The sequence below is a fragment of the Pistacia vera genome, unplaced genomic scaffold, assembly GCF_008641045.1.
Source record: "Pistacia vera cultivar Batoury unplaced genomic scaffold, PisVer_v2 Contig93, whole genome shotgun sequence".
In the NCBI taxonomy this organism is placed as follows: domain Eukaryota; kingdom Viridiplantae; phylum Streptophyta; class Magnoliopsida; order Sapindales; family Anacardiaceae; genus Pistacia; species Pistacia vera.
In genome coordinates, this window is record NW_022196812.1 from 942,233 (window position 1) to 1,230,590 (window position 288,358).

The following is a 288,358-nucleotide window of genomic DNA, read 5'->3' on the forward strand; positions in this document are numbered from 1 at the left end:
GGTTATTCCTTTCTTGTCTCTATACTTTGAATGTTGATGTTATTTGAGATGGGTTTGTGTTGATCCTTTGATCAAGATTGTGCTTTGTTCATAAGTTTGATAAACAGAGAAACTGTAAGTATTTTTGTCAACTTATGAAGATGTGTGTGTACATTTACTTTTGATGTTTGCACATTTATTTGGTTATGCACAATCGTATTTGTAGTTTACACATGTTGTAACATATTGCATAAATGTGTGCGAATTTCCTCAGTATGAACTTATTGCAAATATTTGGGCACATTTAAGTCAATTATGTAAACATTTTTCCAATCAGACCCTTTAATACATGTGTCATGTTTTCATTGCTTGTTAAGATATTTTCCAATTCTGAAATATGTGTGAGTGATCCAATTACAGGTGTTTGATATTTCAGAAGTGGACTAGGAAAGTTGTTGTGCCTTTTTCAGATGTGGTCCAACAAAGTTGTTAAAAACTTTCCTTAAATAGCGTAACATGTGTAAGCCTTTGTCAACTGGATGTCTAAGGATTATATAATATCTTCTTCATCCTTGCATTTTTTTCTTGAACTTAAATACTTCATTTTGTTCTCTGATAGTTGTTAAAGAGTTTATTCTATGTTCAAGTTCCTTTTATGGTTTTATATTCAAAATATTTTGCTTATGTGTTGTTGTTGAGTGTTTGTTGGAACATGGTTCATTTGATGAAAGCTTGAAAGGAGTTCAATCTGTGGAGTTGAAAGTTGACTTTGACCTTGAAGCTTGAGTGGAGCTCGAGCTATCCAGGAGGTTTCTTAGATTCAAGCAAGTTGTAGCAAAACATTGGAGCAACCTGAGGGTGGAGTTAGAGTGTTGTGAAACAGTGAGTGTTTAACATTGGTTTACTTAATTTCAACCCTATAATTGACTTACAAATGTTTGCTATAGTGGATTTGCTTCATCTAGACATAGTCCCATGGATGTATGCTATTTAGCCGAATCATGTAAAAATCCTTGTGTGCTTCTTTATGTCTTTCATGGTATTGTGTTGATGATTGAATGGCCATTCCCACAAGCACTAATGAACTCAATCAACTTATTCCGCAAGAGTTTAATGAACTAGATTAGTCATAAACTTTCAGTTGTGCTTCTTAAATTTTTTTTTTTAATTTATCCTTCAAGTTGTTTTCAATCCACAGATTTTGAATCTACTCGATGTATTAGTGATGCGTGATTTCGGATGCATATTAGCAAATGCACTAATCGCATTAAATAATAAAGTGATGATCTAGAGTATCATTTCTACGAGGATAGTGTATTAATTACCGATTTATCTAGAACGAGTCCTAATTGAAGCACTAAAGATCAGAAAGATGCAATATTGACAATTAACTACAAATTAATTAATTATAGACACTTAATAATGAATTTAAAGCAAGACCCAATATCAACACAAATTCACAAATGATTCAAAACTCTATGGTGTTTGATTTCACCAAGATATTCTTACCCAATACATAGATTTTTCTACCCAAACTCCTAATTTCTTGATTGAAGACTAAATCCCCTATATTGTTTAGCACTCCTTCGCAGGTTATGCTACCCCACTCTTTCCTATTAACCTTATGTACCCAAAAATTGAAAGTTAATAGTTCAAAGTCTATTAAGCTTAATGGAATCCTATATAGATCATATCAATTGCATTTGTCTATCTCTAGTTTTTGCTCAACTTATGATGCTTATCACAAGATGCAAAAATCATGAATTACTTCTTAGTCTCACCATGAATCATCATATCAAATGCATGGTGGCCAATCATCCAAATGATTCAATAAACATAGAAATAAACACTCAATCAATGAAATTAGAACAAAAGAGTATATTAAATCACATGTATTGAGTAATTATATCAAGGCTACATCAAAATCCTAGGTAAACAATTAGTTCCTTATAGAAATGAAAATAAAGTTATACAAAGCGTTCATCATGGAAAAAAAGAGAGTAAAGAATGAGAAATTCTATCTTAGATGATGAATCTTTGCTTCTTCTTCTCTTCACGTTCCCTTGCCTCCCAAGTGAGTGAACTCTCTCAAAAATTTATCTTTCATCATTTATATAGTGTTTCCTTTTGTGGTTGAAAACCCTATAGTCCAAAACAATGCGTTTTATTTATTTATCCTTAAAATTGCAATTTCACCATGGCGAGAATTTATTTTCGTCATAGCGAAAGCTAGAAGCTCGTAATTCTAGAGAGATTCTTGCTGTAGCGAAATCAATCTTTTCTTTAATATGCCAAAAATGCTCTTTCTTGACTTAAACCCTTGAATCTTCATTTCCTGTGTCTTTTTTTTTCTGAATAAGTCTTCAAGAACACTTCCCTTCAACCCCATAACTTCTCAAATATTCAAATTTTGGATCCTTTCTAAGTTGAAAAGTTTAAAATCACCATTTTTGCTTCAAAAACCCTTTGGGACTGTAAAGTGGACAAATACAAGAAATTACTATTCAATTAAGTTCAAAATGCATGAGAAGTACTCTAAATCCTATTGAAATATGATGCAAAAACACATTTGAAAAATAGGATTATCAATTAGCTTGGTAATTATAAGGCTAGCAAGAACTATATGAGAACTTTCAACGTTAGTTATGAAAAGCAATTATTGTTACAACATAAAAATGCTATTATTTTAGACGTTACAACAATCCTAATTGAGATAACTAAGTTAAAAATTACTTCTATAGAATATCTGAGAAAAGTTTCTCCAGATTTTTGTACGAAGAACCATCTGGTCTAATGGCTTCTTCTGCCTTCGTTTTCCACTCCATGGCTCTCTTTTTCATTTGTTTACCCTTCTCTCCCTCCATTAACACTCTTACAAGCATCTCCACTTCCTCTCTTTTAACATTATCACCATTAATCTCCATCCCAACACCCCACTCGGTGCATGTAAACCTACAATTAGGCTGTTGATCAGCTATAAATGGCCAACAAACCATTGGCACACCAATGGATAAACTTTCAAGCGTGGAATTCCATCCCATATGACTTAAAAATCCTCCTATTGAAAAATGCTTTAGGACTTTTTCTTGTGGACACCAACTGGCTATCATTCCTCTTCCCTTAGTTTCCTCAAGAAACTCCGGTGGAAGAATTGATGAGTCTCCGGCAACAAGATCCGGCCTTATTATCCACAAAAAATGTTGCTTGCTATTAGCCAATCCCCAAGCGAGCTCAATGAGTTGTTCAGGATTCATTACTACGATACTTCCGAAATTTACATATATCACTGAGTTGGTTTCTTTTGAATCGAGCCATTCAATACATTCGGACTGATATTTCCACAGATTTGAATCCGTGTTCTTCAATTCTTCATTCGTGATGAGACGATCAGCAAGAAACTGAAGGGGGCCGATGGTGTAAATAGGAATCGGAAGCAGGGTTGAGAAGACATCCAAAACATCCTGTTCCAAGGCATCAAACGTGTTGAAAATGATGGAAGAAGCACTGAGATTCTCGAAGCTCTTGATGGCGAAACTGACCATGAAATCATTTGGATTTATGGTTCTAATGTAGTTTGGAAAATCCCTCAAACGCATGTTTTTCATCCCTGGAATGCAATCTAATTTGGTGTCCAGGTACCCATTTGTTAGATAGCTTTCATCTGTATGAGAAGTCAATCGACAGTGAAGAAAAAAAAAAAAAGAGAGAGAGAGAGAGAGAAAACAGTATCAGACTATCAGTATGTGAGCATAAGAATGATCATCTGTCTCACTAAAACGCCTTTATTTATTAAGGTAAAAGTTTAGATCAGAAAAGAATTCTAATCTTCTTCTTTATTTTTTTCATTTTTTTTTTTTTTTAACTGAGATTATTTAAGGTTTAAAAACATAATTCACTAATTAAACATATTATTTCTCACGTAAATTGCTTTTTTTTTTATTAAATAATATCGATATATCATTATTGCCTACATTGTTTCAATATTTTCTCTGGAAAAACAAAATCTAAAAAAGGAATTTATTTCAATTTTTACAAACTAAAATTTGTTTTTTTTTTTTTAAATTGGTAATAAAAGTTAATTATCACTTCAAAATATGAAAGCACGATAATTAAAGAAAATTGCAACTGTATTACATAAATTTATTATAAGTAAATATCTAATATTTAATGTTTTAAATTAAAAAGAATTGGTGGCTATGTTCATGTCGAAAGCTCTTCGCATGCATGAATAATATGATTTGACATAGATCAACTGAGGAAGCATTATACCTTTCAGAGGTATTAAACCTCTTTCCACAAGAAGCTTGAGCATTGCAAAGCACAGTGAGCCGCAGGCGCTGAATGTGAATAAGATTGCACCAGGAATTCCAAATTCTCGAGCAACATTAACGGTGAAAGACATCATGACATCTGAGATAATACAGGTCACTGGAGAAATTTGAGAAGATGATGAAGTGTCATTGAGTTTGTAAAAGAGTTCTCTAAATGGAGCTAAACAGTGCTTTGAGGTAGCCTCGCAAAGAGAAGGAATGTCTTGAGTAACATCAGCATCAGAAGAAGGAAGGCCATCGGGGATGGTTTCGAAGCGAAAACCCGGAAAATTCTTGAAGGAATCAAGGCATTTGGACTTGAGTAAACGTTTATGGTTGTACTCAGTGTTGATAAATGTAATGAGAGAGCCTTTGGAATACATGATTTTGGCTAGTTTGAGCATTGGGTTCATGTGACCTTGAGCAGGAAATGGGATGCAAACTGCATGAGGCCTTTTAGCTATTGAATGGTTACTCATCTTTCGTTGTCTATCAACCAAATAAATTTGCTATTGAAGAAAGAAGAGGCCGCTGAACCTTTTTTATACAATTTTCTCTCTGTCTCTGTGATTACACTTGAACCCTAAATAAATAAAAATGTCATTTATTATGGGCGTGGGCGGCCAACTTTTAATTTTTTTATAGTTTGAAATAAATAAATGACCACTGTTTTTCATAATCTGATTTCATCTTAACTTTTAGGGGTGAAACTCATGTCAAAATAGGATATAAATTATATCAAGTCTAAAACTAAAAAGGACCATTTTAACTAATTAATTGTATGATACAATTTGTATCAAGAGTCTGAAAGGCGATATATGAAATAATTACTTTATACATAATTAACTGTATCAGAAGTCTAAGAGGACACATGTCAATTTGCTTAACTTTTACAATTTTTTTTTTTTTTTTAATAAATATTGAACTAATTTCATTCAAATTCTGCCTAACAAATAGGGTTAACAAAAGCAATCGATCCCTTCATTTATTAAACATTTTGACCATATCAAATTATAATAACTTAATTTGGGATATTAATTCATAATTATTTATTAATTACAATACAAAGATTTAAAAAGGACTAAATTATGTGACATATAAAATAACTACCTTTTCTTCCACCATCATTAAATTGTAACATATATAAAAGATAAATTTTAAATAGTAGCAAATTATTCATGTGCATGCTATACTTTTAGTTTAATGTATTTGTTTAATATCTTCAATTGAAAAACAATTTGAATCTCTTTTTCTTTTCTATTTTTCTGCAATTAAAACAAAAGCATAAAGTAAATAGATAAATTAATCATGTTTATGACGTAAATGAAGATGGAGGGAAAAAATTAAAGTTAAGTTTGTTGGATCGAAATCAATTAATAAGAGAGAAAGATACAGGAAGTACTTTTAGCTTAGCAGCTAGGGTGTGATATGTCAAGCTTAAATCGATATCGTTTATAAAGGGAGTTCACATGGGTGACAAACTGCCTACCCTTGCAATAGGCTAGCGCCTCCCCCATTATGTTTTGGAATATCCAGCTAATAGTCACTGTTAGGCAGAACTTGACTGCCTAGATAATCCTTTTTTTTAAAAAAAAAAAAAAAGAGCAGATTAATTTGGTGGAGGTCCTTTTAGTTTGACTTTAATTTCAGTACGTATTTATTACTTTGACCCTGAAATTTTTGCAAAAAAAAAAAGAGCAGATTAATTTGGTGGAGGTCCTTTTAGTTTGACTTTAATTTCAGTACGTATTTATTACTTTGACCCTGAAATTTTTGCAATTTATAAAAAATATTTTTAATTTTTAAGAACACCCTTCTTTCTATATCAAAGTTAAAAACAGCCATCCCTTTATTTTATAAAGTTGATTTTTAAAATTGAAATCAAAAGGCAAAATCCTATACGCTCTATGGATTTCTTGTAAGCTGTCTAATACGGTCTACGTTAGACCAAAACATTGTTTTCCTTAATTTTGCTATGTTTTTGAAATTTGATTTTTATGCTAAGTTTTTTGCCTTCAATTTTGTCATTCTAACCACTTGGAACATTTCTTAAGCATGCATGATTTCACTAACTAGTTGGATGCTTTGCTCTCACATCTTTTCTCTACAAACTTTGCCCTTGGTCTTCTTTGGTTGACTTTAGTGATAACAATGCTACAGGATGCTCCTTGGAGTGAGCTCTTGTAAGGAGTTTTGTGGGTTAGCTTGCTACTACTCAGAAAAAAAAATGGTCAAAGTCCAAGAAGAAGGGTGCAGAATTCTACAATTAGGCCCAAGCTAGTTGGGGCCCTTTTTTATTTGTAATCCATTTTGCTGTAATTTTCTTATCTTTTTATTGATTTTCTAAGAAATACAAAAAGACTGCCAACAAAATAAAAACTTGATAACATTAGACATCACTGACTTAGACATTACTTTCTAAAGTGATGTCTTAAAAAAATTATAACTGTGAAAACTAAAGTCTTAATCATTTTTGGTACCTGTGGCATTCTTTTTTTTATGGAGTGGTATACCAGTTTCTGTTTGATGGAGAAGTTTTAAACTATTCACCAACGTATTATATTAATTGCATGTCCAAATTTTTTTTTTTTTATTTAATGTTGGAACAGCATGTTTTCTTTCTACTTGTTAAGGATTTTGTAACATAGTTAAGTTGATGAATTTAGCCCATTTTTCATGACTTGTTTGATGGAATGGTAAAACTTTCTTTTTGATAGAGTGGTTTTACACTATTTTCTAATGTGTTAATAAAAAAGCGGGATTTAAGGTTTTGGGTTTTGGGTGAAGACTCAACACAACCCAAAGGTGAGTCCATATAAAGAAGAATAAATCTAACAGCCAACAGCCCACACAAATTGTCCAAGCAATTGGCTCAAAAAAAACTACCCAAGCAAAATGGTCCGCATAACCTTGCATAGGGAACAGCCCACGTATCCATCACCCCGAACAACTTCATAAGAGCCCTATCCTCCATTATGATATCCAGCCCCAAAAAAAAATTCCAAGCCCAGCACCCATTAATCCCAATAAAACCAATTTGTAACTTCAAGAACCCAGAACGAGTTCCAACTCCAGTACTTCCTAGCACCCTTTTGGAATCCAGCCAACCTTCCATAGTCCCCAGCATAAGATTTAGGCCTTCTCCCCTCACTGTTGTCTTCCAATGGAGCTGATCAACGGCAGCCAAACCAAGCACAACATTCACCCAAAACCCATAAAACACCCTGCAGCAGTCCGCAAAAAATCTGCAGTTCTTGATTTGGTTATTGCACCAGATCATCCTCCCAAAATAAGAACCCCAGCCCCCCCACCTGTCATCTGGACTTCTCCTGATACCCCAACACATCCAAAACTAAATCATCCCAGTGAGGCAGTCAAAGACCCTCCCTGGCATCCCCTTCTTACTGCCGGTCCTCCAATAAAAAAAAAAATCACAAACACACCCATCTTCATGGCTATACACCTCATTATCCCCCCACACTTCAACACCACAAAGCAAACCTCCAAACACAACAATACAACAGTGCACACAAACATACTCAGAGTTGCACATACTGCAGCTTCTCAGATTACAAAATAAAGCATAATGCAAAACGGACAGGAAAGCATAGATAAAAAATTAAAGATCTATACCCACATCTACAGCAATGCACTCCCTTGGGAGATCCCAATCTGTTATTATATTACGGACTCTCACGTTATTTTTGAAAATCAGGGAGTGAAGCCGGGGCCTTACCTCTCCAAAAATCTGGATAACCAAAATATCACTACTCCTTGCTTTGTTCTTGAACAAGCGAGAAAAAGGGTTTCATTTCCTTTTACCCGGAAGTGCTTAATAAAAAAACCAATTTTTTTTTTATAATAAACTAAAAAATGCTTTAAAAATAACACTTTTTTATCCATAAACAATTATACGCTACAAAAAATAATAATTAATCATCAATGAAAAATGTTTATTAAATAAAATTCTCACCGATTAAGAGCAGTCTCTGCTGGAGCTCCATTCTTCTTCTAAAAGAAAAAAAAAAAAAAATCAGAAACTCCAAAGCAAAAACATTTCCGGAAAATATAAAAAATCAGTTTAACCTTGGAGGAGGATTTGCAAGTATATGAATATCTACTCGGCCATTTCTTCTGAGCTTCAGAAGCCGGAACGGGCGGGCCAACGAGGGAGAGTTCGGAGTCGGGTTTGTTCTTTTGGGTCTTCTTTTTCTCCCTGTTCAATAACACAACCCGATCGCTGTCCTGCTGCTTTGTTTTCTTGGACGGCGGTGATGCACTGGAAACCGGATCTTCATTCTCCTCCACCGGCTTCTCTCGGATGTTCCTTTTCGCGGGTCGACCCATTTTGGTTGATGGGTTCAGACAGACGAAAAGGGAAGAGAAACTGAGAAAGGTAAGGATAGGTTTTTTCTGGGTTTAAGAAACTTAAATGTGAGAGTTGATTTCGGTTTAAGGAACGGCGGTGACGCACTGATTGTTTTCTGGAATTTTTCAAAATAATTTTAATTTCCGAGATGGGCGGGAAAGTTTAGCGGCACCTTATGAAAATTTTAGGGGCTTAATGGTCATTTTACAATATAAAAATGTTTAGTTAAAAACTTGACTGTGAGATCGATCTCGCTTGACCCCCATATGTTTTAGGAAATTACAAAGTCACCTGCTGCTTTGGGATCAAGATTAACCAAATCCTCGTTCTGAGGGAAAATGATATTTTTACCCTTCTATATAAGTTTAACAACTTTTCGTTACCCCAAAACTTATGAAATTTTCAATTATTACCCAAAAACTTATCAAATCTTTACTTATCCACCACTACCAATAAACATTACAAACAACTATTACAAAACCCAAAAACAAAAATTCAACATACAACGATTCAAACTCTACAAACTAAATCCAAAATCATTACTTTTCTTTTTCTAGGAAACATTGTTGAGGTGGTAGTAAAGAAGTGGATTTGGGGCAAGGATTGGGGGTAGGGTTTAGCTCGTGAAGGCCTCATGATGATACTAAAGGCCACATCCAGCCTCTCAGCTAGAGCTGAGCATTTGGGACCAGGCCCAAAAGCCCAGCTCCAAAACCCGGTCCTAGGATCAGACCTTGAGAGGACCGGACCTAAGAGGCCTAGTCAGGAGGAGGGCCCGAGCCCTCCACGGGCCCTCCTCCAAGGCTCGGGCCTAAAATTTTTTGTATTTTTTCAATATAGTCTCCTGTCAAATTATATAAAACCCCCTGTTAATTTTAAAATAAATTAAATTATGAGGGCTAAAAAATTTTTTACAAAATTTATTAAAAAAAAAATCTTCCAGGTCTAAAAAATTTATAAATTTTACCCTTAAAAAATACTAAAAACCCCTATAAAATTTTGTTTTGCCCCCAAAATATAAAAAAAAAATTAAGGGGGGAAAATAAAATTATCCAAACCCCATGGGAACGGTCCTAGGCCGATGGGACCAGTCCCGACCAGGGCTAGGGCCTGGTCCGGGTCCTGGTTTTTCTCATGGACCTGGGGCCGGTCCCAAGCCCATGAGTGACTGGTCCCATTTGGGACCAGTCCCAAACGGGCCCAAGCTTGGGCCCGCAAGGGACCGGTCCCTTGCCCACCTCTACTCTCGGCACATTTAGAGCCTTGTTAGTAGAGATGGCAATGGGCTCGATATTTTCGGGTACTCGGCCTGACCCGTCCCGAAAAGGTTGGGCTTTACCTGATGTTCGCGGGCTTGGGCTTGAGCCTGGGCCTGGTTTTAAGGCTTGACCTTGGGTACAGGTTGGGCCTGGGTATCTCTTTCGGCCTAGCCCAGTAATATTAATATTAATTATACTAAATTACCCTTATACTATATATTTAATTACAAGACTATCTTATATATATATATATATATATATACTCATTTTTCTCAAACCCTACATAGATGGATAGATGCACTTTGTGGAAAGTTATTTATATATTTAGTGAGTATTTAAAAATAAATTAATATTTAAAATTTGTTTCTAAAATCAAAAATATAAAAAAAAATGAAATTTATTAATATTTAAAAATTCACATTATAAAAATTAACGAGTTTGGATTGGGCCTAAGGTTACAAAAAGCCAGCCAAATCAGGCTTGGGCTTTACCTATCATACTTATGACAGGCCCAGGCGGGGCTTGGGCCTTTGTCATGAGGTTGAGCTTAGGTCTGGCCAAGAGATACCCGGTCCTAGCCTGACTCATTGACATCACTACTTGTTAGACCTTGCAGTGTCATCAGAGGCCATGAAAGCCATATATTTCAAGTACATCTTTTACTTTTGCTAAGCAACAAAAAAAATTTAGATCAATAAAACCAAGAAACAGAAATAGAATAGACCGCATTGTTTGATTATTAGAAGAATAAACTGAAACCTTGAGAAGTTGTATGATAATAAATTAACCTTTTGAATATCAATAACTCGGTGAAGTAAATCAAACAAAGGTGTAATTAAAAATGGATGCAATTTGTATTAGATAAAGGCAAATTAAATATCTGTATAATTAATTAAATCCAATTATCACTCTTAAAGGTTTCAACTTTCATCCTTTGCCTTTCTTTAAAAGTGTTATGACAAAGGAACAGTCCATGGTGATCGAAGCAAAGAAGAAGTAGAACACCAAAGCTGAAACCGCGAACGTTGTTTACTTATACAGCTGAACGAACTTAAATTTCATACAACTCAACTCAAAAAAATAATCTACACTCTCAAAAAAAAAAAAAAAAAAAAAAATTAAAAAAATTTTACCCGTAACGACGAAACTGTTCCCTGATGGAGAGATCTTCCGGGTCCAGGAAACTAGAAGAGGTCTCCATATCAACCTCCATTATGCCGTGACGAAAAGAAAGCGTCTCAGCGTTTCGAAAAAACCCCGACTGTAACTTCAACTTAAACCCTATGGGAAAGCTTAAAGAGCTCTTGCCGGGGGTTTCGTTTTATTAGCATTTAGCAAAAGGCTAAAAGAAGACGATGAACTCAAACGACAGCGTTTAAAGCTGGTTCTTCTATATAAAAACGCACCGTTTTTCCCTGGAGAGGTAAGTTTACGAATCTGGGCCCTTTGTAACTTGAATTTTTATAATTTTGTAGATTATGGACTTAATAACAATAATCTCCGTAAGATATAAACAAAATAATTAAGTGAATATTTAAAAACCCATTATATTATAAATTTTAACCATACATTAATGGTTGACTAATGTGGAGGAGTTATGTTATTTTTGAAATTTCAAAAGAAATTTAGTCTTTTGATTAAACCTTAAGTTTAAGAAAACCCTTAAAATATATGAAAAGTATATTGTAATTAACTAATTTTATTATTTTCTCCGTTACCGTAAAATTAAAAGTTGAAATTATGTTAATTCTAGGATAAAAAAAGAAGTATTTAAATATTTTTAAAAAATGAATATATAATTGAAAATTGAAAATATGTTGTCAGTGATGAACTTCAGACTTAAAATAATTAATAAAAATTTCTCATTTCAGACTTCTTTATTATGCTCTCTTATTTTCAATCTCTCTTAGTTTATTTCATTAAAATTACACTACTAAAATTATAACAAAATATAATTTGTCTTTCCTCTTATGAGCTAGCTTTTTAGGTTTGGGTTCTATCCAAAACGTTTATTAAGTTGTTATGACGGTTTATACATCAAATATTACTTCAAAAATATCCTATCTATATATCTTACAATGATTGATTTAGTAGCACAACAACTATTTCAAAATCAGAAAAGGTTTCCCACGATTGTGAGACATCTGATATTGTTCGGTCATGCCAAAATGAGCCATAAGAAGCCATATATGAGAAAGAAGCTCTCCCCCTCGTCTTAGGTGATGAGCATGTTCACTTCCTCTACCTTGACTTGCCGCATAACATACCATTTCAACCCAAACGTCTCTAACTATCTTCCATTTATCTGATATTTTCATCAACTCTGATGCAAGCTTGTGCGCATAATAGAATATGGATTTGATTGCGTCTTCTTTCACTTCAATGCTGAGTTCAAGTAAATCTGTCCAAGCCGGAATTCTTCTATCGTCATTATTGTCGCCATTATCTCCAGTGTTGTGTTCAGTTTCGTTTGATGGGTCGAAACGCTTAATGGAGATACTGTGTTTCTTGAAATATTCCCTGACCTCAGAAAGAGTATCCCGACGCCTGAGAACACCCCCCACTCCAACTGGCAACAGTAAAGGATTCTGAACAAGGAGAAACATCATATATTTTGACAACACCATGCCCATTTCAGCAACAGTACTGTTATTTTCAGTTTCGAAGACTCCTGAGTATTTGTCCTGATAATAACAAAGTTCTGTTGCAATGTGCCAGATAAGGATACTTTCGTCAAAGTCCATCTCAACACTCCATTTAAGCATACTATGGTTTTCAAGTGCACGGCTTCCCCTTGTCATCCTGAGGTTTCCTCTATTCTCCTTAAATTCATCAACATCCTTCTTGACATGGTTGAAGATCAGCTCTTGCAATTCTCCGACATTCGTTTCACTTCCTCTATGTTCGTTAACTCGATCATGCTCCCTCTTCACATGATTGAATATCAGCTCTTGCAATTTTGTAAGATTCGTGTCGCTTCCTCTATTCTCCTTGAATTGTTCATATTCCAACTTGACATGGTTGAAAATCAGCTCTTGCAATTCTTCGGTCACCTGTGTATAGGACGTTTTATATCGAGATGTTCCAATAGTTTATCCTGTACTGGTTCATTTTCAGTAGTAGTTTATCACAAACCGTTGTTTTTTCAGTAGTCTGACATCTGACAGAGCCCCGGGATTTTACAGTCAGATTTTTCTTTGATGCAAAGACTTGTAAAACTGTACTGCCAATGGAATTTGACCACCGTGGTAGTGAAAGCATTGGTTCCAAAAGATACATGTGGTTGTAGGATGGTATGCTCTTCTTCCGCCAATGAACCATGTCTAGATTGATCAGAGAAGAACAGAACAAGAGCAGCATATATCTCAGAACGATAGCTATACCCAGCAACAAAGGCTAACCAGACATCAAACTGGAATATTTCTGCTTGTCAAGAAAACAGAAAATCACCAACACAAGGCTTGTGAGACAAGTAGTGATAAACCGGCGAATTAGACCCCAACGAGTATGAATTACGATGGCCTTGGTGTATAGCAGATCATACATGAATCTAGTTCGATGGCGATCACCACTGAAAAATCTTATGAGACATATCCTTTAATAAAGGCTCAATGCTTTCTCGCTCGATGTCGTGGTGCTCAAATCTGCAAAGAGACACTTGAATATATGAATAAAGCTAGGCTAATATGATCTTTTGATCAGAATGAATTCTTTTCCAGACTCAGGCATGTTTATTTTAAAAGCGGGAGCATCTATCATGAGTCTCTTTCCACTTTGTATCCCTCGGCAAGATAAACGGGTACTCATCCAAGAATTGTGGGTAATTGGAATCAGCAGCAGCCGAAGAGAGCACCGATTCTCTAAGTTGATTACTGCTTGCTGACCAGAGAGTCCATGTCCTCTCTCCATACTTGATAAACCCAACAATAATCATTGGTATTGCAAGAATTGAAATCCGCGACCCATTCCATGCAGTTAGAAAGATCAGTACTGTGGTTAGTGTTTGGAAAAGTAATTGAAATGCGTGCCTCAGGTACAACTCGTTGTCTTCTAAAGTATGCTGTAATAGTATCAGGGCCACCCAAATGCAACAGAAAAAACGGTGCCCAAAACGCAGCAATCTCGCCATTGGAATCAGGAACACCACCATTGTCGTAGATTTCTCCAATGTTATTTAAGAGTACGCCAAGGGCCATAGTTGCTACTGCATCCGCCAGCAAGTAGCAGACACAGACCACACTTTAATCCAAGTTTTGGGAATGTACTTCCTGCGGTTGCCCAGAAAAATTAGAAGCATTTGTGAGGCGAGGCTGAGGAAAACCAATGACCTTAGCTCCCATTCCTTCCACACTTTTCTTATTCCTGGAGGAAAAACCTCCATCATCATCCTCTTCTTCAAGATCAAGCCGCTAACAACTGAAAATGTACATGAAATTAATTAAAATGTGTACAATGTCATGGCAAAGTTCATATATATAGAAAAATAAAAAGGAAAGCAAGTAGAAGATCAGTTACACATGCACTGTGAGTATCATCGGAGAGATTTCGATTCTTGAACTAGTTTTCAGGAGAGATAAAGAAGTTATGTACAATGCTATATATGAATTCGTGAACCTTTGGTTTCATTTCAAACATTAATTTTATCAGGTGAACCACCGCTATTTATTTTTTTTTTACCAGTTGGCGCAAGGGTTGAAGTTTCCAGGATGCTGCTCAGAAAATGGGTTGGGTCGTTGGATGGTTAAGTCATTGAAATAATAAAGGCCCTATTTTTGATTTGGCACAAGCGTTGAAGTTTCCTGGAAGTGCTCAGAAAATGGGTTAGAGTCGTTGACCGATGACTTTCTGGAGATGATTGGTCTAAGGCATTCCTTTAGCAGCTCTGCTTTATAGAAAAAAGAAAAACATGGCTACCTTACAGGAAAATAAATTCATAAAAGAACAAATATTTAATAGAAACAATTAATTTGAAAAATATGTCTTACACAACTGTAAACTTACGTTGATGTCAATTAGTCAAGAAATTTAACTAACGGAATGCTTCACATACAATACGGCAGAAAGAAATTAAATTAAGCACTAAAGATTTCCAATTACAAGCAACTTTTTTTTAAATAAGGTAAGATAAGCTTACGAACACTTCAATTAATCCTCGTGAAAAACCATCGCCACAGTACTCACTTAAATCGTGGATGCTCAAGCAACAAATGTTGTCAACTAAAATGGGCTTTCACATGATTGCATTTTGACCGAGACTCTTCACATTGGTAATTGTTTAATCCTGAGAGGGAAACAAGAAAATCAGAAACTCACTTCAGTTTTCAGATGAAGAAGAAAATGGAAAACAAGATTGAGGCAATAATATGAACAATGTCAGACGAACAAGGCAATAAACTTTAAAAGATGAAAACTATGAAAATTACTCACAAAAAGAGGTTGAAAGTTCCAATCGTTTTCAATAACGACTATGTGTTTCGCCACGTTCTTTTAATTCCATCTACAATCTTTCTTCATACTAGTTAAGGTCAATTCCTTCAAGGAGTCACATTCTCCAACCCAGTTGGGATGTCCAGACGTTTGCAGCATCTAATCTCTAATTCTGTAGGGCAGGCAGGCCCTTTGTCGATAGTCCATTCTATCAACTCCGTTAGCATCCATAACTTCAAATCTGGAGTTGGGGAAATGCACTACAATGTATTTTTTTCCCTGAGTGGAATTAGCGAAAAGTCTGAGGACTTTCAGGTGTTCCAGCCCTTCTAGTGTCTGCATTGGGTCTTCTGATAGTTGTGACCCTGACAATGTAAGTATTCTGAGATTTCGGTTAAGTTTTTCTATGTCAAGTCGATTGATCATTCGACCAAATACAAGTTTGACAGCATTGTGTGATTCCACATGGACGGAAGATGGAGGTGTGAAGGTTTATTATTGTCGTCGACTGATTTCAACCGCAAAGAGTGAAGATTGGTCAGTTTCGAAATCCAGTGAGCTATTATTGTAATTGAGTTTGGGTGGCATGTCAGTCCCAATTTCCTAAGACCTCTCAATCTATACAACCAGTTGATTGTACGCAGCTATCGCCTATGGTAAGCCCTAAGATTTGAAGGTTAGATGGAACTCATTGTCAATTATCGCAATTTCAAGAAAAATGCCGTTCATATAGAGATGCCGAAGGTTCTTTGCCTTCCAGATGGAATTAGGCAAAGTGGTATTAAAGTGTGCTTCACATCTAACTCTCTAGGCAGCGAAGATCACCTACTGACTCTGGAATTGAGTTTAGAAAGTTCGTCTCAGACCAACGTACCTTAGAAGTGGCAACTTTTTCCCAGTGTTTGAGGCAGTGCTGGTTTGAATACACCTTCAGATCAAGCACTGTGAGCAATCCAAACCTCTAGTGGTTACCTTGTTGAGGAACTTTCCTACTGCATCTGCAGGTTTACTTTCTTTTCTTGGTTAAGGATAATAAGAACTAGATGTTGAGTTCTCTTTCTGAAAAAGAATTCTTACTCAATGTCTACACATTCTATAAGCCTCCGGATGTTAAAGTAGGGTGATCTCGGCGTAGAATATGAGCTAGAATGGAACATGAAAATATCCCATTCTCTCAGCAATTGGAAAGAGAGTATATACAGAGTACTTGTCACAAACATGTTTTAGGGCTTCCATCTAACCTCCAACTTGCTACCTCGATCAAGTTCCTATCATCAGCTCTTTAAGACAACTTTCCGCCAGATCTTCAGGATCAAGATCGATTCCCACCGGATCTTCAGGATTCGCATATAGGCCTTCAAGCGGTCTCAATCCCTCAGCAATCCATAGTAGAAGCACCTTCTAATGGGGATTTGATATGATCGGGGGAAAAGACATAAATATATGAGACATGGCCTTAGGGAGAAGGTAGGCCATGATAGGCCAAAGCCATAATATTTGAAGGATGGGGTACATCTAAGGAAGCTGAGTGATTTTTCTTCCCCTGTTGCATCAGTTCCATGCGTGAGTTTGCTCACTCATTCCACCAGCTATTTGTTTTATTTCCCCGCTACATCACTAACCACTCTTTCTTCTTCATTTTCCTTCTGCTCTGTATCCTCAATCACCCCTAACCAAGCATCAATGCTAAATTTTATACTAGACAGAAAGCCAGCCAGCACACATATTGCAATAGGCAGACCCCAATTTTTGCAAGATTTTCTCCCGAATCTGTCCCTGATCAGAAAATACTTGGCTTCTGGGGTCTCTTTCTGACCTTTTTCAAAACAAACTCCAACTCTCATCCTCGGTTAGTAGACTTACACGGAGAAGAGGAATGGGATCAATATGGTTGGCTACATCAGGATCACGTATGGTTAGGATCACCGCTTCCATTCGATGAGTTTGGAAAGACCACTTGGAGTTTCTCCATATAGCAGGTGCATGGATATCATCCAAGACAATTAAGAACTTCTGCGTGTTTAATAAATTACGAAGCTTCTCCTGCAATTTCTCCAGTGGCAATTTCTCTTCATCTAACCTCAGAACCTGCTTCAATATCTGAACTAAAAGATTTTTCTTTTAAAGTCTGGAGAAACACAACCCAAGCACGGTTGTGGAAAATTTTCTTTATCTCTGAATGGTTGTAAACTCTTTTCACTAGAGTTGTCTTGCCAGAGCCTGCCGCACCAACCACCGATATAAGAAGTTTGTCACTAGTCAAAATGAATCTACTTAATTCCGAAACCTCGTAATGGAAACCCACAATATCTTCACCATAGAAATGATGAGAAGATGTTGCAAGTGGTGCTTTTCATTTAGAACTTCAGAAAATTTTATTCTGATATCATAGTTGGCCATTAACCAATTTAACTTGTGTGCAGCGATTTCATCAGAAGCTCTTGTGCGCAACTCAACGGGCATAGAGTCGGTTAGCTGACCGTACATTTTTCATCTCGTTGCTGAAACGAAATTGCATATTTGATGACCTCAAGAAAAGCAGGAAAAATTGTGAAAATTTTCTGTTTCTGCAATTCTTTAGTTAGGAAGAAGGCTTTCATGGCGTCCTCTGCCAGATAAACAGCTTGCAGAAGCTGATCTTCCCATCATCAACTGTGAGAGCCCTTCCTTTGTCATCCTCTGAACCTTCTAAGATTTTCAGAGAATCTGTAGTTATCCATGAACAGTCTCAATGCTGTATCGGCTATAGGTCCAATTGGCAAAGTAGAATATGTCCATGCATCATATAGGTTTGTTACGCAAGCCAAATGGTTGCTTCAATAGCCATGGATTCTCGATCTCCGTTTCTCTTTCCTGTCTGTTTTTTTTTTTTTTTTTTTTTTTATCAGATATGAGACTCTAAAAAGACGTCGTGGTCCGTGTAACTCCTTCGCTAATATCTGCAATTGGTCAGAGCTGGTGGCGAAGGACGGATGCATTGGTCTTCGTTGATTTAATGATATATAATATTTTGTGAAGTCATCGGACTTTATCTAAATGTACTGAAACGTTCATTAAATTCCCCTTTATGGCTGCCTTTTTTTTTTTTTTCTATAGAAAACAGAGTTGACTAAAGGAATGGCTTCCCACCCATTCTAATGACTTAAACCAATCATCTCCAAGAAAGTCATCCTGCAACGGCTCCAACCCATTTTCGGAGCAGCATCCGAGAAACTTCAAAACTTGAGCTTTTATTATTTCAAATTGATTTAACCATCAAACGACGCCAACCCATTTTCTGAGCAGCATCCTGGAAACTTCGAAACTCTTGCGCCAAAAACCACCAATATTATATCAACAAACTCACATAGTTTATTATTTCAAAATTACTCTTGAGTAAAACTTCTGTCATTTTGACTTCATGACTTGGAATTGGGAGATAGAGCTTGATCAAAGCATTTTTGTCTACCACATTGGTATAGAACCCAAACTTTACACTCTCAGTTGTTGGGATATTGTGGCTCTTTTTTATCATTTGTTCTCATGTAAAATTATATTTTTATTAAGAAAAAACTATTTAACAAAGAATACAATTCATCTGTATCAGTGTTGAAGATTATATCTCTCAACCAGTGACGGTCAGTATGCCATAGATCATGTAATCAATCATTGTCTCACACGCCATAGCAGATCATTTTTTTTAATTTAGATCAAATATTCAAAGGTGTCAAAGAACTTAATAACTATTACCAGGCTGACTATCTAAGAGATCATAATCGTGGTGAAATGAAGATATTGATAATAAAAGTTACGATGAAGATGATATGAATACAGTTCGTAAGGTGGGATCAATTGCCTTGATTTCTCTTCTTTGTTTAAGAAAACTCCACAGAGGAAGTGGCTGATGACATTGCCTGTGCTTGAAGGACCTGTCAATCTTTGTACCTGCGTCTTCAACACTGGCTTCTTGGTTACGTGGGAGCTTCCACTTCTGGTATTTTGGCCTTGCTGTTACAAAACTCAAGCTTCCTTAGCTTTATCAGCCATCTTAGCTCCAACATAAAGCAAACAGAGGGTGTTTCACTATCAGGTAATGCATTATTTTCTCTTTTGTTTATGTAATAAACCATCTGATTAGTGATTTTTAAAATGAATATTTACCTTGCATGAATTCATTGATTTGGTTAAGGGACTGATGCATAGAATACTTTTTTTTCATTTACAAGACAAGAATAGGATGCTAATAGTAGAAAACAAGTTAAAGAAAAGAAAAGAAAGAAACAAAGAAAACCTAGTTGAAACTTGACATTGGTATGTTATCCAAATATAATAATAACATGAACATGTAATCCTTCATGTTGAACTACATATGTGGAATCCAACAGCCTTTCTTTGCGGCAACAATCTCTTCTGTTTATTTCAAATCAATTGCTGATGAGAGATAGCATTGAAATAGAGAGCCTAAACTATTAAATGTCGATATTAAACCCATATATGATACCAAGGCCTTAGAACTTGTCAAAGCTTATCGACAAATTGCTGATGTTTACACCTTATAGCTCTATGGATGAATTAGCAATGCTATGAGTAGAACAAGGATTGCAATCGAGTCGAGTATTGAGAAGCTCTAGGTCAACTAGGTTTAAATAGTCGAAGCTCGAGCTTAACTAGGTTTAAATAGTCGAAGCTCAAGCTCGAGTTCAACTGAACTTCAATTGTCAAGCTCAAGCACGAGCTTGATAAATATATGATCGGTTCAAGGTCAACTTGATTATAACCGAGTCAGAATCAAGTTTGAGCTCAACTCGATTATAATCGAGTCAAAATGTGAATTAGGAATTTGGGGTCTAAAATTTTTAGTTATTAATTATTTTAATTTATGTGTATAAAATTAAATTATTATATAATATATTGAACTTGAGTGAGTTCGTGAGCTGCTCGAGTAAGTTCGCAAATTGCTCCAAATCAAGTATTATTAGGCTCAAACTTGGCTCGACTCCACACACAAGCTACTCGAGCTCAAGCTCAACTCTAGTCAAGCCTGAGCAACTCGTGAGCGACTCAACTTGTTTGCAAGCCTAATGTCACGCACTTAACTTCTACACTAAGCTACAGAACCAAGGGTATGATAGGTCAGCTTTGAGTTAACCAAACTATACATTTCCACATTTACAAAATTTGAAACTCAAAAGACTTTCAAATATTCATACCGCCATCAATAAGTAACCTCAATGCCTTTAAATTCATTATCAATAGAAACATGTTGAGACAAACCAATAGATTTTGAGCACAATAAATTAGGTTTCCTAATGAGATAATCATCAACCTTATTCTTTTTAAAATTGAATTGATACCAAAATTCACAAATAAAGGAATTATATCCTGCAGACAGTCCTTAACTTGGAATATAAACAAAATTTGTTTTGTTGTGATTCTTGNTTATGTAATAAACTATCTGATTAGTGATTTTTAAAATGAATATTTACCTTACATGAATTCATTGATTTGCTAAAGGACTGATGCATAGAATACTTCTCCCATTTACAAGACAAGAATAGGATGCTAATAGTAGAAAACAAGTTAAAGAAAACAAAAGAAAGAAACAAAGAAACCTTCCTTTGCGGAACATGCAATCCTGTTGAACTACATATGTGGAATCCAACAGCCTTCCTTTGCGGCAACAATCTCTTTTGTTTATTTCAAATCAATTGCTGATGAGAGATAGCATTGAAATAGAGAGCCTAAACTATTAAATGTAGATATTAAACCCATATGTGATCCAAGGCCTTAGAACTTGTCAAAGCTTATAAACAAATTGTTGATGTTTACACCTTGTAGCTCTACGGATGAATTAGCAATGCTATGAGTAGAACAAGGATTGCAAACGAGTCGAGAATTGAGAAGCTCGAGCTCAACTAGGTTGAAAGAGTTGAAGCTCAAGCTTGAGTTCAATTGAACTTCAATTGTCAAGCTCAAGCATGAGCTCAATAAATATATGATCGGCTCAAGCTCAACTCGATTATAACCGAGTCAAAATCAAGCTTGAGCTCAACTCGGTTATATTCGAGTTAAAATGTGAAACATGAAAATGTCAATTAGGAATTTGGGGTCTGAAATTTTTAGTTATTAATTATTTTAATTTATGTATATAATATTAATATAAAATTAAAATATTATATAATATGTTAAATTTGAGTAAGTTCGTGAGCTGCTCAAATAAGTTTGCAAACTGCTCCAAATCAAGTATTATTAGGCTCAAACTTGGCTCGACTCCACACGCAAGCTACTCGAGCTCGAGCTCGAGCTCGACTCGACTCAAGCCTGAGTTAACGAAACTATACATTTCGACGTTTACAAAATTTGAAACTCAAAAGACTTTCAAATATTCATACCGCCATCAATAAGTAATCTCAATGCCTTTAAAGTCATCATCAATAGAAACATGTTGAGACAAACTAATAGATTTTGAGCACAATAAATTAGGTTTCCTGATGAGATAATCATCAACCTTATTCTTTTTAAAATTGAATTGATACCAAAATTCACAAATAAAGGAATTATATCCTGCAGACAGNATTAGAAATAGGGATAAAAATAATAAGCCAAACATATTTAATATAATATCCATTAGATATATACAATCAAAATAACTAAGTGAATATTTAAAAACTCATTATATTTAAAATTGAGTTACACCACTCTTTTACACTATTTTCATTACATCAACATATGTCATAATCACACAAATTTTATTATAATATTAAAAATTTAAAATAATTAAATTCTGTCATTTTGACTTCGTGACTTGGAATTGGGAGATAGAGCTTGATCAAAGCATTTTTGTCTACCACATTGCTATAGAACCCAAACTTTACAGTCTCAGTTGTCGGGATATTGTGGCTCTTTTTTTATCATTGGTTTTCATGTAAAATTATATGTTTTTTAGGAAAAAACTATTTAATAAAGAATACAATTGTAAATAAAAATAAAATTATAAGAGTCCTATTAGGAATTGAAATATGAATCTTATTAAAAATAAATTGTCTCTTATATTGTTTATAAATATAAGGATGAAAATCAATTCAAGGTTATAAAAAGACGTGAGAGCACAAAGTATTTGACGTAAAGGACTAAAGGTTATTAAACATCATGGGAAAAGTATTTTAGAAACTGATATTGTTTCCACTCTTAGGTTATGAGAGAATGAGAATACAAAATTATTAAACATCATGGGTAAAAGTGTATTAGAATTTAGAAACTATGATTGTTTCCACACTAAGTACTAGATTGAGCATCAAGCTTATAATTAAATGATTATTTGCAGAAAATTTATAAAAGATTTCAAATAAAATAAAATCAAGTTATGACACTTAAAACAGGTTTTCGAAAATAAAATGCTGAAACCTTTTGTTTTTCAAAAACAAATGCCATATGTTTCCGGAAAACAATTCTACAATATGTTGCCCATGCAAAACAGTTTTCTGATGGAGAGATCTTCCAAGTCCAGGAAGCTAGAAAAGGTCTCCGTTTCAACCTCCATTTCGCCTTGATGAAACAACAGCATTTCAGAGTTTTCAAAACCCCTGTAACAGTGTTGTACCGTTTTTTCCCTGGAGAGGTAAGTTTACGAATCTGGGCCTTTGTAACTTGATTTTTATAATTTTGTAAATTATAGACTTAATAACAATTTGGTGCGTTTGGTTTTTCTTTTGGATAGGATTTTGGGGATAGTATTGGATAATTGAATATAGAGTATTACGAGGTAAATTTAAAATTTATAAAAAACTCCTTCGTTTGCTAGTTTCATAAACCCTACAATAAATGCACAAATACCCCCACCACTTGCAGTGCAGATCTGGCCACTACTGTCGGACATCTGGTCTGAAAAAATTGCATTACGACACAGTCGGTCGATCTGTGTCATAACGCTTCGTTATGGCCTTTTCTCCCGCCAGATCCACCAGGATCTAACCTGAAAAGGCAATCTAAGGCTTGTCCGTGATCGTCGACGGCCGAAAAAGGCTAGATCAGTGAACTTTGGCCATTTATGTCGTCAGTGCCGTTGTAACAGATTCTGGCTACTACCGACGGTGGTTTCTCGGAATCTGGCAAGTATAGATTGCGGGGGTTTTTTGATAATTTTTAAACTTTTTTTTAAGGTGTATTTATAATTAATAACCTTATGGGGTCTAAAGTAATTAAAAAAAACGGTAATATTTCTGGAATAATGTGCAAACATTATTTGGAGATAGGCAAAGGTTTCAACTTTCATCCTTTGCCTTTCTTTAAAAGTGTTATGACAACGGAACAGTCCATGGTGATCGAAGCAAAGAAGAAGTAGAACACCAAAGCTGATACCGCGAACGTTGTTTACTTCTACAGCTGAACGAACTTAAATTTCATACAACTCAACTCAAAAAAATAATCTACACTCTCAAAAAAAAAAAAAAAATATTATTAAAACATTTTACCCGTAACGACGAAACTGTTTCCTCATGGAGAGATCTTCCGGGTCCAGGAAGCTAGAAGAGGTCTCCATATCAACCTCCATTACGCCGTGACGAAAAGACAGCATCTCAGATTCGAAAAAACCCCGACTGCAACTTCAACTTAAACCCTAGAGGAAAGCTGAAAGAGCTCTTGCCAGGTGTTTCGTTTTATTAGCAAAAGCCTAAAAGGCTAAAAGAAGACGATGAACCCAAACGACAGCGTTTAAAGCTGGTTCTTCTATATAAAAACGCACCGTAAGATACAATCAAAATAATTAAGTGAATATTTAAAAACCCATTATATTATAAATTTTAACCATACATTAATGGTTGACTAATGTGGAGGAGCTATGTTATTTTTAAAATTTCTAATAGAAATTTAGTCCTTTGATTAAACCTTAAGGTCGAGAAAGCCCTTAAAATATATTAAAAGTATATAGTAATTAACTAATTTTATTATTTTCTCGTAAAATTAAAAGTTGAAATTATGTTAATTCTAGGACAAAATAAGAAGTATTTAAATATTTTTTTAAAATGAATATATAATTCAAAATTTAAAATATGTTGTAAGTGATGAACTTCAGACTTAAAATAGTTAATAAAAATTTCTCATTTCAGACTTCTTTATTATGCTCTCTTATTTTCAATCTCTCTTAGTTTATTTCATTAAAATTACACTAGTAAAATTATAACAAAATATAATTTGTCTTTCCTCTTATGAGCTAGCTTTTTAGGTTTGAGTTCTATCCAAACACGTTTATTAAGTTGTTATGACAGTTTATACATCAAATATTACTCCAAAAATAAATATTAATATCCTATCTATATATCTTACAATGATTGATTTAGTAGCACAACAACTATTTCAAAATCAGAAAAGGTCTCCCACGATTGTGAGACATCTGATATTGTTCGGTCATGCCAAAATGAGCCATAAGAAGCCATATATGAGAAAGAAGCTCTCCCCCTCGTCTTAGGTGATGAGCATGTTCACTTCCTCTACCTTGACTTGCTGCATAACATACCATTTCAACCCAAACATCTCTAACTATCTTCCATTTATCTGATATTTTCATTAACTCTGATGCAAGCTTGTGCGCATAATAGANGCATTTCATAGAATTATTTTAATATTCAGTAATGCTATCGATATAAAATTGGGATTCTAAATTTATATCTCGACAATAGTTAATTTAATTTACCAACTCAACTTTGATAAAAAGAAATCCATAAATCCCCCACTGAATTACTTGATAAACTACAGAATTTAGTATTTAAATCAAAATCGTTGTTTCAAACTATTATTTTGAGAAATAGAAGATAAGAAGTGTGTCTACATTTTTATTAATTTTAGTTTAAAATTTTTTAAAAGAGCACAACAAATAAGGTGAATTTGTTATTCAACGGCGAAAATGTCTCATTCTCTCAAATCCTAACATGAGGAGTGCTAGCCAGTAGCCAACATCGCCCAGTGCACTCGTGAGGTTAGTCGCTAGACTCCTCTTTGCCACGTGGCTGAGTTTGTTTTCTATACTATAAACAAACAGTAATACTATTTGTACTAATCGTTTTTTTATCCTTTAACCAAATTTTAATAATTCACTCTAAATTTATAAAATTTTACTTTTACACCCAACAAACTTCATAATTTCTTAATCACCCTAAACAGATTTTAATCAAAATTCTGATTTCATGGTTAAAAGTAACAAGAAGACACTGACGGGAGAGAGTTGAGAGTCATTATCAATACTATAGAGAGGTTGAGATTAATTACCAATACTAACAAAAATAGAACTTTATTGTCTTTAAAAATTATATAAATAGATAAAGCGTTTAAAGACAAACACTTTTTACACTATTATTGTTACTATATCATGTTGAAAAAAAAATTGGCAACCGAATATCGGCACAGTGACCCGTTTTCGACAGCCCATTCCAGCCATTGTGTCTGTATTATCCAAGATATTATAAAAAATTTATAATAAATAAATTTTAGATCTCATTCAATACTTTATATAAGTTTATATTTATTGTAGATAAGGAATTAAGGATATATGAGGTAATTTGATTAATGTGTTCTTTAAAAATTTAAGTTTTTAGATTAAGTTACAAAATTTTACTTTTCTAACAAGTGATTTTATTCGAAAATAAGTGATAAGAAAATCAAAAGACTTTAACTATATAGATTAAGTAAACAAGCAACACCTTAGTCAAAATATCAGCAATTCGCAGATTCAATGAAAAATATTGCAAGATCAATTTCTTAGGAAGGTTTTTCATTGATTTAGATGTTCTTTTGAACTAAATTTTTCCGATATTATTTCCTTTGACGGTCATTATATATTTTCTTTATTTCAAAAAGTTGCGGAGGTCCTGTTGCAGTGAATTAAGTTCCAAGTTCTCCACGGCCTCGTACTTTCCTGAATCAATGAGATGTTGCATTCTCTCAAACTCTTTGGCAACACGACACTCAAAATGCTTCTTGATACTCTCATCATTGTAAATCTTGGTTCTCTCTTAGAACCATATTCCACCACTGGAATGTGGAAATGTGAACGGTCTCCGTTGAGGATTAGTTCAGGTAGCTCCTCCATTCTACCTTCTGTATTGGAAGTACTAGTTTTTGACAGATTGCTTATCTTACCCACTAATTTTTCCAGATTTTTCAAGAAACAAAATTGACTATACGGAAGATTCAAGTGCACGTAAGCTGTTGGCTTCTCTTTCTGAATTGCAATGAAGCTGTCTATGGCATCTTCTGCCAAGTAAACAGCTTGCAGAAGCTTAGAATTTGAGCTGCCATTACTTGAATCACTTTTCAAGAGTTCCTCTACCTGCAGAAGCTTATGAAGTTGTTGATATAGAAAAAAACAGAGAATATCTATGAAAATGTTTCTATATATTAAAATAGTCAAATCACACATGAATAAGGGACTTCTTTGAGTGAAAAAGCTGTACCTGCATAAAACGAAGAATGAGTTCTGGAAGACATGAGTTCTGGAAGATAGCACATTTGACAAAGTCCCCGTATAATATGTGTCGCTGGACCTTCCAAAGAACCATCTTCACTCGAATACCAAGCATCCAATCGACATATCTCCATTGCAACTCCTGGTTGGAACCAAACAAGCTCCCCTGCATTAAATGATTACAAGTTCAATAAGCACTTAAATAATACCATCATAAAACAAGCACAGTTGCAACCAGATGCATGCTTGCCAGAAATGTAGCCTCAGTAGTATTCTTTACCTATAAAGCCAGTTGCCATCACAGTACCAAGAATGCCACCATCATTTAGGGCATGAGACCCGAGTCCATCACCCTCTACTGCCAAACAGCGAAGCACAACCTCGATGCAGTAATTGTTGCTTGATGAAATAGAAACATTCATCTGAACATAAAAAATTTGAGTAATATTACACTTACAAAGACATTTTACAAAGATTTTCATATAACGTAACGTGGCAAAAAATGAATGAAAAAGTGAAACAAAAAGTCAAACTCATTAAATTCACTCTTTCATTCATTTTTTGTTACATCACTTTATATGGAAATCTATGTCAAATGTCTTTGTAAGTGTAATATTACTCTAAAAATAAACATTCATTATGCTACAGAGTACTTGTCAAACTCCACTCCTGCAATTCTTGTGAAAACAAGATGGTCTTTTCTCCATTCTTGCCCTCTTTAAGGTTCATGTGTGACCATTAAAAATATGAATTTAAGCCCCGTGACTATAGTTCTCCAATAATACTACTCATGTATTATCCTAGCGACAAAGCCACACAAGAAAGGCTGCTGGGTAGAAGAAATAAAAGATTAGATAACTAAAAGAAGATCCTATTCTTAACATATTCTCAAACATGCCATACATTAAAAATTCTACATCTCTTTCTCTCTCTTAATCTTCTCATTAAATTATTTTCCTTTTATTTTCTCTAGAATACTTACTTAAAGAAGATCTATTTGCAATAAATAGGATCATCACATTAAGGTTGTGCTGATCCATCATTACGTAAGCAAATCCCTTTTCTTTTTCCCTGGGAAATTCAATCTGTAACTAATAATTAATAATAGTAAACACAGTTTACATCCAGAACTTGAACATTGTATGATAGAAATCCAAAGCCATTCTTCATACCGAAATAATGGTTCAGTTGATTCATATATATGGTCTTCTAGGGAAACCAACCATTGATTTTCTTTTCCTGTATTAAGATTTAAATCATCAAACGTCAAAGCACTAATAATATATCCATAAAGTTCATAGAACAAAATAGGGCATAAGGAGCATCCTCATTCAAAAGAATATCTTGTCAATTTAATATCTTTCTATAAGTGTACAAGAAAAGAGATAGTCAATGTTACTCACGTTGAAGCAATACTAAAGATAAATTCAGTGTCTCTTGGGCTGCTGCAACGGCTCTTTGTTTTTCCCCAAATGAGAGTTCAGAGACATCAGCATTCTCTAATTCAATTTTAAGCCAGTTCCGATACGTTGCATCACAGGAATAGTACTCCCTCTACATACATTAAAAATACATATTTTTATTCATAGGTAAATAATCAGGTCACAAATGCTAACCAAATTTCAAAATATAAACAGCACACATACAAAATGAAGCACACCTAGTCCTGGAACTCTTTTAGATCCTCAGAAACATAATCCTTAAGTGTATCAGGAGTTNGCGATTTAGCACAACTTCCTCGCTCACTGTAGAATAAAGAGCACTCATTACTGCAGCACATATGGTGGCATCAGGACACATACATTCGCCAGTAGGCAGGCAGAGAATTGCTGTAGCATGCAATTCAAGGAATAATGGTTCAGTTGATTCATATATATGGTCTTCTAGGGAAACCAACCATGGATTTTCTTTTCCTGTATTAAGAATTTAAATCATCAAATGTCAAAGCACTAATAATATATCCATAACGTTCATAGAACAAAATAGGGCATGAGGAGCATAAATCCACCTCAATCAAAAGAATATCTTGTCAATTTAATATCTTTCTATAAGTGTACATGAAAAGAGATCGTCAATGTTACTCACGTTGAAGCAATACTAAGGATAAATTCATTGTCTGTTGGGCTGCTGCAACGGCTCTTTGTTTTTCCTCAAATGAGAGTTCAGGGACGCATTCTCTAATTCAATTTTAAGCTAGTTCCGATACGTTGCATCACAGGAATAGTACTCCCTCTACATACATTAAAAATACATATTTTTATTCATAGGTAAATAATCAGGTCACAAAATGAAGCATACCCAGTCCTGGAACTCTTTTAGATTCTCAGAAACATAATTCTTAAGTGTATCAGGAGTTTCTGAAAGCTGCTTCAAAGGTTCAGCAAGGAAACTAAGTAATGCATATGCACCTATAGGCATTGCTAGCACTCTCAACACAGAAATTAAAGCAAACTCCCTGAATAATATGTTGCTGTAGAAAAAAGCATTGATTAATATCTGAAAGTGATTAAACATGCACTAAGGGTTTATTCTAATTTGAGCTTTTCAAGCATGCATAACCAAAATGCACTAGAGAGAACCTTCTGAACCAGGGGAGAAACAAAAACGAACAACTTTAAATGATTCATCACTATGAGTGTTGAAGATTTGAATGCAATAAGAATAACAATCTTTTTCAAACCAGTAAGCACTGCCACAACCTAATACTGGCCATTTTAATGAAACGATTGCAACCACTCAAAGTTTCGAGATTATTGAACATTAATACTACAAACATAGGACCAGAATTACCTGTGTATCAATGCTCGCATAAGAAGTTTAGCACTGATATCAGCAACATCAGCAATGGTGGATGGAGGTGTAAAGCATAACCATTGGATTACCATAGCCTTTTGAAGACTGCAGCCGGTGCTGCTCTGCAACATCAGTTACTTTGTCATATTTCCCAAGTTTGATTTCCCGAGATCTTGACAAAACCCTGTTAGATTATATCATAAATACATCAACTCTTCATCAAAATCCTCATTGACTTTGCCACTACCTCGAGAAAGAAAACATATGCTTCAGAAAACATATAACTACTTCTCAATAATTTCTTCAAAACTGCCTTTTGAATCATCTCCTGGAGAAAATGGCAAATACTCCATAACAGAGAAAAAGATTTTATATTTCACATGCACACTATCATAATGAAAAAGAAAATAACAGTGCAAGTCAAAATAATGAAAAATTGCAGGGGAAAAAGCCTAAGATAATGTGATATATGGTCTAAAGAAAACTCATAATGATAGCAAAACATAATAAAGGACGAGGATGCAACAGAAGCATAACTTCCTGGGGAGTTATAGGCACTGGCTCTTAAGCCTGACTTCCACTCATGTGCACAAAGAGGTCAATACAAGGTGGTGGTCCAAGCTGGGAAGCATAAATCCCAACCAATTCCTCGTGTTGCTTTCAAAAACAAAACACACTACTTGTTATCAGACTTCCACTCAGAAAAATATAAATATAGAAACCTGGACCTCAAAATACAAAAGAGCATCGTCCTGATTTCAAACAAAATTAGAAAATAAAATTCATATAGGATAACTGATACTACTGTCAACATCTAGAAATTCACGTTGTGACAAACACAAATGTTGGAACGTACACAGCCCACATATCTAGACAAGCTCAGTAATTGTATCTTTCAGGAATTAAAAGAAAAATTCTAAACTCTAAGCACAGTTTGGAAAAAGGCACAGACATCTAAAACAGCTGGGCTTGTAATTACTTACATGTGTATAATGTGATCACCAACAATCATAAGCTCCTCCCTAATAGGATTTTCATTTCATCAGTAAGTAAATATCTAAGCACAAGCACTAGATGTGCACCAAATCAGGATCCCGAGGGGAACCAAAGTGATTGTTCAGCAAAAAATGATTCACCAGCCAAAAAAAATAAATAAATAAAAAAGAATCCAGTGAATTTGAAATAGAATTTAAATCACTTCAGACTATTGATCCATCTAATTCTGGCAATGGCCTAAGATCTTCTAAGGCAGTAATGCCTTTAATGAGTAGTTTTCATTTGCCAATTGCCCAAGTCTTTTTGTCTTAAATCCAATTCCAAATTTCTCAGTCTGAAACTGCACCAAGGAAAGAGGAAGAAGTCGCAATTACTATGAAGGACAAAGGATTGGGGTGCCGTGGTTCGGTCGAGCAATGTGCAGTTAGAGACAACAAACCATAAGTTTCAATGAAGTTGAAAAGCTACATTCTTTCAAAGAAAACAACATATAGAAACCATAATCTAATATTTAGGATAAAATAAAAGGAAAAAAAAATATGAAAATAAAAAAGAGGGATAAAAACTTTCTAATTTCCACCACAGATTACCAGCCGACAGAAGGGGAAACTGGATTTAATGGCAATCCATGCAGTTGAGATCAAAGATCCTTGAGTTAATTGAGTTGAGATCTCTTTTTTACATGGAAGGCAACTAAAAGACGAAGTCTTTAACAATATAGTCTTTTTTACAATACACCTGTGGTTCGCCATTAATATGTAATAAAAGTAGTATAGTGCCCTTGAGCTGCAAAAAAACAATCACATCTGATTAAACCAAATGCTAGAAGGCAAACCTTCCACTTTGCCATTGTCTCTCAAATGGTATTTTTTCTAAATTACTTCAGGAGAACATGATAGTATGTCCAATTCAATCTCTTACATCTTCCATCAATCCAGAACCAATCTTCATAAAATCCAGGATAGGAAGCCAGAAATTCAGTACGGCAAAGTAACTTGGCAATGAAAATAAAAAACACAAGTCCTTGAGACAAACCTCAATTTGTCGTTGCTGCTCCTTGCACCCTAAGCAACAGCTTCATGTACCATTTCTCTAATTTAGCAGAAAGATGAAGAGCCCTATATGAGCAGCACAAAAAGGGGATAACACATTCAAATGAAACACATTGTCAACGACACCTGAATGGAGTTTTTGAAAGAGAAGAAAAGATCTCGTGGTTGCTGGTTCAGAACTTGCAGTGGCCAACTTCTGGTCCAACCAGGGCGAGAGGTGCTGCTCATTTGTCCAGAATTTCCTTCAATATCATCTCCATAACTTTTAACTGTTCCATTCTACCCGTTGTGAATGACAGTTCTAGGTCCACTTGAACATCAAGCCATGACTTTGCCATCGCCCAGCATGCAGACTGGAGAAATAGAGCAAGATTTCAGAATAGATTCATCATAGTAAGTGATAAAATATTATATGAAATTAGAAAAGTTACAAAGTAAGAATGCTAGGAGTCAGCTATCGGCTATCTCTTCACAGAATCTTGAATGAAATTTAGAAAAAAATTCTTTAGTTTCAAGAAACTGAAGACCACAGAATCTGTTGGAGGTAAGACTCCTACTATGAAAACAAAGCAGTGCATACATTTCTCAAGGGTTTCCACGCAAAGTGTGTGAAATTTAATTCAAAAGGCCTTATAAAATAATTCAGAAATCTTGCTCTCTTAGAGAGACAAAGAACAGCAGATCAGATAATAAGAGAATAAGCAACGGAATACGCATTAAATGTTTACAGACACTCAAGTAATAATAGCAAGAAAGCTCTTTGATGGCTGTTTCAAGCTACCTCTGATGTACAATAGGAAGACATTTCCACAAGACGCACTGGTGACAATACCACTTTCCAGTTCAATGGCTTGAAGAGTTCTATTTTTTCCATTCTTCACCAGGGCTTCAACAGAGGAAATAGGTCCATTCCTCCGAAAAGGGCAGCTCATCCTGGCTGCCAAAAATTGGAGTATTCTATGATGCCAGAAAAGGAAATAAACAGGAATTTGCAATCAAAATTTCTCAAAAATTCATACCTGTCCAGCAGATCGGCAAAGGTCACATGCCTCTTCGTTTCCAGGCTTAATAGAGTCCAGACATTTCAGAAGGGATTCATCTAGTTCTGTAGACTAAAACTGTTAATGCTACATTAGACCAGAATTAGATGTTTAAGAAATACTCCTGTCACAAACGGAACGACCAAAATCCACCCACATGGTATATTGCAATCAACAAGTTCAACTATAAGTAAATTGAGATCTAGAAAAAAGCATGAAAATGGTGCAATCCTTTTTGTGCACGGAAACATTTTAAGAAACTGATTGCCAATGTACTGCAGCAGAAACATGGAAAAGACTAGTTCTAATGCAACAATGATGGAGTCGAACTAATGTCTTTGTTTAAGACACACTTCCTGTGAAATAGCAAAAAACGCTTCATTCTTCACTACAAGGAGACTTATCATACTATTACATAATGTATTTAATAACATCCTTTATGCATTGATCTGTTTCTCTAAACATTCCACTCTATCAAGAGTTCAGTATCACAGTACCCCTTAACTAATATGCAACTCTAAAATGTTAGATTTCCAAATAATGTCTGTTTTACATTGAAATATGAACTTCTATGCATGGTTATAAGCAGCCTAATATGGAAAATAAACCCAACAGTTGGATTATACGATGCACAATGTCAAATGAAAGCAATCTTAAGAGATTATGTAAGACAGTATGAGAGAGTACCTTGTCATCAGGTAACTGGTGAGCATGTTCGCGTTGGAGCATCAAAATCTAAGTGGTGAACAGTGTTAGAAACCGGAAGCTCTTTCTTGAGAAAACATTGTGTATGGTGCCAAATTCCAGAATGGGAAGATAGGTACCCACATGAGATCCTCAACCGGAAATAAATAATATTTGTCAAAAAAATGCAGTTGACTAACAATCTTCATACATGATAAAAAATATCAGTGCAAAGTCTCTTGCCCTAGAAGAGGAGTAACCCAGTGATACAGAGTAAAATATTTGCATGCTAAGCAGAATAGAGACCAAATTTTAAGTTTTGGTATCACAAACCAATGTCTAAAATATTCATCCAGTAAAAAGACATCTCAAACCCATAAGACAATAGTCCTAATTAATATAAAATTCCACTAAAAAAGGTATCCATATTCAACATGGCAGAATTCAAAACTAATCACCTTGCTTCCAAGTCAAGAGCTTTAGAAGCTAATCCTTCAGCCATTGAACAATCCGAAGGCATAATTGTGTTGTATGGTCATCACAACAAACTGGCAAGCTCTATATGTGATGTGAAGGAACTGTTAATAAATAGATTTAAATAGGGGTAAACCTTCAAAAGTAGATAGAGGTCCCTATTAATGACAAAGGAAAAATATGCGCACCAGGATATGATCTTCAGGGGGTTCTTCAGTCCCTGCAAGAACAACCAGAATGTCATACCTAAGACCCTAAGTTCATACACAAGGTTTGCAGACAGTGAAAAATTGAAGAGGAAAGTTAACATCAAGGGGATGACATAGCACCCAACAACATACAGGAAGAAATATGCTGATAACTACAGGGGAATGAATATCTTCAATACATTTAGCAAATAAATTATATCAAGAAGAAAAAGAAGACCAAAAAGATACGGATTTACATTATGCAGAAGAAAAAAGAATAAGATTAGGTGGTATATTACTCTTTCCTAAGACATTACTTATTTATCAACTAAATATCAATTGTAGCTGAAAATGTTTTAGAGGTAAAGATATATTACCTTTTCCATATAGGTACCACAGAAGAGACCACGAAGCGGCCTCATCAAGCAAGAGCTGAGCATTCTGCCTCATCAACTTGTCCTCCACAACCCTCAACTGTATGTTGGACAAATACCTGCAAAGCCAACAAACAAAATGAAGTCAAATGGCCCCCCCAAAACACTGATATTACCTAATAAACTAAAGATTTTATCCAATATACTCCATAAAGTAGATAGCAGTAAGTATTCCATTTATATCTAAAAATGAACAAGAAGATGCAATGAATGAGGTCAATCATTTCCAACTTGCTATAATGCCAGTGTATTTATTAATGTAACCAGGGAAACAAATCAATTTGACAAAAGGGAGAATCACAGACACTACCTTAGTAATAAGGAAAAGATGTAGGCTACTGTAATTTTGTCCATACCATGACATCAAATGTCATGCACACAAGAAATACAGAACCTTGAAAGAGCATAATAGCACTCACCTAATCGGTTCAGAATGTTTTAAAACCCGGCCCGGCCCGGCCGGTTGAACCGGGACCCGGAAGCTTCAACGGGCCGGGTTTAATTTTTTCCTATTCACCCAATAGGCCAATACCCCAGGATTTCCGGTGATGGTCGGCGAACAATTAACTGTCGGCATGTTGGGGCTTTTGAAGAGCAATTTCCAGTGAATGTAATGGCGGTGAAAGAGTTGATTTCCGGTGAGTAAATCGACCGGAAATCGAACAAAACTGGCAGCAGCAACGATGACACTTTTCCGGCGATTGACGAGGATTACGGCGGTGGGGTGAGGTGGGTTTTGGTCGGAAGGAAAAGGGGAGTAATTCTGGGGTGATGGGGAGGGTTGTTGTTGCCGGAATCAATGGGATCTAGCCTGGAATGCCGACGTCGATGTCGGTGAGATCTGGCCGAAATCGAACCTATTTCGGCCAGATCTTGGGTATATTTTGATGGAAATGGACTCAAGGGACGATTGTGGTCGCAGAAAAATTAAAAAAGGACCAACATGAAAATGTTTATGAAAAGAAGGAAAAAAATATGCAGTCTAAAAAAGCTCAAAAGATAAATGTCAATCTGCATAAACATTTTCATCAATTAGTCCAGCATTTCCTAGAACTCACACAATAAGTTTTAGTGTAATAGTTTAACAGACTATTTAACTTTATTAGTTCCCACCTCCCAGAAACAAGCAAAATCAATTAATAAGGCCACTCAAACAAATCCCAAAAAACTAATTACTTAACAAATTATATCATTATGACAAAGTTTTAAAATAAATAAATAATGATCTCAATTATAGCACTCTATACTCAGAATTTTACTTCAAGCACCTTGAAGAGTAGAATCCAGTAGAGATGCAAACAGAGCAAAGGTTGTCTCTCCACTATCTGCCAATGCGTCATTCTCAATCTTGCAAGCTTTTAGTGACTGACTTCCTAAGTGGATTGAATCAAGACCAAAGACCAACATCAGTATCAAAGATGCCATGGCTATCAATTGACGACCTCCTTTTACTAGCAGGTTGCATCTTAACCGGTGTTCCTCCATAGTCAAAGCTCTGAACCTCTTGCTTAATATTTTCAAGAATCAATGCAGTGTTAGTTGGACTGTCGATATTTGTCCCATCATACAACAGCGCGGGGTCATTGTTCTTCAAAACTGAACGTTGTTGATGAGGGGATATGCTTGAAGCTGAGTGCCTTTTCCTGCACATGCGGCATGCTTGAAAATGATTACAAAACAAAGTACAGAGAGTTAAGAACAACTTTTTTAATTCTAATCCTCAAAAATTCCACCTCTTCCCCTGACCAATTATAGAACAGTCAAAAGAAAAGAGAGAGACCAAACAAAATATAGAATATAATAGGAAAAAACAATGACAAATTCACAACTACATACTACAAGACAACCAATGAAGAAGCTGAGACAATGCAAAAATAAACATTTTCCCATAAATCATGCCCCGATTTCAACCCATTCTTTTTTTTTTTTCTATTCGTTCGCTTCAATTTGAGGATTTCGTTTCCGGTTTTTCCAATTATCACTCTTAAAGGTTTCAACTTTCATCCTTTGCCTTTCTTTAAAAGTGTTATGACAAAGGAACAGTCCATGGTGATCGAAGCAAAGAAGAAGTAGAACACTAAAGCTGAAACCGCGAACGTTGTTTTCTTCTACAGCTGAACGAACTTAAATTTTTTACAACTAAACTCAAGAAAATAATCTACACTCTCAAAAAAAAAATATATATATTAAAAAATATTAAAAAATTTTACCCGTAACGACGAAACTGTTCCCTGATGGAGAGATCTTCCGGGTCCAGGAAGCTAGAAGAGGTCTCCATATCAACCCCCATTACGCCGTGACAAAAAGACAGCGTCTCAGAGTTTCGAGAAAACCGCGACTGTAACTTCAACTTAAACCCTAAGGGAAAGCTCAAAGAGCTCTTGCCGGGGGTTTCGTTTCATTAGCATTTGGCAAAAGGCTAAAAGAAGACGATGAACTCAAACGACAGCGTTTAAAGCTGGTTCTTCTATATAAAAACGCACCGTTTTTCCCTGGAGAGGTAAGTTTACAAATTTGGGCTCTTTGTAACTTGAATTTTTATAATTTTGTAAATTATAGACTTAATAACAATAATCTCCGCAAGATATAATCAAAATAATTAAGTGAATATTTAAAAACCCATTATATTATAAATTTTAACCATCCATTAATGGTTGACTAATGTGGAGGAGTTATGTTATTTTTGAAATTTCAAGAGAAATTTAGTCCTTTGATTAAACCTTATGGTCAAGAAAACCACTAAAATATATGAAAAGTATGTTGTAATTAACTAATTTTATTATTTTCTCCGTTAACATAAAATTAAAAGTTAATTCTACGACAAAACAGGAAGTAATTATCGTCATTATTGTCGCCATTATCTCCGGTGTTATGTTCAGTTTCGTTTGATGGGTCGAAACGCTTAATGGAGATACTGTGTTTCTTGAAATATTCCCTGACCTCAGAAAGAGTATCCGGACGCTTGAGTACACCCCCCACTCCAACTGGCAACAGTAAAGGATCCTGAACAAGGAGATACATCATATATTTTGACAACACCATGCCCATCTTAGCAACAGTACTGCTATTTTCAATTGCGAGCACTCTTGAATTTTTGTCCTGATAATAGCAAAGTTCTGTTGCAATGTGCCAGATAAGGATACTTTCGTCAAAGTCCATCTCAACACTCCATTTAAGCATACTATGATTTTCAAGAGCACGGCTTCCCCTTGTCATCCTGAGGTTTCCTCTATTCTCCTTAAATTGGTCAACATCCTTCTTGACATGGTTGAAGATCAGCTCTTGCAATTCTCCGGGATTTGCTTCGCTTCCTCTATGTTCGTTAACTCGATCATGTTCCCTCTTCACATGATTGAATATTAGCTCTTGCAATTTTCTAAGATTCGTGTCGCTTCCTCTATTCTCCTTGAATTGTTCATATTCCAACTTGACATGGTTGAAAATCAGCTCTTGCAATTCTTCGGTCAGCTGTATATAAGACATTTTATACTGGCGATTTTCCAGTAGTTTATCCTTGTACTGGTTCATTTTTAGTAGTAGTTTATCCACAAACCATTGTTTTTCAGTAGTCTGACCATCTGACGGAGCCTCGGGATTTTACAGTCAGATTTTTCTTTGATGCAAAGACTTGTAAAATTGTAATGCCCAATGGAATTTGACCACCGTGGTAGTGAAAACATTGGTTTCAAAAGATACATGGGTTGTAGGATGATATTGCTCTTCTTCCGCCCAATGAACCAATATCTAGATTGATCAGAGAAGAATAGAACAAGAGTAGCATATATCTCCAGAAGGATAGCTATACCCGGTAACATCAAACTTGGAATATTTCTGCTTGTCAAGAAAACAAAAAATCAGCAACCCAAGGCTGGTGAGACAAGTAGTAATAACCCGGCGAGTTAGACCCCAACAAGTATGAATTACGATGGCCTTGGTGTATAGCAGATCTTACATGAATCCTAGTTCGATGGCGATCACACTAAAAACATCTTTATGAGACATATCCTTTAATAAAGGCTCAATGCTTTCTCGCTCGATGTCGCTAGTGCTCAAATCTGCAAAGAGACACTTGAATATATGAAATATAGCATAGACAATGGATTGTGTGAATGGTAAAAGCTTGAGGTCAAATGTTTGTCGAATCACAAGAATGGTTGTTAATGTTGTTAGTCACGGACCGCAAGATTTGCCCTATTTCAGAAACTTTGTTTGGAGGCAAGGGACTAGTCAAGATGTACGTAAACTGGTCCGAATACCTCTAGTTAAAAAAAAAAAAATTGTATGTATAATCATTTATACATATATATTTTTTACTTATGTTAAGGATAATTTTACCCAAAAAGTATAAATTTCGTCACTATTTATTATTAAAAGTAAACGACGTATGTGGACTATGAAGCTTCTTGTGCATTATATGAAGTAATCACAACCGTAAAGTCTTCTCCATCAAAAAGTAATAAAAAATTATAAATTATAAAAGAATGTTTAGAGCCCGCTATATTACAGTTATGAGCAAAGGAGACATGAGTTGAAACTTTATACAGTCTCTTATCTAAGGGGGTTAAAAAAAAAAAAAAAAAAAAAGAGAGAGAAACGGAGATTGAGAATCCATGGCTATTGAAGCAATCATTGGGCTTGCGGTTAGGAACCTACATGATGCATGGATATATTCTAATTTTCCAATTAGTCCAATAGTGGAGACAACATTCGGACAGGTCATGGAGAAGCTCGTAGATTCCCTAAAAATCTTGGGAGGTACAGAGGCTGACAAAGGAAGTGATCTGACAGTTGATGACTGGAAGATCAAGTTTCTGCAAGCTGTTTATCTGGCAGACGATGCCATACACACCTTCCTTCTAAACACAAATTTGCAGAGACATAAAGTTTTCATTAAGTTTCCTTTCTTGAGGTCATCCAAGGTGCAATTTCGTTTCAGCAACGAGATGAAAAAATGTTTGGATCAGCTGACCGACTCGATGCCCATCGAGTTGCGCAAAAGAACTTCTGATGAAAACCCTGAGCACAATTTCAAATGGTTGATGCCCCACTATGACATTACCATAAAATATTGTGAAGTTTTGGATGAAAAACTGTTTGCAAAAGCAGTACTTGCAAACAGTTTTTCATCAGATAAATAATGAAGAAGATATTGTTGGTTTCGATTCTGAAGTTTCGGAATTAAGTAGATTAATTTTGACTCGTGAGAAGCTTCTAATATCGGTGGTGGGTGTGGCAGGTTCTGGCAAGACAACTCTAGTGAAAAGAGTTTACAACCATTCAGAGATAAAGAAAATTTTCCACAATCGTGCCTGGGTTTGTGTTTCTCTAGATTTTAAAGAGAAAAATCTTTTAGTTCAAATATTGAAGCAGGTGACTGAGGTTAGAGATGAAGAGAAATTGCCACTCGAGAAATTGCAGGAAAAGCTTCATAATTTATTAAACACGCAGAGGTACTTAATTGTCTTGGATGATGTCCATACACCTGCTATGTGGGAGAAACTCCAAGTGGTCTTTCCAATCTCATCAAATGGTAGCAGGGTCATCTTAACTATCCGTGACCCTGATATAGCAACTCATATTGATCCAGCCATTCTTCTTCTCCGAGTACGTCCACTAACTGAGGACGAAAGTTGGAGTTTGTTTTTGAAAAAGGCCAGAACAGAGTTGAGTAAAGGAATGGCTTCTCCACCCATTCTAATGTATAGAAAATGTACTGAAAACAAAAACACGCACATAAAACAAATTCATCGCCAAACAGCACCTTTATTGTTTCAATTGACTTAAAGTCTTAAACCAATCATCTCCAAGAAAGTCATCCTCCAATGACTCCAACCCATTTTCCGAGCAGCATCCTGGAAACTTCAAAAGAAACAAGGCCTTTATAATTTCAAGATCGTGCTGCTAACAACTGAAAATTAACATACATTAATCAATTCAATACAAATAATTCAATTCAATTAAGTACAGTTCTTGTCCTCTCAAAGATATCTCTTAAATATACTCCGATTTTTTTCAATTATCTCTCTTACTCTCTCAAAGATATCTTTAGGAGATACTCCAACTCTCTTTAATTGTCTCTTTTGCCATTTCCATTTTGACATGGTATTAAAGCTTCTCTCTTAATTACGACAATAAAGGTAGTCTCTTTCAACATATACAATATTTACGATAATAAAGTAGTGAGTTTATATCAATTTTCATGAAAATAAATGATATTTAGGATTTAAGCTGATGACATTGCCGTATTGGAATCCAATTGTCATAGCTCATAAATATCATATATTTTCATGAATATTGGCTCAAACATCATGACTCATGAGACTTAATACAATTTCCACAACTTATTTTCTAATTTTGGAGCAAAAAGTCAACCAATTAACACACAAATTATCCAATATAGGAGCAAGCCGTGGAAGAAATGTTGGAAAAACCAATCATCACTGCTCAAAGACGTTAACTTCATGAATGCAAATACGTAACACAACAGTATAAGACTTTGACATTGTGTCATTTTATCTTTATTTTCTTCTTTTAATTATTTGAACCATGTAATTCAAGGCCCGCACTACAAATAAATACATATGATGAATAATATGGTTGAATATTTGTTAAATTATTAAAAAATTAACATTTATTTTATATATATAAAAAATTAAATTACTATATCTATAAATTTAAAACTTGTGACCCGTCGGTGGCCATTTTTTTAAAACTTTAAAACTTTTACTTAAAAGATTTATTAATAATTGTTTGATTTCTTTTTTAAATTTCAGGGTAAGCTTATTTTTGTATAGGAATTCGTGTGAATCACATTCAATATTATTTTAGCAGATTTGAAATTGAGACAAATTTTTTGATGAATAAAAATAAGTGGTAATTTGAAGAGGTTCCATTAGTTGTTGAGGTGCTAAATTCTGTTTTTTCATTTCTTTCTTTGTGCTTTTAAACAACCATACTGAACGCAATTTCTGTTTGACATTTTTAAGATATCATTTTCAGACAAACAAAAAATATTAACACAAAAGAGTTATACAAAATTAACTAAAGCCACAAACTGAATTTTGAATTATTTTTTGAACTAGAAACTTGAAAATTTCAGAATAAAACAACTTCAACGGTTAACACCTACAAAGCCTGTAAATCCTCCCTGGCTCTAAGCAACTTCAGAGTAGCAACTTCAGAATTCTCAATACTCAACATCTTCAATGTCATCAAATCCTCCTTCAGAGTTGACCAATTTTAGACTCAAAATTTTTGCTACTTAAACAAACCATCTTGAAAACAATCAGGTGTAATTCATGGGACATTCTTCCTTAAATTAATAACCGAAACAACTTGCAACTTGTCTCTAAGTTGCTCAAACCCAGCAGCCGACAGGGCCTTGGTTAAAATATCTCCGGTTTGAAACTTTGACAGAACGTGTTGAATAACAAGTTTCTTATAAGTAACTTGATCACTAACATAATAAGCATCAATCTTAATATGTTTTGTTCTAACATGAAAACTAGATTAGAAGCAAAAGATCCGTCACTTGTATTATTATACCAGATTATAGGCAAACCAATAAAAGTTAAATCCAATTCAAAGAACAAACTATAAATCCAAGCAGCCTTAGTAGCAATTTGAGCCAAGGCTCCATATTCAGCTTTAGTTGAAGGAAATGCTACCAATTTTTGTTTCCTGGAGCTCCACTAGATTAGATTAGATCCTAAAAACAAGCAGTAATCACTAGACCTGGGACCATGCAAACTGTTGGCCCAGTCAGCATCAGCATAACATTCCAGCTGCATTCATCTATGTTAATTGAGTACTCGTTTGCCTGCTTTCCAGTGTAGTGTTGTAGGAAATTTCAAAATCGACTTAGCTTGCTCGCAAAATAAGCTAAATTTGGTCTAATTAGTAGTAAGTACTGCAAATCTTCAACAATACTTCTATACACTACAGGTTGATAAAAAACATTACTGTCATCTGTATTAAGCTTCGTTCCAAGAGCTTTTGGAGTGTAACAAGGCTTGGCATCAATCATTCCTGCTCTTTCCAATAAATCCTTCAGCATATTTTGTTGACTAATTAGATGAATAAGAGAAGAAGTACTAAGAACTTCAATCCCCAAAAATAGTCCAGAGCATCTAGAGTCTTCAAGGCAAACTGAGAATTCAAATGAGAGATCAAGTGCTTGATCTAAGCAGAATCATTTCCAGTAAAGAGGATGTCATCAACAGACACTAAACCATAGATGACTTTGCCATTTTGTTTGTAAACAAATAAACTTGTATCAACTACTGAAATTTTTAATCCCCTTTAGTATAGCAGTCTTCAACCTCTCAAACCAAGCTCTTGGAGCTTTTTTGAGACAATAGAGTGCCTTGGTAAGCTTACATACAAGTTGAGGAAACTCTGAACTTACAAAACCTTCCAGCTTGCTTTTGTGCCTCTAAAATTGGTCCACCTGGAGAAAAGAGGTTGTCAAGCTCAGGTAAATCATGAATAAAAGGTCTTACACCAACGCCCAGGAAAGTAAAAACTTGCCACATCTTGCTTGGCTGAAGCTTGCAGTGCACTAACTAATAGAGGAAGGCTATCTGGCCGCACAATCTGAGAGTTGGACACAAAAATTTTATCCTCCATTTACGACTTGGAAATTTCTGTCCCATATCTTCTATCTTGCTTCGTCTCTGGCTCCAAGAACCCCCTTTCCTTTTAGGTTTTCTCAAAATTAGCAGATGCACATTTGTTGTAGGTGCTGACAAATGCCATAAAGGCTCTCATTTTACTTGTGGTTTCACAGTGATAAGGAAAGGCGATGCGGCCAGACATTCACCAATGTGACAATACCTGGCAATATTAAGTCATCCTAACAGCCTTCTTATCATTAACCCAATAACAACTTTGATAAAAAGAAATCCCTAAATCCCCTACTGAAACTAAACAATTTAGCGTTTAAATCAAAACAAATTAGCTACATGATTTAAAAAAAAGTTAATAAAAATCAAAAGCCTCCATTATTTTATCTTTAATAGAGTCCGTCATTTTTACAGTACGACGAGACGGCCTAGAAGAAGAAGAGGAAGAAGAAGTTCCCTGAATCAGCTTTGGCGAATATGAAAGCTCCAACACAACTGCTACAGCTGTAATTGTAGAGGCTATGTTTAAGGTAGTCTCTCACTTGCTAGTTTCAGAATGTTGTTTTCAGAAATAGAAGATGAGAAGAAACCGCACGCCACTCCACTGACAGTCTCGTTTTAAGGGCGAATTGAGTGTTTTACCAAGATTTTGGGGTGAAATGATCTTTAGTGCTATTCTTACCTCCCCTAAATTTTAAGTTTTTATCACACCCCAAATATATAATAAACTACTCAGTACCCTCCCATTTTAGAAACTGTCACATGTCTGTCACGGTCTGTTATTCTTAATTTATATCATTAGTCAACGGCAAAAAAAAGTCTCACTCTCTTAAATCCTAACATGAGGAGTGCTAGCCAGTAGCCACCATCGCCCAGTGCACTCGTTGGGCCAATCGTTGGGCTCCTCTTTGCCACGTGGCTACTTTTTATCCTTTGACCAAATTTTAATCATTCACACAAAATTTATAAAATTTTACTTTTACACCCAACAAACTTTGTAAAAGTTTCTCGATCACCCCAAACAGATTTTAATCAAAATTCTGATTCCATGGTTAAAAGTAAATAAAAGACACTGACCAAAAAAGTAAAATAAAATAAAAAATAAAGAATCCAGTGAATTTGAAAAATAGAATTTAAATGCACTTCATGACTATTGATCCATCTAATTCTGGCAATGGCCTAAGATCTCTAAGGCAGTAATTGCCTTTAATGAGTAGTTTTCATTTGCCAAATTGCCCAAGTCTTTTTGCCTTTTTAAATCCAATTCCAAATTTCTCAGTCTGAAACTATGCTACCAAAGGAAAGAGGAAGAAGTCGCCAATTACTATGACGGACAAAGGATGGGGTGCCTATGGACATAATATCTAGCCTCAAAAACATTTAACAGCAGATGACCTNATCTAAACTCTCGATCTGCTTGAGATTTGAAAATGTCGATGGGATTAGTCCTGTCAAGTTGTTGTGAGACAGGTTAAGTGTATGGATTCCGACAAGATTTCCAATTTTATAAGGAATCGCACCAACTAACTTATTGTTGGAGAGATCAATTCCAGACATGTAGCTAAGAATTCTTCCTTGGTAAGAGTAAGATCTAGTCTTCGTTGTAAACTCTATAGTTTCTCCCTTTCTAAGAGACATATTTACAAGCCTTTCAAGAGACAGTACATGATCAGATGCAACAGTGACTATTGTGATATTTAAACAAGGAGGGATATGTCCAGAAAGCTTGTTGTGAGAAAGATCTATCAAACGTAATTGACTTAACTTACACAAACTAATTGGCACTTCACCTTGAAAATCGTTATTACTCAAGATAAGGTAAGTTAAATCAAAAAACGTACCAATCAAATCAGGAATGTTGCCTTCAAAGTGATTATATCCAATATCTAGCGTCGTTAGAGAAGAACTTTTAGATAATCCATCACTTAGTTGTCCCTGTAACTTATTTTTTGACAAATGAACTTGTTTAATTGAGGAAGGCGGAAAGCAAGACGGTAAACTCCCATTAATATTGTTCTCTGAAAGGTCTAATACTTCAAGACTTTCTAGTTGACAAAACTCCAATGGGATTGGACCTTTAAGATGATTCTTTGACATGATAATTTCCATCAAAAATGACTTATTTCCTAACCACCTTGGTAATGTGCCAACAAAATGGTTATCACTTATATACAACCCTTCCAAGGAGCAATTAGACAAACTATCTGGGATCTTTCCAGTGAAATGATTGCCATCCAATTGTAAATATAACAAGCTTTTTAGGTTAAATTTTGTAGGGAATATCTTACCTTGCAACCTATTGTTTGACAATGCAAGGAGTTGTAATGAGATGCAACCCATGGCCAAATGCTCAGGTATTCCTCCAGTCAACAAATTGCTAGACAAATCCAAATGCTCCAACGACTTCATGTCACCAAACGAAGAGGGAATGCTACCTTTTAAATAATTTCTAGAAATGTTTAAAATTTGTAGCATTGGTAGATAAGCTCCAATTTTTGTTGGAATATGCCCATTGAAGGAATTGATGGATATATCTAATTCTTCCAAAGACGTGTGAGGATGAATTGGTAATTGCAAAGGCCCTGAAAGAGAATTATTAAATAGATAAAGTCTTTCTAGCTTGGTATTGTTGTTTAACAACCAAACTGGAAACTGTCCCTTAAAATTATTTGATGAGATATCAAGATATAGAAGGGAAGTCAAGTTTGCTAGACACCAAGGCAAGGGACCCGTGAAATCATTGTATGAGATATCTAGATATTGAAGGGAAGTCAAGTTTGCAAGACAACAAGGCAAGGTGCCCGTTAAACCATTGTCCCTCATGTTTAAGTGCTGAAGATGAAGCATCTTACAAATTCCTGAAATAAAAAAATGTTCCTTAATAGTTACTATATGAAGCACAAGGGTAATAATAGTCATGCAAATGTTACTTAATCAATATGCTTAATAATTATTGTAGTGCACAAATTTAATAAATACACTAGCTATGTGCGCTATTTCTTTTTTAATAGAATTATATACATAAATTATAAATTTTACTTGTAAGGAGAGAGAAAAGTTATTAACCTTTGTCAAATAGAGTGTCGTTGAAGCTGAGGTCACTACCCGAAATTTCAATAGATTGAAGAGAAGTCATACCCCCAATCATTTGAAGAAAGTTGTTGTGAAAAATAGTGTCGAAAATAGTTAAAGTTGTCAGATTCTTGAATGAAGGCAACTCTACAAAAGCACAGAAGTAATAAAATATTGTTCAATAATCTCCACTAATTATTTTAATATTCTAAATTGAAAAAGAATATTCAATATGGTATAGAGGCTAAACTAGAAAAAAATATTAAGCAGGGTTAAGATAAAATCTTAAATACAAATATATATGTATATTTCAAGGTTTTTAAAAAGCTTTTGACAATTTCATATGAGTATTTAAAAATTGTAAGAGATCTTTGAGACATCTAAAACTTTACCGTCTCTTAAGTTGATCATAAATCCTAATCTTTCTTAATTAGTTTGATTTTGTTGCTTTTAACAAAAGGGTAATGTTGGTTGCAATTTCTTCTATAATGTGTGGTTGGATATCCAGTAAAGAGGAGTCATACATTTTATCTAGTCTCCATCTTTCTTTGTTTCTTTAGTCTCAAAAACAACCTTTTTAGACTTTCTATGGGACCTCTCAAACTTTACCAAATCAAATAACAATGCACCACTTTAAATTCTCAAAAAGGATATTTCAACTAAAATTTACATAATACAGCACTGCCCAGTAGCGGCTTGAAAAGCCCATATGATTTTGGAAAATTGATGTGAGCTATAAGCACCTTGGCATTTTAGTGGAGAGCCTCCTTGGAAAGTAAAACGGTTCTTTCTCATATCTCTTTCTTACATTTTCTTTTTGCATTATAAGATATTTTTCCTCATATTTTGGTACTTTAGTGCAATAATAATGTTTATTTCTGTACATGACATTATTAATTATTAATTATAAATTATAAATTTTACTTGTAAGGAGAAGGAGAATGAGAAGTTACTAACCTTGGTCAAATAGAGCGTCGTTGAAGCTGAGGTCACTACTTCTAATTTCAATAGATTGAAGAGAAGTCATACCCCCAATCATTTGAAGAAAGTTGTTGTGAAAAACAATGTCGGAAATAGTTAAATTTGTCAGATTTTTGAATGAAGGCAACTCTACAAAAACACAAAAGTAATAAAATATTATTCAATAATCTACACCAATTATTTTAATATTCTAAATTGGAAAAGAAAATTCAATATGGTATAGGGACTAAAGTAGAAAAAAAAAAATTCAGCAGGGTTAAATAAAATCTTAAATACAAATACATATATATATTTCAAGGTTTTTAAAAGGCTTTTGACAATTTCATATGAGTATTTAAAAATTGTAAGAGATCTTTGAGACATCTAAGACTTTACCGTCTTTTAAGTTGATCATAAATCCTAATCTTTCTTAATTAGTTTGATTTTGTTGCTTTTAACAAAAGGGTAATCTTGGTTGCAATTTCTTAAAGAGGAGTCCATACATTTTTATCTAGTCTCAAAAACAAACAACCTTTTTAGACTTTCTATGGGACCACTTTAATTCTCAAAAACGATATTTCAACTAAAATTTACCCATGAATTTTGTGAACCAATTTCAATAAAATATTTTACTACTTTTATATCCTTAATTAAAATAGGATATGTTAAACCAAAAAAAAAAAAAAAAAAAAAAAAAAAGATATGGGCTAAAAAGTATATCTTTATTACGTAATGCAGCAACAGTAGCAGCTTGAAAAGCCCATGATTTAGGAAAATTGATGTGGGCTACAAGCACCTTGGCAAATGAAATGAGGGTCTGCTTAGAAAGTAAAACAGTTCTTTCTCATATCTCTTTCTTATATTTTCTATTTGCATTATATAAGATATTTTTCCTCATATTTTGTATGCATTGAATAATATATATATACTTCTTATGGGAGGCTTGTTATTTTTTTTATTAAAAGATTTGGTACTTTAGTGCAATAATAATGTTTATTTCTGTACATGACATTATTATTTTTTAACAATAAATTATAAATTTTACTTGTAAGGAGAAGTTACTAACCTTGGTCAAATAGAGTGTCGCTGATGCTGAGGTTACTACTTTCAATATCAATATATTGAAGAGAAGTCATACCCTCAATCATTTGAAGAAAGTTGTTGTGAAAAACAGTGTTGTAAATATTTAAATCTGTCAGATTCTTGAACGAAGGCAACTCTATAAAAGCACAAAAGCAGATAAAATATTATTCAATAATCTACACCAATTATTTAATATTCTAAATTGAAAAAGAATATTCAATATGGTATAGGGGCTAAACTAGAAAAGAAAATTCAACAAGGTTAAATAAAATCTTAAATACAAAAATAAAAGAAGATAAAATTACATTAATAAAGAAAGAAATGAAATAAAGTTGTGTTCAGTTTGATAAGTGTGAAAACAAGAAAATGTACGTTTAAAGAGAAAAAGGTTAGACTAAAAAGTAACTTTAATTAATACATCCTTAGTGTTTCGAAAAATAAATGATCTATAAATCTATAAATCAATTTTCAATTCATACAACTAATCAATTCTCATCAAATCCTTTAATAAAAAACAAAATTCAATTTTTTTTCATTTTTTTTTTTTTGTGGAAATTGTAAATAATAAGGAATGAATCCTAAAAATTGTCTTTTGTCAATGAATGCTAGATAGAGTTTTAATTCCAATTTTCAGTTTTCTTGATCATTATTTACAAATTATGCAAACTTTCAGGTGATGTAAATGCTCCAATGCTTCGAAGAAAGTTTATATGGAAAGTAGAATAATAGAAGCTAAAGGCTACTACTCTGTTGAAAAGGCAAAATAAATTTTAGGAAAGTCATTGTGTAATTATGACAATAATTTAGAGGCAAAACAAATTAATGTACTTACTTTCAATATTATTGTAACTTACCATTAGTAGTAACTGCTCCACTAAAATTGTTATAATCGAATTCAAGAGACTTTAGGGATGGGAATAAGCCCAATGTCTGTAAGAGACTACTTCCATCACTAATATTCATATTGCTTAGTCCAAGCCAAGTCAACTTCCTCAAACTTGTTTCACCTGTGTGTTTGTGAAAATATTCAAACACAAATATTTTCAACTCATATTGAAAAACAAAGTTCTTTAAATTTATTTGATTTAATAATTAGAATAAAAATACCTAGCACATGTGTGCTATTGTGCGTCTCATAAAGCTGAGAAATATTGGTAAAGGATGATAAATGTTAGCTTAAATATTATTAACCATCAATAAATACCTTTGGAGAATACAATTTTTTTAATCTCATTTTCGCCCATGTACAACTCCTCTAAGTTGCTCAAGGAATCCAATTCTGGCAAGAGTTAAAACAGAGTGATTAAAACTAATAAAAAAACATTTAAGAAGATTTTTAATTTCATTGAAGGCAATGACAAAGTCCTTTAATGATGAAAGACCAACTAGAGATATGATAAGATGCTATTAAAACATTTTTATCATCAAAACTTAATTAACAACTTTCATTAAGTCAACATCAATTACTTCTAGATATCCATAGGCTTCAATATTGTCTTCCTAAATGAATATAAGTTTTATCCCTTTTTGGAAATCTCATTCTACTCAACTACTCTACCTTCTTTGTTTAAAGAGTTTAATTATAAAGTCAGCTAAAACCATGAGGAAATGAAGAAGATGTTTGGACTGAGTAAACTGAAGTTTCCGAAAGAATCTTATCCAAAGCTTTTAATTTACTTGATTTCAATATCTCCAACTCTAGTTTGACAAAGCAAAGAGAGAGAGATCCTTGAGACAAAATAAATTGTTATACATTAGAGAAATTAAAGATGAGAACAAGTTTACCTTGAAGATCAATAGTGCCTTTCAATCCAATGTAAATCAAATATAATACCTTTAATGATGAGAGAGTAGACACATATGATAATATGCTATTGTTGAACATGTTACCGCTTAAGATCAGAGACTCCAAGTTACTCAACCTTGAAACTGAAATTAACACATATAATAATAGTAATAATAATAACTGTACATAATTTTGTGCATCAATCTTAAATGTAAAAGTGATAATAAAAGTTATCTCACGTAAAAGAACATTACCATTAAAATGGTTTAGTTCTCTAAACTGATTATAATCTAGACTTAACTTCTTGAGAGATGAATGTTGGCTCAAAGCTGATAAAACGCGGCTGTCATTAAACATATTGGCACTGAGGTGGAGACCCACGAGATTAGTCAAGTGTGATAATCTTTCAAAACCTACAAAGCAATTCTTGTTAATAAAGACATGGAAGTAAAATTTCATTATTTAAAAGTGAGGATGGAATAACCTTCATTCTCAATGCAACCGACTATGAGATTGTCACTTAAGTCAAGTGTCTCCAGTTCTTGGAAGGGAGAAAACAAAGAAACATTTAGATGCCACTCTCCTAATTCTTGATTTCTTATAGATTCAAGAGAAAGAGACACCACTCTACCCGTTATGCTATTGCAAAAAACGCGGTCCCACACACAACAGTCTATATCTCCATTTCCCTCAAACCAACTTTGAAGATTGCTAGGATCATTCAGGAAATGTTTAAGTTGAAAGAGAGCAGATCTCTCTTGCTTCAAACACCCCTCAATCCTCCATCCTTGTAAAGAAATAAACATCAAAATCAACATCAGCCACATCCTCACACATTTTAACCCCATCTCTTAATAACACACTAATTGCACTGCTTCTCTGGCTACTAAGAGATTAGCTTTGTGCTATTTATAATATTATTGGATCTCAATATTGTATAGACTAAAAACATAGAAGTATTGCCTTTTCAGTGAACAACTTCATTTGCTGTAGGACATAGAAGAGGTCAATAAGGGCAAAATTAATGCTGGTCCCCACTGTTGTGGAAGGAAAATTCCCATTGACTGCAACTAGCTTGGAAAAATCAGATTATGCGGTTTGAGACTGCTTCCATTACGCGGTTTGAGACTGCTTCCTCTACCATAACTAATTTAATTAAGTAATATTTTATTGTTAAATAAATTATATACAACATTGTATTTTTATATTGACATATAGTGTGTTGCTCAGTGAATCAATTTCTTTATACTTAATAATTTTAATTTATATATATCCAGATAGTATATATGAAAAGGTATAGGTGCATAACCACTTTTGAAATGAAGTTAATTATTAATCAATTTTGAAGATAAATTACAAAAATAATACTTGGTAATATTTTTTGAGTCAAGGTCAACCAAAGTGAAAAGTTTCTTAGAATCTCTCTATATAAAGTCTTTTTCTACCCAATTGTTTTCTTCAATTATAATTGATGAACAATTCAGTTTAGGTTTTTAATCCTATTACATTGGACAGATTAGTGCTCATGAGATCTTTCGCTCCTTTTTTCCAAAGATTTATTATAAGTTTATATCCTTGTTTCCATTGTGTATGAAGTAAGCTCAAATTATCTTATCCTCTCTTACTTAATTTTATTGCTTTTTGTTCCTGTGGGTATTGGCTCTTACAATTTTCAATTTCTAAATGATTTTTTATTGTTGTAAGACCAAGTTGTGGAAAAACCAATTGTCACATGTCGTAACATCTATTTCATGAAGACTTACTCAAACATCATGACTCTTGAAACTTAATGCAATTTTCGTACTTGATTTTCCAATAGGGCAAGAAGTCTACCCAAAATTTATTTAATGTCGGGCCAAGTTGTGGAAGAAAGGTTGGAAAACTAATTATCACGGCTCAAAGACATCAATTTCATCTAATAGTTGCTACAGTTCCGCCAGCAAGTAGGCAGACCAGACCACAACTTTAATCCAAGTTTTGGGAATGTACTTCCTGCGGTTGCCCAGAAAATTTAGAACCATTTGTGAGGCGAGGCTGAGGAAAACCAATTACCTTAGCTCCCATACCTTCCACACTTTTCTTATTCCTGGAGTAAAAACCTCCATCATCATCCTCTTCTTCATCAAGATCAAGCCGCTAACAACTGAAAATATACATGAAAATTAATTAAAATGTGTACAATGTCATGGCAAAGTTAATATATATAGAAAAATAAAAAGGAAAAGCAAGTAGAAGATCAGTTACACATGCACCTGTGAGTATCATCGGAGAGATTTCGGTTCTTGAACTAGTTTTCAGGAGAGATAAAGAAAGTTTATGTACAATGTCTATATATGAAATTCGTGAACCATTGGTTTCATTTCAAACATTAATTTTATCAGGTGAACCAGCTGTTTTTTTTTTTTTTTTTAAACCAAACCCAAGTTTACGCGATAGAATTCAGATAAACAGCACTTATGCTCTAATTTCATAATCTAAATCCATAAATATTAAAACTCAAAAGGAAAAATGTCAATTCCTCAATAAGAAAGAACGAAATTTTGCATTCAAATTAAGATCATGTTCCTCGCATGTTTAAACTTGGTTAGAGAATGGGCAATGGAACCTGAATTTATTTATTTATTTTTGTTTAAAAGTTTGAATTGAAGAAAAAAAGATTTCAAGAGAAAATTAATTTCTCTTTAAACTGATATTACTTTCCTATGCAAATATAGATAGAGATTTTTTTTTTTTTTTTTTTTTTTTACTGTTAAGCTTGTGATATATGTGTGGCTTATTTTGCAAGGCTTCTGCTTTGGCTTGCTTATTTATTGTACTTGGCTACTTCAGAGTTCAGAATCAGATTTCACATGGGTTGCTTTTGAAGGAGTGGTTGGACCATTAATTCTCAGCAGAGATGGATTTCATTGAAGTCATTTCATCAAAAGGGTAATTAATTGGTCTGGTAATCATATAAGAAAATGCTTTTACAAACAATGAAACACGTGGGTTTTGGTCAATTAGATGAAACCAAATGCACCCTTAAGTCTTCTTCACTTTCTCATTTCGTCAAAGTCTCCTCTGCTCAAAATGTACGCCCATGGTCTCCTCTGCTCAAAATGTACGCCCTGATCACATCACATCTCACCCCAGCTGGAAATCAGTCAGCTAAAATTAAATTCCTTCATCTTTCTTTCTCTTCCTCCAAGTCTACAATCATGAAACACGTTTCTGTCAATTATAAGAATATATACTTGGAAACTCTATATGAAACGCGTTTGGATCCAGCTAAACTCAATTGCTTTCTAAACTTGGTTAGAGAATGAGCAATGGAAGCTGATTTTTTTTTTTTTTCTTTAAAAGTTTTAATTTAAGAAGAAAAGATATGAAGAGAAAATTAATCTCTTTAAACTGATTTTATTTTCCTATGCAAATTTATAGGCAATATAGAGAATCTTTTTTACTGTTAAGCTTGTGATATATGTGTGGCTTCTTTTGCAAGGCTTTTGCTTTCGCTTGCTTAATTATCGTACTTGGCTACTTCAGACTCAGATTTCACATGGGTTACTTTTGAAGGAGTCGTAATATTAATTATTAGTCAGCTTTGTGAGGCTTTTCAGATTGCTCATAGTTCTGTCAAAGATTCCGGTTGGAAGAAGTAATCTACAATAGTTTGTGTGAGGTTGAATAGAGGGAGGAACCCCTTACATTTAAATGCATTTTTTCAAACCATGAAACACGTTTTGGAAAATCCATAAGAATCTGCTTTGACAATCTAATAAATGCATAGAACCATTAAACACGTTGTGAAAGTAAACCTCAGTACAGTCTGATCTTTCAGAGAAAGATATTTAACTCCTTTTATTTCCATTTGATATATAAACTTTCATTTAATATCCATCTAGATCTGACAAAATTATACATGGATTCTTTCCATTTATTTTATGAAAATAAATTAAAAATCTTAGATGGCATTAGAACTGAAGAGTGGTTATTTATTATTTTCCACATAATAATTTCTAAAATTCTCCCTTAAAAAAATTGAGGAAGATTTTTATGGCTTGTAAGTTTTCTTCATCACCTTCTCATTTTGTCATTTTCTCCTCTGCTCAAAACGTACACTCTCACCCCAGCAGGAAATCAGTCAGCTGAACTTAAATTCCTTCTTCATCTTTCTTTCTCTTCCTCCAAGTCTACAATCATGAAACACGTTTTGGTCAATTGCTTTCTTCCTCCCTTCACGTGGTGGGTCTCCACTGTAATCAATTAAAATCAATTGATTCATGTTTACTGTAATCTCTTTTCATCTTCAGTTTTCTTCTCCTTCCATACTTTCACTCAGAACCTCTTTCACACTCTCAGGTACCATCTTATAAATTTCTTCTAACACCTCTGATTTTCTTTTCTTTTAAATTTCTGTAAACTGTATGTGTGCTCGATGATATATGTTGTATTATTTAGTTATTATTATTTTATATATAGTTACTGTGGATTAATGTTACACATTTTTATATTATTGTTAGATGATATTTTTATTTACCATTGAATTAACAAGCTATTGAAATGAGGAGTTTTTGTAATATTGTATGCACTTTTTGTTAATTGGAATAAGCATAGAAATGATCGATGTTATCATTTTTATTATAAAGGCACAAGATGTTTTTACATATTAGTCATATATATATATATATATATATAATAAAATTTGTAGAGTAACCTTATGCTATGTTTAAACATTTATGCCTTGTTACTTCAAACAATTTTTTGGAAACCCTGGTAACAAGAATATAACTTCTAAAATGCTTCTCATATACATTGGCACACATGATCTACGGTCTTCCTGCTGCTATGCTTGGATATAACTTTGTTTCAATTAATCATAAATTTGCTTGAATTAATCTCATAAATTTTTATTCTCAAACATAAACATACATTACATAACATCCATAAAAAAGACAAACTAAATTTCGAAAGCTCTTTAAGGTACATCATAACTTAAATAATTCCCCTCTTTCATGACGAGTTATAAAGATCAAAACAGGTGACTGAACGAAATAGAGATAACAATAGAAACAAAATATAACAGTAAAACAAATCAAATAGTAAACAAAGAAAATAATACGCGCGATTTACCCTAGTTCACCCAATGTAGGTTACGTCCAGCTGAGTCAATATTATTGTAATATGTCTCACCTCTCTCGTTTACAATGAATAAATTGCTCTATGATTTGCTATCACACATAACAAGAGAAAAATATGTTTATATATTAGGTTTAAGAGAATAAAACTAGTTTTACAAGGATTCCTATTCCTAATTAAGCTCAACCCAATAAGGAATTAATAACTTACAAGAAATCCTACAACGGTTTTACATGAAAAAGGCCAAAACTGCCTACGGGCTCGGGGGCGTTGCCCCTGCGACCCTCGGCCGCTCACCGGAGAGCGGGGCATCCGTCCGCTGATCGGGTAATGGGACCTCCGAATGCGTCTATCTTGCCCATTAATACTGAAATAGTCGACAACTCTAATAGTGACATCTATTGGAAACTGGCGCTATTAGAACTAATTCAGTTTTCATATTTGTCTTTCGTTTTCATTTGATATGTAAACATCCATTTGATATCCACCTAAATCTGACACATGGATTCTTTCCATTTATTTTGTGAAAATAAATTAAAAATCTTAGATGACCTTAGAACTGAAGGGTGGTTATTTATTATTTTCCACAAAATTAAGTGCTATAAATAATAATTTCTAAAATTCTCCAATAAAAAATTTGAGGAAGATTTTTGTTATTACAAGCCCCATGACTTTTTAAGTCTTCTGCTCAAGATGTACAGCCTCACATCACATCTCACCCCAGCTGGAAATCAGTCAGCTAAATTTAAATTTCTCCTTCATCTTTCCTTCTCTTCCTTCAAGTCTACATTCAATCTGTCCTCACACTTTTACAAACCATGAAACACGTAGGTTTTGGTCAATTATAATAATATTTACTTGGAAACTTTATATGAAACTAAATGCACCCTTAAGTCTTATTCACCTTCTCATTTTGTCAAAGTCTCCTCTGCTAAAAATGTACGCCCTGATCACATCACATGTCACCCCAGCTGAAATCAGTCAGTTAAACTTAAATTCCTCCTTCATCTTTCCTTCTCTTCCTCCAAGTCTACAATCATGAAACACGTTTCGGTCAATTATAATAATATTGACTTGGAAACTTTATATGAAACGCCTTTGGATTCAGCTAAACTCAATTGCTTTCTTCCTCCCTTCACGTGGTGGGTCTCCACTGTAATCAATTAAAATCAACTGATTGATGTTCACTGTAAATCTCTTTTCATCTTCAGTTTTCTTCTCCCTCAATACTTTCACACACAAACCTCTCTCACACCTTAGGTACCATCTTAGAAATTTCCTCTGCCAGCTCTGATTTTCTTTTAAATTTCTATAAACTTTATGTGTGGTTGATGGTATATGTTGTATTATTTAGTTATTATTATTATTTTATATATAGTTACTATGGATTAATGTTACACATTTTTATATTATAGTTAGATGATATTTTTATTTACCATAGAATTAGCGTGCTATTGAAATGAGGAGTTTTTGTAAAATTTTATGCATTTTTTGTTAATTGGAATGATCATATTAATCGATCGATGTTATCATTTTTATTATAAAAGTTGGAACATGAGATGCTTTTATCATCTTATATATATATTGTCAAATTTAATCAAATTTGTATAGTAACCTTATGCTATGTTTAAACATATATATATGCCTTGTTACGTCAAACAAATTTTTGGAAACCCTGGTAACAAGAATAAAACTTCTAATCTATACTAGATCTAACATTGGAACACATCATCTACGGACTTCATGTTGCTGTATTTGCTTATAACTTTTTTGAATTGTTGGAGTCTTACACCGATTAGACACTCTCAAGTCTACTAGGTTATAAGAGGGGGTAATCCTCCCATTCAATAAGGTCTTATTGGGTGTGGAGTCAAGCCCACTTTAAATTCTATCATGAATTAATCGTAAATTTACTTGAATTAGTCTTATAAATTATTATTCTCAAACTTAAACATACATTACATAATATCCATAAAAAGACAAATTAAATTTCAAAAGCTCTTTTAAGGATACGCCATAACTTAAACAATTCCTCTCTTTCATGATGATTTATGAAGATCAAAGGAGGCTGACGTCTATTGAAAACTAGCACTATTAGAAAGTGACGACCCGACGACTGATGAACCAATTTCAAAGCGATTAGTTATTTTACCATCAATAAAATCGATCTCTTCATAATTTCGTTGCATAGTTGAATCTCTCAACTTTCTTCTTAACTCGAGCATCAAGAATTTCAAATAGACGATTCTCTCTTGCTGCACACTGAAAATATAATGTTGAACTTTTTGTCTCATCATAATTAATTGAAATAATTGGTTTTTTTCCAATTAAGAGCCCAGCAAGAACTATTCCAAAACTATAAACATTGCTTTTCTTTTTAAATTGTCTTGATCGAAAATACTCTGGATCAAAGTATCCAAAAGTCTCATATACTTTAGTAATCAAGTGAGTCTGGTAAACTGCAATATTATGTTGAAGTTCCAAAGTCTAACACTTTTGCTCTATATTTTTCATTTAAAATTCACTGCTCAACGGATTGATTAACGGCACAGGCTGCAAATTCTATTAAAGAGGCGTTAGTTGATATTCAAAGGAATTATTTGAAATTGCCACAGCTCAACGGTCCGATGAACAGTCAGAATACAAGTTCTGTTAAGAGGCGTTAAGCCTCTTTAGGGAATGGCGTCGTTTCAGTATACAGGTCAAGCTTATAACTTCAGCAATTCCAGATCAAAGCTACAGGGTTTCTGGGTTTATTTCAACTGAAGATCTGCACACCTGGAGATGTGATCAACGGTTTTCTTCAATTATAATTGATGAACAATTCAATTTAGGTTTTTAATCCTATTACATTGGACAAATTAGTGTTCATGAGATCTTTCGCTCCTTTTTGCCAAAGATTTATTATAAGTTTATATCCTTGTTTTCATTGTGTATGAAGTAAGCTCAAATTATCTTATCCTCTCTTACTTAATTTTATTGCTTTTTGTTCTTGTGGTATTGGCTCTTACAATTTTCAATTTCTAAATGGTTTTTTATTGTTGTAGGACTAAGTTGTGGAAAAACCAATTGTCACATGTCGTAACATCTATTTCATGAAGACTTAAATATCATGACTCTTGAAACTTAATGCAATTTCCGTACTTGATTTTCCAATAGGGCAAGAAGTCTACCCAAAATTTATTTAATGTAGGGTCAAGTTGTGGAAGAAAGGTTGGAAAAACTAATTATCATGACTCAAAGACATCAATTTCATCTAATAGTTGCTACAGTATCCGCCAGCAAGTAGGCAGACCAGACCACAACTTTAATCCAAGTTTTGGGAATGTACTTCCTGCGGTTGCCCAGAAAATTTAGAAGCATTTGTGAGGCGAGGCTAATGAAAACCAATGACCTTAGCTCCCTACCTTCCACACTCTTCTTATTCCTGGAGGAAAAACCTCCATCATCATCCTCTTCTTCATCAAGATCAAGCCGCTAACAACCGAAAATATACATTAAAATTAATTAAAATGTGTACAATGTCATGGCAAAGTTAATATATATAGAAAAATAAAAAGGAAAAGGAAGTAGAAGATCAGTTACACATGCACCTGTGAGTATCATCGGAGAGATTTCGGTTCTTGAACTAGTTTTCAGGAGAGATAAAGAAAGTTTATGTACAATGCCTATATATGAAATTCGTGAACCATTGGTTTCATTTCAAACATTAATTTTATCAGGTGAACCAGCTGTTTTTTTTTTTTTTTAGTTTTTTTTTTTTTTTTAGTTCCCTCTTTTTTTTCTTATAAAAATTATACTGTTTTTTGGCGCAAGAGTTGAAGTTTCTCTGGTGCTGCTCAGAAAATGGTTTGTAGTAGTGGGACGATGACTTTCTTGAAGATAATTGGTTTAAGTCAAATTGAAATAATAAACTATGTGAGTTTGTTGATATATTATTGGTGGTTTTTGGCGCAAGAGTTGAAGTTTCCAGGATGCTGCTCAGAAAATGGGTTGGAGTCGTTGACCGATGACTTTCTTGGGTTGGAGTCACTCCTTTAGACAACTCTGCTTTCTATAGGAAAAAGAAAAACATGGCTACCTTACAGGAAAATAAATTCATAAAAGAACAAATATTTAATAGAAACAAATTAATTTGAAAAATATGTCTTACACAACTGTAAACTTACGTTTGATGTTTAATTAGTCAAGAAATTTAACTAACGGAATTCTTCACATACAATACGGCAGAAAGAAATTAAAACTAAAGCACTAAAGATTTCCAATTACAAGCAACATTTTTTTTAAACAAGGTATTCGATAAGCTTACGAACATCTTAATTAATCATCACGCAACAAACCATCGCCATAGTACTCACTTAAATCGCGCATACTTAAGCAACAAATGTTTCCAACTAAAATGGGCTTCCACATGATTGCATTTCGACCAAGACTCTTCACATTGGTGATTGTTTAATCATAAGAGGGAAACAAGAAAATCAGAAACTCACTTCGGGTGTCAAATGAAGAAGAAAATGGAAAACAAAAGATTAAGGTAATAATATGAACAATGTCAGACGAACAAGGCAATAAACTTTGAAAGATGAGAACTATGAAAACTACTCACAAAAAGAGGTTGAAAGTTCCAATCGTTTTCAATAACAACTACGTTTTCGCCAACGCTTCTTCTAATTCTATCTACGAAATCCTTCTTCATACTGGTTAAGTTCAATTCCTTCAGGGAAGTCACATTCTCCAACCCAATTGGGATATCCAGATGTTTGCAGCATCTAATCTCTAATTCTTGAAGGGCAAGCATGGCTCCTTTGTCGATAGTCTATTCTATCAACTCCGTTAGCATCTATAACTTCAAAACCTAGAGTTGGGGAAATGCATGACAATATATTTTTTTCCCCAAGTAGGAATTAGCAAAAGGCTGAGGACTTTCAAGTGTTCCAACCCTTCTAGTGTCTGCATTAGGTCTTCTGATAGTTGTGACCTTGACAATGTAAGTACTCTGAGATTTCGGTTAAGTTTTTCTATGTCAAGTCGATTGATCATTCCGACCAAAGACAAGTTTGACAGCATTGTGTGATTCAACATGGATGGAAGATGGAGGTGTGAAGGTTTATTATTGTCATCGACTGATTTCAACCGCAAAGAGTGAAGATTGGTCAGTTTCGAAATCCAGTGAGCTATTTTTGTAATTGAGTTTGTGTGGCATGTCAGTCCCAATTTCCTAAGACCCCTCAATCTATACAACCAGTTGATTGTACGCCTGCTATCGCCTATGAGTAAGAGGTAGTGCTGGTTTGAAAACACCTTCAAGATCAAGCACTGTAAGCAATCCAAAACCTCTAGTGGTTACCTTGTTGAGGAACTTTCCTACTGCATCTGAAGGTTTATCTTTCATTTCTTGGTTAAAGGATATATAAGAACATAGATGTTGAGTTTCTCTTTCTGAAAAAGAATTCTTCTCAATGTCTACACATTCTATAAGCCTCCAGATGTTAAAGTAGGGTGATCTCAGTGTAGAATATGAGCTAGAATGGACATGAAAATATCCCATACTCTCGGCAATTGGAAAGAGAGTATCATACAAAGTACTTGTCACAAAACATGTTTTAGGGCTGCCATCTAACCTCCAACTTGCTACCTCAATCAAGTTCCTATCCATAAGCTCTTTAAGACAACTTTTCGCGAGATCTTCAGGATCAAGATCGATTCCCAGCAGATCTTCAGGATTCGCATATAGGCCTTCAAGCGGTCTCATCAATTCCTCAGCAATCCATAGTAGAAGCAAACTGGACTGATTTTCATTAGACAAAAATCTGCATATAACATACTTTAGCTTAGTATTTCAACTACTGTCAATAAGCTTTTACTTAATCTCAGCTAAACCACTCAAGTCTAACAACTTCATTACAAAATAAGCTGAGTCATCAAATGTTTACAGTAAGACTTAAACTACTGAACTCTGAAACAGCACCATGCACATCCCTGTACAGCAGCAAAAATAGCTTCAGACTTTCAGTTTCAGCAAATCATACTTTCAGCACATCATCAAGCTTCAACACTCCACCTTGGTGCTTGGGCTGGAAACACCAAGTTCTAGCCTTAAGGCTTCAAACTTGGATTTGCACAATGCCTTTGTCATAGTGTTAGTAACTTGATCATCCTCTCTGCAGTGCACTAAGTTTACTTCTCCACACTGTTCAGCTTCCCTCACAACATGAAACTTAATCTTAATATGCTTAGTTCTGCCATGGAGTACAAGATTCTTTGCCATTGCTACAGCCAACTGGTTATCACATAGAATCAAAGTAGGACCACCCTGCACTTGGTGCAAATCATTCAACATCTTCCTAAGCCACACAGCCTGGTTCATGGCTGCTGCAGCAGAGACGTATTCAGCTTCAGCAGTAGACTATGCCACAGTCTCCTGCTTCCTTGATAGCCAACTGATTGCACCCTTATTCAGATAAAACACATAACCAGAGGTGCTCCTAGCATCATCCAGGGATCCATCCCAATCACTGTCAGTGTACCCCAATGACCTTAGACTTTCGGATTTCCTAAACCAGATGCCTAACATACTGGTTCCTTTCACATACCTCAACACACGTTTGGCAACTTTAAAGTGCAATTCACTTGGGTTGCTCATAAACCTTGAGAGGTAACTTGCAATGAACATTAGATCAGGTCTGGTGGCTGTGTAGTACAGCAAACTTCCCACTAAGCTTCTGTATTTCCCGTCATCTACCCTCTCTGCACCATCTGTTTTGCTCAATTTCTGGGAACCAGTGGAGTATTCATTGGTTTACAATTCTCCATTCCAAACCTCAAGAGGAGCTCGGTTGCATACCTCTATTGACACACAAAAATCTCACCAACAGCTTGACTTATCTCCATGCCAAGGAAGTACTTCATCAATCCCAAGTCTGTCATTTCAAATTCAGCTTGCATATCTAACTTAAACTGGTCCAATTCATCAGGATTACTCCCTGTCACCAACAAGTCATCAACATAGATAGAAACCACAGCCACTCCTTTCTCAGTTTTCCTAGTGTAGAGAGTGTGTTCATTAGGACTTCTAGTGTAACCAAGACTGCACAAATGGTCATTTATTCGGCTGTACCAAGCTCTATGGGCCTGCTTCAAGCCATACAAGGCCTTCCTCAGCAGGTACACATAATCCTCATTTCCTTCAACCTTGTAGCCTTCAGGTTGCTCTACATACAGCTCCTCTGAAATCCACCCATTCAGGAAAGCTGACTTGACATCCAGCTGGAAAATTTTCCAGTTGAACTGAGCTGCAAGTGCTAACAGTAGCCTGATTGTGTTTTGCTTAGCAACCGGGGTAAATGTTTCTAAAAAATCAATACCTGGTTGTTATGCAAAACCCTTCACCACCAGCCTTGCTTTGTGCTTATAGATTGAGCCATCAGGATTGATTTTCAGTTTGAAAATCCATTTCACCTGAATGACTTTCCTTTTTTCAGGTCTTGGTACCAATTTCCAGGTTTGATTTTTATCAATCATGCTCAGTTCTTCCTGCATTACAGCCCTCCATAATTCAGACTTTGTAGCATTAAGATAGCATCTTGGTTCCACCACTACCACATTGCACCTTTCATACACATCAGCCAGAGATCTTGTCCCTCTAACAGCATGTTCTTCTTCCTCATCTGAATCTGCCTCTTGAATCAGCCCCTTATTCATCTCATCTTGACTTGATTCAGCTTGCACATCAACCCTTTTTTCTTCCCAGTTCCAGACTCCACCTTCATCAACCTTTATGTCTCTTGTGATTACAATCTTCCTAAACTCAGGAATATATACTCTATAAGCTTTAGAGTTGCTGCTGTAGCCTATAAATATCCCAATTTCTGCCTTGTCATCCAATTTGGACCTTTTGCTGGCTGGGATCATAACATAGGCTATGCTTCCAAATACTTTCAAGCTCCCTACAGCTAGCTTGACTCCACTCCATACCTCAATTGGTGTTTGATGTTTGACTGCCCTGGTGGGCAGCATATTCAGCAGGAAAACTGCTGTATTAATAGCTTCTGCCCAGAACACTTTAGGAAGTTTCTTTCCAGCCATCATACATCTGGCCATTTCCATAATGGTTCGATTTCTTCTTTCACAAACACCATTCTGTTGAGGGGTGTATGGTGCTGTGTACTGCTGTTGAATTCCAGCTAGACTGTAGATTGTTTTAAATTCATTTGAAGTGTACTCTGTCCCATTGTCACTCCTTACTGTTTTGATCAAGGTTCCAGCTTCATTCTCCACCAGCAACTTAAATTTCTTGAACAAAGCAGCCACTTCATTTTTCTGCTTCAAGAAATAAACCCAAGCCACCCTTGAGAAGTCATCAATGAAGAGTACAAAGTACCTGCTGCCATTTAAGGATTCAGTCTTCATTGGACCACACACATCTGTGTAGATCACTTGCAGCTTGTGACTTACTCTTCAGGCTTGATCTGAAGGGAATGATGGCCTGCTGAGTTTGCCAAGCTGGCAGGCTGTGCACAAGGTCCTCTTCACCTCTATCTCGGGCAGGTCTAACACCATGTCCCTTGACTTGAGTTCTTTAATTCCAAGGTAGTGAAAATGCCCAAGTCTTCTATGCCATAACTCAGACTCTTCAACCTTGTTGGTTAATGCTGAGTTTTCTGGTTTTTTCCAGTCCAGTGGAAAACTTTTACCCAGCATCCTAACACTCATCAATTCATTCCCTCACTATTCTTTATAATGCAAGCATGGTTTTGAAAATGCAAGGTGTAATTTCTCTCTAACATTTGACCTACACTTAACAAATTCTGTGCAATTTCAGGTACAAATAGAATATTAGAAATAACCTTAGTCCCTACCTGAGTCTGGATTGCCACATCTCCAATCCATGTTGGTTCCACATAGTCACCATTTCCAACCTTGACTTTGGAGCTGTAGGTCCTGTCCAGCCTAACAAAATTCTCCAAATTTGCTACCATGTGGTTAGTACACCCACTGTCTATCAGCCAAATATCTCTGCTGGTCTGCATTGAGTAGCATGAAGCCACAAATAGTTGTTTTGGTTCACTGCTCTGCTGCTGGTCATCTGCACTTTGTGCTTGCTGTGGTGGCTGTGCACCCTTGTTCCTACATACTTTTTTAATGTGCCCGAACTGCTTGCATCCCCTGCATTGGATCCCAAGCCTGAACCAGCACTTACTGTCTGGATGTCCCTTCTTTTTGCAGTGGGAACATGGTGGATAATTTCTTCCTCCACTCTGCTGTCCCCACTGTCCACCAGTTCTCTCTTTTCCTCTCTTGTCTCTAGCATATTTTCTATTACTTCCCTGCACATTCACTCCCTTCTGAGCAACCAATATAGCACCTTCATTTGAGTCATCTTGCCTCATCAACCTTCTTTGTTCTTGGGCCTGCAGGGCATGAACTAATTCAGTGAGGCTGATTTGGGAGAGATCCTTTGAATCCTCTAAGGAAGATATCTTGGACTCAAATCTTTCTGGTAGGCTGACCAACACTTTCTCAACTATCATCTTGTCACTCATCTCAACTCCCAACAATCTAATTTTGTTCACCACACTCATAAGCCTATCTACATACTCTTTAACTTTCTCTACGTCCTGCATTCTCAGCATTTCGAACTCTCTCTGCAGGTTCATAACTTGCATGTTTCGGGTTGTATCACTTCCCATGAAATCCTCTCTTAATCTATCCCAAGCTTTCTTTGCAGTTTCACACACCATTATCCTTGTAAACACAAGGTCTGTTACTGCAAAATGTATGTGAGAAAGGGCTCTTGGAGCTTTGGACATTTCCTCCTCATACATCCTCATTTGATTCAAAGTTGGGTTTGGACCAAGTTGCGGTGGTTGTTTCTCCTCTTCCACATACTGCCACAGCCCTTGCCTTCTTAGGTAGGCTCTCATTCTAACAGCCCAGATGTGATACTGGTCCCCATTGAACATTGGAGGTGAGAGAGAAGCCGATTGAGTAGCCATGCAAAAACTGGTTGTAGTTTTTTATGGAAAGTTTTGTTCTTGCAGAAGATTGAAGTTTGATGGTGATTTAGGATGAGTTCTTTGAGTGAATTTGTTAGATGATGGTTGGTTAATGTAGCTCTGATACCATGTTAGTGTTTTTGTTAATGCCAGATGTGCAAAGAAAAGAGAATGGAAAGGAAAAACTGGACTGATTTTCATTAGACAAAAATCTGCATATAACATACTTTAGCTTACTATTTCAACTACTGTCAGTAAGCTTTTAGTTAATCTCAGCTAAACCACTCAAGTCTAACAACTTCATTACAAAATAAGCTGAGTCATCAAATTCAAAATTAACACTAAAGTTTACAGTAAGACTTAAACTACTAAACTCTGAAACAGCACCATGCACGTCCCTGTACAACAGCAAAAACAGCTTCAGACTTTCAATTTCAGCAAATCATACTTCCAGCATAGCATCAACCTTCAACAAGGCCAAGGCCATAATATTTGAAGGATGGGGTACATCTAAGGAAGCTAAGTGATTTTCTTCTCCTGTTGCATCAGCTCCATGTTGAGTTTGCTCATTCATTTCCACCAACTATTTGTTCTATTTCCCTGCTATCATCACAAACCACTCTTTCTTCTTCATTTTCCTTTTGCTCTGTATCCTCAATCACCCCTAACCAAGCATCAATGCTAAATTTTATGCTAGACAGAAAGCCAGCCAGCACATATATTGCAATAGGCAGAGACGACTTCCCCCCCCCCCCCCCCCAAAAAAAAACCCCCATTTTTGCAAGATTTTCTCCCGAATCTGTCCCTTATCAGAAAATACTTGGCTTCTGGGGTCTCTTCTGACCTTTTTCAAAAACAAACTCCAACTCTCATCCCCGGTTAAGACTTACACGGAGAGAGAATGGTTGGATCAATAGGGTTGGCTACATCAGATCACGTATGGTTATGATCACCTGCTCCGCTCGATGAGTTTGGAAAGACCACTTGGAGTTTCTCCCATATAGCAGGTGCATGGATATCATCCAAGACAATTAAGAACTTCTGCGTGTTTAATAAATTACGAAGCTTCTCTTGCAATTTCTCTAATGGCAATTTCTCTTCATCTCTAACCTCAGTCACCTGCTTCAATATCTGAAATAAAAGATTTTTCTCTTTAAAATCTGGAGAAACACAAACCCAACCACGGTTGTGGAAAATTTTCTTTATCTCTGAATGGTTGTAAACTCCTTTCACTAGAGTTGTCTTGCCAAAGCCTGCCACACCAACCACCGATATAAGAAGTTTGTCACTTGTCAAAATTAATCTACTTAATTCTGAAACCTCATAATGGAAACCCACAATATCTTCACCATAGAAATGATGAGAAGATGTTTGCAAGTGGTGCTTTTCATTTAGAACTTTAGAAAATTTTATTCTGATATCATAGTTGGCCATTAACTTGATGAAAATCTTCTGTTTATGCAATTCTTTAGTTAGGAAGAAGGCTTTCATGGCGTCTCTGCCAGATAAACAGCTTGCAGAAGCTTGATCTTCCCATCATAAACTATGAGAGCCCTTCCTTTGTCATCCGTTGAACCTTCTAAGATTTTCAGAGAATCTTGTAGCTTATCCATGAATAGTCTCAATGCTGTATCTGTTAAATAAGTGAACCATACGACATCGTTTAACCAGGAAACAAAACGCTGTCGTTTTGTTCATTATTCCAAATGAATCTTAGCCATGAACGATAAAGAGAATCCAACGGCTCAAATGCATCCAAAAGTCAACAGTATAAAAGGAGACTATTCACCATTTGAGGGAAATCGAGTTTAGGTATTCGTTTTGTTTTCTCTGTAAAATTCGTTTGGTCTGGGTTAGGGTTTCATGCTCATTCTAGGTTTCTTCTCTGTGTGAATTTATCTAGAGTTGTGTTTGAGGGCAGGGGTTCCTTGAAGGTTATAGAACACTCTAGGGTTTATTAGGATTTGCGGGATACAGGGAAGTGAGTGAGTGTTTCTTTCTGGGAATATCAGTGAAGAAGATTCTTCTGTAAAGTGTAATCTTTGAGGAAATCAATACTAGTGCAGCGAGCTCCATATTCTGGAGTTCAACGTGGATGTAACTTGTTCTATATTGAACAAGCGAACCACGGTATATCTTGTGTTGTGTGATTGTGCTTTGTTCTTGTAGTTTCTGTTTTGTTTTGTGGCTAATCTTGCAGGTTGAAGGATTGGTATTGATTTACAACAGTGGTATCAGAGCCTTTTAGGTCTAAATCAAGTCTAGGGTTAGAAATCGTTCAACTCTTGACGAACTCAAAAATTAGGGTTTGTCAGATTTTTAGGGTTTTTCGATTTAAAGGTCCCTAGATCATTCGGCTATCAAATCTTATTGAGTCTTGGGGCTAATTCGTGAGATTAGGTCACATGCACAAGGGATCGACGAAAATAGGGCAAAATCAAAATTAGGGTTTTTGTCCAGATTTAGGGGTTTTCTTGGTTTAAGGGTATATAGGCTGGAATACCAGTGACCGCCTGAAAAACTGCCTAGCAGTATTTGGCAACTACTGGTGTAACAGAGCCACGTACTCCTTATACTGTTTAGGTGTCTTGAATATCTTTTGACTCTGTTTAAGGGTATATCGGCTGGAATACTAGTGACCTCCTTAAAAACTACCGGCAGTATTTGGTAACTACTGGTGTAACAAAGCCACGTACTCCTTATATTGTTTAGGGGTCTTGAATATCTTTTGAGTCTATTTAAGGGTATATAGGCTGGAATACCAGTGACCTCCTTAAAAACTGTCTAGCAGTATTTGGTAACTACTGGTGTAACAAAGCCACGTACTCCTTATACTGCTTTGTCTTGTCATTGTAAATATGATGAACACTACCACGTGTGTAGAGATATCCCAGCATGATGGGAAGATGGATTTCAATACCTGGAAGAAAAAAATGAAGGCACTTTTATCCCACAACAAGGTGGGAATAGCACTGGAGAAAGATGAAACCAAGTGGCCAGAAGAAAAGACGAAAAAGAAAGCAGAGATAGATGAAGAAGCATACAATCTGATACTGATGAATTTATCAGATAGTGTTCTGCGGAAAGTGGATGGTCTTGACACACCAACAGAGCTCTTGGGTAAACTTCAAACTCTGTATGCATTGAAATCTGCTCCTAATTTAGCATTCTTGAAAGATGCTCTGTTTTCTTATAGAATGGATGCCTCTAAGTCATTAGAAGAAAATTTAGATGAATTTCTAAAAATGACAATAGTGCTAAAAGGAACTGATCAGGAATTAGGAGATTCCAATCTTGCAATGATTTTGTTAAATTCTCTTCCTGATGAATATTTAGTAGTAAAGAATGCATTACAGTACACTGGCACAGTCCCTGCGTTGTGATCTCATAATGGCTGGCTTAAAATCCAGAAACTAAAGTTGAAATACAAAAGAGAAATGGAATAATCTCTTTGTAAAAGGAAAACAAGATACTGGTCATTTTGCTAAAGACACTGTAAAGGGGGTTCAACAAAACTTAGGGCCAAAGAATAAGAAGAAAGGCAAAGGCTATAATAACAATAAGTCTAAGTCAGAGACTAGGAAATGCTTCCATTGTAACAAACCTGGTCACATAAAAAAGAATTGCTATGATGGATTAGGAAGCAAAAGCAGAATAGTACAGAGAGTAACCTAGCATCCTCTAATAACAGTTTGAAATCACTGAAGCCCTTACTATGTCCAGTTCTGAAGTTGCTAATGAATGGGTGCTAGAATCAGGATGTTCCTTTCATAGAGGCCTAACAAAACCTGGTTTCAAAACCTGATAACTGGTGAACCTGAAATAGTGTTATGGGAAACAATAACTTGTAGGGTTCAAGGGGTTGGTAACATTACTCTTGACTTAAAAATGGCAAACTAATAATGTAACCAAAGTTAGGTACATACCAGAGCTTAAGCATAACCTGATCTCTAGGCACATGGATGAAGCAGGTTGTAGCTATAGAGCTGAAAATGGTTGCATTACTGTGTACAAGAATGATCAAATTCTGTTTGAGGGTGTGAAAAGGCATGGTCTGTATATATTGGGTGGACAATATTACAGTTGAATGTAATTCTGCTTTTTATATCTACAACTTCAAATGCAGAAAAATGGCACCTGAGGATGGGCATATAGGCCAAACTGGTATGAGCTATCTCAAACAGCAGGGGTATTTTGGAAATGACAATGTATCAGACTTAGAGTTTTGTAAGATTTGTGTCATGGGCAAATAGCAAGGCTGAGCTTCCCAAAAGGAACTCACCGTCTGCGGGATGTTTGGATACCTTCATGCTGATCTTTGGGGTCCAGAAAGAGTCAAAACTCATGGGGGAAATAGTTACTTTCTAGCCATATGGGATGATTTTAGTAGGAAAGTGTGGGTTTACCTTCTTAGAACCAAAGATAAGGCACTAAGTAAGTTTAAGAGTTGGAAGACTTTAGTAGAAAACCAACTGGAGAAAAAGGGTGAAAGCACTCAGAAATGACAATGGGATGGAATTCTGTAACACTGAGTTTGATGCATATTGTAAAGACCAGGGGATTATGAGAAATAGGACAGTTAGGAGAACACCTCAGCAAAATAGAGTTGCTGAGAGGATGAACAGAACACTGTTAGAAAAGGTTAGGTGTCTCCTCTTCACAGCTGGACTACCTAAGTCTTTTTGGGGAGAGGCTTTAACCACAGCTGCCTATTTGATAAATAGAACTCCCTCTAGTGCAACTGGCTCTGTGCCCTGAGAAAGATGGACAGGAAGAAAACCCTCAATCAACCACTAAGAGTATTTGGTTGTGCGGCCTATGCATATACAGTAGATGGAAAATTAGAACCTAGGTCCCTAAGATGTGTTTTTTGGGATATCAAGAGGAACCAAAGGATATAGGCTGTGGGATAGAGAAACCCAGGGGTTAAGGTTATCATCAGTAGAGATGTTATTTTTAATGATCTGTGTTCCCTTGCAGGGTTACTAATAACAGTGCAGGTACCTCAAGCCACCATGTGAAGACACCACAGCAAACAGACAGTACTCAGTTTAAGGTGGAGTAACAAGGCAACAGGAGCCTGAGACCAATACTGATGAACTAGAATATGAAACTAAGCACACTACAACCAATACTAGACCTGATGGTGAAGATGAAAGTGAAGAAAACTTTGATAATGACCAACAAAATGATCTGCTCAGTATCAAATGGCACGAGATGAACCAGAAGGGATATAAGACCACCAGCAAGGTTCAGTTATGCAGACCTCATCTACACAGCCTGCTGGCTGGAGTAGGATCCAGAGGACAGAACCTGACCCTATGAACAGGCAGTCAACTCAAAGGACAAGAAACAATGGTTAATGCCATGAATGAGGAGATAGACTCCCTGGCAGAACAAAACCTGGTTCTGGTTCCAAAACCAAAGGATGTCAAACTGGTAGACTGTAAGTGGCTGTACAAGCTAAAGAAGGGTATAAACAAAACGATCCACCAAGGTATAAGGCTAGAATGGTAGCCAAAGGCTACACCCAGCGAGCAGGTATAGACTTTCTGAAATTTCTCACCTGTTGTTAAATTTAAAACTATAAGATTGATGTTATTATAGAGCCCATTATGACCTGAATTAGAGCAGTTAGATGTAAAAACTGCATTCTTGCATGGCAAATTAGAAGAACAGATTTATATGAGTAAACTATACGGTTTAAGGATAAAAGGTTTCTGATCATGTATGTTTGTTGCAATAATCCCTGTATGGTCTCAACAGTCACTAGGCAGTGGTACAAAAGATTTGACTCTTTATAGTAGGATAGGGTTTACAGAAGTGAGCATGATAATTGTTTCTATTTTGCACATGCGAATACAAATCCTGTATATTTGTTATTATACGTTGATGACATGCTATTAATTAGTAAATCTAAAGCCCAAATTGAGGATTTGAAAGGGAAATTGCATGCTGAATTTGACATGAAGGATTTGGGTTGTGTTAAAAAATTTAGGTATGCTAATAGAAAGAAAACAGGAAGAATTACAGCCTAAAATTGCATCAGATGCCTATCTGCAAAACTTGTGTTAAAGTTTGGAATGAGTGACCTCAGTGTACCACAATGCCCCTAGCAAGTCAATTCATCCTTAGTAAAGTCCAAAGCCCTAAAACAGAACCTGATAGACTAAAAATGGAAACAATACCATGTGCAAATGCATGGCTCTGTTATATCTCATGATCAGTACAAGACCTGATCTACATATTCAATATCACTTCTAAGTAGATTTAGGCAAACCCTGGGTGTGATCACTGGAATGCGTTGAAATGGCTACTAAGATATATTAAAAGTACAGAAAATGTTGGTCTAAACTTCTGTAAAAGAAACTCCACACTGATCTGGTTGGGTATGTAGATTCTGATTTTACAGGTGATAGAGATTTGCGGAAATCCACCACAGCATATCAGTTTACTCTGGAGGAAACTGCATCAGTTGGAAGTCCCAACTGCAACCACTGGTAGCTTTGTCCACAAATGAAGCGAATACGTGGCTGTAACCGACACATTCAAAGAAGCCATATGGTACAAGGATTCCTGAAAGAGGCCAAGCTGCTGGATGGAACTGTGACAGTCTATTCAGACAGTCAGAGTGCCATCCATTGGGAAAGATCACGTGTACCATGAGAGAACAAAACATGTTGACGTAAGGTATCATTTTGTGAGGGATATGATCTCCAAAGGAGAAGTGAACCTGAGAAGATCCCAACTGAAAACAACCCGACAGACAAGGGAACCAAGGTTGTAACACTTGCAAAGTTCAAGCACTGCTTGAACTTATTACATTGGGGATAACCAAAACAGAACTAAGAAGGAGTATGGAAATGCTCGTGCTCAACTGAAAATGACATTGCTAAAATGACTGCCACATACTTCAAGGTGGAGATGTTAAATAAGTGAAGCATACGACGTCGTTTAACCAGGAAACAAAACGCTGTCGTTTTGTTCATTATTCCAAATGAATCTCAGCATCAACGATAAAGAGAATCCAACGGCTCAAATGCATTCAGAAGTCAATAGTATAAAAGGGAACTATTCACGCATTTGAGGGAAATCGAGTTTAGGTATTCGTTTTGTTTCTCTGTAAAATTGTTTGGTCTGGGTTAGGGTTTCATGCTCATTCTAGGTTCTTCTCTGTGTGAATCTATCTAGAGTTGTGTTGAGGGCAGGGGTTCCTTGAAGGTTATAGAACACTCTAGGGTTTATTAGGATTTGCGGGATACAGGGAAGTGAGTGAGTGTTTCTTTCGGGAATACAGTGAAGAAGATTCTTCTGTAAAGTGGTAATCTTTGAGGAAATCAATACTAGTGCAGCGAGCTCCATATTCTGGAGTTCAACGTGGATGTAACTGTTCTATATTGAACAGCGAATCACGGTATATCTTGTTGTGTGTGATTGTGCTTTGTTCTGCAGTTTCTGTTTTGTTTGTGGCTAATCTTGCAGGTTGAAGAATTGGTTATGATTTACAACAGTATCGGTATAGGACCGTTGGCAAAGTAGAATATGTCCATGCATCATTTAGGTTTGTTACCGCAAGCCAAATGGTTGCTTCAATAGCCATGGATTCTCGATCTTGTTTCTCTTTCCTGTCTGTTGGTTTTTTTTTTTTTTTTTTAATCAGATATGAGACTTAAAAAGACGTGTGGTCCGTGTAACTCCTTTGCTAAATCTGCAATTAGTCAGAGCTGGTGGGCGAGGACGGATGCATGGTTTCGTTGATTTGAGGATGATATATAATATTTTGGTGAAGTCATCATGACTTTATCTAAATGTACTGAAAACGGTCATTAAATTTCCCTTTATGGCTGCCCTTTTTTTTCTTTTTTTTCTCCTGTAGAAAACAGAGTTGACTAAAGGAATGGCTTCCCACCCATTCTAATGACTTAAACCAATCATCTCCAAGAAAGTCATCCTGCAACGGCTCCAACCCATTTTCGGAGCAGCATCCGAGAAACTTCAAAACTTGCGCCTCATCAAGAAACAGAGCCTTTATTATTTCAAATTGATTTAACCATCAAACGACTCCAACCCATTTTCTGAGCAGCATCCTGGAAACTTCAACTCTTGCGCCAAAAACCACCAATATTATATCAACAAACTCACATAGTTTATTATTTCAAAATTACTCTTGAGTAAAACTTCTGTCATTTTGACTTCATGACTTGGAATTGGGAGATAGAGCTTGATCAAAGCATTTTTGTCTACCACATTGGTATAGAACCCAAACTTTACACTCTCAGTTGTTGGGATATTGTGGCTCTTTTTTATCATTTGTTCTCATGTAAAATTATATGTTTTTTAAGAAAAAAACTATTTAACAAAGAATACAATTGTAAATAAGAATAAAATTATAAAAGTTCTATTAGGAATTGAAATATAAATCTTATTAAAAATAAATTATCTCTTATATTACTTATAAATATAAGGATGAAAACCAATTTAAGGTTATGAAAAGATGTGAGAGCACAAAATATTTGATGTAAGGGATTAAGGGTTATTAAACATCATGGGTAGAATGTTTTAGAAACTGATATTGTTTCCACTCTTAGGTTATAAGAGAATGAGAACACAAAATTATCAAACATCATGGATAAAAGTGTCTTAGAAACTATGATTGTTTCCACACTAAATACTAGATTAAGCATCAAGCTTATAATTAAATGATTATTTGCAGAAAATTTATAAAAGATTTCAAATAAAATTAAATCAAGTTATGACACTTAAAACAGGTTTTAGAAAATAAAATGCTGCAACCTTTTGTTTTTCAAAAACAAATGCCATAAGTTTCCGGAAAACAATTCTACAATATGTTGCCTATGCAAAACTGTTTTCTGATGGAGAGACAGGAAGCTAGAAAAGGTCTCCGTTTCAACCTCCATTTCGCCTTGATGAAACAACAGCATTTCAGAGTTTTCAAAACCCCTGTAACAGTGCTGTACTGTCAGCTTAAACCCTGCAAATGCTGGCGGGGGTTTCGTTATTGGCTAAAAGAAGATGATAAACCGAAACGGCGGCATACAGTGCTTGCTCTTTCTAACAAAACGCACTGTTCGGCCTAGTCCATAACTTGGAGGGAGTTGTCAGATATGCAAAATGGCTTGGCCTCTATGGGCCTAGTTTTCTGATGAAAGCCCGGCAAAAAATTACTCTGAATAAAATTTCGTGTTTGAAATGCATTTTATAGAGTTATGGTAAGATATAAAATTGGGATTCTAAATTTATATCCCGATAATAGTTAATTTAATTTACCAACTCAACTTTGATAAAAAGAAATCCCTAAATCCCCTATTGGATTACTTGATAAACTAAAGATTTATCATTTAAATCAAAACCGTTGTTTCAAACTGTTATTTTGAGAAATAAAAAATAAGAAGTGTGTCTACATTTGTAAGTGACAAGATCGAGGTTTGTAAGCAAGAACAATGACACACTGTAAGCTCCTTTCTTTGAAGAAAACAAATTACAATGAGCTTTTGGTAATGAGTTTCTCAAATTCTCTCTCTAACTTTGTTAAATGCATTGGTTTTGAGTTTAATTTTATTGGTTTAAGTTGTTAATGGATCAACTCGTTTGTAATTCATTTTATAATTAGTAGTATTCAGTTTCATTTTATAAACTATTTGATCTGTTTAATTAATTTGACTCTTTCATTAAATATTTTTTTTAATTAATTTTAGTTTACAATTTTTTAAAAGAGCATAACCAATAAGATAAATATTTTTATCATTTATTTCCTTCTTTAAGATTGTTATTCAACGGCGAAAAAGTCTCATTCTGTCAAATCCTAACATGAGGAGTGCTAGCCAGTAGCCACCATCGCCCAGTGCACTCATTGGGCCAGTCGTTAGGGTCCTCTTTGCCACGTGGTTGAGTTTGTTTTCTATACTATAAACAAACAGTAATGCTATTTGTACTAATTGCTTTTTTATCCTTTAACCAAATTTTAATAATTCATACGAAATTTATAAAATTTTACTTTTACACCCAACAAACTTTATAAACGTTTCTTAATCACCCCAGACAGATTTTAATCAAAATTCTTATTTCATGGTTAAAAGTAGGCCGAACGACTTGTGCATACCCAAGATTTATCGTAACGACAAGTTGGTACCCAAAAGGTTTTGAAACGACAAATAAGTACCTTCCGTCATGTTCTGTTAGTGATTTTTGTTTATTAATAGTGAAAAGACTAAAATGCCCTTCAAAGTTTCAATTTTAGTTTTTTATAAATTTAAAAATATCTAAAAAACCCCCTAGGTTTGCTAATTTAATTAAACACCCCTATATATAAAAAGTTTGTTAAATGACAAAAACACCCCACCACCCCTAGTGCCAGATTCCGGCCACCATCGCCGGAATCTGGCCGGAAAACTGCATTACGACACAGATCTCTGTCGGATCTGTGTCGTGACGTGCCGATCTGGCCTTTTCCGGCCAGATCCGTGGCTGATCTGGCCGGAAAAGGCCAGATCTACTGCCAGATCTGGCCGTCGACGCCTCAGATGGAGTTTTGCGGCGTCGACGGCCAGATCTAGCCGTAGATCTGGCCTTTTCCGGCCAGATCAGCCATGGATCTGGCCGGAAAAGGCCAGATCGACGCGTTACGACACAGATCCAACGGGTCTGTGTCGTAACACAACTTTCCGGCCAGATTCCGGCGGTGGTGGCCGGAATCTGGCACTGCAGGTGGCAGGGGTGTTTTTGTTATTTTATAAAATTTTTATATATTGGGTATTTAGTTAAATTTGTAAACTTAGGGGGTTTTTTAGAAATTTTTAAATTTATAAAAAACTAAAATTCAAACTTTTAAGGGTATTTTGGTCTTTTAACTATTAATAAACAGTAATAAACATAAATTACTAACCGAACATGACAGAAAGTACCTATTTGTCATTTCAAAACCTTTTAGGTACCAACTTGTCGTTACGACAAACCTTGGGTACGTGTAAGTCATTCTCCCTTAAAAGTAACAAAAAGACACTGACTGGAGAGAGTTGAGAGTGATTATCAGTGCTATAAGGAAGTTGAGATTAATTACCAATATTAACAAAAATAGAGCCTTATTGTCTTTAAAAATTATATAAATAGATAAAGCGATTAAAGACAAACACTTTTTACACTATTATTCTTACTATATTATGTTGGACAAAATAGAACTCAAAATGCTTCTTGATACTCTCATCATTGTAAATCTTCTGTAAAGGTTCTCTCTTAGAACCATATTCCACCACTGGAATGTGAAAATGTGAACGGTCTCCATTGAGGATTAGTTTAGGTAGCTCCTCCATTCTATCTTCTGTATTGGAAGTACTAGTTTTTGACAGATTGCTTATCTTACCCACTAATTTTTCCAGATTTTTCAAGAAACAAGATTGACTATACGGAAGATTCAAGTGCACGTAAGCTGTTGGCTTCTCTTTCTGAATTGGAATGAAGCTGCCATTACTTGAATCACTTTTCAAGAGTTCCTCTACTTCTGATAGTTTCTTAATGGACCGACGAAGTTGAGCACCCTCCATTGGCTGAATGATTTGACTACCCTTAGCCAGACTTCTTAGCTTCTCTTTCAAGGGAAAAATGGGGTACTTCCACTGCCATAGATTCTGAAGTCTGGAGTTCCTTGTTTGATTTTTTTCTGACAAATTTAAGCAACCAAATTCATTAGTAACAGCTGATGTAGAACAAGAAAACAGAGGGATAAAGTGAAAGACAAGGAAAACAGAATAGGTACAGAAAGAAATTTAATTCATACCAGCGTTTAGACTCACCCTAAAAGTTACTTAATAGGTGTATTGCAGGAAGATTCTAATCAGAATAGTTTAATAGCATAAAAAACTATACATTGTTTATAATTCCCTTGTATCTCTCAACCAGTGAAGGTCAGTATGCTATAGATCATGTAATCAATCATTGTCTCATACGCCATAGCACATCATTTTTTTTAATTTAGATCAAATATTCAAGGGTGTCAAAGAACTTAATAACTATTACCAGGCTGACTATCTAAGAGATCATAATGGTGGTGAAATGAAGATATTGATAATAAAAGTTACCATGAAGATGATATGAATACAGTTTGTAAGGTGGGATCACTTGCCTTGATTTCTCTTCTTTGTTTAAGAAAACTCCACAGAGGAAGTAGCTGGTGACATTGCCTGTGCTTGAAGGACTTGTCAATCTTTATCAGCCATCTTGGCTCCAACATAAAGCAAACAGAGGGTGTTTCATTTGGTTAAGACAATGAACGTATTCATATCAGGTAATACATTATTTTCTCTTTTGTTTATGTAATAAACCATCTGATTAGTGATTTTTAAAATGAATATTTACCTTGCATGAATTCATTGATTTGGTAAGGGACTGATGCATAGAATACTTTTTCCATTTACAAGACAAGAATAGGATGCTAATAGTAGAAAACAAGTTAAAGAAAAGAAAAGAAAAGGAAAGAAACAAAGAAAACCTAGTTGAAACTTGACATTAGTATGTTATCCAAATATAATAATAACATGAACATGTAATCCTTCATGTTGAACTACATATGTGGAATCCAACAGCCTTTCTTTGCGGCAACAATCTCTTTTGTTTATTTCAAATCAATTGCTGATGAGAGATAGCACTGAAATAGAGAGCCTAAACTATTAAATGTAGATATTAAACCCATACATGATCCAAGGCCTTAGAACTTGTCAAAGCTTATCGACAAATTGCTGATGTTTACATCTTGTAGCTCTATGGATGAATTAGCAATGCTATGAGTAAAATAAGAATTGCAATCGAGTCGAGTATTGAGAAGCTCAAGCTCAACTAGGTTGAAATAGTCGAAGGCTCGAAGCTCGAGCTTAACTAGGTTGAAATAGTCGAAGCTCAAGCTCGAGTTCAACCGAACTTCAATTGTCAAGCTCAAGCACGAGCTCGATAAATATATGATCGGTTCGAGCTCAACTCGATTATAACCGAGTCAAAATCAAGCTTGATTATAACCGAGTCAAAATCAAGCTTGAGCTCAACTCGATTATAATCGAGTCAAAATGTGAACTAGGAATTTAGGGTATGAAATTTTTAGTTATTAATTATTTTAATTTATGTATATAATATTAATATAAAATTAAAATATTATATAATATGTTGAACTTGAGTAAGTTCGTGAGCTGCTCGAGTAAGTTCACAAACTGCTCCAAATCAAGTATTATTAGGCTCAAACTTGGCTCGACTCCACACGCAAGCTACTCGAGCTCGAGCTCGACTCGAGTCAAGCCTGAGCAACTCGTGAGCGGCTCAACTTGTTTGCAAGCCTAAGCTGTAGAACCAATGGTATGATAGGTCAATTGTGAGTTAACGAAACTGTACATTTCGGCATTTACAAAATTTGAAACTCAAAAGACTTTCAAATATTCATACCGCCATCAATAAGTAACCTCAATGCCTTTAAATTCATCATCAGTAGAAACATGTTGAGACAAACCAATAGATTTTGAGCACAATAAATTAGGTTTCCTGATGAGATAATCATCAACCTTATTCTTTTTAAAATTGAATTGATACCAAAATTCACAAATAAAGGAATTATATCCTGTAGACAGTCCTTAACTTGGAATATAAACAAAATTTGTTTTGTTGTGATTCTTGGTATCAACTTAATTCCAAAAAGGTCAGCCCATGAGGAAACCTAGTGCATGTTCTGCCCAAAATCTATTGGTTTGTCTCAACTTTGTTTAAAGGCAAGTCAAACCATTAGTAAGAAAGCCTTCCCAATTTGGGGTGGTAGAACTTTCAACATCCGGAACTCCACTTCCTGTAGCCAAAAGTTAAATATTGTATAACAAATCCAAGACATAATATCCTCCACTGCATTCTCCAAAGACATCCCAATGCGTATTTTAAATCTAAATCTTGTACCAAAATATTTATCTTCAGAGGCCTTGCCATAGTCTCCATTATCATTAAAATCTGGAGAATTTCCGGGTGGTTCAATTGGACCATGCTTTGGAGCAGTTTATACATCGGCTACACTTGCAGCACAAAAGGAGAAGTCACTGGGTTCCAGCTGTTGGTAGAACACAATCTTGATATCTAATGCTCATGATTCTAAGAAACATATAAACAAATTACTATATAAGATTCAATCCGTATGCCAAAATAAATAATGACAATATAAACAATGTGGAAATGCACCAGCCCAATATTAAAAAATTGGCATAAAATTAGCAGATATTATGATTTTAAACAAAAATGCTTCCAAGAAAGAGAAAAGGCAAACAGATATGCAGCTCTTCATCAATATTCGAATTATGCCGGAAAGATTATAAGCACTCAAAGAAGGCGTTGGAGATCTCATTTTCAGAAATGTATGAATGATCAAAAAGAAGGTTCTTCCTCCTGAGATTCCATTTTGCATATTGCATACTCCCTCTCGAACAACAAAAGCTCCTGAAAAATGAGAAAGNTCCCTATTAGTTTATTTTATTGTAATTACACAACTAAAATTATAACAAAATATAAATTATTTTAAGTTTTTTAAGTATGAACTAAGAATTACATATTAATCATAAATTTTGTACAAACTAATTATCATTAAGTTTATGAAGTTTGATGGTAAATTTATTGAATAATTAAACATGAAGTGCAATAAGTTAAACTGTGTAAGACAATTTTTTTTTTTCCAAATTAATTTGTTTGGATATCAAATACTATTGTTAGAAGTTGTATTTGTTTCAAATCTCTAATTTGATAAGCTCTTATAGTGTATATATGTGGTTAGACTCTCTCTTTCTTTAAACTAACTTTCCTTCATGTTTCTGATATCACCGTTGGCACGTGAAGGTTTTCTGCCCATCGATATCCCAATCTGAGTAGAGACAAGTTATCAACTACCAGTGCATGGATGTCAATCGCAATGATGGAAGATATGATCACCACGCATGACGTCTAAACATCAATATTCGATGGTCAGTTTCCCAAATCAAAATATCAACACATGGAAAGTCTTCATGTGTCAACGGTGACGTCGGAAACATGAAGGAACTTTGCCATCCATCAACTTTGATCGGCATTAATGACTAGTTCTAAAATTTTGGAAAAAAAAATATTTAAATAAAAAACAATATTTATATTTATGGAATAAAATAAGTTAATAATACATCAATTTTATTTACAATAATTAATTTTATTTTAAAATTTTTTGAAATATATTAAATTATAGAGTGATTTATGTTTAATTAATTTATAATATTACAAAAATATATTTTTATAATAACTTAACAGTAAGGATAATTTTGCCAAAAAATAATTTTTATTCCATTTCATTGTTGTACAATAATAAGTTATAACTGTGTAAGACAATTTTTTTTCAAATTAATTTATTTGTATATTAAATATTATTGTTAGAAGTTGCATTTGTTCCACGTCTCTAATTTGATAAGCTCTTATGGTGTATATATGTAACTGGACTCCCTCCTTCTTTAAGCTAACTTTCCTTCTTGTTTCTGATATCACTGTTGGCACGTGAAGGCTTTCTGTCCATCGATATCTTGGTCTCGGTAGAGATAAGTCATCGACTACCAGTGTATGGACGTCAATCGCAGTGATGGAAGATATGGTCATCGTGCATGACGTCCAAACATCGGTATTTGACGATCGGTTTCCCAAATCAAAAAATCAACGAATGGAAATGCTTCACGTGCCAGCGGTGACATCGGAAACATGAAGGAACGTTGCCATCCGTCAACTTTGATCAGCATTAATGACCAGTTCTAAAATTTAAAAAAAAAAAAAAGATACGAGCGGAGGAGACACGAGTCGCAACTTCATACAGTCTCATATCTGAGAAAAAAAACGTAGATTGAGAATCCATGGCTATTGAAGCAATCATTTGGCTTGCAGTTTGGAACCTCAATGATGCATAAAGAAATTCTATTTTTTCCAATTACTCCAACAATGGAGGCAACATACCTAGAGTTCACGGATAAGCCTACACAATCAACCTTAATAGTAATAAACAATCACAGATCAAAACAAGAACACCAACACACAATCTTTTATCGTGATTCACTTGTTCGATATTGAACAAGCTACATTCAAGTTGAGCTCTAACTCACTGCATTATTATTATCAACGAATCACAGAGTACCACCTCAATCGCAAACACCCAAATAATCACTCTCAAACAGCTTAATCTTTCAATCGGATTTACAACAAGATTTACACAATAGATGAACAGAATCAAGAACCCTAGCAGAGAGAATACAATCGCGAAAATACACAAAAGAGCAACTGTGCAAACTTGGGCGATTAAGCTTCTTTTATACTGTTGACCATCATTAGTGTTTTCAGCCGTTGGATCAGTCACAAATCAAGGGCCAGGATTGCAAAGGATAATAACCAAAACTGCAGGAGACGCTCTTTTCACCTTTAGAAAAGCTTATCAGATCCAGATAACGTCGTTCAAAGTTGGGATCCCACGCTTGTTAAGCCCTGCACTTGGTTCCACATCACTTGCAATCAAGACAGTCCATTTTTGGTAAGGTGGGTTTTTAATTTCTCATTTTAATGACGCTTAAATTGCTGATTAATGGGCTTCAACTGAGGCAATTTCCATTTCAATTACATATTACTGATGAGCGTATGATAAGTTATGCAGGGATTTAGGTAATTCAAATCTGTCTGGACATCTGGTTCAGGCGGTAATATAGCTCACCATGTTGCGGTTAGGGCAGCCGAAGCTGAAGCAGAAACTGAACCCAAGTTGAAGTACTGGAGAAATTTCTACTTCGCCCAGTGTTTGGCGGAGAAAGAGAACTGAATCAGAGAACGAATCAGAGAACAGATTGGATGGCAAATACACATTACAAGAACTCGTTTCATTAGTTTTTATAAAGAATCTCGTTTTTTATTTTCCGGGTAAACTCACTGCTCAGCTCTCTTTTGCTTATCTAGATAAATATATTAGAACACATTAACAAGAACCATAATTTTATAATTTTGGTGGATTTGCCCATAGATTTATGTGGTTCTTGTCTCTTGTCTCTTTCGATTTCTTTCTGCTGCTAGTTTGTGTTGCTTTGTGAAGCTGCTGATGTTCTGATGTTCTTGGTGCTGCTTTGGAGTGGTGTTGGGTGCTGCTGGGTTTTTTTTGTGCTGGCTGCTGGGTTCTTTGCTTATCCTTTGTGTAGTTGCTGCTGGTGTTTTTTCCTGGTTCAATTTCTTTGTCTTTGGCTCTGTTTTGGCTCCCCTTGCTTTAGCTGCTTTGGGTTGAGTCGCTTGTAAAGGGCTGAGTCTGGTACTAATGAGGATGGGAGTACTTGGTACAGAGAAAGTGGGGAGGACTTGGGCGAGAATGGATCGATGTAGATGGACAAGAATGGGAGGTCATCTCATGATTGTTCCTCTGAATGGAAAGAAACGGTATGTTACCAGTTAATCATATGAAGTTTGAATGCTTGAGTGTTGTTGATTTGGGCATGTAGCAAATTGATAATATTTTTGGTTATAGTTCCTCTGCAATGCTATGGAATTCTATTTTTATTTGGTTTAGCCACTGTTTCATATGCTTTTGCATAGTCAACTGTCATGATATTCTGTGACAATGACATTGTTTTTATAACTCCATTAAGTATCATCCCAGGTATATGCATTAATCGGATTATTGATATCCTTGACAGTGGTGGGAGAAAGGTGACTGGACCGGATACAAAGAGCTAGGTATATTACTTACCTTGTTATTCTAAGAATTATTGTAGAAAAATTATTTACAGTTATCATGATTGCAAGCCACCAAAAAGTAAAAGCCTAGGTTTTGTAACCCTGTTCATTATTATTACTTTGAATTCACTTCTATATGAAAACTATTTATTTTTAGGGCATTATTCTAGTCAAGGTTATGATAAACTGTGTTTCACAGTTGTAAGTACTCGAAGTTTTAGTAAAGAATCTTATTAGAGTAACATGGCATTTCAAGCAGAAATGACTTAATGACATCCATGCAACAACTGGCTGTCTAGTAGGAAATGTTCTTCATGTTTTCATATTGAAAACCATATATAGAAAACAACTGCAGGTAATATTAGAAAAAGCATTTCTGTTTTGGATAAAATTGAAAGGGCTTTGAGCTTTTCCATTTTCTTAATAGTTGTCCCTGGTGGGGCATTTTGAAACTTAAATCCTCACAAAGAAGAGTTCATATCCGTAGGTGTGGAGAAATCTGGAAGAAATGCTGAAGGTGATTCATGGTGGGAAACATTGCAAAAGGTCTTCATCAAGATGAATGGAGGTCTTTTTCTACTTTTATTATTCCTAGTAAAAGTAACACATATGCTTATTTACCAGCTGTCAAGTCTGAAATAAAATATTTCGGTTTCCTCTGTACCCAAATTGATATTTAGTTCCTTTTATGTCTTTGAAACTGTAGCAATTTAGCAAGGATAGAGAGAAGGCCCAGAAACAAGCCAAAACAGGCACTGAATATGCTGGATGGTTTGAGAAATGGTAAGCTGATTTTTCTGTATGATAATCACAATTATGGTATTTTATTTCATTAACAGCACAGTTCATCTAGCTACTTACACTGATAGAACATATTACTTTGGACTCAGGTGGGAAAAGAATGATGCTGAAGGTTGGACTGAGAAAAGGGCACATGAGTATGGTAGACTGAATGAACAGTCATGGTGGGAGAAGTGGGGAGAGCATTATGGTGGAAGAGGATCTGTTCTCAAATGGTTATCAGCTGTCCTAATTTTCCTTGATGATAATATGCAGGTTCAATTTCACTTCACCATATAGACAAACAAAACAACAAAAGCAGAGTTTCCCAAATCAAACTGCACTTCTTTATTAACAAAGACTGTCGACATCCTACCACAAGATAGGTAAGCTAAACAAAACTGTAACCAAATGCAACAATGTATTTAGTACATGACTTTGTGGAAGCAAATACAAATGTATTTTCCTAGTACATTCCATATTTTGTTGGGTCTCTCTCTTTTCTTTTGACTGTTCTATAATTGGTCAGAAGAAGAGGTGGAATTTTTTGAGGATTAGAATTAAAAAATTTGTTCTTAACTCTCTGTAATTTGTTTTGTAATCATTTTCAAGCATGCTGCATGTGCAGGAAAAGGCACTCAGCTTCAAGCATATCCCCTCCTCAACAACGTTCAGTTTCGAAGATCAATGAACCCGGGCTGTTGTATGATGGGACAAATTCACCACTACATACACTACAAGACAACCAATGAAGCTGAGACAATGCAAAAATAAATATATCCAATATTATTTTCAAAATCCTATCCATTCTCAAAATCCTATCTAAAATAATAATCCAAACGCACTGCTTAATATTTTAGAAGTTAATTCTGTGACAATACAAGAAGTAGTTAACTGTTTAAAAAAAATGAATATATAATAGAGAATTCGAAATATGTTGTAAGTGATAGACTTCTACTAAATTGACACATGAAAACACGTGACCTATGCAAGTCTTCTTCAAAACACGGATCTATCTCCTGATTTATCATTGAATAATTAGTCTTTTTCATTTGATAATTAGTCTTTTAGGGAAATGGGTCGTTGAGAAAAGGCTATAAATTTAGGGTCTAGTTTATATTTTATATTTTACAAGCAACACAATTGGGAGAAAAAGTTAATAAAAAACTATCATTTCAGCCCTCTTTATTTTGTTCTTTTTTTTTCAGTCCCTATTAGTTTATTTTATTGTAATTACACAACTAAAATTATAACAAAAAATAAATTATTTTAGGTTTTTTAAGTATGAACTAAGAATTATATATTAATCATCAATTTTGCACAAACTAATTATCATTAAGTTTATGAAGTTTGACGGTAAATTTATTGAATAATTAAACATAAAGTGCAATAAGTTATAACTGTGTAAGACAAATTTTTTTTTTTTTCAAATTAATTTGTTTGTATATCAAATACTATTGTTAGAAGTTATATTTGTTTCAAATCTTTAATTTGATAAGCTCTTATGGTGTATATATGTGGTTGGACTCCCTCTTTCTTTAAGCTAACTTTCTTTCATGTTTCCGATATCACTGTTGGCACGTGAAGGCTTTTTGTCCATCGATATCCCAATCTGAGTAGAGACAAGTCATTGACTATCAGTGTATGGACATCAATCACAATGATGGAAGATATGATCACTGCGCATGACGTCTAAACATCAATATTCGATGGTCAGTTTCCCAAATCAAAATATCAACGCATGGAAAGTCTTCACGTGTCGATGGTGACGTCGGAAACATGAAGGAACGCTGCCATCCGTGAACTTTCATCTGCATTAATGACTAGTTCTAAAATTTTGGAAAAAAAATATTTAAATAAAAAAACAATATTTATATTTATGGAATAAAATAAGTTAATAATACATCAGTTTTATTTATAATAATTAATTTTATTTTAAATTTTTTTGAAATATATTAAATTATAGAGTATTTATGTTTAATTAATTTATATTATTACAAAAATATATTTGTATAATCATTTAACGGTAAGGATAAATTTGCCAAAAAGTATAAATTTTATTCCATTTCATTGTTGTTACAAGTAAACAATATAATCATATTTTAGTCTCTTTTACTTATTCTCATTCCCGTCCCCATCTCTATTTCGATTCTCATGCATTCTGTAAGTAAACACCAGTTGAGAGTCTTTTCCATTAGAAAAATAAAAATTATAAAAGAATGTCCAGAGCCCAGCAGGTTTAACTTAACTTGCAGATATGAGCGAAGGAGACACGAGTCGCAACTTCATACAGTCTCATATCTGAGAAGGTTGCTTCTACTATGGATTGCTGAGGGATTGATGAAAGAAGCGTGGGAAAAACCTGAACATCTGGCGAAAAATTGTGTTGAAGAGCTGAGGGGTAGGAACTTGATCGAGGTAGCAAGTTGGAGGTTAGATGGAATCCCCTAAACATGTTTTATGCCAAGTATTGTATATGATACTTGTTAGAGATAAGGCCTACAAAATCAACCTTAATACTAATAAACAACCACAGATCAAAACAAGAACACCAACACACAATCTTTTACCGTGATTTACTTGTTCGAGATTAAAAAAACTACGTTCACGTTGACCTTCAAAATATAGAGGTTCGCTGCATTATTATTATCAACGAATCACAGAGTACAACCTCAATCGCAAACACCCAAAGAATCACTCTCAAGCACCTTAATCTTTCAACCCTTTACACCATATATCTACAAACCTAGAGAAACCTATTCCTGCTTCTCTACCCTTGAAAGAAACACAACTTCCAATCGGATTTACAAAAAGATTTACACAAGAGATGAAATAGAATCAAGAACCCTAGCAGAGAGAATACAATCGCGAAAATACACAAAAGAGCAACTGTGCAAACTTGGGCGATTAAGCTTCTTTTATACCGTTGACCATAAGAGTGTTTTCAGCCGTTGGATCAGTCACAAATCAAGGGCCAAGATTGCAAAGGATTTAATAACCAAAACTGCAATTACAAATCAAACCTTGGTCTTCTTCAAATCTTTTCTTCTCAATTAAGTCGGTCTTCTTCAAATCTCCTCTCAATTAAGGTTTTCGCAATCTTCACTCAAATTTCCTCCAAATCTGATGGCTCTTTCTCTCTTTAAACAAATGCATGTCCACCGTCCATATCCACCCACGCCACAAAAGCATCACCTCCTTCACCTCAACCCATCGTCCCGCCTCAATATCTCTCCGCACTCAATCCAACCAACCCGACCTCTCCGACCTTTCCACTTCTTCTGACTCCACCACCCTCTCTTTGCTCTCCAATCTCGAGGACGCCAGCCACCTTCTCAAACCCAGCTAACAAACAAACCCTAGAAACAGCCATCAGCCATGGCCACCACCACCACTTCTACCTCCTTGCCATCAGAAGGAGACGCTCTTTTCACCTTTAGAAAAGCTTATCAAATCCAGATAACGTCGTTCAAAGTTGGGATCCCACGCTTGTTAAGCCCTGCACTTGGTTCCACATCACTTGCAATCAAGACAGTCCATTTTTGGTAAGGTGGGTTTTTAATTTCTGATTTTAATGATGCTTAAATTGCTGATTAATGGGCTTCAACTGAGGCAATTTCCATTTCAATTACATATTACTGATGAGCGTATGATAATTTATGCAGGGATTTAGGTAATTCAAATCTGTCTGGACATCTAGTTCAGGCGGTAATATGGCTCACCATGTTGCGGTTAGGGCAGCCGAAGCTGTAGCAGAAACTGAACCCAAGATTGAAGTACTGGAGAATATTCTACTCCGCCCAATGTTTGGCGGAGAAAAGAGAACTGAATCAGAGAATAGATTGGATGGCAAATACACATTAACAAGAACTCGTTTCATTAGTTTTTATAAGAATCTCATTATTTATTTTCCGGGTAAACTCACTTGTTTAGCTCTCTTTTGCTTATTCTAGATAAATATCTTAGAACACATTAACAAGAACCATAATTTTATAATTTTTGGTGGATTTGCCCATAGATTTATGTGGTTCTTGTCTCTTTCGATTTTCTTCTGCTGCCTAGTTTGTGTTGCTTTGTGAAGCTGCTGATGTTCTGATGCTCTTGGTGCTGCTTTGGAGTGGTGTTGGGTGCTGCTGGGTTTTTTTTTGTGTTGGCTGCTGGGTTCTTTGCTTATCCTTTGTGTAGTTGCTGCTGGTGTTTTTTTCCTGGTTTTATTTGCTTTGTTTTGCTCTGTTTTGGCTCCCCTTGCTTTGATCTGCTTTGGGTTGAGTTACTTGTAAAGGGTTGAGTCTGGTACAAATGAGGATGGCAGTACTTGGTACAGAGAAAGTGGGAAGGACTTGGGCGAGACTGGATTTCACAACAGAACAGTGTTCAGTCTTTGCGATTGAAATCAGTGGATGACAATAATAAACCTTCACACCTCCATTTTCCATCCATGTTGAGTCACACAATGCTGTTAAACTTGTATTTGGTCAGAATGATCAATCGACTTGACATAGAAAAACTTTGCCAAAATCTCAGAGTCCTTATATTGTCAGGGTCTCATGTATCAGAATACCCAATGCAGACACTAGAAAGGGTTGGAACACCTGAAAGTGCTCAGGCTTTTCGCTAATTCCTACTCGGGGAAAAAGATGCATTGTCATATTGGCAGCCGTATATTTCCCCAACTCCAGGTATTGAAGTTATGGATGCTAACAGAGTTGATAGAATGGACTATCGACAAAGGAGCCATGCCTGCCCTACGAGATTTAGAGATTAGATGCTGCAAACAACTGGAGAAGTCAATTGGGTTGGAGAATATAACAACTTCTCTAAAGGAATTGACCTGAACCAGTACGAACAAGGATTTTGTAGATGGAATTAAAAGAAGCGTTGGCGAAAATTTAGTCGTTATTGAAAACGACTGGAACTTTCAACCTCTATTTGTGAGTAGTTTTCATTTTTTAAAGTTTATTGTCTTGTTCGTCTGACATTGTTCATATTATTGACTTTATCTTCTGTTTTCATCTTTTAAAGTTTATTCTTCGTCATCTGAAGCCTGATGTGAGTTTCTGGGTTTCTTGTTCCCGTCTCAGGATTAATCAATCACCGATGCAAGGAGTCTCTGTCGAAATGCAATGCTGTGTGAAGAATTCCATTAGATAAATTTCTTGACTAATTAAACAAGTGTAAGTTTATAACTGTGCAAGCCAGATTTTTTCAAATTAAATTCTTAATTATTGATTAGTAACCTTCATCTAAATCCTGTAATTATAATCAAGAGGATTGGGATAAGGATATACACAGTGGAATCTAGGGTTTCTTCAATAAAATTATATTTCAAAGAGGATCCAGGAAATTAATTAATATAATAATTTGAGTAAATTAAACTTGTTAGAAAGAGGATTTGGTATATTGCATAGCGAGATTAGATGTATAGTCAATTCAATTTAAACACATGATTTCAATGCCAAAAACAACATCACATCTTAGATTTCATAATTTTATCACCCATCAGTTATACGAAATTACGAACATATAATTCATTAATAAAAACTAAGATAAAATCTCTAAATTTTGTTGTCATCTAAAGTATTGCTCGGTAGGCTTTCTTCAAGCACTAAGATTATTGAATAATAAATGCATTATTGGAAATTACAAAACATTTGGCATGAAGAGAACATCAAAACATGCAATTTTGCAAGATGTTTACATATAATTCGACTAACTATTTCATGATCAAATCACTTATGGAGATGATCTACAACAAAATAGTAACAAGATGTTGTACATAACTCAACAATATAAAACCATCTACAACGCCAATAAGGGTTTATCAACAAAACTGTAACAATCCCTAAGAGCATAATTATGTATGACACAACAAAACTAATATAGAAGATACTCATATCAATGAAATCATTGTCTTCTCCAGTAATACTTGAATCTGTTGGTTGTGATTCAATTGCATTGCAACTTTTAGGCAATGGTTGTCCACAAAGAAATGGATTTCCCTCGTAGCTATTCTCTTCAAAGGTCCCAAATTGTGCAATCCTATCGGGGAGTTTGCCTGATAAATTATTGTGTGCCACACTAAAAACAGCCAAATTATTTAACTCAACAAGCTGGGGAGGGATTTTCCCAATCAAATTGTTGTATGAAAGATCTAAACTCTCGATCTGCTTGAGATTTGAAAATGTCGATGGGATTGGTCCTGTCAAGTTGTTGTGAGAGAGGTTAAGCGTATGGATTCCGACAAGATTTCCAATTTGATAAGGAATCACACCAACTAACTTATTGCTGGAGAGATCAATTCCAGACATGTAGCTAAGAATTCTTCCATGGTAAGAGTAAGATCTATTCTTCGTTGTAAACTCTACAGTTTCTTCCTTGTCAAGAAGCATCTTTTCTAACCCTCCAAAATAATGTACATAATCAGATGCAACAGTGACTATTGTGATATTTAAACAATGAGGGATATGTCCAGAAAGCTTGTTGCGAGAAAGATCTATCAAACGTAATTGACTTAACTTACACAAACGAATTGGTACTTTACCTTGAAAATCGTTATTACTCAAGATAAGGTAAGTTAAATCAGAAAGTGTACCAATCCAATCAGGAATGTTGCCTTCAAAGTGATTATATCCAATATCTAGCGTCGTTAGAGAAGAACTATTGGATAATCCATCACTTAGTTGTCCTTGTAACTTATTTTTTGACAAATGAACTTGTTTAATTGAGGAAGGGGGAAAGCAAGACGGTAAACTCCCATTAATATTGTTCTCTGAAAGGTCTAATACTTCAAGACTTTCTAGTTGACAAAACTCCAATGGGATTGGACCTTCAAGATGATTCTTTGANCAATTTGATAAGGAATCACACCAACTAACTTATTGTTGGAGAGATCAATTCCAGACATGTAGCTAAGAATTCTTCCTTGGTAAGAGTAAGATCTAGTCTTCGTTGTAAACTCTACGGTTTCTTTCTTTTGAAGAGGCATATTTTTAAGCATTCGAACAATAGGTACATCATCAGATGCAACGACTATTGTGATATTTAAACAAGGAGGGATATGCCCAGAAAGCTTGTTGTGAGAAAGATCTATCAAACGTAATTGACTTAAATTACACAAACGAATTGGTACTTCACCTTGAAAATCGTTATTACTCAAGATAAGGTAAGTTAAATTAGAAAGCGTACCAATCCAATCGGGAATGTTGCTTTCAAAGTGATTATATCCAATATCTAGCGTCTGTAGAGAAGAACTATTGGATAATCCATCAGTTAGTTGTCCCTGTAACTTATTTTTTGACAAATGAACTTGTCTAATTGAGGAAGGCGGAAAGCAAAATGGTAAACTACCAGTAATATTGTTCTCTGAAAGGTCTAATACTTCAAGACTTTCTAGTTGACAAAACTCCAATGGGATTGGACCTTCAAGATGATTCTTTGCCATGATAATTTCCACCAAAGATGACTTATTTCCCAACCACCTTGGTAATGTGCCAACAAGATGGTTATCACTTATATACAACATGTTCAAGGAGCAATTAGACAAACTATCTGGGATCTTTCCAATGAAATTATTGTCATTCAATTGTAAATATAACAACCTTTTCAGGTTAAAATTGGTAGGGAATATCTGACCTTGCAAACTATTGTTTGACAATGCAAGGACCATTAATGAGATGCAACCCACGGCCAAATGCTCAGGTATTTCTCCAGTCAACAAATTGTTGGACAAATCCAAAGACAACAACGACTTCATGTCACCAACCGAATAGGGAATGCTACCACTTAAAGCATTTCTAGAAATGTTTAAATATTGTAGCATTGGTAGATAAGTTCCAAATTCCTTTGGAATGTGCCCATTGAAGGAATTGATGGATATATCTAATTCTTTCAAAGACATGTGAGGATGAATTGGTAATTGCAGAGGCCCTGAAAGAGAATTATTAACTAGATAAAGTCTTTCTAGCTTGGTATTGTTGTTTAACAACCAAACTGGAAACTTTCCCTTCAAATTAATGTCATAGAGATAAACCTCTTGTAAGTCATGCTGACTGTAGAGAAATTTGGGAAATGAACCACTAGATCCACAACTGGATAATGTGATCACATTTAATTGAAATTTTGGGGCCAGATATTGTGACTCAATTCCTTCATATATTTCATTACCATAACCATAGAACTTCTTAAGCTTTGAGTGGTTAAAAAATGGTTCAAGGGAAACAGGGATTTGAAAATGATTGTATGAAAGCCATAATTCTTGGATGGATGTCAGCACCTTAAGGGGAGATAAGGAGATATTTCCCGTAAAATTATTTGATGAGATATCTAGATATAAAAGGGAAGTCAAGTTTGCTAAAAACCAAGGCAAGGTACCCGTAAAATGATTTGATGAGATACCTAGGTGTTGAAGGGAAGTCAAGTTTGCAAGACAACAAGGCAAGGNGCCAAATGCTCAGGTATTCCTCCAGTCAACAAATTGTTAGACAAATCCAAGTACTCCAACGTCTTCATGTCACCAAACGAAGAGGGAATGCTACCATTTAAAGCATTTCTAGAAATGTTTAAAGTTTGTAGCATTGGTAGATAAGCTCCAAATTCCGTTGGAATATGCCCATGGAAGGAATTGATGGATATAACTAATTCTTGCAAAGACATGTGAGGATGAATTGGTAATTGCAAAGGCCCTGAAAGAGAATTATTAACTAGATAAAGGCTTTCTAGCTTGGTATTATTCTTTAACAACCAAACTGGAAACTCTCCCTTTAAAATAATGTTAGAGAGATAAACCTCTTGTAAGTCATGCTGACTGTAGAGAAATTTGGGAAATGAACCACTATATCCACAATTGGATAATGTGATGACATTTAATTGAAAATTTGGGGCAAGATATTGTGACTCAATTCCTGCATATATGTCATTACCATCACCATAGAACATCTTAAGCTTTGAGTGGTTAAAAAATGGTTCAAGGGAAACAGGGATTTGAAAATGATTGTCTGAAACGATTAATTCTTCGATGGATGTCAGCACCTTAAGGGGAGATAAGGAGATATTTCCCGTAAAATTATTTGATGAGATATCTAGATATAGAAGGGAAGTCAAGTTTGCTAAAAACCAAGGCAAGGTACCCGTAAAATGATTTGATGAGATACCTAGGTGTTGAAGGGAAGTCAAGTTTGCAAGACAAGAAGGCAAGGTACCCTTAAAATCATTGTATGAGATATCTAGATATTGAAGGGAAGTCAAGTTTGCAAGACAACAAGGCAAGGTGCCCGTTAAACCATTGCCCCTCATGTTTAAGTGCTGAAGATGAAGCATCTTACAAATTCCTGAAAGAAAAAATGTTCCTTAATAGTTACTATATGAAGCACAAGGGTAATAATAGTCATGCAGATATTACTTAATCAATATGCTTAATAATTATTGTAGTGCACAAATTTAATAAATATACTAGCTATGTGCGCTATTTTTTTTTTCTTTTTAATAGAATTATATACATAAATTATAAATTTTACTTGTAAGGAGAGATAAAAGTTACTAACCTTTGTCAAATTGAGTGTCGCTGATGTTGAGGTTACTACTTGAAATTTCAATAGATTGAAGAGAAGTCATACCCTCAATCATTTGAAGAAATTTGTTGTTAAAAATATTGTTGTTAATAATTAAATTTGTCAGATTCTTGAACGAAGACAACTCTACAAAAGCACAAAAGTAATAAAATATTGTTCAATAATCAATATGGTATATTTCTAATTATTTTAATGTTCTAAATTGAAAAAGAATATTCAATATGGTATAGGGGCTAAACTAGAAAAAAAAAATTCAGTAGGGTTAAATAAAATCTTAAATAAAAATATATATGTATATTTCAAGGTTTTTAAAAGGCTTTTGACAATTTCATGTGATTATTTAAAACTTATAAGAGATCTTTGAGATATCTCAGACTTTACGGTCTTTTAAGTTGATCATAAATCCTAATATTTCTTAATTAGTTTGATTTTGTTGCTTTTAACAAAAGGGTAATGTTGGTTGCAATTTCTTCTGCAATTTCTTAAAGAGGAGTCCATACATTTTATCTAGTCTAAAAAACAAACAACCTTTTTAGACTTTCTATGGGACCACTTTAATTCTCAAAAGGATATTTCAACTAAAATTTACCCATGAATTTTGTGAACCAATTTCAATAAAATATTTTACTACTTTTATATCCTTATTTAAAATAGGATATAGGGGTTAACCTGAAAAAAAAAAAAAAAAAATGAGGCTAAAAAGCATATCTTTTATTTAATGTATCACGGCCAGTAGTGGCTTGAAAAGCCCATGATTTAGGAAAATTGATGGGGGCTACAAGCACCTTGGCAAATCAGATAAGGGCCTCCTTAGAAAGTAAAACAGTTCTTTCTCATATCTCTTTCTTATATTTTCTATTTGCAATATATAAGATATTTTTCCTCATATTTTATATGCATTGAATAATATATATATACTTCTTACGGGAGGCTTGTTACTTTTTTTATTAAAAGATTTGGTACTTTAGTGTAGTAATAATGTTTATTTCTGTACATGACATTGTTATTTTTTAATTATAAATTATAAATTTTACTTGTAAGGAGAAGTTACTAACCTTGGTCAAATAGAGTGTCGTTGATGCCGAGGTTACTACTTTCAATTTCAATATATTGAAGAGAAGTTATACCCCCAATCATTTGAAGAAAATTGTTGTGAAAAACAGTGTCGTAAATATATAAATTTGTTAGATTCTTGAACGAAGGCAACTCTACAAAACCACAAAAGTAGATAAAATATTGTTCAATAATCTACACCAATTATTTAATATTCTAAATTGAAAAGAATATTCAATATGGTATAGGGGCTAAACTAGAAAAAAATTTCGGCAAGGTTAAATAAAATCTTAAATACAAAAATAAAAGAAGATAAAATTACATTAATAAAGAAAGAAGAGAAATAAAGTTGTTTTAAGTTTAATAAGTGTGAAAACAATAAAATGTACGTTTAAAGAGAAAAATGTTAGACTAAAAAATAACTTTAATTAATACATCCTTAGTGTTTCGAAAAATGAATGATCTATAAATCTATAAATCAATTTTCAATTCATACAACTAATCAATTCTCGTCAAATCCTTTAATAAAAAACAAAATTCAATTTTTTTTCATTTTATTTTGTGGAAATTGTAAATAATATGGAATAAATCCTAAAAATTGTCTTTTATCAATGAATGCATTAGACTACTTTAATTCCACTTTTCAGTTTTCTTGATCATTATTTACAAATTATGCAAACTTTCAGGTGACGTAAATGCTCCCATGCTTCGAAGAAAGTTTATATGGAAAGTAGAATAATAGAAGTTGAAGTCTACTACTCTGTTGAAAAAGCAAACAAATTTTAGAAAAATTATTATGTAATTATGACAATAATTTAAAGGCAAAACAAATTAATTTACTTACTTTCAATATTATTGTAACTTACCGTTAGTAATAACTGCTCCACTAAAGTTGGTATCATAGAATTGAAGAGACTTTAGGGATGGGAATAAGCCCAATGTCCGTAAGAGACTGCTTTCATCACTAATACTCACATTGTATAGACCAAACCAAGTCAACTTCCTCAAACTCGTTTCACCTGTGTGTTTGTGAAAATATTCAAACACAAATATCTTAAATGCTTTCTTAGATTGAAAAACAGAGTTCTTTAAATTTATTTGATTTAATAATTAGAATAAAAATACCACTCTAAAATCTGAAATGTGCTCTTTAGAGAAATTAAAGGATGAAAAATGTAAGTTTAAATATTATTAATCATATACCTTTGGAGAATACAACTTTTTTAATCTCATTTCCTCCTATGGCCAAGCTCTCTAAGTTGCTCAAGGAGTCCAATTCTGGAAAGAGTTAAAAAAAAGTGATTAAAACTAATAAAAAAGCATTTAAGAAGACTTTTAATTTCGTTGAAGCCTATGACAAAGTCCTTTAATGATGAAAGACCAAGTAGAGATATGATAAGATGCTATTAAAACATTTTTATCATTAAAACTTAATTAACAACTTTCATTAAGCCAACATTAATTACTTCTAGATATCCATAGGCTTCAATATTGTCTTCCTAAATGAATATAAGTTTTATCCCTTTTTGAAAATCTCATTCTGCTCAACTACTCTACCTTCTTTGTGTTGGTTAAAGAGTTTAATTATAAAGTCAGCTAAAACCATGAGAAAATGAAGAAGATGTTTGGACTGAGTAAACTGAAGTTTCCGAAAGAATCTTATTCAGAGCTTTTAATTTACTTGATTGCAATATCTCCAACTCTAGTTTGACAAAGCAAAGAGAGAGAAAGCCTTCGGTGCAAAATAAATTGTTATACATGAGAGAAATTAAAGATGACAAGCAAGCTTACCTTGAAGATCAACAATGCCTTTTAATCCGACGTTATTCAGATCTAGTACCTTTAATGATGAGAGAGTAGACACATATGATAATATGCTATTGTTGAACATGTTACCGCTTAAGCTCAGAGACTCCAAGTTACTCAACCTTGAAACTGAAATCAGCACATATAATAATAGTAATAATAATAATAATTGTACATAATTTTGTGTATCAATCTAAATATAAAAGTGATAATAAAAGTACATTACCATTAAAATGGTTCAGTTCTCTAAACTGATTATAATCTAGACTTAAATTCTTGAGAGATGAATGTTGGCTCAAACCTGATAAAACGTGGCTGCCATTGAACATATTGTCGCTAAGGTCGAGATCCACGAGATTAGTCAAGTGTGATAATCTTTCAAAACCTACAAAGCAATTCTTGTTAATAAAGACATGGAAGTAAAATTTCATTATTTAAAAGTGAGGATGAAATAACCTTCATTCTCAACGCAACCGACTATGAGATTGTCACTTAAGCAAAGTGTCTCTAGTTCTTGGAATGGAGAAAACAAAGAAACATTTAGATACCACTCTCCTAATTCTTGATTTCTTGTAGATTCAAGATCAAGAGATATCACTCTACCCGTTGTGTTATTGCAAATAACACTTTCCCAATCACAACAGTTTGAATTTCCATTTCCCTCAAACCAATTTGGAAGATGAGTAGGATCATTGAAGAAATGTTTAAGTTGAAAGAGAGCAGATCTCTCTTGCTTCAAACACCCCTCAATCCTCCATCCTTGTAAAGAAATAAACATCAAAATCAACATTAGCCACATCATCACACATTTTAACCCCATCTTTTAATAACACACTAATTGCACTGCTTCTGTGACTACTAAGAGATTAGCTTTGTGCTATTTATAATATTATTGGATCTCAATATTGTATAGACTAAAAACATAGAAGTATTGCCTTTTCAGTGAACAACTTCATTTGATGTAGGACATAGAAGAGGTCAATAAGGGCAAAATTAATGTTGGTCCCCACTGTTGTGGAAGGAAAATTCCCATTGACTGCAACTAGCTTGGAAAAATCAAATTAGGCGGTTTGAGAGTGCTTCCTCTACCATAACTAACAACTTCATTTGCTGTAGGACATAGAAGAGGTCAATAAGGGCAAAATTAATGCTGGTCCCCACTGTTGTGGAAGGAAAATTCCCATTGATTGCAACTAGCTTGGAAAAATCAAATTACGTGGTTTGAGATTGCTTCCATTACGCGGTTTGAGACTGCTTCCTCTACCATAACTAGCAACTTCATTTGCTGTAGGACATGGAAGAGGTGCCCCCACTGTTGTGGAAGGAAAATTCCCATTGACTGCAACTAGCTTGGAAAAATCAGATTACGCGATTTGAGACTCTTCCATTACGCGGTTTGAGACTGTTTCCTCTACCATAACTAATTTAATTAAGTAATATTATATTGTTAAATAAATTATATAAAACATTTTATTTTTATATTGTCATATAGTGTGTTGTTAAGTGAATCAATTTCTTTATACTTAATAATTTTAATTTATATACATGCAGATAGTATATGTGAAAAGGTATAGGCGCATAACCACTTTTGAAATGAAGTTAATTATTAATCACTTTTGAAGATAAATTACAAAAACAATACTTAGTAATATTTTTTATGAGTCAAGGTCAACCAAAGTAACCGAGTTTCTTAGAATCTCTCAATACATTATTGCTAGAAGTCTTTTTCCGCCCAATTGTTTTCTTCAATTATAATTGATGAACAATTCAATTTAGATTTTATATCCTTTTACATTGGACAGATTAGCATTCATGAGATCTTTTGCTCCTTTTTTCTAAAGATTTATTATAAGTTTATATCCTTGTTTCTGTTGTGTATGAAGTAAGCTCAAATCATCTTATCCTCTCTTACTTAATTTTATTGCTTTTTGTTCTTGTCAGTATTGGCTCTTACAATTTTCAATTTCTAAATGGTTTTTTATTCTTGTAGGACCAAGTTGTGGAAAAAATGTTAAGTTGTGGAAAAATCAATTGTCATAGGTCATAACATCTATTTCACGAAGACTTATTCAAATATCATGACTTTTGAAACTTAATGCAAAATTTCCATATTGATTTTCCAATGACGCAAGAAGTCTACCCAAAATTTATTTAATGTAAGGACAGATTGTGGAAGAAAGATTGGAAAACCCAATTATCACGGTTCAAAGACATCAGTTTCATGAAAGCAAATCCAACATAAGAATAGACTTTGACATAATCGTTTATCTGATTTTAATTATTAAAACTATGTAATTCAATATAGATATTACTCATGTATATGCACATGATGAATAATATGGTTTTATATTTGTTCAATTGTTAAACAATTAACATTTATTATATCATTTATACAAATAAAACTTATTATATCTATAATTTATAAAAATGCTCAAGTAAAAGAATATATTGACAAGACTCATCACAACCTTCTTATCTCATAGAATCTGGACGTTTCTATAAAACTTAAGAGACCAAGACGAGTCGTGTATGAATATCGAAAAACTAATCTCTTTTTGAACTTTCATAAATTTCGTTAGCTTCAAATCCTTTTTTTTTTTTTTTTTTTAAACAAAACGGTACACATCATAAATTCTGGATCTTAAAATCGTAAAACCAATTGTCACGGCTCATAAACATCTATTTCATGAAGACTGACTCAAACATCCTAACTCCTTAAACTTAATGCAATTTCCATACTTGATTTTCCAATGGGGCAAGAAGTCTACCTAAAATTTATTTAATGTAGGGCCAAGTTGTGGAAGAAAGGTTGAACCAATTATCACGGCACAAGAATAGGCTTTGACATAATCATTTTGTCTTTTTTTAATTATTAAAACTATGTAATTCAATATAGATATTACTCATATTTATGCACATGATGAATAATATGGTTTTATATTTGTTCAAGTATTAAACAATTAACTTTATATCATTTATATAAATAAAGCTTATTATATCTATAATTTTTAAAAACAATCCAAGTAAGAGAATATATTGACAGGTACCGTCCTAGCCTTCTCTATCTCATAGGATTCATTCATTCCTATAAGACTTAAGAGACCAAGATGAGTCATGTATGAGTATCAAAAATCTAATCTCTTTTTGAACTTTCATAAATCTCCTTAGTACCACGTCCTTTTTCTAAAGACAAAATGGTGCATATCATAAATTATGATCTTAAAATCATAAATACTAGAACAAAATAATATGGAAACTATGGGTAATAGACCCTCAAGTATGAAAGACAAAATATGTGACATAACACACAAAATGGACTGATGTCGCATGGGCCCAACCTCGATGGAAAGTCATTGCTCTATACAATCCCTGTGGTCAATGGGAGGGGGAAATTTTAAAAGGGTGAGTTAAAAATACTCAGTGTGTGGATGATTTTGTAAAACAGTTTTCAAAAAATCATGAAGTATGAAAATAAGTACTTATAAACTGTTTACTTTATTAGTTCATTTATGTTACAGTAAAATTGATAACTGATAAATGATTTGATACCGTAAACTAATAACTATTCTAATATTGTAAAGCTGAGAACTAATGTGATACTATAAAACTAATAATTGATACTGAGGTTCTCACCACAACTAGTACCCATGGGAATATCTGTCATACTTGGTGGGCAGCTCACACACAGGCAGAGTAGGGAAAAATATGTCATACCTGGAAAGCTCTAACATCACACAGGCAGAGCAACTAAATCTGTCATACTTGGCAGGAAGCTCATTGCTCAGATGGAGCAACTAAACTTGTTGTACGCATGCGTACAACCGATATCTGAGATCTATAACTCTGTATCTGAAAATCTCCAAATTTGATCTCTAAAGGTGGTAAACTATTGTAAATCTTATATTTAGTTTAATACATTATTTTCTTCAAAATGTAGGCCTTTATAATTATTACAACATTATAATAATAATTTATGATATACAATTAGGGGGCTAAAATGTAAATAAAGAACATGAGATTACTTTTAAATTAACTGCACTAAGGACTCAAATAAAACTTTACACTTAATTATTAAATACAAATTGCAAATNTATAAAAATGCTCCAAGTAAAAGAATATATTGACAAGACTCATCCCAACATTCTCTATCTCATAGAATAGGGTGTTCCTATAAGACTCAAGAGACCAAGACGAGTCATGTATGAGTATCGGAAAAACTAATCTCTTTTTGAACTTTCATAAATTTCCTTAGTTTCAAATCCTTTTTTTTTTTTTAAATAAAATGGTACACATCTTAAATTATGAATCTTAAAATCATAAAACCAATTGTCACGGCTCATAAACATCTATTTCATGAAGACTGACTCAAACATCCTAACTCCTTAAACTTAATGCAATTTTCATACTTGATTTTCCAATGGAGCAAGAAGTCTACCCAAAATTTATTTAATGTAGGGCCAAGTTATGGAAGAAATGTTAGAAAAACCAATTATCACGGCACAAGAATAGGCTTTGACATAATCATTTTGTCTTTTTTTAATTATTAAAACTACGTAATTCAATATAGATATTACTCATATTTATGCACATGATGAATAATAAGGTTATATATTCTTTCAAGTGTTAAACAACTAACATTTATTATATCATTTATATAAAATAAGCTTATTATACCTTTAATTTATAAAAATGCTCCAAGTAAAAGAATATATTGACAGGACCCGTCCCAGCCTTCTTTATCTTATAAAATTTGGGCATTCCTATAAGAGTTAAGAGACCAAGACGAGTCGTGTATGAGTATTGAAAAACTAATCTCTTTTTTAACTTTCATAAATTTCCTTAGTACCAAATCTTCTTTCTAAAAACAAAATGGTGCATATTATAAATTCCGAATCTTAAAATCTGAAAATCAATTGTCACGGCTCATAAACATCTATTTCATGAAGACTGACTCAAACATCCTAACTCCTGAAACTTAATGCAATTTCCATACTTGATTTTCCAATGGAGCAAGAAATACCTACCCAAAAGTTATTTAATGCAAGGCCAAGTCGNAAAACAATACTTGGACATATTTTTTTTGAGTCAAGGTCAACCAAAGTAACAAGTTTCTTAGAATCTCTTTATACATTATTGCCAGAAGTCTTTTTCCACCTAATTGTTTTCTTCAATTATAATTGATGAACAATTCAATTTAGGTTTTTAATCCTATTACATTGGACACATTAGTGTTCATGAGATCTTTCGCTCCTTTTTTCCATGAGATTAATTATAAATTTATATCCTTGTTTCCATTGTGTATGAAGTAAACTCAAATTATCATATCCTCTCTTAATTTTATAGCTTTTTGTTCTTGTGGGTATTGGCTCTTACAATTTCCAATTTCTAAATGGTTTTTTATTCTTGTAGGACCAAGTTCTGAAAATAAATGTTCAAGTGGTGGAAAAAACAATTGTCACTAGTCATAACATCAATTTCATGAAGAATTACTCAATATCATGACTCTTGAAACTTAATGCAATTTCCATACTTGATCTTCCAAAAGGGCAAGAAGTCTATCCAAAATTTATTTAATGTAGGGTCCAGTTGTGGAAGAAAGGTTAGAAAAAACTTAATGCAATTTCCATACTTGATTTTCCAAAGGGGCAAGAAGTCTACCCAAAATTTATTTAATGTAGGGCCAAGTTGTGGAAAAAAGGCTGAAAAAACCAATTATCACGGCTCAAAGACATCAACTTCATGAAAGCAAATCCAAGATAAAAATAGGATTTGACATAATCATTTTATCTTATTTTAATTATTAAAACTATGTAATTCAATATATATATTGTTGCCCGATGCAGTATTTGTTGCTCGATGAAATAGAAACAATCACCTGAACATAAAATTTTAATCACGGACAAAGGGAAATATATCATGAAGTAGACTTCCAGAAACATTGATACATAAACAATAAAAATAAAAATAGACGGATTAAACGGATACCTACAAAAAAAATATATCAATTTAATGAAAATATATCTTCTCATTAAATCGATTTTCCTATTATTTTCTCTAGAATACCCACTTAAAGAAGATCTAGTTGCAATAATAAGATCATCACATTAAGGTTGTGCTGATCCATCATTAAGTAAGCAAATCCCTTTTCTTGTTCCCTAGGAACTTTAATCTGTAACTAATAATTAATAATAATAAACACAGTTTACATCCAGAACTTGAACATTGCATGACAGAAATCCAAAGCCATCCTTCATATAGAAATATTCATTAAAAACAAATACTTAACTAGAGACCTAAATCATCCAATCTACAAAATAGCCAATAAGCCATTAAATAAATAAAATCAATTAACACCTGAACAGCTGAACTCAAAGAAACATATCTGTACAATTGTACCCAAATATCCTAATCATTATGCTAGGCATATGAGTATTTCTTTTTCCAATTTTTATTTTACACAACAATAATAAACATACCATTAATTGGCGATTTAGCACAACTTCCTCGCTCACTGTAGAATAAAGAGCACTCATTACTGCAGCACATATGGTGGCATCAGGACACATACATTCGCCAGTAGGCAGGCAGAGAATTGCACATTATGCAATTCAAGGAATAATGTTCAGTTGATTCATATATATGGTCTTCAGAAACAACCAATGGATTTTCTCTTCCTGTTAAGAATTTAAATCATCAATATCAAAGCACTAATTATTCCATAAGTTCATAGAACAAAATAGAGCATGGGAGCAAAAATCCACCCCAATCAAAAGATATCTTGTCAATTTAATATCTCTCCATGTCTGAGCATGTGCTGTTTAGTGTACATGAATAGAGATAGACAATTTACTCACGTTGAAGCAATACTAAGATAAATTCAGTGTCTCTTGGGCTGCTGCAACGGCTCTTTGTTTTTCCTCAAATGAGAGTTCAGGGACTCATCATTCTCTAATTCAATTTTAAGCCAGTTCCGATACGTTGCATCACAGGAATAGTACCCCTCTACATAAATTAGAAAATACATATTTTTTTCATAGGTAATAATCAGGTCACAGATGCTAACCAAATTTCAAAATATAATCAGCACACTACAAATGAAGCATACCCAGTCCCGGAACTCTTTTAGATTCTCAGAAACATAATCCTTAAGTGTATCAGAGTTTCGAAAGCTGCTTCAAAGGTTCAGCAAGGAAACTAAGTAATGCATATGCACCTATAGGCATTGCTGGCACTCTCAACACAGAAATTAAAGCAAACTCCCTGAATAATATGTTGCTGTAGAAAAAAGCATCGATTATATCTGAAACTGAATAAACATGCACTAAGGGTTTATTCTAATTTGAGCTTTCATCATGCATACCAAAATGCCTAGAAGAACCTTCTGAACCAGGGAGAAACAAAATCGAACAACTTTAAATGATTCATCACTATGGTGTTGAGATTTGAATGCAATAAGAATAACATCTTTTTCAACCTTAAGCACTGCCACAACCTAATACTGGCCATTTTAATGAAACTATGCAACTACTCAAAGTTTCGAGATTATTAAACACTAATACTACAAACATAGGACTAGAATTACTTGTGTATCCAATGCTCACTAAGAAGTTTAGCACTGATTCATCTGCAACATCAGCAATGTTGATGGAGGTTAAGCTAACCATTGGTTACCATAGCCTTTTGAAGACTCTGCAGCCGGTGTTGCTCTGCAAACATCGTTACTTTGCCATATTTCCCAAGTTGAGTTTCCTGAGATCTTGACAAAACCTCCTAGATTATATCATAATTACATCAACTCTTCATCAAATCCTCATTGACTTTGCCACTACCTCGAGAAAGAACATATGCTTCAGTAAACTAACTACCTCTCAATAATTCTTCAAAACTGCCTTTTGAATCACTCCTGGAGAAAATGCAAATACTCCATAGCAAGAGAAGAGTCTATATTCACATGCCACACTATCATTATGAAAACAATAATACTGCAAGTCAAAATAATGAAAATTTCAGGGAAAAAACCTAAGATAATGTGATAATGGTCTAAAAGAAACTCAATGAAACAAACATAATACAGGACGAGGATGCAACAGAAGCATAACCTCCATAGGAGTATATAGACACCGCTCTTTAGCCTTAGTTCCATCTTGTGCACAAAGAGGTCAATACAACGGTGGTGTGCAAGCTGGGAAGCATAAATCCCAACCAATTCCTCATGTTGCTTCAAAACAACATCACTAACCTGTTATCAGACATTCCAACTCAGAAAATTAAATATAGAAACCGGACCTCAAAATACAAAAGAGCATCGTCCTGATTTTCAACACAAATTAGAAAATAAATTTCATATCGGATACTGATACTACGGTCCAACTATCTAGAAATATCACGGTTGGACAAACACAAATGATGGAACTTACACCCCAACATATCTAGACAAGCTCAGTAATCTGATCTTTCAGGATTAAAAGAAAATCTACTCCAACGCCAGCACAGTTTGGAAAAAAGGCACAGATATCTAAAACAGCTGGGCGGTAATTACTTCATGGTATAATGATAAACAACATCAAGCTCCTCCCTAATAGGATTCTTCATTTCATCAGTAAGAATACAAGCACAAGCACTAGATGTGCACCAAATCGGTCCCAAGGGAACCAAAGTGATTGTTCAGCAAAAGATTCAACCAGCCAAAAAAAAAAATAAAAATAAAATAAAAATAAATCCAGTGATTTGAAAAATAGAATTAAGTACACTTCATGACATTGATCCATCTAATTCTGGCAATGGCCTAAGATCTCTAAGGCAGTAACTGCCTTAATGAGTAGTTTTCATTTGCCAAATCCCAAGTCTTTTGTCTTTTTAAATCCAATTCCAAATTTCTAGTCTGAAACTAGGCTACCAAAGGAAAGAGGAAGAAGTCGACAATTACTATGAAGGACAAAGGATGGGGTGCCCGTGGCCATAATGTCTAGCCTCAAACATAACAGCAGATTACCTGAAGACATTTTGATCATCTCTGAAGGTGCAATCCATGACATAGAAGTTACAGAAGATGTGGTATGTTCCATACATAAGCTTCACTGTCGAGCATGTGAGTTAGAGACACAACAAACCATAGTTTCAATGAAGTGTGAAAAGCTACATTATTATTCAATAGATAACAACATATGAAACCATAATCTATATTTGGGATAAAATTGAAAGGAAAGCAAAAATAGTGAACACTAAAAAGAGGGATAAACTTTCTAATTTCCACCACAGATTACCCCCCACAGAAGGGGAAACTAGGATTTAATAGCATATCCATGCAGTTGAGATCAAAGATCCTTGAGTTAAATTGGTTGAGATCTCTTTTTTACATGGAAGGCAACTAAAAGGCGAAGTCTTAACAATATAGTGATCTTTTTTACAATTACACCTGGTGTTCTGCCCTTACATATGTAATAAGTAGTAATAGTGCCCTTGAGCTGCAAGGAAACAATCACAATCTGATTAAACCAATGCTACGAGCAAACCTTCCACTTTGCCATTGTCTCTCAAATGGTATTTTTTTCTAAATTACTTCAGGAGAAGCATGATCAGTATGTCCAATTCAATCTCTTAACATCTTCCATCAACCACATCTTCATACAATCCAGATGGATCAAGGAAGCCAGAAATTCAGTACGGCAAAGTGACTTGGCAATGAAAATAAAAACACAAGTTCTTCTGGACAAACCTCAATTTGTCATTGCTGCTCCTTGCACCCTCGAGCAACAGCTTCATGTACCATTTCTCTAAGTTTAGCAGAAAAGATGAAGATGCCCTATATGAGCAGCACAAAATGGGATAAACATTCAATAGAAAACACATTGTCAACAACCCTGACTGGTTTCTAAAGAAGGAAGAGAAGATCTCGTGGTTGCTGGTTCAGAACTTGCAGTGCCAACTTTCTGGTCCAACCAAGGGCGGCGAGGTGCTGCTCATTTGTCCCGAATTTCCTTCAATATCATCTCCATAACTTTTCAACTGTTCCATCTCACCAGTTGTGAATGAGCTAGTTCTAGGTCCACTTGAACATCAGCCATGACTTTGCCATCGCCCAGCAGCAGACTGGAGAAATGAAGCATTAGATTTCAGAATAGATTCATCTTAGTAAGTGATAAACTATTATATGAAATTAGATAGTTTCACAGGTAAGAATGCTAAGAGTCAGCTATGCTGGCTATCTCTTCAGCTGAATCTTGAATGAAATTTAAGAAAAAATTTCTGTTATTTCAAGAACTGAAGACTCACAGAATCTTTATGGAGGTAAACTCCTACTAGAAAACAAAGCAGTGCATACTTCTCAGGGTTCCACAGCAAAGTGTGTAAAATTTAATTCAAAAGGCCTTATAAATAATTCAGAAATCTTGACTACTCTGAGGACAAAGACAGCATGATCAGATAAGAGGATAGCAATTAACGGGAAAAGCTTAAATGTTTCAGACACTCAACGTAATAAACAAGAAAGCTCTTTGTGGCTGTTTCAGACTTCCTCTGATGTACAATAGGAAGTCCATTTCCAAGACGCCACTGGTGACCAATACCACTTTCCAGTTCAATGGCTTGAAGAGTTCTATTTTTTCCATTCTTCACCAGGGCTTCAACAGATGAATAGGTCCATTCCTCCGAACAGGCATAACGTGGCAGCTCTCCATGTCTGCCAAAATTGGAGTATTATGATGGCCAGAAGGGAAATAAAACAGGATTCTGCAATCAAAACTTCTCAAAATTCATACTGTCCAGCAGATCGGCAAAGTCACTGCTCTTCCAGTCTTCAAGCCGTTAAGAGTCCAACATCTTCAAGAAGGGTTCATCTAGCTCTGTAGACATAAAACTGTTAATGCTACCTAGACCAGAATTAATGTTTAAGAAACTACGTCACAAACTGGAACGACAAAATCTCACCCACATGGTATATTGCAATCACACAGTTCAACTATAAGTAAATTTGAGATCTAGAAAAAGCATGAAAATGTTGCACATCCTTTTGGTTGCACGGAAACATTTAAGAAACTGATTGCCAATGTACTTCCAGCAAACATGAAAAGACATTAGTTTCTATAATGCAACAATGTGGGTTGAACTAATGTCTTATGTTTAAGACACCACTTCCTGTGAAATAGCAAGAACATGCTTCATTCTTCACATACAAGGAGACTGTTATCATACTTAAACTACATTAAATCCTTCATGCATGATCTGTTCTAAAAAAAACCACTCTATCAAGAGTCATTACACAGTACCCCTTAACTAATATGCAACTCTAATATGTTAGATTTCCAAAAATGTCCTTGTTACATTGAAATATGAACTTCTTGCATGTTATAAAGCCTAATATAAATAAACCCAACAGTTGGATATAATGTGCCACAATGTCAAAATGAAAGCAATCTTAAGAGATTATGTAAGACAGTTATGAGAATACCTTGTCATCAGGTAACTGGTGAGCATGTTCGCGTGCTGGAGCATCAAAATCTAAGTGGTGAACAGTGTTAGAACTGGAAGCTCCTTTCTTGAGAAAACGTTGTGTGTTGCCAAATTCCGAATTGGGAAGATAGGTACCCACATGAGATCCTCGAACCTGGAAATAATAATTAATTTGTCAAAAAAAAATGCAGTTGACTAACACTCTTCATAAATGATAAAAAATATTCAATGCAAAGTCTCATGCCCTAGAACAGGAGTACCCCAGTGATACAGAGTAAAATTTGCATCTAACCAGAATAGAGGACCAAATTTTAAGATCTTTGGTATCACAACCAATGTCTAAAATATCATCCAGTAAAAAGACATCTCAAACCCATAAGACAATAGTCCTAATATAATATAAAATTCCACTAAAAAGGTAGGTCATATTCCAACATGCAGAATTTCAGAAACTAATCACCTTGCTTTCCAATTCAAGAGCTTTAGAAGCTAATCCTTCAAGCCATTGACAAATCCGAAGGCATAATTGTGCTGTATGGTCATCACACAACTGGCAAGCCTCTATATGTGAGTTTGAAGGTAACTGTTAATTTAATAGATTTAAATCGGGTAAAACCTTCAAAAGTAGATAGATGGTCCCTATTAATGACAAAAAGGAAAAATATGCACACCAGGATATGATCTTCAGGGGGTTCTCTTCCCTGCAAGAACAACCAGAATTGTCATACCAAGACCCTGAGTTCATACGACAAGGTTTGCAGACAGTGAAAAATTGAAGAGGAAGTTAACATCAAGGGGATGACATAGCACCCAACACATACATACAGAACCGGAAAAATTTCCATGCTGATAACTACGGGGGAATGATATCTTCAAATACATTTAGCAAATAAATGTATATCAGGAAGAAAAAAGAAGACCAAAAAGAATACTGGATTTACATTATGCAGAAGAAAAAAGATAAGATTAGAGTTATATTACTCTTTCCTAAGACATTACTATTTATCACAAATATCAATTGTAGCTGAAAATGTTTTAGAGGTAAAGATATATTACCTTTTCCATATAGGTACCACAGAAGAGACCCACGCGCCTCATCAAGCAGAGCTGCCCTTCTGCCTCATCAACTTGTCCTCCACAACCCTCAACTGTATGTTGGACCAATACCTGCAAAGCCAACAACAAAATAGTCAAATGGCCCCCCCAAAACACTGATATTACCTAATAAGCTAAAGATTTTATCCAATATACCCATGAAGTAGATAGCAGTGAGTATTCCATTTATATCTAAAAATGAACAAGAAGATGCAATGAATGAGTCAATCATTTCCAACTTGCACAATGCCAGTGTATTTATTTGTAACCGGGAAACAACAATTTGACAAAAGGGAATACAGACACTACCTGTATAAGGAAAGATGTAAGCTGCTGTAATTTTGTCCATACCATGACAAATGTCATGCACACAAGAATACAGAACCTTGAAAGAGCATAATAGCACTCACCTAATCGATTCAGATACATTCCGGCATGATCTTTCAAACCTTAAAATCAGATCTTGTATAGGCATCTCTGCACAACACAATTCAAGTAAATGTATACTGAAAAATGCTACTCGGAGCATGGGCAGGTGCAAACCCACAAACAATGTGAATGAGCAGTTGAGAGCAAAAAGATATAATTTTAACCACAGCATCTCCTGCATAAACAAATGTCCTTCTTTGAATAATTTCCTTATCTCTCTACAACTGTCTACCATTCAATCAAAAATTAGAAACACCAGTACAGGATCTTATAAACTTGATATAAATATATATCCTCAGGAAATTAGGATTTTAATTATCTAAAGCCTGGTGTTGATAAAATATCCCCTCCCCTAAAACAAATGAATAAACCAGAAATAAAAAGGTTTTGCAGAGAGTTTTTCGCAGAAAAATTAAAAGAAGACCAACATGAAATGTTTATGAAAAGAAGGAAAAAAATATGCAGTCTAAAAAAGCTCAAAAGATAAATGTCAATTTGCATAAACATTTTCAGCAATTAGTCCAGCATTTCCTAGAACTCACACAATAAGTTTTAGTGTAATAGTTTAACAGACTAGTTAACTTTATTAGTTCCCACCTACCTGAAACAAGCAAAATCAATTAATAAATCCCGACTGTAACTTCAACTTAAACCCTATAGGAAAGCTTAAAGAGCTCTAGCCGGAGGTTTCGTTTTATTAGTATTTAGCAAAAGCCTAAAAGAAGACGATGAACTCAAACGACAGCATTTAAAGCTGGTTCTTCTATATAAAAACGCACCGTTTTTCCCTGCAGAGGTGAGTTTACAAATTTGGGCACTTTGTAACTTGAATTTTTATAATTTTGTAAAATATAGACTTAATGACAATAATCTCCGTAAGATATAATCAAAATAATTAAGTGAATATTTAAAAACCCATTATATTATAAATTTTAACCCTACATTAATGGTCGACTAATGTGGAGGAGTTATGTTATTTTTTAAATTTCAAGAGAAATTTAGTCCTTTGATTAAACCTTAAAGTCAAGAAAACCCTTAAAACATATGAAAAGTATATAGTAATTAACTAATTTTATTATTTTCTCTGTTACCTTAAAATTAAAAGTTGAAATTATGTTAATTCTAGGACAAAACAAGAAGTATTTAAATATTTTTTAAAAATGAATATATAAGTGAAAATTTAAAATATGTTGTAAGTGATGAACTTCAGACTTAAAATAGTTAATAAAAATTTCTCATTTCAGACTTCTTTATTATGCTCTCTTAGTTTATTTCATTACAATTACACTACTAAAATTATAACAAAATATAATTTGTCTTTCCTCTTATGAGCTAGCTTTTTAGGTTTGAGTTCTATCCAAGTGCATTTATTAAGTTGTTACTCCAAAAATAAAACCAAGAGTGTAGAAACAAAGGCTCCGTTTGGTTCACTTTTTTGTATTTTTTAGAAAAAAATTAAAAAAAGTTGAATTGGACAGGTATTACGATATAGGATTTGGAAATTAATAAAAATATCCTCTATGTTTGTTTATTTACTAAACACTCCTATAATAAAACTTTGAAAGTTAACAAAAACACCCCAACCCACCCATTGAATAATCACAGCTGGCCACCACCGCTGGAGGGTGGCCGGAGTAGCCGTATCGGCGCATGACTGGGTGGATCTTGCCGGTTGTGCGCCATGGATCTGACCGGCAAAGGCCAGATATATGGTTAGATCTGGCCATTGACTGTCAGATCTGGCCGCATTTGCTCGTCAACAACGGCAAAAAATACGGCCATCGTTGATGATCAACGATGACCATATGTTGGCCGTCGTTGACGTGTGGTTACAACCAAAGATATGGCCATCAACAAGAAGGTTAACCAGACATCAAACTTGGAATATTTCTACTTGTCAAGAAAACAGAAAATCCACCAACACAAGGCTGGTGAGACAAGTAGTGATAACCCGGCGAATTAGACCCCAACGAGTATAAATTACGATGGCCTTGGTGTATAGCATATCATACATGAATCCTAGTTCGATGGCGATCACACTGAAAACATCTTTATGAGACATATCCTTTAATAAAGGCTCAATGCTTTCTCGCTCGATGTCGCTGGTGCTCAAATCTGCAAAGAGACACTTGAATATATGAAATAAAGCATAGGCTAATATGATCTTTTGATCGAAATTGAATTCTTTTCCAGACTCGGGCATGTTTATTTTAAAAGCGGGAGCATCTATCATGAAGTCTCTTTCCACTTTGTATCCCTCGGCAAGATACAACGGGTATTCATCCAAGAATTTGGGGTAATTGGAATCAGCAGCAGCCGAAGAGAGCACCAATTCTCTGAGTTGATTACTGCTTACTGACCAGAGAGTCCATGTCCTCTCTCCATACTTGATAAACCCAACAATAATCATTGGTATTGCAAGAACTGAAATCCGCGAGCCATTCCATGCAATTAGAAAGATCAATACTGTGGTTAGTGTTTGGAAAAGTAACTGAAATGCGTGCCTTAGGTACAACTCGTTGTCTTCTAAAGAGTATGCTGTAATAGTATTAGGGCCACCCAAATGCAACAGAACAAACGGTGCCCAAAACGCAGCAATCTCACCATTGGAATTAGGAACACCACCATTGTCGTAGATTTCTCCAATGTTATTTAAGAGTACGCCAAGGGCCATAGTTGCTACAGCATCCGCCAGCAAGTAGGCAGACCAGACCACAACTTTAATCCAAGTTTTGGGAATGTACTTCCTGCGGTTGCCCAGAAAAATCAGAAGCATTTGTGATGCGAGGCTGAGGAAAACCAATGACCTTAACTCCCAATCCTTCCACAGTTTTCTTATTCCTGGAGGAAAAACCTCCATCATCATCCTCCTCTTCATCAATATCAGGCCGCTAACAACTGAAAATATACATGAAAATTAATTAAAATGTGTACAATGTCTTGGCAAAGTTAATATATATAGAAAAATAAAAGGGAAAAGTAGAAGATCAGTTACACATGCACCTGTGAGTATCATCAAAGAGATTTCAGTTCTTGCTATCTTTCACCTGAACTAGTTCTCAGGAGAGAAAAAGGAACAAGATAGAAATAAAGAGAGTTCAAGTACAGTACCTATATATGAAATTTGTGAACCATTGGTTTCATTTCAGACATTAATTATATCAGGTGAACCAGCTGATTTAAGTGTTCTGGTCTGTGTGAACGCAATGACAATATTCTTAATTTTCCCGTGATCATTATTTTTCTTATAAAAAATATACTCTGTGAGTAATTTTGTTGATATATTATTGCTGATTTTAGGCGCAAGTGTCGAAGTTTCCAGGATGCTGCTCAGAAAATGGGTTGGAGCCATTGGATGATTAAGTCACTTTGAAATAATCAAGGCACTGTTTCTTGATTTGGCGCAAGATTTGAAGTTTCTGGGGGTGCTGCTCAGAAAATGGTAGGCGCAAGTGTCGAAGTTTCCAGGATGCTGCTCAGAGAATGGGTTGGAGCCGTTGGATGATTAAGTCACTTTGAAATAATCAAGGCCCTATTTCTTGATTTGGCGCAAGTGTTGAAGTTTCTGGGGTGCTGCTCAGAAAATGGGTTGTGGTCGTTGGACGATGACTTCTTGAAGATGATTTGTTCGAATCAATTTGAAATAATAAAGTTCTGTGAGTTTCTTGGTATGTCATTGCTGGTTTTTGCCGTAAATATTGAAAGAGTAATGCTACACTTACATCACTCTTTTACATAATTTTTATTATATCATGATATGATATATGTCACAACCACACAAGTTTTTAATTATTTTAAATTTTTAATATTATAATAAAATTTATGTGGTTGTAGCATATGTTATAATTATAATATTTATAAAATAGTGTAAAAAAATAATATAAGTATAACATTACTCAATATTGAAGTTTGCCGGATGCTGCTCAGAAAATGGGTTGGAGTCGTTGATAAATGGATATTAATTTTATGGTTATTTTCGCTTTATATAACTCAGAACACAAGCAATTGGTTGGCGTAAGTAAACCGACCCAACCACTACTTGAGAATATGAAATAGAAATAAATTAAAAATATTATATATTTAAAAAAAAAAAGACGTTGGCTATTTAAATTTCTGAAATAAAATAAGTTCACAAAATAAGTCAACATCGCTGCCGTCCGTCAACTTTGACCGGTTCTAAAATTTTGAAAAAAAAATTATTTAAATAAAAAATAATATTTATATTTATGAATTAAAATAAGTTAATGATATATCAGTATTATTTATAATAATTAATTTTAATTTAATGGACTGATTTATGTTTAATTAGTTAATATAAATTTCATTATGGAGTGATTTATGTTGAAAGTTTAAACCAACAATGGATTATGCGAATGGTAAAAGCTTGAGGTCAAATGTTTATCAAATCACAAGAACAGTTGTTAATATTACTAGTCACGGACCGTAAGATTTGCCCTATTTCAGAAACTTTATTTGGAGTCAAAGGATTAGTTAAGATGTATGTAAACCAGTCCGAATACCTCCAATAAAAAAAAAAAAATTGTATATGTATAATCATTTACACATATATATATTTTTTACTCATGTTAAGGATAATTTTACCCAAAAAGTATAAATTTCATCACTATTTATTATTAAAAGTAAACGACGTATGTGGACTATGAAGTTTCTTGTGCATTATATGAAGTAATCACAACCGTAAAGTATTCTCCATCAAAAATAATAAAAAATAAAAAATTATAAAAGAATGTTCAGAGCCCGCTATATTACAGTTATGAGCGAAGGAGACATGAGTCAAAACTTTATACAGTCTCTTATCTAAGGGGGTTAAAAAAAAAAAAAAAAAAAAAGAAAGAGAGAAACGGAGATCGAGAATCCATGGCTATTGAAGCAATCATTTGGCTTGCGGTTAGGAACCTACATGATGCATGGATATATTCTAATTTTCCAATTAGTCCAACAGTGGAGACAACATTCGGACAGGTCATGGAGAAGCTCGTAGATTCCCTAAAAATCTTGGGAGGTACAGAGGCTGACAAAGGAAGTGATCTGACAGTTGATGACTGGAAGATCAAGTTTCTGCNGCCCATGGTGATCGAAGCAAAGAAGAAGTAGAACACTAAAGCTGAAACCACGAACGTTGTTTTCTTCTACAGCTGAACGAACTTAAATTTCATACAACTCAACTCAAAAAAAAAACAATCTACACACTCAAAAAATAAAAAATTGTGAAAAAATTTACCCGTAACGACGAAACTGTTCCCTGATGGAGAGGTCTTCCGGGTCCAGGAAGCTAGAAGAGGTCTCCATATCAACCTCCATTACGCCGTGACCTCAGAGTTTTGAAAAATCCCCTGTGAGACTGTAACTTCAACTTAAACCCTGGAGGAAAGCTTAGGGTGCATTTGGTTTATTATTTTGGATAGGATTTTGGGGATAGTATTGGATAATTGAATATGGGAGTATTATGAGGTAAAATTTAAAAACTTATAAAAAAAACTTCCTAAGTTTGCTAATTTAATAATTACCCCAACATGTAAAATGATAAAAATACCCTTACCACCTGCAATGTCAGATTCCGGCCACCACCGTCGGAATCTGGCCGAAAAATCGCGTTACGACACAGATCTGTCGGGTCTGTGTCATAATACATCGTTATGGCCTTTTCTGGTCAGATCTATCATGGATATGACTGGAAAAGGCTAGATCTACAGCCTGCCGTGGCTATCGATGGTCGGAAAAAGCCAAAACGACGGCCATCTTTGGCCGTCGTTTTCGGTCAACGATGGCCAAGATTTGGCCGTCGTTGACCTCAACAACGGCCATTTCTTTGGCCATCGTTCACTGCCAGATCGATGAACTTTCGACCATTTATGGTCAGTAGATAGGCCGTTGTACAGATTCCGGCTACCACCGATGGTGGTTGTCGAAATCTGGCAAGTATGGGTTGCAAGGGTGTTTTTGATAATTTTTAAACTTGTGAGTGAGTGATAGACTTCTACTAAATTGAATATATAATAGAGAATTCAAAATATGTTGTGAGTGATAGACTTCTACTAAATTGACACATGAAAACACGTGACCTATGCAAGTCCTCTTCAAAACACGGATCTATCTCCTGATTTATCATTCGATAATTAGTCTTTTTCATTGGATAATTAAGTCTTTTAGGGAAATGGGTTGTTGAGAAAAGGCTATAAATTTAGGGTCTCCCAAATATTTTACAAGCAACACAATTAGGACAAAAAGTTAATTAAAAATTACATTTCAGCCCTCTATATTTTGTTCTTTCTTTTCAGTCCCTATTAGTTTATTTTATTGTAATTACACAACTAAAATTATAACAAAATATAAATTATTTTAAGTTTTTTAAGTATGAACTAAGAATTATATATTAATCATAAATTTTGCACAAACTAATTATCATTAAGTTTATGAAGTTTGATGGTAAATTTATTGAATAATTAAACATGAAGTGCAATAAGTTATAACTGTGTAGGACAATTTTTTTNAGTTGGAGGTTAGATGGAAGCCCCAAAACATGTTTTGTGCCAAGTACAGTATATAATGCTATCTCTCTAATTGCTACGAGAATGGGATATTTTCACGTCCATTCTATCTCAGATTCAACTTCTAAACCACCAAATTTTACCATCCGAAGGCTCGTAGAATATTCAGACATCGAGAAGAATTCTTTTTCAGACAAAGAAATTCAACATCTTTGTTCTTATATATCCTTTAACAACGAAAAGAAAGAACCTTCACGTGCGGTAGGAAAGTTCCTCAACAAGGTAACCACTAGAGGTTTTGGATTGCTCACAGTGGTTGATCTTGAAGGTGTATTCAAACCAGCACTGCCTCAAACACTGGGAAAAAAGTTGCCACTTCTAAGGTACGTTGGTCACGAACTTTCCTAAACTCAATTCCGGAGTCAGTAGGTGATATTTGGTATCTAGAGGCTTTAGATGTGAAGTACACTTTAATAACCACATTGCCTATGTCCATTTGGAAGGCATACAACCTTCGACATCTCTACATGCACGGGGATTTTTCTTGAAATTGCGATAAATGACGATGAGTTTCCAATCCACCTTAAAACCTTATGGGGCGTAGTAATAGGTGATAGCAGGCGTACAGTTAACTGGTTGACGAGGTTGAGAGGTATAAGGAAATTGGGATTGACATGCCACACAAACTAAGTTCAAGAAATAGCTGACTGGATTTCACAACAAACCAGTTCAGTCTTTGCGGTTGAAATAAGTGGATGACAATAACAAACCTTCACTTGTCCATTTTCCATCCATGTCTAGTCACAACATGCTGTCAAACTTGTATTTGGTTGGAATTTTCAATCGATTGGATATAAAAAATCTTAACAGAAATCTCAAAGTCCTTACATTGTCAGGGTCTCGTCTATCAGAAGACCCAATGCAGACACTAGAAGGGTTGGAACACCTGAAAGTCCTCAAGCTTTTCGCAAATTCCTACTTAGGGAAAAAGATGCATTGTCGTAGTGGCAGTCGTGCATTTCCCCAACTCCAGGTTTTGAAGTTATGGATGCTAATGGAGTTGATAGAATGGACTATCGACGAAGGAGCCATGCCTACCCTAAGAGATTTAGAGATTAGATGTTGCAAACGTCTGGAGAAGCCAATTGGGTTGGAGAATGTGACTTCCCTGAAGGAATTGACCTTCACCAGTATGAAGAAGGATTTTGTAGATGAAGTTAAAAGAAGCATTGGCAAAGACGTAGTCATAATTGAAAACCACTGGAACTTTCAACCTCTATTTGNGGAAGCCCCAAAACATGTTTTGTGCCAAGTACTGTATATGATGCTATCTCTCTAATTGCTACGAGAATGGGATATTTTCACTTCCATTCCATCTCAGATTCAACTTCTAAACCACCAAATTTTACCATCCGGAGGCTCGTAGAATATTCAGACATCGAGAAGAATTCTTTTTCAGACAAAGAAATTCAACATCTTTGTTCTTATATATCCTTTAACAACGGAAAGAAAGAACCTTCACGTGCGGTAGGAAAGTTCCTGAACAAGATAACCACTAGAGGTTTTGGATTTCTCACCATGCTTGATCTAGAAGGTGTCTACAAGCCAGCGCTACCGGAAACACTCAGAAGAAAACTGCCGCTTCTAAGGTACGTTGGTCTGAGATGAACTTTCCTAAACTCAATTCCAGAGTCAGTAGGTGATATTTGGTATCTAGAAGCTTTAGATGTGAAGTACACTTTAATAACCACATTGCCTATGTCCATCTGGAAGGCATACAACCTTCGGCATCTCTATATGCACGGGATTTTTCTTGAAATTGCGAGAAATGACGATGAGTTTCCAATCCACTTTAAAACCTTATGGGGGCGTAGTAATAGGCAATAGCAGGCGTACAGTTAACTGGTTGACGAGGTTGAGGGGTATAAGGAAATTGGGATTGACATGCCACACAAACTCAATTCAAGAAATAGCTTACTGGATTTCACATCAGACTAGTCTTCAATCTTTGCGGTTGAAATCAGTGGATGACAATAATAAACCTTCACTTGTCCATTTTCCATCCATGTCTAGTCACAAAATGCTGTCAAACTTGTATTTGGTTGGAATGCTCAATCGATTGGACATAGAAAAACTTAACAGAAATCTCAAAGTCCTTGCATTGTCAGGGTCTTGTCTATCAGAAGACCCAATGCAGACACTAGAAGGGTTGGAACACCTGAAAGTCCTCAGGCTTTTCGCAAATTCCTATTCAGGGAAAAAGATGCATTGTCATAGTGGCAGCCGTGCATTTCCCCAACTCCAGGTTTTGAAGTTATGGATGCTAACGGAGTTGATAGAATGGACTATCAACGAAGGAGACATGCCTGCCCTGAGAGATTTAGAGATTAGATGTTGCAAACGTCTGGAGAAGCCAATTGGATTGGAGAATGTGACTTCGCTAAAGGAATTGACCTTAACCAGTATGAAGAAAGATTTTGTAGATGAAGTTAAAAGAAGCATTGGCAAAGACGTAGTCGTGATTAAAAACCACTGGAACTTTCAACCTCTATTTGTGAGTAGTTTTCATCTTTTTTATTGCCTTGTTCATCTGACATTGTTCATATTATTACATTTTCTGCGCTGATTCTTTGCTTTGAAAGAAGTTTCAAAAGCAATCTTTTGTTTTTCATTTTCCTCTTCATCCGAAATTTGTTATTTCTTTTGGTTTCCCGATGTGAACTTCGGTGGTTGAATTTACTGTTTCCATCTCAGGATTAAACAATCATCGGATGCAAGGAGTCTCGGTCGAAATGCAATCCTGTGGAAGCTCATTTTAGTTGGAAACATTTGTTGCATGCAACTGGAAATCTTTACTGCTATACTTTTAATTTCTTTCTTTCATTTTATATTTGAAGAATTCCATTAGGTAAATTTCAAATTAATTTATTTCTATTAAATATTTTTTCTTTTATGAATTTATTTTGTGTTTGCAAAGGAATTGGAAAAATTAAGAAAATGTCAATCTAAATGATGTGTGTTGGGATATTAGGACTCATTTTCCTATTTGTTCTTATGTAAAAAGTTATTTCTTAAACAATAGAATGGTAAATAGAAATAAAATTATAAAAATGCTATTATAAATTGTATTAAAAATAAAATGTCTCATATACTATATATATATATATATGTGAGAACCATTTCATTTCAAGGTTACGAAAGAATATTAGAACATAAAGTATTTGATGTACAGGTTGTTAAATACTATAGATAGAGTGTCTTAAAAACTGAGATTATTTCGCTTTACGTACTGTATTAATTATGTACCAACTTTATGATGTTTTGTGCTCTTATATATCATATTCATAAAATTATAGCGAATTTGTCGTGATATTTTGGTTAAGTCATCATGACTTTCTCAGCATTCCAATGTATCTAAATGTACTGAAAACAGTCATGAAAATCCCCAGTAAGGTTGCCCTGTTTTTCTATGGAAAACAGAGTTGGAGTAAAGGAATGGCTTCTCCACCCATTCTAATGTATAGAAAATGTACTGAAAACAAAAACATGCACATAAAACAAATTCATCGCCAAACAGCACCTTTATTGTTTCAATTGACTTAAAGTCTTAAACCAATTAATCATCTCCAAGAAAGTCATCCTCCAATGACTCCAACCCATTTTCCGAGCAGCATCCTGGAAACTTCAAAAGAAACAGGACCTTTATAATTTCAAGATCGTGCTGCTAACAACTGAAAATTAATATACATTAATCAATTATATACAAATAAATAAATAAATAAAAAGTTTGGTAGTAAAATCTCGGGGCTTCTTTAAATGATTAAACGACAGAGAAAGCTTCCGTATATGGTATGACAAATGAACCAATATATGGATACACTATTGGAAAACCACCGATTTAGAACGTCCTTTAAGCCAGGGCAAGGGCAAATCTTCAAACATGTGACAGCGGTGAAAGATTTAATAGTATACTTTTGTATAAATAGATTATGTATATACATACAAAAAATAATTCAATACAAATAATTCAATTCAATTAAGTACAGTTCTTGCCCTATCAAAGATATCTATTAAGTATATTTTGATTTTTTTCAATTATCTCTCTTGCTCTCTTAAAGATATCTTTAGGAGATACTCCAACTCTCTTTAATTGTCTCTTTTTCCATTTTCATTTTGACATGGTATTAGAGCTTCTCTCTTAATTACGACAATAAGGGTAGTTTCTTTCAACATATACAATATTTACGATAATAAAGTAGTGAGTTTATATCAGTTTTCATGAAAATAAATGATATTTAGGATTTAAGCTGATGACATTGCCGTATTGGAATCCAATTGTCATAGCTCATAAATATCATATATTTTCATGAAGATTGACTCAAACATCATGACTCATGAGACTTAATACAATTTCCACAACTTATTTTCTAATTTTGGAGCAAAAAGTCAACCAATCAACACACAAATTATCCAATATAGGAGCAAGCCGTGGAAGAAACGTTGGAAAAATTCAATCATCACTGTTCAAAGACATTAACTTCATGAATGCAAATACGTAACACAACAGTATAAGACTTTGACATTGTGTCATTTTATCTTTATTTTCTTCTTTTAATTATTTGAACTATGTAATTCAAGGCCCGCACTACAAATAAATACATATGATGAATAATATGGTTGAATATTTGTTAAATTATTAGAAAATTAATATTTATTTTATATATATAAAAAAACTAAATTACTATATCTATAAATTTAAAACTTGTGACCCGTCGGTGGCCATTTTTTAAAAACTTTAAAACTTTTACTTAAAAGATTTATTAATAATTGTTTAATTTCTTTTTTAAATTTCAGGTTAAGCTTATTTATGTTTTCAATTTACTGTTTCAGATTTTGCATAGGAATTCGTGTGAATCACGTTCAATATTATTTTAGCAGATTTGTAATTGAGACAAATTTTTTGATGAATAAAATAAGTGGTAATTTGAAGAGGTTCCATTAGTTGTTGAGGTGCTAAATTCTGCTTTTTCATTTCTTTCTTTGTGCTTTTAAACAACCATACTGAACGCAATTTCTGTTTGACATTTTTAAGATATCATTTTCAGACAAACAAAAAATATTAACACAAAAGAGTTATACAAAATTAACTAAAGCCACAAACTGAATTTTGAATTATTTTTTGAACTAGAAACTTGAAAAATTCAGAATAAAACAACTTCAACGGTTAACACCTACAAAGCCTGTAAATCCTCCCTGGGTCTAAGCAACTTCAAAGTAGCAACTTCAGAATTCTCAATACTCGAACATCTTCAATGTCATCAAATCCTCCTTCAGAGTTAACAAATTTTAGACTCAAACATTGTTACTACTTAAACAAACCATCTTGAAAACAATCAGGTGTAATTCATGCGACATTCTTCCTTAAATTAATAGCCGGAACAACTTGCAACTTGTCTCTAAGTTGCTCAAACCCAGCAGCCGACAGGGCCTTGGTTAAAATATCTCCGGTTTGAAACTCTGACGGAGCGTGTTGAATAACAAGTTTCTTATAAGTAACTCGATCACTAACATAATAAGCATCAATCTTAATATGTTTTGTTCTAACATGAAAACTAGATTAGAAGCAAAAGATCCGTCACTTGTATTATTATACCAGATTATAGGCAAACCAATAAAAGTTAAATCCAATTAAGAGAACAAACTATAAATCCAAGCAGCCTTAGTAGCAATTTGAGCCAAGGCTCCATATTCAGCTTTAGTTGAAGGAAGTGCTACCAATTTTTGTTTCCTGGAGCTCCACTAGATTAGATTAGATCCTAAAAACAAGCAGTAATCACTAGACCTTGGACCATGCAAACTGTTGGCCCAGTCAGCATCAGCATAACATTCCAGCTGCATTCATCTATGTTAATTGAGTACTCGTTTGCCTGCTTTCCAGTGTAGTGTTGTAGGAAATTTCAAAATCGACTTAGCTTGCTCGCAAAATAAGCTAAATTTGGTCTAATTAGTAGTAAGTACTGCAAATCTTCAACAATACTTCTATACACTACAGGTTGATAAAAAACATTACTGTCATCTGTATTAAGCTTCGTTCCAAGAGCTTTTGGAGTGTAACAAGGCTTGGCATCAATCATTCCTGCTCTTTCCAATAAATCCTTCAGCATATTTTGTTGACTAATTAGATGAATAAGAGAAGAAGTACTAAGAACTTCAATCCCCAAAAATAGTCCAGAGCATCTAGAGTCTTCAAGGCAAACTGAGAATTCAAATGAGAGATCAAGTGCTTGATCTAAGCAGAATCATTTCCAGTAAAGAGGATGTCATCAACAGACACTAAACCATAGATGACTTTGCCATTTTGTTTGTAAACAAATAAACTTGTATCAACTACTGAAATTTTTAATCCCCTTTAGTATAGCAGTCTTCAACCTCTCAAACCAAGCTCTTGGAGCTTTTTTGAGACAATAGAGTGCCTTGGTAAGCTTACATACAAGTTGAGGAAACTCTGAACTTACAAAACCTTCCAGCTTGCTTTTGTGCCTCTAAAATTGGTCCACCTGGAGAAAAGAGGTTGTCAAGCTCAGGTAAATCATGAATAAAAGGTCTTACACCAACGCCCAGGAAAGTAAAAACTTGCCACATCTTGCTTGGCTGAAGCTTGCAGTGCACTAACTAATAGAGGAAGGCTATCTGGCCGCACAATCTGAGAGTTGGACACAAAAATTTTATCCTCCATTTACGACTTGGAAATTTCTGTCCCATATCTTCTATCTTGCTTCGTCTCTGGCTCCAAGAACCCCCTTTCCTTTTAGGTTTTCTCAAAATTAGCAGATGCACATTTGTTGTAGGTGCTGACAAATGCCATAAGGCTCTCATTTTACTTGTGGTTTCACAGTGATAAGGAAAGGCGATGCGGCCAGACATTCACCAATGTGACAATACCTAGCATTGGCACCTATAATATTAAGTCATCTTAACAGCCTTCTTATCATTAACCCAATAACTTTGATAAAAAGAAATCCCTAAATCCCCTACTGAAACTAAAGAATTTAGCGTTTAAATCAAAACAAATTAGCCACATGATTTCAAAAAAAGTTGATAATAATCAAAAGCCTCCATTATTCTTATCTTTAATAGAGTCCGTCATTTTTAGACGAGACGGCCTAGAAGAAGAAGAGGAAGAAGAAGTTCCCTGACTCAGCTTTGGCGAATATGAAAGCTCCAACACAACTGCTACAGCTGTAATTGTAGAAGCCATGTTTAAGGTAGTCTCTCACTCGCTAGTTTCAAACTGTTGTTTTCAGAAATAGAAGATAAGAAGAAACCGCACGCCACTCCACTGACAGTCTGACACTCTCGTTTTAAGGGGGAATTGAGTGTTTTACCAAGATTTTGGGGTGAAATAATCATTAGGGCTATTCTTACCTCCCCTAAATTTTAAGTTTTTACATATCACACCCCAAATATATAATAAATTACTCAGTGCCCTCCCATTTCAGAAACTGTCACATGTCTTTCACAGTCTGTTATTCTTAATTTATATCATTAGTCAACGGCAGAAAAAAGTCTCACTCTCTCAAATCCTAACATGAGGAGTGCTAGCCAGTAGCCACCATCGCCCAGCACTCGTTGGGCCAATTGCTGGGCTCCTCTTTGCCACGTGGCTGCTTTTATCCTTTGACCAAATTTTATAATTCCCACGAAATTTATAAAATTTTACTTTTACACCCGACAAACTTTGTAAAAGTTTCTTGATCACCCCAAACAGATTTTAATCAAAATTCTGATTTCATGGTTAAAAGTAATAAAAAAACACTAACCGGAAAGGGTTGAGAGTCATTATCAGTACTATGGGCGGAAATTAAAACTTTATTGTCTTTAAAAATTATATAAATAGATAATGCATTCAAAGACTTAACACTTTTTATACTATTATTGTTACGATATCATGTTGGAAATTTTGTTGGCCATCGGATTTTGGCACTAGTGACCCGTTTCCGAGAGCCGATTCTAGCCATTGTGTCTATATTATTCAAGATAATATAAAAAAATTTAAAATAAATAAATTTTAGACCTCATTTAATATTTTATATAAGTTTATATTTACTGTGGAAAGGGTATATGAGGTAGTTTGATCAATGTGTTCTTTAAAATTTTCAGTATTTAAATTTAAGTTACAAAATTTTACTTTTTCTAACAAGTGATTTTATTTGAAAATAAGAGATAATTTGTTAAAAAAAAAAAAAAGAAGACTTAAACTATATATATTGAATGAAAAGTGAGAAAAACAAACAACCCCTTAGAATGTCAGCAATTTGTAGAGTCAATGAAACATATTGCATGATCAATTTCTTGAGATGGTTTTTCATTGATTTAGATGTTTTTTTGAACTAAACTTTTTCTATTGTTATTTCTTTTGATGGTAATTATATATTTTCTTATTTTAATCAAAGAAAATAATATATAATTAGTTATTTGATATCGATAAGCTAAAAAACCTTTCAAATAGGTGGACAAAAATATCCTTAGTTCTACTTTTACTTTTTATTTAAAACTATTAAATAAAGAAATTCTATAAAAAGATTTAATAGAATGATTCACAAGTTTAATTTTGAGAAAAATCTAAATTTTAGCAAACAAAAGTTTTTGAAACACTTATACAAGACTAAGGTGGTGTTTGGTAACGTGTCTGGTAACTATTTAATGTTGATTATTGAATAACTCTGAATGAATTAGATTGAATTAAATATTTATGATATATTTGTTTGTAATTTTTTAAAATCTGATCATAAGTATTAAGTTTTTGTTTTTACAAATTTTAATATTGTCTCTGAAAGGTCTAATACTTTAAGATTTTCTAGTTGACAAAATCCAATGGGATTGGACCTTCAAGATGATTCTTTGACATTATAATATCTATCAAAGATATAATTTATTTCCTGACCATTCAACAAGATGGTTATCACTTATACACAACACTTCCAAGGAGCAATTAGACAAACTATTTGGGATCCAATTGTAATATTGACAAGCTGGTGAGGTTGAAGTTATCTTAGAATATCTGACCTTGCAAACTATTATTTGACAATGCAAGGCGTTGTAATGAGATGCAACCCATGGCCATATGCTCAGGTATTCCTCCAGTCAACAAATTGTTGGACAAATCCAAATACATCAACCAATTCATGTCACCAACCGAAGAGGGAATACTACCATTCAAAGCATTTCTAGAAATGTTTAAAGTTTGTAGCATTGGTAGATAAGCTCCAAATTCCATTGGAATATGCCCATGGAAGGAATTGATGGATATATCTAATTCTTGCAAAGACATGTGAGGATGAATTGGTAATTGCAAAGGCCCTGAAAGAGAATTATTAACTAGATAAAGTGTTTCTAGCTTGGTATTGTTGTTTAACAACCAAACTGGAAACTTTCCCTTTGAATTAAAGTTAGAGAGATAAACCCATTGTAAGTCATGCTGACTATAGAGAAATCTGGGAAATGAACCACTATATCCACAATTGGATAACGAGATGCCATTTAATTGAAATTTTGGGGCCAGATATTGTGACTCAATTCCTGCATATATTTCATTACTCTCACCATAGAACATCTTAAGCTTTGAGTGGTTAAAAAATGGTTCAAAGGAAACAGGGATTTGAAAATGATTGTCTGAAAGGCTTAATTCTTGGATGGATGTCAGCACCTTAAGGGGAGATAAGGAGATATTTCCCGTAAAATTATTTGATGAGATATCAAGATATAGAAAGGAAGTCAAGTTTGCTAAAAACCAAGGCAAGGTACCCGTAAAATGATTTGATGAGATACCTAGGTGTTGAAGGGAAGTCAAGTTTGCAAGACAACAAGGCAAGGTACCCGTAAAATCATTGTATGAGATATCTAGATATTGAAGGGAAGTCAATAGTTTCCAAGACAACAAGGCAAGGTGCCCGTTAAACCATTGTCCATCATGTTTAAGTGCTGAAGATGAAGCATCTTACAAATTCTGAAATAAAAAATGTCCTTAATAGTTACTATATGAAGCACAAGGGTAATAATAGTCATGCAAATGTTACTTAATCAATATGCTTATAATTATGTAGTGCACAAATTTAATAAATATACTAGCTATGTGCGTATTTTTTATTTTTTCTTTTAATAGAATTATATACATAAATTATAAATTTACTGTAAGGAGAGAGAAAAGTTACTAACTTTGTCAAATAGAGTGTCGCTGATGTTGAGGTTACTGCTGAAATTTCAATAGATTGAAGAGAAGTATACCCTCGATCATTTGAAGAAATTTGTTGTTAAAAACAGTGTCGGAAATAGTTAAATTGTCAGATTCTTGAACGAAGGTAACTCTACAAAAGCACAAAAGTAATAAAAATTGTTCAATAATCTACACTAATTATTTATATTCTAAATTGAAAAAGAATATTCAATATGGTATAGAGGCTAAACTAGAAAAAAAAAAAATAGCAGGGTTAGATAAATCTTATAAAACTAATATGTATTTTCAAGGTTTTTAAAAGGCTTTTGACCATTTCATGTGAGTATTTAAAAATTGTAAGAGTCTTTGAGACATTGAGACTTTACGATCTTTTAAGTTGATCATAAATCCTAATATTTCTTAATTAGTTTGATTTTGTTGCTTTTACAAAAAGGTAATTTGGCTGCAATTTGCTCTGCAATTTCTTAAAAGGAGTCGTACTTTTATTTAGTCTCAAAAACAAACGCCTTTTTAGACTTTCTATGGGACCACTTTAATTCCCAAAAAGGATATTTCAACAAATTTACCCATGAATTTTGAGAACCAATTTCAATAAAATATTTTACTACATTTATATCCTTAATAAAATAGAATATGGGGCTAACCTTAAACAAAAAAAAAAAAAAAAAAAAAAAAAAAAAAAAAAAAAAAAAAAAAGGGGCTAAAAAGCATATCTTTATTACGTAATGCAGCACGACCAGTAATGACTTGAAAAAAAAAAATTCAACAAGGTTAAATAAAATCTTAAATACAAAAATAAAAGAAGATGAAATTTCATTAATAAAGAAAGAAGAAAAATAAAGTTGTTTTCAATTTAATAAGCGTTAAAACAATAAAATGTACGTTTAAAGAGAAAAAGGTTAGACTAAAAGATAACTTTAATTAATACATCGTTAGTGTTTCGAAAAATAAATGATCTATAAATCAATATTCAATTCATACAATTAATCAATTCTCATCAAATCCTTTAATAAAAAACAAAATTCAATTTTTTTTTCATTTTATTTTGTGGAAATTGTAAATAATATGGAATGAATCTTAAAAATTGTCTTTTGTCAATGAATGCATTAAACTAGAGTTTTAATTCCACTTTCAGTTTTCTTGATCATTACTTACAAATTATGCAAACTTTCAGGTGACGTAAATGCTCCAATGCTTCGAAGAAAGTTTATATGGAAAGTAGAACAATAGAAGCTGAAGGCTACTACTATGTTGAAAAGGTAGAATAAATTTTAGGAAAGTTATTATATAATTATGACAATAATTTAAAGGCAAAACAAATTAATGTACTTACTTTCAATATTATTGTAACTTACCGTCAGTAGTAACTGCTCCACTAAAGTTGTTATAATTGAATATAAGAGACTCTAGGGATGGGAATAAGCCCAATGTTTGTAAGAGACTGCTTCCACCACTAATACCGTATAGTCTAAGCGAAGTCAACTTCCTCAAATTTGTTTCACCTGTGTGTTTGTGAAAATATTCAAGCACAAATATTTTCAATGCTTTCCCATATTGAAAAACAAAGTTCTTTAAATTTATTTGATTTAATAATTAGAATAAAAATACCACTCTAAAATCTGAAATGTGCTCTTTAGAGAAATATAGTACATGTGTGCTATTGTGCGTCTATGTTGGTAAAGGATGAGAAATGTAAGTTTAAATATTATTAATCATATACCTTTGGAGAATACAATTTTTTTAATCTCATTTCCGCCTATGTACAACTCCTCTAAGTTGCTCAAGGAATCCAATTCTGGCAAGAGTTAAAACAGTGATTAAAACTAATAAAAAAGCATTTAAGAAGATTTTTAATTTCATTGAAGGCAATGACAAAGTCCTTTAATGATGAAAGACCAACTAGAGATATGATAAGATGCTATTAAAACATTTTTATCATCAATACTTAATTAACAACTTTCATTAAGTCAACATTAATTACTTCTAGATATCCATAGCCTTCAATATTGTCTTCCTAAATGAATATAAGTTTTATCCCTTTTTGAAAATCTCATTCTGCTCAACTACTCTACCTTCTTTGTGTTGGTCAAAGAGTTTAATTATACAGTCAGCTAAAACCATCAAAAAATGAAGAAGATGTTTGGATTGAGTAAACTGAAGTTTCCGAAAGAATCTTATTCAGAGCTCTTAATTTACTTGATTGCAATATCTCCAACTCTAGTTTGACAAAGCAAAGAGAGAGAGCCTTCTGTATAGAATAAATTGTTATACATTAGAGAAATTAAAGATGAGAAGCAAGCTTGCCTTGAAGATCAACAATGCCTTTTAATCCGATGTCACCCAGATATAGTACCTTTAATGATGAGAGAGTAGACACATATGATAATATGCTATTGTTGAACATGTTACCGCTTAAGCTTAGAAGCTCCAAGTTGCTCAACCTTGAAGCTGAAATTAGCAAATATAATAATAGTAATAATAATAATTGTACATAATTTTGTGTATCAATCTTAAATATAAAAGTGATAATAAAAGTTATGTCATATAAAAGAACATTACCATTAAAATGGTTCAGTTCTCTAAACTGATTATAATATAGACTTAAATTCTTGAGAGATGAATGTTGGCTCAAAGCTGATAAAACGTGGCTGTCATTGAACATATTGTAGCCAAGTTCGAGATCCACGAGATTAGTCAAGTGTGATAATCTTTCAAAACCTACAAAGCAACTCTTGTTAATAAAGACATGGAAGTAAAATTTCATAATTTAAAGTGAGGATGGAAAACCTTCATTCTCAACGCAACCGGCTATGAGATTTCCTCTTAAGTCAAGTGTCTCCAGTTCTCGGAAGGGAGAAAACAAAGAAACATTTAGATACCACTCTCCTAATTCTTGACTTCTTGTATAGTCAAGATCAAGAGAGATCACTCTACCCGTTATGCTATTGCAAATAACACTTTCCCAGACACAACAGTTTGAATTTCCATTTCCCTCAAACCAATTTTGAAGTTTGTAAGGATCATTGAAGAAATGTTTAAGTTGCAAGAGAGCAGATCTCTCTTGCTTCAAACACCCTTCAATCCTCCATCCTTGTAAAGAAATAAATATCAAAATCAACATCAACCACATCCTCACACATTTAAACCCCATCTCTCAATAACACACTAATTGCTCTGCTTCTGTGACTACTAAGAGATTAGCTTTGTGCTATTTATAATATTATTGGATCTCAATATTGTATAGACTAAAAACATAGAAGTATTACCTTTTTGGTCAACAACTTCATTTGCTGTAGGACATAGAAGAGGCCAATAAGGGCAAAATTAATGCTGGTCCCCATTATTGTGGAAGGAAAATTCCCATTGACTGCAACTAGCTTGGAAAAATCAAATTACGCGGTTTGAGACTGCTTCCTCTACCATAACTAATAACTTCATTTGCTGTAGGACATAGCAGAGGTCAATAAGGGCAAAATTAATGCTAGCCCCCACTGTTGTGGAAGGAAAATTCCCATTGACTGCAACTAGCTTGGAAAAATCAAATTATGCAGTTTGAGACTGCTTCCTCTACCATAACTAATTTAATTAAGTAATATTATATTGTTAAATAAATTATATAAAACATTTTATTTTTATATTGTCATATAGTGTGTTGTTCAATGAATCAATTTCTTTATACTTAATAATTTTAATTTATATACATCCAGATAGTATATATGAGAAGGTATAGGCGCATAACCACTTTTTAAATGAAGTTAATTATTAATCACTTTTGAAGATAAATTACAAAAACAACACTTGGTAATATTTTTTATGAGTCAAGGTCAACCAAAGTAACAAGTTTCTTAGAATCTCTCTATACATTATTGCTAGAAATCTTTTTCTAACCAATTGTTTTCTTCAATTATAATTGATAAACAATTCAATTTAGGTTTTTAATCCTATTACATTGGACAGATTAGTGTTCATGAGATCATTCGCTCCTTTTTTCCAAAGATTTATTATAAGTTTATATCCTTGTTTCCATTGTGTATGAAGTAAGCTCAAATTATCTTATCCTCTCTTACTTAATTTTATTGCTTTTTGTTCTTGTTGGTATTGGCTCTAACAATTTTCAATTTCTAAATGGTTTTTCATTCTTGTAGGACCAAGTTGTGGAAAAAATGTTAAGTTGTGGAAAAATCAATTGTCATAGGTCATAACATCTATTTCACAAAGACTTACTCAAATATCATGACTTTTGAAACTTAATGCAATTTCCATATTGATTTTCCAATGAGGCAAGAAGTCTACCCAAAATTTATTTAATGTAGGGCTAGGTTGTGGAAGAAAGGTTGGAAAACCCAATTATCACGGCTCAAAGACATCAATTTCATGAAAGCAAATCCAACATAAAAATAGACTTTGACATAATCGTTTATCTTATTTTAATTATTAAAACTATGTAATTCATTATAGATATTACTCATGTATATGCACATGATGAATAATATGGTTTTATATTTGATCAATTGTTAAACAATTAACATTTATTATATCATTTATACAAATAAAGCTTATTATATCTATAATTTATAAAAAAAGATCCAAGTAAAAGAATATATTGACAAGACTCGTCACAACCTTCTCTATCTCATAGAATCTGAGCGTTTCTATAAGACTTAAGAGACCAAGACGAGTCGTGTATGAGTATCGAAAAACTAATCTCTTTTTGAACTTTCATAGATTTCGTTAGCTTCAAATCCTTTTTTTTTTTTAAAACAAAATGGTACACATCATAAATTCTGAATCTTAAAATCGTAAAACCAATCGTCACAACTCATAAACATCTATTTCATGAAGACTGACTCAAACATCCTAACTCCTTAAACTTAATGCAATTTCCATACTTGATTTTCCAATGGGACAAGAAGTCTACCCAAAATTTATTTAATATAGGGCCAAGTTGTGGAAGAAATGTTGGAAAAACCAATTATCACGGCTCAAAGACATCAATTTCATGAATGAAAATTCAAGATAAGAATAGGCCTTAACATAATCATCTTATCTTATTTTAATTATTAAAACTATGTAATTCAATATAGATTTTACTTATATATATGCACATGATGAATAATATGATTTTATATTTGTTCAATTGTTAAACAATTAACATTTATTATATGATTTATATAAATAAAGCTTATTATATCTATAATTTATAAAAATGCTCCAAGTAAAAGAGTATATTGACAAGACTCGTCCCAACCTTCTCTATCTCATAGAATCTGGGCGTTCCTATAAAACTCAAGAAACCAAGATGAGTCGTGTATGAGTATCGAAAAACTAATCTCTTTTTGAACTTTCATAAATTTCCTTAGTTTCAAATCTTTTTTTTTTTTTTAAAAAACAAAATAGTACACATCATAAATTCTGAATCTTAAAATCGTAAAACCAATTGTCACGGCTCATAAACATCTATTTCATGAAGGCTGACTCAAACATCCTAACTCCTTAAACTTAATGCAATTTCTATACTTGATTTTCCAATGGGGCAAGAAGTCTACCCAAAATTTATTTAATGTAGGGCCAAGTTGTAGAAGAAATGTTGGAAAAACCAATCATCACGGCTCAAAGATATCAATTTCATGAAAGAAAAACCAACATAAGAATAGGCTTTGACATAATCATTTTATCTGATTTTAATTATTAAAACTATGTAATTCAATATAGATATTACTCATATATATGCACATGCTGAATTATATGGTTTTATATTTGTTCAATTGTTAAACAGTTTACATTTATTATATTATCTATATAAATAAAGCCTATTATATCTATAATTTATAAAAATGCTCCAAGTAAAAGAATATATTGACAAGACTCGTCCCAATATTCTCTATCTCATAGAATATGGGCGTTCCTATAAGACTTAAGAGACCAAGACGAGTCATGTATAAGTATCGAAAAACTAATCTCTTTTTGAACTTTCATAAATTTCCTTAGTTTCAAATTCTTTTTTTTTTTTTAAATAAAATGGTACACATTTTAAATTCTGAATCTTAAAATCGTAAAACCAATTGTCACAGCTCATAAACATCTATTTCATGAAGACTGGCTCAAACATCCTAACTCCTTAAACTTAATGCAATTTTCATACTTGATTTTCCAATGGGCCAAGAAGTCTACCCAAAATTTATTTAATGTAGGGCCAAGTTGTGGAAGAAATGATGGAAAACCCAATTATCACGGCACAAGAATAGGCTTTGACATAATCATTTTGTCTTTTTTTTTTTTTTTTTATAATTATTAAAACTATGTAATTCAATATAGGTATTACTCATATTTATGCACATGATGAATAATATGGGGTTATATATTCTTTCAAGTGTTAAACAATTAACATTTATTATATCATTTATATAAAATAAGCTTATTATATCTATAATTTATAAAAATGCTCCAAGTAAAAGAATATATTGACAGGACTTGTCCCAACCTTCTTTATCTTATAGAATTTGGGCATTCCTATAAGACTCAAGAGACCAAGACGAGTCGTGTATGAGTATTGAAAAACTAATCTCTTTTTGAACTTTCATAAATTTCCTTAGTACCAAATCTTTTTTCTAAAAACAAAATGGTGCATATTATAAATTCCGAATCTTAAAATCTGAAAACCAATTGTCACGACTCATAAACATCTATTTCATGAAGACTAACTCAGACATCCTAACTCCTGAAACTTAATGCAATTTCCATACTTGATTTTCCAATGGAGCAAGAAATACCTACCCAAAAGTTATTTAATGCAAGGCCAAGTCGTGGAAGAAATGTTGGAAAAACCAATTATCACGACTCAAAGACATCAATTTCACAAAAGCAAATCCAATACAAGAATAGGCTTTGACATAATCATTTTGTCTTTTTTCAATTATTAAAACTATGTAATTCAATATAGATATTACTCATATTTATGCACATGATGAATAATATGGTTTTATATTTGTTCAAGTATTAAACAATTAACATTTATTATATCATTTATATAAATAAAGCTTATTATATCTATAATTTTTAAAAACAGTCCAAGTAAGAGAATATATTGACAGGACCCGTCCTAGCCTTCTCTATCCCATAGGATTCGAGCATTCCTATAAGACTTAAGAGACCAAGATGAGTCATGTATGAGTATCGAAAATCTAATCCATTTTCTAAAGACAAAATGGTGCATATCATAAATTATGAATCTTAAAATCATAAATATTGCTTTTAGGCCCTATAAACAAAATAATATGGAAACTATGGGTAATGAACCCTCAAGTAGTGAAAGACAAAATATGCGACATAACACACAAATGGACTGATGTCGCATAGGCCCAACCTCGATGGAAAGTCATTGCTCTAGACAATCCCTGTGGTCAATGGGAGGGGGGAATTTTAAAAGGGTGAGTTAAAGATACTCAGTGTGTGGATGATTTTGTAAAACAGTTTTCAAAAAATCATAAAGTATGAAAATAAGTACTTATAAACTGTTTACTTTATTAGTTCATTTCTGTTACAGTAAAATTGATAACTGATAAATGATAAATGATTTGATACCGTAAACTAATAACTATTCTAATATTGTAAAGCTGAGAACTAATGTGATTCTATAAAACTAATAATTGATACTAAGGTTCTCACTACAACTAGTACCCATGGGAATATCTGTCATACTAGGTGGGCAGCTCACACACAGGCAGAGTAGGGAAAAATATGTCATACTTGGAAAGCTCTAACATCACACAGGCAGAGCAACTAAATATGTCATACTTGGCAGGAAGCTCATCGCTCAGATGGAGCAACTAAACTTGTTGTACGCATGCGTACAACCGATATTTGAGATCTATAACTCTGTATCTGAAAATCTCCAAATTTGATCTCTAAAGGTGGTAAACTACTGTAAATCTTATATTTAGTCTAATACATTATTTTCTTCAAAATGTAGGCCTTTATAATTATTACAACATTATAATAATAATTTATGATATACAATAAGGGGGCTAAAATGTAAATAAAGAACATGAGATTACTTTTAAATTAACTGCACTAAGGACTCAAATAAAACTTTACACTTAATTATTAAATACAAATTGCAAATCATGAACAGGGGATGGGCATGGGTCAAGGCAAGGTCGGGGACCTCCTTCAATCCCATTAATGCAGAGCTAATGGCCAAACCCATTACAATAAATTAAGCCATGCAAGAGATGATTTTATTTTTGTATATCATCGTCCTTCAAATGCTTATTGTTCCAGTCATTATCATGCGGTATAATCACATGATACTGCCGTTTTGACACAATATGATTACTCCAACCTAACCACAATGAAACTTCAAATTCTCAATCAAACCAAAACAACAACAAATTGAACACAAAATGGAGCCTAGCCAGTCTAATAAAAAATTACAACAGTAGGGCATTTAAGAGTATTTACATCCAACACTAAAACCCACAACCTAAAACAACAAAAACTAAGCCTAAAATCTCAAAATTAACCAAAAAAAAAAACCAGTTAGAAAATGAATCCAAATATTAAAAGTAATAACAAAACAAATGAAAAGAAGTTCAACCCACTTAGTAAATTCAAGAACAAAAACAACAGAGGGCTAATCGGTGTGTTTGCAATGATCACACAACGGTTGAGAAGACTGCACTTCAATGTCTTCAATGGTGCAAAGAAGGATAACAACATTGGCAGACTCGCAAACAAGAAGTGTACACCAAACGGGCATGCCTTTAACACTATAGTCTTCAAGCTCACCACATTGTCTCAGAAAGAGACAAATATTATCATGAAAAGGACTGGTGGGAGTAATAGGGCAACTTGAGTTGCCAAAAGTATGGAACTCGAACAATTATGGGGTCTTGTTTCTCTTTTTGCAAGATTAAAGAATCGAGATAGACATTTTTGAACCTAGTGAAGCTTTAGTGTTTGATTTTTGAAAGTGTTTTTGTTTTGTTTAACTAATTTCGTTGGGGATGTTAGGGTTTTCAAAAGTTTATTATAGATGAATAATGTTATACATACAAACAAATCCTACAAAGATCTGTGTACAAATTGATGTGACAAAAAATAATTGAAAAAGTGAATATGATGATTTTAACTTTTTGTATTTACTCTTCCACTCATTTTCTGCCACATCAGTTTATATATAAATTTTTGTAAGATTTTTTTTGTACATCTAACATTATTGTATTACAGAGTGTGGTTACTAGTTAGTCGTTAGGTTCCTTCTTACCATTTTGAGTTGTCGTAAGGCAGTAAGGTAGTAATACTAGATCAACTAACACTCTCACAAACACTCTTATATCGATTAACATGACAATTGATGTAGATGATGCTAATTTTAGTAACTAGTAAATATAAATGTAAATAAAAATCAATTAACTTATAACATTACTAGGAAATAAAAAAAGAATCATGCTACAATATTTGGAAAAAGGTAATACTACACTGATAAACAAATGTCACAAACTTTATGTTACAAACATGATGTGATAACTGATAATTAGTCTCTGGTGAATTCATCAAAAAAACCAATTATCAACTGTCATGTCGGATTTGTGAGAGAAAGTTTATGAGATTCGTTTATCAATCTATCTTTGTTGTTTGGGAAAATATACATCATTTTGTCGTTTCTTTGCCTGATCTCTGGCTAAGAGATTTGGCGAAGAAATATGGTCCTCTCATGTACACACAGCTCGGCCAAATTTTTCACCATTGTCTCTTCACCTGAAGCTGCTTATGAAGTAAAGAAAACTCATGATCTTTGCTTTGCTCAAAGGCCTTTGGCCTAACTGAATCACTGTATAAATAATTTGTCTTATAAATCATGAAATTGAGAAAAACAAATTTTTTTTTAATTATCCATATGTGGGTAACCTAGATGGTTAGGATGAATTAAGGATAGTGTGGATAGACACATAAACTCATATTCGATCCCTCATCTGAGCATCCGCGATTTAAGTGAGAGATCATGATAATAGGTTGTTGCACTAGTCACTCTAAAGAATGATTAGTTTAAGTGAAGACCGTGACGTGGATTATTGTGCTAATCTCCCTTGGAAATGATTAGTGTAAGTGAGAAATGCGCATAAGGTGACGTGGATTATTGTGCTAGTCTCCCTTGGAAATGATTAATGTAAGTGGGAAATGCGCATAAGTTGTCTGGACACCTTGGTTACAAAAGAAATATATTTTTAAATTTTATAAATTAATAATTTGATTTGCTACAATAAAAGTAAAATAAAAATATGAATAAAATATTTTGATAATTTAATAAAACATTAGATTTTTTACCGAACCTTGTATATAAGAATGACCACGGAGACCAAAATGTATTTAACTTGGTTTTGTCTAACAAAACAAAATGGCACGGGCGTTATTCATTGAGAATCCGAAGTCATTTTGTTTTGTCAGAAGTTGTCCACAGATAACAAAAACCTTGGCTTCCAACATACACATCCAACGTTTTATCCAACAAAATAATGGCGGTGCTAGTTCGTTTTTCATGCTTCTTTACACGGCCAAGCTGCCTCCCATCTCCACCGTCTGATCATTTCTCCGACAAACCCCACGTGGCCGGTTAGTTATTCTTTTACACGCCATAAATTTTGCAGCTTTTCGTTCATGCTAGTAACTTTAGCAGTTCAGTGAAGCTTCAAGCTTTGTTTGTTAACTTGAACTGGTTGTAATCTGTGTGTTGATCTGACTGCTGTTAGTTTGGATGAATTCTTGCATATTCTTTTTGGGTTTTTTGTGTTTAGTAAATGGGAATGGAAAATGAAGTTGATTTGGGATTGCTACTGTAGAAAGCTCAATTGGGTTAGTGTTATTTGTTGTTTTGTTTTGTTTGTTCGTCGTAAGATTTGATAAATCAATTGTCATAGGTCATAACATCTATCACAAAGACTTATCAAATATCATGACTTTTGAAACTTTGCAATTTCCATATTGATTTTCAATGAGGCAAGAAGTCTACCCAATTATTTATGTAGGGAGGTTGTGGAAGAAGGTTGGAAACCCAATTATCACGGTCAAAGACATCAATTCATGAAAGCAAATCCAACATAAGAATAGACTTTGACATAATCTTATCTTATTTAATTATTAAAACAGTAATTCAATATAGATATTACTCAATAAGCACATGATGAATAATATGGTTTATATTGATCAATTGTTAACAATTAACATTTATTTAATCATATACAAATAAAGCTATATATCTATAATTTATAAAAATGCTCAAGTGAAAGAATATATTAATAAACTCGTCCCAACCTTCTCTATCCATAGAATCTGAGCGTTTCTATAAGACTTAAGAGACCAAGACGAGTCGTGTATGAGTATCGAAAAACTAATCTCTTTTTGAACTTCATAGATTTCGTTAGCTTCAAATCCTTTTTTTTTTAAAACAAAATGGTACACATCATAAATTGAATTAAAACTGTAAAACCAATCGTCACAACTCATAAACATCTATTTCATGAGACTGACTCAAACATTCTAACCTCCTAAACTAATGCAATTTCCATATTGATTTTCCAATGGGCAAGAAGTTACCAAAATTATAATATAGGGCAAGTTGTGGAAGAAATGTTGGAAAAAACAATTATCCGGCTCAAGACATCAATTTCATGAATGAAAATTCAAGATAAGAATAGGCTAACATAATCATCTATCTTTTTTAATTATTAAAACTATGTAATTCAATAGATTTTACTTATATATATGCACATGATGAATAATGATTTTTATATTTGTTCAATTGTTAAACATATAACATTTATTATATGATTATATAATAAATAATGCTATAAATCTATAATTATAAAAATGCTCCAAGTAAAAGAGTATATTGACAAGACTCGTCCCAACCTTCTCTATCTCATAGAATCTGGGCGTTCCTATAAAACTCAAGAAACCAAGATGAGTCGTGTATGAGTTATCGAAAAATAATCTCTTTTTGAACTTTCTAAAATTCCTTAGTTTCAAATCTTTTTTTTTTTTTTAAAAACAAAATAGTACACATCATAAATTCGAATCTTAAAATCGTAAAACCATTGTCACGGCTATAAACATCTATTTCATGAGGCTGACTCAAACATCCTAACTCCTTAAACTTAATGCAATTTCTAACTTGATCAATGGGCAAGAAGTCTACCCAAAATTATTTAATGTAGGGCCAAGTTGTAGAAGAAATGTTGGAAAAACCAATATCACGGCTCAAAGAATCAATTTCATGAAAGAAAACACAACATAAGAATAGGCTTTGACATAATTATTTATTTTAATTATTAAAACTATAATTCAATATAGATATTACTAATATATGCAAATGCTGAAATTATGGTTTATATTTGTTCAATTGTTAAACAGTTTATTTTATAATATCTATATAAATAAAGCATATATCTATAATTTATAAAAATGCTCCAAGTAAAGAATATATTGACAAGACTCTCCAATCATTCTATCTCATAGAATATGGGTTTCCTATAAGACTTAAGAGACCAAGACGAGTCATGTTATAAGTATCGAAAAACTAATCTCTTTTTGAAATTTCATAAATTTCCTTAGTTTCAAATTCTTTTTTTTTAAATAAAATGGTACACATTTTAAATTAGAATCTTAAACAATAAAAACAATGTCACAGCTCATAAACATCTATTTCATGAAGACTGACTCAAACATCCTAACTCCACTAACTTAATGCAATTTCATACTTGATTTTCCAATGGGCCAAGAAGTCTACCAAAATTTATTTAATGTAGGGCCAGTTGTGAAGAAATGATGGAAAACCCAATTATCACGGCACAAGAATAGGCTTTGACATAATCATTTTGTTTTTTTTTTTTTTTTTAATATTAAAACTAGTAATTCAATATAGGTATTACTCATATTTATGCACATGATGAATAATATGGTATATATTCTTTCAAGTGTTAAACAATAACATTTATTATCATTATATAAATAAGCTATTATATCTAATTTATAAAAATGCTCCAAGTAAAAGATATATTGACAGGACTGTCCCAACCTTCTTTATCTTATAATTTGGGCATTCCTATAAGACTAAGAGACCAAGACGAGTCGTGTATGAGATATGAAAAACTATCCTTTTTAACTTTCATAATTTCCTTAGTACCAAATCTTTTTTCTAAAAACAAAATGGTGCATATTATAAATTCGAATCTTAAAATCTGAAAACAATTGTCACGTCATAAACATCTATTTATGAAGACTAACTCAACATCCTAACTCCTGAAACTTAATGCAATTTCCATACTTGATTTTCCATGGACGAAGAAATACCTACCCAAAAGTTATTTAAGCAAGGCCAAGTCGTGGAGAAATGTGGAAAAACCAATTATCAAGCTCAAAGACATCAATTTCACGAAAGCAAATCCAATAACAGAATAGGCTTTGACATAATCATTTTGTCTTTTTCAATTATTAAAACTATGTAATTCAATATAGATATTACTCATATTTATGCACATGATGAATAAATGGGTATATTTGTTCAAGTATTAAACAATTACATTTATTATATCATTTATATAATAAAGCTTATTATATCTATAATTTTTAAAACATCCAAGTAAGAGAATAATTGACAGGACCCGTCCTAGCCTTCTCTATCCATAGGATTCAGTCATTCTATAAGACTTAAGAGAACAGATGGTCATGTATGAGTATCGAAAATCTAATCCATTTTTCTAAAGACAAAATGGTGCATATCAAAATTATGATCTTAAAATCATAAATATCTTAGAGCCTATAAACAAATAATATGGAAACTATGGGTAAGAACCCTAAGTATGAAGACAAAATATGCGAAATACACAAAAAGGAACGATGTCGCATGGCCCAACCTCGATGGAAAGCATTGCTAACAATCCCTGTGGTCAATGGGAGGGGGAATTTTAAGGGTGAATAAAATATCAGTTGTGTGGATGATTTTGTAAAACAGTTTTCAAAAAATCATAAAGTATGAAAATAAGTACTTATAAACTGTTTACTTTATTAGTTCATTTTGTTACAGTAAAATTGATACTGATAAATGATAATGATTGATACCGTAAACTAATAACTACTAATATTGTAAAGCTGAGAACTAATGTGATACTATAAAAACATAATTGATACTGAGGTTCTCACACAACTAGTACCCATGGGAATATCTGTCATACTGGTGGGCAGCTCACACCCAGGCAGAGTAGGGAAAAATATGTCATACTGGAAAGCTCTAACATCACACAGGCAGAGCAACAAATGTCATACTTGGCAGGAAGCTCATCGCTCAGATGGAGCAACTAAACTTGTGTACGCATGCGTACAACCGATATTGAGATTATAACTCTGTATCTGAAAATCTCCAAATTTGATCTCTAAAGGGTAAACTATGAAATCTTATATTTATAACATTATTTTCTTCAAAATGTAGGCTTATATATTTACAACATTATATAATAATTTATGATATCAATTAGGGGGCTAAAATGTAAATAAAGAACATGAGATTACTTTTAAATTAACTGCACTAAGGACTCAAATAAAAATTTACATTAATTATTAAATACAAATTGCAAATCATGAACGGGGATGGGCATGGGTCAGCGAAGGTCGGGGACCTCCTTCAATCCCATTAATGCAGAGGTAATGGCCAAACCCATTACAAGAATTAAGCCATGCAAGAGATGATTTTATTTTTGTATATCGTCGTCCTTCAAATGCTTTTGTTCAGTCATTATCATGCGGTATAATCACATGATCTGCCGTTTTGACACAATATGATTACTCCAACCTAACCACAATGAAACTTCAAATTCTCAATCAAACCAAAAAACAACAATGAACACCAAATGGAGCTAGCCGTCTAATAAAAATTACAACAACTTCATTTGCTGTAGGACATAGAAGAGGTCAATAAGGGCAAAATTAATGCTGGTCCCCACTGTTGTGGAAGGAAAATTCCCATTGATTGTAACTAGCTTGGAAAAATCAAATTACGTGATTTGAGATTGCTTCCATTACACGGTTCGAGACTGCTTCCTCTACCATAACTAGCAACTTCATTTGCTGTAGGACATGGAAGAGGTGCCCCCACTATTGTGGAAGGAAAATTCCCATTGACTGCAACTAGCTTGGAAAAATCAGATTACGCAATTTGAGACTCTTCCATTACGCGGTATATGTGAAAAGGTATAGGCGCATAACCACTTTTGAAATGAAGTTAATTATTAATCACTTTTAAAGATAAATTACAAAAACAATAATTGGTAATATTTTTTATGAGTCAAGGTCAACCGAAGTAACAAGTTTCTTAGAATCTCTCTATACATTATTGCTGGAAGTCATTTTCCACCCAATTGTTTTCTTCAATTATAATTGATGAACAATTCAATTTAGGTTTTTAATCCTATTACATTGGACAGATTAGTGTTCATGAGATCTTTCGCTCCTTTTTTCCAAAGATGTATTATAAATTTATATCCTAGTTTTCATTGTGTATGAAATAAGCTCAAATTATCTTATCCTCTCTTAATATTATTGCTTTTTATTCTTGTGGGTATTGACTCTTACAATTTTCAATTTCTAAATGGTTTTTTATTCTTGTAGGACCAAGTTGTGGAAAAAATGTTAAGTTGTGGAAAAACCAATTATCACAGGTCATAACATTTATTCCATGAAGACTTACTCAAATATCATGACTCTTGAAACTTAATGCAATTTCCATACTTGATTTTCCAAAGGAGCAAAAAGTCTACCCAAAATTTATTAAATGCAGGACCAAGTTGTAGAAGAATGGTTGGAAAAACCAATTATCACGGCTCAAAAACATCAATTTCATGAAAGCAAATCCAACATAAGAATAGGCTTTGACATAATCATTTTATCTTATTTTAATTATTAAAACTATGTAATTCAATATAGATATTGTTGCTCGTTGCAGTAATTGTTGCTCGATGAAATAGAAACAATCACCTGAACATAAAAATTTAATCACGGACAAAAGGAAATATATCATGAAGTAGACTTCCAGAAACATTGATACATAAACAAAAAAAATAAAAATAAACATTCATTCTTGGCCTCTTAATCTTCTCATTAAATTGATTTTCCTATTATTTTCTCTAGAATACCTACTTAAAGAAGATCATCACATTAAGGTTGTGCTGATCCATCATTAAGTAAGCAAATCCCTTTTCTTGTTCCCTAGGAACTTTAATCTGTAACTAATAATTAATAATAATAAACACAGTTTACATCCAGAACTTGAACATTGCATGACAGAAATCCAAAGCCATCCTTCATATGAGAAATTCATTAAAAAAATACTAACTAGAGGCCTAAACATCCAATCTACAAAATAGCCAATAAGCCATTAAATTAATAAAATCAATTAACAACCTGAACAGCTGAACTCAAAGAAACTATCGTAACTTTACCCAAATATCCTAATCAGTATGCTAGGCATATGAGTATTTCTTTTTCCAATTTTATTACACAAACAATAATAAACATACCATTAATGGCGATTTAGCACAACTCCTCGCTCATGTGAGAATAAAGAGCACTCATTACTGCAGACATATGGTGGCATCAGGACACATACATGCCAGTAGGCAGGCAGAGAATTGCAGCATTATGCAATTCAAGGAATAATGGTTCAGTTGATTCATATATATGGTCTTCAAGGGAAACCAACCATGGAATTTTCTCTCCCGTATTAAGAATTAAATCATCAAATGTCAAAGCACTAATAAATATCCCTAAAGTTCATAGAACAAAATAGGGCATGAGGGCATAAATCCACCTCAATCAAAAGAATATCTTGTCAATTTAATTCTCTCATGTCTGAGCATGTGCTTGTAAGTGTACATGAATAGAGATAGACATGTTATCTGTTGAAGCAGTACTAAGGAGAAATTCAGTGTCTCTTGGGCTGCTGCAACGGCTCTTTGTTTTCCTCAAATGAGAGTTCAGGGACATCAGCATCTCTAATTCAATTTAAGCCAGGTCCGTACGTTGCATCACAGGAATAGTACTCCCTCTACATAAATTAGAAAATACATATTTTTATTCATAGGTAAATAATCAGGTCACAGATGCTAACCAAATTTCAAATATAAAATAGCACACATCAAAAATGAAGCATACCCAGTCCTGGAACTCTTTTAGATTCAGAAACATAATCCTTAAGGGTTCAGGAGTTTCTGAAAGCGCTTCAAAGGTTCAGCAAGAGAAACTAAGTAATGATAGCAACCTATAGCATTGCTAGCACTCAACACAGAAATTAAAGCAAATCCCTGAATAATATCTTGTGTAGAAAAAGCATTGATTAATATCTGAAAGTGAATAAACATGCACAAGGGTTTATTTAATTTGAGTTTCAAGCATGCATAACCAAAATGCACTAGAGAGAACCTTCGAACCAGGGGAGAAACAAAAACGAGCAACTTTAAATGATTCATCACTATGAGTGTTGAAGATTTGAATGCAATAAGAATAACAAAATCTTTTCAAACCAGTAAGCACTGCACAACCTAATACTGGCCATTTTAATGAAACATTGCAACTACTCAAACTTTCGAGATTATAAACAATAATCTACAAACATAGGACTGAATTACCTGTGTTCAATGCTGCATAAGAAGTTTAGCATGATTTCTGCAACATCAGCAATGGTGGATGGAGGTGTAAAGCATAACCATTGGATTACCAGCCTTTGAAGACTCTGCAGCCGGTGCTGCTCTGCAACATCAGTTACTTTGTCATATTTCCCAGGTTTGATTTCCCGAAATCTGACAAAACCCTGTTAAATGTTTACAGACTCAATATAATGCAAGAAAGCTCTTTGATGCTGTTTCAAGCTTACCTCTGATGTACAATGGAAGCCCATTCCCAAGACGCCACTGCGACCAATACCACTTTCCAGTTCAATGGCTTGAAGAGTTCTATTTTTTCCATTCTTCAACAGGGCTTCAACAGATAGAAATGGGTCCATTCCTCCAAGGGCATATGTGGCAGCTCTCCATGGCTGCCAAAATGGAGTATCTATGATGCCAGAAAAGGGAAATAAAACAGGAATTCTGCAATCAAAACTTCTCAAAAAATCATACCGTGCCAGCAGATCGGCAAAGCTCACATGCCTCTTCCAGTCTTCCAGCCTTAATGAGAGTCCAGAAATTTCAAGAAGGGATTCATCTAGCTTCTATAGACATAAAACTGTAATGCTACCTTAGACCAGAATTAGATGTTTAAGAAAATATCCTGTCACAAGCTGGTACAACAAAATCTCACCACATGGTATATTGCAAATCAACAAGTTTCCACTATATGTAAATTTGAGATCTAAAAAAAGCATGAAAATGGTGACAACTTTTGGTTGCATGTAGAACCCAGAAACATTTTAAGAAACTGATGCCAATGCACTTGCAGCAGAAACGTGAAAAGACATTGGTTTCTATAATGCAACAATGTGGATCGAACTAATGTCTATGTTTAACACCACTTCCTGTGAAATAGCAAACAACGCTCATTCTTACATGCAAGGAGACAGTTATCATACTTAAACTATAATAATTTAATACTCCTTACATGCATTGATCTGTGTTGGAGTTGTCGACTACTTCAGCATTAAGGGTAACGGAGGCGCATCGGGGGTCCCCGAGCCGTAGGCGGTTTTGGGCTTTTCCATGTATAACCGCTATAGGATTCCTTTTAAGTTATTAATTCCTTTTGGGTTGGGCTTAGGAATAGGAATTCTTGTAAAACTAGGTTTAATCTCTTAAACCTAGTATAAAACATACTTTCTCTTGTTATTGTGTGAGATAATTCATTCATTGTAAACGGAGAGAGTGAGGCATATTGCAATAATATTGACTCAGTTGGACGTACACACTGGGTGAACCAGGGTAAATCGCGCGTATTACTTTCTTTGTTACTGTTTGTGTTTGTTTAACTATTATTATTTGTTCCTGTTGTTCTCTATTTCGTTCAATCTGGTCTCTAAACATTCCACTCTATCAAGAGTTCAGTATCACGGTACCCCTTAACTAAAATGCAACTCTAAATATGATAGATTTCCAAAATAAAAGTTGAAATTTAAGTTAATTCAGTGACAAAACAAGAAATTTAACTATTAAAAATGAATATATAATAGAGAATCAAAATATATTGTAAGTGATAGACTTACTAAATTGACACAGGAAAACACGTGACCTATGCAAGTCTTCTTCAAAACACGGATCTATCTCCTCATTTATCATTGGATAATTAAGTCTTTTAGGGGAATGGGTTGTTGAGAAAAGGCTATAAATAGGGTCACTTATATTTACAAGCAACACAATTGGGGAAAAAGTTAAGAAAATTACATTTCAGCCCTCTTTATTTTGTTCTTTTTTCAGTCCTATTAGTTTATTTATTGTAATTACACCACTAAAATTATAAACAAAATATAAAATATTTTAAGTTTTTAAGTATGAACTAAGAATTATATAAATTCACAAATTTTGCACCAAACTAATTATCATTAAGTTTTGAGTTTGAGGTAAATTTAGATAATTAAACATGAAGTGCAATAAGTTAAACTGTGTAAGACAATTTTTTTTTCCAAATTATTGTTTGGATATCAATACTATTGTTAGAAGTTGTATTTGTTTCAAATCTCTAATTTGATAAGCTTATAGTGTATATATGTGGTTAGACTCTCTCTTTCTTTAAACTAACTTTCCTTCATGTTTCTGATATTACCGTTGCACGTGAAGGTTTTCTGTCCATCGATATCCCAATCTGAGTAGAGACAAGCGTCGACTACCAGGGCTGGACGTCAATCGCAATGATGGAAGATATGATCACCACGCATGAGCGTCTAAACATCAATATTCGTGGTTAGTTTCCCAAATCAAAGTATCAACACATGGAAAGTCTTCACGTGTCGACGGTGACACGGAAACATGAAGGAACATTGCCATCCATCAACTTTGAACGGCATTAATGACTAGTTATAAAATTTTGAAAAAAAATATTTAAATAAAAAACAATATTATATTTAGGAATAAAATAAGTTAATAATTCTCAGTCTTATTTATAAAATATTAATTTTGTTTAAATTTTTTTGAAATATATTAAATTATAGAGTGATTATTTAATTAATTATGATATTACAAAAAATATTTTTATAATAATTAACTGTAAGGATATATTTTGCCAAAAAGTATAATTTTTATTCCATTCATTGTTGTTTGTCTTACACAATAAGTTATAACTGTGTAAGACAATTTTTTTTCAAATTATTATTTGTATATTAAATATTATTGTTCGAAGTTGTATTTGTTCCACGTCTCTAATTTGATAACTCTTATGATGCATATATGTAGCTGGAATCCCTCCTCTTAAACTAAATTTCCTTCTTGTTATGATATCACTATGGCACATAAAGGCTTTCTGTCCATTGATATCTTGGTCTCAGTAGAGACAAGTCGTCGATACCAGTGTATAGACGTCAATCGCAGTGATGGAAGATATGTCATCGCGCATGACGTCCAAACATCGGTATTCGACGATCGGTTTCCCAATCAAAGATCAACGAACGGAAAGGCTTCATGTGCCAACGGTGACATCGGAAACATGAAGGAATGTTGCCATCCATCAACTTTGATCAGCATTAATGACCAGTTCTAAAATTAAAAAAATATATTTAAATAAAAACACATATTTATATTATGGAATAAAATAAGTATAGTACAATCAGTTTTATTTATAATAAATAAATTTATTTATTTTTTTTTAAATATATTAAATTATAGAGTGATTTATGTTAATTAATTTATATTATTACAAAAATATATTTATAATCATTTAACGGTAAGGATAATTTTGCCAAAAGTATAAATTTATTCCATTTCATTGTAATATAATCAATTTAGTCACTTTTACAAATTTTCATTCCCGTTCCCATCTCCATTTCGATCTCATGATTCTATAAAGTGAACACGAGGTCTTTTCCATTACAAAAATAAAAATTATAAAGAAATGTCCAGAGCACAGCAGGTTTACTTAGCTTGCAGATATGAGCAGAGGAGACACGAGTCGCAACTTCCTACAGTCTCATATCTGAGAAAAAAACGTAGATTGAGAATCCATGGCGATTGAAGCAATCATGGCTTGCAGTTTGGAACCTCAATGATGCATGAAGAAATTCTATTTTTCCAATTACTCCAACAATGGAGGCAACATACCAGAGTCACGGATAAGCCTACCACATCAACTTAATACTAATAAAAACCCCAGATCAAAACAAGAACACCAACACACAATCTTTTATCGTGATTCACTTGTCGATATTGAACAAACCACATCCAAGTTGAGTTCTAAATCACTGCACTATTATTATCAACGAATCACAGAGTACCACCTCAATCGTAAACACCCAAGAATTACTCTCAACTTTCAATCGGATTACACACAAGATTTACACAATAGATGAACAGAATCAAGAACCCTAGCAGAGAGAATACAATCGCGAAAATACACAAAAGAGCAACTGTGCAAATTTGGGCGATTAAGCTTCTTTTATACCGTTGACCATCAGGAGTGTTTTCAGCCGTTGGATCAGTCACAATCAAGGGCCAAGATTGCAAAGGATATAACCAAAATTGCAGTATGTTACTAAAGTCAAAATGACGCCGTTGTGGGCTTCATATATTAACAATAATGTCTCCTAATGGCGATAACTCCAATGACCTTCAAACCGGTTTCTTCAATCTTCTCTGCTCAATCAAGTCGGTCTTCTTCAAATCTCCTTCTCTCAATTAAGATTTTCGCAATCCTCACTCAATTTCCTCCAAATTCGATGGCTCGTTACCTCTTTCTCTCTTAAACAAATGCATCTCCACCGTCCATATCCCATCCCGCACAAAAGCATCACCTCCTTCACCCAACCCATCGTCCCGCCTCAATCTCTCCGCACTCAATCCAACCAACCCGACCTCTCCGACCTTCCACTTCTTTCGATCCACCATTGACTTCTTGCTCTCCAAGCTCGAGGACGCCATCACATTCTCAACCCAACTAACAAACAAACCTTAGAAACAGCCATCAGCCATGGCCACCACCACCAATCTACCTCCTTGCCATCAGAGGAGGACGCTCTTTTCACCTTTAGAAAAGCTTATCAGATCCAGATAACGTCGTTCAAAGTTGGGATCCCACGCTTGTTAAGCCCTGCACTTGGTTCCACATCACTGCAATCAAGACAGTCATTTTTGGTAAGGTGGGTTTTTAATTTCTGATTTTAATGATGCTTAAATTGCTGATTAATGGGCTTCAACGAGGCAATTTCCATTTCAATTACATAATACTGATGAGCGTATGATAATTTATGCAGTTAATTCAATCTGTCTGGACATCTAGTCTGGCGGTAATATAGCTCACCATGTTGCGGTTAGGGCAGCCGAAGCTGAAGCAGAAACTGAACCCAAGATTGAAGTACTGGAGAATATTCTACTTCGCCCAGTGTTTGCGGAGAAAAGAGAACTGAATCAGAGAACAGATTGGATGGCAAATACACATTAACAAGAACTCGTTTCATTAGTTTTATAGAATCTCGTTTTTTATTTTCCGGGTAAAATCACTTGTTCAGCTCTCTTTTGCTTGTTCTAGATAAATATATTAGAACACATTAACAAGAACCATAATTTTATAATTTTTGGTGGATTTGCCCATAGATTTATGTGGTTCTTGTCTCTTGTCTCTTTCGATTTCTTCTGCTGCCTAGTTTGTGTTGCTTTGAAGCTGCTGATGTTTGATGTTTTGGTGCTGCTTGGAGTGGTGTTGGGTGCTGTGGGTTTTTTTTGTGCGCCTGCTGGGTTCTTTGCTTATCCTTTGTGTAGTTGCTGCGGTGTGTTTTTTCCTGGTTCAATTTGCTTTGTCTTGGCTTGTTTGGCTCCCTTGCTTTGAGCTGCTTGGCTTGAGTCGATTGGAAGGGCTGAGTCTGGTACTAATGAGGATGGAGTACTTGGTACAGAGAAAGTGGGGAGGACTTGGGCGAGAATGGATATCGATGTAGATGGCAAGAATGGGAGGTCAATCTCATGATTGTCCTCTGAATGGAAAGAAAACGGTATGTTACCAGTTAATCATATGAAGTTTGATGCTTGAGTGTTGTTGATTGGGCATGTAGCAAATTGGATAATATTTTGGTTTAGTTCCTCTGCAATGCTATGGAATTCTAATTTTATTTGGTTTAGCCACTGTTTCATATGCTTTTGCATAGTCAACCGTCATGATATTCTGTGACAATGACATTAAACTCCATTAAGTATCATCCCAGGTATATGCATTTATTGGATTTATTGATATCCGACAGTGGTGGGAGAAAAGCGACTGGACCGGATACAAAGAGCTAGCTATATTACTACCTGTTATTCTAAGAATTATTGTAGAAAAAATTATTACAGTTGTCATTGATTGCAAGCCACCAAAAAGTAAAAACCTAGGTTGTAACCTGTTCATTAATTATTACTTTGAATTCATTTCTATATGAAAACTATTTATTTTTATGGCATTATTCTAGTCAAGGTTATGATAAACTGTGTTTCACAGTTTGTAAGTACTCGAAGTTTAGTAAAGAACTTATTAGAGGCATGGCATTTCAAGCAGAAATGACTTAATGAAATCCATGCAACAACTGGCTGTCTAGTAGGAAATGTTTCTTCATGTTTCATATTGAAAACCATATATAGAAAACAACTGCAGGTAATATTAGAAAAAGCATTTCTGTTTTGGATAAATTGAAAGGGCTTTGAGCTTTCCGTTTTCTAATAGTTGTCCTGGTGGGGCATTTTGAAACTTAAACCCACATAAAGAAGAGTTCAATTCCGTAGGGGGGAGAAACTCGAAGAAATGCTGAAGGTGATTCATGGTGGGAACATGGCAAAAGGTGCTTCACAGATGAATGGGAGGTCTTTTTCACTTTTATTATTCCTAGTAAAAGTAACAGCATATGTTATTTACCAGTGTCAAGTCTGAAATAAAATATTTTCGGTTTACTCTGTACCCAAATTTGATTTTTAGTCCTTTTATCTTTGAAACTGTAGCAATTTAGCAAGGATAGAGAGAAGGTGCCAGAAACAAGCCAAATCAGGCACTGAATATGCTGGATGGTATGAGAATGGTAAGCTGATTTTTACTGTATGATAATCACAATTATGGTATTTTATTTACATTAACAGCACAGTTGATCTAGCTACACTGATAGAACATATTATTTTGGACTCAGGTGGGAAAGAATGATGCTAAAGGTTGGACTGAGAAAAGGGCACATGAGTAGGTAGACTGAATGAACAGTCATGGTGGGAGAAGGGGGGAGGCATTATGATGGAAGAGGATCTGTTCTCAAATGGTTATCAGCTGTCCTTTACATTTGTATTGCTTCCAAAAGTCATGTACTAATACATTGTTGTTTGTTTACAGTTTTGTTTAGCTTACCTATCTTGTGGTAGGATGTCGACAGTCTTTGTTAATAAAGAAGTGCAGTTTGATGGGAAACTCTGCTTTTGTTGTTTTGTTTGTCTATATGGTGAAGTGAAATTGAACCTGGATATTATCGAGAAGGAAAATTAGCAGGGTTGATTCATAAATTGGGGTTATGGTTAATCATCATATTATCAACCCAATCAGAGATGAAAATTTTCGTCCCCCATTCACCACGCAGACAAAGACGAAAATATTTTGTCCTCAAGTGTTTTTTTTTGGGGACGAAACCGTGTTATTTGAACGAATAATTTTTCTTTTGTAGACAAAAATTTCTTGACTAATTAAATAAGTGTAAGTTTATAATTGTGTAAGCCATATTTTTCAAATTAAATTTTAATTATTGATTATTAACCTTCATCTAAATCCTGTAATTATAATTAAGAGGATTGAGATAAGGATATATACAGTGGAATCTAGGGTTTCTTCAATAAAATATATTTCAAGAGGATCCAGGAAAATAATTAATATAAAATTTGAGTAAATTAAACTTCTTAGAAAGAGGATGAACAATTGAATTTGTATATTGCATAACGAGATTAGATGTATAGTCAATTCAATTTAAACACATGATTTCAACGCAACAAAACAACACAATCTTAGATTTCATAATTTATCACTCATCAGTCATACGAATATATAATTCATTAATAAAAAATAAGAAAAAATCTCTAAATTGTTGTCATCTAAAGTATTGCTCGGTAGGCTTTCTTTAAGCAATAACATTATTCATAATAAATCATTATTTGAAATTACAAACATTTTGCACCCTGAAGAGAACATCAAAACATGCAATTTTGCAAGATATTTACATATAATCCGACTAACTATTTCATGATAAATCACTTATGGAGATGATCTACAACAAAATAGTAACAGGATGTTGTACACAACTCAACAAATAAAACCATCTACGACGCCAATAAGGGTTTATCAACAAAACTGCAACAATCCCTAAGAGCATAATTATGTAGGACACAGCAAAACTGATATAGAAGACTTCATATCAATGAAATCATTGTCTTTCCAGTAATACTTGAATCTTTTTTGTTGTGATTCAAATTGCATTGCAACTTTTGGGCAATGGTTGTCCACAAGAAATGGATTTCCCTCATAGCTACTTTCTTCAAAGGTTCCAAATTGTGCAATCCTATTAGGGAGTTTGCCTGATAAATGTTGTGTGCCACACTAAAACAGCCAATATTTAACTCAACAAGCTGGGGAGGGATTTTCCCAATCATGTTGTATGAAAGATCTAAACTCTCGATCTGCTTCAGATTTGAAAATGTCGGTGGAATTGGTCCTGTCAAGTTGTTGTGAGAGAGGTTAAGCGTATGGATTCCGACAGATTTCCATTGATAAGGAATCACACAACTAACTTTTGTTGGAGAGATCAATTCCAGAAATGTAGCTAAGAATTCTTCCTTGGTAAGAGTAAGATCTAGTCTTCGTTGTAAACTCTACGGTTTCTTCTTTTGAAGAGGCATATTTTAAGCATTCGAACAATAGGTACATCATCAGATGCAACGAATATGTGATATTTACAAGGAGGGATATGCCCAGAAAGCTTGTTGTAGGAAAGACTATCAAACGTAATTGACTTAAATTACACAAAGAATTGGTACTCACCTTGAAAATCGTTATTACTCAAGATAAGGTAAGTTAAATTAGAAAGCGTACCAATCCAATCGGGAATGTTGCTTTCAAATGGTTATATCCAATATCTAGCGTCTGTAGAGAAGAACTATTGGTAATCCATCATGTAGTGTCCCTGAACTTATTTTTGACAAATGATTGTTAATTGAGGAAGGCGGAAAGCAAAATGGTAAACTACCGTAATATTGGTCTCGAAAGGTCTAATACTTCAAGACTTTCTAGTTGACAAAACTCCAAGGGATTGGACCTTCAAGATGATTCTTTGCCATGATAATTTCCACAAAGATGACTTATTTCCCAACCACCTTGGTAATGTGCCAACAAGATGGTTATCACTTATATACAACATGTCAAGGAGCAATTAGACAAACTATCTGGGATCTTTCCAATGAAATTATTGTCCTTAATCTGTAAATATAACAACCTTTCAGGTTAAAATTGGTAGGGAATATCTGACCTTGCAAACTATTGTTTGAATGAAAGACCATTAATGAGATGCAACCACGGCCAAATGCTCAGGTATTTCTCAGTCAACAAAATTGTTGGACAAATCCAAAACAAACAACGACTTATGTCACCAACGAATAGGAAGCTACCACTTAAAGCATTTCTAGAAATGTTTAAATATTGTAGCATTGGTAGATAAGTTCCAAATTCCTTTGGAATGTGCCCATTGAAGGAATTGATGGATTATCTAATTCTTTCAAAGACATGTGAGGATGAATTGGTAATTGCAGAGGCCCTGAAAGAGAATTATTAACTAGATAAAGTCTTTCTAGCTTGGTATGTTGTTTAACAACCAAACTGGAACTTTCCCTTCAAATAAGTCATGAGCTCAACCTCTTGTAAGTCATGCTGACTGTAGAGAAATTTGGGAAATGAACCACTAGATCCACAACTGGATAATGTGATCACATTTAATTGAAATGGGGCCAGATATTGTGACTCAATTCCCATATATTTCATTACCATAACCATAGAACTTCTTAAGCTTGAGTGGTTAAAAAATGGTTCAAGGGAAACAGGGATTTGAAAATGATTGTCTGAAAGCCATAATTCTTGGATGGATGTCAGCACCTTAAGGGGAGATAAGGAGATATTTCCCGTAAAATTATTTGTGAGATATCTAGATTAAAAGGGAAGTCAAGTTTGCTAAAAACCAAGGCAAGGTACCGTAAATGATTGATGAGATACCTAGGTGTTGAAGGGAAGTCAAGTTTGCAAGACAACAAGGCAAGGACCCGTATAAATCATTGTATGAGATCTAGATATTGAAGGGAAGTCAAGTTTGCAAGACAACAAGGCAAGGACCGTAAAATCATGTATGAGATATCTAGATATTGAAGGAGTCAAGTTTGCAAGACAACAAGGCAAGGTGCTGTTAAACATTGAACCCATGTTTAGTGTGAAGATTGTATGAGATATCTAGATATTGAAGGGAAGTCAAGTTTGCAAGACAACAAGGAAGGTGCCGTTTAAACCATTGTCCCTCATGATAAGTGTTGAAGATGAAGCATCTTACAAATCTGAAATAAAAAATGTTCCTAATAGTTACTATATGAAGCACAAGGGTAATAATAGTCATGCAAATGGTACTTAATCAATATGCTTATAATTATGTAGTGCACAATTTAATAAATATACTAGCTATGTGCGCTATTTCTTTTATTTTTCTTTTTAATAGAATTATATACAAAATATAAAATTTACTTGTAAGGAGAGAGAAAAGTTACTAACCTTTGTCAAATAGAGGTCTCGATGTTGGGTTACTACTTGAAATTCAATAGATTGAAGAGAAGTCATACCCTCAATCATTTGAAGAAAGTTGTTGTTAAAAGCAATGTCGGTAAAATTAAATTTGTCAGATTCTTGAACGAAGGCAACTCTGCAAAAGCACAAAAGTAATAAAATATTGTTCAATAATCTACACTAATTATTTAATATTTTAAATTAGAAAAGAATATTCAAATGGTATAGGGACTAAACTAGAAAAAAAAAATTCAGCAAGGTTAGATAAATCTTAAATACAAAAATAAAAAGATAAAATTACATTAATAAAGAAAGAAAGAAATAAAGTTGTTTTCATTTTATACTGTGAAAACAAAAATGTATGTTTAAAGAGAAAAAGGTTAAGACTAAAAATAACTTTAATTAATACACTCCTTAGTGTTTCAAAAAATGAATGATCATAAATCTATAAATCAATTTTCAATTATACAACTAATCAATTCTCGTCAAATCCTTTAATAAAAAAAAAAATCAATTTTTTTTTCATTTTATTTGTGGAAATTGTAAATAATAGGAATGAATTCTAAAAATTGTCTTTTGTCAATGAATGCATTAGACTACTTAATTCCACTTTTCAGTTTTCTTGATCATTATTTACAAATTATGCAAACTTTAAGGTGAAGTAAATACTCCAATGCTTCAAAGAAAGTTTATATGGAAAGTAGAATAATAGAAGCTGAAGGCTATACTTTGTTGAAAAGGCAGAATAAATTTTAGGAAAGTTATTGTGTAATTATGACAATAATTTAAAGGCAAAACAAATTAATGTACTTACTTTCAATATTATTGTAACTTACCGTAGTAATAACTGCTCCACTAAAGTTGGTATCATAGAATTCAAGAGACTTAGGGATGAGAATAAGCCCAATGTCTGTAAGAGACTATTCCATCACTAATACTCATCTACTTAGTCAAGCGAAGTCAACTTCCTCAAACTTGTTTCACCTGTGAGTTTGTGAAAATATTCAAACACAAATATTTTCAATGCTTCCTCGTATTGAAAAACAAAGTTCTTTAAATTTATTTGATTTAATAATTGAATAAAATACCTAGTACGTGGTTGCTATTGACGTCTCATAAAGAAAGCAATATAGGTAAGGGATGAGAAATGTAAGTTTAAATATTATTAATCATCAATAAATACCTTTGGAGAATACAATTTTTTTAATCTCATTTCCACCCATGTACAACTCTCTAAGTTGCTCAAGGGTCCAAATCTGGCAAGAGTTAAAACATATGATTAAAACAAACAAAAGCATTTAAGAAGACTTTTAATTTCGTTGAGAGAAATGACAAAGTCCTTAATGATGAAAGACCAACTAGAGAGATGTAAAGATGCTATTAAAACATTTTTATCATCAAAACTAATTAACAACTTTCCTTAAGCCAACATTAATTACTTCTAGATATCCATAGGCTTCAATATTGTCTTCCTAAATGAATATAAGTTTTATCCCTTTTTGAAAATCTCATTCTGCTCAACTACTCTACCTTCTTTGTGTTGGTTAAAGAGTTTAATTATAAAGTCAGCTAAAACCATGAGAAAATGAAGAAGATGTTTGGATGAGTAAACTGAAGTTTCCGAAAGAATCTTATTCAGAGCTTTAATTTACTTGATTGCATATCTCCAACTCTAGTTTGACAAAGCAAAGAGAGAGAAAGCCTTGTGCAAAATAAATTGTTATACATGAGAGAAATTAAAGATGACAAGCAAGCTTACCTTGAAGATCAACAATGCTTTTAATCCGACGTTATTCAGATCTAGTACCTTTAATGATGAGAGAGTAGACACATATGATAATTGCTATTGTTGAACATGTTACCGCTAAGCTCAGAGACTCCAAGTTACTCAACCTTGAAACTGAAATCAGACATATAATAATAGTATAATAATAATAATTGTACATAATTTTGTGGATCAATCTAAATATAAAAAGTGATAATAAAAGTACATTACCATAAAATGGTTCGTTCTAAACTGATTATAATCTAGACTTAAATTCTTGAGAGATGAATGTTGGCTCAAAACTGATAAAACGTGGCTGCCATTGAACATATGTCGCTAAGGTCGAGATCCACGAGATTAGTCAAGTGTGATAATCTTTCAAAACCACAAAGCAATTCTTGTTAATAAAGACATGGAAGTAAAATTTCATTATTAAAAGTGAGGATGAATAACCTTCATTCTCAACGCAACCGACTATGAGATTGTCACTTAAGCAAGTGTCTCTAGCTTGGAATGGAGAAAACAAAGAAACATTTAGATACCACTCTCCTAATTCTTGATTTCTTGTAGATTCAAGATCAGAGATATCACTCTAACGTTGGTTATTGCAAATAACTTTCCCAATCACAAACATTTGAATTTCCATTTCCCTCAAACCAATTGGAAGATGTAGGATATTGAAGAAATGTTTAAGTTGAAAGAGAGCAGATCTCTCTTGCTTCAAACACCCTCAATCCTCCATCCTTGTAAAGAAATAAACATCAAAATCAACATTAGCCACATCATCACACATTTAACCCCACTTTTAATAACACACTAATTGCCCTGTTCTGTGACTACTAAGAGATTAGCTTTGTGCTATTATAATATTATGGATCTCAATATGTAAGACTAAAAACATAGAAGTATTGCCTTTCAGTGAACAACTTCATTTGATGTAGGACATAGAAGAGGTCAATAAGGGCAAAAAATGTTGGTCCCATGTTGTGGAAGGAAAATTCCCATTGACTGCAACTAGCTTGGAAAAACAAATTAGCGGTTTGAGAGTGCTTCCTCTCCATAACTAACAACTTCATTTGCGTAGGACATAGAAGAGGTCAATAAGGGCAAAATTAATGCTGGTCCCCACTGTTGGAAGGGAAATTCCCATGATTGCAACTAGCTTGGAAAAATCAAATTACGTGGTTGATTGCTTCCATTCGCGGTTTGAGAGGTTCCTTCACCATAACTAGCAACTCATTTGGGTAGGACATGGAAGAGGTGCCCCACTGTTGTGGAAGGAAAATTCCCATTGACTGCAACTAGCTTGGAAAAATCAGATTACGCGATTTGAGACCTTCATTACGCGGTTTGAGACTGTTCCTTACCATAACTAATTTAATTAAGTAATATTATATTGTTAAATAAATTATATAAAACATTTTATTTTTATATTGTCATTAGTGTGTGTTAAGTGAACAATTTCTTTATACTTAATAATTTTAATTTAATACATGCAGATAGTATATGTGAAAAGGTATAGGCGCATAACCACTTTTGAAATGAAGTAATTATTAATCACTTTTGAAGATAAATTACAAAAACAATACTTAGTAATATTTTTTATGAGTCAAGGTCAACCAAAGTAACCGAGTTTTTAGAATCTCTCAATACATTATTGCTAGAAGTCTTTTTCCGCCAATTGTTTTCTTCAATTATAATTGAGAACAATTCAATTTAGATTTATATCCTTTTCATTGGACAGATTAGCATTCATGAGATCTTTTCTCCTTTTTTCTAAAGATTATTATAAGTTTATATCCTGTTTCGTTGTGTATGAAGTAAGCTCAAATCATCTATCCTCCCTACTTAATTTTATGCTTTTTGTTCTTGTCAGTATTGGCTCTTAACAATTTTCAATTCTAAATGGTTTTTATTCTTGTAGACCAAGTTGTGGAAAAAATGTTAAGTTGTGGAAAAACAATTGTCATAGGTCATAACATCTATTTCACGAAGACTTATTCAAATATCATGATTTGAAACTTAATGCAAAATTTCCATATTGATTTTCCAATGACGCAAGAAGTCTACCCAAATTATTTAAGTAAGGACAGATTGTGGAAGAAAGATTGGAAAACCCAATTATCACGGTCAAAGACATCAGTTTCATGAAAGCAAATCCAACATAAGAATAGACTTTGACATAATCGTTTATCTGATTTTAATTATTAAAACTATGTAATTCAATATAGATATTACTCATGTATATGCACCTGATGAATAATATGGTTTTATATTTGTTCAATTGTTAAACAATTAACATTTATTATATCATTTATACAAATAAAACTTATTATATCTATAATTTTAAAAATGCTCAAGTAAAAGAATATATTGACAAGACTCATCACAACCTCTTATTCATAGAATCTGGACGTTTTCATAAAACTTAAGAGACCAAGACGAGTCGTGTATGAATATCGAAAAACTAATCTCTTTTTGAACTTTCATAAATTTCGTTAGCTTCAAATCCTTTTTTTTTTTTTTTTAAACAAAACGGTAACACTCATAATTTGGATCTTAAAATCGTAAAACCAATTGTCAGGCTCATAAACATCTTTTCATGAAGACTGACTCAAACATCCTAACTCCTTAAACTTAATGCAATTTCCATACTTTTTCCAATGGGGCAAGAAGTCTACCTAAAATTTATTTAATGTAGGGCCAAGTTGTGGAAGAAAGTTGAACCAATTATACGGCACAAGAATAGGCTTTGACATAATCATTTTGTCTTTTTTAATATTATAAAACTATGTAATTCAATATAGATATTACTCATATTTATGCACATGATGAATAATATGGCTTATATATCTTTCAAGTGTTAAAAAATTAATATTTATATATTTATATAAAATAAGCTTATTATTCTATAATTTATAAAAATGCTCCAAGTAAAAGAATATATTGACCGACCCGTCCCATTCTTTATATAGAATTTGGGCATTCCTATAAGACTAAGAGACCAAGATGAGTCGTGTATGAGTATTGAAAAACTAATCTCTTTTTGAACTTTCATCATTTCCTTAGTTTCAAATCCTTTTTTTTTTTTTTTAAAACAAATGGTACACATCATAAATCTGAATCTTAAAATCGTAAAACTAATTATCACGGCTCATAAACATCTATTTCATGAAGACTGAGTCAAACATCCTAACTCCTTAAACTTAATGCAATTTCCATACGATTTTCCAATAGGGCAAGAAGTCTACCCAAAATTTATTTAATGTAGGGCCAAGTTGTGGAAGAAATGTTGGAAAACCAATATCACGGCTCAAGACATCAATTTCATGAAAGAAAAACCAACATAAGAATAGGCTTTGACATATCATTATCTTTTTTAATTATTAAAACTACATAATTCAATATAGATAACTCATATATATGCACCTGCTGAATATATGGTTTTATATTGTTCAATTGTTAAACAGTTTACATTATTATATTATCTATATAAATAAAGCTATTATATCTATAATTTAAAAATGCTCCAAGTAAAAGAATATATGACAAGACTCATCCCAACATTCTCTATCTCATAGAATAGTGTCCTATAAGACTCAGAGACCAAGACGAGTCATGTATGAGTATCGAAAAACTAATCTCTTTTTGAACTTTCAAAATCCTAGTTTCAAATCCTTTTTTTTTTAAATAAAATGGTCACACATCTTAAATTATGAATCTTAAAATCATAAAACCAATTGTCACGGCTCATAAACATTATTTCATGAAGACTGACTCAAACATCCTAACTCTTAAACTTAATGCATTTTCATACTTGATTTCCAATGGAGCAAGAAGCTACCCAAAATTATTTAATGTAGGGCCAAGTTATGGAAGAATGTTAGAAAAACCAATTATCACGGCACAAGAATAGGCTTTGACATAATCATTTTGTCTTTTTTTAATTATTAAAAACTCGTAATTCATAGATATTACTCATATTTATGCACATGATGAATAATAGGTTATATATTCTTTCAAGTGTTAAACAAATAAATTTATTATATCATTTATATAAAATAAGCTTATATACCTTAATTTATAAAAATGCTCCAAGTAAAAGAATATATTGACAGGACCCGCCAGCCTTCTTTATCTTAAAATTTGGGCATTCCTATAAGAGTTAAGAGACCAAGACGAGTCGTGTATGAGTATTGAAAAACTAATCTCTTTTTAACTTTCATAAATTTCCTTAGTACCAAATCTTCTTCTAAAAACAAAATGGTGCATATTAAAATTCCGAATCTTAAAATCTGAAAATCAATTGTCACGGCTCATAAACTCTATTTCATGAAGACTGACTCAACATTAACTCCTGAAACTTAATGCAATTCCATACTTGATTTTCCAATGGAGCAAGAAATACCTACCCAAAAGTTATTTAATGCAAGGCCAAGGCGTGGAAGAAATGTTGGAAAAAACAATTATCATGACTCAAAGACATCAATTTCACGAAAGCAAATCCAATACAAGAATAGGCTTTGACATAACATTTTGTCTTTTTTTAATTATAAAACTATAATTCATATAGATATTACTATTATGCACATGATGAATAATATGGTTTTATATTTGTTCAAGTATTAAACAATTAACTTTATATCATTTTATAAATAAAGTCTTATATACTATAATTTTTAAAAACAATCCAAGTAAGAGAATATATTGACAGGTACCGTCCTAGCCTTCTCTATTCATAGGATTCATTCATTCTATAAGACTTAAGAGACCAAGATGAGTCATGTATGAGTATCAAAATCTAATCTCTTTTGAACTTTCATAAATCTCCTTGTACCACGTCCTTTTCTAAAGACAAAATGGTGCATATCATAAATTATGATCTTAAAATCATAAATACTTAGAACAAAATAATATGGAAACTATGGGTAAAGACCCTCAAGTATGAAAGACAAAATATGTGACATAACACACAAATGGACTGAGTCGCATGGGCCCAACCTCGATGGAAAGTCATTGCTCTATACAATCCTGGGGTCAATGGGAGGGGGAAATTTTAAAAGGGTGAGTTAAAATACTCAGTGTGTGGATGATTTTGTAAAACAGTTTTCAAAAAATCATGAAGTATGAAAATAAGTACTTATAAACTTACTTTATTAGTTTATTATGGTACAGTAAAATTGATAACTGATAAATGATTTGATACCGTAAACTAATAACTATTCTATATTGTAAAGTGAGAACTAATGTGAACTATAAAACTAATAATTGATACTGAGGTTCTCACCACAAACTAGTACCCATGGGAATATCTGTCATACTGGTGGGCAGCTCACACACAGGCAGAGGAGGGAAAAATATGTCAACTGGAAAGCTCTAACATCACACAGGCAGAGCAACTAATATGTCATACTTGGCAGGAAGCTCATTGCTCAGATGGAGCAACTAAACTTGTTGTAGCATGCGTAACACCGAATTGAGATCTATACTCTGTATCTGAAAATCTCCAAATTTGATCTTAAAGGTGGTAAACTATTGTAAATCTTATATTTAGTTTAATACATTATTTCTTCAAAATGTAGGCCTTTATAATTATTACAACAATAATAAAATTATGATATACAATTAGGGGGCTAAAATGTAAATAAAGAACATGAGATACTTTTAAATTAACTGCACTAAGGACTCAAATAAAACTTTACACAATTATTAAATACAAATTGCAAATCATGAACCGGGGATGGGATGGGTCAAGGCAAGGTCGGGGACTCCTTAATCCATTAATGCAGCTAATGGCCAAACCCATTACAATGAATTAAGCCATGCAAGAGATGATTTTATTTTGTATATCATCGTCCTTCAAATGCTTGTTGTTCCAGTCATTATCATGCGGTATAATCTCATGATACTGCCGTTTTGACACAATATGATTACTCCAACCTAACCACAATGAAACTTCAAATTCTCAATCAAACCAAAACAACAACAAATGAACACAAAATGGAGCCTAGCCAGTCTAATAAAAAATTACAACAGTAGGGCATTTAAGAGTATTTACATCCAACACTAAAACCCACAACTAAAACACAAAAACTAAGCTAAAATCTCAAAAAAAAAAAAATCCAGTTAGAAAAGAATCCAAATATTAAAAGTAATAACAAACAAATGAAAAGAAGTTGAACCCACATGTAAATTCAAGAACAAAAACACAGAGGGCTAACCGGTGTGTTTACAGTGATCACACAAAGGTGAAGAGAGTGCGCTACAATGTCTTCAATGGTGTAAAGAAGGATAACAACATTGGCAGACTCGCAAACAAGAAGGTACACCAAACGGGCATGCCTTTAACACTATAGTCTTCAAGCTCACCACTTTGTCTCAGAAAGAGAGAATATTATCACGAAAAGGACTGGTGGGAGTAATAGGGCAACTTGAGTTGCCAAAAGTATGGAACTCGAACAATTATGGGGTCTTGTTTCTCTTTTTGCAAGATTAAAGAATCGAGATAGACATTTTTGAACCTAGTGAAGCTTAGTGTTTGATTTTTGAAAGTGTTTTTGTTTTGTTTAACTAATTTCGTTGGGGATGTTAGGGTTTTCAAAAGTTTATTATGATGAATATGTTATACATACAACAAATCTACAAAGATCTGTGTACAAATTGATGTGACAAAAAAAATTGAAAAAGTGAATATGATGATTTTAACTTTTTGTTTACTCTTCCACTCATTTCTGCCACATCAGTTATATATAAATTTTTTAAGATTTTTTTGTACTCTAACATTATTGTATTACAGAGTGTGGTACTAGTTAGTCGTTAGGTTCCTTCTTACCATTTTGAATGTCGTAAGGCACTAATGTAGTAATACTAGATCAACTAACACTCTCACAAACCATCTTATATCGATTAACATGACAGTTGTGAGATGATGCTAATTTTAGTAACTAGTAAATATAAATGTAAATAAAAATCAATTAACTTAAACATTACTAGGAAATAAAAAAAGAATCATGCTACAATATTTGGAAAAAGGTAATACTACACTGATAAACAATGTCACAAACTTTCTGTTACAAACATGACGTGATAGCTGATAATTAGTTTTGGTGAATTCACCAAAGAAACCAATTATCAGCTGTCATGTCGGATTTGTGAGAGAAAGTTTATGAGATCGTTTATCAATCTATCTTTGTTGTTGGGAAAATTACATCATTTTGTCGTTTCTTTGCTGATCTCTGGCTAAGAGATTTGGCGAAGAAATATGGTCCTCTCATGTACACACAGCTCGGCCAAATTTTTCACATTGTCTCTTCACCTGAAGCTGCTTATGAAGTAAAGAACCATGATCTTTGCTTTGCTCAAAGGCCTTGGCCTAACTGTAATTATAATTTGTCTTATAAATCGAATTTGAGAAAAGCAAAATATTTAATCATCCATATGTGGGTAACCTAGATGGTTAGGATGAATTAAGAATAGTGGGATAGATACATAAACTCATATTCGATCCCCCATCTGAGTATCCGATTTAAGTGAGAGATCATGATAATAGTTGTTGCACTAGTCTCTAAAGAATAATTAATTTAAGTGGAGACCGTGGCAGTGGATATTGTGCTTGGAAATGATTAGTGTAAATGGGAAATGTGCATAAGTTGTCTGGACACCTTGGTTACAAAGAAATATATCTTTAATTTTATAAATTAATAATTTGATTTGCTACAATAAATGTAAAATAAAAATATGAATAAATATTTGATAATTTAAAAAACATTAGATTTTTACCGAACCTGTATATAAGAATGACCACGGAGACCAAAATGTATTTAACTGGTTTTGTCTAACAAACAAAATGGCCACGGCGTTATTCATGAGAATCGAAGTCATTTTGTTTGTCAGCAGTTGTCCACGATAACAAGCGCCTGGCTTCCAACATACACATCTAACGTTTATTCCAACAAAACAATGGCGGTGCTAGTTCGTTTTCATGCTTCTTTACACGGCCAAGCTCCCTCCCATCTCCACCGTCTGATCTTTCTCCGACAAAGCCCACGGGCGGTTAGTTATTCTTTTACACTCCATAAATTTTGCGGCTTTTCGTTCACGCTAGTACTTTAGTAGTTCCGTGAACCTTCAAGCTTTGTTTTAACTTAAACTGCTTGTAATGTGTGTGTTGATCTGACTGCTGTTAGTTTGGATGAATTCTTGCATATTCTTTTTGGGTTTTGTGTGTTAGTAATGGGAATGGAAAATGAAGTTGATTTGGGATGCTACTGAGAAAGCTCAATTGGGTTAGTGTTATTTGTTGTTTTGTTTTTGTTCGTCGTAAGATTTGATAAAAGATAGTGAGGTTAAATATAAGTCTTTTGAGGCTGGGGTTGAGTGATTGTTGTTGCTTTAGTTCAATTATCTATTTTTACAGTAAAAATGTGTTCTTTTTTGTCTAATTATTAACGGACATGGTAGCTTTTGAAATTTTATGGCTTTTATGATAAATTTGAGGTTTTTTCTAATGAATGGATTTTTTAGTATAATGATATATTTGAATATTTTCAGTGCTTTGCTTCCATTTCTAATGATATGTCAAGTACCACAAACTAGTTAGTATTGTTGTTTGGAAAAATGTGAAATGCTGAAGTGTTCAAGGAAAGGTAAGTGAGTAAATCTGCATAAGATTGATTGGTCATAAAGAAGGATTACTTCATGAGATTCATATGATATGCGAAGAGTCCTTGGGAAAGACATTTGGTCTGTGTATATAGCATTCTGCTAGTATAATGCCAATGTAGTTCAAGTCCTTATATCGGTTTAGCATCCTTATACAAGATCTGAGGTTAATTCTTTTTATTGAACAGGGAAGTTGGTTTCTCTTCTTTCAAAGAGAAAAAGTTTGCATCAGTTTTAGGAAAGTGCTTCCAGAGTTATTCATCAAAGATTTGATGGACACCATGATTTGGAAGGAAGTCAGGATTTCAGTAAAATGCCACACCAAGTGACAATTTTGTGGACAAATTATCAGCAGATCAGGTACGATGGTGAGTTCTTCAGTGTTTGCTACTAAATGCCCTTTTTTTTCTGTCTCTCATAGAAATTATTATCTTTTTGTTGTGTGTGCATAACGGTGTTAAAAGAACTCCCTTTGATGAAACATAAGGAATCACGATCACCCTGATTTCAAATCTTAAAAAACCTGCACATAAGGCTGCTTTCTAAGGCTTTGAAACTGTTATTATTAGAATGTGTAGTTGTTTAGATAACTATTTTTTTTCCAAACTCTGTCAGTTTTATCAAAGCACAAATCTATTATAATTAGTTCCCGCTCCCTGCCTTTGTGAAGTTCTATGTTTATTGTATTGAATTCGAGCCACATCTGCAGGCTAATAGGAGGATCAGAGGTTTGTGTTTGACTGTGATTGTGCTTATACATTATTTTACTTCATTTTCTGATTGATTAATATAATTATTCTGTCAGCAAGGAAAGGGCTACTGAAATCAACGGCAAGACATTTTTCTCACAAATGCCTTCATGTTGACTACACCTTTTAAAGCTCTAGCAGAAACATGTCAGGCTGAAAATCTTCTTTAACATGCCTCTGCACTACTTGTGGCCTCATAGGGGTACTGTTGGAGGTAAAATATCAAAGTCCTTATAATTACTTCCAAATGTTTGTTTACTTGCAGTCAAAAGCATTGCACTTGGCCTTAGTTGATATTTGTCGTTGCACCCCAAAGTTACCTGATTTAATGCATGCATTATATTTCTTAATTTAATGACTGAGTTGCAAGTTCTATCCTTGAAGTGTGGAAGAACAGACATTTATGCACTACCCATTAACAGGTTAATGTCCAAAGCAAGAATCATTGCCTCCAAAGTGTTTAATTCGCATAGAACTTAAATCAGTGTTTGTATGCACAATTTTAATTTTTCCTTCCTCTCCCGTGAAAAAATTTAGTTGGAATTGGATATAAGGGGAAAAAGTCTTCATTTTGTCCGGTATTCTATTATTTTGATGACAGTTTATACTTTCTCATCCGTCTGGATAAGTTGTCACATATAATTATGAAAGTGTGGACTGAAATCCTCTCATTTTCACCGTATATTTGTGCATGTTTTACAGGATACTGCTCGGCAGAGGAGAGGTGAAATGCAGCGACTCAATGACCAATTGCGCCAGATCAATACAGCTCTAAGAAGGCAAGCTAAGATTGAATCTTATGCCCCCAACTTGAGTTAGCTCCTGTTGGTAGCGGATATCAGAAAGTGAAGTATTGTTGATCCAAGAAAGCAAGAGTTGATTTCTCGGTTGAAAACTGGAAGAATTTTTTGAGAAATCAAGATCCAGAGAAGGCGTATGCAGGAGTTTAAGGCAGCGCCGATCTTGCTGAGAATCTGAAGGATCCTATCGAGGAGAAGAAGGCTGCTAGAGGTTTAGGTTCGTTTCTAGTCTTCTCTCAATTCATTTCTTTCAATAAATACACTTTCCGGGTCTCATTTTTGCACGTACAAATGGAATTTACTTGTTATGCAGATGGGTATTATATTTTTCAAGTATTTCTGATTCGATTTTGCTTCATTTAGGAGCGTCATTGCAAAGGCAGGGCAAGTACCGGGAAGCCATTAAGTACCACTCTATGGTTCTTGAAATCTCTCGTCGGCAAGGAGAAGACTCCGGAAACACTGAAGCTTATGGGGCAATTGCGGATTGTTATACTGAACTTGGAGATCTTGAACGAGCAGGGAAATTCTATGATCAGTATATTGCAAGATTGGAAACAGACTGAACCATTCTGATAACCTGATAACTGTGTCGGCAGTGCATCAATAATTAAGTGAGGCTGAAGTTGTAGCAGAGGCTTTAGAAAGATCCCAGATCATTTCTTTTTGTTGTATCTATGTTGATAACGCTACCCTGTGTAGAATATCCATTCGAACCATTCCTGTTTTAGGCTTAGCATCTAATCATCAAAATTATCAATTTTATCAGGAAAGTAAACCGGAATAGCTAACACACCAACCACAGGATTAAACAGTTAAACTCAATGAACTCGAGCAGTTTTCGTGTTCTTCGATTAAACTATCAAATAACAAGAGATCAGAGAAGGAAACTGAATAAGTGGTAATAAAAAAACAAAGGGTCCATTAAAAGACCCCAAAAGCTACATAACCCCAATAGATCTTGATAACATTCTCACATTACAACTGTCAAAATACTCAAACCGTAAGACAAACTACTCTCAGTACTAAACCCAATTTTGCTCTAACAATCATATTCATAACCACTCAAAGCAGAGAACAGAAGCATACATATCTCCATACAAATGACAAAGCCATACGGTATAAGCGAGCGGGTAACAACCTCACCACCCGATAAAGAGAAAAAGAAAAGGAGAAACATACAAAGCTTCCTAAAGATTCTTAAACTCAAATAAAACCTGCAAATGCAGGAAATAAGGCTATTACCACAAAAACTCTAATAATTATTACTGATAGTACATGAGTTGCTGGGCGGCAGCAACACTCTGGAACCCACCGTCGTATATTGCCTGGCTTGCTCCAGCAGAACCCACTCCCATTGCGGCCTGCTTGAGAGGATGCTGTCCTTGAGGGTGCATAAGGGCAGCATGGACACCACCCATCTTGCTCATAGCTAGTTGTCGCTCATAAGCTAAAAGGTCAGCCGCTGAAAGGCCTGGTAAAGGTGCAGCTGCAGGTGGGGGAAGTGGATTTGAACTTGTTCCAGGTGGTGTAGGCTTGCTGCCCCAAGAACACTACACCACAAAGAAAGAATAAAAAGGCTAATAGTTAATTACACATTTATAGTAAAGAAGAGAAAACATATACATTTTTTTTTAAAAAACATATCCGACTCAAAAGTCACATCTTGCATCACAAATGAAGAAGCATAAATCCACACCTTTATCTGCTTCCCATACAGATATGACTGGGTGTTCCCCATCTGGATGGCCAGAGCTGCCTCGGCATGAGTACTGTATCTGACAAAACCAAAACCTTTATCTCGCTGGACCCGGACCTCTTCAATCACTCCAGCACCAAGAGCATGGAAATGGCGGTGGAGATCAAGCTGTGTGACCTGCATATATCAAAAAGAGGAAAATAAAAATGATGTTTGTTTAAAAAAATCAATCATCATTTTTTAATTTTTTAATTATATCTAGACATGCTAGATGTTGCATGATTAATTGGATCAATAAGCACACATACATATGTAAGTGTCTATGAGAGAGAGAGAGTATGTCTGATGCACAAAATAAAGTAGAGGAGAATTGGTTGATAAAGATTATGGTTTCTTGCCTCTGGAGCAAGATTTCCAACATAAACAGTAGTATATTGTAGGTTATTCTCAGGAGCCTCGTTATTTGTTGTCTCTTTACCGTCTTCTGCACGTGCAAGGTAACAAATATTAGTTTAATTGTCAAGCTAGAAGATCCATCTATAAGCCAAGAAAATACAAAGAGCATGAAGTAGCAAAATTAGGAGGCTTAAAACAAATGTCTCTATCCCTGTTTCTACTCCAAACACACATGAACAATTATAAAGCAGCTAAAAAAGAATAAACCAAAAGAAAGTATCCTTGTTTAAAGGTCAAAGATATCAATGCTTCTAAAAAGATAAGGTGATGGACACTACAATTAACACACCTGAAGAGCCATTTGTTAACTCCACCACACTTTTAGCATCAGAGCTCTGCTTGTCATCATTGGAACCAGCACCTTTTGTCGCCCAGTTGCATCGTATCTGTCTACTGCCAAGCCACTTACCTTTAAAAAAAATAATAATAAAGGTTAAACATTAGTGTAACAAAATGAAATGTGAATATTATATATCCAAGAGAGCCATAACTGATGTAAGAAATATATTTAACTGAAACATTTGCAACATATAAGATTAGTGAGCCAGACCATTATACATTTCCATATATCAGTATAATCTAGATTGTAGAGCTACAGAAGTGAAAACTAGCCAAGAAATCTATAACAATTTTGTGTTATTACAAGAACAATGTCATACATCTCCTACAGATATGGCCTTATTAGAAGTGAAACTCCCAGTTTTGGGAATATCAAAAAATTATTTCCTTATTATAAAGAGAATTTAATGCCATTGATTTGCACATCAAAGAACACTTGGATGTACTACAAAAGCCCTAGACCAGCTTAAGTAGATGTGTGGTAACTAAAGTTTCCGCAATGGTGAGAAAGAAGTAAACATGAACCAATATGCATTCATCCTTACCAGTTAGGTCATTTATTGCACTTTGGGCATCCTACAGAAAAGAGAAAATATCAGTATAATGATAAGAAACCATGCTCATAGAAAAAAGAAACCAGTTAGGGAGCAGGACAAAAGTGATAGTAATACCTGCTGGTTTCTGAAGGAAACAAACCCAAATCCTCTAGAGCGCCCAGTCTTTTGATCCCACATAACTCTTGCATCTCTGAAACCATCCGAAATGTAAGGATAAGCTTAGTAGTCACTAATTAGGTTGGTAGTAAATTACAGATGATATAAAGGAAGATGCATAAATACATGTATAAATATAGATACAAAGGCACACTGTCGCAGATATATAAATAAAATAAAGAGATGGGACAGAAGCTTACGAACAACTGGGATAAACAGAAAAGCATGCATACAATGTGGCATCAGTAACCTCGGGGCTGAGATCTCCAACAAAAATGTTGAAATGACCTGCAGATCATTGATCATTGCGTCATTATGCCGCAAGATAATAATTTCCAGCACGTAAATTGCTTTAAGATAGTATCACAAATACAAACATAAACCAACCTGATGTATCTTCTCTCTGCCCGCTGGCATATGCCCAATTAACTTTGATTGGCTGCCCAAATCTGCAAATGCATAGTACAATGTGAATTCTCATAAACTGTATTGCAGAGAATCCATAACAGCAAATATTAAATTGAAATCACAGAGAATACTAGTCAGGTCTACTTACAGATGCCTCCCATTAAGAGAAAGTATAGCCATAGCGGCAGATCTGCGATCGAAATAGTGAATAAATCCATATGACGACTGCTATAAACAAAGACGAGAGATGTCAAAACATGGTAATAATATGTAAAGTTGAGGGTAGGTAACAGCAACATATGCAAGCCATGAATGTTAATCTACACTTAAATAGCAGCATATACAATAAGGTACAAAGTACAAACAGAAAAAGTTATCAAAGCTCAGAAGACAGCAGAAGAATTTACCTTTTCCTTCCTAATAAGCTTGCAGCCTTCAACAGGACCAGTACTTGAAAAAACCTCTTGGAGAAGAGGTTCTGTCACCTGAGTATGGATGTTTCCAACATACCTGCATTTTCTCAAAAATAAAAGAACTAGAAGTTTTAAAAAAAGAAACAAAAAAATAAATAAAGCTATAAGTAACTCCCTCAGTTGTCAGAAAAATTCAATATCAGAGAATTAAGCATCACAAACAAGAAATAGTATCAATTTCTAAAACTCAAAACATGCAACGATGAAAATGCCTTAACTAATGGGTGAGAGGGATAAGAGTGAGAGTTGCATACACAAAAAACAACAAACAGAAAACCAAACAAAAGAAACAAAACTAAAAGAAATATGTCTAGGCAAAGACTCACACACTGCGGCATGTACTTGGATCAAAACCAGGAGGCAGATTTCCACTTGGGATTGGTTCAATCTGCAAAATCAAGAAGTGAAAAAGAAAAAAAAATAAAGAAAAAGAAAATAAAAGAAAGAAAAAGGACAAAAAGAAAATCCCATCTTAATCTTCCATTGCTAAAGTAATTTAACTAAAAAGAGAACAACTTTCAGAGGGTATTCATAACTCAACCTAGCAAATACAAAGAAGAAGCTAATACTTCCATATAGGTATAGGAAAACTCGGGCTTAACTAGATAGGAACAGAATAGATTCTCGAGGAAATGTGATGGATACTAGGCACTTTATACGAGTACTAGCATTAACCAGGTTGGCTACTTTGTACTATTTCAACCTAACCACTCATCTCATCTTTGAATTTTTTTTGTTTTTTTTTTTAAGCATCCTAACTTGAAAAGTTTTTACAAATTTATTCACAAAAATTCAGTTGGTCCTTTTCCCAAGCAGTATGATGCTTAACATAGTAGTACAGGCTCGCTTATATCTTTAAATACTAAACCTAATTAACCAATTTTGTTGACCCACGAAATGTGACCAACATAGTCAGAAACCATACTCTGGAAAATATTACAGTAACACTTACCAGGGATGTTATTTGATCATTTAAGAACTCAGTTCCATTTTCAATCTTATTTGTCAGGTGATCAAATTAAAAAGCTATCGTCANTTTTTTTTTTTAAGCATCCTAACTTGAAAAGTTTTTACAAATTTATTCACAAAAATTCAGTTGGTCCTTTTCCCAAGCAGTATGATGCTTAACATAGTAGTACAGGCTCGCTTATATCTTTAAATACTAAACCTAATTAACCAATTTTGTTGACCCACGAAATGTGACCAACATAGTCAGAAACCATACTCTGGAAAATATTACAGTAACACTTACCAGGGATGTTATTTGATAATTTAAGAACTCAGTTCCATTTTCAATCTTATTTGTCAGGTGATCAAATTAAAAAGCTATCGTCATAAATGAAAATGTTATATGATAACCTAGTGAACTCATATCTATCATCAATACTATCTGTCAGGTGATCAAACTGCAAAAGCCGAAGTCAGAAATGGAAGGAACACAGAACGTTAGAAAGATTTTTAAAATATATATATATATATCTTTCTCCATTTTGTTTTAGTGGGACGCAGGGAGGTTTCAAAAATTCATCCTTCAGTAAAGTAAGAAACCACATAACAACATATTAGAAAGTTGCAAATTTGCATCACTTTCCGTCACCCTCATCATAATCATGTCACCAAAAAAATTGAAACACTCACTAGCAAATATAACCCAAGATTTCATTACAAATTCTTCTACAAACAAAGATACCAACCAAGCAATGCCCAAACACACCCAACCAGAACAACAACAACCATAACAAACTCCAACAACTAAAAAGGCATTCACAAAATTACAATAAAAAAAAATGCCAACTAAAGCTCAGATTTTCAAAAACATTCAAGCATTTCACTTTCCCCTCATTCCCTCAAATTTTCACATCAACCATCCAAAGAAAAATCAAAAAATTTCCATCAAACCATAGCAAGCTCAAACAAATCAAAACCAAAACCACAACGATCCATTTCTTAGCTAACCCTAACTAATTCAAACAAATCGAAATCACAATCGAAATCAAAGCATCAATGATTCGCACGCAATGATAAAGAGACTAGGGACGAGAAATTGAAGGGATAAGAAATAGAACCTGAGGAGCGGCTAAGAGGCCGGGATGGTAGAGAGATTGTTGTTGAAGAATGGCTTGTTGCATTAAAGCTTGTTGTTGTTGCTGCTGTTGCTGCTTCAGCCTCTGGTGCTGCATTTTTCAAGAGAATCGGACGGTGTGCCTTCTGTTTGGTTCCCGAGAAAATTTCGTTAGGGTTTCTCGAGAAAATGAAGGAAAAAAAGAAAAAAAGAAAAAAAAGGAACCGAGTGTGAGAAAGACACAGAAGAAACGAGTGGACGCAAGGAAAGTATTTATATAAGGATTTTTGTTCAGGTTCGGAGTGATAACGTAAACAGCTGTGATTTTTATTTCCATGACCTCCAATTGATCTCCAATAAATGAACGACACGTAATGATATAGTTTGTGATAAAAGTGAATGATTGGGCTGTGACTTTTTAAAGGTACAACAACTCAAGTAAAGTGTAAAAATAAATTTTCACATTTAATTTTTTTTAATTAAATATATTATTATTTATCAAAATTTTGGTAAAATATTATTTTTACAATTTTATTAATTAATTTTTAATTTATAATTAACGCGTTGGTTATTATTATTTTTTTTTTTTGGGTATTGTTTTATAATTAATATTTTGTAACCAATTTGATAAGATTATGTATTATAAACCTAACAATTAAGTATCAAATCTTGTTAATTTAGGGTTTATAAACTAATTAACTAAACTCTTTAAAAAAGGAGAGGAGCAACAAGAGCATTTATATAAATAGAAAATAATACTTACCAAAGTAACATATAAAATAGATCTATAATGAATATTCTATATCAAACTCAATTAATACATACTTACCAAAGAGAAAATTCTAGGTCGAGTTCGATCTGATCATTTCTCATCCATACATCTGTTTAATAAAATTTCGATAAGAAAAAGTTATGTGTTTTTTTTTTTTTTTAAATCATTGAATGGATATACTAACAACACGATAGATATATCTTTTTTTTTTTTTTTTTCTAGTTCTTATGCTAAAGAGAAAATTTTAGGTAATCGGGCCATCATTTGTAAATCTCTCTAACAAAATCTTGACCGAAAAAACATGTTAGTGACATGATATGTTAGCTTTTAGTTCTTTTAGTGCTTTTGCAAAATACGAAAATATCTTAGGTGATTAGCGTTGTATGTCGTTTATTATCTTTAGATCTATTTATAGAATACGGACATACTAGTAATTTGATACCTTGATTTTACTTTATTTAGTACTTGTGCTAAGAAAAAAGTATTGGGTAATTACCAAAATATCAAATCATTCATTTTATAAATTCTTCTAATAAAATTTTGATTATATTATCAGATGAATATATAAATGATGTGATACGTCTGCTCCATTTATATACTGTTTAGGTAGCAGAATAAAAACATTATCCTATCGAATACAACCATACCAATGAACATTTGGCAATAGAAAGCTACTTGTTGCTAATTCAAAGGTAAGAGACTTGAGAAGGAGATAATTGACCCCTTTTTCTGCATGTACCCCTATATAGTTTGATTTTATTCTTTTAGTATATAGTTTGAAAACTATACTTCATGGACCCCTCCAATCTCTAGTTGTTGCTTCACTTTGTAAACATCATAGGGCCTCCCTCTACCAGTCTTTTTATGATGATTAAGACCCCCGTTTGGGCATGAAATGAGAGAGTTGAAACTATATATATGATGTTGGTATTTCAACTGATTTCCTATTTGGTTTCTTAATATCGACGATAAGCTTTCTTAATCTATCCTCTAATACTTCAAAATCGATACGTAGGACAAAGAGGCAAACCTCGTACATGTTTATGACCAACCTTTGAGAAGAATTGTATGTTGAATGGTTAATATAGTTCATAATTATTATATTATTAGATTAGTTTGAACTGTTTATGTAAAATTTATTTGTTGATTTGATAATATTATTGAACCGATATAGGTTGTTATATGACCAACAACACCCAAATTTACATTGGGCATCAATACAACATCCATTCATAATTCAATAGGCCCATTGGTGAAGCTAGGTAGCCCAACAAATCAGAACCCAAATTTGTTCTATATATCCACCACATTGGGCCATTGCAATGTAATGGTATACTTGAAATTGATCTATTGCATTCTCCAAATGTAATCAATTGGATTTTTTTTTGTTGTTGTTGTTGTTGTTGTTGTTAATTTCACAACTAAATTATGTGACCTCTCTCCAAATGAAATAAAAAAAAAAAAAAAACCCAAAAAATGAATCATGTAAAAACTAACATGGAATGTCTACCTTATTAGTTCAATAACATTATAAAGTCTTCACATTTCGCGCAAGTTATGAATGGAGTCTGAGTTGAATTTATAAAGTTCGGATCCTATTATCAGATGAACATATAAATGATGTGATACGTCTATTCCATGTATATAATATTTAGAGAGCAGAAGAAAAACCTTATCCTATCGAATACAGCCATACCAATGAACATTCAGCAATAGAAAGCCACTTGTTGCTAATTCGTTCAAAGGTAAGAGACTTAAAGGGGGAGATAATTGACCACTTGTTCTACATGTATCCCTATATAGTTTGATTTTATTCTTTAATATATAGTTTGAAAACTCTACTTCATGGCTCCTCCAATCTCTAGTTGTTGCTTCACTTTGTAAACATCATAGGGCCTCCCTTTACCATTCTTTACGGAGATGATTAAGACCCCCATTAGGCATGAAATGAAAGAGTTGAAACTATATATATGATGTTGGCATTTCAACTGATTTCCTATTTGGTTTCTTAATATCGACGATAAGTTTTCTCAATCTGTTCTCTACTACTTCAAAATCGATTATCTAATATCTTTTACCAAATACGTAAGGCAAAAAGTTCAAACCTTGTACACGTGGATGACCGACCTTAAATAAATGGGTTTTGGATAAAAAAACGCTTACGTAACTTTAAAAAACTGACCTAGTCTTACTTGATTGAACTCGAGATTATTTATCATTATAAACGTATAAAATAATATGTGGAAATTTTTCTTGTTCTTCTGAACTTTAAACTAGGGAGCCATTGAGGAACCCTTGATGTAAAAACTAATACGGATTGTCTACTATATTAGTTCGATAACATTATAAACTCATCACATTTCACACAGCTAGTGAATGAAGTCGGAGTTTATTTTATTGGGTTCGGACTTCAGATCCTATTATCTCAAGCAGATGAGTTTTAGGTGAAAAACGTTAACGTTGCTTAAAAAAACTTATCCGTGGAAACCTAATCCTACTTGATTGATTGAACTCGATATTATTTATTATTATAAATGTATAAAATAACATGTGGAGACTTTCTTTTTCTTCTGAATTTAAAACTAGGGAGGGGAGCCATTGATGTATCCCTGAATAAGTTGAACAAAAACAAAATTATATCCGAAAGAAAAAAAAAAANCAGGCCAAATAAGTAATTAAGTTAATTTTTCCATTATGAAGGGGAGCGTTGATCAGGAAGAGTTTGAAGGGATTATTGTATTGAATATATGTGTATAACACTTTTTTTCCCTTGACCAGGTTTTGTCCCACTAAGTTTTCCTGGCAAGGTTTTTAATGAGGTAGTATGAAGTACTTTCAACACCACTTTACAATTATATTATAAAATTGTATTTCTTTACTTATGTTTTTTTGGTCTTACTAGGGCTTTTTTTTTTTCTTTAAAGTAAGGTTAAATGCAATTATTAGTAAATGGTGGATATCCAAGGGGGACTGTTGTAAGTGGAAGGGTAGATATCCAAGAGGAGGGGGGTGTGTTGTAAGTGGTGAACTTTCAACAATTGACACATGGCCTATGCAAGTTCACTTGAAGACACATGCATGGACTATGATTTGTTAATGGATAATTGGTCTTTATGGGAGGTGGGTCAGTGAGAAAATGCTATAAATGTGCCCATTTCATTCATTTTGTACACAAACTTAATTGAGAGAGAGTTAATAAAAACCTCTCATTTTAGCCCTCTTTATTATTTCAGTCCCTATTAGTTTATTTTATTGCAATTACACCACTGAGATCATAACAAACAAATAGTAAACTTTAGCTGGCAAAGAAAACTAATAATAATATATTGAACTTTAGTTGGCAAAGAATACAATTAAAATCCTTTAATATTCAATGGGTTAAGCACAATGATAATTAGATATAAATATATATATAAGTTGGTTCATAGTCATCATATCGATGAATAAATATTGATCATAAAAAAAATTAATTACAAAACATTAATTAAGTAACTCTATAATACAAAAGACTTAACATGAATAGTTAGGATTAATTTTAATTAATTAATTAATTTTACTAATAATATTCTATAAGTTGAGGTCAAGCTGTTTGGACGATTGAGCTTCAAGTTCGAGCAGCCATGGCTTCTCCCTGCTTTCTTCTGGTTTAGCCGGAGCCACAGAGGCGCCATTTATTTGATATGGTGCTCTCGCCACCACCCTGGAAAGCAAAAAAACCACGCAAAATTATGATTAATTCGACTAATCAATATTGGATTTTAACATGAAGATTGAAAGGGAAAATATAAATATGAACATCAATTTACCTGTCCTTTCTTTTTTCGAAGAATCTGTGGAGAGACGCCCTTCTTTTTATCGGGAAATCGGAAGTGATGGGCGCTTGAGGAGGTTTAAGGTGCTGAAACAGGCGGTCCTGCGAGGCGATATTGTTGGTTTCAGAAGCACTGGTAGCGATGTTCAAATCAGGCGTAAAAGCTCTACTGGAAGTAGTGTTAACGGAGCTTCCGGATTTGGTGGCTAAGGCCATGATTTCCTTGGCCTTCTCGGCTGAGAAACCGTTAAACACATGAACTTTTCCAGCGTAAAATATTGTCATTTGAGAGCCAGCTCCACTCTCCACGGTTGCTTCAGCCTTATTGTTAAAGAAATCGGCAGCTTTGACACTTGAAGAAGATGAAGCTCCAACATTTTCCAGGTTCGGCAACAAGTTCATGGTAGTTGCAGACTGAGGCCTGGAGGTTTCAAATTCAACCCCTGAAAACATAAACAAATAGCAAGAAAAACTAATCAAACATACCGTTCACTCAAATAAAAAACCCCCCAAAAAATCAATCTAATCATCATTACTCAAACTATACCTTTCTTACCTTCAGGTTTTGAAGCGATTCCGCGGCTGAAATCTCCAAAGTTCCCCTTCTCTTTCAAGTACTGGCTCAACAGATTGCAAGTCTGAGTAAAATTCGACGATTTCTGGCCGGAACTTGCCATGCTTATCATATTAATTATCTCTCTCAGATTGAAAAGAAACAAAAACTTTCAATACATGAACACAGAATACAGATATATATCTATATTTGTATAACCAAAACTTCAAGCTTCTTTGATTAATGAATGGCTATGGAATATAAAGGAAATTAAAGAGGGGGGTTTCGATGCATGTTCTTCGAATCTATAAATAATTGAATTTTAATACGATAATTTCATGCACGTTTTTCTTGCATTAAAGAAAAAGTGGGGAGTAGTGAGACAAGGTCCAAATAAATTACTCGTTTAAGCTCTCTCTCTCTCATGGTGGAGGTGGACGCCATGTTCCTTGTGGCGTTTTGGTTTATGTGTATTTACGTAAACACCCCTCTCGTGTTTATTCACGGACCAAGTCTATACTTTGGCAAAGTTTGACTAGTCATCCTTGGACTAGTCCTTCGATAAAGCATTTTTTCAAGTGGGTACTACCTAATTGACATGCTTTGGACCATTTAAGATTTGAATCCTTTAAAACTAATCAATAATTATAATAAAAAAATTAATGTGACTCATCGATGGGTCGCCCAATAGTAAGGGCGAATAATTCCTCGATAAATGCAAAGGTCACTGTGGTGGGATAGCTTTTTTAAGGATTAGTTAAGTTGTGTGTAAACTGACTTCATTTAATATGTAAAACAAAGGTGGTATCTGATAGTTAGTTTTTAATTTTTTGTAAGTTTGCGACTGGACATTAACCTTTGTTTTATATATATATAAATTTAATTTAAGATACCTACATAGAATTTTAACTATAAATTGCATTCTAGGCTAGATAATGTTTAAATTGTAAGAACGATAATTTATAGAAAAACGTTATTAATAAACATGTTATTATGGATGGATTATATTTGATAACGTTTTAAGTGATATATGCAGTATTATTATGTTGGTTATTATATCAGACCATCAATTTACAACATATGCAATATATATACGTAAGATATCTTTTGAGATGAAAATTTCGAGATAAGAGTTTTATGACGTTATATAAATTATGTAAGAAAAAAGTTTTGCATATATGAAATTAGAAAAACATTCAAATCATGTGCGAAGATGAACGTAAAGTTAAGCTTTAAATGTTTAAATTTTTAAAAGGGAATCATATTAAATAAATATTATGTGCAATATGAAAATATAACTATAATCATTATAGGATTGAGTTCAATTAACCTTCGAAGTATTTGTACGTTTAATATAACTATTCAAATCGCATGCGCCCTATTGACAAAAAACGAGATCACAATTTACAACATTTTTATCATTTTAAATATATATCCTAAATTTTAAATAATAAACTTTTCGTTAACTATAATAAAAATTGCTCATATTATTTTTGAATATTTCCTTATCGTATTTTGGTATTAATTATTAATTATAAATTTACATTTGTTTAGATAAAAGAGTCCATCAAGAGATGATTCTGATTCCATTAAAAGAAGATGCAAATTCTTTAAAGGAGAATCTCAATTATGGACACTAATTATTCAAGGGGGGTGTATTAGTCAATAGAAGAATATGGGTGGTTCGTTATATACTGACGGAGTTAGGCGGGCTACTCCGTTAAATGTTAGGTAAGGTGTAGAGTCTAAACTTTTCGTCTTCCTGTGCCGACAGCACGTAGGGCCCACGTGAGTACTAAAGCGTTAAAAGCAATAAACGTTTCTTTAGTCACCTCACCTTCGTTGTGAAGATTCGCTTGACTTTTGTAACAAAATATTAAATAAATAAATTAAAAAAAGCACGTGTTAAACAACTCTTATTCTTAATCGGGGTGGCAGTTCGGTCATCTCGCAATAACATTGGAGGCAGTTAGGTCATTTCGCAATTAAAAAAAAAAAAAAGGTTCGTCTGACGTCTCCTATTGGATCATGCTGTTTGTTGGCAGATAGACATGTGCTTCGGTGCATGCAACTCACGTGCTCTACTTTGTTCGCTTTCTAACACTGTACCGGATATCTCGGGATTTCACGTTCCATGTTTCTCACGTGGGAAGTATGGTAACTAATTACCACACGAAAATGGAGGGAAAATTAGTGCTGCATGACTCATCCGTGTGACGAGGGTTGAGAACGTAAGAATAATATTAAAAAATTATTTTTAATTAATAAAAAACTTTGCCAAATTTTAAAAATTATGTTCATCATTTAATAAAGTTGACTCACAATTTAATCTTATCAATTTTCTCTTACAATCTCGATGTGACAGTTCATAATTAGACGAACAGAACTCATTCTTGGGCAGAGCTACAGAAGTGACAAATTGTAAATTGACCAATTATAATTATCACGTTAGAGTTGTGAGAGAAAATTTGTGATATTGATTTGTAAGTATTGGTTTACAATCAGCCATCAAGGTTCATGCAAATCGAGGCCCAAGCGGACAATATTTACATAATTAAATTATGCAAAATTTTATTAATAAAAATTCTCTAGTGGAACTTAGTTAATAGGTATATCACAATTATGATATCAAACANAAGAGCATGGTGAGCCTCTGTATCCTTGATTTGTTTATGTCGAGCAAGAAAATTTCGAAATCGGACATTCTCATCATTTTTTAAATTATATCATTATTATAAATTTATTATTATAAATAATAATCAAATTAAATTAAATACAAATACTCAAATTTGGTGTGATTTTTGGTGTAAAATTTAATACTCAAATTAACTTAATAAAATTAAAAACAAAAAAACTAAAATTTTATTTTTGCTACAGTGCTGCGCCAAAATGGTGTAGTGTTTAGCGTGGGTTGGAGTACCAACCCACGCCAATTTGGTGTTTTTTGCGCTATTTTGGCGTGGGTTGGAGATGCCCTTATAATTTCGATATAATAGTTCGTAATTGAACAAGTAAGACCCATTATTGGGCAATATCGCATAAGTAAAAAATCACAAATTAATCAATTACAAGTTATCACGTTGAAGTTGTAAGAGAAAAATTGTGAGATTAATTTGTAAGTGTAAGTTTACAATCAACCATCAAGGTTCGTGCAAATCGAGGCCCAAGCAGACAATATTTATATAATTAAATCATGCAAAATTTTATTAATAAAAATTCTCTAGTGGAACTTAGTGAATCACGAGTATCACATACAATTAATAGGTATATCACAATTATGGTATCAAACACGTGTGAGCTTAGTCTAAAATAAACAATATTTACTTGATTAGAGTTAGGTTGCCAGTGTATATACACAGTTTCGTAAAGTTTAACAAAAAAAAGTGTTTTGTATCAAAGAGATTTTATCGTTTTAATTAATCTATCTATTCCTTCTTTGATTACAATCAAATGAAAAAGAACAATCCCGAATTCAAAATAATTACGAAGCTATCGCTAAGGCACAATTGATATCATAATAATGGGCCTGGTAGAAGCCATTCTCAAAAGTTAGTTCAAAATTAGATGGAGTCTAATACTCCAATTACATATATATACAACAATCTACGAAACGTGAAATAAATACAATTTTTAATAATTAGTTTTAATATTACGGAAGAAAGAGGGAGAGGGCAATTTTCAAATCTCCCTCCTAATAATTTTATAATACTATAAGTATAGTTGTAAAGAAATTTCAAAACGTGTTTTCTGATTTTGGATTAGATAAATAATTCATATATACATATATAAAAGTTACCTAAAATAATTATATAAAATACTATAGGTTATATTAAAGCATATGATATTGACTTATATTACTATAATCGTTTTTTTTTATTTAAATTATAATTCTTAATGAAAACAACGACAAACCCAGAAATTTATATCTAGATCTTAATGAACCCACCGTTTAATTTGACTGAGAATTTTATTTTTTTTCTTTTGGACCGATCAAATTAAACAGCAATTTCTAAAACGTGGGTGTCTTTTTCCTTGATATAGTTAGCACTTAGCAGAAAGGCACAATGAATATGAATTTTGTAGACACCCCTGAGGTTTAGTGAGATGACAATAAGACTCGTAGATTTCATAATAGAACACTCACACCCTTATATTTGAATGACGTTTCTGAAAGAATAACTATTATTAAAGTAAATTACTAAAATATATGACACAACAATAATAAAAAAAAGAGTATATTAATCATTGTACCAAAATTCTTTGTCCGAATTAACTTTTTACAAAGTGTTTATCAATTAATAGGGAGGGTATAAATATTTCATTCTAAAACTTGTGGGTCTTTCGGTACTCTCACTAAACCTCAGGGGTGTCAGAAGAAAACCTATTTATTTATAGATTTCTTAAACGTGTTTTCTTTGATTTTGAAAAAATGTTTTATAAAATATAATATAACGTATTCAACAAGTAAGCTATAGTCTCCACCACATCATTTGAATCAAATAAAAAATGACAAGTCTAAGTATTTGGCATGAATCACACATTTTACCTTTTTCTGTAGTTATACTTTTATGGGATTTAGATTATCTAATTCGCAACATTAACGGTTTTATCTATCTGTTGGTTGTTCAAATAGATAGGACGAATTAGGGATAATGTGGATAAATGTACGGTTTCAGATTCAATTCTTCATCTAAGCATCCGTGATTCAAGTAGGGATAGTAATGGTTGGTACCTGCTGTTTCTATAGTTTAACTATTATTGCTTTATGTAATTAGAGTTTTCATCAAACTGAAAAATAATTGCCTAACAAATTTTACGATCTTTGAAATCTTTAGTCTAGTGGGTATATTGAAGCCTTGTCAAACTCTACCGTCTCTCGTAAGTGGAGAATATCAATTTTTGGTCATGTAAATACCTATGAGGGGATTTAAACCTTAAATCTTGTGAGAATAAATTACAAGCTTGATTGTTCGAATAATCTCTCATAGGTTTAATCGATTAATGTTATAAAATTATTGAAATATTGATTCGATAATCATCGTGAATCAATATACTACTAATTTAGTTTAACAAAAGGACAACTCATTTTATTTATAAGTCATATTGGGTGTTCTATTAATTAAGAGGTAGAACAAAATGGTATTCAAAGGTCAAAATTATAACATTTACAAAGTTTGGAATCTTATAATATAAAATTTGACAATTCTATGTACTAGCTCGTAGTTTTTAATAAGTTTGATGTTCAATATCATGAATTTGATATTTCATATTATAAATCATATTATTTATATTAAAATACTAATCTCTAGATGCTGAAATAAGTAAGTTTTATCTTATATAATATTAGGATTCCAAAAATAAAATAAAAAATTAAGAAAATCAAGGAGGACTGAATCATAATTGATAAACGGATTTAGGTTAAACTTAAGCCCAAAAGCTAGCTCGAAGATAAACGGGCTTAGATGAAACTCACTCCCAAAAACTAGCTCTCTGGAGAAGGGAGCTTAACTACATATACACACTATAACAACTTACCAAATTAACGATGTGGAATAGAATACAACTTCCACCAATAATAATAGGGGTGTTCAGTTCGGGGTACCTTGCACTTTTTGAAGGAATCGGAACCAAAACCAACGGTTCCGGTTCCTAGGTGCCCAGAACCAGAACCTGCAACAACGGTTCTGGTTCCGATTCTGGGTACCTTGTAAAATTACATGACCCCCCAAAAGTTTTTAAAATGGCCAAAAAACCCTTAAAAACTTACAAATACCCCCCCACCTGACACTTGTTAACAAAAATAAAATTACAAATTATAAATTCAAAATTACAAACTCCATTACTTTGTAAAGGTAGATTCTCAAAAGTCAAACCAACTTACTTTAAATATTATGAAATATAAATATAAATGTATTCACGTTACTTTTTCTACAAATGTTTTTATTAACCCCTCTAATCTTTAATTTTATTTTATATTAGTCTCGGTTTCTGGTTCCTGATTCCGGTTCCGGTTCTTAACTATAAGAACCGGAACCAGAATCGCACAGTAACGGTTCCAAAAATTTGGAACCGAAACCTACCCATTGACGACTGATTCTGGGTAGGAATCGGAACCAAACTCAGGGTACCTGCCGGTACCGGTTCCAACCAGTTCTTTTGAACACCCCTAAATAATAACACGAAATTAACCATTAATCAGTTTATACTAAAAATTAAATTAAGTATTAATTAATATTACATTTTGCTTCTTAATTTGTGGTAATTTCAAATTATAGCATATTTAAATCACTGTCATAATAACAACAATTTTTTAGTCTATAGTTTTAATTTGTTACTAATCTAATCATCTATTAATACAAGACTTAGTCTTATTTATTACATAGAATTTTATAATTTTTATTTAATAATATTAGTTATATTATTCATAAAGATATAATTAAATATTTAATTTGATGTTAACATTTATTTTAATTAATTGATTAATTCCTAGTTTATTAAGGATAAAATTCCTAGTTTACTCAATTGACTTTGACCCGATTGGTCTTTCTCTGGGTTGAATTTGACCCGATTTCAATTTAGAAGCTCCCACACCGCCATGAATCCAAATTATGATGGATTAATATAGTTTGTGGTATCTTAGGCCCATGGGCCGAATGGGCCATTGTCCAAATTGTATATAGCTAACCGTAGAAGTGTCACAAAAATAATAACTTAAAATTTTAACTTAATTTGAAGACGTTACTGTATTCATTAATAAATTTTAATTTAATTATTTAAAAGTTTTATAAAATCATTTTTTTTTTTTTGTAGTTATAATTAAAACTATTTTGTTAATATGTTATGTATCACTATTTTATTTTATTTCGTTATTATTTAAGTTTTATTTTGAGTTTGATACGATCTGTTGGTAATTTAATATTTGATTTATCAATTAATTAGTTTTTTAGCTGGATTAATTAATTAATTAATACATTAATACCGGATCCAATCTCTTTTAACTAGACAACATTCTCACTTGACTTGAAATACCCTTAACATTTCACAAAATCCCTCCTCCAAAGCGCACACACCCCAACTCTTACAAGGGTAAAACCGTCAAAAATAGCAACGGTTTTAACGGTTTCCTGAAGCTGACCATTTCAAAGCTTTTACAACTCTCTCTCTAAAATTTCTAAGGCTGTGTTGCTCTCACCAAAAATGAACCCGCCATGAACAAAAGAGCTTAACAGATCATATCTCAAGAATAACCTAAAATGGAGGTGATTAACAAATACCCACAATTTTTTTGCAGTGAAAATAGTTCTACACATTGTCTAAAAACTGCCCTTTAGGCCTCAAGAATCCGGCTGGGAAATGGCCGTGGCATTACTGCACTGGCTTCTCCGGCCATCAATCTTTCTTCTCTTTTCATTAATCTTCATGATCACATCGTTTAGAGTTGCGTTTTCGAAGCCGGAATCCGACGCGTTGTTGAGGCTCAAGGATTCCTTCACAAACGCACATGGACTTAAATCCTGGCGGCAAGACAACCCGCCGTGTAATGGGCCAGGAGAGCAATGGAAGGGCGTAGCTTGTTTTGAGGGCAGTGTCACGGGTATTCAGATTAATAATTTGGGATTGGGAGGCAAGATTGATATTGATGCCTTGGTTGAGCTTCCTGATCTTCGTACTATTAGTCTTGTTAACAATTCCTTCTCTGGTGAGTTACCGGCATTTGATCGTTTAAGTAATTTGCGGGCGATTTACTTGTCGATGAACCAGTTTTCGGGTGAGATATCAAGGGATTATTTTGATAAAATGGATGGATTGAGAAAAGTTTGGCTTTCAGATAATAACTTTACAGGCCATATTCCTGGATCGTTGTTTCAATTGTCTCATATTGCTGAGTTACATCTTGAGAACAATCAATTTGATGGGACTATTCCATCATTTGAGCTACCATCTTTGACGCAGCTTGATCTATCGAATAATAAATTGAAAGGGGAGGTTCCGCATAGTTTGGCAAGATTCAATGCGAGTTCTTTTTCAGGAAATGCAGGACTTTGTGGGAAAAAATTGGGAGTGGATTGTAAAAAGAAATCTAGTAATGAGAAGACATCGCCGCCGCCACCGGAGACAGAGAATTCGAAGCCAATCGTGTCGGCAATGAAGAGTAGTCCTGAGCCTCCTGATGGAAAGGAAGACAAGAAAAAGATTGTTGCTGCAGCAATTACATTAAGTGTGATGTTTATTTCAATTGCAGTTGTGTTTATACTGAAATGGAGGAGGAAAGAAAAGGAATTTGATGTGCTTGAAAAGGACACTGGGAGTGTTCAGGCAGTTGAGGTCCAGGTTTCTGTGTCAACTAGAAAGGACTTAGAACTGAGCAGAAAGCCAGGATCAAGTCGAAAAGCGGGTGGTCACTCGAGGAGCAACAGTCATGGTGGTCAAGTGAAGACTGGCGGCGTAGGGGAGCTAGTGATGGTGAATGATGAAAAGGGTGTATTTGGTTTGCCTGATTTGATGAAGGCAGCTGCAGAAGTGCTCGGAAATGGAGGATTGGGGTCGTCTTACAAGGCGCTGATCGCTAATGGGGTTAGTGTGGTAGTGAAGAGGATGAGAGAAATGAATGCCATGGGAAAAGAAGGATTTGAAGCAGAGATTAAAAAGCTTGGAATGTTAAAACACTATAATGTCTTGACACCTTTGGCTTACCTTTACAGGAAAGACGAGAAACTTTTGGTGTATGAATTCATTCCAAAAGGCAATTTGCTTTATCTGTTGCATGGTAAGGAAACTAATCTTCTATTAAACTTTGCTCTTTTCATTCCCTTTTATGTATTCTTTATTCAAAATGTTCTTATTTCAGTGTTATCAAAAGCAGAAAAAATACATCAAACACCTTTGCTTGGTTCAAAACAAAACTGTTTGTGAAAAGTCCAATATGAGCAATATACTGAAAAACGTTGACAAATTTCTGTAGGTGATCGTGGACCGTCACATGATGAACTCAACTGGCCTGCTCGATTAAATATCGTGCAAGGAATTGCAAGAGGGATGGGCTATATACATGCTCAACTATCTTCTCTCGACTTGCCTCATGGAAATCTCAAATCAAGCAACATCCTTCTAGGCCCTAACAATGAACCATTGGTTTCAGAATATGGATTCAGCCCCTTGATTAATACTGCAAATCTTGGACAAGCGATGTTCGCATACAAGGCCCCGGAAGTTGTGTCAGCAGGGAAAGTGTCACCAAAATGTGATGTATACTGTCTAGGAGTTGTCATTCTTGAGATCCTGACAGGGAAATTCCCATCTCAGTATCTCAGCAATGGTAAAGGAGGGACAGATGTGGTACAATGGGCGGCGTCCGCGACGTCTGAAGGGAGGTTAACAGAATTGCTTGATCCAGAGATTGCAAGTTCAACTAATTCACTTAATGAAATGGAACAACTTCTCCACATTGGCTCAGCTTGCACCGAAAGCGATCCCGAGAAGCGCTTAGACATGACAGAGGCAGTAAGAAGAATACAGAAAATAAAATCAGAGGGAGGAGGCCAAAAGCATGGAAATCAACTGGAAAGAAATGAATCAGGCAGCTTTAATAATCACATTATGGGGCGTTAAAATAGAGATAATTTTTTTTTCATCGGCATATCCAAAACAATTCTGAAGAAATTCATGGTGTTCATGAAGGGAAGAGGGGGATTTCGGTGCAATGTTAGAATTTTGCACCCCAAAAAAAAGAAAAAAAAAAAAAAAAAAAAGAAGAAAGAAAAAAAAAAAAAAAAAGATTCAGGGAGAAGTTAGAGTACTTGTATATGTATAAATTGATTTTAGCCGATTGATTTTCTTTTTAATTGATAGGGTTCCAATATTAACTACTCTAAGATTGTGTTGTACAAGATTCTGTAGTGATGCTTCAAAATTAAACATGATCTATAGGACTAAAATTGTATGCATTGAAGCTCAACAACGCTCATATAGTGGCTTTTAACTTGGGTCTTGGAAGGAAAACAAATATCTAAATTTTTTTTTGTTTTTTTTTTTTTTTGTGTGATTGGAATGTTCACGTTAGTTTGCATGCATTTTAATTAGTCTTGGGGTTCATTTAATACCCTACAAGTCCCATGGATAGGCAAGTTACATATGTGGTAGGTAGCCACTTGGTGGGAGTCGAACAAAAGACTTCTGAGTAATATAAAGTCTTGTTATCCGACCACAAAGCAAATGGTTTACTCTCAATTTTGATGGAATCTACCATAGGGTATTGCCAACTTTCTTTTTAGGATGGGTGGCAAAACCAAGAAATTGTAATTGGGAGGGCCAAATAATAATAAAAATGTTTTATGGGATGAAAGGTAATTTTATATATAAATTTTGAAAATTTTTGTGAGATTTAGATGATAGTCAAATATGTGAGTTATAGCTATGGGTGCGTTTGGTTTATTATTTTGGATAGGATTTTGGGAATAATATTGGGTAGTTGGATAGGGGAGTATTACGAGGTAAAATTTAAAAATGTATGAAAAAGCTCCTAAGTTTGCTAATTTAATTAAATACCATAATATATAAAATGACAAAAACACCCCCACCACCTGCAGTGCCAGATTCCGGCCACCACCGCCGGAATCTGGCCTGAAAATCGCGTTACGACATAGATCGGTCGGATCTGCGTCGTAACGCGTAGTTATGGCCTTTTCCGGCTAGATCCACCACGGATCTGGCTGGAAAAGACAAGATCTACGGCCTGTTGTGGCTGCGACGGCCGGAAAAGGCCAAAACGATGGCCATCTTTGGCCGTTAGCGACGACCAAAGATATGGCCGTCGTTGACTGCCAGATCTGGCCGGAAAAGGCCAGATCGGTGAACGTTTGGGCATTTCTAGTTGGCAGGTACGCCGTTGTACAGATTCTGGCCACCACCGACGGTAGTTGCCGGAATCTGGCAAGTTTGGATCGTGGGGGTGTTTTTGCTAATTTTTAAACTTTTTTTTTCAGGGGTTATTTAATGAAATTTATAACCTTATAGGGTCTAAAAGTAATTAAAATATAGGGTAATATTTTTGGAATAATATGCCAAACATTATTTGAAGAATAGGATTGAGAATATGGGCAGAAATAATAAGCCAAACATGCCCTATATTGTTGTCCACTTTAGGTTCAAGTACTTGGCAGGATTTACTTTTGGGTTTCATGCAAGCTATTTAATCATTAGTATTGGATTTCAAATAGCTAAACAATAAGAAATACGAGGTGATGTTTAGAGTGTTTTTGTAGGATTTCAGACTTATAGAGACTTACATGTAATTTGCAAGGGTGTTTTTGTTGGATTTCAAATATTTGGACACGCAAACGTTACCGGTTTGACTTGTCAGCCAAACTGATTCAATTGGTCAACCTGAGACCCAGCCACTTTGTCGGGTCTCACCTCGGCAATGGCGGACCCAAGATTTTTGTCGAGGGGGAGCCTCCGTGGCTCTGCCATTGCTGTTCAAATAACTAGTGAAAATTTAAAAAAAAATCACCAAACCTTAAGCAAAAGAAATAATATAATATCAATAATCTGAAAGAAAATAATGCAGCAACACAATACTTTACTACTTGAATAAATCTATGAGAAGCAAAACCTTGAGCAAATTATGTTGAAAATAACATTCAATTCACGAGAAAACACAAGAAAATTTTTACGTGGAAAAACCTCTTCAATTAAAGAGAGCAAAAGACCACGAGAATTTAATGATCTACTTAAATCCAATATAATTAAAAGAATTTACAACAATTACAATCCACAAAAAATGTTTTACACAAATTTCTTATTTCTCCTATTTTTTGGTCTTTTAATTTTTTTTGTTTTGTTTTGAAAGATTATAATATAAATTTTCATGACTTTGATCAAGCATAGCCTAAGCTAAAATCAATTAAAAATTAAATTAAGTCAATGTTGTCTTGACTTTTAATATGAATTAATAAAAAAAGGAAAATTTTATTAGTATAAACATAGTTAACAACGCAAATTTCTTTAATAATTTTGAGCAGTTAAACGGTGACGTTTGAAATGTAGGAAAGTGATGGGTGAAGAATAACGTTCAGTAAAATATAGTTAAGGTTTAATTTGGGAAAGCGGGAACATTCTTAAATACAAAACACAAAACAAACTCACAAGATTTATGCATTTTTCCATTAAATTAAAATAAAAATCCTCCAAAAAATAAGCATGGTTCAATATTAAAATAAACTAAAATAAAATGAGCAATACACATACTTAAAACTGAGAAAACAGAAAATGAAGCTAATTGTGATACCTTAATGAGTGAAAGCTTCAATAATTTTAGTCTTCAAAATTTTTTAGAATGAATAACATAAAGAAAGTGAAAGAGAGAATGAGAAAATAAAGAATTTTAAAGATAAAATCATAAAAAAACATATACACGTAAAAAAGAGTGAAGAGAATTTTAAACTTTTAATATAATATAAGTGTGACATATATATATATTAATAACAAGTTTTTTATGAATGTGAATATATAAACATTTCCTCGGGGGTTGGGTCCGCCCAGCATCTCGGGCCGGGTTTCAAAACCTTGTATCTCACCCGATTGAGTCTCAAGTTCGTTCTGATACCAACTATCGAATCACTTCATACTACATCCCATCAGATTGCAAGCCTGCTCACGTTGTCAACAATCAAATCCTAAGTTCAATTGAGTAGAAGTCGAACTTTTTGGATATTTGACTTATACGGATTTGCTTTTAGGCTTCACGCAAGTGTTCTTTACCTTAAGATAAACGGCCAAGCTATTGGATACCATTTATGATCCCAATTGGCCTAAAACCTGTAAGATCTAAATTATCAAATGGTTTATGATGGCAACTAGAGAGCAGATTTTGAAACTCTCCAAGCTCCAACTCATTGACAGATTAAAAACAATTAATTTTGTCAACCTTTCTGTACTTCAATATAGCTCACTACAGCTGGAGATTTCATTGAATGAATATACAAATAACCTGGCATACAACAATAACCCACCATTGATCTGCCCAATAATAACCCCCTTAATAAAATAATCAAATATATTTCTCATAAAATTTTCTCAGAGTTCCATGCTTACACATTGAACCAGGACAGTGATGAAGGTCTCGTCCATGCTTTATCGCAACCTTGAGCCCCATGAACACGCAATTATTATATTTCAACAAAACAGTGCATTTCATTTGAAATCATTTGTTATATTTTTGTAAAATTCGGATTAAACTAAATATATATTGTTTGTAATAATCTAAGTTTAGTTTGGACAGTTTTCCTTTTAGATTTTACCTGATTCTTTTTCATCAAATACCTCTATTTAAAGACTCGAAACTTAAAAATTTACTTTTTTTTTTCTATGATGAAATACAACAAAATAGAAATTAGTTCACTTATATATGGACCTCAACACCATGGTTTTAAAACTCGGCCCGGCCCGGCCCGACTAGTTTAACCGATCGAATCGAGACTCGAGGCCTTCACTAGGTCGGCTATCACTTTCAATTATTCACCCTAAACCCTAGAATTATGGATGACGATTGACGAACATACAGTGACAATTATATTGGGGGTTTTGGAGAGGGAGGGCGGTGAGTCCAAGGTGATAAGGGGTGATTTCTATGGTGAATTGACTGGAAAAAGCAAAGATGGGTCGGCCAAAACAACGGGCTATTTCATGCGATTGGCGATGAATGGGGAGGTTTGAGATGGGTTTTGGCTTGGAGGCTTAGGAGAGTGTTTTCATGGTGATTGGAGAGTGTTTTCATCGTCGAAGACAAGGCCCTATTTGGCCTAGATTGTTGACGCTGACGGTAGTATTTGGAGTGTTTTTGTAGGATTTCAAACTTATAGGGATTTATATGTAATTGTAAGGGTATTTTGTTAGATTTTAAACTTTTGGACATGCTAACATTACCGATTTGACTTGTCGGTCAAACTGATTCATTGGTCAACTAGGACTTAGCCACTTTGCCGAGTCTCACCTCGGCCGAGTTTTAAAACCTTGCATCTGGGGGAGAAGTTAGAGTACTTGTATATGTATAAATTGTAATTTTAGCCGATTGATTTTCTTTTTAATTGATAGGGTTCCAATATTAACTACTCTAAGATTGTGTTGTACAAGATTCTGTAGTGAATGCTTCAAAATTAAACATGATCTATAGGACTAAAAATTGTATGCATTGAAGCTCAACATAACGCTCAATATAGTGGCTTTTAACTTGGGTCATTGGAAGGAAAAAAAAAAAATAAAACAGTGTGTTTTTTTTTTTTTCTTCTGTGTGATTGAAATGTTCAAATCAGTTTGCTCGCACCTTAACTAATTATGAGATCCATTTAATACCCTATAAGTAGGGATGGGCATAAAGCTCGGCCCCGCGGGAACCCTCCCCAAATTTTTTGGGCTTCAGGTCGGGATCAGGCCCGAGATTGCCCCCTAGAATTCGGGGACGGGCCGGAGCAGGGATAAGTGTTGCGCCGCCTCGTCCCCGGCCTGTATATATATATATTAATTTTAATAATTGAAAATCAATCACATATACCTATAATAATTTTAATATTTGAAAATCAATTATACATTATACAATAACAAATTATAATTGTGTAAGTATTTTATGAAACTATATAAAAATAGGTAATAAATAAAACTAGATTAAATATCATATATATATATATATATATATATATATGTTTATGCTATGAAACAAAAGTTACACATTCGACATTATATATGATATACATTTAACATTATACATTATATATGGTATACATTATACATTATACATTATATATGGTATACATTATACATTATACATGATATATACTATATAAGTATAATGTATATAACATATATATGTTGTACATTATAATTTATACATAGTATGTTATTATCTATAATCTTACGTTAATATATATATATTATTTGTTGTTTTGATTGATTATAATGAATCAATAAATCACTATAATTTTTTTTTTATCCCTCATTGAATCATTATTTCAATTTTATTACATAATTGCCTTTGTTATATTGTGAATTGTGATAGCTATTTATTTAGAATTTATTATAATATATATGGTAGTTATTTATTTAAAATTTATTATCATATATGTATAATGTATCATATATAATACATTATATTATATATTAAAGAGACATTATATATGTATACTTATTACTTAATACAATAATACATAATATTATATTGTTAATATATAATATATTTATATATGTATGTATAACGTATTATAATTATCATTTTGATATTTGGATTCATTATAATCATTAATCAGGGGCGGATCCAACGCTTGTATTTCTAATTTATATTTTTCACTTCTTTAGGAGGAAATTGAAGTGGAATAATTTTGATGATATGGATACTTTTGGTGAAAAGTTTTGGATTTCATATATGACAGATTTATTTCTCCATATTTTAATTGTATGCAATTTAACATGGTTTAGATTTTTTTAAGGTTTGTAATAATATAAAATTTGTCTACAGGTTGTTTGTGGGCTGCACATGGAAATGGAATGTTAGGTGCTGTCTGTTCATTGTTGAATCTTGATAGTTGATATTGTAATGTATTGAATCTATTGAAGTACTGATGTGAATAGTTGATACTGTAATATATTATCAATTTAGTATGATGGTTTTTATATTTAATATGTACATTATAGATTTAATTTAATTTTTTTTTTTTTTTTTGATGATATGGTCTTTAAGTTTAATATGTATATTATATATTTAATTTTTTTTTTTTTGTTGGTATATATAATTTGGAGAAAAGAATAATAAAAGTATAAAACTAAGGATACAAAAAAATCCCAAACGGGGAATTCGGGGAAAGAGTTTTTTTTTGGGGATTCCCCAAACGGGCTTCAACTCGGGATCAGGGAATCCCCTTGGGCTTTCGGGTCTGGGCCAGAGACAATGGTCCCCGACCCGTGCCCATCCCTATCTATAAGTCCCATGGACAGGTAAGTTACATATGTGGTAGGTAGCCACCAGGTGGGAGTCGAACAAAAGACTTCTGAGTAATATAAGGTCTTGCCATCCAACCACAAAGCAAGTGGTTTACTCTCAATTTTGATGGAATCTAGAATCTACCATAGGGTATTGCCAACTTTCTTCTTAGGATGGGTGGCGAAACCAAGAAATTGTAATTGGGAGGGCTAAATAATAATAAAAATGTTTTATGGGATGAAAGGTTATATATAAATTTTGAAAATTTTTGTGAGATTTATATGATAGTCAAATATGTGAGTTATAGCTATATTGTCGTCCACTTTAGGTTCAAGTACGTGGCAGGATTTACTTTTGGGTTTCATGCAAGCAATTTAATCATTAGTATTGGCTTTCAAATAGCTAAACAACAAGAAATACGATTTGTGGGATTTTATATATAAATTTGAAATTTTTTGTGGGACTTGGGGTGATTGTCAAATATCGAGTCTAAACCAAATTTCTAACTCATTTACTAGCAATGTGGAATGCAAACAACTCTTCAACTTAATTATGGACCTCAACACCATGGTTTTAAAACTCGGCCCGGCCCGGCCCGACTAGTTTAACCGATCGAATCGAGACTCGAGGCCTTCACTAGGTCGGGCTATCACTTTCAATTATTCACCCTAAACCCTAGAATTATGGATGACGATTGACGAACATACAGTGACAATTATATTGGGGGTTTTGGAGAGGGAGAGGCGGTGAGTCCAAAGGTGATGAAGGGAGTGATTTCTGATGAGTGAATTGACTGGAAAAAGCAAAGATGGGTCGGCCAAAACAACGGGCTATTTCATGCGATTGGCGGAGTGAATGGGGAGGGTTGAGATGGGTTTTGGCTTGGAGGCTTAGGAGAGTGTTTTCATGGTGATTGGAGAGTGTTTTCATCGTCGAAGACAAGGCCCTATTTGGCCTAGATTGTTGACGCTGACGGTAGTATTTGGAGTGTTTTTGTAGGATTTCAAACTTATAGGGATTTATATGTAATTTGTAAGGGTATTTTTGTTAGATTTTAAACTTTTGGACATGCTAACATTACCGATTTGACTTGTCGGTCAAACTGATTCAATTGGTCAACTAGGGACTTAGCCACTTTGCCGAGTCTCACCTCGGGCCGAGTTTTAAAACCTTGCATCTGCCAACTATCGAATCAATTCATATTACATCCCATTAGATTGCAAGCCTGCTCACGTTGTCAACAGTCAAATCCTAAGTTCAACCGAGTAGAAGTCGAACATTTTGGAAATTTGACTTAATACGGATTTGCTTTTAGGCTTTACGCAAGTGTTCTTTACCTTAAGATAAACGGTCAAGCTATTGGACACCATTTATGATCCCTATTGGCCTAAAACCTGTAAGATCTAAATTATCAAATGGTTTATGATGGCAACTAGAGAGCAGTTTTGAAACTCTCCAAGCTCCAACTCATTGACAGATTAAAAACCATTAAGTTAGTCAACCTTTCTGTACTTCATAGCGCACTACAGCTGGAGATTTCATTGAATGAATATACAAATAACCTGGCATACAACAATAACCCACCATTGATCTGCCCAATAATAACCCCCTTAATAAAATAATCAAATATATTTCTCATAAAATTTTCTCAGAGTTCCATGCTTACACATTGAACCAGGACAGTGATGGCGGTCTCGTCCATGCTTTATCACAACCTTGAGCCCCATGAACACGCAATTATTATATTTCAACAAAACAGTGCATTTCATTTGAAATCATTTGTTATATTTTTGTAAAATTCGGATTAAACTAAATATATATTGTTTGTAATAATCTAAGTTTAGTTTGGACAGTTTTCCTTTTAGATTTTACCTGATTCATTTTCATCAAATACCTCTATTTAAAGACCCGAAACTTAAAAATTTACTATTTTTTTCTATGATGAAATACAACAAAATAGAAATTAGTTCACTTATACAAACATAACTTCTAACACCCTTCCTCATATGCTCGACGTACAAGGCAAAGAGTTTACTGGGGTCCAAACCTATATCAAAGCCATATGGCCAGAGGTAGCACTCTCCTTCACGCTCGGCATATCAAAGCCACATGGTTAGGGGTTCGTCAGAGTTCAAACCTATTAGAGCCTTGAACAAACGTGATTTTGGTATCATAATAAACGGGCTTGGATATGTTAAACTAATTTGACTTATTTAATAACTTTATTTGCTGAATCAAGACGTCTTATTTGGCACATTTATTAGTTTAAACCAATAAGTATATTTTAAAAGAGTAATATTAGATGTACAAACAAATTTTATCAAGATTTTATACAAACTGATGTGATAGAAAATGAATAAAAGAATAAATATGATGAATTCGACTTTTTATATTCATTTTTTCATTCATTTGTATAGAAATTTTTATAAGATTTGTTTATACGTCTAATATTATTGATTTAAAAAGCACATGAGATGGAGATTCTAGATCATTGACAGCCATATACCGAAAGGCAGAAACCCAGATCAAGAAAAAGCCAAAATCCTGAGTTTTCTCTTTCAAATCACACTCTCTGCAGCAACAACGGCACTCGTGCAACTCCTACTATAAAACTAATATTCTCTCCTCTAGATTGTCGTTAAGTAATCAAGATTCCTGTAAATCCTAAACTTTAAACACAAAGGAATGCTTTCATTTCATTATGATAATCAAAAAATTATTCTCCAGGTTTAGAAAATTACGTGCATTTGCATGCATGCACGTGCATGTCCTCAACTAGGCAATAGATTAGTTGACTTCATTAATGAAGTTAATAATAATTGTTGATAGATTTAAGCTGTTTGTTATCTGGACGAGGCAGCAGGAGTAAACAGGAATATATGCTAATTATTCGCTAATCAGACTCAGTAATAATAATCAAGTTAATTAGAATTAAGGTAGAGAGAGAGAGAGAGAGAGAGAGAGCACATTAAGCTGTTGCTTGGCTGGGATTAGCAGAAAAGCATCTGAGTTTATTAGTAAATATTGTTTTCATCATGGGAAGATCTCGAAGTTAAGCTTTTGGGTGCACACGGTAATTGGGTCGGTTTGCGTATACTTTGACTAATTCAAACTAAAGGAGAAAGCTAGGATGATTTAAATACCGTGTACTTTCAACATACATCCTAACATTTATCCTATCACTTGAGCTATCCAATGATAGATTATATTATAAAACATAAAACTTACAATATTTGACCTAAATCATTAAAAAAAAAAAAAAAAAAACCCATCACTTACAAATGCTTTACTTTGCACTTGAAGTTAAGCTTTTAGGTAAACATGGTGTTTGAGTTAGTTTACGTGTACTTCGACTAATCTCTGTAGGTGATTAAAGGAGAAAACCAGTGGGATTCAAACATGCACCATGCGCCTTAATCACAAATCCTAGCACTTGTCTTACCACTTGAACCATTCAAAGGTGAATTGTATTATAAAACGTAAAACGTATAATATTAGACCTAAATCATAAAAAAGAAAAAAGAAAAACCAACACTTATTTCCCAAATATATTCATTGCTTCTTCGAGAATATAAGTTCATGACCCATGAGCCTTGTACCTCCCTACCATATTGCTTTGTCAAGTTTCAATTTTTTCGCACTTTAATACTGAAACAAGCTTTGAATATTACATCAAACATATCACGAAATATTATTTCCGGCTTGAGCCTAAACTTTCCGCAAATTATATGTGAAGTTAAGAGCTCAAGTTATATATATCAACCATCAATTTTTTACCCGTTTCAGACTAAATCATCATATGGAATTACCAAATCAAAATTTAAGAGTGTTCAAAACCGGTTAACCAAACCGGTTTTTCGGTTCAAGAATTTTTTTGAATCGAAATCGAACCGGTTAAGGAGAAAACCGGTTTTTCGGTTAAAAATAAAGCTGTTTTTTTTTAATTTAATATTTTTATAATAAATTGGTTAGTAAAACCTGTTTCGGTTGACCGATTTCCATATTCTCCCAAACCAGCAACCAAACCGAAAATTCGGTTTTTTATTTTCTTTGAATTGAAACCGAACTGGTTTTTCAGATAACCGAAAATTTGGTCTAGTTACAGTTTGATTATTCGTTCGGTTCGGTTTTTGTTTTTTGATTTTTTTTTTTAAACACCCTTACCAAAATTTAGCTTGGGAAGTTAAAAATTTTACTTTACAAATAAAGCCTAACAACAAAATCATTCCAAATTGAACTAGCACAAAATAACATGGCTGGCCCAATCATGGTTAGAATTGGAAGACATGCCAATCATTCTGGACTCAAACCATGCTTGCCCCCATTGAAACTTGGGCCAATCTTCAGAGAAATGGACTCAAAATCTGCAGAATATCCCACAAAAGATGCCATGCCCACCCATCCATCCCTCAAAAGACAGTGATTGTTCAAAGTCAAAAAAAGTCCCTTTCGCTTCTCCATTTCCACATTAACAGTAACTCCCCCATCCGTCAAATTTTATACATAGCCATCCAACATATCCACAGCTGCCATACTAAGACCTGACCTGACCAAGCCAACCCAGAACTAAGAAACCAAGAAAAAGACAAAAATTAAAAAGAAAGTTGCGAAATGAAAACAATACATTAACCCTTCATGAATACATAAATCAATCATACCCCAATATTTCTTCTCCTTCAGCACCACCTTTTCAAGATTCTGAGTACTATTTTTACCTTTTTTTGTTTTTTTTAATTTTATTTATTTTTGCTTTCCTCTTCTGATCCTGAAAAAAACTTTAATCTTTTTAGCTTTACTCAAGTTTTCTTCATCACCCACCAGGAAAACATAATCAAGATTAGATTTTTGGAGCTTTATTCAAAGTTTCTGCAACACCCCACCAGAGAAATAGCTTAAGGGTTTGTTTTTTTACTTGATCCAAAGCAATGGAACCACCAGAAAGTTATGTTGAAAACACAGGTTTTGAATCAGCTGAGAAGATTATACTGAGATGGGATTCAACAGCCTCGGAAGAAGCAAGGGAGAAAATGATTTTTGAAGGTGATAGATATGAAGTGGATCGGTACTTACAAGCTGTGGATGAAATCCAACGGTCAATATCATCCACAAGTATCTCTGATGATGCTCAAACGAAAGTCAACTCTGCTATTCAGATCGCCATGGCTAGACTTGAAGATGAGTTTAGAAATATTTTACTTGTTAACATTAATGCTTTGGATGTTGAGTCTCTTTCAGCTGATCCCGGTTCCTGCACTTATTCAAGAACTGATAGTGAAGTACTAATTGAAGATCAAGATGATCAGTTTGATCGAGAACAAGATGATCAATTTGATCGAGAACAAGATGATGTTTTGAAGCACAGTGAGTCAAGTACTACTGTTGCTTCATCTAGTTACAGGTCAACAAGTTGTATAAGGGAGATAGATCTGATACCAGAGGAAACCATTGAGGATCTTAAGTCAATTGCTCAAAGAATGATTGCTGCAGGGTATTTAAGAGAGTGTATTCAGGTGTATGGAAGCGTGAGAAAGTCAGCAGTGGATGCAAGTTTCAAGAGATTAGGAGTTGAGTATTGGAGATATTCAAAGACTTGAATGGTAGTTTGGAAGTGAGAAAAGGTTGTGTGAGCAAATCTTTGAAAGGGTTGGAACATCTATTGATGATGCTTGTTTTATGGAGACAGTGAAAGGGCCTGCTGTTCAGTTGTTTAATTTTGCTGAGGCTATTAGTATTAGCAGGAGATCACCAGAGAAGTTGTTCAAGATATTGGATTTACATGATGCTTTGGAGGAGTTGTTGCCTGATATAGAGGTTGTTTTTTATTCAAAATCTTCGGATTCGATTCGAGTGCAGGCTGCTGAGATTCTTTCGAGATTGGCTGAGGCTGCAAGAGGGATTTTATCAGAGTTTGAGAATGCTGTTTTGAGGGAGCCATCAAGGGTTCCAGTGCCTGGAGGAACTATTCATCCATTGACTAGGTATGTGATGAATTACATCAGTTTGATTTCTGATTATAAGCAGACTTTGATTGAGCTTATAGTGTCAAAACCATCTACTGGTTCTAGATATTCGGGTGATCCTACGACCCCGGATATGGATTTTTCTGAATTGGAGGGGAAGACCCCATTGGCACTTCATTTAATATGGATAATTGTGATTTTGCAATTCAATTTGGAGGGTAAATCCAAGCATTACAAAGATACATCTTTAGCACATTTGTTTATGATGAACAATGTTCACTATATTGTTCAAAAGATAAAAGGCTCACCTGAATTGAGAGAAATGATTGGTGATGATTATTTGAAGAAGATGACTGGGAAGTTGAGGCAGGCCGCGACTAATTACCAGAGAGCAACTTGGGTGAAGGTTTTGTATTGCTTGAGAGATGAGGGTCTCCATGTGAGTGGGGGGTTTTCATCAGGAGTCTCAAAGAGTGCTTTGAGAGAGAGGTTCAAGTCCTTCAATGCTATGTTTGAGGAGGTTCATAGGACTCAAGCAGTATGGTTGGTACCGGATTCTCAGCTTAGGGAGGAGCTAAGGATATCTATATCCGAAAAGTTGATACCAGCTTATAGGTCATTTCTTGGCAGGTTCAGGAGCCATATAGAGAGTGGAAAACATCCAGAGAATTACATCAAGTACTCTGTCGAGGACTTGGAGAATGCTGTCTTGGATTTCTTCGAGGGGTGCCCTGTATCCCAGCACTTAAGGAGGAGATCACAGTGAAGGAATGAAGTGAGTTTGGCCACGTTAGAATCTAGGACACATTCTTTATATTCTTTTTGGAGTGTTAGGGTGATGTGATGCTTGTCAGTCTGGGCTGCCGCCTGCTCTCCAATTCTTCTAAACTTTGTTGGTTAAATTTCCACCTGTTAAAACGCATCAAATTCTTTGGGAAGATAAGGTTTAGCTCTCCAGAAAAAGCCAGGTCCCTCAACCTGAATGCTTCTGCATTTTACGCGCTATAATTGTTTTGTTACCACATTTTAGATTTTTTTATTTCCATTTGTTCATATGGTTATTGTTGAATTTCAAGTGTGTTCTCTATTACTATCTATGATATGAGGAAGAAATTTTTCTTTTTTCTTTTAAATAGCGCTGCATTTCTTTCAACCATATTATATTCATGTTCTTGGTTAAATGTATATGTTGTCAGTAAGTGTTGCAGCTTCTTGGTGTTTGATTAGAAGGAACTAAGCATTGTAGGGTAGTTCTTAGTTCCTTAATATTTGATAAGGAAATAACCCGTTTATGGGATGTTTATGTTTACTTTTATAAAGTTCTTGTCAATAACACAACATGAGAAAACGTTGAATATTCGTCTTTGTGATAGATCTTTTTCCTGTTGAAGATCTTTAAAAGTTTCTTCTTTAAAGTCATGATGTCTGTGAGTCTCCCTAGATTAGAGCGTAATTCAAGGAAAATAATGCAAGCCACAAGTCTAGGAATAGGAAGAATCCTAAAGAAACTGAGGTTTAGCTAACCAACTTGTGGAAAAATTAATTGATTGCATTGATCTTGATAGACACCAATAACGGTAAATCCGCAGCGGAGAATATTAGTCTTAACAGTTCTTCCATATGTTTTGATATGCAGTTCACTTATATGTTCAAATTTATGAATGTTTCCAAAAAATGGAGGATGTAGACAGATTTTTATGCCATATTAGATGCCCAGTTGTTTACCTGGAAACCCTTCTGTTGAGTCTCTGGTTTCTTAAATAATCACTTGCATACATAACATCAACATCAATGGTCCATTCTATAAGAGTTGTTTTAAAGCTTCAATGTTTGATTTCAACCATTGACTGCTTGGACTTTTTCTTCCTTTCTTCTTCCAATTTGACCAACCACATCCTGCCCTCAGTAAACCAAGCACAGCCTGACCCTAAATCAGGCTCAAAGACATCAAAATTGATTAAAACATGAAGGAAATAGGGAATTGTTCTCCAAATCCACCAGGCTGCTTGAGTAACAGATAAAAGTATATAACGCGATATTACATCATCCATACAACTAACCAAAAATTTAATTTCAAATATACATCATAATCTTATAATTTATCTTATCAATCAGTATGATTGAGGGTTTTTGTATCTAGTTGGCTTAATCATATTGGTTTGTAGTGGTCCTAATTCTGGAACAGTCCACCATTACCAAAGTGATTATCAAAGCAATGCCAATTGCCATCTTTAGTTGAGAGTCTAATAATTATTGGGTACTCATTTATTGATTGTGCACATGAAAAGCCAAAAAAAATAAAAAGCAAAAGATCATTTGGGTTACTTTTTGCTTTGTGGCCTACAGCAACTGGGAAAAATATATAAATAGATTCCTGCATACTTTTTGATGAACTGATCACACTTTTTACCAAGGAACAATTTCCAACTGGAGGGTACATCGATGTTGAGTTCAGGAAGGTAAACATTTCCAAAGACCATATCTTCCTTTCTTACATTTTTTCTTAGACATTGATTTTTGTGGATAATCAACCATAAACTTTTACCTGCAAGTCATAACCTTGTCATTTTTTTTTTTTTTCCAGTTTATATATATATTTTTGGCAGTACTTTGCCAATTTAACCTCTTATTTCACCTCCAATCTCAATAACTTTTATTATTGTCCAAGAGTAATACTACACCCATAACCCAATCTCACAACCTTCTCTTACAATCCCAACATGACAGCTAAATTGGTAATTGTCACGTCAGCTCTCATCACACCTAAAACACTAAATGACTTTGACTAAACACGAACGACCATTCTTTCATAAGGAATAATTGTTTCTTTGGTTAAGGAATATTGTTCCTTACGAAGGAACACTCGTTTCATTATAATCATTCCTTATGAATAGAACAACCATTCTTAATGAATAAATGATCGTTCGTCTCTAAGGAACGATCGTTTATGTTTAGTCAAAATCGTTAGTTAACGTGATAATGACAACTCTACTGCCACATTAGGATTGTAAGGATTGTGAAAGAATGTTATGGAATTATGCTATATAATTCTTAGTATTTTTTATTGTCCAAAGTGGGCACACAAAGTACTCAAAATCGAGTCTCAATCTTATCCTAAATGAAAGATTCAATGATGTGATAGAATATGTAAAGATCAATCGTCAGAATCGCAGTGTATTAATGATTTTGCAACTACTTAGGGTACAGCCCAAGTCAAAGTCACCTAGGGTAGTTTAGAATATAAATGCAACAAGAATATTCAAAGAACTCATCAAATCTGATTACCATAAGACCATTCTGGAGGAGATATAAAGAAACAACATCGACAATAGAAACAACAGGTAACAAGCTATACTTGTATTGTAAAACAGAAAACAATTCTCAGTAGTCTCCTTCAAAACTTGACAACTAAATGTAAAAACTAAACATGGTAGAAACAAGGTGATTTATAAGCGGATGAAGAAAAGAAATAAAGACTAACCCAAGCTGTAATCCGACCTGCAGAGGACTTCAGCTTGTCATAATCCCCATCTGGATTTAAAATTCTACGTGTCGATTCAGTAGGGAGTTGGAAGTTTATACAACAATAACAAGGCTACACAGTTTAGGAATCAAACAATTGAATCCATATTACATCATGGCTGAATTTTCTTTACTCTGTCTTGTCTTCTTCCAAATCACTGTTCAGTGTTCCATTGTCGCTTTGAACCATTCTAGGTTCGGGTGCACTTCTAACATCCTTCAAAGGCGTTAGGGAAGGTTTTATGAGAGTCAAATTAGTTTCATCCTTTTCAAAATCTTCGTTTGAGTCTTCGGTATAAGCGTACCTGTTAAGATAAATAAGGGTGCAGCAGGTTAAGATTTAAGGAGGCATAAAGCGAGTTCTAGGACTGTCTAAAATGCATAGATGACACATAAGAGAGGGTACCCAAAGAAGTATAGGGGTAAGAGAAAGGTTTCATACCGCATCGAATTTTGAGAGGGTGCCCAAAGAACACAGATGACACATAAGAGAGAGAAAGATAGGACTTGCCAGAAGGCTGGGACGATCCAGGCATTCTGCCAAAGCTCATTGTAAACATCTTTTGACTTGAAATAGAGCTGCAATCAGAGAGTTAGCCAAATATGTATAAAGAGAAAATCTGAAGCAAAACACAGAGTAACATAACAAAATCAGATCCAAATAAATCCATAATTTGTATTACCTCATAGCATATCCAACCAACAGACACAATGACAGTTACTGCCAAAGCATTTGTGAACTTCCGGTATATATCCAGCTTAACCATCATTCGTCTAGCCTGTCACATCACAACAGAGAGAGAACATTATCACTTTGCTCTTCTTTTACAGTTCAGATATCATTAACAGTTATCCAAATACACAACCACCAAAGGAAAAAAAGTAGAAATGGATTTGGCATAACAAGAAGCCAAGCTTTTCCAACCTAAATCTCTTGTAAATGGCCTAAACATAAAAAAAAGGGTAACAAAATTTACTCATCAGGTCCTGAACATATTAAATAGAAAATGGACTTGTAAATACTGTGCCACTTCAAATATCATATCATTCATTTATATGTCATGCTAATAACTATTAAATAACAACACAGGAAATCTCATATTAAACTATAAGGAAGATTGCTAATGAAGTGGACACCCTTGAGCATGGAACTTAAGTACCTGAAGTTTATTTAAAGTTGCAGAGAGGGAAGTAAATATCCAAAGAATGAAGAAAGCATCCAAGATTGCCACAGGAAGAACCAGAAACAGTCTTGCCTTTCCTGAGAGATCACTGACAGCACCAACATTTTCCACCAATTCAAGCACTTCAGATGCCAAGAAGAAGGTTGCTCCAAGCATGATCACCTTTGATGTAAGACCACCTAAGGTAGGTCTCACAACACCATAGCCCATGGAAACCATAAGAATGATAAGGCGTGCAACTGTACGTTTAACAGCACCAAAAGTGACTGCCCATACAGTGATCCCCGTTGGCCTGACCCCAGTCTCGTTGAATTCAGCATACTCAAAATACCAAAGAGCCATTTCAAACATACCCAGTGTTATAACTAGTGTTATGCAGTTCTGCAGGGTAAGAACTTCTCTCCAAAATCTGGCATACTGTGAGAACCAGAATAATCCAAGTATCACAAAACCAAGGGACATGTACCCATAGAAATTCATTAGTGGTGCCATTCTGCCAGGCAAATAGCCAGTAGGATTCTTCCATATCGTTTTCCCCTCTACGACCAAATCTTTAAGATTCAAATCACAGTGAATGAAGTATAAGTTATACATCCCAGTTTTAGTAATATGTATTGATTTTGAGGGCAATGTTGCAACTTCCTCATCTACTTGAAATGCGACACCAAACACCTGAGGCCAACTGGGGTCATTTGTGGAAGGCCGGTGAATGATTTCTCCCTGTGTGCAAACACCCAGCTTTGCTAGATCTGCTGTGCAACAGACAGCTCTTTGGCCCCCATAGGCTGAACCCCCAATTGCTTCTCTATCTTCCACCTCGAAAACAAGGGCTTGAATCAACCCTGAGCTGATGTTGGCATTTTCCTTTGATCTCCAAAATGTAATTTTCTCAAAACTAGTTTCCAATTACCATATAAGAAAATCAACAATTGAACAATTGGTATTTAGTATTTAATGTTGAATACAGAGCAAAAAATCATATACAATATTCCCCATCAAAAAAATGAAAAAGAAACAAAATTTATCTTGTATCAAGTTCAAGTTCTTAGAAGCTTTATTGTCAAAAACTAGAAACTATTGAACTTATTTAATCTTTTTCTCTAATTGCATAATGAATTATCTGGTCTTGCTACTAAGTTCATGAATGCTATAGTTTATACTCTGCTCATTCTGACTACTTAAAATACGAAACCTGCACTTACATAAATGCAAAAATGATTATCTTCCTCAAGAGATCAAGAAAATGCAGATGTAGTTATGTTACTCATTAATATCCATGCGAATTGAAACAGCAAACAACTTCAAAGACATGGATATGCTAACAAATATCTCTCAGTGCCTGCAGATACTAGCCATAAATTAAAACACACTTCGAACGATACGGTTAAGCAAATCAGGCCACAAACACATAAAAACTACATTTAGTCATGCTACTATTTCACTTCTATACACTATAATCTTAGAAATACTTGGGGAACACCACTCATAGACCATCAATTTAAAAGAAAAATAAACAACTTAGCCAGCGAACTTCTTAGTTTTAGTCCATTGTTCCCATCTTTACTTCAAATTTTCGCCAATGAGACAATCTCAATTTCAGATTCTTATCAAACCTCAGCAAGTCCTAACAAAATCATCAGCAGCACAAACCACACATAAAAGCACAAAATTTAACAACTTATCACACCACTTCATCCACTAAAATCAACAAAAACCAATAAATCATTCACCAAAAGCCCATAAATCCACATACTAAACCGCCAAGATTTAAAAGAAAAAGAAATGGGAATCATTACCGTATATAAGCGTCTCCATTATTAGCCTTCTCATTGGAAGTATCATCAGAGACAGAAGAGTAAATCCCTTCACTGCCTCCATGCACCACAAAGGCATTACCTTTACTCACAAATTTCTCTTCTTCATACTCATGGACCGAAGCTTCAACAGTACCCAGATAGAAAAACGAACTCAGAAGCAAAACCAAGCTGCATAGCTTCATAAACATGGTGTGTGGGTGAGTTCTTCTGGATCTGCTGCTGTCGAGTGTCAAAAAGAGGAGAGTTGAGATCTTGTTTGAGAGTCAAAAGTGAAAGAGTGTGAGGTAAGATTTTGGAAGTAAGTCTAAGAGTTTGTTGAGAGACTTAAACAGTGTACCACGGATTCAGGGAGGTTTTACTGTCTCTGCTGTGTTTGAGTGTTTCCTTGGTAAACAACAGCTGTCGCGATGTGGCCCACGTTTCTTAACTTCACGGGTGTCATTGTTATTTTCCTAACTCTTGGGGTCTTTAACATTTTGAAAATTCAGAGTTGCCATGAATTTTGCAGAAAATTTTTAAGGAAAAATTTTCATTAGAATTTCTTTATCTAATATTTTGTAATGGGTATGAACCTATTATATTATTAATAGGTTCATAAACCGGCCTGGACATCCCGTTCATCATAAAATAAAAAATAAAAATAAAAAAAGGCAGCACTAAACTATGACTTAAAATTGGTGTTTACATTTACTTAACAGCATGTAAAAATCTTCTTAAAAAATTTAGAAATAGTTAGAGATCCCTTCTAAAATTTATTATGAACCTTCTTTGAAACTTTTGAAGGCCAGCCTATGTTTTGATGGAATCGTAGAAAAAAGTGAGTGATTGAGTTCAATGAGTAAACGTTTAAGCTTTCATTTCTGCTGATGCGTAGGTAAAACGCAGGGTCCGTTTCAAGGGCTGCTGGTGCTGGGGTATATTTGCGCTGACCAACTAGGTACTGTCCAGAAGTTTTATGCATAGTTCTTACATCTCCAAACTCCAATTACATAGAACCCGATTTCCAAATATCCAAAAAAGCCTTGGATAGAATAGACGTACCCTTTCTTCTAAAAGTTCATCCACTCATACTTCAGATACACATTATTTTGAAATAAATGCATATTTGATTTGATGTATGTATGAACGAAGTATTAAACCCGTTCCACATAAGACTTTGCATCAACATCAATAGTTTTCAAGAAGAAAACCTTTGATTCTATCTTAGACAGAGGTAATGTTTCAGAACCTTCACCTATGGGAATATTTGTTTCATGATCTAAATACACTTCCATTGTTCTATCAGGAAAGAGAAGAGTAAGAAACAAAATTTTCTTTTTTATCTTTTTTAAACTAAAAATTGTTTGATTGGAATCTCTTCACAAATAAGACTAAAGTGAAAGTTTTTCTTCCTAGCATTTCTTTTGGAAGGAGAGGAGAACATTATAACAGAAAAGAGAAACCGATTTGATATATATCAACCAACAATATCAGTACTACAGAGTAAATGACAAATCATAAAACAGGCATTCTTCTAGAAAATTGTTCAAAGATTTGAGAGAGTTAATATCCACTGTCAATGGATTCTCCTGCGCCGCCAACCGCCTAATATTCGCGGAACATCAGGTGCAGGAAGCCAACATGCTAGTCCAAATCCAGGAACTCCATTCTTTTCCTCATTGTACCTTTGAGATCTGATGCCTCCCTCTCTGCTTTTTGTGCCTGAAAAATGTTACAACACAGGCAAATCATAAAGTATATGTTAAATCCACACAATTGGGAATCTGCAGTATTTGAATCTCAGATATATGTAATATAAGGCCGCAAGTATAAGCAAAGACTTCAGTAAATTTGTCAACCTAAACACTACCATCTCTTCATTATCACCACGGTTATAAGTATATGGTGTCATCAATGTTTCACTCTAGTGGATTTGATAGGAACCCACTCCAACAACTCAAAACAATTGGCCTGGGCAATGGGTCTTTCATGGGCTTGAGTAAAACTCTCTTTGAAAAATCGGCTTGCCAAGGGAGGATGCCAAAACCTTTATAACCCACATGCCCACCCTTTTCCCTTCCAATGTGGGATCCTAACATTCCATCACGCTTCCGCGACTGATGTCCACATTGGCCTTTTAACCCCTTGGGTAACTTCGCGAACCCCTTACTTCGGGCCGATCCGCCCTTCTTCGGGAGCAACCCAGGCCCAAGGTTAGCCTACCACAGGTCAGCCTATCACGCATGCGCAGCCACGTAGGCGCGGGATCATGCCTTGACACCAATTGATAGGAAGCCACTCCAACAACTCAAACAATTGGGCTGGGCAATGAGTCTTTCATAGGCTTAGATATAACTCTCCTTGGAAAACCGGCTTGCCAAGGGAAGGTGCCCAAGCCTTTATAACCCACATGCCCAGCCCTTTCTCTTCCAATGTTGGATCCTAACAGGATTTCATAAAAGTATATTCTATAAGAACTCACATAAGGACAGACTTAGGGGCAGGATCTTCAGCTGTCTAATTTTGTACAATAACATGTCACACATTGTTGTTGATGTCAACTCTCAAACTAACAGTTGTGACTGCAATTCATTGAATGTGGTCTAATCTATCACTAGCAACGAATATTCTAAGCAAGGTAACTATGTTAAGAAAGGAGAATTGATGACCACCGAGTGAGATGAGGTCATTCATCTCATAGTCAACAGACAGCAAATTTTTTGTTAAGGAAATAAGTGAATAAAATAATTATAATGCTTACCCTTCTAATTTCTGCAACTGAAACGCGAGTCATGTGTGGAGGAAGCTCCTCCCTCTCCAAGTCCTAAAGTATCAAATGCAAATCTTATGAGGATACAAGAAAGTGCACCCTAAAGAGAATATTCATAGAAATCAAACAAACCAACAAGAAGTCATACCAGCTCACCAATTAAAACAACATTCTCCCCACGGATCACATATAGACCTAATGGGATGTCGCAGTAAAGGTCACCAACAATAACTCTATCACATGCACTCTCAAGAACGGCATTGGCTGCACAAAATAAATATATAATTATCAGACATTGATATGTATTAGCATGTGACAATCTAAAATATAACACGAATTTGAAAAGAGAAAACCATACCAAATTGATCAAATGAACAAAGTGTACCCATAAGTTTTCGACCATCACGAAGCAATACAAGTAGTTTCTCTGCAGCATAAAAACTAGTGTAAGGACCCCAAACAACTAGCCAAAAAAACAAAAGCACTCCATCCCACAATTATTGTAAACAACTATACACATAAGCTAACAGCAATCACCAATCAAATTAACACAGCTTGCCACATCTCTTTAATCACAAACCAAAAGACCTTAACCAATCCATAAGCTATAAAGTTACCCTTGTTTACACATTACCTCCAAAAGGAACTAAACATGCCATAGTATAAGCAATTTCAAGCCAAATTGCTTTTCACAATCACATATTCCACAAAGAAGTAATAACCCAGATAACTCTAAGTGCAGAAGATCGAAAACTTGTTGCATAGACTGGCCTGGATATGGCACGGAGCCCATTACAGCGCCAAAATGAAAACATCTACCAATCACACATGCATGTTAAATGATGTTTCAAGATTGAACATGACATTCCAAGTAACCAAAAGTTGATGTGGGCTACAAAAACTAATCAATTCTTATAAGAATTCCCTCAAAATTCAATAATTGCACCCCAAAAAAAAAAAGGGGAAAAAAAGGATGTATACGAATGTGAAGAGAGGCTTGAACACAAATAATGTCTAAATAATAGCCCAATTTTGAAACATAAACCATAAAACTGAAATAAACACAAACCCAGATGATAGTAAGCATACAAAATCAATCAAAACTCAGATAATCAAAGAGCATAGCAAATTTAAGAATTTAAAAACCTCAAAAGCTGAGACTTTATGAGAGAGCTTACTGTCTAAGTAACTGGCAAGAGAAGTAGAGAGATAAACATCATCTGGGCCTGCCCAAGACATTGATTTCTTCAGTGAGCTTTAATTTTATTCCCGGTATCTCAAAAACGACCGAAAATTTTCCAAAACTACGATCCAAAAATTGCATTGGCTGCCCAAAAGCGCTCTCAGTGAACAAACACAGAACCCTAAACGTTTCAACTTTGTCTAAGAAAGTTCGTTTTCCCCATAATTCGATCGAAAAAAGACCCTTAAATTCGAACTTAAGACGAACCGATATCCCTAAATGATGAAATAAGCTTAATCTATCAAGAAAGCTTCAAACTTTAGTCAATTTGAAGGAACCAAAAACCCTAGAATTGGATTTCTGTTGCAGGATTTTTTATTAATTTTATGGGGTCTCTTCCGGATTGAAGAATGAGGATGTGAGATCCAATCAGTCCGGAAGAGAGCGAAACTGAGGGAAATTTTGGGGGAAATTTTACTGGTAAAATGGGAAACTTGTTTGGCTTTTGTGGGCAATATCACTTTGAACAGTTTTAAGAAGAAAATTTAGCAACATTTTATAACCAATATTCTTCACATTAAACCCTGATATTTATTAATATAAGATTTTTTTTTTTTTTTTTTTGGTGACCGGCCTTACGGGCCAGCTTGCTATACCCCCAATAATTAATTGGGCTCTTGAAATTAACGGATTTTTTGAGTAATGTTATCTTTACCGTTTACACCAACCTTTACAATATTTTGATTATACCATAATCATTTTATTAATAATAATTTTATTATAATATTAAAAACTTAAAATAATTAAAAATTTATGTGGATATGACATATACCACATCTTGATGTAATAAAAACGGTGTAAAGAGTGGTATAAAGGTAACATTACTCTATATTTTTTAGTAGTCATCCCACTATAACATTATAGACATATAGCTACAAAAATTAGCTATAGAAAGGAAAGTTGTAGTAAATATATATTTATAGCTACAAAAATTAATATTTATAGCTAATTGAAATAATTTTAGTGATAAGACTTTCTCCTTCGAAGCTAATATTCATCTTGCTTTAATTTATTAAAATTATGACAATAACTAATCATTTAATTACAATGTATTAGTTATGATAAAACATTGTAGCTAATTAATGTATTTAGTTATAAATATTTTATTTACATTATATATAATATCATTATTAGCTGTAAAGTTAACTATATAACTATTATTTGTGTATTAGCTATAAAATATTGAAATCTGTAGCTAATTAAGATATTTCGTTATACAATTTTTTTTTTTCATGGTAATAATGATTAACTACTAGTTTAAATATATAGCTAGTACGTGTGTATTAATTATAAATTATTTGAATTTATAGTAAATAAATAATGTGAAAATTAATTTGCTACGATCCTTATAGTATGCAATTATAGATATTCTAATTTATTCCGTGAGTAGTTATATTCTTATTACTTATAGATTAAATAGCTATAGTCAAACATAGTATTAATCACATCGCTAAGGTCAATAGTAAATTAGAACATTCAACCAATAACTAACTTAAAAAAACTTTTCAACGGGCTAAGAGTGTAGGCTTTTGTAAAACAAAATTGTATTTTAAAAGATTTATGAGGTTTTTGTCTTTTCTGTGATGATTTAAAACTAACACTTTATGAAATATAGATGATTTTAGTGAGGTATGAGATATGAGATATTATAATAATTGGTAATGTTACATATTTGTATATATAGATTTGTATGTATGTTTTAGATGATGATGATAACGTTAATAAAAGGGATGAACATTTTCCCAGCCTTGTCGGAGACCTAGCTCGAACAAGGTGGAGATTCCCCGAATGGTTCGGGATGGGATGGGACGGGGTCCGAGACAAAATTCAATCCCCGAATTTAGGGGCGGGTATATATATATATAATTACCATTTTAATAATTAATTGTTTTTCATTATTAATTGATCAAATTCAAATGTGATTATAATAACATAATTGTAGGAATATTAAGTGAAATGATATACAAATGAGTAATAAATAATAATAGATAAATTGTCTATATTAAATGTAATAAATCATAATAAATATTTTTAATACATAATAAATATGTTAGATATTTATAATGTACCATTTCATATACATAATATATATGTCGTATATTAATAATGTATAATACATATGTATTATATATCATATGTATTATATATTATACATTATACATAATATGCTATTATCCTTAATCATTTGATATTTTGATTCATTATAATAAATTAATAAATCATTATAAATATTTTTAATTCAAAAAAAAAAAATAAAAAAAAAAAAAAAAAAAATTAAAAAAAAAAAAATATATGTTATATATTAATAATATATAATATATAATACATATGTATAATGTATTATATATATTATACATAATATGCTATGAAACAAAATTTATACATTATATATTATACACTATAATAAATTATTATAATATATAATATATAATTTATAATATATCACATGTTAATACATAATATATGTTAATTCCATAACATATCATATGTTAATACATAATATAAATGTTAATTCCATTATCTAATTACCCTTGTTATATTTGATAATTACGGATTTGCCCTTCATATGTAAACACAAAATTTGCCCACTAACTCTTACACAATTCATCGGTCAAACCCTAAATCCCTAATCTGCTATTGCCGTCCATTTGTCCTTCATTGGAATCATCGCCTCTTCGCCGACTTTGGCCTCCAAAAATCATCATAAATCATTTTGGGTGAAGTTTCATTTCATACCCAATTGCAGGAAGTAATTTTTGTTCAAGAAAGGAAGGGTGACGATCGAAGTTGTAGCCGAACAAAGGCGGCACTAAAGGGTGGCCAGTCGGTGGAGATTTCCTCTTAAGAGCTTCAGATTCTTCCTTATTTTTTTTTTACCTAAACTAGGCTGAGCTTCTGTGGACCTTGAATCTTGTGTCTATTCTTTTTTTTGTAAGTTTTCTCTTCCATTATCTATTGATGTACTATCAGTTTAATTGTTTCTACTTCTCTTGCTTTTTCTTAGGTTTAAAAATTAGTTCTTTCAACATTTTGTTATCTGGGTATTGCTTGTTTTTGAGTGTTTTTTGTATTTTTGTTCTTCAGTATGAGCCAGTTTTGCTTTGTTTTGTTTTGATCATTGCAATTTTTATATGAATTTCTATTGAGCTTTCTGAAATTTGCAATTTTTATATGAATCTTGGTTATGGGCTAGAATATTTACCCAACGAGAATAAAAATTGGAAGGATAGAGATCAAATCAGCTTAAGTGTTCAATTCCTTTAGGGGGTGTTTGGTTGGGGGTTATGTAGGATTACTGGGGTAATGTCATCTTATATTACTTGATTACCACGTTTGGTTGTCAAAGTAATATAAGATTCTGGTAATCCTCAAATATCAATAGTAGTTACTATTGGTAATATAGAAGGTAATCTGATTACCTCCATTTTCTTAGGTATTCTAAGATTACCAGGGTAATCTTTTTTTGTTACAATTCTATCCCTTATTAATAAAATTATAAGACAATAATGCCCTTGTTATCTAAACAATTTACAAAAAAGTTATGGACATTTTTAACCTTATACACAAAATTTTTAACCCGTTTATACCCTCCAACTTCAACAAAATTAAAAATTCTCAACTTGATTACTGCGTGAAATCCCCAAACCTAACTCCTTTATTCTTCATCTACCAAATTAATTACCCACTTTTTCCACAGTTGAACACAAACCCAATTGCATTTAACTTGAGCTTCCTTTCATCTTCAGATCAAGTGGAGTGCGTCTTCTGCGAATTTCGTAATTCGTCTTCACTTCCAGGAAATCGTCTTTCCTTGAATCTCTGCCGTCTTCTCCCGCCGAATCGAGGTACTGATCTAGTTTTTAGCTTCATATCCATAAATATGTTAGTGAGCCTTAAAATGCAAATTGAGCCATAATTCGTTTGTTTTGGTTGGGTGTATTGTTATTTAGAGTTGATTGACTGTAATACAGTAATGCATTTATGTTTGGGTTGCATTCTTGAATCTTCGTTGTTCCTTGAATCTCTGCTGTTGTGATGTCTTTGCTGAAGGTCAAGTGGTTGCATTCTTGATTGGGGAGTTTTCCCAAGTGTCCACTGCGTTTGGGTTGCCTGGTGTGATGTTTGCAGGGGTGTAGGTTGCATCTTGGAGTTTTGTTGGTTGTTTTGTGCTGGGGGAGGTTTTGTTTCCTGCTGATTTCTGTTTGGCCTGACCGTTTATGGTTTTTGTCCAACCGTTTTTTCTTTGATGATTTGTATAGGCATCATGGCTGGCTATGTTGGTTTGGATGTATTCTTGTATACATTTACTTGTGAAATAATATATAATTTATAGATTATATTCACACATTTTATTAATGTGTTATCCTAAATTTCTTTATATTCATTATGTATATAAAATTGGGCAATTAGTATTGAATCTTTATTACTTTTTTTGTAGCATTACGACAAACCTCTTCAGCTCTCCATAAATCATACAACTATTTACATTTTGTCTGAACTTGGTAAATATTCCAACAGAAATTTAAGTTCCCTGTCTCTTTCTTTGTACCAACCCATTGTAATTAATAAGGTTTTGGTTTGTTGTAGCTATTTTTCAACACTCTTGTTTGAAGAAAGAGACATCAGGCTTTCATTTGTTCCTGCTGTAAATATTCAGATTCCTGCCCATCATTTTGAATAGGTATAATTTTTGTTTTTGAACCCACTGTTGTACCTGCCTTTTGCTTCTCAAATTAAATGCATGTCTTTACTAGTTTGAACATGGTAAAAGCGTAGATTTGTTTCTCTTATTTCTTACAAATTGGCTTGATAACAAGTAATCGTTACATCATATGTTGTTCTAGTATTCTTCAAGTTTTAAGCCTAATGTTTTGGTGTTGAATTGAAATCTAGTTTCAGGATGTTGGAGTTGTTTGAAATTTGTGTATGTTATGTCCTCTTCCCTCAAATATGACAGTAATCCAATGTTCCTCTGTGGACAACAATGACTCGTTTAACTAAAAGGTTGAAGCATTTGGTGTCACTTATGATGATGTATTTTCATTTGATGGACACCTTAAACACCATGCTAGTTTTTATGACGATTGCCTTGCTGCTGAAGAATAGGAATAGACATAGACGAGGCATATCATATGCGGGTAACTTTAGCAGTAACCATACCATTAGGACTCTCAATTTATGGAAAATGATTTTTGAAGATGATAACCAATGTGTAGTAAACTGTAGAATGAATATAACAACTTTGAAAAAATTATGTGCGTTACTTCAACGTGAAAGGGGGTTAAAATCAAGTAGAAATACATCTGTAGAGGAAATGGTGTGTAGTTTTCTTCACATTTGTGCACACCATATCAAGAACAAAGTCTTTAGTCGCCAGATAGCTAGGTTCGGGGAGACAGTTGGCAGAAATTTTCATGCAGTGTTGAACGCTGGAAATGGTTCAAGGTACATAATGAAGAACCTAAACAATATATTATGGCTGTTTTTATGTAGGTTTCTTTTTAGTACAACACTAATTTATTAAATTTGTGTTATCCTTTTGGTAGAATTTTTTGAGTGCATTAGATGGAACACATATAAGGGTTCAAGTTCACGCCCATGATAAACCTAGGTATCGCACTCGGAAAAATGAAATTGCGACGAATGTTCTTGCTATTTGCACACCAAAAATGCAATTCATTTATATTCTCCCCGGGTGGGAAGGTTCAGCTGCTGATGGTAGAGTCCTTAGAGATGCAATTAGTAGGAGAAATAGATTAAAGGTCCCTCAAGGTATAGTTTCTATACAATTTTCCAAGTTCATTACAGTAATGGTGAACGATTAGATGAGTATCCGTAATTGACATTTTTATTGTCATGCTAGGTTTTTACTATTTATGTGATGTGGGTTACACCAATGGGGAAGGGCTTTTGGCACCTTATAGAGGCCAAAGATACCATTTGAATGAGTGGAGAGATGGTTACCAACCAACGACACCTCAAGAATTTTTCAACATGAAACACTCCCGAGCAAGAAATTGCATTGAGAGATGTTTCGGCATCTTAAAAGCCCGTTGGAAGATTCTAAGTGAGAAATATTTCTACCCTATCAAAACGCAATGCAAAATAATATCCACTTGTTGCCTGTTACATAACTACATTAGGTCTGAGATGGCCATTGACCCTATGGAAAGTGAGGTTGGTGAGATGAACAATACCCCACCGGAAGCCAATCTCGAACCTGAATTTATAAGCCATGTGGAGCCCAGTAATGCATGGACTACATGGAGGGATTATCTAGCGCACCAGATGTTTGAAAGTTGGCAACAATCTAGGCAGTTGTAATTAGTTTACGGTGTTTTTTCTTTGGGTGACAATAGTTATGCTGTTTTGTACTTTGTAATATATATATATATATTGCATGCCATAATGACATTTGACGTTTGAATGTAAATTATTTGTCTTGGATTATATGTTTTTCGTTTTTGAATCTTCTATTGTATAAATATATTCTTGACTTTTAATATTTACTGAGGGGTTGTATCATTTAATATTTCAAGTTTTTTACATGAAAAAGTGATGGTTTTTTATGGAAAATTATCTGATCAAAGAAAGAAAATAAAGGTAGAGAAAGGAAAGTATTGTTGGCCAAAATCTTCCAAATCATCATAAGCTACTGTTAGGTTGATAATGTTTATGACCGTTGTAAATTTTACTTGGGATGGAATGCCTATAGGAAGAGATGTCACTTAGAATATCTGAATTCTTTTACTTGGGATGGAATGCCTATAGGAAGAGATGTCACTTAGAATATCTGAATTCTTTAATAATGGCTTATATAGAGAATAATTCAAAATATTGTTTTTGCTATTATATACACATATTTATCTCTGCAGGGCTTGGGATGTTAATGTGATGAATCCACTAACACAGAGGAGAAACGGGGGGGTGAAAGGAGGATGATGGACAATATTGTCAGGCTTTATGCATGCTGTGTGTGTGATACTAGGTTTATGAGAGAGTGACAAGTGGCAACTGATGAATGGGAGAATGCTGAATTTTGTTATGGTGAGAGAAGTGAGCAGAATAAAAGATAATTGCAAGGAACTTTAGAGATTCATTCAGAAAAGTAAAAAGGGAAATGGTTGGGGGAGGTGTTGGCCCTCGAAGTCCAGCTGGTTCTTCATTTTTTTTCTTATTGTAGCTCTTGTTTTCTGGTTGTGGTTATTTTCTTCTTATGTTGGTCTATGGCTGTTGCTGGAACTGACTTGGTGTACTGTTGTAGTTCTGTTTATATATGAATTGATATAATTCAGTATTTGCTTGTTCTTGGATTATTCTAGTGTGTTTTGGAGTTCTGTGTTGTTTGACTCTATGTGTGTGGTTGTGGAAGTGGTTCTGGGTAGTTGCTGTTGTGAGTGATATTTGCAGGTGAAGGTTGGGTTTCAGCTGCTGATGCTTGTATGTTTTGTTATATATGGGGGAGAAAACTGTATGAAAGCAAAGAAGTTGCATGTTTTGTGATAAGTTCTTTTAAGTCTTACAGTTAACAACTGCTTGTTTTACTTTGTTGGTGGTGGAACTGACTTGCTTTAATCAGTCCTTTCTTGTTCTTGGATTATTCTGGTGTGTTTTGGAGTTTTGTGCTGTTTGACTCTGTGTGTGTGGTTGTGGAAGTGGTTGTGGAAGTGGTTCTGGGTAGTTGCTATTGTGAGTGATATATGCAGGTGAAGGTTGGGTTTCAGCTGCTAATGCTTGTATGTTTTGTTATATATGGGGGAGAAAATTGTATGAAAGTAAAGAAGTTGCATGTTTTGTGATAAATTCTTTTAAGTCTTACATTTAACAACTGCTTGTTTTACTCTGTCGGTGGTGGAAATGACTTGCTTTAATCAGTCCTTACTTGTTCTTGGATTATTCTGGTGTATTTTGGAGTTTTGTGCTGTTTGACTCTGTGTGTGTGGTTGTGGAAGTGGTTCTGGGTAGTTGCTGTTGTGAGTGATATTTGCAGGTGAATGTTGGGTTTCAGCTGCTAATGCTTGTATGTTTTGTTATATATGAGGGAGAAAATTGTATGAAAGTAAAGAAGTTGCATGTTTTGTGATAAATTCTTTTAAGTCTTACAGTTAACAACTGCTTGTTTTACACTTTTGGTGGTGGAATTGACTTGCTTTAATCAGTCCTTGCAAATAGGTGTATAAATTAGTTTCGACCCTTTCTGATTAGTGATTAGAGGCAGTGTTGGAAGTTGGAATCAATTTGATGTCTTATTCATTGTTATGTGGAAGGTAGCTATGTAACACCTTTTAATTTGAAGTTGCATTCAATTTTAACAATGTATTATTGACATCTATTTGTCTTGGATTATATGTTTTTCGTTTATGAATCTTCTTCTGTATAAATATATTTTTGACTTTTATTATTTAGTAAGGGGTAGTATCATTCAAGATTTAATTATTTGCCTAATAAATGTTTCATTTCTTTTTCTTAACAGTTCATTCAACAATGGATAAGTTGGCAAAAGCTAATGGAAGTCAGGATATGCCTTTGACAATGTATGACCCAAGCATCAGTAATAAAGGAAAGAAAAAAGCTGGTGGAAGTGGAAGCAAAAGACAATGGACAAAAGAGGAGGATGCCATTTTAGCTAATTGTCTACTTACTTTGAAGGAATGCCGTCATTGGGGTGTTGACAATGGTACTTTCAAAACTGGGTTTCTTGTCCAACTAGAAAAGATGATGGCAGAAAGAATTCCATCTTTTGGGTTTAAGGCAACACCACATATTGAATCATGATACAAGCTATGGAAAAGGCAGTATGGTGCCATTTCAGATATGTTAAATCACGACAGTGGCTTTGGGTGGAATGATCAAGATAAATGCATAACTGCAAGCAATGATGTGTTTGAGGAGTGGGTGAAGGTAAGGTTTTTTCTATCTTCAATGCATCAGTAAATTTTATTAGTATATTAATTCTAAATGTCATCTATCATTTTTTCTTTGACAGAGTCATCCAACTGCACAAGGATTAAGGAACAAACCTTTCCCCCACTACGACACATTAGCCATTGTTTTCGGTAGGGACCAGACAAGTGGAGCTAGAGTGGAGACCCCAGCTGATGCGGTTGAAGATCTTAATTTAGAAATTCTCAAAAACAACAATGAATCAATGGATGTTGATGTTGATGCTGATAAAGGAAGTAACGTTCCAGACAAGGATGATGTGGCTGCCTTGGAGCTAGTGGAACTCGTAGGACATCTAGTAGCAACAAAAGAAAAAGAAATGACGATGGCATCTCTAAAATGCTGGACCAAACGAAGAAGTGGAGGGATACGTATGAGGTTGCTTCCCGAGGGATGGAAAAGTTTGCCGCAGCTTTTGACAAATCGAAGGATAGAGTCAGTGTTGGTTTGCAGAAATTGAAGAATTGGGACTTTTAACCCTAATAGAGACGATAGATGTTCTAGAGGTAATGTGCAAGGATCAGCACAAGATAGATGTTTTCATGGGGTTGCCGGAGTCACTTAAGAGGACATATGTCTTGCGCATACTGAACGAAAGTAATGTCTACCACCCACCTTTTAGCCCCTGACACAATCAAGTTGACGGGGTTGTAAATATTTTTGACTCGTAATTAAGTCTATGATGTATTGTATAAGGACATATAAATCCTTAGATGTTTTTGATGTGTTTGTTACTGAAATGGTGATGGGTTTAGGTTCCCACATGGGCAGTAGATGTATATTTTGTCGATCGCCTGCCATTAAAAGGAAAGCAACGTCAAGGAGGGCTTTTGTAATTAAACACAAAGGGAAGAAGTCCAAAGTCGGTAACCGAAGCATTTGAAGTGTCTATTGAAGACATCCGAAGTGTGAAGACATCTTTTGTCACGGTGAGTAATTCTTAAAGGCATGATTTTTGTTGTTGCAACTTCTTATTGGATTATCTTTATTGGCAGGCAAAAGGAAAGAATGAAGGCATGATTAATCACAGTTTGATCCACTCATTGTTGAGCTCCAGCTAAACTGAAATCGAAACTTCAAGCACTTTGCTTTTCCATTCTGTTCTTGTAAAAATCTGTACTAAGTATAATGTTTATGAGTTATTCCTTTTATGTTGCTTTTGGTTGGGTGTGTTAGATATGTTGGTTGTGTTGGATGCTACAATCTTTATCTAAATATAAAAGTTTGTTGTTACATTGCTTCAGATAAATGCATGACAAAGTGTAATGGTGGTAATGAAATGGAGCAGATAATCAAGTGATAAACTGATTACTTAAAGAAAATTAAACCAGAGGATGAACAAATGGAAATGGTAGTAATGAAAATCCTAATGCCCAAAAGCAGCCTGACATGCACCAAGAAAAACCACCCAGGCTGCTACAAAAAAAAAAAAAAAAAAAAAAAAAAAAAAAAAAAAAAAAAAAGACAGCCAACCCTTATACAAGAATAGCAAAAAAAACCAATAAGCAAAATAGCTGCTGCCCACAAACACTACAAAAACAGCAGTTGCTGGCTCAAAAAAAATTGCAGTTGCCGACTAAAAAAAAAACTGCAGCACCTCACTAGAAGAACACCAAGGATAACATTTAACAATCCCCGCATCAAAACACCTTTGCTTGAGTGACCAACTCTAGGGGAGAACCAAAAAAAGGGTGGGTATAAATCCCCAAAAGGGCATTGCATTAAGCAATGTAACACCCTTCACTAGTTAAGGGTTGCAAGCAGCAAACTAAACTGCCACAAATCCACCAAGTGAGTTCCCCACAATATATATTGGTTCACGAATGACCTCCTCTATGAAATTACGAACCCGATCTTGCCATAAATCCATAGAAAAAACAAGCTGACTTGCCTATGGTTTAGCGTCATCTCCAAATCCCCACACTTTGTCCTTCCTTTCTGTTGTACCTCCTTCATTACACTGTACAGTAGGATCTTCAAATGGCAATGACATGCCTTGTCCAAGAAAGTCAATTGCCCATACTCTATAATCCCTGCCCAAATCTTTTAGTTGCTTCTCATAATGAAAAGAACCAACCCCAAAGCCAGAAAGAAACAACACAGGTGGGGAATTTACATTTTCACACCCTGCCTTCTCATAATGCACAGTAAATTTAGGTTTCCACTCCCAGAAGCAACTACTTATATTTCCAAGTATCGGTGCAGCACATTCACCATTGGATTCATCTGGCAAGCCTGGAATTAAAACCTTGGGTATCGGTGCCCCATCTTTCGAAATATTTCCAGCACCCTCTTCCCCACTAATTGCGCCATTATGTTGCTGGCTTCTGGCGGCCGGCGGTGGTTGCCGGCAGCCGACAATGGCTGGGTTGGTGGGGGTGTATTGTTTATTTTCCAAACTTTTATTATGGGGTTGTTTTTGCTAAGTTTTTAAATATAGGGGGTTATAATAATGTAAATAATATTATAATATTAATATTTAATTAAAGGACAATTCAGTAATTTAAACAACATACCCACCAATTTATTCCAACTAACCAAACACATTTTCCTAAAGATTCCCAGTAATCTTCCAAGGTAATCTATCTTTCCAGTAATCCAACATTTCCAGTAATCTAACATTCCCTAAACCAAACGCCCCCTTAGAAATATATTGTAGTGGAACTTAATGTGGATAAATGTGCATGAAAATATGTGAACCTTGAGGGAGGGTTTGGATCGGGGGTAATCTTCATTTATTTTGTAAGATTCCGGTGTTTGATTTGCAAATAATAAATTACAGGAATCTTTTATTGCAAATAGTGTTTACTGTTGGTAATGTTGGGGGTAATCACCCCTGAGATTAAAATATTACTGGGTAATCTTATTTTTTTTACCTATTTTGCCCTTAATTAAATACTATTTCAGACACGATTGCCCTCAATGTCTACCAACGAACAATTACCTAGCCCCCCTACATTTGAGAAATAAGCTAAAACACCCCAGCACCAAAAAGTTTAAAAGTTAACAAAATACCCCCAACCACCCAAGACCACTGTCGGCCATTACTCACCACCATTGGCCGTCGAAGGTAGTCATCGTAATGGTGCACAACCGACGGGATTTGACTAGTTGTGCATCGGTAAGGTCTTTTTCGGCCATGGATCACAAATCCATAGCTGGAAACAGCCAGATCTAGCGTTTCTTTGGCCGTGATGGCACGGCCAAATCTGTGGTCATGTAATGGCTTTGGATTTGTGATCCATGGCTGAAAATGGTTTTTCCGGCGCACAGTTGGCCATATACGGCCACTTGTGCACCATTCCGTCAACAGTGGCTTGGGGTGCGTGTAGGTGATTTTCCTACAAATTAAAGTTTTATATGGCTGGGGTGTTTTAGCAAAATTTCAAATGTAGAGGGTTAAAAAAAATGATTCAAAAAATAATAATAAAACATACTATTATATTAATATTTAAAACGGAAGATAATTTAGTAATCTATATCACATACCCATCCATTGATCCTCCCAACCAAACATATTATTCACTAATTTATTCAAACCAATCAAACACATTTTCTAAACATTCTCAGTAATTTTTAAGGTGATCTATCTTTCTGTTAATATAATATCTCCCTATAACAAAACATTATATGATCCAAACGCCCCTAGAGAGAATAAAAGAAAAACGAGTTTTGCAAACTACAGGTTGTTTGCTTCTTTATTCAGATTTTGCAGATTTTTTAAACTGTTATAGAGGTGTTTTTTTCAATTTTTTTTTTTTTAACATCTTTATTCTTTTGTGAGTGTTGTCAGCATATTATTAATAGGTTACGTTACACCATGTCAAGTTGACATAACCGGAGAGGAGAGCTAAGCTTAAAAAAATTAAGAAAGAGGCAAAGAATAAAGGAAAGGAGTTGACTGAAACCAAAGAAGCAGAACAAGTCCCCCAAGCTGCTGTGCTGTACTTTGAAATATTACTAATTTTCTTCACAGATTGACCTAATAGAGAATTAGGGATAATATTATAAATTTTTCATGTTAATTTAAATTGATTTGAGGGTGTATAACTATCTAGTTATATTTGTTTCTTGTGATTTTGACACTTTCTCATATGATTAGAAGTTTTTCAATCCCTTTAATATCTTCTATCCTGAAAATTGTCCTTTTGAAGTTATCTGCTTCATCATTTGTTATCAATTTTCTCTTACCTCGCATGTGGCTGTGTATTTTTTATCTGAAGATTCTTACTTTGTTTATATTATTTTTTGGGAATATTAAACTCAAACTATGTTCATTGTGGTGGATAAGACATGGTATCTTTTGTTCTTGCATTCTCTATTTCTAATAACAGAAGCTTGTTGTTTGTTTAGGCTGAGGTGAAAAAAGATCTCACAGTTGAAGAAGCTTTTGAAAGTAAGAAGCAAAAACTTGCAGAACTTGGAATTGCTCTGATTGCAGATCCAGAGTCTAATATTAAATCCATACAAGAGATGACTATCCTTCTGCTGCGAAACTTGGATTTCTCCCATTTTATAATAGCTTCCGGATTAGGCTTCCTACTGAAAAGGAGCTACAGATGAAGGTTTTCAAGGATGTTAAGAAGATGAGGTTCTATAACCAAATCCATTCGGATGAAATTGTAAGTTATTTTGAAAATTACATATATATTATGAAAACGGTTTTTCTTTTACATTAATCTATTTGATTAATCTTTTTTTTTTTTTCAAAATTTGATATTGTAGGTCGGTGGAAATTCTTAAATGGTCAGGAAAGGTAGCTATGACATTGAAGCATTTATATTTTGTAGAAAAAATTAGTTGATAACATTTTAAATTACTAGGACGAATGATTTTATGAGTAGACAACTATTTGGTTAAAAATGAATTTATTAATGTTTTAGTTTTTATATTAGAATTTTTCTTATGACGTCATAATATCTATTTAATATAAAAATATTGCTATAAATTTGTAATTTTTATTAAATTTGTTAATTATAGCAATATTTGTTACAATTAATTTTAATCGAAACAATAAATTATAAATTCTTGATATAAATTATTTGTTCCATTGCAAATAATTATAATATTTAGCTACAAATCAAAAGTATTCATAGCAAGTAATTTCAATATTTAGCTATTAACACACTATGTTCATAGCAAATGAATTTCATATATAGATATAACTTCAATATGTCCATAATAAATAATTATGTATGCGTTTGGTTTAATATTTTTATCCCTATTCTGGATCCTATTTTTCAAATAGCGTTTGGTACAATATTCTAAAAATATTACCCTATTTTTTTAATTACATTTTAACCCCATAAGGTTATTAATTTCACTAAATACCCCCTGAAAAAAAAGTTTAAAAATTAACAAAAACACCCCCATCAACCCACTTGTCAGATTCCAACAACCACCGTCGGTGATAGCCGGAATCTGTACAACGGCCAAACTTCCGACCATAAATGGCCGGAAGTTTGCCGCTGTGGCCTTTTCCGGCCAGATCCACCACGGATCTGGCCGGAAAATGCCAGATCTGGCCGTCGGCGACGGCCAAAGAAATGGCCGTCGTTGACCGAAAACGACGGCCACATCTTTGGCTGTCGCTGACGGCCAAAGATGGCCCTTGTTTGGCCTTTTCCGGCCGTCGATGGCCATAACAAACCGTAGATCTGGCCTTTTCCGGCCAGATCCACCATGGATCTGGCCGGAAAATGCCATAACGACGTGTTACGACACAGATCCGACAAGTCTGTGCCGTAACGAAATTTTCCGGCTAGATTCCGGCGGTGGTGGCCGGAATCTAACACTGCAGGTGGTGGGGGTGTTTTTGTTATTTTACATGTTAGGGTCTTTAGTTAAATTAGTAAACCTAAGAGCTTTTTTATAAATTTTTAAAATTTACCTCGTAATACTCCCATATCCAATAACCCAATACTATCCCTAAAATCCTATCCAAAATACTAAACCAAACGCATAAATAATATTTAGCTACAAATCAAAAGTATTCATAACAAGTAATTTCAATATATATTTAGCTATTATAAATGGTCATGTAACTAAAATGTTAATATATTTGCCATGAATATTATTTTTGTAGCAGGAATTTTTAAGTTTTAATTATGGAATTTTTAATTTTTTTATAAGATCCTTAAAACACGTGTATATACGGAATATTTGTAAGCATGAAATCTTATAAATTTGCTGCAAATACTCAAAATTATAGGCTTTTAAGAGCGGCCATTTTTGCATATTTGATAACTCCCTACAGGTTATGGACCAGGCAGGCAATTGTCGGCTACAGATTACAACATAACCTATTGGGTTGGATTGATATTGGATAAACCCATTAAACTTATCCATGAACACTAAAATATTAAATAAAATAATTAAGATTCAATGAACTGGGGTCTGGAAATGGGTTTTGGGTTGGATTTTAATTATCCTCTTTTACTTTGTTGGAAATAGAGTCTGTAATTCTAGTCAATTGGGGAGAAAAAGACTCCAAGCAATAACGTATAGAGAGATTCCATGAAGGTTGTTTCTTTGATTGAGCTTGACCCGCACAATTACTTAAAAAAAATATTACAAAGTAAATAATACTACATCAGAATTTCAATTTTAAACTATTTCAAAAACCCTCTGTCTACCCCCAACAATTTCAATTTGGAAAATTCAAATACTCCAACTCCAAAATGTTGATCCTGATTCTTCAATCTTGCAGGAAGAGAAACAAGAGCCCGGAATTGATCAACTTCTGCAAGTTTGGTGACTCCGGTAGCCCCATTACTCCCACAACTGCTTTTCAGGATGATATTCGTCTATTTCGGAGACAATATGGCAGGCTTGAAGACTACATTGTTAAAGGCATGCCCATCTGGTGTACTCTTCTGGTTTGCCAATCTGCTAAGGTTGTTATCCCCCTTTACATGATTGGAGACACTTTAGAGCACTCTTCTCAGCCCTTGTGTGGTCACTGCAGACGCACCGGTTAGCCCTTTATTGTTTTTGTTCTTGAATTTGAAGTTTCGTTGTGGTTAGGTTGGAGTCATCATATTGTGTCAAAACGGAAGTATCATGTGATTATACCGCATGATAATGACTCGACAAAGCAATTGAAGGATGACAATATACAGAAAAAGAATCATTTCTTGCATGGCTTAGTTCATTGTAATGGGTTTGTTCATTTGGTCTGCATTAATGGGATTGAAGGATGTTGTAAATATCTTTGCGGAATAGAAATCATGGACCTCTGGGACCGACTTAGTACAATTCTTCAGCCCAGGTAATCTAAACTCCCTTATTGGTTTAGTTTCTTTGTGTTTGTGAACATTGACAAATGCTAGTTATGGCAGGAAAATAAGTGTTTAAGATGTAAGTACTAGAGGTGTTCGGTTCCGGGTATCCTACATTTTTTGAAGGAACTGGAACTGACGGTTCCTTAAAATTTGGAACTGGAACCAGGTTCTTAGGTACCTAGAACTGGAACCTGTAACAAAGGTTCCGGTTCTGGTTCTGGGTACCCTGTAAAATTCATGACCCCCCAAAAGTTTTTAAAATGGCAACAAAACCCTTAAAAACTTACAAATACCCCCCCACCTGGAACTTGTTAACAAAAATAAAATTACAAATTATAAATTCAAAATTACAAACTCCATTACTTTGTAAAAATAGATTTTCAAAAGTCAAACCAACTTACTTAAAATGTTATAAAATATAAGTATAAATATAAATGTATTTATATTATTTTTTCTACAAAAGTTTTTATTAACTCCCTACTCTTTAATTTTATTTTATATTAGTCTCGGTTCCCAATTCCGGTTCCGATTCCTAACTATAAGAACCGGAACCGCACAGTAACGGTTCTAAAAATTTAGAACCAGAACCTACCCTTTGATGGTCAGTTCTGGGTAGGAACCGAAACTTTCTGTAACTCCACCATCTGCAAATAAATAAATAAAATAATAATAGATAATTTCATTGAGGATGAGAATGTTGTATTTATTTTTCATATTTACTATGTACAATAATTTTAGCACAATGTACAAACAAAAATATGCACGACATACCCTTTTGTCAATCAAAAAGAAATTAAAACACACTTATGAAACATGATGTGACATGATTGGGAGATAACAAAAAAATGTGCTAGTATGAGATGCATTTTCATTGTTTTTGTTCATCAAATTTGATCAAATGGTTCTTTGTTACTTTGATAGTAGAGGATTTTTAATTATACTATTAAGTGTCAAATAATTAGGCCCTTTGCTTAAGTGTAATACATTTGAACTTGGCTATCGGGCTTGTGTTTGTGGGAAACTGAAAGAAGGGGAATGGGAAAAGGTGAGGAAGAAATGAGAGGAGAGATAGAGAAAAGGCCGATAAATGTAGAATACAAGATCTGGAAGAAGAACACTCCTTTTTGGTATGATCTTTCAATGAAGAGACTTGAAACACGTAAGATTACGCTTTCCAAAAAGCGATATTTGCCCTCTTTAAATTGTTTGTGGGTTTTTAAAGCAAATAGCTTTGGAGATATGACAAGGCTTTTGTGAATCTGCACCAAGGTATAATGAAAATTCACCAAATGAATAAGAGAATGTTTTTTTGGGATTTCTGAGAAGTTAGATAGAGTTGAAAAAGAAGGATGATAATATTGTTTTGATTTATTTGTATGTCTCAAAAGAACTTCCTTCTTATCTTTATATAGAGTTTGAAACATTGCATTGTTTCATGAAACATTGCATTCATGAAACAACATGTTGACTCAAATGAAACAATTTGTCTTTTGGTTGCATTGCTTCATGAAACAATGCCTTTTGAATCATTATATTGTTTCATAAATAACTCACAAAATTTTCTTTTAACTTTATAAATAACCAAATTCCAACAATTCCCCACTTGGTTAAATATATATTAAAAAAACAACACTTGCCAGAAAAATTCAAACAATGTATATGCATAAGAAATGTATCTTTCGATTTGAACATTACCTTAGTGTAAAAATCACAAAGTCTTGTTGAAATTCTATGTAGCACTATGCTTTGAACCAGTTATCTCTTTGTAACAAAACCGGTTATACCACACAAAAACACACTTAACATTCACACATTCTTCATAAAACTCGCTTAGCACTATTATGGCCATTTGTTCGTCCTTTTCATGAACTTTCTTGAGAGAAACTCTTAACTTTCATGAGAAGTGGCACCACCTCTAAGTTCATAATGGTGAAGTTCTTCTAGTATCTTTGTTACATTTAAGATACTTGTCACACATAGACTAAACTTTATTAAGAGTTTTGAACTCAACCCCCAACTGTAACAACCAGCTCTAATCATCTAATATATACAGGGCTTTGAAAATTTAATTTAGTGCTAAAACTGTCCATTTATCAATGACTTGTTTGTACCCTTTGAACTTAAGACTAGTCATTTCCTAGTATTAAGTTGGGTTATCATCATTGGCGGATCTCTCAGTTCAAGAGTTTTAGCCCCATCCCTTTAGATGTAGATTTGATCAATTCTCTTGAAAAAGATTTGGTAAATGGATCAGCCAAGTTTTCACTTGATCTCACATATGAGATAACAATAATTCCACTTTGAATTAACTGTCTCACAAACTCATGTCTAAGACTAATATGTCTTGATTTTCCATTATACACACCATTATATGCACGAGCCAAAGTGGTTTGACTATCACAATGTATCGATATAACAGACCACCCGTATGGGCAAACCCACTCACACTTAACAGCCCACACACAAACCCACGCACAATGCCCAAACCACCCGTATACACAACAATAAAATTCCAGGCCCAACACCAATCAGCCCACCAAAACCCTTACTAAACAGTCCAGTAAAAACCTCCTAAGCCAACTTCTTATAAACCCAACCCACCTCCATTAAATCCAAGTCCAAGGGACTCCATGCCCAAAGCCCATAACCATAACCATAAACAAAAACCCACTCATCCAAAACACTATATGAACCTTCATCAACCAAAACCCAGCACCCTCAACAGACCCCATGATCATCCATTTCCCTCTGCTCACAAACCTGGACACCAAATGCCGCATAAAAAAAAAATCCTATTAGGAATCGAGAGTAATAAAGTTCAAGACCTACCGAGTAATACACTAAGAGTCCCTATCGTCGCCATAAGATTTAGAAAAAGTTGAATGATAAAAGGCAACAACATCACCACAATATATTTATATATTCAACTGATCTTCCAGTATTAATTTATTCACCTGAAACTATCTTACAAAAGCTGAAGCTTAGCAAAAAGGTGCAACAATAAAGAAAAAAAATAGTGTATATAGAGAATGTCTAGCTGTTATGCCTGCCAAAACAGGCTACAGAAAATCAATATCAATACTCAAATTTGATGGCATTTCAGAACATGTATTGCACTGTGTATAATTCACAGTTGCAACCATGAAAAAAAGGAGAAGCACCATCAACAAAATAGATCCCAATTCCTTTGAATGTTTATATATGAGTTTAATTTATGCAGCTTTAATCTTCAGCTTTACAGTATTGCAGTCCCAGCAGCCCACACAATCTTCTGATGATGAAACTTGTTTATTTTATATCTCTAGAACAATATCTGCAAGAAATGAGACAGTTAGAGATCGGATTAGGGATGTGTTTAACTTGTAATCTAATAATTAGAAACAGATTAACAAAGCTGAAGAGATTAAACTTACATTCTGAATCTGTCTTCACCCATTTACATCCATTATCTCTATTATTATTTCTCTCCTTTGTCTCAGCATCTTCATTTCTGGTCTTTTTACCTACTACTTGCTTATCCTCCAAGTATTTCTTCATCGACGGCGCTCGAGCATTCTGAGAATTCATCTTCTTATGTAGCATTACCCTCAAGAACTGTCGAGAAATACATGATAACATCAGCTCAAACATGTATGCATATACGTATGTACGTTATGTTATGTGTATGTGTATGTATACGTACCCTCTCCATTCTTGATTCTTGAAGGGTATCTCTCAAGCTGGGTTGAGGAGCGAATCCGCTTCTACAAACAAACATTTTCTTGAGGAGGAAAGAGATGGATTTTTTCCCGAGAGCTTTCTTGCTATTATCAGCTCGAATGTCTTTACATCTACCGAGAATGACACTGATCGTCCGATCAATATCTTCATCTTTGATATCTTCATGATCATCCGGTTCACAGCAAAGTGCATTGCTGATTCTCCTATCCACCTCCAAGCTCGAAGGACAATTAAGAAATCTATCCAATGGAAGGTTGGCAATATTAATTTCTTTTTCTTTTTCTTTTTCCTTTTCCTTTTCATTGTTATCAGAAGATGGTTTTCTCCTCAAGAGTTTTGTCAACTCTTTCTCAAATTTCCCAATTTCTTCTGGTGTGAAATCCTGTAAATCCATTGACGAAGATGGCTCATCTTCTTCAATGTTTTGAATCTCTTGATTGTTGTTGTTTTTATTTTCCTTTAGCTCATTGTTACCAAATGTTCCAATTGCTAGCAATCCATGAGGCCAATCGCTGAACTCTTCTCGAGGCTCCTGTTTCATGCGATCTACAATATACAAAAAGAAAATATATTTAAATTAATTTATATTCTAGATGAAATGAGAAATTATGAGATAAACAATCAATTAAAAAAAAAAATACTCGAAATTTGTAATTCGATACGTTGATTGTTCGTTGACTTGTATCATTTTAATTAGTGAAATATTAATACAAGAATAAAAGTTAACCACTTGATTTATTAAATCAAATGCAATTCAATCCATTGACCTGTTTTGTACTTCGATCTTGATTTAAATTTAAATTAATTAGATCTTAATAACCAAAATCAAAATATTAATTAACACTAAAAATCCCTTTTCCCATCTCTCTCCCAATATTAAACACTAAATTATTTCTTTAATTTCTTAAACCAATTGTTTTAACCATAATAACTAAGAACACTTCAAATCCTTTTTTAGAAATTCTCACAAGCAATTGCATGCATCAAAACCTTAATTATAAAGAGTGCAAAAATTGAATAACTAAGATGGAGAAGAAAATGTCTCGCGTGTCAAAAAAGATTGGCACATCCGTTTTGGTCGGTTTTGACCTTCTTTTAGAATATGTTCCTTGTATATTGTATATTTTTTCTTTCATTTATACATATTTACCATTTCCAAAAGAAGATGAAGAAGAAGATGAATGAAGAACAAGAAGAAGAAGAATGCTTACAAGTAGGAGGTGGAACTGAACTTGATTTGTTGTTATCTTGCTTGCCATTGAGCTTATTTTGCATCCAACTGAAGAGCTGCGACCAAACAAATAATCATCAAAAACCCTCCAATATTAGAATCCCACATGCAAAGAAGATACATATAACTAGCTTGAATGGTCTCTCTCTTACTAACACACACACATACTCACACTTACCTTCATTATCTTTGAGAGAGGGACTGAGAATCTGTAGCTTGTATTTGGTCAGAAATGAGAGCTTTTTTTCTGATATATATCAGAAGGCAATAAGCTAAAGAGGAAGGAAGGTGGTGAGAAATGGCGCACTTGGAGAAGAAGAAGACAAAGAGTTTAAAAAGCTAATCAATCTTAATAATCAACGAAAAGTAAGCTCTCTTTTTGAAAGCATAAACAAACAGATCAACTTTGATAAATTTCATGCCAAAATATTCTTCCTGATCAGAAGTTTATAATTTTTCTTTTATTTTCTAGTTGGTTCAAGTTCCCAAACCACCACTCTTTAAATTTGTATCTTTGTATTCAACCTTTTGTTCACTAATCTCTTCACCTCTTTTCTCTCTTGAAATACAACTAATATATCCCATACCCCCATGCCCCCATGCCATGCACTCAATTATATAAAGACATTCTGATCTTATTATCTCATATATTATAATAATTGATTTTTATTCATAAAATAACACATGGCTGGGAGGGTTCTCCGGGGGGGCGAATTCTGGAACATCCACAGCATTCGTGACACTCGTTAGATCTAAAAATGCTGAATTCAAGACAAGCTTTTAAGTACGAAAGCCAGAATATCAATCTCTATACATATTTGTTTATCTAATGGTTATTGGCGTGACACACATCACCCATGCATTTTGTTCAAAGACAACTTCGTCTCCACTTGAGATTTAATATCTCCTTGTGCTTATAATCTTGTTTATTAATTAATAATTACGTACATACTTCATGCAATTTCTTCAACCTTCTTTTACATAACCTTAGTATCATTTTGGTCATCGCATTATGTACTAGGATGCTATATTTACGCATTAATTTTAAAGTTTAAATCATGATATGTTATGTATTTTGTTCACCCGTGGATAGTCTAGATGGTTAAAGCGATTTGGAGATAATGTGGATAGATGCATAGTCTCATGTTTGTTTTTTCATTTGAGCATCCCTGATCTAAATGGAGGGTCGTGACGGTGGATTGTTGTGTTAGTCTCCCCACTATCTAGCTTCTTGACTCTTGTGTGCTTGATAAACGAAATAGAGACAACGGGGAGAACAAAACAACAATAAAGCAAATCACATATAACAAACATAGAGAAAATAACACGCGCGATTTACCTTGGTTCACCTAATATGGGCTACGTCCAGCCGAGTCAATATTATTGAAATATTTCCTCATCTCTTTCTCGTTTACAATGAATGATTTGTCCTATAATTTGCTATCACACTTATAACAAGAGAAAAATATGTTTATATACTAGGTTTAAGTGACAAAACCAAATTTTACAAAGATTCATATTCCTAAGTGTAACCTAATAAGAAATTAATAACTTAAAGAAATACAGCGGCTATACATGAAAAATGACCAAATTGCCTACGGGCCCAATGAGCGGGGCCCCCTCCCACTGACCAGGCAGCAGGACCTCCGAATGCATATGCGTAACCCAATAATGCTGAAGTAGTCGACAACTCCAACACTTGATTTATAAGATGCATTTGGAGCTGGCATGACATTATCTACATGTGTATAAAATATAGTAAAGGTATTATATATGTATAAAAGCAAGAGAGAATTAATACAAATTAAAAGTCACAAGAAGAAGCAAACAAATGACAATTGGGCATGCATGAGAGTGGTTGGATTGGAGAACAAAGGAACCCCAAGTTCCCGTGGGATTGTCCACACCGACCAAATCAATCCCTTCAATCTCACCTGCCCCAGTTCTGTAGGGCACCTTCTTCATAATCAATCAATAAATTATTTTGTTGTGCAATGGAATTGTTGGTTTTCTGTAGAAAATTAATTAAGAGCTCATTGTTTTATCGATCTTTATATGAAAATATTGCACATGGTGTTTAAGCATGGAGGTGTTGGTGATGGAGGAAGATTTGGTCTTCATCCCGAGAGATTATCAGGTGCCTCTTCGTTTATAAGCACCACAAATGAAGCCCTGGGAAGGTAAGAAAACCTTTTAATGGAAGAAGAAGAAGCTGGCTAGCTCTTGAACAATTAATAAAATCTTGTTCCAATTAAGCTCTGAAATTTATACATAATTAACCAAAACAAATCTGTCTTGGCTACAGAAACAGGAAACATTCAAACATAATTTTCCAAACTACAAATCCCCCATCTCCATAGACACTCCAATATTCAGCATCTCTATAGATATAGTATAGACAATAATTTACTAAATAAAAATAAGAATTGACTCTCAATTATCAATTACCTGTTTGGTAATATAAATATAGATATTTATAACCGATGGTCGACTTTTAATCGATGAAATGTAGGTATCATATCACCCGATGTTTTTTTTTCTATAACCAAGGTATTTGAGTCAACTTATGTGTACCTCAACTAATCCTCAAGGGAGACTAGCACAACAACCCATCGCCTCGGCCTCCTACTTAAATAGGGTTGATTTTTTTTTTTTTTAACCAAGGTGTCCGGATCAGCTCATGTATATCTTAACTAATCATCAGAAGAGATTAGCGCACCGTCACAACCCTCTACTTAAATCGAGGATGCTCAAATAGAGAATCAAACCTGAGACTATGAGTCTATCCACATATCTCCAATTCCCCTTAACCATCTAGGCTATCCACGGATGGACATATCACTTGAATCACTAATCTATAGTTGAGATAGTTTCTTGATAAGATTATCAAAATTTGATTGAAATTAACATATTGGAAAGATGGTTGTGATAATTAAGAGTTTAATTAATTAAAATTCCAACATTGGTAGAAATGTATTGGCCCCAAGTTTATGGCAGTTGGGGTAGCTGATTAAGTGTCAAGACAAAGTAGATCTCATCACATCATCTCATGTTGCTCTCCAACACGTGTATCAAAGGGGTCGGGTTGACTTTCCACATCTTCAATAAGTAATTAACATAAAATTAATTAATAAAGTTACGCATAATTAACAATCAGATTATAGTATTATATAATAATCAATAGTATCTTAAGCAAAACCATAGTATATAAACATTAAAATACGAATACATAAGCACGGTTTACATGGCTGACAAGTGATCTTGTCACACTGTAATTGACAAGAGCTTATTTTATTAATTATTAAACAGTGTTTATAATATAATCTTTCTTTTTGGATGAATTAAGAAGAGGATTAAAGATGAGTTTTGGTTAATCGAAGCCATTTGATTGGCTGACCATTTGAGCTTCTCACGCCTTCATGCATGGTGGATTATCAGCATTTGAATGGTTTATTTTGTGGTTTCTCTCGTTCTACGTCGCTGATTAGTGCTTAATTATCACTTGATTAAGAAGATATTAATTAATTAATCAATTAATTAACTACAATTGTATAGAATGTTCTTTGGTTTATATTACATTTACGTTAACAATAATTTACAATTCAAATGAGAGAATTTGATCGAAATTTCATCTTTTTGATACTTTCAAGCAATAATAAACCCTTAATAAAAGAACAAGGGCATTTGCAAGGAAGACGAGCTAGTATTCGTGTACTTCAACTAATTTTTGAGGGAGATTACGTGACAACTCACCGTCATGACTCTCCACTTAATCGTGGATACTCAAATGAGAAATCGAATTTGAGATCGTGCACCTATCATTTATAATAAAAACCCTAATAAAAAAGTCATGGTCTCATGCATGAATAAATATTATTGTGGATTGAACCACCATAAACCCTAGCATTCCTTTATTGTTTTCATATATTAATATATTTGTAATTACAACCAAGATAAAATAGGATTCTTGGTCGTTAAAAGAAGAATATAACAGATAGAAATATCTGATACAATCGTCACCGAACTCGTCATGGCAATGGCAAAGATAAGTTTTATTAATAATAAAAAAGATGGAAGTCCTCCTCGAGATGGGATGTGAAAGAGATAGAAATAAAAATGAAAGGAGGAGTCAAAAAAGAATATGAATTTGGATCACCTTTTAACCAAGAAAGAAGAGCCAAACCCATGTGGGTTATCGCATTTACTTGATGTCTAGGGTTTGGGAAAGAACCCTAAATCTGCATGGCTTACTACTTATGGAAGGTTAGACGCTTTTGCCAATATCAATTTAAGGACTTGTATGAGGTGGAAGATGGTGGTGGCCATCATGGTTTGACTTCCAAGCTCGCCTTTTATTGGATCTTTTTCATTAGTTTATTCATAAGAAATCAATAGTTTTGCATTAAGATTAAGCAAATGTTTCGTGATGTTGCCAAAGAAATCAAGATATGGAAGATGTTTGATCTCTCCCTCATTCAAGAATTTACAAATTTTTGGAAAATAAATGGTTTTTATTCTTGAAATGTTACTTATACTGTCTTGATCGGCAAACTCGATGATATCACTATCAAATTTGACGCAGTAGAAAATATATATTCTTGAAATAATGATTACTTTGTCATGATCGATACACTTAATGATATGAATAAGAAATCTCAAATATTAGAAGATATATGTTCTTAAAATAATGAATACTTTGTCATATTCGATACTTTCGACAAACCAGTTGTTGGGTGCATCTAACTTGTTAGATTCAACATATCCGGAGACAAGTGTTCTTGAAATATTGATTACATTCATCTTGTTTGATACACTTGATGATATGGTTGTCAAGTGCCTCCGTTTCGTAGTTACTTCGTCGCGTCGTACTCAACACACTCGACAACTTTAGTATTAGGTGCATTTGAAGAAATACTTTTAACTATTTCAAATGTAACATGTTATGTTATTCATTAATGAGAGGTTGCCCTTGCAATTCTTGCATGGTACTGGAAAGACGACAAGGTCATTTCTTAGTTTAACAAACTAGCCGACAAGTCGTTTTGTTTACTACAAAACCAAGTCTTTCATTCAGAAAAATTCCAACAAAAATCACCAATGTCAATACTAGGGACTTGGGAACACTTTGCTGTGCTTCATTTTCTGCACTTCTAAGGAACAATTTCACATGTCAAACTCTTGGAGAAAAAAAAAAAAAATTATGCACATTATTCTTGGTAAGGTAAAAATGAGAAAATGAGCTTATAATGTACTATATGATAGATTGGGTTACAATGCCTATAAATTATGCAAAAAGATTACAGTATTGACAAACTATAAATGCCCAAAAATGTATCTCCCATTTGCTTAGTTTCCCTTTTGGGTAATGCTTAGAACAGTTTTAAGCCTTCAAATAAGGCTGCAAAATGAATACTTGAGCCCTCTTTATGTATTCTAGGAAGTTGCTTGGCTTTGAGTGAAACCTAGGAACATTGAAAGCAGCGTGTATAGGGGGCCAAAAAAAGTACAGTTTGTGTGCAAGATATAGCTAGATTCATGAACAAATGCATGTAAATTAGGACAGACAAATAGATAATCCGGGTTGAGTATCTAGCCAAACTACTTACTCATAAACAACTCCTTGCATCAAACCAACATGGCATAATCCTAGTGAGTTTACTTGAACTAAATTTTGACAGAATCATCAGATTCAAGGAACGACTGAACGAAGATGAAGAGACTTCTATCTTCCTCCCATCTTCATCCAGAAAAATGTGATATGTGATGAGAATATCAATGTCACCAACTATTTATATTGACCAGTACAGGTACAGGGATGCAGTCCCTTTGTTATGATCTGAAATCTGGTTTCACCATAAGATAACATATACCTCCGGCACCAAGTTTCAATCACCAAAATGATAGAAGTATCTATAATATGGCATGTGAACATCGGTCATTTGGTCACCCTTGACCTCTCTGACAACCTGAAAGTGTCCCAGCATGAACTACTTACTAATCAGCATTATAACTTTGCCAGTACCTACATCCAGGTCTCAAATACCATCCCCAGATGGAACATATAAAACATCCGTATGAGTTAAAGTTCATGTGCACTTCTATTCAGTCGACAAATAAACAAAATTTGCACATAAAAGCATGCAGTATGTCTCCTAATTTGTTCAACGATCATTCAGATGCAGCTCTGTTTTTGATGGTGAAGTGTTGAAACTTTTATCGTCCCCTTTAAGTACCATACACTAATTGGGGTATTTGCAGACACAGCATTCAGAAATCTTGCAGTCTAAAAAATGGCCGAAAAGAAACTTGTAGCGATCATGTAGCTCTTCTTTGGGCATTCACAAGTTAGAGTTCGTCATGGGTTGTAACTACCTCATCTGTCAAAATCAAATACAAGAAAAAATGTTCATACAAAATTCTTAAGACATCTAAAACACATTGACATGGGGAAAGAAAAAAGAAGACAGTGACTGATATATAAGCAAAATGGGAAGTAATAGCTATTATTTCTTGTTTTTGTAAACCACTTCATAACAAGTTCATCTTGAATCTAGGATGAGAGGTCACACTTTCAATTTTCATCTGGAATCACAGGTCTAATGTTTTGTCCAATGGAGATCACAGATTGGAAAGAAATTTGAGTCTTATCCTAATTGACACAAGCATGTAAATTTTGTGATCCAAATATAATAGAAGAGTAGTTTAACAGTTACAAAAGAAAAGAAAAAAATGAAGAAGCACAAAAATTATCATCACAATCCAATTGCAGGATTCCATTCATTTTACTTAAATTGAAATAAATGCGTTCTATATATAAAATAGGATATAGCGTTAAGAGTAAACTGGCTTTTTCTCTCTAAGAAGCACTATTACTATGAACATTATCCCAATCATTTAAGAAGACTTTGTCTAGATTCACCTAAAGATATATTCTATAATCATGATTGTAGAAAGGATAAAATACAAAGAGAAGATCATTTTCATTTCTCAATTCCCTCGACAAACAGAATATATAACAGATTTAGTTATTGGCAGAATAGGTCTATATGCATAAAATGTATAACTAGTACACAAGAAGTCCAAACAAGAGCATCCTAGAGCAAAAGGAAATTAAAACAAAAAGTGTTTCTTCTTCAGTGAAGAAGCTTTCAGGAAATTGTATTGATGATGCACATAGGATGCATACCATGAACATATATCTAGACCTCATATAATGATTCCAGCTTTATTTATACATGAATGCCCAAGTTCACTGAATATAGGTATCCTCATCATCAGGTTTTCGTAAACAGCGGCCCAACTAGGATTTAGACATGCTTACACATCATTTCACCATATTAAAAAGAAAAGATAATGGTAACTAACCTGAAGACATCTCATTAAAGAAAAATGAAATCTCTCTTTGGGCTGATTGAAGAGAGTCTGAACCATGAACACAGTTCTTTTCTGAATCCAGCCCACACATTGCTCTGATGCTGAAAATATTTAAAAATAAAGACAATCATGAGGAAATCATGTCACTGACCTGACAGAAATAACCAATGATGAGGATTTGAAACAAGGATGCGGCTAAGTAGTCAGGCCCACAAAGCAGTGGACATTAGAACAGAGCACGAAGAAGATCAGGATGGGGCATAACTAACCTGTGGGGATGAGTATTTTTAGCCTTACGTGCATCAGTTGGTCCAATTAAGGCACGCCAATCAGCAACAGCATTTTCCTTTTCCAAGACCATAACTAACACTGGACCACTGATAAAGGTAGAGTCAAGAGAGAGAGCAGCCCCAAAATATATACCAAAGAATTATAATCAGAGATCCTACCTAAGTATGCAGAAACAAGTTCAACGAGAACTTCAAATTATCAGAGCAATTAACCACATTATAAACTACCTTTTATATAACAACACAATTCAATTGCAAAATTCTCATAAAGTCTAAAAAAAGGTAAAAATGCTTCAGTTAATTTCTGTAGAAAAATAGAATTGCAAATAACACAGGGTGAATTTGGGTTGCCACATTGGACCAATAAGTAAGGAAGACGGGTACCACATTATTGCATTTATTTAATAAGTCAAGTGTTTGCACCACTACAGACCGATATCTTAGTCCATCAATAGACATAAAAGTACATTAGAGTAAATGATACCTTGTCATGTATTTGATGAGACTAGAAAAGAAGCTCTTTGAAGAGTGCTCTGCATAAAAAGTTGCCGTTTGCTCCTCGTCTAGTAGACTAATCTTTTCCTTGAAGATATTGAAACCAGATTCCAGAATTACCCTTTTGATCTCATCAGTGTAGTTACCGAGCACTCCATCTGGCTTTACCATAGCTAGTGTTTTCTCCCTTTCCAAACTTGCATCAGTCAGAGATCTACATAAACATGTAGGACCCCAGACAACTAAGAATTGGTAGCAAAACTGAAATAATGGTCTCCGAAAAAGGGTAAAGAAACGAAACACGGAAACAGCTTCCTTGAATTGACGAATAATTCAACATTAAGGTTGTGATAATCAATTCTATGAGAATCTTCAGTTTGGTACATGATTACCATACTTCTAACATTTTATAGATCATGAAACATCATCAATTTGAAGCATATACTTCATGAAAATTGAGAATTAATGGAATTGCAACTGCTAAAGTTTGGACTAACACAAACTAATTCCAAAACAACAATTACAATTCATCAAACACATTTTAAACATAAGAAACTACACCAAAATGAAACAAAATCCATATTGAAAATTTTCAAACTTGACAACAGATCAACTACAGACTAAGTTTCTAATCTCACACTTCATCATATACAAAGATATTCAAATGAAAACCTTCCAACTTTCAAAGTATAATCATAGTTTCCCACATTTCTCACTAACCAAGCAAAACTTAAGCAATTACCTGCTGAAGATAGAGATGCAGACCAAAATGAAGAACCCAACAACACGAAGAGCCATGTTACTTGTTACACTGAATAAAACACCAAAAGGAAACAGTGAAATTTCAGTTTTTTTGGATCCAATGTACTGAAAGAAACGAACTTTTCTCGGGAACCAGACAAAGACAAAGACAATACCTGCATAAATATTGTAAGAGAAAAAAATGGAAAGATTTTAGCTTTCTCTTTACAGAAGCAAGACAGAAGACAAGAAGTGTATCATTTAGTCAAATGTTTTCCTCAATGGAAAGCTCAAGCTATTCGAACTTCGAAGCTTAAATTAGAAACGACATGGCGTTTAGCTATGTATGACATATACGACCTGTCGACTACGACTTGAGGCTAATTTTAGTAACATCCCCTAACCTTTGATGTAGAAAATACACCCCTTAGGGGCGTTTGGTTCAGGGAATGTTAGATTACTAAAAAGTTAGATTACCTTGAATATTACTGGAAATCTTTAGGAAAATGTGTTTGGTTAATTGGTGGGTATGTTATATTAATATGTTTGGTTCGGAGGAATAAATCGGTGGGTATGTTATTTAAATTACTGAATTGTCCTCTAATTAAATATTATTATTATATTATTTTTTAATATTGATTATTATTTGATTATATAACCCCCTCTGCATTTAAAAACTTAGCAAAAACAACCCCATAATAAAAGTTTGGAAAATCAACAAAGCACCCCCATCAACCTAACCACTGTCGGCCGTCAGCAACCACCACAGGCCACCGGAAACCTAAAGGCCCACGAAAGGCAGGAAATGGCCTCTGTGCACCATATGGCCATTTCCTGCCAGAGATCTAACCGGAAATGGCCAGACGTGACAAATCTGGTTGTTGACGGATCTAGAAGTCAACGGCCAAATCGACGGATCTGGCAATCTGGCCATTTTTAGCCAGATATTTGGTCAGAAATAGCCATATCGACGCATGGAAGGCCGTAGTTCCAGTGGCGGTTGCCAGCGGCAGGCGGCGACAGGTGGGTAGGGGTGGTGGCTTGGGTGGGCTACAATTTGTTTTGAATTTAAAGATAATTTTGTCCAAAAAGTTAATTAATTGGGGGAAATAGTAAAAGCTATATTCATGTAAATAAATTTAAAAATAAGGACATTATTGTCCTAAAATTTTATTAATAAGGGATAGAATTGTAACAAAAAAAAAATAACCCTAGTAATCTTAGAATACCTGAGAAAATAAAGGTAATCAGATTACCTCTAATATTACCAATAGTAACCATTAGTGGTATTTGAAGTTTATAGGTATCTTATATTACTTGACAACCAAATGTGTTAACCAAGTAATATAAGATGATTTAACCCCAATGATCCCTAATAACCCTCAATCAAACGCCCCCTTATTGTTCTGAAAATATAATATTACACCCAAGGTTAAGGGAGCTTACATAATTATTCATTGTCCATCATAAGATTCACATTTTATTATTCTTAAGATGTAATATTGAAGAGTAGAACCATCTAATACTGGACACAAGATAGATCTTCAAAAGAACAAAACTTCTTTCCGAATAAGCCAATTCATTTGAGGCCCCGTATTGGTTTTATTCAAAAAATCTTACTTGTATCGATCTAATTATATTATTGAATTGGTATAACCTTTTAATCTTGAAACAAAACTGGTATTATTGAATTGGTATAACCTTTTAATTGTGAAACAAAACCGGTACCGGTTTCGGTTTTGTTTCACGATTAATTGCAACGTATCCCTAACGTCGAAATTCCAAGAATCATCAAATAGTTTTGTAGAAGACTCATTGAAACATAATCCTTCATAGAGGTACTTTCTTGCAAATTAACTGATAAATTGTTAGATTTGAAGAGTTACTTGCAAAAAAGGCCTCTTGTGGTGACATTTCTACAAGAACAGGATGCATTTGAACACAACATATGCATATACATATACACATTATGACAATAGTATATTTGTATTCTGTTTTCAGTTAGCTTTCTACTTCCATTAGAAGCATTCAAAAAGCTCAAAACAGCAATTTACGCACTCCAAGCAAGAAAGGGCGGCGCAAAGCTGTGTGAGGACAATCGAGCATTGCTTATTCACAGATGAACAAGTCTGGATGAAGCACATGCAACAGCAGTGATCAATCAGCCTGCCACAACAGTTGGAAGCAACCTTAACCAAGAGATCTGCTGCTTCATATGACTTCGATTCCTCGAAGCCTGGAGGAGTATTATCTGCTGTTGCTTTCATGTTGCCAAACCCGACACCTAGACTTCCAAGGAAAATGATGTTTTGGTTACTGGAGTCCACCTTCTTTAGCAGGTCAATTTTGTTGAGTATCTGGTTTAAAGTATTCAGAAGAAACATATCAATAAGCATGACTGAAATGCTCATGTATACTACAAGCAATTATTCTGCCGAATCGGCGAAAACTCTATAAGTTTGTGATTCATAATAATCTAACTTAAATGTCATATGAGCACTCTTTCGAGATCACTCAAATTGATCCAACTTGGGCCAGCAGAATTGTGGACATAATTTACACAGATAGCTTGCAACGTTTCTGTAGATCATAAGGTAAATCATGTATGCATACCTCCTGCATAAGAACTGGTTCAGGTTCCTTGCCACTTTTAAGTAAAAGCATGTGTGTATACTCGGAAGGAAACCCGGTTTGTATGCTCATTTTTGCAACCTACACAATAACATTATCATCTCAGGATGCATAAAGACACCATTTGTGTTTGCAGGAACTGATGGAATTATCTTTCATAACTCATCATATTCTAGCCTTCTACAATGAGTTGCAGTTAGCTGTTCCAAAAGTCAAAAATCTGATTTGTATCAATAACATTGTCATCTTTAACACCAGCAAAATAGCTTACCTTATCCTCAAGCTCTTTACTTTCTGACAACCACGCACGAGCTGTGAGCATATCTATTTGTCTCCTCGCAAATAGCTGATGAGCAAAAGGATAATCAGATAAGAAATAAGAAAGCATACTGAAATGAATAAATGTGGAGATTCAAATCCTTGCAATGTATCATTATCATTCCAGAAGCCAGATATAGGACATTCTGAGCCATACTAATCATATGATTAAACAATTGAATAAACCAATTTTGACAGCAAAAACAACTATTTTATTTGTGCAGTGTTAGAAATATCAAGTTTTAAACAATTACTCTATCAAGCTGTATATCCTTCGCATTCTGTACTTTCAAGTCTATTGCAAAATTGGTCATATGAGCCGTTGTGCCACTAACTTTAACATAGTCAGGAAATGTTCCGGTGTATCTGCCTGATACAATCAAAGGACTACCGGAAGAGAGATCTGGGACATGAGATGGAAACAACTGCAAGGAACAGAGAATGCAATAACTCAGTTACGCAACCAGAGAGATAAAATATTACCACACAAATGAATAAAAAGGCCCTCTTTGCAAAGGAACATCACCTCCAGTGAATCAACATGCTTGCTAGTGTCCAATGTTACATCAGCTAAAATGACTGATGAAGCAGCTGAAAATAATCTTTGAATTCGATACTCAACAAAATCTGGCCAAATATAAAGAAGTACATATAAGAATGAACTCATCTGTACTGTCCACTAACTTGTTTCAGGGAATACGATACAAGACTTTTATTGCACTTCTAAATTCCCATCAAAATAGGAGAAGATAAAAAAATGAAAAAGAACTTGCCTGGATGATAAGCACTATCATAATGACCCCTGCCAATTTGTGCTAGCATTTGCAAGAAGTAGTGGTTGCAGTATGAACCTGAAGCGAGGTTTATGCACAAAAACAATATAAGTGATTATTTGTCTAAACCCCATAATCTATATTGTCAAAAAGTGACTCCACTGTCCAAAACTGGAAGAACAAGTCAAGAATTGCACCAAAAACAGGAAGTAAATCCTCAACACCAAAGACTTACCTATGCCAAAAGTGCATATGCGAGGAGAAATTGCTCTTGTACTCGTGAGATAACTTTTCATTTCATTGCAAATCGCTCTCTCATCTTCCACAGTCCCATCGGTTATAAGAAAAATGAGAGGAATTGATTCAGTTGTGTCAGACAACAGCTTCAATGCCTAAACAGAACAGAAGATCAAATCTTATTCAGTAAATTCCCATAAAGAAACTGATAGATGTAAGACAAGTGTTGAATAAAACTCTATGTTGATTAGGCCATGTCACATTAATTCCCATTAAGAAAGACATCAAATATCCAGGCAATTCCATGTGAGTGTCATGATAAGGAATAAAAACCCCTTCAGTGGTCCTGAGGATACAGGCTGTTATCAAAGATGGCCACAAAACCATCAATCTTATTAATGCATGGAGGTGATGGCATGATGACCACAATACGATACTAATGAACCAAGTGACAATGACCCCGCTACAACATGACTGAATTACACGAAGTAGACCCCATCTCCTTGTTTTATGTCACATAGGTTACTATGGCAGTTGGGAACTTAATATGGAAAGCAACTGTTAACTCTAGAAGCTGAGTAATACTTGGATGGTAACTTAAACGAACCTGTTTAAGGGGAAGCAAAATTTCTGTACCACCATCTGCAATTAAATTATCGTTAAGCCACTGGGTAGCATTTTGGATAGCTCCCTTGGAGGCCAGCTCCATTGACGATGAGAATAAGCGAATCTCCCCATTGAAAGCAATGATGTTGAAGGAATCCTCTGGGCTGAGGTTAGAGAAAGATGCCAATAGGGCATTTTTCGCATTCTCAAGAAGGTCTCCTCGCATACTTCCACTTATATCAACTAAAAACACCACTGCCTTTCGGAAAACCTTTCTACTCTGGCTCTTTCCAGGGAAAAGAGAGAGGCAGAACATCTGTCTTTGATCAAAATCATGCAAAGATGGAGATTGTAACAGAATGCCACCAAATAAATCATCCGAAGAGACCTAATAACACAAACGCTCAAGCAGAATTAGTTAATTCTTCTTCACATCAGTACTCAAGCATTACAAGGGAAAGCCGAAAATCTTACTGTATACGAAAATTTGAGGTCAGAACTGGACCATGCTGGCACTTGTGCTTCATATAAGAAACTCGCTTTCCCTGCGCCGCGACTTACTTCCTGGAAAGTCATTATAATCATGTCACACTCAATGTATTCTGAAGCTAATCGGAAACTTATCATCATCGCGAAAACAACTTACCTTCAGAGGATGGCTAGTACATTTGCATTCAATTACTGCACTTAAGCCGGAGTTAACATTCAATTGTATCTTTTCTCTCTTGAAAATTTTCTTCCCCACGGGAAATACATATCCAGGAAAATTGAACGGTACACTGAGACACAACTGGCCCTCTTCATATGTCAATTTCTGAGACCAACTGACTTTAATTGAAAGAGTGGAACCTCCATCAACCTAAAAATGGTGAAAAACACATAAAACACATTGCAGCAAATTGCAGAAGAAAATGAAACAAACTCCTGAGGAATCAATCAAAATTACCTGTGGGATTTTGAAAGTGTAGATTTGGCCTTTCAGAAAGCGGCCGCCGGGTTTGGTTTTCGCTACATTTTCCTGAAACTCTGCATCTTCTTCAGTGATCAACTTGGTGTGAAATAGTCTTCCAGCAATGTCTACCTCAACACCTAGAAGTGAACCCTGTTAGCCACATCATGTTTTATCTCTTGAGAACATAAAATTAAGCTTCTTCAAACATTAATTTACATAATACCAAGCTCAAAGATGTTCCTAAACCCTAAACCGGGTCGTACCCTCTTACTGTCCCGTTAACGTTACCGGGCAAGTTTCTTCCGTTGATCAACTGGTAGAAACACACCCAATAACATCACAATTCCAGTAAACGTTATCAATCACAATTCACAGCGTAATCACTACTGGACTTCCGGTAACATTAATGGACCCGGTAGCGTAACAAAAACCCGAAATTAAGAACAAGAAAAATAAAAGCCATTATTGGTACCTGCTCTCCAAGTGGAATAGCAATCCTGCAATCGCATTTCCTGCTGGTCGTAACACAGTGCACACGCCAAGTTCCTTCGACGGTAACATAAGCCGTATCCAAACAGCAATCGGCTTCCATGCTCACTCCATGCATATGCAACGGTATCAAAGCCGGAGGTACACATTTACCATGCACGTACGGTTGGTAGCTGGGCACGTCAGGGTTATCCACCACCTCAGGATCCGGCACCACAGCGTAAACCATCACGGCCTCCGGCAAGTAACCCTCCTGCTCCCTCTTCATCACCGGCGGCGCCATGACCGGCGGGCTTGTTGCCGAGCCTTTTCCGTAGTATATTCTTTTGGAAAGAGTGAGTCCATAGTCTACAGAGGTGGCAAACTCGGTTGCCATGTAAAGGAGAATAGCTCCGCCGCCGACGGTACAGAATCTCCAGCGAGATTTTTGGAAAAAAAGTTTAAAAAACTGTAAAGGTCAGCGTGGTAGGAATGAAACGTGAAGAAGAACACAACCTACCATTATGTGTGTATATAATATATATAATATGAAACGTTTGTGGGGGCAGTTGGAAAGTTTTTATATATTAAAGTGAAAAAGAAAAAGATGTTTAATGATTGATGATTATGTGTATCAGTTTTTTTTGTAGTATATATATCTATGATCTATCTGTCTATCAACTGTTCAACTCTCTCTCTCTCACCATGGATGCCTGAATTCTCAAATATTTTGACATAATATATATTACTTTTTATCAAATTATTATCAAATTTAATTAGAAATATTGGTTGTATGTATTCATGCGAATCATTGTATGTATTTGTTTTGTATTTAAGCATGCATGTATGTAACATTGATTTAACGACTGAAGAAGAAGGAGAAGAAGACTAGATTACAGTTGTCTGTTGTTAGGGAATTAATAGTTTAATCTAATGGGAGCCAATGTAGGCTCGCACGTGGAGCTTGATGGACGAAGAAACGTCATAGTGATTTGACTCTGGGACAAGTAATGTACTCTCATGTGCCCAAGTAGAGGATTTTTTTTGTATGTGCCCAATAAGAACTTGCCACTTCAATCACTTTAAAGTGTTTATTTTAAAAGGTTATTATAATCGCATTTATCATGCTAGGGTTCAATGTTTAAAGAGCTACCCCTGACCAATTTATTATTTTATAAACTATTAAAAACTCTTTATATTATTAAAATTCCCGAAATGAGGAATTTTTAATAGTTATGAGGATTTGACGCTTTTAAAAAATAACCCCATTTTTTAAACCTTTTATAAATAGTATTGGTTTAGAGTTTTATAAGATTTGTGCTTTGAGAAATAATAAATATATCATATAACAAATTCTCTAAAAAAAAAAAAAAAAAAAATAGAATGATATCACATATTTGAATGTTTGAGCTCATTTGCTTGTAATATAATGGTTGAATAAATTCAACCAAATATAAAATCTCCAATTATTAATAATGCAAACAAAGTTTATTGAAATGATGGATCATAATTGTTTAATTAATTTTGTTGACTTCACTATGATGCATACAAACATAAGATAATGTTTCTTATTTGATTGTTTTTATCATATGTTTATGTTAATTTGAAGTCATTAATACTACCTATAATTGCTCATTAAATCTGCTGCACTGAGACCACCATAGTTGTCCCCTGGGTTATACTGTAATGTTACATCAACAATCTTTTTTCACAAATTTTCTTTTAAATCCTAATATAGTAGTTAGTAATTAATCAACTTACAATAAATTAGTGAGACCCGTTATGAACTGACCAATTACAAACTGTCACATCAAGATTGTGAAAAAAATTATAAACTATGGTTGTTAGTGTAATATTATCCGTGGTCCCATCTGTGTCCAATTTCCACCAAACACTTGGTTCATTAACATTATGGACCCTACAATATCTACCATTGATCTCAACATAGGATTCTTTGATGGCAACTTTGGGACCATGATTTTGTGAGAGACTTTAAAAAAAATTACATCTTGTCACATCATAGTTTTAGAATTTGCAAACCCATACTATTTGTTATTAAAAAATAAAAAATATTTACATGTTCTCTAAAATCCAAACACTTCACCGACCATTCAATCGGTAGGACCAATAGAAAGTGTATACAAAAGGTAACGATGTACCAACACAAGCTGATGACTTACGCTTACTAGGAATTCCAAAAAAACCCCAATAAAAATAATTAATTTTTTTAAAATATGAAAAACGTTTTCATAAAATTATCAAAAAGGTTTCTATTGAAGGATTTATCACATCATAATTTCAGAATCTGGTAGTTAGGCCGTAGACGATACTTTTTGTTTGTTATTGAATGAAATTTCAATTTTGTGGTTTAAAGTTGTGGGGACTCATAAAGATGTTATAGAAATTTTGACAATTGAGGTTTTCCTTGACAAAATGTGTGAAATGTGACCCTTTTTTTTATGTTAGGTCCACAAATAATCTATCATTAGGTTGTCTTGTATAAAGTAACCTCACAATCCCATATAAGAAGACCAACAAAAAAAAAAAAAAATTGCATTTAGAAGTTATATTATAAGAGGGTTAATTTCATCCACTCTCGAGAAATAGCTAAATTCCAAGCTTTATTGATTTTCAGAAAGTATCAAAATTCCTCTTTTATTTGTGGTTTTTGTTATACTTGAAGGTTTTTTTTTTTTTTGTGTGTTTTAATTATTATTATTATTATACTTTTTTCATGCGTATCTATGGTTTTTTAAAAATCATTAGGCGTTTAAGACTTAATGATCTTTGGTGAGGTGACAAATAAACCTTTTTTTAACAATAAGAAAAAACACATTTTTTTAAAGGTGAACTAAGGAGCTATCGCTATGCATGGTTTAAACCCACAATCACATGTTCGATTTCCCAATAGAGCAAAGGTTATCTTTGCCCATGATTACCGGAGGCCACAATGGTGGGTTGTTATGGGATCCTCCCCTAAGGATTAGTCCATATTATTAGTTAAAGTATGCGTAAACTGGTTCAACACTTTAATTAACAAAAAAAACACGCATTTTTAATATATTTTTGAAAGCATTTTTATTTTTTAAAAGTGTTTTTATCAATTTACTCCTTTAAATATTAGTCTATAACACAAGAAGTCAAGAATCACAATAAGATAATACCCAAAAGCACTTCCATATATATATATTTTCAATATGTTAACCTAAATACTAGGGAATAGGCAAAAGGACTTATAAAGTTACATTAACAAAGAAAAGCAATTCCAAATTTAAAACATTCTCTCTAAGCAGTAGCAGATTTAGAAATTTCTTTTAGGGTGGGCCAAAATAAAAATTTATTATACATTACTATTTTTGTCCATTAATATTTTTATTAGGGTGGGCCAAAATATATAAATTTACATATTAATATTAAAAAAAAAAATTTCATGGCCCATCCAAAAAGTGGCTGGATCCGCCACTGTCTCTAAGCTTCACATGGGAAACACATGGCATATACTACAAAATAATGATAGATTAGAATATTAATGCTCACACAATAAAGCAAAGGATTGAATAAAATATAAAGCAAAGTTTATTAAAATATAATTTGGATTTGCTTACCCTAATGGACAAATCTTATAATTAACCCAAAGTTTAAAAATAGAATAAAGGAGCTTAAAATTATAAAATTATATTAAAGAATTAAAAACACTGACCCCCTAAGATTTGATACAATAACGAAATCTTCTTCGGGTTTCTAAAATAACAAACAAGCTCTTGCCGGTGATAATTTGTGAACTTTTAGTAAACCATGATAATTTAAACCATTATAAGTTAATAAATACTTACTTATTTACTATCATGCTGTATATTTTAATATTTAATATGAAAAACTTAATAGTAGAATCTATGGGTGTGTTTGGTTTAGTATTCCTATTTATATTCCCAATCTTATTCCCAAAATATTTGTTTGTTTAATTATTTAGGAAATATTAGTATATTTTTTAATTACTTTTAGACCCCTTAAGTTTATTAATTTTATAAATACCCCCAGAAAAAAGTTTAAAAATTAACAAAAACACCCTCACCCACCCATGCTTGCTAGATTCCGGCAACCACCGTCGATGGTAGCTGGAATCTGTCACAACAGCTTACAAACGACTGAAAATGGTTGGTAATTCACCAATCTGGCCTTTTTCGACTAGATCCACAGTAGATCTGGCCAAAGAAATGGTCGTCGTTGACGGTCAACGATGGCCAAATCTTAACCATTGTTAACCGACAACGACAACCATATCTTTGGCCATTGCAGACGGTCAGATCTGGACTTTTACCGTCGTCGACGGCCAGATTTGACCGTAGATCTAACCTTTTTTAGCCAGATCCGTAGTGGATCTGGCTGAAAAAGGCCATATTGATGCCCAACCTGATAGTTTTTCGACCAGATTCCGACGGTGGTGGCCGGAATCTGGCACTGTGGATGGGTGGGGATGTTTTTGTTATTTTACAAAATTTTTATATATTGGGGTGTTTAGTTAAATTAGTAAACCTAAGAGTTTTTTCTGTTAATTTTTTAATTTTACCTCGTAATAGTTCCCTATTCAACTACTCAAAATTATTCTCAAAATCCTATCTAAAACAACAAAACCAACGACCCTATATTATATCATAAACCTCAAAAGGATTATTTTTATTTAATTGTGAACCTTATCGGTTAATTGACGCTAGTTTTAATCCAACATGTCGGGGTGGGACAAGCACTTTATTTAGGCAGTAGGCCTGCCTAACTTGGCACTAATTATGCAGGTGGCCCATCACTCCACCTTAATTTACACTAATTAAACATCGGCAATGTGCCTTAAATTTATAATATATGCATAATCAAGAAGAAAATGAGAAGGGTTTTTATTTATTTATTTATAGTATATTTATTTGTACTAAGAAACGTGTCCTTTTTATTAAGAGACCAAAAAATAGAACTACAATTTTGGTAAAACCACGTTGAACCCCAAGGGTTGTCTTGACGGTCAAGGATGTTTGCTTTCTTCGTTGAGTTCTTAGGTTCAAAGTTCAAACTTTGGGATCATCTATTACATTAACAGTGTGACTTACTTGGTCCTTTGAGCTTGTAGGATGTTCAATAGACCTCGGATATTAATTGAGTTGCACACAAGCTAGTCGAACATCTTGGTTACTCAAACAAAAAAAAAAAAAAAAAAAAAAGCCCACATTGATTGGTAACAAGATTTGATAAATTCGGGGTGGCTGCAGGGCGAGGTCGGGGGCAGGGTTATGCCAAACCCCATCCCATCTCCGCCCCGTCCCCGAGTTAAAGTGTTTTATCTACATAGAGCAATTAAATTTATTGAAGGGATTATAGTTTTTTGTCAACATATAGTAATTAAAATTATAGTACCTCGTTTTTACTAAAGGGGTTTGGTTTAGATACATTAAGCTTTGTCTCTTCCTCTCCTATTGTCACTTCTACTTCTTTTCTTTTTGGGAATCATCAGACAGAATTCCACTAACTTCACTATTAGATAAAACTTTTTGATACAAAACTCTCCTCCAACCGCTTACCATCTCTATCCTTTTACGAATAAGCTTGATTCGTGGATTTAGCTGGTAGTGAAGAAACTGAGTCCGCGATGACAGATAATTTGTTTTAAGATCATAAGGTTGCATTAAAGAATCTACATCAAGTGGTGCCAACATAGGTGTCGAAGTTGAACAACAGGTTCTAGGACTAATCTTGACAGTCAAATCAAGATTAACACAATCATTCTCCTTGGTAATGTTTTCTAGTAATGAGCTTCCGTCGTTGTTCTTTGATTCTAAAGTTACCTTTGAATAAGAATCAAAAACACTTTTCAAAGCTTTATCATCTTAGTCAGTGATTGTTGAGTCATGTGAAGTCTCAATCTTGTTCTAATTCAAACCCATCTCTAGTTTCAAAAAACCATTTCAAAATGCAATTTTGATAATTTATGGTACTATGATGCTAGAATGTAATGACAAAAACTTCTAACCACCACAAATTAGATTGTTAGGATTTTATCTTTTTATATTATCTCGTGTATTATGTGTGTGTTTTGTGTTATTTTAAGTGTTTTTTGGATAGCCAATTGGAGTTAGTTGCATTATCACTTGTCATTGCAGTTTGAAAGCATTTTCAGCTCACTCTAGCTAAGTTAAAACGCATCAACCTTGTTTGCCTCATATGAAGTTTAACGGGCTGCCTTGAATGTGAATTCACATCACTCTCTCCGAGTTGAAGAAGATTTGTTCTCAAATTTACAAGGTGATGAAACTCGGTCAAATGAAAATACGGCAAAAAGATGAAACCGACCAGAAATGAGAACGAATGAACTCACTCTACACAACCAAAGCTCTGACACCACTTGATGCGTTTTGACTTAGCTTAGAGTGAGTTAATTCAGCTCAAAACAACACAAACTACACAATCGGTTACAAATTAACAACTTCAAATCTCCAACAATGCAACCTAACCCCTTCAGTGGTCCTGAGGATACAGGCTGTTATCAAAATGGCCACAAAACCATCAATCTTATTAATGCATGGAGGTGATGCATGATCCCCACAATCCGATACTAATGAACCAAGTGACAATGACCCCGCTACAACATGACTGAATTAAACGAAGTAGACCCCATCTCCTTTTTTATGTCACATAGGTTACTATGCAGTTGGGAACTTAATGGAAGCAACTGTTAACTCTAGAAGCTGGATACTTGAATGGTAACTTTAACGAACCTGTTTAAGGGGACAAAATTTCTGTACCACCATCTGCAATTAAATTATCGTTAAGCCACTGGGTAGCATTTTGGATAGCTCCCTGTAGGCCAGCTCCATTGACGATGAGAATAAGCGAATCTCCCCATTGAAAGCAATGATTTTGGGAATCCTCTGGGCTGAGGTTAGAGAAAGATGCCAATAGGGCATTTTTCGCATTCTCAAGAAGGTCTCCCGCATACTTCCACTTATATCAACTAAAAACACCACTGCCTTCCGGAAAACCTTTCTACTCTGGCTCTTTCCAGGGAAAAGAGAGGCAGAACATCTGTCTTTGATCAAATCATGCAAAGATGGAATTGTAACAGAATGCCACCAAATAATCATCCGAAGAACCTAATAACACAAACGCTCAAGCAGAATTAGTTAATTCTTCTTCACATCATACTCAAGCATTACAAGGGAAAGCCAAAATCTTACTGTATACGAAAATTTGAGGTCAGAACTGGACCATGCTGGCACTTGTGCTTCATAATGAAACTCGCTTTCCCTGCACCGCGACTTACTTCCTGGAATTCATTATAATTATGTCACAATCAATGTATCTGAACCTAATCGGAAACTTATCATCATCGCGAAAACAACTTACCTTCAGAGGATGGCTAGTACTTTGCATTCAATTACTGCACTTAAGCCGGAGTTAACATTCAATTGTATCTTTTCTCTCTTGAAATTTTCTTCCCCACAGGAAATACATATCCGGAAAATTGAACGGTACACTGAGACACAACTGGCCCTCTTCATATGTCAATTTCTGAGACCACTGACTTTAATTGAAAGAGTGGAACCTCCATCAACCTAAAAATGGTGAAAAACACATAAAACATTGCAGCAAATTGCAGAAGAAATGAAACAACTCCTGAGAATCAATCAAAATTACCTGTGGGATTTTGAAAGTGTAGATTTGGCCTTTCAGAAAGCGGCCGCCGTTTTGGTTTTCGCAACATTGTCCTGAAACTCTGCATCTTCTTCAGTGATCAACTTGGTGTGAAATAGTCTTCCAGCAATGTCTACCTCAACACCTAGAAGTGAACCCTGTTAGCCACATCATGTTTTATCTCTTGAGAACATAAATTAAGCTTCTTCAAACATTATTTACATAATAACCAACTCAAAGATGTTCCTAAACCCTAAACCGGTCGTACCCTCTTACTGTCCCGTAACGTTACCGGCAAGTTTCTTCCGTTGATCAACTGGTAGAAACACCCCAATAACATCACAATTCCAGTAAACGTTATCACCACAGCGTAATCACTACTGGACTCCGGTAACATTAATGGACCCGGTAGCGTAACAAAAACCCGAAATTAAGAACAAGAAAAATAAACGCCATTTTGGTACCTGCTCCCCAAGTGGAATAGCAATCCTGCAATCGCATTTCCTGCTGGTCGTAACACAGTGCACACGCCAAGTTCCTTCGACGGTAACATAAGCCGTATCCAAACAGCAATCGGCTTCCATGCTCACTCCATGCATATGCAACGGTATCAAAGCCGGAGGTACACATTTACCATGCACGTACGGTTGGTAGCTGGGCACGTCAGGGTTATCCACCACCTCGATCCGGCACCACAGCGTAAACCATCACGGCCTCCGGCAAGTAACCCTCCTGCTCCCTCTTCATCACCGGCGGCGCCATCCCGGCGGGCTTGTTGCCGAGCCTTTTCCGTAGTATATTTTTTGGAAAGAGTGAGTCCATAGTCTACAGGTGGCAAACTCGGTTGCCATGTGAAGGAAATAGCTCCGCCGCCGACGGTACAGAATCTCCAGCGAGATTTTTGGAAAAAAGTTTAAAAAACTGTAAAGGGTCAGCGTGGTAAGGAAAGATGAACGTGAAAGAACAAAACGCTACCATTATGTGTGTAATAATTAATATATAATATAACGTTTGTGGGGCAGTTGGAAAGTTTTTATATTAAATTGAAAAAGAAAAAGATGGATTAATGTTGATGATATGTGTATCATTGTATGTTTTGTATGTATATATATCTATGATCTATCTGTCTATCAACTGTTCAACTCCTCTCTCATCACCATGATGCCTGAATTCTCAAATATTTTGACATAATTTATTACTTTTTATCAAATTATATCAATTTTAATTAGAAATATGGTTGTATGTATTCATGCGAATCATGTGTATGTATGTGTTTTGTATTTAAGCATGCATGTATGTAACATGTGATTTAACGACTGAAGAAGAGGAGAAGAAGACTAATTACAGTTGTCTGTTGTTAGTGGAATTAATAGTTTAATCTAATGGGCCAATGGTAGGCTCGCACGTGAGCTTGATGGACGAAGAAACGTCATAGGTGATTTGACTCTGGGACAAGTAATGTACTCTCATGTGCCCAAGTAGAGTTTTTTTTGTTATGTGCCCAATAAGAACTTGCCACGTCAATCACTTTAAAAGTGTTATATTTTAAAAGGTTTATTATAATCGCATTTATCATGCTAGGGTTCAATGGTTAAAGAGCTACCATCTGACCAAATTTATTATTTTATAAACTATTAAAAACTCTTTAATAATTATTAAAATTTCCCGAAATGAGGAATTTTTAATAGTTATAGAAGGATTTGACGCTTTTAAAAAATACCCCCATTTTTTAAACCTTTTATAAATAGTTGGGTTAGAGTTTTATAAGATTTTGTGCTTTGAGAAATAATAAATATTATCATATAACAAATTCTCTAAACAAAAAAAAAAAAAAAAATAGAATGATATCACAATAGTTGAATGTTTGAGCTCATTTGCTTGTAATATAATGGTTGAATAAATTCAACCAAATATTAAAATCTCCAATTATTAATAATGCAAACAAAGTTTATTGAAATGAGTGGATCATAATTGTTTAATTAATTTTGTTGACTTCACTATGATGCATACAAACATAAGATATGTTTCTTATTTGATTGTTTTATTCATAGTTTATGTTAATTTGAAGTCATTAAACTACCTATAATTGCTCATTAAAATCTGCTGCACTGAGGACCACCATAGTTGTCCCCTGGGTTATACTGTAATGTTACACAACAATCTTTTTCACAAATTTTCTTTATAATCCTAATATAGTATTTAGTAATTAATCAACTTACAATAATTAGTGAGACCCGTTATGAACTGACCAATTACAAACTGTCACATCAAGATTGTGAAAAAAAATTATAAACTATGGTTGTTAGTGTAATATTATCCGTGGTCCCATCTGTGTCCAATTTCCACCACACTTGGTTCAATTAACATTATGGACCACTACAATATCTACCATTGATCTCAACATAGGATTCTTTGATGGCAACTTTTGGGACCATGATTTTGTGGAGAGACTTTAAAAGAAAATTACATCTTGTCACATCATAGTTTTAAGAATTTGCAAACCCATACTATTTGTTATTAAAAATAAAAAATATTTACATGTTCTCTAAAATCCAAACACTTCACCGACCATTCAATCGGTAGGACCAATAAAGTGTAACAAAAGGTAACGATGTAGCCAACACAAGCTGATGACTTACGCTTACTAGGAATTCCAAAAACCCCAATAAAAATAATTATTTTTTTAAAATATAAAAAAAACGTTTTCATAAAATTATCAAAAAGGTTTCTATTGAAGGGTATTTACACATCAATTTCAGAATCTGGTAGTTAGGCCGTAGACGTACTTTTTGTTTGTTATTGAATGAAATTTCAATTTTGTGGTTTAAAGTTTGTGGGACTCATAAAGAGTGTTATAGAAATTTTGACAATTGAGGTTTCCCCTTGACAAAATGTGTGAAATGTGACCCTTTTTTTTATGTTAGGTCCACAAATAATCTATCATTAGGTTGTCTTGTATAAAGTAACCTCACAATCCCATATAGAAGACCAACAAAAAAAAAAAAAAATTGCATTTAGAAGTTATATATAAGGGTTATTTCATCCACTCTCGAGAAATAGCTAAATTCCAAGCTTTATTGATTTTCAAAAGTATCAAAATTCCTCTTTTATTTGTGGTTTTTGTTATACTTGAAGGTTTTTTTTTTTTTTGTTGTGTTTTAATTATTATTATTATAACTTTTTTCATGCGTATCTAATGGTTTTTTAAAATCATTAGCGTTTAAGACTTAATGATCTTGGTGAGGTGACAAAATACCTTTTTTTAACAATAGAAAAAACACATTTTTTTAAAGGTGAACTAAGGGAGCTATCAGCTATGCATGGTTTAACCCCCAATCACATGTTCGATTTCCCAATAGAGCAAAGGTTATCTTTGCCCATGATTTACCGGGAGGCCACAATGGTGGGTTGTTATGGGATACCCCCCCCTAAGGATTAGTCCTATATATTAGTTAAAGTATGCGTAAACTGGTTCAGACACTTTAATTAACAAAAAAAACACACGCATTTTTATATATATATTTGAAAGCATTTTTTATAATTTTAAAAGTGTTTTTATCAATTTACTCCTTAAATTTGTCTATAACACAGAGTCAAGAATACACATAATAGATAATACCCAAAAGCACTTCCATATATATATATTTTCAAATGTTAACCTAAATACTAGGGGATGGCAAGGACTTATAAAGTTACATTAACAAAGAAAAGCAATTCCAAATTTAAAACATTCTCTCTAAGCTTCACATGGGAAACACATGGCATATACTACAAAATAATGATAGATTAGAATATTAATGCTCACACAATAAAGCAAGGATTGAATAAAATATAAGCAAAGTTTATTAAATATAATTGGGATTTGCTTACCCTAATGGACAAATCTTATATTAACCCAAAGTTTAAAAATAGAATAAAGGAGCTTAAAATATAAAATTATATATAAAGAATAAACACTGACCCCCTAAGATTGATACAATAACGAAATCTTCTTCGGGTTTCTAAAATACAAACAAGCTCTTGCCGGTGATAATTTGTAACTTTTAGTAAACCATGATAATTTAAACCATTATAAGTTAATAAATACTTACTTATTTACTATCATGCTGTATATTTTAATATTTAATATGAAAAACTTAATAGTAGAATCTATGGTGTGTTTGGTTTAGTATTCCTATTTATATTCCCATCTTATTCCCAAAATATTTGTTTGTTTAATTATTTAGGAAATATTAGTATATTTTTTAATTACTTTTAGACCCCTTTAAGTTTATTATTTTATAATTGTATACATATCCCCAAGAAGACTCATTGAAACATAATCCTTCATAGAGGTACTTTCTTGCAAATTAACTGATAAATTGTTAGATTTGAAGAGTTACTTGCAAAAAAGGCCTCTTGTGGTGACATTTCTACAAGAACAGGATGCATTTGAACACAACATATGCATATACATATACACATTATGACAATAGTATATTTGTATTCTGTTTTCAGTTAGCTTTCTACTTCCATTAGAAGCATTCAAAAAGCTCAAAACAGCAATTTACGCACTCCAAGCAAGAAAGGGCGGCGCAAAGCTGTGTGAGGACAATCGAGCATTGCTTATTCACAGATGAACAAGTCTGGATGAAGCACATGCAACAGCAGTGATCAATCAGACTGCCGCAACAGTTGGAAGCAACCTTAACCAAGAGATCTGCTGCTTCATATGACTTCGATTCCTCGAAGCCTGGAGGAGTATTCTCTGCTGTTGCTTTCATGTTGCCAAACCCGACACCTAGACTTCCAAGGAAAATGATGTTTTGGTTACTGGAGTCCACCTTCTTTAGCAGGTCAATTTTGTTGAGTATCTGGTTTAAAGTATTCAGAAGAAACATATCAATAAGTACGACTGAAATGCTCATGTATACTACAAGCAATAATTCTGCAGAATCGGCGAAAACTCTATAAGTTTGTGATTCATAATAATCTAACTTAAATGTCATATGAGCACTCTTTCGAGATCACTTAAATTGATCTAACTTGGGCCAGCAGAATTGTGGACATAATTTACACAGATAGCTTGCAACGTTTCTGTAGATCATAAGGTAAATCATGTATGCATACCTCCTGCATAAGAACTGGTTCAGGTTCCTTGCCACTTTTAAGTAAAAGCATGTGTGTATACTCGGAAGGAAACCCGGTTTGTATGCTCATTTTTGCAACCTACACAATAACATTATCATCTCAGGATGCATAAAGACACCATTTGTGTTTGCAGGAACTGATGGAATTATCTTTCATAACTCATCATATTCTAGCCTTCTACAATGAGTTGCAGTTAGCTGTTCCAAAAGTCAAAAATCTGATTTGTATCAATAACATTGTCATCTTTAACACCAGCAAAATAGCTTACCTTATCCTCAAGCTCTTTACTTTCTGACAACCACGCACGAGCTGTGAGCATATCTATTTGTCTCCTTGCAAATAGCTGATGAGCAAAAGGATAATCAGATAAGAAATCATACTGAAATGAGTAAACATGGAGATTCAGATCATTGCAATGTATCATAATCATTCCAGAAGCCAGATATAGGACATTCTGAGCCATACTAATCATATATGATTAAACAATTATAAAACCAATTTTGACAGCAAAAACAGTTATGTTATTTGTGCAGAGTTAGAAATATCAAGTTTTGAACAATTACTTTATCAAGCTGTATATCCTTCGCATTCTGTACTTTCAAGTCTATTGCAAAATTGGTCATATCAGCCGTTGTGCCACTAACTTTAACATAGTCAGGAAATGTTCCGGTGTATCTGCCTGATACAATCAAAGGACTACCGGAAGAGAGATCTGGGACATGAGATGGAAACAACTGCAAGGAACAGAGAATGCAATAACTCGGTTATGCAACCAGAGAGATAAAATATTACCACACAAATGAATAAAAAGGCCCTCTTTGCAAAGGAAAATCACCTCCAGTGAGTCAACATGCTTGCTAGTGTCCAATGTTACATCAGCTAAAATGACTGATGAAGCAGCTGAAAATAACCTTTGAATTCGATACTCAACAAAATCTGGCCAAATATAAAGAAGTACATATAAGAATGAAATGATCTTTACTGTCCACTAACTTGTTTCAGGGAATACGATACAAGACTTTCATTGCACGTCTAAATTCCCATCAAAATAGGAGAAGATAAAAAAATGAAAAAGAACTTGCCTGGATGATAAGCACTATCATAATGACCCCTGCCAATTTGTGCTAGCATTTGCAAGAAGTAGTGGTTGCAGTATGAACCTGAAGCGAGGTTTATGCACAAAAACAATATAAGTGATTATTTGTCTAAACCCCATAATCTATATTGTCAAAAAGTGACTCCACTGTCCAAAACTGGAAGAACAAGTCAAGAATTGCACCAAAAACAGGAAGTAAATCCTCAACACCAAAGACTTACCTATGCCAAAAGTGCATATGCGAGGAGAAATTGCTCTTGTACTCGTGAGATAACTTTTCATTTCATTGCAAATCGCTCTCTCATCTTCCACAGTCCCATCGGTTATAAGAAAAATGAGAGGAATTGATTCAGTTGTGTCAGACAACAGCTTCAATGCCTAAACAGAACAGAAGATCAAATCTTATTCAGTAAATTCCCATAAAGAAACTGATAGATGTAAGACAAGTGTTGAATAAAACTCTATGTTGATTAGGCCATGTCACATTAATTCCCATTAAGAAAGACATCAAATATCCAGGCAATTCCATGTGAGTGTCATGATAAGGAATAAAAACCCCTTCAGTGGTCCTGAGGATACAGGCTGTTATCAAAGATGGCCACAAAACCATCAATCTTATTAATGCATGGAGGTGATGGCATGATGACCACAATACGATACTAATGAACCAAGTGACAATGACCCCGCTACAACATGACTGAATTACACGAAGTAGACCCCATCTCCTTGTTTTATGTCACATAGGTTACTATGGCAGTTGGGAACTTAATATGGAAAGCAACTGTTAACTCTAGAAGCTGAGTAATACTTGGATGGTAACTTAAACGAACCTGTTTAAGGGGAAGCAAAATTTCTGTACCACCATCTGCAATTAAATTATCGTTAAGCCACTGGGTAGCATTTTGGATAGCTCCCTTGGAGGCCAGCTCCATTGACGATGAGAATAAGCGAATCTCCCCATTGAAAGCAATGATGTTGAAGGAATCCTCTGGGCTGAGGTTAGAGAAAGATGCCAATAGGGCATTTTTCGCATTCTCAAGAAGGTCTCCTCGCATACTTCCACTTATATCAACTAAAAACACCACTGCCTTTCGGAAAACCTTTCTACTCTGGCTCTTTCCAGGGAAAAGAGAGAGGCAGAACATCTGTCTTTGATCAAAATCATGCAAAGATGGAGATTGTAACAGAATGCCACCAAATAAATCATCCGAAGAGACCTAATAACACAAACGCTCAAGCAGAATTAGTTAATTCTTCTTCACATCAGTACTCAAGCATTACAAGGGAAAGCCGAAAATCTTACTGTATACGAAAATTTGAGGTCAGAACTGGACCATGCTGGCACTTGTGCTTCATATAAGAAACTCGCTTTCCCTGCGCCGCGACTTACTTCCTGGAAAGTCATTATAATCATGTCACACTCAATGTATTCTGAAGCTAATCGGAAACTTATCATCATCGCGAAAACAACTTACCTTCAGAGGATGGCTAGTACATTTGCATTCAATTACTGCACTTAAGCCGGAGTTAACATTCAATTGTATCTTTTCTCTCTTGAAAATTTTCTTCCCCACGGGAAATACATATCCAGGAAAATTGAACGGTACACTGAGACACAACTGGCCCTCTTCATATGTCAATTTCTGAGACCAACTGACTTTAATTGAAAGAGTGGAACCTCCATCAACCTAAAAATGGTGAAAAACACATAAAACACATTGCAGCAAATTGCAGAAGAAAATGAAACAAACTCCTGAGGAATCAATCAAAATTACCTGTGGGATTTTGAAAGTGTAGATTTGGCCTTTCAGAAAGCGGCCGCCGGGTTTGGTTTTCGCTACATTTTCCTGAAACTCTGCATCTTCTTCAGTGATCAACTTGGTGTGAAATAGTCTTCCAGCAATGTCTACCTCAACACCTAGAAGTGAACCCTGTTAGCCACATCATGTTTTATCTCTTGAGAACATAAAATTAAGCTTCTTCAAACATTAATTTACATAATACCAAGCTCAAAGATGTTCCTAAACCCTAAACCGGGTCGTACCCTCTTACTGTCCCGTTAACGTTACCGGGCAAGTTTCTTCCGTTGATCAACTGGTAGAAACACACCCAATAACATCACAATTCCAGTAAACGTTATCAATCACAATTCACAGCGTAATCACTACTGGACTTCCGGTAACATTAATGGACCCGGTAGCGTAACAAAAACCCGAAATTAAGAACAAGAAAAATAAAAGCCATTATTGGTACCTGCTCTCCAAGTGGAATAGCAATCCTGCAATCGCATTTCCTGCTGGTCGTAACACAGTGCACACGCCAAGTTCCTTCGACGGTAACATAAGCCGTATCCAAACAGCAATCGGCTTCCATGCTCACTCCATGCATATGCAACGGTATCAAAGCCGGAGGTACACATTTACCATGCACGTACGGTTGGTAGCTGGGCACGTCAGGGTTATCCACCACCTCAGGATCCGGCACCACAGCGTAAACCATCACGGCCTCCGGCAAGTAACCCTCCTGCTCCCTCTTCATCACCGGCGGCGCCATGACCGGCGGGCTTGTTGCCGAGCCTTTTCCGTAGTATATTCTTTTGGAAAGAGTGAGTCCATAGTCTACAGAGGTGGCAAACTCGGTTGCCATGTAAAGGAGAATAGCTCCGCCGCCGACGGTACAGAATCTCCAGCGAGATTTTTGGAAAAAAAGTTAAAAAAACTGCAAAAGGGTCAGCGTGGTAAGGAAAGATAAACGTGAAGAGAAGACAAAACAACAACCAGTGTGTATATGTATTCGTATATATAAATATAATATGAAACGATTGTGGGGGCAGTTGGAAGGTTTTTATATATTAAAGTGAAAAAGAAAAAGATGGATTAATGATTGATGATTATGTGTATGTTTTGTATGTATATATATCTATGATCTATCTGTCTATCAACTGTTCAACTCTCTCTCTGCACCATGGATGCCTGAATTCTCAAATATTTTGACATAATATATACTACTTTTTATCCAATTAATATCAAATTTAATTAGAAATATTGGTTGTATGTATTCATGCGAATCATGTGTATGTATGTGTAATGTATATAAGCATGCATGTCATGTAACATTGATTTAACGACTGAAGAAGAAGAAGAAGAAGACTAGATTACAGTTGTCTGTTGTTAGTGGAATTAATAGTTTAATCTAATGGGAGCCAATGGTAGGCTCGCACGTGGAGCTTGATGGGACGAAGAAACGTCATAGTGATTTGACTCTGGGACAAGTAATGTACTCTCATGTGCCCAAGTAGAGGATTTTTTTTGTTATGTGCCCAATAAGAACTTGCCACGTCAATCACTTTAAAAGTGTTATATTTTAAAAGGTTTATTATAATCGCATTTATCATGCTAGGGTTCAATGGTTAAAGAGCTACCCATCTGACCAAATTTATTATTTTATAAACTATTAAAAACTCTTTAATAATTATTAAAATTTCCCGAAATGAGGAATTTTTAATAGTTATAGAAGGGATTTGACGCTTTTAAAAAATAACCCCATTTTTTAAACCTTTTATAAATAGTATTGGGTTAGAGTTTTATAAGATTTTGTGCTTTGAGAAATAATAAATATTATCATATAACAAATTCTCTAAACAAAAAAAAAAAAAAAAATAGAATGATATCACAATAGTTGAATGTTTGAGCTCATTTGCTTGTAATATAATGGTTGAATAAATTCAACCAAATATTAAAATCTCCAATTATTAATAATACAAACAAAGTTTATTGAAATGAGTGGATCATATTTGTTTAATTAATGTTGTTGACTTCACTATGATGCATACAAACATAAGATAATGTTTCTTATTTGATTGTTTTTATCATATGTTTATGTTAATTATATTATATTTCGATTCACCTATAAATCTTATCCATATATTTTAGTCATTAATATTTTATGTTATTTATCGAATAAATCGAGATAATACCGACGAGGGGGAGCTAACTCCAAAACCCATCCCCAATTTAGATTGTAGGTTGCAACTCGCATGCATAAAGTTAGAATCTCTAGTAATCGCTGGTTAAACATACCGCGGTAAATTAGTTTTTCGGGCCTTGTAAACACTACTCACACTATGGGAGTTGGCCGTACCCAAAGATAAGGTGCTGATTACGACAAATGACAAAACAATACTATGTTATTTATGTAATAAGTCGAGATAATATCTTAACTTTGAAAATATAACATTATTAAAAGATGCTCGGTATTAAAAAAATACTAAGCACTTTTTGTTAAGGTTTTTAATATCTTTGTAACATGATTTTTGATATTTTTAATGGATTTTTTTATAATTAAAGAGTGATATATAAAACTTTTTAATAACAGTGGATACATTTCATATTAAACAATTTTACAGAGATAAATCAAATAAACCTTAATTGAAAATACTATCTCGAATATAAAATTGGTGATTGGGTAGACGCATGATAGTAAAATAGGACCATATGCACAGGAACATCTCACCAAGAAAATCATGTAAAAAAACCCATCATAGAGACCTTGAATTAATTGGCATAATTGAAATAGAAAAATAGAGCAAGTAATGGCTGTCTGCCATTCATTTGAAGTCATTAATCCTCCATATAATTGCTCATTAAAATCTGCTGCACTGAGGACCACCATAATGGTCCCATGAGTAATTTATAATTGATCAATTTACAATTAATTGGTGAGAATTATGTAAGATCTGTTATAAACTAATCAATTATGAACGAGTAATGCTACAGTCATCGAGAGTAGTACACCAAATTACGTGACGAAATCCTAATCATCGATTAATATTAAGTTATAATTAATCAACAATCAAGATTGAACCATGTCATTCGGTGCACAAATTCGGTGCACAACTCTCAGTATCTCTATTATTTTCCATTACGAACTGTTACGTCCAAATTATGAAAGAAAATTTGTAAAAGTGTATTGTTGGTGTAATATTATTCGTGGTCTCATTTGTGTCCAATTTCCACCTAACACTTGGTTCAATTAACATTATGGACCCACTACAATATCTACCATTGATCTCAACATAGGATTCTTTGATGGCAACTTTTGGGACCATGATTTTGTGGAGAGACTTTAAAAGAAAATAACATGTTGTCACATCATAGTTTTAGAATTTGCAAACCCATACTATTTGTTATTAAAAAATAAAAAAATATTTACATATTCTCTAAAATCCAAAACACTTCACCGACCATTCAATCAGTAGGACCAATAGACAGTGTATACAAAGGGTAAGGATGTAGCCAACACAAGTTGATCACTCGTGCTTACTAGGAATTTCAAAAAAACCCAATAAAAATAAATAATTTTTTTTAAAATATGAAAAACGTTTTCATAAAATTATCAAAAAGATCGCATCATAATTTCAGAATCTGATAGGTAGACCGTAGAGGATACTTTTTGTTTGTTATTGAATGAAATTTCAATTTTGTGGTTTAAAGTTGTGGGGACTCATAAAGAGTGATATAGAAATTTTGACAATTGAGGTTTTCCTTGACAAAATGTGTGAAATGTGACTCATTTTTTATGTTAGGTCCACAAATAATCTACCATTAGGTTGTCTTGTATAAAGTAACCTCACAATCCCATATAGAAGACTGAAAAAAAAAAAATTGCATTTAGAAGTTATATATAAGAGGGTTAATTTCATCCACTCTCGAGAAATCGCTAAATTCCAAGCTTTATTGATTTTCAGAAAGTATCAAAATTCCTCTTTTATTTGTGGTTTTTGTTATACTTGAAGGTTTTTTTTTTTTTTGTGTGTTTTAATTATTATTATTATTATACTTTTTTCATGCGTATCTAATGGTTTTTTAAAAATCATTAGGCGTTTAAGACTTAATGATCTTTGGTGAGGTGACAAAATTAACCTTTTTTTAACAATAAGAAAAAACACATTTTTTTAAAGGTGAACTAAGGGAGCTATCAGCTATGCATGGTTTAAACCCACAATCACATGTTCGATTTCCCAATAGAGCAAAGGTTATCTTTGCCCATGATTTACCTGAAGGCCATAGCGGTAGGTTGCTGTGAGATAACTCCCATAAGAATTAGTCCATATATATTAGTTAAAGTACGCGTAAACTGGTTCAGACACTTTAGTTAAAAAAAAAAAAAAAAAAAAAAAACACACATTTTTATTATATATATATATATATATGAAAGCATTTTTGTAATTTTGAAAGTGTTTTTATCAATTTACTCCTTTAAATGTTAGTCTATAACACAAGAAGTCAAGAATACACATAATAAGATAATACCCAAAAGCACTTCCATATATATATATATATATTTTTTCAATATGTTAACCTAAATACTAGGGAATAGGCAAAAGGACTTATAAAGTTACATTAACAAAGAAAAGCAATTCCAAATTTAAAACATTCTCTCTAAGCAGTAGCAGATTTAGAAATTTCTTTTAGGGTGGGCCAAAATAAAAATTTATTATACATTACTATTTTTGTCCATTAATATTTTTATTAGGGTGGGCCAAAATATATAAATTTACATATTAATATTAAAAAAAAAAATTTCATGGCCCATCCAAAAAGTGGCTGGATCCGCCACTGTCTCTAAGCTTCACATGGGAAACACATGGCATATACTACAAAATAATGGTGATTAGAATGTTAATGCTCACACAACAAAGCGAAGGATTGAATAAAATCTAAAGCAAAGTTTATTAAAATATAATTTGGATTTGCTTACCCTAATGGACAAATCTTATAATTAACCCAAAGTTTAAAAATAGAATAAAGGAGCTTAAAATTATAAAATTATCTTAAAGAATTAAAAACGTTGACCCCTTAAGATTTGATACAATAACAAAATCTTCTTCGGGTTTCTAAAATAACAAACAAGCTCTTGCCGGTGATAATTTGTGAACTTTTAGTAAACCATGATAATTTAAACCATTATAAGTTAATAAATACTTACTTATTTACTATCAGGCCGTATATTTTAATGTTTAATACATAAAACTTAATACTAGAATCTATATTATATCATAAAAAGGACTATTTTTATTTAATTGTGAACCTACATGTCGGTGTGGGACAAGCACTTTATTTAGGCAGTAGAGCTGCCTAACTTGGCACTAATTATGTAGGTGGCCCATCACTCCACCTTAATTTATTAAATTTATAATATATGCATAATCAAGAAGAAATTGAGACGGGTTTTTATTTATTTCTTTATAGTATATTTATTTGTACTAAAGAAACGTGTCATTTTTATTAAGAGACCAAAAAATAAAACTACAATTTTGGTAAAACCACATTGAACTTTAAGAGTTGTCTTGACGGTCAAGGAGGCTTGCTTTCTTCGTTGAGTTCTTAGGTTCAAAGTTCAAACTTTGGAGTCATCTACCATAATAACAGTGTGACTTACTTGGTCTTTTGAGTTTGTAGATTGTTCAATAGACCTCAGTTATTAATTGAGGTGCGTACAAGCTAGTCGAACACCTCGGCTACCCAAAAAAGGGGGAAAAAAAAAAGTCCATATTGATTGGTAACAAGATTTGATAAAGGATGTAATAAGTTATGGATTCTATCGTTATAGTTATACTACTAAATTAGTAAGAAATCAACCGAATATCTAAGTATTTAAGTAACATTATTTATTAAATTATCAGCTTGACTTTCAAATTTAATTTGTTGATTCAACTTCTTCTACTTCTTTCACTGTTTCATCTGAAGAAAAATCCTCAGATTCTTTCCGGGAATTATCAGAATTCCACTAACTTCACTATTAGATAAACTTTTTGATACAAAACTCTCCTCCAACTGCTTACCATCTCTATCCTTTTTTTGAATAAGCTCGATTCGCGGATTTGGGTAGTAGTAAAGAAACTGAGACCTTGGTGACAGAAAATTTGTTTTAGGATCATAAGGTGGCATTAAAGGATCTGCATCAAGTGGTGCCAACATAGGCGTCGAAGTTGAACAACAAGTTTTAGGACTAATCTTGAAAGTCGGATCAAGATTAACACAATCATTCTCCTTGGTAATGTTTTCTGGTAATGAGCTTCCGTCGTTGTTCTTTGATTCTAAAGTTAACTTTGAATAAGAATCAAAATCACTTTTCAAAGCTTCATCATCTTAGTCAGTGATTGTTGAGTCATGTGAAGTCTCAATCTTGTTCTAATTCAAACCCATCTCTGGTTTCAAAAAGTCGTTTCAAAATGCAATTTTGATAATATATGGTACTGCTAGAATGTAATGACAAAAACTTCTAACCACCACAAATTAGATTGTTAGGATTTTATCCTTTATGTTACTTGTGTATTTTGTGTTATTTTAAGTGTTGTTTGGATAGCCGATTGGAGTTAGTTGCGTTACCACTTGTCATTGCCATTTGGAAGCATTTTCTACTCACTCTAGCTAAGTTAAAACGCATCAACTTCGTTTGCCCCATAAGAAGTTTAATGGGCTACCTTGAATGTGAATTCGAATCATTCTCCCCGAGTTGAAGAAGATTTGTTCTCAAATCTGCAAGGTGATGAAACTCGATCAAAAGAAAATACAGCAAAAAGATGAAACCGACAAGAAATGAGAAGGAACGAATTCACTCTACACAACCAAAGCTCTGACACCACTTGATGCGTTTTGACTTAGCTTAGAGTGAGTTAATTTAGCTCGAAGCGACACAAACTACACAATCGGTTACGAACAATTGCAAATCTCCAACAATGCAACCTCAACTTAACAAAACAACCCACAAATGTACTAAAACAACCTATAATTAAGCACTTCCCAGAGGTTCACAATAGAACAAACACAACACAAATACTCCAAATCAACTCAACTACACCAAAACTATCTCAAACGGCAAAATAAGAACTCCATAACACAAGGTAAATTCGGCAGCTCCAAACAAGACTATAAATGACACTAAAAAAACAATCAACACAAGGCAAAGCCAGCCTCAAGGCGTAAAGGAAATGGATAAATGCTCTCTCAAGAGACTTCAATTTCATTCAACAATTCTTAACCATTACAATGGAAATAATAAAGTATGGGACATATTAATTAGCCAACCTAAGAGTATCTTCAAAGAACTTTTTATATGATCCAAACCCTTTATTATAAAGAATTTATCTATAAAAACAAGAGTCCAACAGACTATTTATTCTTTAAATATAATTTAAAGAATGAGTTTGACTCTCCACATCTAGAGAGTCAAATTTCACTCCATATCTTAATTTTAATTAATAAATTACAAGTTTCCATGTATTCTATTTATTAATTTTCTTTCTTATTAAGTTTCTTTCTTAAAAATAAAGAGCATTTTCATTAAATTTAAAAAGTTTATTAGATTTGAATAATTTTTTTTCCTTTATACCTAGAAATTAATGAAAATGCTCTTAATTTATATGAAAAATATTCTTTAAAATAAAGAATACAATTGAAGATGCTCTAAGTTATCCCCTAAAGCAACGGCATTTTGTTATTGTATTGTTACTTAATTTAGAGCGAGTCCATTTTGACTTAGTTTGAATGAGTTAAAGATGACTTCCAACAACCCACAACACACAAACAACCCTAAACTTCATAGCTCAAACACTACTACACAATAACTCCACTTGTATGGTGTTCAATCTTGACAGCCACTTTTATGGTCTAGATTATGCTTTGCTTAGTTGTGAGCCACATGTACGAACAAGATTGAAGCTTTTTTAGGGCAACTTTTATAAGGCCATATATAACGCCAAATTTTCCTTTATAATGGGTAGACTTGTTGAATGAATTTGAAATCTCTTGAGAGAGCAAACACACTATTCTTTATCCAAGTCTTAGCCGAACGTGTTGGTGGATTCAAACCGGGGGTTTAGCCTTTAAGTTTGGGACTCTTGGCGGGTGACATTATCTTTAAGCCTTGAGATTGGCTATTGTGTTATCCTTTGTGATCATTTGAAGTTTGTATTGTTGTTGTGTGTATGTTTTGAGTTATTTATTGTGCTGGCCGAATTCTACCTTCGATGCTATTGTTGTGTTGTCGATTTGTGGAGTTATTGTGGAGAAGTATTTGAGATTTCAAGTTTGGGGCTGTTTTGTGTGTTGTGGGCTGTTGGAAGGGTAAGACTCGATTAATGAAAATTGTGAGCTCTCGAACCACATTGATTGGTAACAAGATTGAGTAATGTTATGCTTACTCACAATCTTACTAACCATCTTACAATCCTAGAAAATATAACAGCATAGTATGGGTACCATACGCATAGTACATATACTATGCCGTTATATTTATCAGGATAGTAAGATGGTTAGTAAGATTGTGAGTAAGCATAGTTTTATTGAACAAGATTTGATAAAAGATGTGATAAGTTATAGATTCTATTGTTACTATTATACTACTAAATTAGTAAGAGATTAATTTGACATAAGTGTTTACGTAATATTATTTATTAAATTATAAGCTTAACTTTCACAAAATAGGAGCTTATTAGGACCGTAGATGAATTGATTATTATTTTTTATCTTTTTAAAATCATTGAAAAAGGAATCGAAAAACCATCTAAAAGTAATATATAATACTTTTATTAAATTGTGGGTGTATTTTATATTTCACTCTCTTAAGGGTGGACATAACAACCTCAAAAGACTACATTGAGTTAAAAAAAATTATTGAACAAATAAGAACATATGACCACATCTCTCCATAAGCGTTTGTAGTCCAACGGTTAGGATAATTGCCTTCCAAGCAATAGACCCGGGTTCGACTCCCGGCAAACGCATTGATTTTTTTTTAATTGCTTTTTGGGTTTTGCATATACCATTTTAATCATAAAATTTAATTACTTTATTGGTTTTGCATGCTTGCAGATACATTTCTAAACGTAAAGAAGATAGAAAAACAAGGTCAAGTTACTATGAAGAAACTCGCACAATGGTCTAAAGTCTAAATTAAATACAGTTGCCACTCAACATCTGCATTCCACCCTCAAGCTTCATTTCCTTTTAGATGTTTAAGGTGAATGACCTCCAACATCTATCTCTGGGGTGGACGAATTATTTGAAGAAGATTGCTTAATCATAGCAAGAGCTCATTTCCTTTTGAATGCCTTTAGGTGGATCACCTTCAATATATATCCTTGGGTTGGATGAATTACTTGAAAAGGATCACTAAACCATAGCAAGAGCACGAATTATTTATCAATTCTCTGTGTAAATACGTTGGCTTAGAAGAAACAATCAAAGGGTTATCTTCCTGAACATGCTTTCTATTTGGTAGGTAGATAACACTAAAGAAGCCAGGCCTCAAAACTTAGAAATCTTAAATCTTTGTGTACAAACTACAAACCCCTAATCGAAGTGTTTGGGATTCAAAAGTGACATAATAATCGACAAAACCATTCCATATTTCTATCTACTACTAATGGACACATGGGTGTTAGTGATACCCAATCATGGGTTTAGGGTTTACCCATAAGATTGGAATAGGTACTTTGAGAATACACCTCAACCATTGGTCATTGGTCAACGACAGGCCAAAAATTGAGTTACTTATAACATAGCCTCAATTACAAAGTTGCCATGTTTAAATGGTTCATTTCTCCTGAGTGGATAATCTCAATTGAAGATCACTTGGAATACCACATACAACTCAAAAGAACATCAATTTAGTCAAGAGGTAATTCATTACGACAGAAAGAGCTTCAAACCCTTGCCAAAACACTTAAAAACTAGAAAAATGGTTTCAAACCATTGGCTTGCATTCCACGATTACAAATATCATTTAACTTCATGTGTTAATATAACACCCATAACTCATACTCAACTTCTTAAAAGAAGATTTCAATAGGGATAATATGGCAAAGTTATGATATCCATAACATATTGGAACAAAACCATTAAAGACTAGTAAAGCAGAAATCCAAAATTCTCTAATACAAACAACTCCACAAACACAAAATAACGGGGTAGAATCAAGAACAAAAAACTCCATAAGATTACTATGACATAAAACTAAAAATTAATCATTCTTCTGTAACGATGCTGCCCTTTTCACTGACATAAATACCGTCAAGGAACTTCCTGATATCCTTGTTCTTGACATGGCATTTCTGTTCAAAATAAAGACTACACAGTCAGAATATGTGAATGCATATATACACAAAGACCATAGATTAGCATAAATGTGTACAGGCAAGAAGCAGTCAGGAGTGGCACCACATACATGCCCATCCGCACACACCCACACACACAAGGCACATGTATAGAGAGAAAGAAGAATCACCTGATTAATCAAAGCACAAGACCGAGACACCAGCTCAATGTCGTTCCCATCCAATACGATCTCATCCTTTACCTTTTCGGATCGGACAATGTTCACACCTTCAAGCATATCCACTTTTCGAACCTGTTGTTACCAACAAATTTTTTTCCACATGAATAAGAAGAAAATCTGATTTGTAAACCACTACTGACCATAAAATCTTTTGCACATCTTAAAACTCCCAAGTGCCACAATGCAAACTCACACAAAAGCATCTAATGGTAAATGAAATCCTAACACTACTCAGAAACACATACATTAGTTATAAGATAATCGCTTCGAAATCCAAAATCAAATTTGTTCCATGAGACAATCCCTTAAATGCAATCGCAATATTTGACAAATAATGTCAAAATTAAACGGTTCATATAAAATCAAATCAAATATTAACATAGCATTAACAATTGGACTATTTTCAAGTTCTAAATTGTCCAGTAACACTAGCGGACCAGTAAGGATTTCCTGGAATACTGCCACTACTACTACTTCTACTACTATTTTACTTAAAAAAATAATCAGTAAAAGCTACATCATCCCAGTAACGTTACCAAAAATAAAAGGTACCTTCTTCTCTCCAAGAAAGTTACGGATCTCGATGGACTTGTTTCCATTCGTGATGGAAGCGTTAATGGGAAAGTGAGCGTAGACAAATCTCATCTTATAACGGTAACCTTTAGTGACACCGGTGATAAGATTCCCCACGTGGCTAAGGGCGGTTCGGATGGCGGCGCTGGTCTTGCGGGTACCAAACCAAGCGTCGATCTTGAGCTTGCGATTGCCCGTCTCCTCGTCGGTCATCAGATGGAAGTCGAGGTTGAGGTGCTTGAAATTGCGGCTGAGCTTGCCTCTGGGCCCCTCCACTTCGATAATCTTGGCGTTAATCTTGATCTTAACGCCGTCAGGGATGTCCATCGTCTCCGAAGAAAGAATCGTCTTCATTTTTTGATATGGATTGTGATCGTCCTCTGCCCAGTCTTGTCCTTGCTGCGGCTGCAATGCAGAGTAAAACCATCTGTAAACCCTAAGACGAGTTTGTTTATATACGTAGTTGGGCGGGTTTCTTAATTGGGCCTGGGTCCTTGCCCAAACTTGAAAGTTAGGGTAATTTTAGACTAGCCCCGGATTTTAAAAAATTATCAATTGGATGTTAAATTTGAATATATTTGTTAAATACCACAGAAAGGTTTTGAATATTATTCAAGGGATTTACCTCATTTACCCCCTTTGAGATTATTTAACACAAGTACATCGCTGTTATTGAAAAGTATTATATACCTCTCTAATTATCAAAAAATCCTTACCTTCTTAAAAAAAATATCGAACACCCATAATAAGGGCATATAATATTTTTAAATGACAATAGATATATTTATATTAAGCAATTTTACGGGATAAATGTCAGGTAGCATTCATTACATTTACAAAAATAAGGGCAAAAGAGTCATTCATATAATTTTGGTAAGGAAAATGAAACAAAGTCAGTTTGAGCCTTTGAGTTTGAGGAGTGGTACTTGACTAGCTTTCAAACTTTTATGGGTTATTTTTAGAATATATAAAATTCAGTGTGTAATTGTAGTTACTGAAAACCCGGGGTAATTTCTGGAATTAGCCCGTTGTTGTTTCTCTTCCTTTCTTAAGGAACAAGATCTTTCTTTTAGCTTTGTACAAAAAGAAACCGGCAAAAATCTCCCAAAATTCATAAAACCCATCAAAATTCCTTGAAGAGAAGGGAAGGCAACAATGAGTAGAGGAAGTGGAGGAGGGTATGATCGTCATATAACCATTTTTTCACCTGAAGGTCGTCTCTTTCAAGTGGGTATGCACCGAAGTCTTGTCTTCAACTTATTGTTTAATATGATCTTATAAAATTTGCATGTTTTGTGTTATTTCGATGAATTCAACTTCTGGATAAGTGATATTTTTTAAGTGTTAAGAGGAATCAATACTGAAATTTTGGAACCCATTTTGATGATTTAAGTAATACTAGGCTCAGTTACTTTTTCAGCTTTAGAACCCATCTTCAGATTTAAATTGACTTGCTGTTTGGATGCTGTGAAAATTGAAAAGGAGAGAAAGCTATAGTTTTGATTAGTTGAGTACTATTGTAATGGCTTAGTAACAACTAAGAAGCCTGTTGGAACACCCAGCTGATAGTATTTACCAAGCACATGTTAAATGTTACTAAATAATGCTATCTAAAATTCATGTTTCGGTAGAACTTTTTGTTTCATGACGCTCCAAATTTCCTTTTTGATTGATACTTATATGATTTGTTGTGCCACATCCGATGGAGTGAACCTTATTTTGTGTCATGTGTATCACTCAAATCTAAGGCTGACCATATGATGACTCAATGATAGACGTGGCTAATAAGATTCTGGTCCTATATCCTGTTTTTGCTCAATGGAGTTATTGTGCTGATCATAATTGATTGGTTTTTGTAATGATTGAATAGAGTATGCTTTCAAGGCTGTCAAAGCTGCTGGGGTTACCTCGATCGGTGTTCGAGGAAAGGATTCAGTCTGCGTTGTGACTCAGAAGAAGGTCCCGGTAAGTGTTGTTGGTTAATTGCAGTTAAACATTGGTTTACTTGAGGTTTAAATTTTTATGGTTTTTCTATTCTTAAATTATGCAGGACAAGCTTTTGGATCATACTAGTGTGACACATCTGTTCCCAATTACAAAGTACCTTGGGTTGCTAGCAACTGGCATGACAGGTTCCATTTTACGCTCTTTTCAGCTTAAATTTTGATGAAACTATGTAGATCAAGGCATCAATATAAACCTTAGACATTCAAAGGATCTTAATTTTACATGTATGACTTTATCTGAATTGCAAAGTCAGTTGTTAGTATTATTCAAATGATATATGTGTCATGATTGGTGAATGATAGAAATGATGAGATAAATCCTGTAAAAACATGTTTCTGTATCAAGTGCTCTTAAAACGTATAGAGCTTAGATGTCTTTGGTTTTTCATTTTCCAGCTGATGCAAGGACCTTAGTTCAGCAGGCAAGGAATGAAGCAGCTGAGTTTCGTTTCAGATATGGATATGAAATGCCTGTGGATGTATTATCTAAATGGTAAAATTGTTTTGTTTTGCCCGCTTAAATTCTACTGCCACTTATTCATTTCAATTTTTTTCGTTGCTTAAATTTATACTATTTTAGTGACATATGACATTGAGTGACCACTGATGAATGAAAGCCTTACATTCTTTTATTTCCAGGATTGCCGACAAATCACAGGTCTATACTCAACATGCTTATATGAGACCACTTGGAGTAGGTTTGTTTCTTGTCCTTCATAACTGTGAAAGATTACAAGATAGATATGAGGCCCTGCTTAGTGCAAACTCTTGTTCTTTTTCCTTTGCAAACTCCTGTCATTGACCTTCTAACTGATGTTTCTCTCTCTGCCATGTTTCTCTGATTTTCTTTTGAAGTTGCTATGATTCTGGGTATTGATGAAGAATTTGGACCTCGACTCTATAAATGTGACCCAGCTGGCCATTTCTTTGGCCACAAGGTATGCAGAAGCATTTCTTTTACATTCTATTTCATAACATGTTGCCTTCTTGGTGTATTTATAGATGTATATGAGAGAAGTGGAAAAAGACTGTTTAATATAACCCAAATTAGGGACTATGCATATATTGTTAACATTTTATTATGGGTCAAACGGATGAAGATGCGTGCGAGTGTGCATGTCTCTGCACATACACACACAAAGCTGCTTACGCGAGCTATGGGCTTTATTTGATGGGAAAAGATGTCATGTGATTTTATTTTGCCATCTGTGTCCTTTGTTTACCTTGATCATAAGATCAGGTTAAAAAGTTGCAAATAGCAATTTTGTTTATTGGTGGTGATAACTATATGGTTGTATGATTGATAAAGAAAATTATTATTTGGGAAGAGAACATTGAATTAAATTGCCTTCAGTTCTTTTTACCAAGCTGTTCAATTAGGTTAATTTTTTACTTGGGGATCTCACTTCACATTCTTTAGGCAACAAGCGCTGGATTGAAGGAGCAAGAGGCAATTAATTTTTTGGAGAAGAAAATGAAGAATGATCCTGCATTCACCTATGAGGAAACTGTGCAGGTAAGTGTTGCTTTCTCTTTGAAAGAAATATGCATTCTTATCACAAATTATGAGGTCCAACTTGCATACACAATATGTTCTTACATGCATTTTACCGTCCTATGATTGGATATCTTCATGGGCTGTAAGCTAATCAGTCCTTATCGTTATATTTCATGGAACGATTGCTTGTTCTATGTCTGCGTCATTCTATTTCTGGAGTCTAAAATTCCCTTTTTGCTTTCAATTATAGACTGCAATTTCTGCCCTACAATCAGTTCTGCAAGAGGATTTTAAGGCTAGCGAGATTGAGGTACTGAAAGTTACCTGTATTTAGTTCAATTATTGACTATTGCAGATGTTTCCCATTTTTTACTACTTTGTGGACTGATTAAATTATCAAGTCCATAATAATGCCTGATACGGTTATCGTACTTTCCTCTTCTATAGGTTGGAGTGGTGAGGAAGGAGAATCCAGTCTTCAAAGTGTTGTCCGTCGAGGAGATCGATGAGCACTTGACTGCTATCAGCGAGCGAGACTAAGAGTTGGTTCGATGAACCATCACAGTACCGAAACTGAAAACCTGAAAATGAATGCTTTATTTCCAGTTTTAAGTGCATTTGAGCCCTTTGCCATTTGAAACAACTTGAAAGCATATTAATACATTGTATGGTAGTGTCTCTACTTTTTACCAACTATTCTGCATAAATCTTTTATCTCCGTGAAAGTTATTGCTGATTGTGTTGCTTCTGAGAAAAAAAAAAAAAAAAGAAACCAAACCTCGATTCATTTTATGTGCGACTTTCGGATGATTATTGATATTCAAGATTTTATCTACATTGTATGGTATTGTCTTTACTTTTTACCAACTATTCTGCATAAATCTTTTATCTTAGTGAAAGTTATTGCTGATTGTGTTGCTTCTGAGAAAAAAAAAAAAAAAAAAAAAAAAAAAAAAACCCGAACCTCGATTCATTCTATGTACGACTTTCAGATGATTATTTATATTCACGATTTTATCTAGCAACCTTATACCAAGAGGGTAAATTGCTAGGGCAAGCTGCATGAATTTCAGCCGATGTTCTTCATTCATATTTTATTGGAGGACCTTATACGATCGTGCCTGGTCAAAATTATGTTTTATTAAACGGGTAGACATGAAACAAATGTATAAATACAACACTATTATTAATCGAGGTTAGGATCTCAACTTTGATCTTAATTTTTTTTTCCCTAATTTTTATTTCTTGAAATAATAATAATAAAATCAATTTATCAAAATTATCCAAAAAGTATAATCCACAAAAATTTCGCCTCACCGCACGGACCGCACAGTACAGAACACAGATTCCACGCGGCAACATGCCACTTAATGACTTTAGTTCAAGTCGGTTTCAAATACACTTTTATGAGTTTCTCCAGTTCGTATGTACAGACCCAATCAACCACCGCCACGTGTCCCGAAACCTCTTTTGAAAAACATATATATAAATTAAAAAAAAAAAGAAGAAAATAAAAAATGCTTCGAGTAGAACACAACAAGAAGAAGCTTTGATTTTAAATCTTTAAAATCTACGAAAATTTATTACAAAAAATTTTTGAGTTAATTATTGAAGGCTGTTAAGGTTTGGACAACAACAGTTATTCAATTAATTTTCCTTAATTATCGAAGCTCCCGGTTTCTTAGGGTTTGCTGTCGCTTTTTTTTTTTTTCGTTTCTCGATGTCTTTTAGGTTGCCAATTTTTAATTCTTTTTTTATTTGATTTGTTCGTAGTTTCATATGAATTTATATTATGTCGTTTTAAAAGTTAAAGTTTTAGGCTTTTGATTGATTGGGTTGATTGATTTCCTTGTTTGGTTCTCGAGAAAGTGAAGGAAAATGATAGGAACGTTCTTTCATTAAGATTTGGATCAATTTTTTTGATAATTAGAGTACGTAATCTGAGTTTAATTAGGGTGATAATTATATGTGTAGTTGTCATGAAATGTTTTATTTTTATGGGGTTTTGGGTGTAATGTTGCTAATGTTTGAATTAAAGTGAATGGACTTTGAATAATGTTTTGAAATTTTGAATTGGATGGTTAAATTTATTATTGTTTTTATTATTTAGGGATAAATTCATGGCTACAGCAACAATGGCTACTGCAGCTGGTGCAGCTGCTCTTTTGTACTACACGTTGAACCGTAAATTGCAGACGCGTACGTCACATGATCATGATGATGATGACGATAATGGTGTTGCTGCAACCAGTGATGCTCCTTTAGGTATTGAACGTGTTTCACATAGACTAATTCAAGCACCGGCTACGTGGTTAGAGACAATTTCGACTTTGTCTGAGACTCTCAGGTTTACTTATTCAGAGACTCTGGGGAAATGGCCCATTGGGGATTTGGCATTCGGGATCAATTTTCTATTGAAGAGGCAGGTAAGCATCCTTGATATTTCTAGAACATGAGATGTGCAATGATTTCAAGTGATATATCGTGAATGAGGTTATTTGGCTATGATTCTGAACTGTAAGCACCACTTTCAGGGAAAGTTGCATGTTAGCAGCGTATTTGGTGGTAAAGATAGTATACAACTTGAAGGACCTGAGATTACTGCTGAACTCAGATATCTGCTGAATTTGTTAACCCTGTGTTGGCATTTTTCAAAAAAGCCATTCCCTTTATTTTTGGAGGAGACTGGGTTTACTGAAGAAAATGTTCTTCTTCAGGAACCGAAAGCGGGAGTACGTTATATTTGAATTGAATCATCCTTGCGTCGATTGATTTATTAGTTTCTCTAACTTGAAATGGGTGGATTGTTGTTGATTTATGCAGATACTGAAGCCAGCTTTTACGATATTAGTTGATCATAAAACAAAGTGCTTTCTCTTGTTGATTCGTGGAACACATAGTATCAAGGATACTCTGACAGCTGCTACTGGAGCTGTGGTGCCATTCCATCACACTGTTGTCCATGAAGGAGGAGTAAGCAATTTAGTTTTAGGTTATGCACATTGTGGCATGGTTGCAGCTGCACGGTGGATTGCTAAACTTTCCACTCCTCGTCTTCTTAAAGCACTTGACGAGTATCCTGATTATAAACTTAAGGTTTGTGTGTAACTTGGTTTGTTTTATGTGCATGTCCTTGCTGGTTTAGTTTAAAATTTTAGTTGGAAATGTAAGTCAAAATTCAAAATTTTAACTTGCCTTTTGACGTCATAGATAAATTAGTTAAAAGTTGAGATAGCACTCTCAAAATGTTTTACATATTCTGGGCAAATGTAAGTACATTCTCTTAGAGCTGTCTTTATGAATGTGGAATACTGATAGTTGCTAGAGCCATATCCTCACATGTTCAACATATCAAATTGTTATTAGGAGAAGCATTCTACAAATCACTGGTTATTGTGGATTCCATTGTAATTTTTTACTGAAGAAGCCTGTTTACTGTCAATAAGTTAAATTAATGAAGAAGGTAGAGATTAAAAGAAAAAAGAAAAAAGAAACGGTAAAGGTATAGGTAAAATGGAGAATTCAGCTCAGGGTGAATATAATAAATTTTAGTTAGTCAAGTTTGCACTGTCTTTTCATGTATTGTTGTGAGTTCATTGCTATGTTTCATCAATTGGCGTGAAAAGTGGTTGTTGATTTCCTAGCATCTCTCTCCGTGTGTGCGCAAAACCCCAATATCTCTATTATTCTATTGCAGTTGGTGTATTTTGTACAAAAATATAATCATGCTTCAAAACCTCTTAATTTCACATTTGATGTGATTTGATTGCTGGTGAATAATATTGGAGTTAATATTTGTGGATATTAATAGATTGTTGGACACTCATTGGGTGGAGGAACTGCGGCTCTTTTAACATATGTATTGCGGGAGCGGAAGGAATTATCAACAACAACCTGTTTTACATTTGCTCCAGGTTTGTTCTTTTTGTTCTAAGACCGTGGAATTGTGTTCCTGTTACATTATATTCCTAGTGTGAACCCATGAGTGCTGATGCCTCATTATATTAAAGCTTGTTAATGGTAACATTATGTTATTCCTGTTTTAATATATGTTTGTTCAGTCTGCTGCACATTTGTAGAGCTAACTGGATGTCATGTACAGCTGCTTGTATGACTTGGGAACTGGCAGAGTCGGGGAATGATTTCATTACTTCTGTCATAAATGGAGCTGACTTAGTGCCAACTTTCTCTGCTGCTTCGGTGGATGACTTGCGTGCTGAGNCGGGAGCGGAAGGAATTATCAACAACAACCTGTTTTACATTTGCTCCAGGTTTGTTCTTTTTGTTCTAAGACCGTGGAATTGTGTTCCTGTTACATTATATTCCTAGTGTGAACCCACGAGTGCTGATGCCTTGTTATATTAAAGCTTGTTAATGGTAACATTATGTTATTCCTGTTTAAATATATGTTTGTTCAGTCTGCTGCACATTTGTAGAACTAACTGGATGTCATGTACAGCTGCTTGTATGACTTGGGAACTGGCAGAGTCGGGGAATGATTTCATTACTTCTGTCATAAATGGAGCTGACTTAGTGCCAACTTTCTCTGCTGCTTCGGTGGATGACTTGCGTGCTGAGGTTATGTTCCTACTTAGTTCAATTACTGCCTTATTTTGGGAAGAGTTAAGATTTAATTTTGAAGTTCCCTTGATGAATTGCCGATCTGTATTATAGCTTTTATGTCATTACGTGTTATCTTCTAATTGCAAATTGTAATTTATTTTGCCATCTAACCAAAAATTCCTTATAATATAGACAAGTAGTTTGTCGTCTATCTCTTTTTGGTTGTTGTATATGTGTGTTCTGTACACTTTTTCTTTTAAGTGATCGTGATGATCTAGCATTTCATATGAAGGCTGCTAAGAATTTTCTTTGGCTAGATCTTAATTTCTCTTGAAGTGACATGATGTGTGTCCTTATGAGAGTTCATATGCTTTATCTCTAACAAAATTCTAAATTGGTTTGCTAGTTCTATCATCAAGTGATTTAACTTCTCCCTTTGCTTGGAATACATTAGGACTTGGCATTCTTACTAATCAGTACTTGAAAAAAGTTTAAATGATTAACATCATGGCCTTGGCTGAAACTATTACTGTGCTTATTGCTTCAGCTTTTAGAACAAACATATTCTTGCCTCTCACACAAAGGAACTCTTTTCAGGTGACCGCATCTGCTTGGCTGAATGATCTTAGGAATCAGATTGAGCGTACAAGAATTCTTAGTACTGTCTATCGCTCTGCATCAGCTCTGGGTTCCCACCTTCCTTCCATTGCAAGTGCTAAAGCAAAAGTTGCTGGGGCTGGGGCAATTCTGCGCCCAGTTTCTAGTGGTACACAGGTAACCTCATTTTGACTAGATTAAGTTCATTGGCTTGCAAATTATCTTGTTTCTGAATTTCTCTAGTACTCAAGCTTTAAAATCTAACTAAAATTTTTAATTGTAGTTTTAGTCTGATCCCTTCTTACACCATTGATTTATTAAGAAATGAGGCACTCCCCACGCTCTTTCCAAACCCCTATGTATTTTGTGCTCAATGTTTCATGCATTCAAGCATATTATTAACTTAGTTTATTGATTTTCAACTTTTATGCTGTAGTTTGTACTCGAGTAAGTTCATTTTCGTGATTGAGCACATGCTGATGATTATCTTTTGGTATACTTAGGTTTTATTTAGCCATTTAATTGTGTATAGGTGGTTATGAAAAGAGCCCAGAGCATGGCTCAGGCAGCTTGGACACGCCCTACGCTTAACTTGTCATCATGGTCATGCATTGGACCCCGTCATCGAGCCTCAGCTGTTCGTTCAAACTCAAAAGAAGAGGGAGAGTTCCTGGAATCTTCTACCTCCAAAACTGAAACTTCTGAACCTCTTCTTGTGTCTCCCAAGAAAATCGCAACCAGAACTTCAATGGAAAATATTCAACTTCCTGTCTCTTCTTCTGTTGGATTGGAATGGACTTCAGAAGTTGAGTCTTGTTCTGTTGAATTGTGCCCTCACACTGATGAAGATGGTGATCTTGATGATGGTGAAGACCTTATGAGCCATAATTCACATGAAGAACGCATGACTGAAGTTGAATTGTGGCAACAGCTTGAACATGAGCTTTATGAAAGAATGGACGATGAGGATGGTGATGTGGTAAAGGAAATAAGGGAAGAAGAAGCAGCAGCCATTGCAGAGGTAGGTGAAGGTCAAGCCGAGAGGTCTGCACCAGAAATGAAGGAAGCACACAGGTTTTTTCCTCCAGGAAAGATCATGCATATAGTAACTCTTTATGTGGATCATGACTCTAAAAGTGATACACCGACCTCTAGCAACTCTGACTGTGACGAACCAGTGACAGAGCCTAAGGTTGGAATTTTCCTTACCTCTCGGACGCTGTATAGTAAACTGAGGCTGTCACAGACCATGATAAGTGATCATTTCATGCCAGTATACAGAAGACAGATTGAAAAGCTAATAAAAGAACTTGACAAGGAACAAGGTTTTGATGACCCTAATCACAATGAGCACACTGAAGAGGTAGTTTTATGGGAAAGTGATCATTCAACTAATAACTTGTGATATAGCTCTATAGAACAGCATTACAAATCTTCTCTTTGTCTGACTCAAATCCCGGAACCACCAGAATTCACCAGTCTTCCGGGCATATGAAAGAATTTAACAAACGTAAGTCGTCTTTGGCTGTCCTGGGAATCCTTTTTTGATAGATGTTTGGTAGGTCTCACTCAACCAGTATAGAGTTTTGGATTTTGTAAAGTAGAACTTTTTGGTACTTTTGGTTTCTAAATGGTTCATCAAAAGGTTGTATGTTACCAATTTGCTTTTTCGATAAGCTTTTATTAGATTGATTTATTCTTGAGCTCAATTATAAGGCATTTCTTTTCCTTTGCATTGTAATGGGAAGGGTTCATATCATTCATTGATCAGAAACACTTCTGTGGGTGTTTCTGATAGTTTGATAACTATATGGGTCACTCAATATTTTAAAGAACTTTGGGGTCTTTCAAGTAATTTAGGAAACTGTTGGCAGGAGTCCGTTTGATTTAATATTTATATCAAGCTTTTTTTATCAACTGTGTTAATTATGACGCAACAAGTTATATCTACTATCAAATAATATCTAATTATGACATCACCTACTATTCCTTGAGTAATAAATATGATATAATTATTGCTAAAATAAAGATTTAATTAAAGGATTACATCAAATCCATGTGTGAATTATTGCAATTAGTTGGTCCATCTCATTAAGTATGATTAAAATCTCAATTTGATATATTATATTAATTAATTAATTAAGTATATGATTAGACCATATATTTTTGCATTATTATTTATATTTTTTAATAAGGGTAGTGCAAGAGTTGTTACCCGTTGTTCTTTATAATTGACAATTGACAATGAAGAAGAGATTAAGCTATCCTTGTACGAACTGGTCAAGCTCGAGCTACTCTCCTGATGAACCTATGACAGGATGAAACCAATAGACCTCGAGCTAATGAATGACATATTTATAGGCTTACTCCCTCTCAAGTGTGACGTTGCGATGTCGCACGGCTGTTCTACTGTCATACTTTTTGAAGGGTCAAAATTGAAGGTCACATCCAAATGGTTGAATGTAGAACAACATTAACATGTTTTGCTAATGACTTAATGAAACATATTGAGGAGAGGTTTTTTTTTTTTTTTTCAATTTTTTTTTTTTTTTGAAAATTTTGGAAGCTAAAGAATATATGAAATATTATTATAAATATCTTTTAATTAAAAAAATCATTTTAATAATTTCCATTAAAAAATAAAACATATATAAAAAAAATTAATTTTATCATGTATAAATAATTTTAAACAATATAAGAAATATTTCAAAAATCATTCAAACAAAACTTTTATGAACGATTTTCAAATATAAGATCAAAGATTACTCAACACATTTAAAAAAAAAAAATCGTAATGTAACAATCGGTAAATTGAGAAAGAGAAAAAGATATATAACCAATCAGATGACGACGAGGGTGACATGAACCTAACATTGAATTAATAGTAAGCTAAATTTATGCAAATCATATATCATTAATTTCACATCACAAAATAAATTAAATTGTCCTATTATATAATTTCAATGCATGTAGAATTGCTGCTTAGTCAAGGCTTAGATAAGAACAAGGACAATCAATTGACAAATATGTTACATATTAATTATTTATTTGGACTGGCTGACAATAACCTCCAACAACTTGGTAATTATTATTTTTTTTTAAAAAAGAAAAACTTTATAATAATTAATAAAGGCTTAGATAAGAACAAAGTATATATATATATATTAATTTGTTTGATGGGTCAATAAATATGTTTTTCAATTTTATGTGGGTCAATATTGTAGGCCCACATCACAATCAATTCTATATATAACAGCCATGTATCGGTGTGCACGGATGATAGAACTTACTCCTAAAAACTAGTTCAAAAAAGATGAAAGTCTAATTATACATAAACATCATAAGAGTCTGCTAAATTGAGATATGAGACAAATACAACTTTTAAAATGTAATAAATAATTTTAGAATTTGGGTAATGATTATGGAATTAATAATGTTGATGCGTGATTTTGACATCAACTAAATGTATGTGTGAAATGCTAAGCTGACCTAGAGAACATGCGGATGGGAGTATGAGAATGGATAAATGATAGAGAACGATGTTTAAAGTGGTTCAGATGCTTAAACAAGCGACTCCTATGTCCACTGATATTATATTAATATATTGAGGTCAAGTCGCGTTTCGCGAGCTAACTTACAAGCGATTACAAAGAGGAAATAAGTATGCTAATATAGAGAGAAATTTGTTAATCCCTCAAACGGGAGAGAAACCCCTTATTTATAGTGGGATGGATTGAGGTGATGATTACTAAATCAGGAAGTGGGTCAGATTTCCGTCCAAATCCTTCCATGCGCCACGTTATTCACCTGTCCAAGTGATTTACTTGATTCTCACAGGGATTGGACATGTGGATTACCTCTAGCCTTTCACCAGCCTGATGCGCACCTACTGCACTGGTAGAAGTAGGCCTCTTACGTCTGCGCGCGACATGGCTGCATCTGGACGGCACTTGGACTTACCTAAGCTTTGACCACTTGCGCTGACAGGACTCTGCGTCAGCCCTACTTTTTCAGGCATAACAAATAATATATTATATTAGTTTTTATTTAATTTATAATTTAAGGCTATATTATTCTATCTTAAAATCTATTATTTGCGAAAAAAAAAAAAAAATTGTAAAAGGACCACAATGTCTCCTTGTGGCTACAAGCAAAGCTTTTTCAAGAATTTTCTCGAGAAAATATTAGGAAACAAACAAGAAAATTTCATTTTCTATTAATCACTTCTAATTTCTATTCTTTCAATTCATTAGGCACCAATCACTTTTTCATTTATTTTTTATTTTTTAAAATTTAAATTTATTTATTATTTTTATTGAGGTTTTATGCTCATCAATTCATATCCACGATAGATAATAAATTAATTAAATTAGCTATTGGAAAAAAAACTTAAAATAAAATAAAAAATAATTATTTACTTTTAATTAACAAATTAATTGGAGCAATCATAGGAATATATAATATATATATATATATATATATATAAAAGCATATACCAATCACCACTCGATAACTAAAGCATTAATTGCTTAGTGTATGACACGTAGGTGCATGTCATAAATAATTATTTTATATTATTACCCACATCAATGTGTCACAATTATGCCTCAAATTGACTCTGGGATATGGGTTAATTTAATATCCTTAGTGGATTAAATTATTAAACAAAGTTATGCTGTGATTTGCTTAAATAAATTAATTAATAGTATAACCTTACCCAACAATGAAGGAATTGATTCAAAGCTTCAAAATTGTTCCTCCTAGAATTGTACTTAATTAGGGTTTATTAAATTGGACAAAACACATATAGGATTTGTTACACGTGTTCGGTGTTCACAAGACATTGAGAATCCCATTCGTACATCTTCTAACATTACGTATAAATTATGAATTGGACGAGAATTTCGATCTGAATTCGAGCTGGACGGTGTGTTGGAATATTTATAAGTAGTGCATTATCCCTATCAATTTATGTCCACTCTATTTATGGTTAGAACATTGAAAATGACCTAGAGGTTTCATGCTTCACATGGACATAAATTGATAGGTTTATGAATGTGAAACCTTGAAAACTTCTAACCATGGGAATATTATATTCATTATGGGAATAGATAAATTTACACATGTGCTTTGTAGCATCAAATGGAATTGAAAGAGAAAAGGTTTTGCCTTTACTTTTGTTCTTGTGATGAAAAAGTTTGATTAGAAAGAAAAAAATAAAGAAAGAAATTGGTGGGTGTGCTTATCTCATAAACTTACAAGGTTTATAAAAAAACACACTCTGGTTATAATAATAACCGAAATCCCTGCTGTTAAGTTTTTGATGTTAAAAACGGTAGAGATGGAATATCAATTGGGATTGCAGCTAGTGTTAACTGTTTTTTATATTATCTTTCTCGCAATTAAGCCTTGACAGAAGTGAGTGCAAAGAGAAAGAGGCAGAGTAGGAATTCATAATAGACTATTTCAAAGAACTACATAATCGCAGCTATGGATCAGCATAGTAGCGGATAGGGGTGTTTAAAAGAATCGATTGGAATCGGACCTGGAAGGACTCATGGTTTGGTTCTGGTTCCTACCCAGAACCGGCCGTCAACGGGTAGGGTCGGTTCCAAATTTTTGAAACCGTTACTGACGGTTCCAGTTTCGGTTCTTATAATTAGGAACTGAAACCAGAACGGGAACCGAGACTAATATAAAATAAAATTAAAGAGTAGAGGGTAATAAAACTTTTGTAAAAAAAGTAAGTGAATACATTTATATTTATATTTCATAACATTAAAGTAAATTGGTTTGACTTTTGAGAATCTATCTTTACAAAGTAATGGAGTTGTAATTTTGAATTATAATTTGTAATTTTATTTTTTTAACAAGTTCCAGGTGGGGGGTATTTGTAAGTTTTTAAGGTTTTTTGACATTTTAAAAACTTTTAGGGGGTTAGGAATTTTATAGGGTACCCCGAATCGAAACCGAAACTGTTGTTACAGGTTCCGGTTCTGAGTACTAGGTTCTGGTTCCGGTTCCAAATTTCAAGGAACCGTCGGTTTCGGTTCCTTCAAAAAATATAGGGTACCCGAAACCGAAAACCCTAGTAGCAGATCCAAAAGATTTTATTAGATTGGGCTAAAATAAAAACTAATTACACATTGATATTTTTGTCCATTAATATTTTGTTAGGGTAGGCCAAAATCCAGAAATTGTATTTTTTAAAATAAATTGAGGGTGGGCCATGGATCCGCCCCTACTGAGTCCGATCTTGTTGATGCGCGGCGGCTGAGTGAAAGGAACTGACTATGGTGCACTAACGTCTTACTAACGATAGGAGGATTTATATTATTTTCGAAACCTCGGATAAAATTTTTATTTGATTAAAACTTGTGGGTTGAGTAGTGCAAGTCATTTTCACATTGATGTCAATAATAATGATAATTGGAAATTCACTCTCTTCTTGTTTGAACATGGCAAAGCTTGGTCCATGTGTATTCACTAAACAACAATATTTTGACATGACTAGTGGTGTATGATTAACTTAAAGGATCATTAGGAATCCCCCAACCAGGCATACCCTTTTTTTTTCTACTTTAATTTTAAAATAATTTTTCAAGTGGGGGCAAGTGGGGGCAAGAGGGGTTTGCTTAAATTCCAAAATACTATCAACCCATTAATCATCAGCATGATAATATGTTGTGTCTCTTTTCGCCCACGTGATCAATAATTTGTCCAATAGTTAAGACAACACAATTTACTATGTATTGTGAAGATTGTGATTGACCAAAATACATATTTTGATGAGAGTTTTTAAAAGATATCAACATGGACATGGTAACCAATGAATTTGATCTATATTTCGATGTTATTATGAAGAAGAATTATTTGTAAACTCATCCGTAGACAGCTTAGATGGTTAGGGTAAATTTGGATACTGTGAGTGTTTCATAATCTCAAATTCGATTCCCAATCTGAGCATTGTTATTCAAGTGAGGGGCGTTGCAGGCACCGTCGTTACAAGGTGGGTTACTGCACTAATAGTCCGAATACTTTGGTTAAAAAAAAAAAAAATTATAAAAATTTGTCATGACGATGGGTTGTTCACTAATCTCATTTGAGGATTGTCAAAGTGCGCGCAAGCTGATTTGAACACTTTGGTTATAAAGTGGGTTGCTGAATTGAAAATTTTGTTATATTTGTTTACGTTTGACACAAATTTGTTTGATAGTTTTGATGTACGTATAAATTACAAGGACTAAAATGATTACCGTGATTGAACGGATACATATTTATTTTATTTCATGAATGTGAAACACTATGATGGCTGAATTAATTAGGTAACCATGAGCTTGACTTCAAACAAATTCAGGTTCTTGTCATGTTTCATTAAATTTTTATGACTAAGAAAT

The 288,358-nt window shown here is 34.0% G+C and overlaps 22 protein-coding genes, 2 long non-coding RNA genes, 1 other non-coding gene and 6 pseudogenes across 33 annotated transcripts; 12 read left to right on the forward strand and 19 right to left on the reverse strand.

The window, feature by feature from the left end:
• Positions 1-2,714: 2,714 nt before the first annotated feature.
• LOC116120398 (7-deoxyloganetin glucosyltransferase-like) lies at positions 2,715-4,768 on the reverse strand. Its single transcript, XM_031406352.1, has 2 exons — positions 4,249-4,768; positions 2,715-3,640 (listed from the first exon to the last, which is right to left on the reverse strand). The coding sequence occupies exons 1-2, from the start codon at positions 4,766-4,768 to the stop codon at positions 2,715-2,717; spliced, it is 1,446 nt and encodes a 481-aa protein (XP_031262212.1).
• Positions 4,769-17,940: 13,172 nt separating this feature from the next.
• Positions 17,941-36,785, reverse strand: LOC116120321 (annotated as a pseudogene).
• A 2,267-nt stretch (positions 36,786-39,052) lies between these two features.
• On the forward strand, positions 39,053-40,226 carry LOC116120322 (probable disease resistance protein At1g59620). The gene is made up of 2 exons (XM_031406281.1): positions 39,053-39,560; positions 39,679-40,226. The coding sequence occupies exons 1-2, from the start codon at positions 39,053-39,055 to the stop codon at positions 40,224-40,226; spliced, it is 1,056 nt and encodes a 351-aa protein (XP_031262141.1).
• Positions 40,227-44,446: 4,220 nt separating this feature from the next.
• LOC116120323 (receptor-like protein 1) lies at positions 44,447-50,897 on the reverse strand. The gene is made up of 8 exons (XM_031406282.1): positions 50,452-50,897; positions 50,222-50,380; positions 49,967-50,110; positions 49,386-49,460; positions 49,036-49,188; positions 48,165-48,317; positions 46,133-46,285; positions 44,447-45,924 (listed from the first exon to the last, which is right to left on the reverse strand). Exons 1-8 carry the CDS (start codon positions 50,813-50,815, stop codon positions 44,447-44,449), a joined length of 2,679 nt encoding a protein of 892 aa, XP_031262142.1. The 5' UTR covers positions 50,816-50,897.
• A 14,749-nt stretch (positions 50,898-65,646) lies between these two features.
• Positions 65,647-66,514, reverse strand: LOC116120325 (probable disease resistance protein At1g58390). The gene is made up of 2 exons (XM_031406283.1): positions 66,034-66,514; positions 65,647-65,744 (listed from the first exon to the last, which is right to left on the reverse strand). Exons 1-2 carry the CDS (start codon positions 66,512-66,514, stop codon positions 65,647-65,649), a joined length of 579 nt encoding a protein of 192 aa, XP_031262143.1.
• Positions 66,515-67,938: 1,424 nt separating this feature from the next.
• LOC116120326 lies at positions 67,939-68,463 on the forward strand. Its single transcript, XM_031406284.1, has one exon. It carries the CDS (start codon positions 67,939-67,941, stop codon positions 68,461-68,463), a length of 525 nt encoding a protein of 174 aa, XP_031262144.1.
• A 13,503-nt stretch (positions 68,464-81,966) lies between these two features.
• On the forward strand, positions 81,967-84,373 carry LOC116120327. Its single transcript, XM_031406286.1, has 7 exons — positions 81,967-82,018; positions 82,119-82,522; positions 82,780-82,819; positions 83,307-83,365; positions 83,526-83,602; positions 83,710-83,875; positions 84,212-84,373. The coding sequence occupies exons 2-7, from the start codon at positions 82,469-82,471 to the stop codon at positions 84,371-84,373; spliced, it is 558 nt and encodes a 185-aa protein (XP_031262146.1). The 5' UTR covers positions 81,967-82,018; positions 82,119-82,468.
• A 2,679-nt stretch (positions 84,374-87,052) lies between these two features.
• LOC116120254 lies at positions 87,053-88,165 on the forward strand. Its single transcript, XR_004126518.1, has 3 exons — positions 87,053-87,149; positions 87,265-87,514; positions 87,681-88,165. It is a non-coding gene; the product is annotated as an uncharacterized LOC116120254 (long non-coding RNA).
• A 1,097-nt stretch (positions 88,166-89,262) lies between these two features.
• On the reverse strand, positions 89,263-92,890 carry LOC116120328 (annotated as a pseudogene).
• Positions 92,891-95,810: 2,920 nt separating this feature from the next.
• On the reverse strand, positions 95,811-96,844 carry LOC116120329 (receptor-like protein 9a). The gene is made up of 4 exons (XM_031406287.1): positions 96,481-96,844; positions 96,251-96,409; positions 96,010-96,153; positions 95,811-95,857 (listed from the first exon to the last, which is right to left on the reverse strand). The coding sequence occupies exons 1-4, from the start codon at positions 96,842-96,844 to the stop codon at positions 95,811-95,813; spliced, it is 714 nt and encodes a 237-aa protein (XP_031262147.1).
• A 4,995-nt stretch (positions 96,845-101,839) lies between these two features.
• On the reverse strand, positions 101,840-111,874 carry LOC116120330 (annotated as a pseudogene).
• A 4,981-nt stretch (positions 111,875-116,855) lies between these two features.
• On the forward strand, positions 116,856-118,131 carry LOC116120332 (inactive disease susceptibility protein LOV1-like). The gene is made up of 2 exons (XM_031406289.1): positions 116,856-117,154; positions 117,279-118,131. The coding sequence occupies exons 1-2, from the start codon at positions 116,856-116,858 to the stop codon at positions 118,129-118,131; spliced, it is 1,152 nt and encodes a 383-aa protein (XP_031262149.1).
• Positions 118,132-124,300: 6,169 nt separating this feature from the next.
• Positions 124,301-125,799, reverse strand: LOC116120333 (annotated as a pseudogene).
• LOC116120253 (receptor-like protein 9a) lies at positions 125,759-128,910 on the reverse strand. 2 transcript variants are annotated; one of them, XM_031406203.1, is made up of 6 exons: positions 128,527-128,910; positions 128,299-128,457; positions 128,044-128,187; positions 127,460-127,534; positions 127,095-127,241; positions 125,759-125,869 (listed from the first exon to the last, which is right to left on the reverse strand). In XM_031406203.1, the coding sequence occupies exons 1-6, from the start codon at positions 128,888-128,890 to the stop codon at positions 125,838-125,840; spliced, it is 921 nt and encodes a 306-aa protein (XP_031262063.1). In that variant the 5' UTR covers positions 128,891-128,910; the 3' UTR covers positions 125,759-125,837. The 2 variants fall into 2 exon arrangements, with proteins under 2 accessions (XP_031262063.1, XP_031262064.1); XM_031406204.1 differs by lacking the exon at positions 127,460-127,534.
• Positions 128,911-136,132: 7,222 nt separating this feature from the next.
• Positions 136,133-164,986, forward strand: LOC116120255. Its single transcript, XR_004126519.1, has 3 exons — positions 136,133-136,350; positions 164,335-164,506; positions 164,952-164,986. It is a non-coding gene; the product is annotated as an uncharacterized LOC116120255 (long non-coding RNA).
• Positions 164,987-165,249: 263 nt separating this feature from the next.
• On the forward strand, positions 165,250-166,455 carry LOC116120334 (annotated as a pseudogene).
• A 142-nt stretch (positions 166,456-166,597) lies between these two features.
• Positions 166,598-172,079, reverse strand: LOC116120266 (oligouridylate-binding protein 1B). Of its 4 annotated transcripts, none has more exons than XM_031406217.1 (12): positions 171,850-172,079; positions 170,110-170,171; positions 169,718-169,820; positions 169,459-169,535; positions 169,290-169,351; positions 169,103-169,190; positions 168,861-168,936; positions 168,735-168,765; positions 168,140-168,259; positions 167,793-167,875; positions 167,395-167,571; positions 166,598-167,248 (listed from the first exon to the last, which is right to left on the reverse strand). In XM_031406217.1, the coding sequence occupies exons 1-12, from the start codon at positions 171,961-171,963 to the stop codon at positions 166,961-166,963; spliced, it is 1,281 nt and encodes a 426-aa protein (XP_031262077.1). In that variant the 5' UTR covers positions 171,964-172,079; the 3' UTR covers positions 166,598-166,960. The 4 variants fall into 4 exon arrangements, with proteins under 4 accessions (XP_031262077.1, XP_031262075.1, XP_031262076.1 ...); XM_031406215.1 differs by having other exon boundaries at positions 167,793-167,878; XM_031406216.1 differs by having other exon boundaries at positions 169,459-169,538.
• A 3,902-nt stretch (positions 172,080-175,981) lies between these two features.
• Positions 175,982-177,287, reverse strand: LOC116120279 (protein TIFY 10B-like). 2 transcript variants are annotated; one of them, XM_031406234.1, is made up of 3 exons: positions 176,976-177,287; positions 176,424-176,871; positions 175,982-176,317 (listed from the first exon to the last, which is right to left on the reverse strand). In XM_031406234.1, the coding sequence occupies exons 1-3, from the start codon at positions 177,112-177,114 to the stop codon at positions 176,185-176,187; spliced, it is 720 nt and encodes a 239-aa protein (XP_031262094.1). In that variant the 5' UTR covers positions 177,115-177,287; the 3' UTR covers positions 175,982-176,184. The 2 variants fall into 2 exon arrangements, with proteins under 2 accessions (XP_031262094.1, XP_031262095.1); XM_031406235.1 differs by having other exon boundaries at positions 176,091-176,317; positions 176,985-177,277.
• A 7,047-nt stretch (positions 177,288-184,334) lies between these two features.
• On the forward strand, positions 184,335-186,693 carry LOC116120335 (pollen receptor-like kinase 3). Its single transcript, XM_031406291.1, has 2 exons — positions 184,335-185,748; positions 185,944-186,693. Exons 1-2 carry the CDS (start codon positions 184,335-184,337, stop codon positions 186,588-186,590), a joined length of 2,061 nt encoding a protein of 686 aa, XP_031262151.1. The 3' UTR covers positions 186,591-186,693.
• A 10,814-nt stretch (positions 186,694-197,507) lies between these two features.
• On the forward strand, positions 197,508-200,041 carry LOC116120295 (exocyst complex component EXO70A1-like). Its single transcript, XM_031406252.1, is given in 2 exon segments — positions 197,508-198,514; positions 198,516-200,041. Coding segments are annotated over 2 exon segments (1,800 nt in total). The 5' UTR covers positions 197,508-197,873; the 3' UTR covers positions 199,675-200,041.
• Positions 200,042-202,250: 2,209 nt separating this feature from the next.
• On the reverse strand, positions 202,251-205,804 carry LOC116120376 (transmembrane protein 87A). The gene is made up of 5 exons (XM_031406326.1): positions 205,411-205,804; positions 203,591-204,509; positions 203,114-203,209; positions 202,873-203,009; positions 202,251-202,735 (listed from the first exon to the last, which is right to left on the reverse strand). Exons 1-5 carry the CDS (start codon positions 205,617-205,619, stop codon positions 202,561-202,563), a joined length of 1,536 nt encoding a protein of 511 aa, XP_031262186.1. The 5' UTR covers positions 205,620-205,804; the 3' UTR covers positions 202,251-202,560.
• Positions 205,805-206,854: 1,050 nt separating this feature from the next.
• On the reverse strand, positions 206,855-209,917 carry LOC116120265 (sm-like protein LSM1B). Of its 2 annotated transcripts, none has more exons than XM_031406213.1 (5): positions 209,359-209,917; positions 208,539-208,607; positions 208,337-208,444; positions 208,172-208,234; positions 206,855-207,132 (listed from the first exon to the last, which is right to left on the reverse strand). In XM_031406213.1, exons 1-4 carry the CDS (start codon positions 209,417-209,419, stop codon positions 208,176-208,178), a joined length of 297 nt encoding a protein of 98 aa, XP_031262073.1. In that variant the 5' UTR covers positions 209,420-209,917; the 3' UTR covers positions 206,855-207,132; positions 208,172-208,175. The 2 variants fall into 2 exon arrangements, with proteins under 2 accessions (XP_031262073.1, XP_031262072.1); XM_031406212.1 differs by having other exon boundaries at positions 208,329-208,444.
• Positions 209,918-228,942: 19,025 nt separating this feature from the next.
• LOC116120336 lies at positions 228,943-230,784 on the reverse strand. Its single transcript, XM_031406292.1, has 5 exons — positions 230,779-230,784; positions 230,581-230,656; positions 229,332-229,915; positions 229,063-229,243; positions 228,943-228,962 (listed from the first exon to the last, which is right to left on the reverse strand). The coding sequence occupies exons 1-5, from the start codon at positions 230,782-230,784 to the stop codon at positions 228,943-228,945; spliced, it is 867 nt and encodes a 288-aa protein (XP_031262152.1).
• A 5,504-nt stretch (positions 230,785-236,288) lies between these two features.
• LOC116120393 (probable nucleoside diphosphate kinase 5) lies at positions 236,289-239,765 on the reverse strand. The gene is made up of 6 exons (XM_031406347.1): positions 239,677-239,765; positions 239,502-239,570; positions 238,749-238,973; positions 238,244-238,351; positions 237,966-238,075; positions 236,289-236,977 (listed from the first exon to the last, which is right to left on the reverse strand). The coding sequence occupies exons 2-6, from the start codon at positions 239,555-239,557 to the stop codon at positions 236,946-236,948; spliced, it is 531 nt and encodes a 176-aa protein (XP_031262207.1). The 5' UTR covers positions 239,558-239,570; positions 239,677-239,765; the 3' UTR covers positions 236,289-236,945.
• Positions 239,766-241,299: 1,534 nt separating this feature from the next.
• LOC116120247 (inter-alpha-trypsin inhibitor heavy chain H1-like) lies at positions 241,300-245,955 on the reverse strand. Of its 2 annotated transcripts, none has more exons than XM_031406190.1 (12): positions 245,490-245,955; positions 245,012-245,167; positions 244,712-244,924; positions 244,540-244,629; positions 244,067-244,453; positions 243,458-243,614; positions 243,223-243,300; positions 242,976-243,076; positions 242,704-242,874; positions 242,403-242,477; positions 242,114-242,212; positions 241,300-241,857 (listed from the first exon to the last, which is right to left on the reverse strand). In XM_031406190.1, the coding sequence occupies exons 1-12, from the start codon at positions 245,880-245,882 to the stop codon at positions 241,519-241,521; spliced, it is 2,259 nt and encodes a 752-aa protein (XP_031262050.1). In that variant the 5' UTR covers positions 245,883-245,955; the 3' UTR covers positions 241,300-241,518. The 2 variants fall into 2 exon arrangements, with proteins under 2 accessions (XP_031262050.1, XP_031262051.1); XM_031406191.1 differs by having other exon boundaries at positions 245,012-245,154; positions 245,490-245,800.
• Positions 245,956-252,184: 6,229 nt separating this feature from the next.
• LOC116120337 lies at positions 252,185-253,921 on the reverse strand (annotated as a pseudogene).
• Positions 253,922-257,604: 3,683 nt separating this feature from the next.
• On the reverse strand, positions 257,605-262,143 carry LOC116120248 (von Willebrand factor A domain-containing protein DDB_G0292028-like). 2 transcript variants are annotated; one of them, XM_031406192.1, is made up of 12 exons: positions 261,639-262,143; positions 261,161-261,316; positions 260,861-261,073; positions 260,689-260,778; positions 260,216-260,602; positions 259,607-259,763; positions 259,372-259,449; positions 259,125-259,225; positions 258,853-259,023; positions 258,558-258,632; positions 258,269-258,367; positions 257,605-258,012 (listed from the first exon to the last, which is right to left on the reverse strand). In XM_031406192.1, the coding sequence occupies exons 1-12, from the start codon at positions 262,029-262,031 to the stop codon at positions 257,674-257,676; spliced, it is 2,259 nt and encodes a 752-aa protein (XP_031262052.1). In that variant the 5' UTR covers positions 262,032-262,143; the 3' UTR covers positions 257,605-257,673. The 2 variants fall into 2 exon arrangements, with proteins under 2 accessions (XP_031262052.1, XP_031262053.1); XM_031406193.1 differs by having other exon boundaries at positions 261,161-261,303; positions 261,639-261,949.
• Positions 262,144-270,099: 7,956 nt separating this feature from the next.
• On the forward strand, positions 270,100-270,171 carry TRNAG-UCC. Its single transcript has one exon. It is a non-coding gene; the product is annotated as a tRNA-Gly (tRNA).
• A 1,033-nt stretch (positions 270,172-271,204) lies between these two features.
• LOC116120268 (60S ribosomal protein L9) lies at positions 271,205-272,729 on the reverse strand. Its single transcript, XM_031406219.1, has 3 exons — positions 272,277-272,729; positions 271,674-271,796; positions 271,205-271,500 (listed from the first exon to the last, which is right to left on the reverse strand). The coding sequence occupies exons 1-3, from the start codon at positions 272,649-272,651 to the stop codon at positions 271,414-271,416; spliced, it is 585 nt and encodes a 194-aa protein (XP_031262079.1). The 5' UTR covers positions 272,652-272,729; the 3' UTR covers positions 271,205-271,413.
• Positions 272,730-273,365: 636 nt separating this feature from the next.
• LOC116120280 (proteasome subunit alpha type-6) lies at positions 273,366-276,494 on the forward strand. Its single transcript, XM_031406236.1, has 9 exons — positions 273,366-273,528; positions 274,168-274,262; positions 274,348-274,429; positions 274,700-274,796; positions 274,943-275,001; positions 275,159-275,241; positions 275,724-275,819; positions 276,052-276,111; positions 276,249-276,494. The coding sequence occupies exons 1-9, from the start codon at positions 273,453-273,455 to the stop codon at positions 276,339-276,341; spliced, it is 741 nt and encodes a 246-aa protein (XP_031262096.1). The 5' UTR covers positions 273,366-273,452; the 3' UTR covers positions 276,342-276,494.
• A 1,020-nt stretch (positions 276,495-277,514) lies between these two features.
• Positions 277,515-282,670, forward strand: LOC116120287. Its single transcript, XM_031406241.1, has 8 exons — positions 277,515-277,532; positions 277,912-278,227; positions 278,336-278,533; positions 278,625-278,897; positions 279,613-279,715; positions 280,261-280,379; positions 280,962-281,138; positions 281,494-282,670. Exons 1-8 carry the CDS (start codon positions 277,522-277,524, stop codon positions 282,364-282,366), a joined length of 2,070 nt encoding a protein of 689 aa, XP_031262101.1. The 5' UTR covers positions 277,515-277,521; the 3' UTR covers positions 282,367-282,670.
• Positions 282,671-288,358: the final 5,688 nt, after the last annotated feature.

Coding starts and splice junctions, on each gene's coding strand:
- LOC116120398 (XM_031406352.1), bottom strand. CDS start 4,768: ATGAGTAACCATTCAATAGCTAAAAGGCCTCATGCAGTTTGCATCCCA. Junction 3,641..4,248: donor AGGTTTAATACCTCTGAAAG/GTATAATGCTTC, acceptor CTTCTCATACAG/ATGAAAGCTATCTAACAAAT.
- LOC116120287 (XM_031406241.1), top strand. Junction 278,534..278,624: donor TTCAGGAACCGAAAGCGGGA/GTACGTTATATT, acceptor TGATTTATGCAG/ATACTGAAGCCAGCTTTTAC. Junction 279,716..280,260: donor CTGTTTTACATTTGCTCCAG/GTTTGTTCTTTT, acceptor TGTCATGTACAG/CTGCTTGTATGACTTGGGAA.
- LOC116120247 (XM_031406190.1), bottom strand. CDS start 245,882: ATGGCAACCGAGTTTGCCACCTCTGTAGACTATGGACTCACTCTTTCC. Junction 243,615..244,066: donor TTTTGCTTCCCCTTAAACAG/GTTCGTTTAAGT, acceptor TGTTCTGTTTAG/GCATTGAAGCTGTTGTCTGA. Junction 243,301..243,457: donor CATATGCACTTTTGGCATAG/GTAAGTCTTTGG, acceptor ACCTCGCTTCAG/GTTCATACTGCAACCACTAC.
- LOC116120248 (XM_031406192.1), bottom strand. CDS start 262,031: ATGGCAACCGAGTTTGCCACCTCTGTAGACTATGGACTCACTCTTTCC. Junction 259,764..260,215: donor TTTTGCTTCCCCTTAAACAG/GTTCGTTTAAGT, acceptor TGTTCTGTTTAG/GCATTGAAGCTGTTGTCTGA. Junction 258,013..258,268: donor AACCAGTTCTTATGCAGGAG/GTATGCATACAT, acceptor ACTTTAAACCAG/ATACTCAACAAAATTGACCT.
- LOC116120329 (XM_031406287.1), bottom strand. CDS start 96,844: ATGGGGTTAAAATGTGTGATGATGTGGCTAATGTTGATTTTGATGTTT. Junction 96,410..96,480: donor CGGTTGCGTTGAGAATGAAG/GTTATTTCATCC, acceptor ATTGCTTTGTAG/GTTTTGAAAGATTATCACAC. Junction 95,858..96,009: donor AGGCATTGTTGATCTTCAAG/GTAAGCTTGCTT, acceptor CGGAAACTTCAG/TTTACTCAGTCCAAACATCT.
- LOC116120325 (XM_031406283.1), bottom strand. CDS start 66,514: ATGGCCAACTATGATATCAGAATAAAATTTTCTAAAGTTCTAAATGAA. Junction 65,745..66,033: donor AAACTCATCGAGCGGAGCAG/GTGATCATAACC, acceptor ATGCTTGGTTAG/GGGTGATTGAGGATACAGAG.
- LOC116120335 (XM_031406291.1), top strand. CDS start 184,335: ATGGCCGTGGCATTACTGCACTGGCTTCTCCGGCCATCAATCTTTCTT. Junction 185,749..185,943: donor TTTGCTTTATCTGTTGCATG/GTAAGGAAACTA, acceptor AAATTTCTGTAG/GTGATCGTGGACCGTCACAT.
- LOC116120322 (XM_031406281.1), top strand. CDS start 39,053: ATGGCTATTGAAGCAATCATTGGGCTTGCGGTTAGGAACCTACATGAT. Junction 39,561..39,678: donor AAAAGCAGTACTTGCAAACA/GTTTTTCATCAG, acceptor TGGGTGTGGCAG/GTTCTGGCAAGACAACTCTA.
- LOC116120266 (XM_031406214.1), bottom strand. CDS start 171,963: ATGCAGCACCAGAGGCTGAAGCAGCAACAGCAGCAACAACAACAAGCT. Junction 170,172..171,849: donor GCCTCTTAGCCGCTCCTCAG/GTTCTATTTCTT, acceptor TTGATTTTGCAG/ATTGAACCAATCCCAAGTGG. Junction 168,260..168,734: donor TGCAATAAATGACCTAACTG/GTAAGGATGAAT, acceptor TTTTTTTTAAAG/GTAAGTGGCTTGGCAGTAGA.
- LOC116120376 (XM_031406326.1), bottom strand. CDS start 205,619: ATGTTTATGAAGCTATGCAGCTTGGTTTTGCTTCTGAGTTCGTTTTTC. Junction 204,510..205,410: donor AATGGAGACGCTTATATACG/GTAATGATTCCC, acceptor ATTGGAAACTAG/TTTTGAGAAAATTACATTTT. Junction 203,010..203,113: donor TTGGTTGGATATGCTATGAG/GTAATACAAATT, acceptor CTCTGATTGCAG/CTCTATTTCAAGTCAAAAGA.
- LOC116120326 (XM_031406284.1), top strand. CDS start 67,939: ATGATGAACACTACCACGTGTGTAGAGATATCCCAGCATGATGGGAAG.
- LOC116120332 (XM_031406289.1), top strand. CDS start 116,856: ATGGGATATTTTCACTTCCATTCCATCTCAGATTCAACTTCTAAACCA. Junction 117,155..117,278: donor AGAAAACTGCCGCTTCTAAG/GTACGTTGGTCT, acceptor TCCATCTGGAAG/GCATACAACCTTCGGCATCT.
- LOC116120268 (XM_031406219.1), bottom strand. CDS start 272,651: ATGAAGACGATTCTTTCTTCGGAGACGATGGACATCCCTGACGGCGTT. Junction 271,797..272,276: donor ACTTTCTTGGAGAGAAGAAG/GTACCTTTTATT, acceptor TGGTAACAACAG/GTTCGAAAAGTGGATATGCT. Junction 271,501..271,673: donor CTTGTGCTTTGATTAATCAG/GTGATTCTTCTT, acceptor TATTTTGAACAG/AAATGCCATGTCAAGAACAA.
- LOC116120253 (XM_031406203.1), bottom strand. CDS start 128,890: ATGGGGTTTAAATGTGTGAGGATGTGGTTGATGTTGATTTTGATATTT. Junction 128,188..128,298: donor AGAACTGAACCATTTTAATG/GTAATGTTCTTT, acceptor TGCTAATTTCAG/CTTCAAGGTTGAGCAACTTG. Junction 125,870..127,094: donor TGGAGCAGTTACTACTGACG/GTAAGTTACAAT, acceptor GTGCTTTTGTAG/AGTTACCTTCGTTCAAGAAT.
- LOC116120336 (XM_031406292.1), bottom strand. Junction 229,244..229,331: donor AAGAATCAAGAATGGAGAGG/GTACGTATACAT, acceptor ATTTCTCGACAG/TTCTTGAGGGTAATGCTACA. Junction 228,963..229,062: donor GGTGAAGACAGATTCAGAAT/GTAAGTTTAATC, acceptor CATTTCTTGCAG/ATATTGTTCTAGAGATATAA.
- LOC116120327 (XM_031406286.1), top strand. CDS start 82,469: ATGGACAAGAATGGGAGGTCATCTCATGATTGTTCCTCTGAATGGAAA. Junction 82,820..83,306: donor GACCGGATACAAAGAGCTAG/GTATATTACTTA, acceptor TCATATCCGTAG/GTGTGGAGAAATCTGGAAGA. Junction 83,876..84,211: donor TCCTTGATGATAATATGCAG/GTTCAATTTCAC, acceptor ATCATTTTCAAG/CATGCTGCATGTGCAGGAAA.
- LOC116120393 (XM_031406347.1), bottom strand. CDS start 239,557: ATGGCTCTTCGTGTTGTTGGGTTCTTCATTTTGGTCTGCATCTCTATC. Junction 238,974..239,501: donor TGCATCTCTATCTTCAGCAG/GTAATTGCTTAA, acceptor ATGTTTATGTAG/ATCTCTGACTGATGCAAGTT. Junction 236,978..237,965: donor CTTTAATGAGATGTCTTCAG/GTTAGTTACCAT, acceptor TGATTTTGACAG/ATGAGGTAGTTACAACCCAT.
- LOC116120279 (XM_031406234.1), bottom strand. CDS start 177,114: ATGATAAGCATGGCAAGTTCCGGCCAGAAATCGTCGAATTTTACTCAG. Junction 176,872..176,975: donor AAAACCTGAAGGTAAGAAAG/GTATAGTTTGAG, acceptor TTATGTTTTCAG/GGGTTGAATTTGAAACCTCC. Junction 176,318..176,423: donor TTCGAAAAAAGAAAGGACAG/GTAAATTGATGT, acceptor TTTGCTTTCCAG/GGTGGTGGCGAGAGCACCAT.
- LOC116120280 (XM_031406236.1), top strand. CDS start 273,453: ATGAGTAGAGGAAGTGGAGGAGGGTATGATCGTCATATAACCATTTTT. Junction 274,263..274,347: donor TGACTCAGAAGAAGGTCCCG/GTAAGTGTTGTT, acceptor TAAATTATGCAG/GACAAGCTTTTGGATCATAC. Junction 276,112..276,248: donor TTAAGGCTAGCGAGATTGAG/GTACTGAAAGTT, acceptor CCTCTTCTATAG/GTTGGAGTGGTGAGGAAGGA.
- LOC116120265 (XM_031406212.1), bottom strand. CDS start 209,419: ATGTCTTGGGCAGGCCCAGATGATGTTTATCTCTCTACTTCTCTTGCC. Junction 208,608..209,358: donor TCTTGCCAGTTACTTAGACA/GTAAGCTCTCTC, acceptor TTTATGCTGCAG/AGAAACTACTTGTATTGCTT. Junction 208,235..208,328: donor TTGTTTTAATTGGTGAGCTG/GTATGACTTCTT, acceptor TTGATACTTTAG/GACTTGGAGAGGGAGGAGCT.